The following is a 268,798-nucleotide window of genomic DNA, read 5'->3' on the forward strand; positions in this document are numbered from 1 at the left end:
TAAACCATCACACAAATTTGGTGTTTTCTCTCTTGTTTTGGATCTGGAATGGAGGGAAAGCACTGCTTGATACCTTGAATCAGCAGAGATAATTTTCCAGTAAGGACATCAGTTCCTGTTTTTTTTTTTCGCATGCAACTCTGTGCACCTGATCTTAAAAAGCGGGAGTGGGTGGAAGAAGATCCAGAACACAGATGAGATGAATTGAGAGCATCCTGCTTGAGCATTGCTCCAAGCATGAGACCAAGTCAAAGAACAAAAGTGTCCAAAAAAGACCCCTGGGCAAGGAGGGGATGGTTCTGGATAATCTCATCAGAACCTGCAGGTTTCAGCTTGGTCTGCTGGAGTTTGAGTCTTGACTTGGAAGGTAATCTCTTCTTTCTAGCCTTTCCTGAGGGGCTTTGTTTTAATATGAATGATATATGCAGATATCCTTCAGTTTGGCTTCCAACCGTGCTGTCCTGCAGGAGCACTGCAACTGGCCACACAACTCCCACCAAGACTAGCAGTGGATACCTTAGGGTGGATGCAAGAATAGAACAAAACTATTCTTCAAACTTCCTCAGTGTATCCTCTCAGTATCTGTAGCTTATGGATTTTTTAGAAACAGAGATGGTATTTTTGCTTTTATTTATCTACCTAATTGCTTTTTGAACCCATGACAACTTTCAGCATCAAAGGCACCCTGTGGTGATGAGTTCTGCATCTTAATTATGTTGCACTGGGCCATTAAGTCTTGTTGATGTTAGTCTCAACTAGCACATCTGTACACTGGGCTAGGCGGACAAATCTTTATTGAACTCATCAGAAAATCACAGAATGACAGACTGGTTGAGACTGGAAGGGTTCTCTGGAGGTCATTTGGGCCAATCCCCTCTGCTATAGCAGGGTCACCTAGAGCTAGTGTGTAGGACTATGTCCAGATGACTCTTGGATATCACTAAGGATGGAGACTCCATGACCTCTCTGGGCAGCCAGTGCCAGTGTTCAGTCAAAAGTGCGAAGTCTTTGTCACTCACAGTGAAAACCTGTGTTTAGAAACATCAGGTGTACACAGGGATAGTTCTACTGTCTGAATGATGGGGGCATTTAAACTGATGGATGAAGTACAGTGTGTGAGATTGAACATGTGTCATGTAGGTACTTATCGCTGAGGGTAGCCCCAGTAATATAAAGTCATAGACACAGAGATTCAATCACAGTCAGCTCCAGGAATCTGTGTGTGACATCAGGTTAGGAGCTTCCATGTCACCTCCCAAATCTGTGAACTGTGGGTTTTGGGTATCCATTAGCACCAAGATGATGGGGACAGCGGATAAAAATGTAGCACCCAGCCCAATGACATGGAATTTCAAAAGTTCATGAGCATGCCTGACAGTGAAACATGTTGGAGAACAGAGACCTTAATTACAGCGACCATTTCTGACCCTGCTGTTGTTAGTGACTCAGTTGCTAAAATAGCACGTTGAGCAGAGGCTGGCACTGGTGGCCCGGTGAGCAGGCTGGGTAGCAGGGCAGCGAGCGGCAGCACTGAGACAGCCAAGGCTGTAAGGCACATCTCTCCAGTAAAAAGCCCCTATCCAGTCATTTTGGGCTGAAAGTCTCCTGGGCCTGCAGATATAACTCTAAGAGCATGTAGCAGAGGCTGTGTGTGCAAGCATTTCAGAGAAATGCAGACATAGAAGGTTTCGCTGGTAGAGCAGGAGCAGGAGTCCCCAAGGGAAATTTGTTGAGATAAGTGCCTGATTTACAGGTAATTATGCAGACCCTCAGTAATGCCTCTAGCAGTGACTTTAACTTTCAGTTTGGTAATGTGAGAGCCAGCAAGGCTGGAAACAAGGAACGATGAAGTTTGACTTTATTTCTTGCACATGACTTGGGAGGCACATCTGAGACTTATTACACTCACATGGTGAATTGTGTGTCCCAGGCAAGGAGTTAACACCACTGACCACAGTGTTACACTGAGGAGTTAATGGCAAGTTTATCAAATTAAGCATTAGTTGCATGAGCCGATTGAAAGTAATCTTTTTTATGAAACTCATTGTCCACAGGTTTATTGCATTTTTTTTCATGTTATTGTGCTGTTAATTGTTTATTTCAACTGCCAACCCCTCAGTGGTGCTCCTAAGAGTGAAAAAGTGAAAATCTATTCCTTTTACTTCTTCTAAAAGTAAAAGCAAAGAAATAATCTGTGCCAAGTACAGTATTGTCCTGAGCTTCACCAATTAACAGGAAATCATTTATGAGAAGTACTGCTCTCTGCATGAAGCAAACAGAGCCAGAACCTTTACACTGTGCCACGAGAAGGACCACAGGGTGGTGGTCTCTCCACTCACAGAAAGTAGGGGTGCTTCAGTAAGCATTCAATCCAATTACCAGTTTACAAACTACCAAAAGACATGGGCTGAAGTCCAGTGATGGCAAAATCTCTACTTCTCAGCTATCATAGCTCCATCATGTTCCCCATGAGACCATCGCTTCCCCATCCCCTCCATCCTTACTGTCTTCAGTGCTTCTTGGGGGAAATGGGTGTGTTGGGCAGCTTCAGGCTCTATATGCACATTGAATTATTTGTGAGATACCTTACATATCCTTACTGAGTACCTGTTACACAGTGTGCTTGTAAATATATTAACTCCTCACAGCTATGAAATGTCTGACATTGAATCTTCCCCCTTTTCCATGCTGCTTAGGGCTCAGTAAGCCCGGATAAAATTTTATTTCCTTAACAAATAATTTGATATGATCTAAGGTAACCTGGGTCTTAAATTTGCCTGTCATAAGAAGAAAACCCAGAATTATGTCGTCCTACTGTCCACAGTGTGCAGTTTATCCAACAAATCGATCTACTCTTGTCTTAGCCTGCTGCTTGCGAATATGCGTTTGGAACCAATTTCCTATGGGAAATGGCTGAATGAGTTTGTCAGGTGCTTTAGAAGAGCGGTTTCCTCTGTCGTGTGAGCTGACTCCTTTCTAAATCTTTTCCCTCGAGAGAGACAGAGTTTGTGAAGCCATAAGCTCTGTGATGAATACGTTCTATGATGTTCGTGCAGGACAGGTATACAACCCGGGTAAGATGGACTCTCTGTAAGAAATAGAGTCAGGCCCAGAAGAGTATTTAACATTAAATGAGGGTTAAAAAGGGCCTATACAGGAGGAAGGGTATCTTGAACTAAAGCTATTTTTGTGGAAAGACAAAGAATAAGCCTTTCATTTTTCTTGCTTGAAACTGCCAGCTTACAGGCTCAGAGAAAACTGCTAAAACTAAAAATTTCCCTTAAGCCCAAAGGAACCTGACACAGCTCTAAGGCGGTCAAACTATCCTAGAGCTCACACTTCTAGTGCCAAAGGTATCAGTAATTTGGCCCAAACTGAGCATGTCAGGTTGTGTTGAGTCATCTGAGTGCCTGTCAATAAATCCTGTCGTCTCTGACCCACCAACGGTAACTCAGCCCAGTACCACCCACTTCCAGGCAGTTCTCTTGTGAATTTGCCATCCTTTTTCATTTGACTTACCTCCTCTGATGTTTCCTCCCTCCTGACATGAAACTGGAAGTTTTCTCCGGACTGCTACTACCACTGTACCTTATACCATATTAAGTTTCCAGCCTAAGCTTAGATGGCCTGTGAATTCATCTTTATCTTTCCTTGAGCCACCACTACATAATTGCTTAAAAAGTCTCTTTCTCAGGCAGCCTGAGTCCCCCAAAATATTTACAGATCATGGTGCTATCTCCTCCAGACCATCATTTTGTTTCTGGGTGAAGCATGTCCTGAAGCTTGCAGAAGGTGGGGAGGTTGTTATTGCCTTTCCCGATCATCCTCCCATCACAAACTGCCTTCAGCATACCAGTGTTCTCATCTGCAGGTACACAGCCTCTGACTCTCCAAGTCCAGCCACAGAGACTGGCCTGAACCCAGAATGGCTCTGTTTGCTCAAACGTGCCCTTGAGCAATTGCTCAAAACTTGTCTCGGACTGGGATCAAGCACTGTGACAGTACATCCTAACTTTGCATCTTATCACACGTTAAACCAGTCCAGGCAGGAAAGACATCTTAGCGTTAACAATCTGCTTCCCTTCCCCATTCAAACCCTACCATAAAAGCTGACAACTTCTCTTGATAATCTTTTGGTATCAGAGAAGATACCGAATGTTCTCGGATGTACACGAAGTATTTCAAAAGTAATAAGCCACTAAAGAAGGGTTCAGCTGGAATTCCCCAGCCCACTCAGACCTTCCCTTCTCCAGGTGAGAAGCAAAGCACCACTTCCCCAGTCCTGCCTTTGGCTGTTGTGGTCCCATGTTTGTTGCCATTTCAACGTACTCCCTATGGGTACAGCTTACAGTGTCCATGCAGTTGTCGGCAAAGTATTTCCTCAGGCTTAGGCTGAGCCCTACAGCTGCTGAGTGCTGAGGTCCAGCTCCAGGCTGTCATGCTAAGCATGGAGCGAGGACAGGCACTTTCCCATCCAGCACCTCAGAGAAAGCGAGGTGTGTGGGGTGGGATCCACAGTAGCCACATGATGAGTGTAGGAGTGGCACAGCCATCCAGTAGTAAAGCACAAACATACGTCTGGAATTCTTGCTTGCCTGGATTTATGGCACCTCTCTGAAGCTAGAGCCCATAGATGCCAGGCTCTTCTGGGGCTCTTCTGTGACTCATTGAAGTTTAGCTGGAGGTGGGTACAGCATCAGTGTCTTATAGAAAAGCCTAATGGGCAGCACATGCTTCTGTGGAAAGCCACCAAAAAGGCTGCTGGCTGCTTGGGATCCCCAAATCCACAGCTACCTTTCCTCCAGACAGTGATCCAGCTACTGGGAGGGTACTTTGATGGGTGGAGGGAATGTAGCCAACCACTCTGCTGTGAAGGTGGCCACAGTATTCCCGGGAATGTAAATGACATAGGTACAAAAGGAGAAGAGGCAAGACGTGGCCAGATTGTGTAAGCTTGCCTTTAGGGATTTCAGCTAGGAACTGTGGGAAACTGAGGTTTCTTTGCTGCCTGCTGATGTCAGGTGTCAAGTAAATACTGAGCAGAGTTAGAGACACAGGACCAGAAGTCAGAAATAATCATGGGTCTGGCCAGCAGAACACCCTGGTAACTGCTTTGCTGGTGGGCTGGGGAATTTGCAGCCCCATTGCACAGGATGAGCTATCACTGATACAGGAGCATGCTCCTGCGATGGGTAAAAGCCAGTATGGTTTGGAACCTTTCAGAAGCAGAAAGAAGACAAAATAGCGGTGGGCTGGCAGCAGGATGGGAGGGTGGAGGGGGCTGCCTGCGAGTGAAGCTCATGTATAATACCCTTCTCCAAAGCTGGAAAACAGACTTGAGCCTGCTCTCTTCCCTGCTGGTTAAGCAGACACAACTGCAGAGCAGAGGAGGCTCTCCTGCCCTGAGACGCCTTCCTGGTGAGAGTGCTATCAAAAGCATGAGATTTTTGTAGGGCTCAAACAGCATTTCCTGTCAAAAGATTTCCTTGATTATTTCCCAGCTACTGAAAACCTTTGCAGTAGCCCAAACATCACAGGAGGAGACAGAGAGAATGGCTGTGAGGACAGCATAGGGCAGCCCCATCTCCTAGATGCTCAGCTCAAATTGTTCCTTTCCCAGCACCAGTCCTCTTGCTAGCCGAAGCTACCGCTGCGGCTGAGCATGGGCCAGAGCGTGTGTGCACTGTAGTGGCCATATCAAGCACTTGCAAATTACTAGACATCCTCTGTGCTCCACCCATGGTCCCCTATCACATCCAGTTCCTCCTGCTGCCACAGGCAGTGTGGGCAACACATGCAGTGTGGGCAACACACTGATATTTCATGCTATTGCTATGGTCGTGGTGCCTCAGTTTCCCAACTTCTTGCATGCTGCAAAACAAATGGGATAACATCCTTCTATTCCAGAAGATGAAAATAAGTGGTTGCTTGGAACACAGGACTCAAAGTCTCCAAAGGAGGCATAATCAAAAATGTTGTGTGGCATTGGTACTGTGCTCCAAACCAGGGAATATTAATTCTCCTCTGCCCTTCTGTTACAGATCCTGTGCAATTTACATCCTTTCTATGGAGGCCTCCCATCTAACCAAGTATCAAATGAAGAGTAGACAGGAAATCAGATGAGATCTTTCCAGGCATACTGGAGAGAAGAAGACATTTCTAACAGCATAAACTCTTCCTCCTTCCAGAATATCACTGTGTGACTGTGTAAATCTCTGCCTCTCACTCTGCGACTGGCTTTTGAAACAGACCTCTGGAAATCTCCAGTGAGGACACGTCGTTAGGCAAGCCAAAATTACCCATAGGTAGGAGTGCTGGAGAGACATCTGACATGCCAGGATAGAGCAGAAGAACCCATGGTGCCATCATTAATAGCTATTGTGAAAGGCTGGGGAATAGCTGGAATTTATTCACTGTTACCACTTACCATATCTCCTGAAAATTTTCTCGACTAGGCATCTCATCTGCAATTAAACCTCATTCTTTACCCTTATGATGCCCTGTGATGCTTCATTCTGGTGGGTGTCAGGAGCGAGTGACAGAATCTGGTAGCTGTGTACAAGAATAGCCATTCCCATAACCTGGTAGGAATTACGGAAGTGGGACAGTGTGGGCAATAACCAGTGAAACAGACACACGGGAGCAGAGAGAAAGACAGCCGAAGGCAAAGTCCCTGGGAAGCAATCCCTGGGAAGGAAGGCGAATCGGGAGACTGAGGTACGAAACTTAATGCCTGGCCCAGAAAACGAGAAAGCAGAAGGAACAATTGGACATGAAAGAAGGAAGGCTCAAAGGCCTTGTAAGGAAAGCCAGCCACATGCAGGGGGTCAGAAACCCAGAGCAATCACATCTGCCTGGCTCTGGCAGCGGGACCCCAGGCCAGAGTGCTGAGAATTCAGCATTTCTGATCACGGAGGACCTTAGGCTCTTGCCCAGCTTTGGCTTTGCAGCTCGTTAGCCATGCAGGGAGAGAGGGAAGGAGTCGGGGAGGTGAGAGCCCCTCTCTAGGAGGTTATATGACATGCAGATCCATGTGGGGAGAAATTACCTTGGCCCACGAGGTACAAGGTGTTTTCACACTTAATGTGTTTCCCCAAGGTCTCCAGCAAAGGCGTCAAGGTGAATATCAAGCAGACCTGAGGAGCTCCAGGAACTGGGCTAAGGAGGTTGTTGCCATGGTAACAGAGTGGCTTATGGTAGATGATATTGAATGATATGTCACATTTGTAAACTCACTGTGCTGAGCCAGCGTCTCAGAGGAGCCATTAAAGAAAACCCAAGATGGAGCAGAGAGTGAGCCAGGGCTGCGGCTGCCCTGGCACTGTTAGGGTACGCACACAGGACACGTGTGCTGCATTGGGGCACTCCAGGGAGCGTGCACAGATTTCCTGTGCGTGGGCACAGTTGTGCTTGTGGGTGTGCTTGCAGCCAGGAGGGACACGCAGGCCTGGGCTGTTGCTGTTCCTGGGCTTGGTTCCCTCTGGATGCACATGACAGCTGATGTGCTGGAAAGTGCACGGCTTGATGTTTGTGCTTTGGCAGGGGAGTGTGACTCTCACACATAAATACAAGTGGTGTCCTGAACTGCAACCAGAGCTCTGCCACCAACTCACACCGTGCCTGGGGTGGGTCGCAGCAGCAGCTGGCCTCTCGCATTTGATGCGTTCAGAACAGTTCAAAAACTGTGATGAAGTCACCAAAGCATAGGAATCTGATCTTAAGGTGCAGTGGTTCCCTTCTTATTGGGGCAGACCCCTTATGCTCACTTGGTGAGTGGTGCCCAAATATCAGAGATCTGAGTGATGGAGAATGTGAACTTCTGCTAATTCCCATGGACTTTGCCCTTCCACCATGGCAGACTCTGTCTTTATATAAGGCAAGGTCTCTGCAAGGGCCCTGCAGATGCTGAGGACCTAGTCCATTTGACCTGGCCCCAGATATCAAGGACAACTCCACATCCCAGCCAGAGCGTGACAGTTGTTCAAGCAGAGCAGCTGTTGTGGTTTAGCCCCCACCAGCAACTAAGCACCACATGGCCGCTTGCTCACTCCTCCCCACCAGGTGGGATGGGGAGGAGAAAATACAACAAAAGGCTTATGGCTTGAGACAGGGAGGGATCACTCACTAATTACTGTCAAAGGCTCTCGTGGTTTAGACCGATCCAGCAACCAAACTCCACACAGCTGCTCTCTCACTCCTTCCCCAGTGAAGTAGAGAGGAGGAAAATATAATAAAGGGACTGAGGGTCAAGACAAGAACAGAGGGAGCACCCACCGACCATGGTCCCGGGCAAAACAGACTTGGCTTGGGAATAAAGCAAAACAATTTATTAACAGTTACTTGAGAGGATAAAAAGAAACAAAATCCAGATCTTAAAAACAACACCTCCCCCACCCCCCTTTCCTTTTGTTCCCAGCTCTACAGGAGCTAAGGAGGAGGAGTCCTTACACCCTTTTCCCCTGCTCCAGTGGATCCCCTACTCATGAGGCAACCCACAGACTTCTCCAGCGTGAGTCCTTCCCGCAGGATGCAATCCTTCCCCATCGGATTGCCCCAGTGTGGGCTTTACCACAGTCTCACATTCTTAGGGAGTTGCTGCCACTCGCTCTGGCGTGGGTCGTCACGCAGACTCTAGATGCCTCTCTGCCTTGTCGTGCGTCCCATGCTCCATGACCGTCCTCAGACTCAGGCATCTCTTCTCCAACGTGGGCTTCTCCATGGGCTGCAAGTGGGTCTGTGCCCCACCGAGTCCATACTGGCTGCAGGGGGCCGCTGCCGTCTCGCCACCAGCTGCAGGGGAAACTCAGCTCTGGCACCTCGTCCCGTTCCATCTTCACTGACCTGGTGTCGGTGTGGCCGTTTCTCTCAGATCTCAGCCCTCTCTGGGTGAACTCAGCCCAGCGGGCACCCCGGGAGCGGGGCGCTCCCCGAGTTCCCCCGGCGGCTCCACCGCGGCCATCCCATCCTCAGTGGGTGGCGCCGCCCGGCGTGGGCAGCCCCCAGCCGGGAGCTGGGGAGCGGGGGCAGTGCCCTCCTCCCCTCTCCTCTTTCCTGGGCAAAGCACCTTTCCACTTCCTTTGTCCCAGCCTAAATAGGGCAATTAGCAGAGGCGCTGATTGGCTCAAACCCTGAGGGGGATGGGACTCCAGTCTGGTGGCCAGAACCGGGTCTGACCCGGTTCCAAAACCAGGGAAGTCACAGGGAGCAAATCCCCTCTCCTGCCACCAGAACCCCTTTACATCAACCCATCCCACAGGCAAAACAGAATTGACTTGGGGAAAAAAATCAATTTAATTTGTTATCAATCAAATCAGAGAAGGATAATGAGAAGAAAAGCCAAATCTTAAAAAATCTCTTCCTCCACTCCCTCTCTTATTCCCAGGCTCAACTTTGCTCCCGATTTCTCTACCACCTCCCCACAGCTGTGCAGAGGGACAGGCAATGGGGGTTGTGGTCAGTCTATCACACACTGTTTCTGCTGCTCCTTCCTCCTCAGGGGGAGGACTCCTCACACTGTTTCCCTGCTCCAACATGGGGTCCCTCCACAAACACAGGATACAGTTCTCCACAAACTTCTGTGCTGTGAATTCTTCCCATAGGCTGCAGTTCTTCACGATCCGCTCCAACGTGAGTCCCTCTCGCCGGCTGCAGTCCTTCAAGAACAGGGTGCTGTAGCACGGGCTTCCTTCAGAGCCACAGTCTTCAGGCATAGTCACCTGCTCTGGCATGGAGTCCTCCACGGGCTGCAGGTCTTCACAAACTGCGCCACTGTTAATCTCCATGGGCTGCAGGGGGACAGCCTGCCATCACACCATGGGCTGCAGGAGAATCTCAGCTCCGGTGCACCTCTTCTGTCTTCACTGGCCCTGGTGTCTGCGTAGTTGTTTCTCCCACATCCCACTCCTCTCCAGTCTCAATTTAGAGGGATGAAGGCCCTTGGCTGACTCTGCCAGGCTGTGGGGAACTGCTCGCCAGACCAGGGGGGCCGGGGCAAGGTCTGCACTTCCCCTTTCTCTCCACTGCAGCTTCGGCATGGTGCAGGTTTTTCTTCCCTCCTTAAATATGTCATGCACAGAGGTGCTGCTTGACTCAGCCTTGGCTGGAGGCGAGTCTGACTTGGAGCCAGGGAAGCTTCCAGCAGCTTCTCGCAGGAGTCACCCCTGCAGCCCCTCCCCACTGCCAGACCCCACCGCACAAACGCGACACAGCAGTATGCACAGATGCAGCAAGTCTGGGTAAGGGTGCTGGCTTGAAGATGGTCGAAATGTTGCATAGGGGGAGCTTGTATAGGAGTGACAAGATGCTCTGTGCTTCCGGCTCTCATGATCCTTCTGCAAGTACAGAGTAGGCTCAGGGCTGGCTGCCGTTCCCAAAAGGAAATGTCTCCAGCCCCATAGGACCTCACCTACTTGCAGGATTCAAGCAACACTGCCCAGCCTCAATTATCTCCCTCCCATGCAACTCAGTGGAAGCAAGTTTGAGCAAAACATTTTAAAAAATACTTGTTTATTAACGACAAATTAAAGAGATTGTCATTTCTCCCTAACTCTCTGTGTATCCAAGGCAAAAATCATGGAATTTTTTTACCTCAGCACCGTTTTCAGAACAGATTTGTTAAGTCAGCTAGCAGAGGGTTTCACTTTTGGTCATTCACCATTTTACATGGGTGGTGGAGTAAATCCCACACCTATCTGAAAGGACTTGACCCACAAAGCTTTAATGCTGTGGACTATTCATGATTTTGTGGCAGGAGATCTCTCAAATTGAAGTTGTTCCCCGTAGAGCATGGTGACAAAGTGAGAAGAACCCTGTATCTCACTTAATGAGGCTTTATACTTATACATTATTGTATGCCAACATTGTATGGAAATGGAAATGGCAACAAGAACGTTCTCTCTCTCCCTGGAAGCAGACAGCCTGGTCTGCCATCTGGTAACAGACAGACTGTGATGGGATATAGGTCCAGGTGCTCATACAGATGATGGATATGAACCCAAGCTTCCTACAGTCTGCACCGCTGCTGCCTGAACAGGGCCTTGGATAGTTTCTCTTTTCTGTATTTGTGGGTGGTGTCTAAGTCTGATCGGAAAGAACAACTGAGGGAGCAAGGAATGGTGCTACTGACTGCGATGGTGCTTATTTCTGGGCAGAGGTGGCAACAGAGCTTCTGCAGAGAAGAGAATGTTGCCTGAAAATTGGCAGTCTCCATTGTTATTCCACATGGCATGAGGAGAGGTAGGGAAGCTCAAAAGGCAACAGATGGATCCAAACCACATGATATTTTAAATTTATGTCATGACTTAGCTTGGATGAACCTTTAGGATAAGCCTTACCAAAGACAGCTGAGCAGTGGCATTTCTTTCTGTTAGCAGAAGGTGATATCTTAATATACTTACGAAGTTTACGTTTCTCCTCCTCTCCCAGAGAGATCAGGTGTTGAGTTCCCTGAAGCCCACACCCTAGTGTTGTTCACAGCACTTGCTGGACACAGCCAGTGATCTAGGGTCACTCTGTGCTTTAGCAGCAGCCCAGCAATGAACAAGTGAGTGGACACATGCCAGAGACGTAGACAGAGATCACATGGCATGTATTCAAATCTCAGCTTTCCTAGGCCTAAACTGGGACATTGGTGCTGTTGGGCACAGGTCTGGACTATGCAGAGTGTCTTACTGTCAACCTACAGCACAAGACTGAGCCAAGACCATCGCTGAGATATCCATCCAGTCCCTTCTCGCCTTCTCTTTGGACATTTTTTTTTTCCCTTATCCAATAAATGTCAAATGTGAAGTGCCTAAGCAGCCAGAGCAGAACCTCAAGGCACAGTTTTTCCATCAGGTGCCACACAAGAGACTTCTTACCTGCCTGTTCCACACACCTGTGTGTTTTATGCTCCTTTTCCAGTTTCAAAATAGACTCAGTGGGAGGAGGTCCATTTGTTCTCCTTTCACTAAATAACTGCAGTTATACCTACAGATTTCAGCTGGGACGTAGGATATAGCCCTACATCTTGGGCAGGTGCTCTGATTGAAGGATATGACCCAGCTGTAAGTGTTTTATGAGAAGACAGAGGTCTAAGCATCTAAACATAGGAATAAGTTTCATGCTCCAAATCCCAATTTCACAAGTTGTCTAAGTGCTGTTCTTGGATAGACACATGAACTCATGCGGAAGAAACTCCACACAACCTGTGTCATTGTCATCTGCAATGCAGGGCCATGGACATTCCTGTGCTCAGCATCATCATTGTCACAAATCCTAGTCTCTGATCCTATTTTTGCAATATTCACTCTAGTGTATGCAAATCCTTCAAATTCAGCATTACAAACTCCATTCCTGGAACTGGGCTGTTATTCCTCCGGTTTGGTAGAGCTGTACACCACAGAGCTAGCGTTCATCATCGATTTAGCCAGAAGAACATTGTCATGATAAGGGGGAGTTATGGAAAAGGGAGTTGAACACTAATAATAGGCGAGAAGACTCTTCTGCATTGATGGATGGTGGAAAAGGGTAAGCGGACTAGAAAATCTAAACAATTTTCTTTCTTTCTAGTCCTTTTCTAGGACTAGAAAATCTAAACAATTTTAGACTGGAGAAAATTTGTGAATTGAGCATAACCCAATGAACCCAAGAGCACATTTGTGTTTCTCTGTGCCCACAAAACAGCACTGAGGAAGCATAATGTTGTGATTAAGCCCCAGCCAGTAACTAAGCACCACGTGGAAGCTCTCACACTCCTTCCTCCCGCGAGTTGGAATGGGGAGGAGAAAATACAACAAAAGGCTCATGGCTTGAGACAGGGACAGGGAGGGATCGCTCACTAATTATTGTCACAGGCAAAACAGACTTGACTTGGGGAAAAAAAATCAATTTAATTTGTTATCAATCAAATCAGAGAAGGATAATGAGAAGAAAAGCCAAATCTTAAAAGCACCTTCCTCCACTCCCTCTCTTATTCCCAGGCTCAACTTCACTCCCAAATCCTCTACCACCTCCCCACAGCTGTGCAGAGGGACAGGCAATGGGGGTTGTGGTCAGTCTATCACACGCTGTTTCTGCTGCTCCTTCCTCCTCAGGGGGAGGACTCCTCACACTGTTCCCCTGCCCCAGTGTGGGGTCCCTTGCATGGGAGGCAGTCCTCCACAAACTTCTCTGCTGTGAACTCTTCCCATGGGCTGCAGTTCTTCATGAACTGCTTCAACATGAGTCCCTCCCATGGAGTGTAGTCCTTTACCAACAGACTGCTCCAGCATGGGCTTCCCATGGAGCCACAGTCTTCCTCGGGCGCAGCCACCTGCTCTGGCATGGGGCCCTCCGCAGGCTGCAGGGGAATCTCAGCTCCGGTGCGCCTGCTGCCCTCCGTCCCCACTGACCTTGGTGTCTGCACAGTTGTTTCTCTGAAATCCCACTCCTCTCTCCTCACTGCTGCGCCAGCCTGCCTGGCCCAACAATCGCTGGTGGCCCCAGTGGGCACTCCGAGAGCAGGGAGCTTCGGAGCACTCACGGAGTCTCGATTTCAGGGGAACAAAGGCCCTTGGCTGATGCTGCTGGGCTACAGGGAGCCACTCCCAGTCCCGGGGCCGCACATGGGACTGGCCACCACCCCCTGCCAGCCCCAGTGCCCACAGCTGCTCATGCAGGAGGCCAGGGGCAAGACCCGTGCCTCTGCTCTGTCTCTTCCGCAGGTTCCTCCAGCAGTTGTGGTGGTTTTTTTGCCTTCTTAAATATGTTATCACAGGTGTTACCACTGTCTCTGACTGGCTCAGCCCTAGACAGAGGCAGGTCTACCCTGCAGAAAGGGAAGCTTCTGGCAGCTTCTCACTGGAGCCACCTCTGTAGCCCCTCCCCTGCTGCCCAAATCCCACCACACAAACCCAATACATACACAAAGGAACTTTTTTTCCACTCTGATCCCAAATCACTGTTTTGAAAGACAGAATCTCTTCTAATAGGTGTCTGTACGGGGCATTTGTGGCAAGGTTTTGGTAGCTAGGCGGGGTGTGTGGTGAACACAGCAACAGACCCACCGTAGACCAAAGCTGAGCCGACGAGCTAAGTGTGTGGTGCCTCTCTAGAAACATATTTAAGTAAGGGCAGAAAATGTTGGGTGGAGAGAATAGGAGAACAAAAAGTGTGAGAAACGATAGAGGGATCATTAGGATCAGAGGAGGACGTGCTCCATGGTAGAGCAGATGTTCCCTGCAGCCCGTGGAGGACCTGCACTGGAGCGGACGGTTATCCCTCTCAAGAACTACAGCCTTTGGAGGACCCGTGCTGGAGCAGAGGAAGAGAGTGAGAAGAAAGGAACCACTACATACTGACCGAAACTTCATCCTGTGCTATCCATTTTGCTAATGAAGGGGTTGGCAGGTGGAGGACAAGTGTTTTCCCTATGTGATTTAATATTTGTCTTTTTTCCTTCACAATACCCAAATCAGTAATGAGATATATATATTATTTAGCACTAAATTAATTTCCTCAAGTCGAGTCTGTTTTGCTCAAGATGATATTTGGTATGTGATCTCCTATCTTTACCTCAACTCTCAAGTTTTCTCATTTCCAATCTTCCAAATCTGTCCGCCATCCTGCTGAGGGGAGGAGTGAGTGGGCAGCTGGGTAGGAGTTTGGCTGCTAGCTGAGACCAACTCACTAGTGTCCATTCTTTGTTACCAGATGTGTAAGTCGGCCTATATCAAAAAATGTTTTTACCAGACTTCCTTTGCCAAATGTTATGTACTTCTTTCCGCTGATGTCTTCTCATCATTTCATTATCACCACTCCAACATGTGTTCCACCCACAGCAGGTCTCAGCTGTAATGCCAGACTTGGCTTCAGATCTCTGGTCCTAGAGCTGAGCCATGCATACATCCAGTAGAAAATCTTGCACATTCTTCGTTAGAGAATTGGACTTTGAAATGTCAAATAAGTTTAAGTCTAATGTTATTTAGATTTTAGTAATATCACATGCTGTAAATTTTTCTACCACCTAGGCTATTCATTAAAAATCAGTTCTCTAAGAACTATTACATACACACAGTTCTCTTTACCAACAAAAAAAGTAACGTCATAGACGATACGGTGTTTATTAATCTGTTTTTTCCAAATATGCAACAAATCATACACACATAGACAGTTACTTCTTGCATCATTATTTCTCAGTGAACCAATACCCATCTCATATCAGATCGGTGTCATTACTAGAATTTTGGTTTCTAATGTACTTGAAGAACAACTTCTTAACTCTATTGATTGCAACTGTGGATTTTTCTGTGCTGATCTTAACTCTATCAATTTTCTGTTCTCTTAAATGTCTGCTTGTCAAAGATTGTGAAGTAGCCCTCCTCTCCTACTGTTATTTGCAGTTTTTCCTTTTCCAATAGTTCAGTCTCAGTCAACTGGGAGGTGAGGAGTCAAGCAGCAGGAGCTACTGTTACTGAAAAGATGGACCCTGAGGAAAGAGGAATGTGAGACAGACAGATGGGGCAAGACGAAGGGGGGTGGTTTGACTAGGGTACCTTGAGGGTCTGGGAAGAGAAGTGGATGGGTGCCTAAGAGATGAGATTCCTCTTGGCAGCATCACAGCCTACACGCTGAAGAACTGTGACATGCAGTTTAGAAATGTGAGTGATTGGTGGTCTCCCATCGGTCTGCAGCTGTGCTCCGTTGCTCTTCTGGCCACATGGGAATCTCAGCAGTTTACAGTGTAAGTGACATGTTGCCACTTCACTGATCAAGGCAACACTGTCCAGCTGCAGGGAAGAGAGGTATGACACAGGGAAGAAGCAGAGGGAACAGAGAAAGCTGGTCAGTCCTGGATACATAGGAGCAATACTATTGGTGCTGGATGCAGAGAGAAGACAGGAAGAAAGAAAACACTCATAAAAATGAGAAATATCCAAAGGTTAAAGAACATAAAGTGAAGGACAAGTGTCATGATGTAGAATGATAGGGTCTAGGAGAAAGCACAGGTCCAGTAATTGCGTCTTTCCCACTCCCCAAAACTAATTCAATTCACAAATAATGAATGCTTCCAGCTGATGGAAGAATGGGTGGGGGACTGTTGTATAAACTCCTCACCTCTACAGTGTTTCTGGAGCACATCTCCTTTCTCTGTCCAACAGCGGAATCTTCTTGGAAGCCCATTGCAGAACATTAAAAGTCACAGCCAAAGCTGAGGAGCCACTTGAATAAACTTATGCAAGATGTAGAAGACATCCCTGTAGTTCCTAGAGCTCGAATCCACCATGTCCCTCTAGTGAAAGTTATTTTTTATGCTCTAAGGCCACTGGCTGTCTCCTCCCCTGATGTCCTCCATTGTACTCCTTGTCCTGCTCCTCTCTCCTTGCATAGCTTCCCTTCCTCGGTGGATCTTCAGTCTCCCAGGGATCGATATTGGGCCCAATGCTGTTTAATATCTTCAAAAGTGATCTGAATGATAGGATCAAGTGTACCCTGATGAAGTTTGCTGCTGATACCAAACTGAGTGGGGAAGTGGACATTTTGGAAGGGAAAGCCACCCTGCAGGAAGACCTGGATAGGCTGGAAGAGTGGGCTAACAAGAACTTTATGAAGTTCAACAAGGACAAGTGTAAGGTCTTGCACCTGGGAAAACATAATCCAGGAGTGCAGCACAGGCTGGGATCTATCTGGCTGGGAAGCAGCTCTGCGGAAAGACAACTGGGGGTGCTGGTGGACAAGCTCAATGTGAGCGAACAGTGTGCTGCTGCGGCAGAGAAAGCCAACAGGATACTGGATTGCATCAACAAGGACATCACCAGCAGAGATAAGTAATTATCCCACTCTACTCAGTGGTTGTCAGGCCGCACCTGCAATACTGTGTTCAGTTTTTTTCCCTGCTATACAAAAAAGAGGTGGACAAGCTGGAGAAGGGTCCAGAGAAGGGCCACAAATATGATCAAAGCACTAGGAAGCCTGCCATATAAGGAAAGGTTGAGAGAACTGGGTTTGTTCAGCCTTGAGTAAAGAAAGCTTAGGGGAGACTTTATCACCATGTTCCAGTGCTTAAAGGGTGGCTACAAAGAAGATGGAGATTCCCTTTTTACAACGAGAGACATGAAAAAAAAATAGGGGTAATGGGTACAAGTTACTCTTGGGGAGATTTCAACTGGACACGAGGAAAATCTTTCACAGTGCAAACAATCAGCCATTGGAATAATCTCTCTAGGGACGTGGTGGATTCCCCAACATTGGACCCTTGTAATATTCAGCTGGAGAGGGTGCTGGGCCATCTTGTCTAGACTCTAGACTAGAGCAGAGCATCTCCCTTATGAGGAAAGGCTGAGGGAGCTGGGTCTCTTCAGCTTGGAGAAGAGGAGACTGAGGGGGACCTCATTAATGTTTATAAATACGTAAAGGGTGACTGCCATGAGGATGGAGCCAGGCTCTTCTCAGTGGCATCCAATGATAGGACAAGGGGAAATGGATCTAAGCTGGAACACAGGAGGTTCCGCTTAAACATGAGGAAGAACTTCTTCCCAGTAAGGGTAACAGAACACTGGGACAGGCTGCCCAGAGAGGTTGCGGGTTGTGGAGTGTCCTTCTCTGGAGATGTTGAAAACCCGTCTGGACACATTCTGGTGGGATCTGGTCTAGGTGGTCCTGCTCCGGCAGGGGAATTGGACTAGATGATCCTTTGAGGTCCCTTCCAATCCCTAACATTCTGTGATTCTGTGACTGTGCTCTTGCCAAGAAAGGTTAGACCAGTTGATCCTTGAGGTCCCTTCCAACCTGTTACTGTATTGTTCTCTGGTTCTAAGGTTCTGTGACCTGGCTGAGCTCTTTGGTGATGTTGTACTCATAATTTGATATAAAGGCAAGACACCGCTTACCCTTTTCCACCACTGACTGCTACCACATATCCCTCTGCAATTTTCCTTGCGAGAGATTCTGAGAGGAAGACCAGTGTCCATGGCTGGTAGAGGGGTGGTGAGCCTCTTATCTAGCAAAGCAGCCTGTCGTAGGCAGACACCTCTGGCCAGCAAATCCTGCTTGGAAAGTGGTATACATGGATCTGAGCCAGAAACTTGCAACCAAAGCTATGGGTTAGAAGTTGTTTTAGCTGAACATACTGGCCACTGTGCTAGGTCCTACACAGCTCCACACACAGCGAGTTATACAAATAATACCTTAAGCTACTTTTTTTTAGGTTTGCACACTGTTTATACACAGCTATAAGCATAAAAGTATTTGAATGCAAAGGGAAAAGCATGATTCGGTTCATGTAAAGTCCAGGTGCTTCACATATTACTCCCATCTCCTTTCTTAAGCAGAGAAGGCACCATAAACTACAGAAGCCAGTAAATGCACAGGATAGTATGCCTTCCAAACGGGAAAACTGCACACAGGAAGCCATATCCCATCCACTGACTAGTTGGGTGTGCAGTGAATTTGGTCTACCTTTTTTTTTTCTGTAATTCAGTCCCACAAGCCCTGTATGTTTTGAAAAGTATGACTAGGAAAAGATGTCTGCTAACAAAAGCTGCAGCTGAAGATAAGGATGGGAAGAACAACATATGAAATCCAGTCACCCAGTCTACAGGAAGAATAATACAAAAAGTAATTGTACTTTGCAAGTAGAAGCCCATTTTTTTTAGATGGGGGAGGGCTTTGTGTTACTCGTTTGCTGTTTTTTTCTGAAAATGTCATGGTTTAACCGCAGCTGGCAACTAAGCACCACATGGCTGCTCGCTCACTCCCTCCCAATGGGATAGGGGAAAGAATCAGTAGAGTAAAAGTGAGAAAACTCATGGATTGAGATAAGACAGTTTAATAGGTAAAGCAAAAGCTGCATGCCCAAGCAAAGCCAAACAAGGAATTCATTCACTACTTCCCACGGGGAGGCAGGTGTTCAGCCATCTCCAGAAAAGCAGGGCTCCATCACGCCTAGCCGTTACATGAGAAGACAGATGCCCTAACTCCAAACGCCCCCCCTTTCCTTCTTCTTCCCCCAGCTTTACACGCTGAGCATGATGTCATATGGTATGGAACATCCCTTTGGTGAGTTGGGGTCAGCTGTCCCAACTGTGCCCCCTCCCAACTTCTCGTGCACCCCCAGCCCACTCGCTGGTGGGGTGGTGTGAGAAGCAGAAAAGGCCTTGACTCTGAAAGTGCTGCTCAGCAGTAACGAAAACATCTCCGCAATATCAACACTGTTTTCAGCACAAATCCAAAACACAGCCCCATAGCAGCTACTGTGAAGAAAATTAACTCTATCCCAGCCAAAACCAGCACAGAAAAGATTATGGCCTTGAAAGAAATTGAAATCATTAAAAACAAAGCTTTGGAGCTGTTAGAGTCATTAGCTAACCAGGGCCAAGAGACGTTTCTGCGCAGGTTTCAAAGGCATTTCTGAGGCTGTTTTTCCAATGTCATCTGTGGGCTTTGCATCAGTCCTTATATCCATGCTAACGGCAGTTACCAAGAAGATGAGAAAGTTGCCCATTGGTGTCAGGAACACGAGTCTCAGAGAAACAGTCTAATTGAGAAACGAGTAATACAGCATTTAGATAAATGCGGTGTAGCTTGATTGGGTCAAACGGTCACAGCTTCTGAAGGGACAAGTATGCCTTGTTTACCGGAAAAAGTTTATAAAATCAGAGAGCAAGGTGACCAAAGTGCATGTAATTTGCTTGAATTTTTGCAACACTTTTAGTAAGGTTCCCCATAAAAGACTGTTAAGGAAAATCAATAGGTAGAGGATGAAGGAAAATGATTCATTGGATAAATAACTGATTTCCTTAAAAGATACAAAACAAAGAAATGTAATGCAAGCTTTTTCCCTAGAGAAGCAGAGGTAAGAAAAGGGTTTTCTCAGGGACCCAGTGTTGTTCACATTTAAAATATAGGAAATACCAGATGTGCAGCTATCTCTTGTGACAGGACTCTGAACTATCCATAACTTTCAGATGGATTTCCTTGGACATCTTCCATAAACACCCAAGGAGACTGTTCTTAAAAACAAAACAACAACAAAAAAAACCCCTATATTTTGTCTGAAAAATTTATAAGAACAAGGAGGACTTTTTTTTTTTCAGTCTGCCCTCCAGATCCAACAACCTGCTGATATTCCGGGGTGGAATATCTCTGTTCACAAAAAGTCATGACAGTCACTATTTCTGATGTTCCCTTCTGTCATCAGGAGCACGTGCCTGCCACACTGACCATGGTCAGCCTGTGGTTCAGGCCAGTACCAATGTTGCCATATCATGTCCCTTCTCCTCAAAGCTCCTGGAGGACTTCACAATATACCAGCCTACCGCTCTGGAGGAAAGACAACTTGGAGGAGAAATGCTCCTTGGATTTTGACATCTCAGATAGCTGGAAGGGAGGCTTATGAAGAAGTTAGTCACTGTCAGAGCATCCGAGGTGGAACTGTGTGCTAAGGCCAGACAAGGATGAGAGGCTGATGTATTATATTGATTCTGAGGGCTTCACATACATTTATCATGAGGCATAAGTGGTCACCAGAGCCTGCAAAGATCTTCACGGCAGAGATTCAAATGTACCACTGGTTGTTTTACAGATGGCCAGTTTGGTCTTACTGCCCACTCTCAGCAAATCACCAACATTGGGTCTGTAACAGAAAGCCCATGTGGTCCAGTTCTGGACCCAGAACTGATTTATGTGCATGTATATGAGGCATTGCTCTATTTACCCTCCCGAGCATTGAGAAACTGTCCCAATAGGTTGGAGCACCAACTGCCTGAGGCAGAAGAGTGTCATTGGTGGTGCCGGTGGCACAATACTGAGCCAGACTCTCAGGGAGGCAGTGACGTTCGTGATATTTTCACAAACTGTCTATAGGAGGTTCATTGAGGTTGTGTAGTGCCCATATACAGGGAGAAACAGTCCGTGATGCTTTTGGGGAACCAAAAAAGAGTTACTACACAGACTGGGCTTGAGGAGGTAGTATGCTGGTGAGCTCTCTAGGGCCTGTTGTTCCAGCTCCTGTAAGGGCCAATGTGCTCTCTGCATATTTGCATTGCCACTAATGTAAATGCATACCAGAAACCTCATGGAAAAGATCCCACTGAGCAAGATTTACCTCCATAAAATGGCCCAGGGTGACTACCTTGAGACAGCGTCAAAGAGAAGCAATGATTTCACATCTTCTGAGTGGCCTCCATGAGCTGTGCAGCTTGTTTTCCAATCCTTCCCAATTTCAAGCAAAACACTGGGGCCCCCAACAGCCTCTCTGGTTAGACAACTCAGATTTTTTAATAGAGTACCGTTCATCTTGTACTTAGCATGGCAAAGGTTCCTACAGTGAAACAGAGCACAAGCAGGCAATTACAAAGTTCGTGACTTAGCAACTTGACCACGTTTCATGTAGCTCTGGGCAATGAGGACTGTCCGTGATTTCATGCTCTAAATAAGCTGAAAGACACACAAATAAAATGTCCTCAGTATTGCAATTTCATGAAGTTTACTTAAGCTACCAGAATATTCAGAAAATTGGGAAAAGAGGGAAGGAGACATTTGTAGTTATCTGCACTCTAGACACTCATGAAGAAAAAGCAGGAGGAGCTTGTACACGAGTGTTGCCTTTTAGCTTCACTAGAGATGGGGAGATATTGAAGAACAGCATCTTCTACAGCAAATGATGAAAGCCAAATGCAGCATTTATTTCATGTGTCCCATTCAGAGAGGTATTGTGCAACTTACTGAATTCTTGGGAAAAGAAATAAAGCAGCATATATGAGAAATGCTTTAGAAGAAATGTTAAATGGTGTAACTATGGGGACACCTACCTTCTTCATTAAGGTTGTCAGCACTGTAATAACCATAACCCAGATGTCACAATCATTTCCTAAGGCAGGAATAATGCAAAAGGGTCAACCTATTGGAGGTGATTTCATTTAATGATAGAAAAATTTAAGGTTGGAAAGGACCTCAGGAGATCTCTTGATCACCCCCATACTCTGAGCAGGTCTGTCTTTAAAGATCCATCATATTGCTGAAGGACTTGCTCAGTCAAGTTTTGAACACTCTTCAGTGATGGAGATCCCATGAGCCACTTTGCTGGTGCCTGGCGAGAGTTTGCTTCCCTGTTGGTCCTGGTAGGCTGAAACGACAGGTTTAGAGAAAACAGAAGCTTTCTGGTACTGCATGAAATACCTCCTGTTTCTGCCCTTTTGCAATGGTGTTTTTACTTCAAGTCTCGTGTCTGAAATTCATTGACAGCTTAGTACACAGCACAACTGATATCAGATACCTCACAATATTAGTCAAGAAAGAAGACAGACTAGCAACTTACTTAGATGCCCTCAGGAGAAGTAATAAAATTGCAGAACCAAAGACATTCCAAAATATTCCATTTCCATTCTGGAAACCTATAATCAGGGATTACAGCCTCCTACAGCTGGTAGAACTTTATCTTCTCCTTCTATCAGGCAGTTTGACCTTATTGTTGATCCAGACACGGCTTTGACATGGAGTGTCTTGCTTTGTCACTGCATTAGCCCTGTACTGTCATGTACACTAAACAGTTTAGTCTCATGGGATGGACATACGAGATACAGGAGCTGTGTCTCATGACGCCTGGACAGCAGCTAACTCTGTAGCATTATGCGGCCACATCCTGTGAAAAGATGAAATGTCTCAGTATTTTCTGCATGGGGCAATGGATGCCTGCCATCGTGTTTCCAGTCAAGAAACAAGAAGGAGGGATTTTGCTACGCTGCCAGTGACAGTGAAGGAAGACACAGTTGACAAATCAGGCTGATTAAAAGGTTATTTTTCTCAAGGCATGGCTAACAATGCAGAGCTAGAGTAGTTTGACTATTGTAATTACACTCACTATCACTGTTATTTGTTTGTAGGATGGTAATGCCTAGGGGTCCCACTGGAGCCCGGAACCATGTTGTGCTAGATGCTGCACGGACATATATCAGAAGCAATTTGAGACATAGTAATATAAATGGATGAGACAGAAATGGGAGGAGAAACAGACGCACACAGATAAGAAGAGATTCCTGTGGATCATTTAGGGTATCAACCATAAGTTGAAGCCATCCAGGTCTCCAGTGCTCTGTCCACCCAGCTGGGTGAATGGAGAATATCCCAGCTTTAAAAAAATACTGTTTCTCCTAATTCTTTGGCCACAGTTCTGACATTTTAGGGCTTATATCGTTTTTCCTAATTGTGACTGGAAAAGGTGAACATTTTTTATATCCATTCTATGTCAAAATATCATTTTCATTGTCAGGTTTCTGGGGTTTTGACACTATTCATAATGACTTCTACCTTACACTGGAAGCAAAAATGTAGAATACCATGAAATTACAAAGATCGTAGAAGACTTAAGAGCTTTTGCAGAAAGCTGGGGAAAATCTTCCCCTGTTCCAGTCAAGAAGAGTCAGGTAAGAGAAAAGCTCTCTAATTTTGTGTTATGTTATAGAGCCAGACAATTGCTGTTTACTTTGCAATGCCCAAGTCACGGAAGGCAAAGGCAGGGACTGGGAGAATAAAGAACCGCTCACCGTAGGAAAAGATCAGGTTCGAGACCATCTAAAGAACATGAAGGTGCACAAGTCCATGGGACCTGATGAGGTGCATCCTCGGGTCCTGAGGGAACTGGCAGATGAGGTTGCTAAGCCACCGTCCATCATATTTGAGAAGTTGTGGCAGTCTGAGAAGTTCCCACCAACTGGAAAATGGGAAACATAGCCCCCATCTTTAAAAAGGGGAAAAAAGAAGACCCAGGGAACTACAGGCCAGCCAGTCTCACCTCTGTGCCTGGCAAGATCATGGAGCAGATCCTCCTGGCGACTATGCTAAGGCACATGGAAAACAAGGAGGTGATTGGTGACAGTTAACTTGGCTTCACTAAGGGCAAATCGCGCCTGACAAATTTGGTGGCCTTCTGTGATGGGATTCCAGTGTTGGTGCATAAGGGAAAAGCACCTGACGTTATCTACCTGGACTTGTCCAAAGCATTTGACACTGTCTCACATCACATCCTTGTCTCTAAACTGGAGAGACAAGGATTTGACAGATGGACACACAGTGGGTAAGGAATTGGCTGGATGGTTGCACTCAAAGAGATGCAGTCAATAGCTCGATGTCCAAGTGGAGGCCAGTGACGAGTGGTCTTCCTCAGGGGTCAGTACTGGGGCCAGTGCTATTTAACATCTTTGTTGGAGACATGGACAGTGGGATTGAGTGCATCCTCAGCAAGTTTGCAGATGACACCAAATTGTGTGGTGTGGTGGGCACACTGGAGGGAAGGGATGCCATCCAGAGGGACCTTGACAGGCTGGAGAGGTGGGACTGTGAGAACCTCATGAAGTTCAACAAGGCCAAGTGCAAGGTCCTGCACATGGGTTGGGGCAATCCCAAGCACAAGTACAGGCTGGGCGGAGAATGAATTGAGAGCAGCACGGAGGAAAAGGACTTGGGGGCATGGGTTGATGAGAAGCTCACCATGAGCTGGCAATGTGTGCTGGCAGCTCAGAAAGCCAACCGTATCCTGGGCTGCATCAAAAGCAGTGTGGCCAGCAGGTCGAGGGAGGTGATTCTGCCCTTCTGCTCTGCTCTCATGAGACCCCATCTGCAGTGCTGCGTTCAGCTCTAAGACCTTGAACACAAGTAGGACACAGAGCTGTTGGAGGGCCATAAAAATGATCCAAGGGCTGGAGCACCTTTCCTATGAAGACAAGCTGAGAGAGTTGGGGCTGTTCAGCCTGGAGAAGAGAAGGCTCTGGGGTGATCTTATTGCAGCCTTCCAGTACTTAAAGGGTCCAGTCTAAGAAAGCTGAGAGAGGCTTTTTACAAGGGCGTGTAGTGACAGGACAAGGGGCAATGGCTTTAAACTGAAAGAGGGGAGATTTAGATTAGATATAAGGAAGAAATTTTTTTACAACGAGAGTGGTGAAACACTAGAATAGGTTGCCTAAAGGAATTGTGGATGCCCCATTCCTGGATGTGTTTAAGGCCAGGTTGGATGAGGCTTTAAGCAACCTGGTCTAGTGGAAGGCATCCATGCCTGTGGCAGTGGGGTTGGAACTAGATGATCTTGAAGGTCCCTTCCAACCCAAACCATTCTATGATTCTCTATGCGATCTGCCTTTCAGAGAGGCTGGATGATTTCCAGAAAGGTAAATGGGCAGGACGAGGCCTCATCACTTCAGACTGTGACCAACTGTATGGACTGAGAAGATGTTGGATGACCAGCACAAAAGATCATGCTAAGAAGCTAATCCAGTACCCAAAGTCTAGTAAAAAGGACAGAGGCCTTGACACTCGGTGACAATGTGAGAAAGATCAAACTGTCAAGAAAGCTTTGAGATGCTTATTTACAGGATCAGAAACAGGAATGGCATGTGGAAGGGTGAAACAGAAGCATGAAAGTCACACAGAGACTGAGAAAACTCAGGGATGATAGAAACCAGTGTGGATGGATGGAACAAGGTGGTGCTTTGTGTTAGCAAGAAGCAGAGGGTACAGAAATGAAATGTTATGGCAGGGGCCAAAGCGTGTTTTGGTGCAAGCCACTGCCAGGAGGGAGGGATGGATGGATGGATGGATGGATGGATGGATGGATGGATGGATGGATGGATGGAGAGAGAAAGTCTCACTAACCTCTTCTGTGGCCCCAGTCCCCAGACTGTAGCCTCTGTAATGGGAATTATGGGAGAATTTAACTTCTCTAAAATGAATGGAAAGCTCATTACCCCTTATGTTGGCTCACATAGTCTGGGTGATAGATTTCTTCGCAAGTGTAAGTGTAAGACTGTTTTAGACCTAGATCCTGTATGAATTTAGCTGTAGTAAAATCTGAATAAAGTGCGATCGTGAGCAGATTTTTCTCACTTTACATTTCAAAATAGACAAAAGTAGGTCTAGAATGAAGGTTTAGAAGCTTAGAAAGGCAAACTTTGAAATCTAAGGAAATGAATTATTGAGTCTGACTAAGCAGCTCTGGGATCTGTGTGCAGAGAAGGCATAGGTACTTAAAATTCAAAATTCAAAAGAGAGAGAGAGCAGTGAGAAGAGGTTGCAAACTGTAGAGAAGAAAGTAAGAATGACCAAAACCTTACCTCACATAGGAAATTAAAATTAATAATAGTAATTGGCACTTAAGCCGCAGAAACCAAGGGGAACAAAGAGAAAATTAGGACAGTTGCACACTTGAGGCAAAAATAGCTGAAAAGTTACCTGTCACTAAGACTGAAAACCTTATTTACTGCAGTGAACAGCAGCAACACTGTGATATCAAGGGCATTAACAGGACTCCCAGTGTAAATGAGGGTAAAGCACTAGGCATGACATCATCTGAGGTAAAGCCACTATCTGGCCTGATTCAAGTGAAAAATGAAAAGCTCATTTCTAGCTAGTCGTTAGCAGCATTGTCATGCAGAATGATAAATCAACCAGGGACAATGTAGAACAATTATGCAAATCAGGGGTAGTCTCCATAATGGGAGGGTAACAAATATAACACTTCTGTCCAGAAGAGGGTCCACCATCCCAACAGAACTGGACCTGTTACAGTCAACCCTTAGGCCTGAAGAAAATGGATTCCCATTTTCAGTTACGTTTGGTGTCACGAAGCAGAAGAAAGTGTTTAAATGAAAATGCTGACAATCATAGAAAGGCATTTTATCTACTGGAAAGAGGTACAATGTGGTTAAGTTATTACTGTGTTTAACGTAAAGGATGCTCTACATAGAGGTAAACTGGTGAAAATGGGAAAATTATTTTTTAAAGGACCAAGATTATGAAATGCTTTCCATTAGCTGGATCTAACATGTTTCTTATTCTACGCGATCTATCAGATCCTCAGGAAGATTTCTTCTAAAGCTAATAAAAACATTTTTTAAATAGTCACTCTTTGCTCATTTGCATTTGCTTACAGAAAATTGTGTCTACTGTAAAGACAGCAAAGCAGTAATTATTTAAATTAGTCTGATAGATGTTTAGTAATGCTTTGATTAAAATATCAATTTTAGATACCAGTAAGTTTGCGAAAAGCAGAGCATTTAAATTATACTGGATTTTTTTTTGAGAAAAAGTTTCATTTTGCACAAATGATATTGAATAAAAAACCCTTTTCATATAAAAATTTCAGACGCTCACTCAGACAATGGAGCAGGTGCAGAACTGAGGTCAATATAGTGACCCAAACACATCATTGTAAGACAGAAAAGGCACACATCTCTGTCAGATGAAATACGGATGAATAGAGAATAGTTTTATTATGTGGGTGATGACCAAGTAGTTCCAATTGCCTGGAAAATTATCCCGTAGGACTGACAAAACTTTGGTCAGGAATGAAGCTGAAGGTCATTGGCAAAAGGCAATGCCAACCTAACAAATCCATATGAACAACCAAGCTCAAAGCCAGCCCCAGGGCTCCTTGTTTAAGCCTGCAAGGTAGCAATCAGTCCCAGAATCATAGGAAAGGAATTTATTGGGTCCCCTAGTCCATTGCTCCACTTCTACACATGAGGAATTACACATTTATCACTCTTGATAAAAATTTGTCTAATCTGTTCTTCAGATATCCCACAATCACCCTGGTGACTCCAACCTAAAACTTGTCATGAAAATTAAACCCAGTAGTTTCTACCCTATTTGTGATGATATAGAAGCAAGACTATTCCTTCATTCTTTTCATATGGCCTCTAAATCTGCTCTTCCTCCCGACAAACATCTCAAATTCCCTTTTTCCCTCAGAGATCTCTATCCAATTGGTCTATCTCTTTCTCAAAATGTAGTTCTTTAAACTGGCAATAGTACTCCCACTGTGGCCCTGCCCATTCTGAGGACAACAAAATGATTACAGCACATGCTTAAAAGATGGCAAATATTTATATAAAAATATGCTTTTTATTTTCCTGTTTTCTCTTTCAACAGCAATGTGTTATGCCTGACTCACGCTCACCTTGTGACCCAGTACTGGCTCCAAGGTCCTCTTCTACAGTATTATTGCCAAGCTAGACTTTTCCTGCCCAATGCTTGCTGGAATATTTGTTCTTACTTGGAAGGAACAGCATGTTGCATCGGTGTGTATCAAACTGTATTGAATTTCTTAGTGCATTTTTCCATACTGTCTCCCTCCTTCTACCTGGCATGTACCTTCATGTAGAGAGGACAAGAGACACATTTCCTATTTCAATTTCATCATCAGCAGTCAGCTTGGAGGAAATCTATCAGATGTGGAGCTGGTCAGAAAAACAGAATTTCTATCTTTTCTCCATAAACTGTGCTTCTGAGACAATAAATTTCTGAGAGAATAACAATAGTAAAGGTGATATAGGTGTCTGCTTCACTAATAAGCAATATTTCAGGCTCTGTGCCACCATGATGAACCCAAGCAGGAGCACATCACATCTTCACTATAGATTTAGTATAAGTATCAAGCCTCAGATCCTTAAAAAAACACAAAACAAAAACCCAAACTGAAAATATTTTGAGCTCTGTAAAACTGTGTTTGCTAAGAAGGTTTCATTTAATTAACAAATCTGTGAGCAGGACTGATCTGCTATGAGAAAATCCTGTTCGGCTCTTGCTGTGCCAACGCTTGCTGTTGGGTAGGAACGCACGGGAAGTGAAGCAAACCCACAGCCACACCGCAATAATCTCTGGGAACTGTCTGAAAAACATTCTCTGCTGAATCTCATTTCCTCATCTTTTTCTCAGGCAATCACCCACACCAATTTTAGAGTGAGGGCTGAGCAATGTTCCACTGTTTGATCCTCAACAACCTGTACGTTCAGCATTTCTTTCATTGCACAACGAAAAGCAAACTTGTTGCAGGCAGTTTGCCCCCAATAATTCCGTAACTGAAGGAACTGAGGGGAACAGATGGATGCCAAAATGGAAATGCAGCAACGGCAGAGGCATGTCTTCTCAGCAAAGCCATTCGCATTGTCACGAGCTCACCCCTGACAACTAGAAATTTCTCTGCCAAAGAGGCCTGTCCCAGCAGCTCATGGCTACACAGTCCCAAATACATCAGTGAGAAACGTCAGTGCCATACCGTTACTACAAACGGCATCGTGGAAAGCAATAGGAGAATAAATGCTAATGGGTGTCTGAGAGAACAATTGCTTCTGAGGTTTTTTTCCTAGTGAACACGGCATACCACAAAGAGATACGTGTAGATACTCGTACGACTAAATGCAGAGTCTTTTTTGGTTTAGTTGTTGTCTGAAAGAGGCAAACATGTTTTAATGGGCTCATTATCACAGCTAAGGAGAGGAAAGCAGTACAGCTGCTAAGGTTGGAACAGACGATGTATCTCATCTTGACCTTCAGCCCCCTTCATCCCTCCACCCTCTGTCCCTGGAAAAATCTCCAGCCCATCATGCCATGATGTGAATCAGCACCTTTCTCTGGAGCTCTCCAATTAAGATTCAGCAGTGCTTGGAGAGCAGCAGTCGGCCCACACTGGACTAATTAATTTTTCCTGCCTGAGTAATTATAGTCCAGAGGTGACCATGAAAGCCAAGCAAATCAATTTGTGTTGTACTGAGATCCTCATCAGTCACGGAGCACTAACCAAGAAGAAAAAAATGACCAAAGACAGTTCTGGCCCCTGAACAACACGCACCAAAGGTTGCTCTAAAACTACTACACTTACTACACTTCTATGATGGAAATGGCAAACACAGTTCACAAAACCTTTTTGGATTTTTGGCCCAATCAGTCAGTTGTCACATATTCTGGCCAAAACCCCTTCAAAGCTCAGTTTATAAAGACAAGCACAATCATTTTGCAAATGTCTCAGCGAGTGTTGGGAGTGGCTTTACCACTTTCCAAACAGAGGCAACCTGCTGCTCTGCTGAACCAGTGCATTTTTTTCTCAGCAGCTCAATCTATCTTCCAGGAAAAACTTTTCCAAAAGTAACAGGAATCTAAGCAGACAACTGTCTTCACAAATCACTTGTTGATACACTCATGAAATGTCTCTCAGACTTAACAGAGAGCATCCCAGAGAAATACTGTCTCCTGAAATCTAAAGTTTTCTTCCTTCTCCCTCTAATTTTCCCATACAGTTCATGCAATCCTAGACGAAGCAGCAAGTGATATTGGCTGGTAGTATGACAGAGAAGATCAAGTTTTTCCTATGGTCTCAGAGCCATGCATTCAATCTGAGTTTTGGTGGCTAATTGTGGAAAGGACAATCCTGCTAGCATCATGTGTTTGAGCTTTCCTGAAGTCTGTCTCGGCATGCCTCATCAACATCGGTAAGGAGAGTGACTGTAGAAGTCAGATGTTCCAGCTCTTCTCCAAGAGATGCAGCACTAGAAAACTCAGAAGCAACATAGAATGATTTAGGTTGGAAAAGACCTGTAAGATCATTAAATCCAGCTGTTAACCCAACACTGCCAAATCCACCACTTAACTACGTCCTTCAGCACCACATCTACACATCTTTTAAACACCTCCAGGGATGGTGACTCAACCACTTTCCTGGGCAGCCTGTTCCAATGTTTGATAACGCTTTTAGTGAAGAAATTTTTCCTAATATCCAATCTAAACCTCCCCTGGCAAAACTTGAGGCCATTTCCTCTCATTCTATCATCTGCTACTTGGGAAAAGAGACTGACACCCACCTCACTACAATCTCCTTTCAGGTAGTTGTAGAGAGCGATGAGGTCTCTCCTAAGCCTCCTTTCTCCAGGTTAATCAACCTCAGTTCCCTCAGCTGCTCCCTATAGGGCTAGTTCTCTAAACCCTTCACCACCTTTGTTGTTCTTCTTTCAACACACTCAAGAACCTACATACCACCTTTTGTATCCTGAAACACCTGGATACCAGCAGCTGCACACCATCCGTGGGATATTGTTACAAAAAGGTTAGTATTAGGTGGAGCCATGAAGATCCCTGAGGAGCACAGGGTCTCTGACCAGTCGGTCATACATGTGCTTATGCTTCAGCCTACGACCTGTGCCAGAACCAAGTGCAACCCTAGAGCACAGAAAGGATTGTGAGGGTAGTCTAAGACACATCACAAAGAGCACGGATATAGAGAAGGGTGCAGGGAGCCACTCTTTAAACTGGAGAAGATGTGGGTCTACCTGGCTGCAGAAATGTTCTTTGTCTTTCCAGGCAGGACTGTCAGCTGAGAGGAACTGAGATGTAGCCCACATAACATTCATGTTGATGTTAGTGTCCCTGAATGTCACAGCATTCTCCTGGAGAAACTGGCTGCTTATGACTTGGGCAGATGTACTCTTTGCTGGATAAAAAACTGGCTGGATGGCCAGGCCCAAAGAGTTGTGGTAGGTGGAGTTAAATCCAGATGGTGGTTGGTCACAAGTGGTGTGCCCCAGGGCTCAGTACTCGGGCCAGTTCTGTTTAATATCTTCAAATATGTTTTTACAAAGGAAGCTGAGTGACTTTGGAACTGTTGTGCTCCACACAGCACAATGCAATTGTTGCCAAGAGCTTTCCAGGATGCTCCTGTCATGGACACAATCTTGCTGCCAGCCATTTGAGTCAAGACTCATAAAAAGTCAGTGGCAGGTGCCTCAAAGCCAGGATCAGCCAGAAGGAAAACAGGATGGAATAAGAAGAGTACTTCTGCCCCACCATTGACCTCCACATTCCCTTGTCCAACAGGTGCTCCACAGTGGGGCAATGTTCCAGTCACAGACTGATTCACGGAGAAAATGCCATTCTCTGGTGAGGAGCTTGTTGAGGTTTGTTTGACTTTTCTGCTTCTGAGGTCCCATGACCATGCTAAGGAAAGGCTGTGTGATGATCAAGATGGTCATCAGTGGTTCTCTGCCCACTAGTTGAGCAACGTGATGCTCCATTTAAGTCCACGGCCAGAGACACCATTTACTACAAAATACTGTTTGTATTAACACCAGGAAGCTGGTTAGGTTTTCTCGGCCACCCAAAATGATGGTCCTTTTCCAGAACGGACTTTTCTTGCCAACAAATTTCTTTTTAGACTTAATTGCCTTTCAAATTACTCCAAATGAGCATGCTTTGAAGAAACATTGCATTTGGAAAGACCCAAGCCCCGAGTTCAGGAAGAACTTCGGGAGAGGAATGAAATTGTTGGGATTTTCTGCTTTGCTCTTTCTCCATGTTTCCTTTCCATCATTCCCTCTGCCGCCAAGTGAAAGACCTTGTTTTTTTGACTCTACCAACCTCAACCAAGCGGAGACTGAAGGGACCCTGAGGCGCTATTACTGCAATGAATGGCGCACCAAGAGCTTTTTGTCCTTCAATGTAAGCAGCTCGCAGCATGGCAAACCCACTCCATTGGGTCACAGAGGTTAATAAAAACACAACAAATAATTTATCGATGTGGTGGTTTGAAAGCCAATGTTGGTGAGAACTACCAAATTTGCATCCCAGAGTAATTATCTTTTGCTATAAGATAAAACCCTCCCCAAAATTCTCCCGCCCCTTGTGCAATGGCGCCAAGAAGATGATTTCTCTTGACGCGCTGAACTTTTGAACCCGATGAAAAAATCTTTTTTTTTAGTTATACAAGAGAGTCATCGAAAGTTCATTGCCCTTTCTCACATTTGCACCACCAAAGGGACATAAGGAAAAACATCAAGTGTAATATCCGTCAGTGTTAGTGAGGCATTCAGAATACATCACCGATGCATAAATGAGCCAAACGAAACTCCAGTGGCAGGAGGAGGTTCTGGAAGAACGGAGATACACAACAATATTTAATTATAAATTGCATCAAAATGGTTGTCTTTACTCATCAAAGGACTTCTCACAATCATTCCTTTGGTTCGGATGTAAGCCTGAAATCCTGGGTGCCCCCATCCAAAAGCTCTGGATTTTTCCTGGTTCACTGGCTACTTTTTCCTGCCAAAGCTCATAAAAATCCAGACACCAATTTACTTAACACGAGGGGTGTGAAATCCCCACTTAGGGAAGGTGAAGTTAATTGGAAAAGAAAAAAAATCATAAATCCAGGCCACTGAGCAGTTTGAATTGGTGAGCTCTCCTGTGACCTTGATTTGTTGTGTTTTTATTTTCCTGAAATGTTTTTCCCAACACAAATTGGATGGAAAAATCTCTCCACTGGAATCACCAAGCATTGGTTTTTCTATCCTCTAAGCAGAGCAGCGGGTGTGTACGCTGTGTGTAAGACAAATGCTGATGGAAAAAGCCTTCTGACAGGACTGGCAGAAGAGAGCGGGCATCCAGCTTGCACAGGTAGTCCATCTCACGGGAACCCAGGGCTGCCGAGCACTTGTTGTTACCAATGCTTATGCAAATAAAATTCTCTGGAGCACCTTCTTTTATATAAGCAGGAATTTGGCCAGGCATGACACTCAACACGCACCATGAAGAAGGTCAGGCTATAGAGTTGCAAAGTTGCCTACTGGTGGGAGACTCTCTGAAGACTCTCAGACAAAAATGCTGCAGAGATATGGCTCACGACAACATAGACACACCCCAGCCTGGTGGTGGAGGTCCTAGTTAACAGAGACATCGACAGTGAGGCTGAAGGAAGCACAGGGGGATGTAGACCATAGACTGGTCTTGCACTAAGGAAGAGATGATCTCAACAGCCTCAAGTCAAAAATGGACTGTGGGAGATGCTAATTTGAAGAAAGATACAGGTTTCCCAGTCTGTAATTCCTAGAAAGGCTCTTCTATTCCTTTCTAACGTATGTCCATTAATTAATGACAGTCAGGCACTGTCACATGAAACTCAAAGAAAGCTGCAGTTACTGCATACCCTACTTTTTGTACGACTGCTTTGGTTGTTTCACGAGGGATCTCTTCACTATTTCTATCTACTCACTGCATAATATTGCCAACCATGCCAACCAATAGCTTCTACTCTTGCTGGTGAAGACGCACATTTCCTCTTTGTACATCAACTTTCCCCATGTTAACCTGTGTGGAAATACAGGTGGAAGGAGACTGTCACAGTTGGTGAAGGCACCCACTGGTGGTAGCATTTGCTTTGTTGTCAGAACCAACTCTTGAGTGTTGTCAAAATCTAACTGTATGGTAACAACATGACTGTGGAAATCTTACCCACAAAGTATGACTATGCCACTCTTGGTGAGCCAACAAGCATTTCTATGGCTTTCTGTGGAACAGTCTCTGTAAAGCTGGCAGGGAGTAGGTACCAGCACTATTGCCTGCAGGAGAATCAATGTGTTGATTTGAGGATGTGATCAGAAGTAATGTTGGGTCACTGAGAGATTATCTTCAGCCTGAGCATTGTGTGTGAGCAATGTTAGACCAGGCAGCTATTACAATAATCTCCTCTGGGAGAAAAGTAAATAGGTTCACGAAATATAGCAATAAATATAAAAAATAATATAAAAATATAGATTGTGTAAAATATGATATGATATGATATGATATGATATAAATAATTATATATTGTATAAAAATAACAATTAAATATATAAATGGATAGGGCAAAGGTTCATGACATCAGCCTGTGATACCCAACTGGCATTCGGAGAATCGTAATAATGATAGATAATGAAAAAGAGGGAATTATAAGAGGATACGAACAGAGGAGAAAGAGAACTGAGGCTCAGTGTGGAAAACTAAATTATTTGAGAATTATTTGACAGATATTCAACAAGCAAGGCAACCAAATGGAGATGCTGTGCTCAAAGAGTCTGAGAGAGGGATATATGGCACATGGCACAGGAGAAGGCAGAGATGATTGAATAAACTTAATATTCGTGAGTGGTATAATGAGCAAGGCTGACAAAGATACCTTAAAGCATTATGCCTGATTGAAAGTGGCAAAACGATTGAGCAGGAGATTTCCAAGAGAGGAAAACCAGCTCCTTTCTCAGCAATATAGAATGAGATTCCTTTTTTTTTTTAAGTTTTGAAAATTTGCAGAGTTAATAAGGGAAGAAATAAAGTTGGAGCAGAACGAGCTCCAGCCACGGAGTCAGCAGGAAAAAACAGGAGAAAATGTATGAAAATAATTTTCTATCTTCAGGTATTTTAGACATTTTTTGTTTATTGAAAACCAAGTGCAAATGCAAACTTTCTTTCCAGGTACCAGTAAAACAAATGAACAAAGTTTACATCTTTCCAGTGAAAGAAATTAATTATTGATTAATCTTCCTTCTCTTTTTCTCCCCTCTGATAAATATCGAAAAAAGAGATTTCAACCTTTATGAAAGAGTTTTTCAGTCTTAGCTCATCTTCCCATTTTCACTCCACTAGGCTGTGCTGTTCATATGTATTTATCGTCATGGTACAGCTCACTGAGACTTGCTGGCTGTTACCAGGGTTCTAAGCGTGTTCTCTGGGCAATAATCCATTGCAATTTCCTAAAATGTACCTGGATTTATGACGTCATTTAATCGCTATAAAGTCACATTGCTTTTTTTTCTAATCACAATTTTATCCTTTGCCTTCCTCCAATAGTTGCTCACAATTGCTGGCTGTTTGGTGGATGTTTACTAATTGCCAGTGGAACTGAACAACTATAAACACACGTACACACACATATGCATATGTATGTATATTTGTTGCTAATAAGAAATTTGCAGAGAAGGAAGAGTTCAGGAAGGATGGAAATGACTGAAAAATCATGTTGTGCTTGGCAAATCTTTTCAACCAGAAAGAATGGGATTTTTTTTTTTTCTGAAGTCCAAACATTTCTCCTTAGACCCTTGCATAGAGAATCATCTGCCTAAACAGTCAGACTGTTTACTTGTGATGTTTTCAAAATGAAACAACCCTACCTTTGGTTCAGAACAACATCTGTAAACCTCTACATTTGTAAAACAAAAAGAAGAGACAACACTTGGAGAGTTTGTGGAACCAAAGAGGAAGCAAAAAGTGTCAGTTCTACACCCATTAAATTCCTCAGGGACTTTGTGTGTGTGTATGCATGTTTTGTTTTATTTAATAAAAGCAACAAAACACAACAAAAATAATTTCATTTTGATTTGAGCATACTGCCCTCTTTCCTTGGTTTGGTAAATTAACAATGGGTTATTCAGCCTCCCCTCTAAGACTGCTGACACTGCATTTATTTACCTCTCTGCAAATCTTCCTGTTCAGAGCACTCACAGCTCCACAACTTCTAATGAATATTGTACTAACTAGCGTAAAATTGACACTTTCAGATACGTGGCCTAATCTGATTAATTGAGACCCACAACATCCTAGGATCTAAGTTATATCATCCTGGCAGTTTATATATATTAGATCGACCTGAAATACACTTTTAATTGATTTTTATCAACAAATCCAAAGAACTGCAGTTTTATTTTTTATTGTGGTTGTAGTCAGCCTGGAGCTTTACTTAAGTTGCACTGCATTTCGTACTTCGATGAATTTCTCCAGCAAGCTCACAACAAAGCACCTTATTTATCTATTAAAATGTTAAACAAAATATGGTATAAAGGAATAAAAGAGTGAAATGCAAAACCACACTGCTCAAAGTCTTATTAAAATAGACATTCATCAACAATGACAAAAAGTTTGATACACCAGAAAAAAAATAATAATCCAGTACTCAGAACTGCAAAACAGCTTGGATATGATTTTTTTTTTTTTAAAAAAAGGTCTGAATTCAGTGCTAATTATCGATGAAAGTTTGGAAGGAAGAGGGTGAATATAACACTATAATTCTTCATTTGAGTCTCTCTAAAGAAAGTTATGTATCTTCTTCTGAAGGTCTGTGGCAAAAGAAGTTGAAGGCTCAGAGGCTCTGGTTGGACAGTAGGAAAAGCTTCTTTCTCAGGAGGGTGGTGCAGCCCTGCCATAGGCCACCAGGGATGTGGGGGATGTCCGCCATTTGGGGTTTTCAAAACTTATTTAGACAGAGCCATGGTTGCCCTGATTTAGTGTTGGGGACAGTTCTGCTGTGAGTGGGAGGTTGGACCAGAGACACCAGAAGTTCCTTCTACCATCTTCACTGAGATCTATAAAAAACAAAATGACTTGAAAGATGAGGGGAGCAAAGATCCACCTCACTTTCTGTATGTCTTCCCAGTGAAGGTTTCTTCTGCTTCTCTGTCACCCCAGGCAGCCCAAGAACTTGTGCATGACCAAACACATTTTCTGGCATAGCCTCATCATTGCTGTATGCACAGAAAGCCCACTTCCAGACTCCCTTCAGTATTCCCCCAGAAACACACTCAGGTAACCTCGGGCTGTTTGATGGCGTCCTTGATGGAGGACCACTCCTTTGAATCCAGCATCAGCTCAGTCCTTGTTCCCCATTCCTATTCCAGCGTTTCTTACAATACTGTGATGGCTGGGAACATAAGGGAATCTGCATTGCAAATGTGCCTGGAAAGACCTGAAGAGTCAAAGTTTTCATCATGTTCTGCTACTAAAAGTGCCTTGGAAAGGAGTTACAGATCCTAATGCTATTAGGGCGTAAAATAGGAATACAAGTGGACACTGGATCCTGTCCCTGAGCAGAGGAATGCAAAAACATAGTGAAAAATGGTGAGCTTTCAGTGGAACTGGCCCAACAGTAAGCTAGGATGCTCATTGTATTTGGTTTGGCTACTAAATGCCCTGACGAGAGTTATAAGAAGGATAAAGGATAAAAAAGCCTTGATGAGAACAACCAATGCCCTCACTTATTTCTTTTGGTGGCAGAGGTATGAACAAAGCTGGTAAGCACAAGGTAGACAAAGTGGAGCAGACCCAGAGGTAAGTGGAGAAAACATGAAAATATGAAGTAAAAATGTGTCTGAACTGTGAAAAGCAAATAAGGAAATATAGAAGAAGAGAGATAAATATGCAAAGGAGGAACAGTGCAGACAATGGATAAAATGCCTTAAGAAAAATGCTTCACAATGGGCTTGTATCTAATAATCAGAGGAAGACCAACCTTTATGCAAGAGTCTGTAGACCAGAAAAAGCCGAGGAAAGAAAGCACGATACCTGGGATACAAGCAGTGTCTCAAAATATCAGATTTCATACATTTATGACACTAACACATTCCAAAATGGACAAAATATTTTTTCTTTTAAAGCTCTGACCAGCACCAGATAAGGAAAAAGCCTGGCAGAGTCACACACACAGGAAATTGAATGGGAAGTAGACATCACTGCTTCTGTGAATGAGCAAAGCTAGAGAGCCTTCCAACGCATTGTGCTACGGGAGAAAGCAAACCCCAAGCTAAGCAAAGAGAAATGAAAATTTCATGCTGGCTCCAAGGCAGCGTAAGGCAGAAACACACTAGAAAGGATATTAATCAGCCAAACAACACAGGAATCATTGCTTTCAGCAGTAAATTAAAGGAATCCTGACATGAAATCAAAGAGAAATAATCCATACCAAACCAAAGGAGTGAAATGGGTAAGCAAGCATAAAATATTCAGAGCAGACAGTATCATGCATCTGCTAGCAAGAGATAAATCCTTTCTGATAACCCCCTACTGCAGATATGGTGGCAACTTCAGAGCCAGCAGTTTCAATGTGTGCTGAGCTTCAGACACAACTGAGCTCCTACACATTGTCTTCTGCACAGAGAAGGTGCGACCCTGAGTGAGGCTGTGAAGACTTTGACCTGACAGAAATTGATATTGAAGAAAGTATCAACTACATCAGTTGTGGCATGGGTGTAAGGAGGTCCTAGGAAGCCTAAGTACCATGTCTGTGATCTTTTTAGGGGACCATGACTCAGACTATCACAAATATTAAGACATGCTGAGGGTTCATTACTAGCATAGCAGATGAAAGCAGACAGATCACCAGATCTTCATGTCTGGGAACAGAAACTCAGCTGGGAGTACAGGGAAACTATTCTGAAGTTGAAGGCTGTCCTTTAAGGTGGACTTGGTTACGAAAGATAAAATTGACTCCACACATGCGTCTCTGGCCATCATGCTTCATACTTGGTGGAGAAGCTGAAGTTAAGCCTTCCTTCCAACCGAGACAGGAGGGAATTTAAAGCTGTGCATCCCGTGACTCTGCTCTATCTACTATGGAAAGCATTTAGCATAGGAACGGGTGGTACTTTCATACTGCCCCAGAAGTGTGCAGGTAAAGGGAGGTGAAGCAAGTATGCGAGTTTTGAGCTGTGCTGCAGCTCCTGGGCAGTCCAGCAATTCATGGAGATATCCACATCTCCTAGGGCAGAAATGTAGGTGCTTAAATGATCATGCACAGTTTTAGAGATCATGATTTAGCCTGATCTCACATGTGGGTCTCAACCAGATGGCATCTGCAGGGAGAGCTGAGACATAGAGATAGATGTCACTCTTTACTTGAAATTGCAACCCTATGTTTAGTTGGAAATTGCAACCCTACACACTCATGATAGATTCTGATTACACAGCAGTTTCTCATCAGTGTTTTTCCACTGATGGTCACGGAACTATGTTCGGCTTGCACCAGTGTGATGGGAGAGAAATCTAAACCACTCAGCAATCACTAGTGTGTGTCTCCATGAAGTGTAGCAGAGGAGATTTTGAGGAGATTTTGAGCTGCTGTTTGCTTACCAGCTGGCTTTCAAAGCAGCAAGCAGGCCAGGTACTCGAGGAATGGATGATAGAGGACAGAAACAGCATTATGCTGTAGGCTTCCCTTCCTGGGTCAGGAAAGGAAAACCTGGTAAGATCAAGTTTTTGCATGAGACCTATCCAGCTGAGATTCCTTCTTGATGGTTTGCTCTGAAAGCAAGGAAGCAGGCTGGAAGCAGCCCAGGTAAGACTAGTTTCATATTGGGATGTACTTTGGGACAGTGTGTGACCTGATGCAGGGCTGGGAGGAGAAATGGGGGCTCTTGTTAGAGGAATTGGTCATGGAAGAGCCAGGAGCAGACTGTCTGGCACAGACTAATGCACCAACCTGTTACCAATATTGCTGAAAATTTGGCTTACTTGGGAAGAATCTCAGATGTGCTCAAAGAAGTTCTTGGGAGCTGATGCTGGTCCCATCATTTGTTCAATAGGTTTCCAACAGAGTTTGGGTCTTTTCCCAGATGGAGACAACATTCTTCCCTGGTAAACTGAAGTGGCCAGTGGAGTGCGAGATGAGCTTTCCAGACAGCTAATGCCTTTGCTGCCTTGCCAAGACCCTCCTCGGCGCTTGTTCCGCGTGTGGGCGGAAGGCCAGTGTCCGAGCGGGCGGGTGTCAGCTGCACCCAATTCCATACAGCCCACAACTACTTGGTCCCTCTCAGGGTTCCCATTTTTTATGACCTTCCTTCTGTGGCTTGTGCCCTTTGCTGCTCATCAGTGCTGGGCTCTTGGGACGAGCTGTCACTGCAGGAAACAAAGCTGCCTACCCAAGCACCTTTAGGGGCTTTTCAGGACCCCATGAGAAAGGGGAAAACTTACACCCTGTTTAGCTACTTCCAGATTTGTAGTGCCAAAAGGAATGATGCTGATTAAAAGCCAAATAAAAGCCATAATTGTTTTCAGTCTGATGCTTCCCATCAGCATTTTTTGCTGTCAAGGCATTTCAGAACTGTTGTGTGCTGATCATGTGCAGAGATTGGATTTGGCAGGTTCAGATCTCGACGCAAGGACTGAGATGTCCATCCAGCTCCTGCTTTCTAAATGGAGCGTATGACTACAGAAATATCCACCTCAGTTACAAACAAGGCTTCTCCTGACAAATGCACGCAGAGATTCCTTTTTCCTTTGGAAAGGACGTAGGAGTGTGACAGAATCAGACACCATAGATCTGCGATTATGAACTAAATTATTGATGTTCTTATTACGAGTCGAACTCTTTATTGCGGCTGAATGCTAGATTATGACAGCTAATGGTCTATACAATCTATTTGCTATATTATTTCTATCAATCATCTAAACTACACCTAGTTCTCTCAGTGTGCATGACTTTAAGGGTCAAAAGATTACTGCAGAGAAGAACTTGTGGATAGTAATTAAAATAAAAACATTGAATTCATTTCCATAGAGCTTGATCCTTTCCCTGATTCACAATGATCATTTACATATGTGATTTTCCTTTTTTCCTTTTGGCAAGGATTCTCATGAAAACAGCTATGATTTGCTTCTAACATGGGGTTGAAGCTGGGAGGTAGTTGCTTAGAAGCTGAATTGCCTTGAGTTTCCTCCTCCTGCTTACAATTGCTTGTCAATGCTTTGGGCAGCTGAAATGTCATAGGACTAAGACATCCCTCTTGCTCCATGAATAATGAAGACCAAGCAAAATCATCACTGAAGTCTTAAGTTCAGCTACTCAAACATGTGCACATATAAATTTGTACCACCTTTTTAACTAAAGAACAAGTTAATGACAAAGTGTTCTTCTGGATATTTTGCAAGTGGAGCAAATGGCTACATTTATCAATTAATTATTCAGACTAAATGGTTTAAGCACAGTAACAGTGACACTTGTTTATCTTGAAGCCATTTCCCAGGTACTAAATAAGTTCTGGGCATGTTTTCCTCTCTCTAAGAGATCAATATCCCTCACGTAAGATTCACACCCGAGTAGGATTATTGGCAAGGGCAAAAGTCAGACAAAGCACCTAGAAAAGAAAGTCACAAGCAAATGCTTCAAACTTTACAATTCACATTTATTTTGAAAAAATGTTTTGTTAAAAATACTCCTACAAAGGCATTGGAGCAGTGGGTTTCTGTTTCCTTTATAAATACATCTGATTTATTTCTTTATTTTTCTCAGTAACATCGAAAGACATCTGACGAAGCCAGGGGAAGCCCTGGTCTGAATGGAAGACACATCCCTGTGTAACAAGGACCTGCACACTATCTCCCCATTCACAATTAAAAAAATACAAATACTGTCATGAAAAGTGTTACATCGTCCACAGGGCCGCACCCAACATACAGGATGATGAAGAGTAGGAAACCAGGGTTGGGGATGCCCCTGGAGCCCAGCCATGTATCCTTGGACTAGTGTTAGGGGGATGACAAGATGTGGCATTGACTAGACACACTTGGCTTTGGACAGCTGAAGGATACACATAATTTCTCCATCCTGTATCGCCAGCTCCTTCCAAAGCTGTGACAAGGTCAGAGTCCAGCGAAATCTCCTCTCCCTACAAACCTTCCTTATGACACAGGCAGCTCCTCCACAAATGTTCCAGTGAAGGCTGATGGCTTCACACCTTGTCGCATCGGAGGCGCCACATGAGCAAACCACAGTAATCCAGCACCCCGACAGGTAAGTGGGATTGTTGCCACAGTGCTCAGCCACCCCCTTCCCTGCTGCATTACTGCCACCTCCCCACCTCACCTTCCAGACTCAGCATAAAGCTTTCTTCTCTCCAGAACCTTCTTGCTTCTTCCCTCGCATTGCTGACCTGGGCTTTAGGCTGTGAGCTAGGAGAAGATCTCCCCTGCAAGGACTCTTTTAAAATGGAAACCTGGACAGCTACGTTGTGTCTTCAGCTCCTCAGAAGCCCACTGATATACAGCAGCTTGGGCTGCAGAGGGCAGTTTGACCATCCATGCCCAGCTCACCCTGAATGGAGGTCTTCGAGCTCTTAGTTGCAGGTCACCTACGTCCTGCACCCCACCACCTCTCAGTGGGGGTGAGTGGGGGTCGCAGCTTTACCTGGGGCAGTGCTTTGAAGCACCAGGCTCATTTCTCCAGCAGGAACTGCTACTGCTTGGCTCTGGCTTTGACCGCTTGAACACTCCCACAAAGCTTAAAACGGGGCCTCAAAGCATGGGTAGACTGACTTCACAGCCCACCCAAAGCAGGCGGCCTGGCAGGCAGTGACACAAGGATGGCAAAGCCTTTCCAAAGATCTGGGAACAGAAATCATGTCCTCAGGCTAATGGATGTGCCAATTTAGCTGTGAATAAGAGGCAGGGTTGGACCCTTTTCCCTGAACTATTCCATGGGAGCACTGACCTAGGACCCTGACACACCTGCCCCGGTTTTGTACAGCTTCCTACTTTATCCAGCAAGATCTGGGACGTGAGGTGGCTGATGTTTGCAGGGAGGAAAGGGAGGAAGACAGATAGGACAAGGGGGGATTTTTTTTTTGTGGGAAGAAATGTAGCTAAAACCAGGTTCCCTGCAGAGATGTGCTGAGCCAGCTCCAAGGAAGGGAATCCTTGGCAATGGCCCAAACCAAAACAAGCCATCCAGTCCTCCTAAACCACAGAAGGCAAAGAAACAACGCAGAGAACAGACAGCTGATGATGGAGGGCAAGCAATAAAAAGTAAAGCTGACTGAAAAGTGGGTGGAAAAGTCACTGGAGGAGGGCAATCAACAGAATGTCCTCCGATGCAGGGGTCTGTACTTGGAACCATGAGTGAAGGAACAGATGCAAACTCCCAGTCCCTGATTTCTCCCCCTCCAGCTCCAGCAGGACAGCAAGGGGTGTGCTGTGATGTGTGGTTTTGGTTCAGGAGGGCCATTATGAAGAGGGGAGAAGTGAAGCCAGGACCTGAGCAGAAGAATCTGGATGATCTAGAAGGACCTCAGCCTGGCACCTGTGTGCCAGGTGCATCAGGGATTGCTCTCAGTGTGCATCAGGGATTGCTCTCCTTGCAGAAGAGGCATCCACAAACTGCAGTGGTCACAGAGCCTAAGCTCATGTTTAGTCTCTTCAACTCCCTCCCTCTCCAGGGTGTCTTTCCTTCCACTCCTGCTCAAGCCAGGTTTTTTGCTGCCCAGGTCTTCTCACTCTTTGACGGGACAGGGGTGACCAGACTTGTCTGTCCCCTCTGCACGTGGCTGATCCTGGGTAGGGCGAGCTGGAGTGTCTCCCTTCCTTCCACTGTTGAACAGCTTGGAAGAAAACTCTGGAGCCTGAAGACAAGCTAGTCTAGTGCTTCTACTGGCCTGAGGGACCTAGCCACAACTTTACTGTTTGACTCTGAGCAAGTTCTTACTCCAGAAGCACTGCAGTATTTTGGGAACTCCTGCAATTCGAGCTCAGCTGTTTAAACAGGAATTGTATCCCGACTTCTTCGTGGCTGTCAGTCTTTATTTCTCTGCACCTCAGTCCTGTGGAGAGCCTTGGCTTGCCTCTAGGACATGTGCTTCACAGACTGTGAGGTACTCAGGTGTGGTAAGAACAGATACAGTGGTCACTAGAAGCCGAGCTGGCCAACATGAAACCCATAGCCCTGCAACTTGGTTTCCTCACATGAGGGTTGAGCTGTCCTACAATAAAAGCTGTGAATCTCATATGACCCCAGTCCTCCTGGGATCATAAACGCAGGAGCTGGGCTTTTCAGAGGAAAAAAGAACCATCAGAGAGCTTGTAAAATCACGAGCTAGAAGTACACTGATCCACTCCCTTCCAGTCTCTACTGGACATCAGAGCCCAGAGGGAACCAAGCAAGATGCAGAAGCACACCAAATATTGTGTCCCTTCCCTGGTCTCCTACAGCTTACAAGGGTCTGCAGGGGGGCAGGACTGCACAGCCAGGGACCCCTTCTGCTCCAGTCAGGCCCTTCTCCCACGTTCCTGGGCTGTTCTGCAGAGGGAAACGAGTCACTGCCTATGTCAAATAGCTTCTCACTTATGCTACCAAGGCAGCCTAAGCAACAGAAGTCTTTTTTTGTCTAGTTCTAAGTTGTCCCCAGGACATAAAGAACAAATTCAGCTTCAGAGCTGGGCCAGCACTCACAGCTAAACTTTGCACTTTATATTGTGTGTATCTTGTTTTGAAGCCCCCAACACTCAATGTCTGCTCTGGGGTGCCTCTGGGATTCCACTGCATGCACCCAGCCCTGAATCACTCCACTGCATTGAGACCTCTTTGCCCATTTTAGAAGTTTGTTCCAGGCTCCTTTCCTGCATTTTCGTCTCTGAGGCAGCTCTCATGGGTCCATTTGGACTCCCAAGCAACCAGCAGTGACTGCTCACGCAGGCTGAGCCAATGAAGAGGGGCAACAGTCCTACTGTCAGAAACCACACCACAGCAGAGGAAGGAAAGAAGGGGCTTCTCCTTACTCCAGCAGCCCTCTCTGTACATCAGATTCTCCAAATCATTAAAGGTTTGAGGCAAGGACGCTTCCATAGAGAGCTTCCACAGCCAGGGCATGATGGACCACCAAGACAGTCTCCCTTTTTGTGCCATTACTGCTGCTTAAGGCACTGAGCCTCAGGGATGCCTTGTGTTACACGAGGAATTGGGAGGAGGAAACAAGTGGTTTCCTCTGACACAGGAAGCCCTCTGGCTCCACACAGAAATCCTTCACCAGAAAGAGTGAAGAATGGAAAATCAATAATGCTTGATAGAACGTTTGGGCTTTTAAGAGATCTAAGATGTGTCAGTCCCAAGAATGTGACGGTATAAAAGAACTGCTGTAGGAATGCTGTTATACACTCCATGCCCCCAGGCATTCGTGACCCAGAAAAACTGGAAGAGGTATTTTTGTGTTGAGGAGAGTATTTTTTCATAAATTTGTCCAGTCATCTTCTGAATCCATCTAGTGCTTGGTATCAGTGTCCTCCAGCAATGAGTTCTGCCCTTCAATCATTGTGCTTTGTGCCAAATATTCTACTTCACCTGCCTTAGTGCTTTTATTGTGAGAAATAGTGACTGCTGCTTATTCACCTTACTCATATCTTGCCTGATTTAATGGCACGAAATTTTTTATCATCATGGTCTACCTCTGCCAGACCAAGAATCAACATCTATTTATCTTTTTGTCCTGGTTTCACTGGGATAGAATCATAGGATCAATTTTCTGTTCAAAAAAGCTACGTTTCTGAAGTAAGCTGCATTTTTAAGAAGACTGCAGCACCCAACTGGGTGAGAATTAAGTCGATAAGACAGTTTGTTTTGGTTTGTAGCCAGTCGTGGTATGCAGATATCCACAGTGATCAAGGACTTTTCAACTTATTGTTGCTAACCACCCAGATGTCCAAGGACCCGGGGGAGCATGGCCAGGGCGACTGACACCTAAATTGGCAAATGGGTATTCCGTACCATGTAACGTCATGCTCACTATGAACTGGAAAGTTTGTTGAGGATGGTCCCTCATTCTCAGTGATCGCCATCCCTGGAGGATCTCACCCGTCGTTCTGCTCCCGAGGCCTGCTCTCTCTATTCCAAGATTGTGGTTTCGGGATTTTCCTGCTCTGGGATTGCTGGCCGGGAACAGGTTGGACATTGGTGAAGGGGTGGTGAGCAATTGCACCATGCATCACTTGTCTGCATATGTAATTCTTATTATCATTATTATTTTTCATTTTATATTTTATTTCAATTATTAAATAGTTCTTATCTCAACCCACGGATCTTCCTTCCTTTTCCTGATTCCCCTTCTCAACTGGGGAGGGGTCACTGGGTAACAGAACAGCTGGCTGTTTTTTAGTCCCAGATACAGGCTAAATGTAGACACTTTATTTCTCCCAAAGACTTCTGCTGCTCCTGAGGCCCACATCTATATATTTCTTAGTTTCTGTGTATCCCTTATGAGTTGAGGAGAACAAAAGTATCACCAGCATTTGAGAAACCAACACATCGGAGATTTACTGGCTCATAACAACATTCTTGTGTGAAGGCTACTGAGTGCTAATATTTTTTACCAATTGGAGACTTCACATTTTTCTCTGCTAGCAAAGGCCAAGCAAGCGTGTGGATTTGCCACAACATCTGTTTCAGGCTGGTGTCCACAATGGCTGTGAGGCATCACTCAGTTCGGGTCTGGTGCTTTTGTCAGCCTCACAAACCAGCTCACTTGCAAACTGGAGTCAGTGAGATGGAAGTGCAGAAGAAAAGCAATTTGGGGGAAAAGGGTGATTTGACTGTCAGCTTAAACCTCAGGTTAGAATAACATGTTTCTCCCTAGTCTCCTTGAACTCCTTCCATTAGTTTTTGCTGTCTGGCTATTCAAGACTCGACAAAGTTTAATCCTTCCCTCCCAGACTCAGCAGGAATCATCAAAGGATGCAGCATGACACCTGTGCAGGACCTGAAGACTGACCTTAGAGGTAGAAGTAGAAGCGACAGTTGAGGCAACTGAAAAATTCCTGCAATTTACTGCAATGAAAGAACTGGAAAAGAATCAACCAAACATTTGTTGTTCTTTTTTCATGAAGGCAAAATGGATTTCCTGAAAAAAAATGAGGGATGCAAGGTCAAGTCTTCTGTCTTGTTTGCAGGACTGACAATCAGGGGCACTATGAATATCTACAGTCTGTGGCTGGAGTGAGCAAGTCAGTGACCGTGTGGTGCTACAGAAGTGGGACTGGAGCCACACTCCTACAAAGCACAGAACTGCAGAGAAATTTCTTACAGAATTGGAAAAAAAAAAAAAAAGGGAGATAAACTTCTGAATCAATTATAAGACAGTTGAGAATGCAGATTAAGACAAACAAAGATTTGTGGGGAGAGAGGACTTCTTGCTTCCAGTCCCAAATTTCTGCAAATAACATTTGTCAGTGGAGCTGGCAGGAATAACAGAGGGAGAGCAATAAGGTAAATTCCAGGAAATATTTGCACAGAGCAGAGAGTTTTCTAGGAGAACTATGGAAGATTGCAACACATATGGAAGCAAACCCAGATCAAAGTTGTGTCCTGTCTTTGGGGAGGGCTTGACAGTTACAACGAGAAAAGTCATCCTAGAGAAGACTAAAGACAAGGCCAAAAAGTGACTGAACATTTAAAAAACCCTGTATAATCTGCATAGTGGGAGAACTCTAGCAGCTCTCAGCAATGACAAGATGAATCAGCAATACAGAAGATAATTTTTTCCTGGGCATTGCTCATGAATCAGCAATACAGAAGGTAATTTTTTTCTGGGAATTGCTCATGAATCAGCAATACAGAAGATAATTTTTCGCTGGGAATTGCTCATCAGACAACCAGTGGTAGAATTGCACTGAATTGTGAACATGGTGGAACCAACATCAAGAATAGATAGGACCAGTGCTCAAGTCACAGACTAGAGCTTCCAGACAGAATGTCGTTGTGCTGACTGTAAGCAGGTACAGCTCAGATCACACAACTCCGAGGAAATGTCATTTGGTTTAATTGATTGACAGAAAGGAGTTTGGTCCTAGAGCTGAAAGCATGTCAAACACCAGCTCACTAGAGATTGCAGAGTAAAAGGAGGGGAACACAGCAAAGAAGATAATTTTTAGGATGCCTTTAATGGCATTGAGTAACTGCCAGCACAATATAAAAATGAAGTTGGTACTATATTAGTTGTTCATATAACTTTAAAGAAATGCTGAATCCTACACGTGAAGAACTTGTAACTATGTAAAATTTCTGAAGATGGAAAAGACCTACACTGAATTAGCCTGAAGTTAGATATGCAGAAAGGAAGATGAAATACATTTAAAAATGTATCTCTGCCACAACAAACCAGACAACAGTGATATTTCCAGACACTTTGGATTCAGACATCCAAGGCAGCCACAGATTTATTATATTATCAGAGGATACAACTGTTAATGATGCAGCAGAGTTCAAGCCCTGACTCCAGGTTTCATATAAATCAGCCTGGAAAATAGAACAAGAAGTTTTCTCAACTGCTCAAACCCACCAAGTGGTTTTCTCTACAAGCCACTGCTAATCTGCAGCCTGTGTGATCATTACTGGGAAAGAACCTTTCCTTTAACACCAATTCAAAGAGCAACTTCAAGGGATGTGGGAAAAGCATTATTCGTATAGCCATCACCTAATACTGACAAAACATCCCCTCTCCTTAGCTCACAAAATGCCAGACCAGGAGGCAACTCTGCACTGGGCAGTTCTTAAGCAGCCAATGAAGAGAGCAGGATTCTGCTATTGTGGCTGGCCAAAGGTCCCTGCATGGCAGATTTTGCAAGCCAGAGCTACATGAAGATGTCACACTGCTTCCTCCCCAGCCGTGCACGGGGTACTATTCCATATGCTTCCCTGCATATGGTTCTCTTCTTGCTAATACCAGTGCATACTGGTTCGACAATGCTAATGAGATGACTGGCATGGAGTTGTGGGGTAAAAGTCTACATTTGAATTATAATAGTAAATTAATACTGCATAACCAGTAAACTCTGTGACAGTCCCATTTACCCAGATCACATGGAAGCCCTGTGCGTGGATTACTGCCAATTAAAGCTACTGCTCGGCAGTGAGGATGCTACGGAGAGAAGAAACCAGACTGTAGCAACACAGTTCCTCAGCTGCTGAAACCCACAAATTTCCATTAAGTTTATGAAAGGTAGTTCTGAGATTTTACCAGGGAGAGGGGAAGATAATTTGGGGCGGAGGAGCGCAGTCCACGGTGCCCTGTTTCTGTGTCCCACAGCCAGCAAGGGCAGTGGTTCTTCATGGCAATGCTGGTATCCTACAAGTTTGTTTCTCCTTTTGCCTGGCACACCTCGGTGCTGTTAATCTCAGGTAAAGGGCTGGTGGCAACAGCTGAAAATGATGCACTAAACATACTACCATGGACACTCTTTTAACTTTTTACTATGCACATATGCTTCGCTTTCTCCACTCTGCCCCATGATACTCTGCATGACTTGAACTTGTCACTGGCCAACCAACTTAGTATTTTCAACCAAGCGTCCTGCTCAGCTCTCCTACTGGGTGCCGTCACCAGACATGGGTGACCCACAGCAGCAGATGACAGTGGTAAACAGAGGAGGAGAAGGGTAGGTCTGGGAGGTAGCTTGAAGGGTGGAGGGGAAATGTGAAAATTGCAACAAGCTGCCTGAAAATCTCATTGTGGTAATTTTTGTTAAGTATTCACACATGCACACATGCACATGCACAACAGTATTTCACAGTGTCAATGTTAGCAAGTGCCTTTTCCCCTTGTTAAGTGTCCTCGGCATGAAGTTGAATTTTATCATTAAACTCATATTTCATAGCAGTACATTTGATACCCATGGAACAAATATGTTGAAGTCACTTCAGTGACTCCACTCCCTCCACTGAAGCATGCTCCAGAGGCACTTAAAACCAAAGTACTTTACAGGAACTTTGTTCCTCACGCTCTCAAGAGAACTTGAGGGATGCAGAAAATTGCAGTGTTTTATAGATCATTGCTATTTTAGATCCAGTTCTCCATCAGTCTTACACAGTCAAATACAGACAGATCTCACAACAATGCCTGGTATAAACAGATGGGAATGGGAATATGTGACTTTTAGTACCAACACCATGTGATTTTTGGTCAGAAGAAGAAACAAGGATGTGCTTTCTCTGTCCGGCAGACAGCTGCCACAGCTTCGGTAAGTTGTGGCACTGAGCTTGGTATGGTCCTGTCCTTCACAGTGGGCTGGGTCTGGTAGGTAGATGTGTTTAATGCTAGCCAGCGAGGAGATTCAGTGCATTAAGACAAAATGTCTCCAAATGAAGAAGACCTGAAGTGCCCTTCCAAGCCCTGTCTAATAATGACTGGCTCTGAAGGGATGCTGCCTGGCCATTGCTCCTCCTTAGTGTCTGCAGGAATGTAAGGGATGGCAGAGAACAGTCAAGAATTGTCTGGGAAGGACAAATGAAGGGCATCATGTGCTCCTTCCACATGGCTGCCTCACAGGAATTTGCTGGTGAGTTTTCTAGACAGACGGCTCTCCCTGCAAAGCTCTCTTGTACATAAAGTAGTCGATCGGCTGTGGGTAGACAACTTGGCACAGCACCATGCTTCCCTCACCCGGGACTGCCCCCAGACAGCTTCAGACGTGCCTTTGGGAAAGACCGACAACTGTTCCTTGTCAAAGCACTGCAGCGACAATGTGAGATGGAGATGCACGATGTGAGCAGCCCTCACTGCTGCTCTGCTCTTCTGCAGGACAGAGCGCACGGAGAAGCTTCTTGTTTCTCGGTGTGCCCTCTGCAAGCACTTCATGTGGTTTAGCTGACACCATCGATTTGTGCATGCTGCTCTCTAAAAGTTGAGTCCATTGACCAGGAGCGGTGCTTTTTAAAGACAAGGACATTAAAGCATCCCTTCACTAGACACACAGGCTAAACCAGGCTGGGTATAGGACAGACAGCCGACTACATCCAGGCACCACCTGCGTACAACATGCCTATAGTCCACTCACCCCTCACTCTACATCATATTCTGCCATCTGAAAGAGATGTACGGCAACGGCATTGCCGTCAGAGGGCATGCACTGCAGACACTGAGTACACAACAGGCACCGCGTGCCCAGCACACACCTGCTGCTGATGTTCACATGGCTACCGACGCGCTTCTGGATGCAAGAACACGGAAGTACTGTAGACAAAGGAAAATACAACCCTGCACTAGAGATTTCAGATGAATAGAAGCTGGAGGGAAAACTCCTCCAGCTCAAGCCCCTGCTGCTGAAGCTGTGCACCAAACATTGGGACAGTGCAAGAGCGAAGCAGAGGAGTATCTCCCACTGGTAAGGAATGGTCTGCTGCCACTCACAAGTGATTCATCATCGGATCTGGTCTGAAAGTGGAAAACGCTAAGTATTTTGTAAATGGCCTCATATTTTACAAGCAGTCTAGGCAGATGATGTCTGGCCACAGAGGTCTGGATAGCTTAGGAGTTTCATTCACAGCAGACACACTTCCTCCTGGATTCATCTCCTGGAAAATACAGCAAACCAGCTTCCAATGATCATGCCTTCACACCCCATGCTGCTGAAAACAAGTGGATGACCCTACGAATGACACAGCAATGGCAGACAAGGGCTTGTAAACGCAAGTTATGCTGTCCACGTCCAGGAGATGTGTGGAAATATGCCACACGTGGCCAGAGGTGGGTGGTGGTAGGCATGTTTAAAACGATACGAGGTGGTGCTGAAGAGGGAGAACAAGTCCAATTCTTATTTGCATCTCCCTTGTGCTTGGTTGGTGGTATTTACACATACCAAAGACCTGGTCAGTAACTAAAGTATTTATTTCAGTTACTTGTAAATCCACTGATCGACCATTCAGCTTCAACCACAGCATTCTGCCTCTGGAGATCTGGGCTGCTAGATCAGACTTTTTGCCTTTGCTGTCCCAGGTTCTCCTCGAGGCAATCAGCTGAGACTGAAGCTGCCTCAGAGCCACCAGCTCGTTGTCTAACGAAGGGACTGGGTGCCCAAAGGGCACAGAGCACATCCGCAGAGCTTGGTTACTGTAGTGAACCAGCCACAACCTGGCAGCTAACACAACTGAGACTCAGAGAAACCATGTGCCACGAGCTCCTCTTAGAGGACTGGGCAGGCTCACCCTGCCTGTCTGTGGTACGTGCACCAATCTGACACGTCTCTAAGCAGTCAGACACTTCCAAAGGGCTCTGACAACCAGCTGTGGAGTCATCATTCCCTTCCACAACCCATCTGCCCTCCCTTGTCTTTCCCTCCCTCCTGCAAAAAACACCCCACACAAATCCTCTGCGATGCTGCTCACCCCTGCACCAGCAACCCTGAATCGAGCAGGTGGTCATTTCATCTTGGCAAACAACTGGAAACCCAACAGTTAGAAACACCTGTTGGGCCATGACAAATTGCAAAATAACAAACAAGCCAACAGGAGGAAATGTGCATATAAAAAAAGTTTTCTCCTGGCATATTGTCAGTAAGATGCAATTTTTCCTTCCACAGGGAAGGGATTTGAGTTCTTGAATGATATGATGCTTGGAGATGTCATTACTTTATCATTAAAAAAAAACCCCAACCAATTGAAAATTTCCAACTCCAAACTCACAAGCTGGTGTTAACAGAACAAAGTAAAAGGACAAATCTCCCAACAATGACAACTGAAAAATAAAGGTACAAGTCAGCATTTGTAATCAAAAACTACTACATACTGTACTTGGGAAGTCTTCAGGGAAAAGATCATTGGCATCTAGTGAGGACATCACTAAAAGTCTTGTGCATATGATATGTATGAGACAATGATGCCATTGGAGGGTGGATGGACGGACCCTTAGGAAATTGTCAGTCACAAAACTGTTCCATGACAAGAGAAAATAAGAGATGTAAAAAGGATTGGTTTTCCCCATCCCCACCCCCCCCAAGCATTACAGATTCCTTCTCATTTGTCAGAAACAGCCTCTTGTAGTCTCAGTTTATTTGTTTTTTTTTTTAAAAAAAGTCTTCAGCTTTTGAAGAAGTCCATCAATTTCTGAGATGCACTTGGTTCCACAGCACCAAAGAGCGTCAGCTCTCTCTCCCCTTTGATATCCTAACAGGGGTTTTCAGGAAGGATTGCCGGGTGCACGACATTCCCAGAGCCGCCATCTCATGTGAGAAAGAGAAGTGCTTCTTGTGACCTTTCTTTGCATTCATTGTCTTGAAAAAGTCTTGTTGCTCCAGAGGTGTCTGGGCCGAGCTGCAGCAGCCTTGTGCAAGAGGAAATAGATGAAGCTGCTCTTTCCCTTTGGAGACTCCCATTGGTCTTGGAGCCCTTTTCAAGAATGCAATTGCTTTATTATTATTTAAAAATATTTCATAGTTTTTTGTTTTGCTTTGTTTTTCAAAATAGTTGTCTTTTTTTGTTCCCTTTTTCCATTGCTTAAATTCTAGAAGCTCTTGGCGAATTCTCGTTACTGGTGACCGGCCGTTTCTTCCTGTTGCCATGATCCTCAGAGCAGCTGCCTGTCTCTCATCTAAGCAGAACACTCAAGAACTGGAGCTCGGACATACAGGGGCAAAGGGGAGCAGGGCCTCAAGGAAGAGGACTAGGAGGACTCGTAGCTATCAAACCTCCACAGACTGAATTTGGTTCATCTGTGCTCTCATCACCTGGATACTGTTCAGAATTTTCTTCTGGTGTCCTGCTAAAGTGACCCCGACTCGTAGAATGTCCCTTTGGGAAGAAAAGAAACAAACACCACATAAATATCAGAAGACATTTTCTCACAGCAGAACAAGCCCACGTATGAACATCCCCCTGGATCATGGTCGTTGCAGATTTATGGAATAAATGCAACAAATGCATGCAAACCTGGTGAGACCTCGACTCCTTCTCTTTGACTCTTCCTGGCTTATTCTCCCAATCTTTGCATTTGCTCCCTCCCTGCAGCACCCCTAGAGTACTGGAAGCCTCAACAGAGAGTGTGAAACCAAATACCACAGGCTCATTGCTGGTGAGTGGATTTGCCTTAGGTTTTCCACCCTTGCACAGTTTTGTTTCCTTCTTTGCATGTTTGGATTCTCTCTCTCATTTTGTGACACAGTAACCCATTTTTTCCATCCCTGGAGACAGATGAACAGGATGTGCTGCACGCTCATCAGTGTGAATCTCACTCCCTCTGTGCAGATGATGGCTGTTCTTGCCTACATTTGCTTTGATCTGATGAGGTCATGAAGTGACAAACTTTTGCTACTTATCCTCTGTGCTAAATCATGGCAATCTGATTTTTGCACTGTTTCTATTTTTCATATGTATTAAACATCTGGGAAAAACAAAGGTCATGCCAAGAGCATGAGTGTGACTCTGTGTTGGTCCTATTTTTGATCACTTCAGCTGAGTTTGCCACTCATTTCCCTCTTGGTGGATAAATCTCAGTCATGAATTCTTCTGATCAGGGAACAGATGGCATTCATGAGACGTGTCCCACACTTGATGCTAAGGATTTGCAGTTGCCTTTTCTCCTTCCTTGTGTGTTAGGAACAGACTTTTAAGCGAAAGCGTGGCAAAATCCTTGCCTGTTTTAGAGTGGACGTCAATGGGCAAAAGAGGGCCAACAGGAGCTCCAAGGAAAGGTGGGAAAAAATCCTCTAGCATGAGCAAGCCTGTATGCTTGCTTTAGGGCTTGCTTTAGACCTTGTCTCTTTGTTCAAACAAAAGCAGCATGGAGAAAGCAAGCTGTCCAAGGGGCTATGCCATAGATTTACACATTCTTGCTGGTGGCAATCAACTGGACACCATTGGAGCACGCTTCAGCCCATGCCCTCTGAGATCGGTGTGAGAGTGAACGTTCAAGCCACAGCTTTGCTGTCACCCAGACTCCTGCTCAGCAAAACAACTGGAAAACTGCTAGCACAGTACCCATCTCCAGCACCCGGGATGGTGTCCTTCACAGCGACTGCTTTTCTTGCTGCAAGGGCTTTCCATTCCCTGCTCTGCCCCAGCCAGATGTGCTGAGCTAGGGAATTTTCCTCCTTGGACAAGTCTGGCGCTTGGGCTTCTGCTTTTGTTCTGATTTGGAACAAAGCCCAAAGTCTTCACTCATGTCTGTAAGCCAGAATAAGACTGTGGCCCTGTGCTTCCTAAGCTTTTAGCCCTGAACATAGCACGTTTGGTGGCCCAGGTGTCTCAGCCTGCAGACAAACCAGTGAGAAGCTGTTCAAGTAGGTCAGTGTTGAAACCATGTGGATTCAGCAAACTGAAGCAGTTTCCAGTAAAAATTTACACTTTGCTGGCTAGGTATATTTGAGGAAAACAGCGCCTCATGGGAATTCAGCTCTACTGACGTGATTATCTACTTCTGCAAAGACCAGTGAATGTTGGAAGGTGATTTCAAGTAATGTTGCAGTATGATTTCCCAAGGAAAATGGACTCGGAGTATCGTTCTATTATTATGGCCAGCCAAGCAGGTGAGAAATGTGGAAGGGAGGTTTGTCAAAACTGGTGGGGACGTGAACTGAGGATACCCTTGTGACTGTGATGAAGGCACTTGGAGAGAACTTGGAAGATCTTGTGAGGGACACGGTAAGGAACTGGGAGAAGTGGCTTTTAAGGGACACCGAGCATGTCCATGAAAAAATGACGTCATTAGCTGGACTGCCTGCAGAACTGTTTGCTGTTATATATAGCACAACCCAGGCAGGGTTGGGTTGTGGTGCAGGTGTGATGTCCCAGTTTGATTAAAGTTCTTCTTCCCTGTCCTTTAGATTTTATGGACCCTCTTCCTGTTGTATGAACACAGCCTATAGCGTATGACAAAGTCATTCCCATGGCCTTGGAGTTGTACCACAGATACACTTGAAACACTCAGAATTGCCATGTGAATCTCCTGGCAGCAAATAAGAATAAAAAGTCAGAAAAGGTCAGTTTGGCTGTTTGCATGAATGGATTCTGATTCCTTGGTAGATTTAAAGTCTGGAATTAGGCACCAAATCCAAAACCCCTCCTTGTTACCAGGCACAGAGACATCGTAGCACTTACAGATGGCTTTAATACTTGGTGCTTTCTTAGGCAGGGTTTCTAAAGCTGACTGCAACCAACCACAGATCTTTCACCAGAGGCATCAAAGCCCCAGTTGGCCCCAAGGGATTTGAAAAACCACCAAGAATGGATTTCAGCTGCCTGCTTTCTCTAAAGAACTTGCTAGGATTTTGCCACTGAGGGACGTTTTTAGTGGATGCAGGACAATTCAAAACAAACTTGAAACCATCTGGACTTTCAGAGGCCTTTCTTAGGCAGAAATTTGTTTGCAGCGTGCTTGTCTCCATCACCAATGAGCCATACATCCAAGAGGACTGTGCCGTCTAAAAGTGCTCTTGAGAGGCTGGAGAATTGTCTGATGCTGGCCTGAAATATCCATTTGTTCCATGCTGGGGTTTTGGAGACCCTTGTGGGGGGCTTTGCTTTCCCAGCGGGGACATGCAGCACGATAGTGTGGAAATGAATTCTGCAGATACAGAGCGACAGACAGACACACAGTCTGGAGACAAGACAGAGCCTGCAGAACAGAGAAGTTATGCAGAAACCGAATGGACTAAAAGTGGGTCCACAAAGCAACAGATTCTATAAAAGTAAAACTACGTTATGTGAAAATAAAAACTAATTCAGTAATGACCAATCGTTGTTGAACTACTGAGACTTTTCCTTGTGCTTTGGGACTAGAAGCCTGTGCACTTACTCTACAGTCATCTGAGATACTACATCAAAGGTGGTGAAGCCAGCACTGGCAAAGCTCTCCTTGTACTGGCTCATCTTGATGGCATCCAGCCATTCATCCACAGTGTTGAAGCTGGTATAATCCGGGATTGTGCGATCAAGTAGGGGGAGGTTCATCCTGAAACACAGAAATGGGGAATGAACAGAAGAAGCAGCAGCAAGGACGTGTATTTCTGCACCCTCCATAAGCTGGAACGACCTGGATCAGCATCATTCACAGTACCTGCGCCGCACCGTATTAAGAAGTACCACCCAAAAAGCACTCCATTTAACTGAGGGAAGGATGGTGTAGAGCATCAGAGAAATCTTTCTAGATGAAGTCATACATGAGAGGTAGGAGCCATCAATGGGATTTTAGAGCTGCCTCCAAAATAGCTAGGCTAGATTGATGCAAGGATGGTGCCCACCAGGACACAAAGGACAGCAGATCTGCAAATAGAAGCCAAAGGACAAGAGGAAGACAGATACATACCCAGAGGAGAGAGCCATGGCTTTCAGGCTGTTAGGATTTCGGATCATTTTATCTAAGGTGTTGACAATTTGCCCAAATTTGGGTCTGTGGTTTCGATCCTTCTGCCAACAGTCAAGCATTAGCTGGTGCAGGGCATTTGGACAATCCATAGGTGGTGGCAGTCGATAGTCCTGCTCAATAGCATTTATCACCTGCGAGAGGAGAAAAAGAGATCAATACAGTGGCAATAAAACCTACTGAATTCATAAAGTTCCTTTTCTTGAATCCTGAGGGTGACTGGCATGGCCAACCATACTGCAGCGGGGCTGCTCTGCCTGCACTGACTGCTGCCTATCATCTCAGCCACCTTGTCCTGCAGCAATGCACTACTCTCAAACTCCCAGCCCTCTGCTCATGTCATCCTGAAAGGTGATGTCAGCCTTGCTCAGCCAACATGTAGCCTTGCTGACTACTTGTGACGAGCCATGCCCACCAGTCTCCTAATGTGAGAAAAGAGAGCATCCCTGCTACCTTGAGAAAGATGTGTGAGCCCACAGCTCCAGGCAGGAGAAAGGTGAGTCACAGAGCGCAATGCAGCAGCTCACTGGGAGAAGAACATCCCCATCCAGTGAAGGGTCTGGTCATGAGTTATAGACAGGGGAAGCTGCCCCTGTGTTTTCCTTCCTCCAGTGGTGCTTTCTATTCCTGCCCACAACCTAGTCCTTCCAGGCGACAGTGTCGCACCACAGGACAGGGTTGGGTGTGCTGAGACAGCAGCAAGAGCTTGATGTCCCCACAGTCCTGTGTACATGCAAACTGAAGCACACAGTGGGGAAGACCAAGACCTTGGTCAGCAGAGCCAGGCACAGGAGAACTTTGCTGCAGCATGCAGAGAAGGGTTGCAGCACACCTCGCCTATGCCACGCTGCGGCTCTGTGGGCCAATGCAAGAAGGCTTTGGCTGCTGCCTGTTTGGTCTCTCCTTACTGCACCACATGAGCTGGGAAAATGCCTGGTCTTGCAATGTTCAGTAGAAACAGTAAATGCACAAGGGCTAGAAGATCTTCTTCAAGGGGAACCCCATCTCCCTGTCACTTTGCACCTGTAGCTCTCTGTTCTCTCCTGGGTAATCAAGGAGGATGGAGCTGCACAGCTTCTTGTGTCATCTACCTGGACTTGTGCAAAATCTTTGACACTGTCCCACATGACATCCTCGTCTCTAAATTGGAGACAAGGATTTGACAGGTGGACCACATGGTGGATAAGGAATTGACTGGATGGTTGCACTCAAAGACTTGTGGCCAACGACTTGATGTCCACGTGGAGATGTGTGGCATTCCTCAGGGGTCGGTATCAGGACTGGCTCTATTTAACATCTCTGTCACTGACATGGACAGTGGGATTGAGTGCCACTCAGCACTTGGCCTCAGCCAACAATGCCAACCTTTGTGATGTGGTCAACATACTGGAGGGAAGGGATTCCATCCAGAGGGACTTTGACAGGCTTGAGAGGTGGACCTGTGCCAGCTGCAAGAAGCTCAACAAGGCCAAGTGCAAGTGAGTCCCTAATGCCTGGAGCAGATAGATGATATCTTAGCACCTTTGCCTGTTCACAGCCTTAATCCAGCCCTTGGCATGCAAGAAAAATCTCTGCATCAATTCTCTGAGCCAAAGGGGAGGGTGTTAGGGGAATGCCCTTCTCAGAAAGGACAATTCCCTTCCTGTTAAGGCTTCATTATCACCTGCAGTTTCAAGCATTTCCTGCAACCAGGTGTCATTGCCCTTCTCCCTGCCTTGGCATTCCTCTGTACAGGTAGCTCTCTGCCATCCCTCTCCCTTGTCCTGCTCCCCTGGACCTCCTCCCTGAATGATCTCTCCTGCTGCAACCCCTGTGCTGTGGTAGCACCGATTCAGCCAGTCGGGATGGCAGAGCCTGTGCCTGTCTCCTCGGCACAGCCTGCTGCACGGTGCCTGTTCCCAGCCTCTTCCTCCCCTCCTTCTGCCACAGGACATTGCAGCCCAGAAGCTGTCACCATTTAATTGCATCTGGTCTTCCCTGCAAAATTTGCTGCAGATTAGCCCCCTGACCCCGGGGTGCGAGCACCTGGGGAGGCTGGGGGGTGAGAGGAGATGGAGAGCGCAGCCAGTGCCCGCTCATGGGATGTGTCTGATGGCAGCAAGGCGGGTGGCTTGTCAGGGGCAAGCCACAGATGAACTCTTGATGCTTGCGTGATGACCCTCCCCAGCCCTGCTCCTACCATGCTTCCCCTCCCTCTGTCCCAGATAGATTTGCCATCCAGAGAGGTGGGAGAGGGGACAGCTTGTGCCTTTTGGGAGAATCCCTGAACAGGAGCCAGGAGCTGCACGAAGCACAAAGCACACCACCGATGCCTCAGGTTGGACCTTCACAGCCCCAGTGGGCACTGTCATGTCCACACAGAGGTGCAAAGGAGAGGGAGGACTCCTTCCATCTGGTACATTTTGACAGCAGCAGTGCCAGCCCCCATCTGTCTCGGGTCAGCCTGCCCAGCATTTTGGCCACACATATCAGCGTCTGGAGCATCCTCCTAAGCCATTCTGTGCCTGAAGACACAGTGCATCTTAAACCCCGCCAAAGGCCCCACCTCAGACCCTGGCTTGCTTGTCATGGACCTGCCACTCACCCTCTCTTGGAGCAGCAGTTTTCTAGTCCCACAGCACCTCCAGTGTGACCTCTCTACCAGCCCTTCCCTGCTGCTTTGCCAGTACCAACTGCAATCAAAATCTCCCCTCTTTCGGTTTAAAGCCATTGCCCTTTGTCTTATCACTACATGTCCTTGTCCAAAGCCCCTCTCCAGCTTTCCTGTAGCCCCTTTAGGTACTGGGAGGCTGCTGGAAGGTCTCCCCAGAGCCTTCTCTTCTCCAGGCTGAACAGCCCCAACTCTCTCAGCCTGTCTCCATAGCAGAGGTGCTCCAGCCCTCGCATCATCTTTGTGGCCTCCTCTGGACCTGCTCACACAGCTTCATGTCCTTCTTGTGTTGGGGGTCCCAGAGCTGAACACAGTACTCCAGGTTGAGGTCTCACAAGAGCAGAGTAGAGGGACAGAATCCCCTCCCTCGATCTGCTGCCCACGCTGCTCTGGATGCAGCCCAGGACACGGTTGGCTTTCTGGGCTGCCAGTGCACATTGCTGGCTCACGTTGAGTTTCTCCTCACCCAGCACTCCCAAGTCCTTTTCCTCAGGGCTGCTCTCAATCCATCCTCCACCCAGTCTGCACTTGTGCTTGGGATTGCCCCGACCCATGTGCAGGACCTTGCACTTGGCCTCGTTGAGCTTCCTGCAGCTTGCACAGGCCCACCTCTCAATCTCCTCCTGGGAGGAGATTCTGCCCCTCTGCTCTGCTCTCCTGAGACCCCACCTGGAATACTGCGTTCAGCTCTGGGGCCCCCAACATCAGAACGACATGAAGCTGTTGGAGTGGGTCTAGAAGAGGCCACAAAGATGATGCGAGGGCTGGAGCACCTCTGCTGTGAAGACAGGCTGATAGAGTTAGGATTATTCAGCCTGGAGAAGAGAAGGCTCTGGGGAGACCTTCTAGCAGCCTTCCAGTACATAAAGCCGGCCCACAAAAAAGCTGGAGTGGAACTTTCTACAAGAGCATGTAGTGACAGGGCAAGGGGTAATGGCTTTAAACTGAAAGAGGGGAGATTTAGATTACATCTAAGGAAGAAATTCTTCCTTTTGAGGGTGGTGAGGCACTGGCACAGGTTGCCCAGAAAAGCTGTGGATGCCCCATCCCTGGCAGTGTTCAAGGCCAGGCTGGATGAGGCTTTGAGCAACCTGGTGTAGTGGAAGGTGTCCCTGCCCATGGCAGGGGGCTTGGAACTAGATGATCTTTGAGGTCCCTTCCAACCCAAACCATTCTGTGATTCTATGATTCTATGTTCTGAAATACATTGTGGTTTTGGCTTCTAGCTGCATACAAGATGCTTGGCTTCTTACAGACCACAGTCCAAGCTTGCCATGGGAGATTTAACAACCATCTAGTGGAAGATGTCCTTGACCATGGCAGGTAGATTGGACTAGATGATCTCTAAAGGTCCCTTCCAACTCAAACCATTCTATGACTCTATGTGTCTATAACAGACTTTCACCAAATACCTGCAGTCTCCTGCAAAGGAAGATCTGCTTGCTGCTCCCTTTCCTCCTGGGCATCTGTTCACCACTTGTGAGGGTGCTCACATTAACCCTGTCCTACTGCAGTGGGTGTTGTACAGTACCTGACCTCTGCCACAGCAGCACAGTGGGACCAGAACAAAAGCCAAAGTTATGTCCGTTACTCCTTCCAAAGGTGTTGACCTTGGACACATCTCCCAAGACAGAGAAGGCTCCGGACATGCCACAGTCCGAGTCTAGCTATAGCCATGCTTTGGCCTTGCAATGCTCTCAATTTCAGTGTTTCTGCTCCTCATTTCTTAACAACTCACATCTTGGTTGGTCATATCCCAGTAAGGCCGCTCGCCGTACGACATCACCTCCCACATGACTATTCCGTAGCTCCACACATCGCTGGCCGATGTGAATTTTCGGTACTGAATTGCCTCTGGTGCTGTCCACCGTATCGGGATCTTCCCACCCTGCAGGAAAAAAGCAGAGGACCGTAACAGAAACAGCAAGAGTAACTGAAAAAGATGAGTGTCCAAAATATTTGCCTCCAATATGCTGGTAAAATCCTAGAAGGAAGGGATGTCAGGACTAGCCCTAACAATAGACCAGAATGGCTGTGGCTTGTCCAGCCAAGTTTGGGAAACCTCAAAGGACGATGATTCCCCCCGTTTGTCTGGTGACCTGTCCCAGGGCTGCATCACCCTCTTGGGGAAGAAGCTTTACCTGTCATTCACCTTGAACCTCCCAAGCCACAGTTTTGTCTATTGCCCCTTATTATATCATGTGGTACTACTGCACGGAGTTTGGCTCTGTCTTCTTCATAACTGTCCTTCAAGTACTGCAGGTCATTTATAGGTGTCCCCTCAGCTTCCTCTTCATATTAAACAAGCCCAGCTCCGTCCACCTGTCTACTGCTACAGCAGTCTTCAGCATGACAACTGCCCATCGTGGGCACTGTGTGTCAGTCTGGTTGTTGATATATACATGAACCAGTAGGTCTTGATCCTGCCCGTTTCTGGAGACAGACGGAGTGACTATCTTCTTTAGTATGGCATGCTTGGCCACTGGTGGGAAATGGGATGGACCAGGTGGACACTGGGGTCTCTGTGATCCTGCTGGGCAACAGCAGCTCTGGAGAAATCAGAAGGACTCTCCACATGCACAGAAGTGCACAAGAGTGGAGTACACAGCACGAGGCAACGGGAATTGCAATGCTCTGCTTAAGCCCTTGCAGCCTCCTGATTTTCCACCAGGGTCTTTGGACTTGAGGCGTTCACAACTCAAAGGACCTCCAGAAGGGAAAATCTTCCCCTGTGCTGGAAAACAAGCAAAATTGTCTGTGTTTTGTGGCTGTGAGAAAATTAAGGAACATTTTGTCAATGAATAACTACCATGTCTTATTAAGGGTGTCCTAGGACTTTAGAGGGCTTAGACCCTATAGATGCTAGAATAATTAAAAAAAGATAACGTTCTTGATCTTCTCACAGCCACAAACCTCAGACAAAATTTTGTTTTCCACAAGAGGGGGAGACCAAGCGTTCCATATCAAACATGATGTCCTCTCTATCAGGCATACTCTTAGAGCTCCTGACAAGCAGTAGGTTTAAAAAACGGCTAAAAAAGATATCTTAAAGTAGAAATTACAGACTGGGTGTATTTGGAGGATTCTTGTGGGCACTCACTTCAGTAAGACCTCCCACCTCTCTGGTGATCCGAACCGAGGCTTCACCACCCTGATGGAGAACAACATTTTCCTAAGGTCCAGCACGAACCTCCCAAGCCATGGCTTGTGGCTGTCACCCATCCACGAACACAAGGTCTCTGGGATAATTATAATAACACTCATGCATGTTGGGAAGTTCGAGGATGGTGCAATTTGAAGAGAAAGATGCTATTACTTCTGGTACTCTATTATAGTAGGTGTACGTATTCTCTCGTTGCAGATAATATATGTCCTGCTACAGTGCCCACTGTTCAAGAAGAATAAATTAGAGATGACAAGAGAGAAAAACTGCAGGCACAACAACAGGAATAGAAACCAGCAGTAAACACTAGAAACTCCCATGTATTTAGCTTAACAAGGGTAAAGTTAATTTGATGTAAGGATCATGTTGTGAAAAATAAATGTTGCCAGTGTTTCTAATAGCCATGGGACGACTGTATAAGATCAAACGGTTGATGTTTGAAGCCACACAAGTTCAGATGAGAATAAAAGTGCACATTTTAGGTGTTTGTTAGGTATTCGACTACTGTTACAATTCACTAAGAGCTATGGCAGACACCTCATCACTGGCAGCTTCGAAAGATCTGGGAGAGATGATTTCCTACAGGTTATGCCCCAGCTCTGCCAACACTTATTTCCAAGAAGTCCTGTCACAGGCATTGTATGTAGGCATTGATCCTGTAGCAATGCTGTAGCACGATGCTGTCTGCCTTTGCAAACAATGGTATCTATGAGAACTCCTGGCTGCAACCTGACTGAACAACAACAAAGTCCCCAAATTATCGTTTGGTCCTGGTGCATGTTCTGTAGCCTGAGACAGGCCATATGTGGCACTTGTGTCACTGCAACCATGGCATTCCTGGGAAGCTGTTACATGACCATAAAGCCATTTCTGGGAACGCTTCTCTGTCTAATTCAGAAAGACTCTCTGGAAGATGAGTATCTAGGACCGCAGGGCTTCACCCAGCACACATCCACACTTCAGTCCGTCATTCCTGGGGCTGAGCCTGTGACGTGACATTAAAAAGGATCACGGCCTCCCAGACAGCAGGGCAGCATGACTGGACAGTGATGGTAAAAAACCACCAGACTTGCTGCTCTGGCAACAAACTTGTGAGGGCAGCATCTCAGCAGAGCCCCAGCTGGGCCACGCTGGGTGGGCATAATGCACGATCCCAACTAAGGGCTTTATCAGGGACATGTATGTGTTCACAGACACGTTTGGAAGAAGGCTCAGTCATCCACAGGAATTACGATAGGGCCCATCAACAGCCACTGGACAACCGGACAGGATCTTGCAAGAGACAAATCTTACAAAATTTTACAATCTTCTCTTGCAAGAGAAAATCTTACTTGGTTCATTTCACTGGTCTTTCCCAGCTGGCACCTTATTTCCATTGCTTGCACCCTGAAAAAGTGCTCCCCACATCAAGGGGGGGATGTCCCCCTTTCCCCCTCTCTCCCTGACTCTTTCCTTCACCACCCATCCCTCCCCCTCTGGAAGTGCAGCCTTACCAGTGCACTGGTGTAGGTGGGATCAGAGGTGTCATCCTCCAGAAAACGGGAGAGGCCGAAGTCAGACACTTTGCAGACCAGGTTGCTGTTCACCAGGATGTTGCGGGCAGCCAGGTCCCGATGCACGTAGTTCATGTCAGCCAGGTACTTCATGCCCGCCGCAATGCCCCGTAACATGCCCACCAGCTGGATCACTGTGAACTGCCCATCGTTTTGCTTAGGGGAAGAGAGGGAAAGAGTCCACATGAGAGGAGTGAATTCACAGCCTGCTGTGGTCCAGCAAACCACCAGTAGCCTCTTTCTACGCTGCATACTAAGACACAGCTATCCCACAGGCATGTAAGTCCCCTTTCAAGGCAAGAGGGTGGAGAGTGGAGAGCTCACAGGAGCTGGAAGTCACCATCACACACCCTATGGGCATCACTACCGATGGCTGCTGTCATTCAAAGGTGGCATATCTGCCACACCTTGTACAGGAGGGTTCAGAAGGGGCAATCTATTCCTATCTATTCCATGCAGCAGCTGCCCCAGTGGCAGTGATGCTGGGCAGTGAAAGGCACTGTTATACTGGCACAAGGAAGGGAACCTTCCCCTTCAGTCCTCCTCTGGCCCAACACAATCTCTGGAGCTGCATGCTCCTGGGATCTCATACCCGCAAGAAGGAGTCCAGTGAGCCATTCTCCATGAACTCAGTAATGATCATGACTGGTGAACTCTTGGTCACCACCCCCTCCAGATGGATGACGTTGGGGTGGTCGAACTGCCCCATGATGCTGGCTTCACTCAAGAAGTCCCGTCTCTGCTTCTCCGTGTAACCAGACTTCAGGGTCTTGATGGCCACAAAGATCTCTCTTTTGCCAGGAAGCTTGAGATGCCCACTGCACACCTCACCAAACTCGCCTGTGAACAGAGGGAAACAAGTAGGGCTCGTCAGCCTTCCAGACCTCTGCCTTTCCCTCCGAGGAATCCTGCTCCCAAGGGCTCCAAACGTACCCACCCTGGATGTCCCTGAGCTGACACCCACCATCTGATCTGTGCTTACTCCTTCACCCCACACCAAAGATTCCCTTCAGGTGGACTCATATTGATGAGGAGCACTGGACATGGGACTATAGGCAGATGGGAACTATGGCAGATGTCTCCAGCACTGGATGTACTTGCTCCTCCAGCACTGGACCACCTTGCTCCTGCTAGCCCAGGCTTGGGCTAAGTATAAGACCTTACTGATACTAGTCCTTACTAGTCCTCCCCAAACATGTAAGACTAAATCCTCACCAAAGCCTGAGACCACAAAGGAGACTGTGCTGCTGAAGGCCAGACAGACATTCACAGTTCACCTACCTGCCCCGATCACCTGCTCGATTTTGACACAAGAGATATCGATTTCTTTTGCAAATTCCCTGACAGCCTCATTGGGATCTTCGTAGGTGAATGGATCGATATAAATCTTCATCCCCGGAGTCACTGCATAAAGGTGAGGGAGAGAGTCAGACAGATGCAAATGGAACAACTGATGTCTGGCACGAAGGAAAAGAGGAACCTCTTTGTGTGAGGGTCTTCTTAACCTCAGCAAGTCACATAATCAAGGGCATGAAGCAGACACAGCAAAGCAGTCTGAGACAGAACATGGACAGAACGATTAAAGCTGGATTCTAACGAGTATTGGCCCATTGGTCATTGCTGGGGCACTGGAGGGCTGCACCGTTAGCTACAACTGCAAACTGTGACCACAGACAACCACACCTTCTCCGCAGCAGGATTAGGCTTTAGTGCATCCAGAGGAGAAGCAAGAGAAGCATTTGCTCTTGGGAGCTGGTGCACAGGCACAACAATGTCACACCACACCCACTATGCTGCAACGCTGCAAGAAGATCATCTGCAGAGACTAAAGCTCTGCCCCACTGGCCTTCCGGGCCTGCTGCTTCTGCTGCAGCACACCATCCCATCAGAGGCATGGGAAACTGGAGGAGGACACCTGAGCTTAGCACTCAAGATAGGAGACGGTGAGGGTCCACCTCAGGACGTAAACTGAGGCACACGCTGCTCTTGGTTCTCTAAATGGAGATCTATAGGGGAGGCAGCTCTAGGTCGCTGACACAGCCACCCAGCCAGATTCACTTCTCCACGAGGGTGTCTGTGACCCTTTCCAGGGCAGTGCAAGCAGGACAGACAGTCCAGGCCCCTGTTCTCCTGACAGATAACCCTGCCTGAGGCTAGGTTCCCTCTTGGTAGCCTCAAAGTGGCCAAGACAAGCTGTAGGGGACACTAGGGAAATTGCAAAAGCCAAGCTCTTCCTTCTAGGCCAACCAGAAGACAAAACAATATGTTTATGTGAAAGGCAATGGCCATGGGCCATGGTGAGGTTGGACTGCTGATGCCACATTGCACACTACCTACATCATGGGACAGCTCTTACCTGTGTCCTGCAGTTCTCCCCTTCCTATGGCCATTTTGCTGGCCACTGGCTTGCCCCAAAATTGGGGGTATTTGGAGAGCAGAGCTCACAGCTCACTAAATAAGGAGCCCGACACAGAACCAGAGACACAACTCCCAGCTCTACATTTAGGATGCTGGTAGGATTCAGGGGAGTTGCTGCAATGCTCCCAGGGCTTTCAGGCTCCCTGCACCTTGGCAATTTGCTAACCACAAGCTGTAGCCTCTGCACAGCTACCACTGCTGGGCAGCCGAGCAGAGGCTGTGCTTCGGACGTCTTGAGCCATGATGCGGCTCTAAGGCACCCCGGGCCCGTGACCAGTGAGGTCATCTGTATCTGGTGGCATCAAGCCTGATCCAGCAGTTGTGAAGGCACAGCTATTAATGCCACCCTAGCCTGAAGCTGTCACATTACACACCAGACCCCAGCAGAAAGTGCAGCACGGGCTGACAAACAACTCGAGCTGCATTTACACAATCTTTCTTGGATGCGATTTTTCCCGAGGAGTTCCGGCAAGGCAGGCAGCACGCTGCTGCTCTGGCACAGAGCTGCAGGTCAGTGCCCTGCCTGTCGGGAAATGTTTCCCAGGTAGATGCAGAAGCTCTTGTGAGTCCTGTGCTGAAACACTACTGATGTTTTCCATGTTCTGAACAAGCCCAGGTCTGTACAGGAACAAGGTATAAAACGGACAGAAATTCCGAAGCTGCGAGTGCAACATGACGTAAACCATAACTCGACTGGAATGAAGCAGGAGTCCAGTGACGGGTCTCCAGGGAGGGAGGAGAAAGGCGCTTCAGAGGGCATGCAGCCAGGGGGGCAGGGAGGGAAGGAGGGTGAGGCAGGGTGCGCAGGGACGCATTGAGCAGGAATGTTGGATGTGAGGGAGTGTCTTGCAATACACAGGGATGTTGGAAGAGGCAGACTGCAAGAAAGTGTACATTATGAACTGTATTATATACCTACGCATAGAGATATATCTGGTATCTGCTAGGATTCTGGGAGTACTGGGACGGGCTCTAGCAAAGGCACCACAAGGTACGTGGGTCCCTGCAGAAGGACGGCACTCTGCAGGATGTGGGTGGGACGGGAGGGGGGTCTCACTGCTGGGCAAAGCTCCAGAGCCAGCAGCAAGGCACGGTGTGGCGGCAGCAGCTGCACCGCAGGAGGCTTCAGGGCTGTGCTGGATGTTGCAGGGGTTTGTAGAGCATGCACAGGTGTTCACCGCGCGGTTGGCACCCAACGGGGCCGCAGAGCACGGGCTCTACAAGGCAACACGGGGATGCAGATGGTAGGGGGCTGGTGGGGGATCTAGACAGCACAGAGGTCCTGGCTACACGTGCACACGCCTGCCCAGCCGGGTGGCCTGAGCCCGCCCCGCACGCCGCAAGGAAGGAGTGAGCAGGAACACGAACCGAAGAGGGAGCGGACCCCCAGGCCTGGCGAGGGGCCGCGGTACGTACTGTGGCCACTGGTATAGTGCTGCAGCTTGTCAGTGTACTCGGAGTCAGCACGCTCAAAGCCCCGTCTTCTGGAAAGAAAGGGAGTCCTGAGCCCCAGCACGGGTCCGTCAGGGCTGGGAGACGCACTGCAGTGCCATCTCCTTCCCCTTCCCGTCCCCATCCTCCCCCCATCCCCTGCTGCCCTGGTGGGGCATTCTGACGGACCCACCTGTTGCACACAATAATGATAACAACCACAGCGATGAGGAACACCAGTCCTGCCGCGGAGGAGCCGATGATGAGTGGCAGCTTCTCCTGGACGCTGGTCTGGTACTCAGCTGGCACGCAAGGAAGAGAGAACGGGTTACTGCAGCCCAGGATGGGTCCACACTAACCAGTTCATTGAGGTCAGAGCACGGCCCTGAGCACTGCCCACATGTGCACGGCCATTGCTAATGGGCTTCCTGGCATGGTTTTGGTCTGGGACAGCAAGTGCTGTCCCAAGCACGGCTCAGGTTGGCTATGATAGGGGATGTGCCCCAGCAGGAAGGCTGGATGGAGCTATCCCTTTTGGGTGGGAAAGTCTAGTCCCATGGATGTATGCATGCTGGGCCTTGCTCCTTGGCCTCAGGGACAGAAAACTGGCTTGGCCTGTTTTATTTAGCAGCAAAAATTTAGAAAATAGAGGGCAACGTCTGCATTTGTCATCAACAGCTGTGCACGTGAAAATCATAAATTTAGTTTCCTCTAAATCCAACCGAGTGAACATGTCCCCATGCCAGAAAAGCTTGGCAGAAATTTGCCTAGATGATGTGATTCCCTGCATGGACCACCAAGTGCCCATGCCTCTCTTCAGGTCTTGCCAGGTTGAATAAATGCATGTGACTTGCCAACGCACCCTTGAAGGGACTAAGAGCAAGGGGACCAGCACTGCTGCCAGTGCATCTCCAGCTTGTTCAAGTCTCTCTAGACCCTGTGTTACCTTTATGCAGAGGCAGGTGAAGACTCACCTTCAGTCATGGTCTGGAAATACATCTTGCCACTATACCGGCCATACCCGGCCACAGTACGCGCTCGCACCTGGAAGACGTAAATGGTGCCAGCTTTGAGGTTTTGCACAGCCACAGTGTTGGTGGGGCTCTTCACTGTTGTTGAATTTAACTCGCTCAGATCCTGCCAAGAAAATACAAATCCATCATCAGAAAAATGAGTCCAGAATCAGGTGCTGCATTTCTAGAAGGTGCAAGTGCAGGAAACCACGGTAGTGTGGGTGGAGAGACCACCACAGGGAGACCAGGGGCCTGAACATACAGGTCATTCCTGCAAGCCTGCCTCCCAGCAGGGAGACACAGAGGCAGGAACGGGAATACAGATATCCCTGGGCTACCCACCACCTCTCAGGAAAAGCTCTGATGAAAGTGTTAGCTAGAAACCTTCTCCAAGCCTTGAGCTCAATGGGGATGGGAACTGCTTCCCTCTTCTGTGCCCACTTTCTCTCAGCACTGTCCTTCTTCCTCACCCTCTCCTCCTGTGCCCGATCCAGCCTCAGCACCCTCTCCATTTGTGCCTCCCCATCTCCCTTTGCCTGTGCTGGAGGTAAAGCCCACCTGAACACAGGGTTTTGGACCTCTGGAGAAGAACTGCTACCAACCCCCTGCCCAGGGGCTGCTCCACCAGGGACCATGGATAGATTTTCTAAGCTGGGTAACCAAAGAGCATATTTAAGTGACAGTGAGACTACTTCCATATTTCTGCCCCACCCCTGGTGTGCAGTTTTTCTAGCTGAAGGACTTGAGTAGACGTATCGTAACAGCATAGATGGCATTGCAGTTGCGTAGGTGACAGATTGATCACTGCCCTCAGTAATGATGCCCTTAGCTGAGTACCCAGAAGCACACTGGTGGGTGGGCCAGGATCTCCTCGTGCTAGTCACTGTACAAGAGAACGGACAGCCCCTGTCCCCTCCAGGGACATGGAGAAATAGGTCAATAGAGGAGGATGAACGGTGGTACTGAATGTGGTGCTCCCTATGATCAGGGCAAGGTGGCCAGGTGGCTGGTGGCCATGAAGTCCTGGAACTCAGTGCAAAGCAGCAATATATGCAAACAGCACGATGTTTCTGGAAAACCGAAAAATCTTAAGAAAGCCAAGCTGTGAGTATAAGCCCCCATAAAAGGAGACACAGACACCAATTTTTGAATCAAATTTCTGTAGCTACGTTGAAAGTGCTCATCCTTTCTGGTAACACCTCTGATCTGGCAGGTCAGGCTGCCCTGGCAGGATCACTGGTTGGAACAGATCAGCAGCTGACAGCTCAGAATTTGAGCTGGCAAGTTTACAAGCGAGTCCCTGAGATCTGCTAACTTCACAGCACTGCAAAGGGCTCAGCAAGGCCAAGAACTCCCACCCCACACAGACTCACCAGGGAGGTGAGATAACCTCATGAGAAGTAGGCAGGCACTGGCAGAAGGAAGGTGTCAGACGCATAGTTTGTGCAATCCCAGCAAGTGGCACTGAGGGCGTGATCAAGGGACTGGACTTGTGTGTCTGCTGTGAAACTCCACTGGGGAGTATGGAGGGTCTTCTTGTCCTGTGCTACCATGCTATCAGAGTGAAACTCCCAGTGAGGAGCAAAGCATCCACTCCTCCTCACCAACTTCTTCTGCGGTGGACTCCTGAAGGACAGAGGGTATCAAAGAGGCAATCAGGTCCCATCTCGTGATGAACCAAGGTTTCCTCACACAAAGGTGCAAGTTGTGCAGGCTGTTGCTCTCTTGTGCTGCTTTGACTGCCTGCGGGCAGCAGTGAAGCAGAAGTCAACGCCTTGCACCCAGCTTTGCACATCCTTTGCCCAGAGGGGGCTGTCTCCTCAGTTGCTGGAGCACAGGATGAGTCAGAGGTTGTCTTGCGCATCGATAAATGGTAGGGCTTGCCTTTGGGGCAGCTGGTCTCCTTTCTTTTCCACTAGCCACACTGCTAGCCATCTAGTGACTTTGCTTTCATGTTCATCCACTTCTGGGAACAGTGCTGGTACCTTCACTCAGAGGATCCTCTGCACAGCCAGAAGCTGTGGTACCAGCAACATAAGGCCCACAAAGAACACTACGGGGCTCCATAAGCAGGCCATGTTGAACCAATGTTCTCCTCCTGTTCCTGGGAGAGCCTGGTGCTTTCTCAATTAGTCATCGTGCTGGAGCAGAACTGTGGGTGCACTGGCATTTGCAGGATGGATTATACTCACGACTCGGGTTTGTGCAGACTATTTGCCTTACAGCTGCAAAGCAGCTGAAGGACAACATTCATGGAGTTAATTTCTTCTTGTATGAAGCTTTTGACTGAGCAGTGCTCTGGTACCACGAGAGTGGTCTGTCAGGAAAGTGTTTCTCCAAGCGTGCAGTCAAACTCGGAGGCGAGGCAATGCTGATGGTACATCGTCCTGCAGGGCAATGCAGAGCAGCCCTGCCAATTCCTGGGAGACCCCCACTATTCGCAGTGTTCGGGAACAGTTTTCTCTTCTAAAAACTACAACTTCAGTTTTATCCATCTGGGCCTGGTGCTGAAGGTGCCTGGGGGTCACTGGGGTGTTTGAGAATTAGACTAATGACCATGAAAAGCTCAAGCACAGCTACACAGACGAAAAAGATCAGGAAAAGATGAGCACACAGAAAACTCGTTGCCTTGTTTGTCTGATCAGGCCTCAGCACTCCCTTGGACCTTTCCCAGGCAGGCTAGAAGAGAAATAGGTCAGGAAATGTTTACAGTTTTAGTGCTCAAGGGCTTGGATGAATCCTCCCAGGCCCTCGGACGGCACTAACACCGCAGTTGTTTTAAAATCATTTGTCCAACTGTTTGAGGGAACCTCATCCCTGCTCCTGAAGGACTTTAAATTGAATGCAATGGGCATGCCTACAAGACCATTTATAGCCTGGGAAATTGATGTCTGGCTGTCTCAGAAAGGGGTACTCATGCCGGTGCTCCCTGCTAATCCCAGACCACAAGGAAAGAGCATTCACACCTCTCCACCCTCCCTGATCAGGCCCCTTCTTCCCCCTTGGCATGTTGCTCAGCCGTCACCTCTCCAGTCATTCACTTCCAACACCTCTCCCTGTTCGCTCCTCCGGGCTTCTCCAGCATGTCCAGGGCGTCCCAGGTGGTTCAAAGTCCAGATCATTTTGCTGTTTCTCCGAGCTTGTTTTTTGCAGAGGTTTGGTGGTGATGGTTTTTTTTTTTCCCCTGCTGATTTTGGTTTGAGCATGGAAATCCTAATTCAATATAACACACTTCTTATTTCCTCACAGGTTTGATTTTGAGTGCTCTGCTTCCCCTGAGCCAAACTTAAGCTGAAACCAAAGCCTGATCAACAAAGAAAGAGCTTCTTGAAACGCAGGCAGTCTGTGAAATGCTCGAAGGATTTACAAAAATTGTTTCTAAAAAGTCATGTTTTATCAGCCAAAAAAAAAAAAAAAAAAAAAGAGCCAAAGAAAAATGTCAACCGACTTAATTTGGCAGACAGCTCCTCTGTGCGCCCGCACAGCGGCGATCTGCTGTGGTTGCTGAAGCAAACAGAGCCACACGCACAAAGCCAGTCCAAGGCTGTGTGCCAAGTCATCGCACACATCCCCACGGGATCCGGTACGGTAGGAGGGATGCTCCGATGTGTGTCCTGTCGGGCACTCTCGGGCTGGGTCCGTGGAGTCCACAGCTCCCGGACTCTCATGGGGAGCAACCACTTGTGGGGAGATCTCAAGGGCATCTGCCCTACCAGCCAGGTACCTGATCAAGTGCGTTGTGGTCAGTGTCTGGATGCCTCCCACAAGAACACTGAGCCCCTGGGCACATCTCGGGGATGCTGGACTCCTGCTAGAAGCTCCTGGGCACCACAAAAGCTACAGTCAACTCTACTCCCATCTCCACCTCCACCATCACCTGCCACATGTCATCTCTCCGCTACCATTTGCCCCCCCCAGTCACCCCATGCCCTTCCCCCAGCATTGGTCAGAGACATCAAAGGGTTCCTGTGCCTCCTAAAACATTTGCATTGGTGACTAAACTGGCCACAAGAGATGGGCTGAATGCCTTCAAACAATTACAAAATGGGTAACTTACTGCGCAGCCTAAGCCAAATCATTTTGGGTGACAAGGAGGGCTAATTATTCTTTGCAGTGCTTGACACCGCAGTGTGTCTCCAGCTCCCGCGCTCCAGGATGAATTTGGGAACTTCAGACAAAAACTACTATGTCCTTTCTAAATGAAGACAACACGCACTTTTTTAAGAAGACAAACATTGCCAGGCACCTCTTGGAGGTAAAAACCCACCACATTAAGGAGAGGACCATAGAGAACAGACACATCATTCAGTGTTTTAACGATCTGCACTGACTTGCTCTAACTACACGTGAAAGAAAATCGTCGTGTCACCTCTGTACAGGCACTTTTAATAGCATCTAATAATAGAGATGTTATAAATAATCTGTGAGATGGAAACAAAAATACACCTTTGTTTCAGGTATCATGAACAGCTCTTTTCTGTTAACACTGAAACACTTATTCCAGTTCTTTAAATATAATTTATGTCTTTATATAGAAGAGAATAAATTCAAAATGCAGAGTCAAAACATTTTTCATACAAGATGCATATGCTGCTATTCTTACATTTGAACTGTTTGCATGCTAATAAAACAAAATTTTCTACTAGGGAAAAAAAAATCCACCTGAAACAACTTAACTAGCTCCAGAGATATTTTCTGAGCGTTCAGAAGCACATGGGACAGTTTGCAATGAAACATTTTGGAGGAAAATCACCTCTGCACAGACTGGCAGTCGAGTGAGAAACACCTGGGATGTGTCACACACCCCATCCAAATTGCAGTACTGATGGGAAGCAGGGGAAGAGCACAGCATATCCAAAGCTGAGCATGTTGGGACTGTTCCCGGGGATGAAGTAAATGGCTTTCAGTTGCAAAATTTGGCATTGCAATGGCCAGACTAACATGGGATTCAGCTCCGCCAAGCAGTCGGAGAAGGATATAGTGTCATGGCATTGTTCAGAATGCAGAGGGCTCTTGACTGACCAGACAAAGCACATGAAGACCTCAGCTAGTGATGACTAGTGATGGATCAGACCTCGAGTGAGCAACTGGGACTTTGGAGTAAAGGTTAACACACACACAGAGGAGTTTGGGGAGAGACAAACCCACTGCCATTGGCCAGGCCCTGCCTCTAGCTCTTGGTAATTCCACTGCTCTTTTAACCTGTTTCCAAACCCTCTGAGGTTTGCTTGCTGTGGGACTAAGCTTTGACCCAGTGATCCCTTTCTGAGAATGACGTACATCTTTGTTGGAGAGGAGATAAAGACATGCCTTTCTTCAACCAAAGCATCAGCAAAAGAAGATACCAAGAGGTCCAAGTGATCCTGCCCCTCTACTCTGCTGTGGTGAGATCCAACTTGGAGTACTCTATCCAGCTCTGGAGTCCTCCATACAAGACAGACATGGACTTGTTGGAGCAGGTCCGGAGGAGGCCACAAAAATGATCCAAGGGCTGGAGCACCTCTCCTCTGAGGAAAGGCTGAGAGAGTTGGGATTGTTCAGCCTGGAGAAGAGGAGGCTCTGGGGAGAGCTTATTGAAGCCTTTCAACATTTAAAGGGAGCTTATAAGAAAGACTTTTTAGTAGGCCCTGTAGTGACAGGACAAGGTACAATGGTTTTAAACTAAAGGAGGGAAGATTCAGACTAGATGTAAGGAAGAAATTCTTTATAATAAGGGTGGTGAGGCACTGGACCAGGTTGCCCAGAGAAGCTGTGGATGCCTCATCCCTGGAAACATTCAAGGTCAGCTTGGACAGGGCTCTGAGCAACCTGATCAAGTTGAAGATGTCCCTGCTCACTGCAGGGGGGTTGGACCAGATGACCTTTAAAGGTCTCTTCCAAACCTAACCATTCTATGATTCTAGCAAAGACCAGGACAGAGAGCACCTCAGCACCAGCACGTGGGGCTGCCTGTGTTGTCCTCTTCCAGGGCCAGTGCTCCACCTGAGCGCCTGCTGCCATGAAAAGCACTGCCTCAGCGTGGCCTGGGCCGCTGGTCCCCATGACCAGGGACAGGCTGTGCCCTATGCTCTGACAACGATGCAAGCAGATGCTCACCTTGCGGCTGGCCACAAGACCGGCCACAAACAGCAGCTTTGCCCTTTGGACAAAAATTCCCTTCATTTACAGCCTCCTCCAGAAAACAGAGGGGAAGAGGAAGAAAGAAAGAGGGCAAGAGATTAAGAGAAAGTACAAGGAGGAGAATGAAGTCCCTGAGATCTTCTCTCCCACGTTGAGGGTCCCCAGGGGAAGGACTCCTCTTGCTTTCCAGACTGTCTTGTTACCTACTCATCCATCTCGCTACGTATTCTGGGATCATTTCCAAGGGTCAAATAAATGGCGTGATTTATGCAATATAGGTCAGGACCTATTTAACAGCTCACAAAGAAGCTCCCTCCCTCCCCGTTCTCCCTCTGGCTCTTGATGATGAGAAAATAGGTCACAGGCAGGCAGTGGGGGGGATTAATCATTTCTTCCGGCAACTGCTGGGAAAAATATTTTCAGTTCCATTTAATCATAAAGCTTTTTAATTAGTTTGCAATTTTTAATGTATAGTTTATAAGCTCTTGTGTAGGGGGGCAGATTCCTGGAAGGACCAATCTCTTGCTCCCCACGTTCCCTGGGTAGCAGAGATGAAGTTCACAAGCCCCACGGAGCTTGACAGGTCCTGAGACCAACATCAACATGATCTTCAGGTCTCTCAGCAGCCACACAACTTCAGCCCCATGGGATGGACACCCTGGCACAGCCCTGGCTTGCAGTCCCCCTGCTCGTGCAGGCAGGGAGAAGGCGGAAGGTGCATGTTCCTCAGGGATGAAAGAGCCAGAGCTGTGGGACCCCTTCACATCAGCCTCCCCCAACTCCATAGTGCAATATGTACCCTCCACCGGAGTCTGGGACAGCTTCTCCCTGGTACAACACCTGGGTAAAGAGGTTCAGGCGGCTGCACACAGATGCCAAACTCACCTTTGGTGTAAATGCACTGACGGACAGCGTTACACAAAGTCTCAAAGTCTGGACACTCAGCTAGTGTCCCAGCCCAGCCTGAGACTAGATGCTCTATGACATCCCTACCATCTCCATTCCCCACTGACGCCCCAGTAGGGGAAAGGCAAAAATTAGACCCTGGATCCTGGCTATCCAGTTCTCCCTGCAATGGGTCCACCTGTCACGAGTGCTGGAGAGGTGAAAGGAAGAGAAATTCCTCCTGAAAGACCACAGATCTTCCACACTTGCAGCGTCTACGCAGGCCACTGGAGCCACCACTGAACTACAAAGGGCTGCTGGCCACTGTCACCCACATGGTCAACTACAGCACGAGAGGTATTGGTCAGTCAACTGCTGTAGCCTTTATGTGAACCTTTGCACCACCTCCTCTCCCAAAACCCTGCAAATGAACCCTGCCAAGGTCACGCAGTACCTTCTCATAATATTGCAGCTCATAATCCAGGATGACGCCGTTGGGTTGGTCAGGCTGAGACCATGAGAGGGTAATGCTGTCCACGGTGCGGCTGACCTGGTGCATGATGGACACAGCTGACGGAGCTGGAAGAGAGAGCAAGAGAGAGGCCTGTCAGATGCCTGCACAGCCAGGATCTGCATCCCCTGGCTGGAGGCAGGCAGGTGTGTCATTGCTATCTGGGGCTACTGGATTCACTGGGAGCAGTGGCAGGGCTGCCCAGGGGTCAGGAGATCCTGGGTTTTGCTGTCTGCAGAGAGCAGTTAAGGGAGAACAAAACGTTGCCACTGCTCACTAAGAGTTTGTAACTAGAAACCATGTGGGGCAGCGTTTTGGGCAGGAAAACAGATCATTCTCAGGGAAAACGAGACCCAGGTTGGAGCAAACACAGCCTTGCTCCCCTGGAAAAAGCGCTGCCAGCCCAGCAACTTGCAATCCCCCTGCGTGCCATGGGGAAACAGGGGGTTTTGCACCTCGACACTGGCACAGAGAAGCTTTAGAAGGCACAGGGGGCAGGCGGCTCCTCCCGCCTCGCTGTGCCGGCCTGCGAGCGGCAGCCGGCCCCGGGAGGCGCGCAGAGCCCGAGCACGAACGCAGACTCGACCTGACACGCTGACAATGGCGAGTCGCCCGCCTCGGCCGAGCGCCCTGGGAACAGCACGCTCCCAGACACCGCTTGTCCCACGGAGCACAATGGGACCCTCCAGCAGCTCCTCGGACGGCCCAGCCAGCTGTGCACCCCGTGCACCGGCGGGAGACACGGCCAGGCAGGAACGGCGCAGCCTCGACGGGCGACACACCGTGGGAAAACCGTCCTCCATGGACCTGTGCTGACACGTCCATGGGGCAGGGACCACAGCATGGAGCTGCCGCCTCCCTGGGAAACGCTGACCAGCTCTGATCCTGCTTGCTGCGGACCAGGGCAGGTGAGCAAGCAGCCTGGACTGCTTTTAATCTGCTTGGTGTTGATAGCAGAGATGCCACAGCGTTGCAGATGTCAGCCTACAGCCTCCCACCCTTGCTGGAGGGGCTGACACACACAGCAGCCTGTGTTGCCTCCTCTTCATGGCACCCAAGACCGGTGAGCCAAGCATGTGCCCTTGCCCACCCTGTGCCCAGCCTGTGGACAGCACTGCCAACACAGCCTCCATGGACGTCAGTTCGGAGGCCACCCCAGACCTCACCCAGCACCAGCACAGCCTTGGAGACTGCTCACTGCAGCACAGCGTTAGCCAGCACAGACTCACTGCTTCAGCAGCTTCAGGGCAGAGGGGAAGCCTCGAGGGTGGGAGAGGATTGGAAAGTGGTAGGGAGAAAGCTTCCCCATCACTGGCATGCCAGGCCTGGTTACAAATGGATGCAAAGAGGCTTGCACTCAGAAGGGCTTTTACCAGGTCCAACCCTTTCAATATTTCATGGAAGAACAATTCATTTGACAGCTCTGAGAAACAGCTTGGAGGAGCAGCACACGAAGCAAAGCGCCTCTCGCCCATCTCCAGCCTGGTTTCCCTTGGCATCACGAGCAGAAACCGTGCCAGCTGGGGACTGCGGACACAGCAGCGGCAGGACTGCGCTGCTTGGCCCAGCACGGCGGCAGCACGTTCCTGCACATCACTGTAAGGAGCTGCAGCTGAGCAGCTCCACTCAGAGTACAGCAACAAAAGGCACTTTTCTGATCCACCGTCTGCCTCTTCACTTCACGACTCGTTTTCTGGATTCATGACACTGCAGCTCCCAGGATGTTCAACCTCTGTGCCAAGGGGCGGAGGGGCTGGGTACGGGTACAGCAAAACCAGCCGCCACACTGCTGCACCATTTCCCTTCATCTCCCCGGGTTTCCCCACCCTTGAAGGAAGGTGCAAGGTGGGTTAGCCTCAGCAAAGCGTTGGTCGTCTCTGGGTTTGTCCAGCGCTTACTAAGGCTGAACAAGGGCAGAGAACTTGCATCATTGGAAGTGTTCAAGGCCAGGCTGGATGGGGCTTTGAGCAACCTTGGATCAAATGAAACATGTTCCTGCTCATGGCAAGGAGTTGGACTAGATGATCTTTAAAATTTCCTTCTAACTCAAACCATTCCATGATTCTAACAGATTCTGCAACCAAAGCCTCACTTCCTCTCAAATGCCAACCCCTCCACTCATTCCTGGTTAAGCCAAGCCCTGCTACCCACCAGTCTGAGACTCTCCGTATCATCTCAGACCTTCCCTTGCTCCACAACATAACAGCACTGCTTCCCTCCCGCCTTAACGTCCCCGTCCCACCGCTTCAGGGCCCATAGTTACAAACTCCTGGGATGAGTTTCTCACGCTGGTGTTAAGATAAACCACAGGTAACGCTTCTGGAGCCTGTCAGCTCTTGCCAGAGCTTGCTGCTTCCTCCTCGACGCAGATTTCATGGGATGATTGCAATCTCCAAGACAAACATTTCTCTCTCCATGGAGAACGGCGTTGGAAGGAAATGTGACCAAGCTACAGACTGTTCTGCAGCAGGGATTGGGACTGGATTGAGCTGAGCTCTGGGACACGCTCCGGGAACTCATCCCGCAGTTGTACAGGCTATTCCAGGACAGAGGCAGCACACACCCAGACCAGTCCCACCACAAAGCTGGGATGTGGCAACATCCCATGATGTAGACATAGGTTCAAAGGCTGACCTTGCAGCTGGAGAAGCTCCTCAGCTGCAGTTCCCTCTGCATAGGAGTGAGATCCCTAGGATGCTCCTCGCTGACTCACACGCATGCGTGAGCCATTTGTGACCAGCCGTGGCCCGGGCAGCTGTGCACTTGGTGAACTTGCCCTCATCTGGCTCAGAAAAAAGAACCAAATGGGTGAGGTGAGGCTCCTCGAACAAGCCTGACTGAGGCAAATATGCTGCATGTTGAGGAGCAGGCAGGTGAGATAAATGACTACAGCAACTTCAGTGCGTTTCCTACACCTGAGGCAAAGGAGTGTCTCTGGACAGGCCAGAACCTCCACCACCACGTCTTCTCAGGAACTGCTCTTGTTATCACAGACATCAGGGAAATGCACAATAAAAAAAATCACCGAAAGAGTTAGGTCAGAAGTGATCTCTGGAGGTTTCTAGTCCAACCGGCTTGCAGAGTCATCTCCAAGACAGATCACGTTGCTCAGGACCACGTCCCGTTGAGATCCGAGTATGCCCAAGGATGAGGATCCCACATCGCTGAGCACCGGCCGCCAGCTGCCTCGCTCTTGTGAGCAAGAAGCTTTTTCTTGTGTCCCATCGGAACTTCCCTCGTTGTGTCTTGTGGCCATTACTACCGTCCTCTCACTGTGCACCTCTGGGAAGAGTCTGGCTCTTCTCTTTAAACTCCTTTTTGAAGGGGAAGACTGTAGTTAGATGTGCCTCAGCCTCCTCTTCTCCAGGCTGGCCAGACCCAGCTCTCTCAGCTGTCCTCAAATGTCTTGTGCTCCAGCCCCCAGCCCATCCCAGTGACTCTCCTGCTAGACCTGCTCCAGTTTGCTGATGTCTCTGTAGTACTGAGGAGGCCCAACGTGGACACAGTACCACAGGTATGGCCTCAAGAGTGCTGAGCAGATGGGAACAATCACTTTCCTCAAGTTTTTGCCCATGCGTTTGCTAACAGAGCACAACATGCTGCCATGCTACAAGCCATGGTCCTCGTCACACATCTTCACCAGATCAGGCCAACAGCTTGTGCAGAGTGGGGCTCCCAGCTCTGTGAATCAGGGATGGGCTGGGACTGGATGTCTGAGTTTGAAACCAGTCCAGTAGAGTCAGCCAGACCTCGGAGTGACTTTTGAAGTCTAGTCAGTGGGAAAAGCTTCTCGATGGAGAGCGACACAAACGCCCAGGCAGCCAGTACCTGGCAGCTCTCATGCCCTGGAGCAAACAGTTCATTCACAGTCAACGCAAAACCAGTGAGACCCATCAGTTCCTGACTCTTCACCAGCTCCAAGGCTGGATGATCCTGGTTGCAGTTCTTTCCTCTGCCCCTAAGTCCACATGGGAGACCTTGTACAAACCCACATTATCCCTCTGCGCTGCCATTTTCTACCTGGAAAACGAGGCTGCTGTCCTGTCTTGTTTTCACTCCCTGCCTGTCTTACCTACTTTTACTGAGCACTTTCAGAGGCAGAGCCTGTACTTAGGAGCTGGGTCCTCCAGCAGCATTCAATGTACCTGCTACAATAGCTAAAAAGGAAGGAGATGAAAACAGTTAAAAGTGAACACAAAGAGTACCCAATCTGGGATAGTGCTACCTGGTGATACCCTCATCACGAGGTGTGCTCCGGCTCTGACAGAAGCATCAAGAGCTTTGTGACCAGTCTGAACTACGATGTAGAAAGAGCTTTTCTGCCATGGGACGTGGTGAAGTGACAAACACAACAGAAAAGACAGTGAGAGACGTACACTTTCTGACATGTGATGAACTCAGCTGAGCAAAGATGGTAAAAGTCTCAAAATATCTAAGCTGACTTCCCTGAACTGTTGTTTCTGAACAAACTATACACAGGTCCCCTCCATTGGGCTTCTGAGTATTTCAAAGCAGAGATTTAACAAACTGCAAAGAGGACTAAAATAATAATAAAAAAGTCTTTGTTCTTCCAGCCTGCTTTGTGCCAAGCCATTTCCAGGACCAGCCGGAGTACAGCTGGGCAGCTAACGCCGAAGATTCACTGGCAGCATTTAACCCAGCTCTGTGGGATCAGTCACTTTGTTCCACAAACTGTGACTCCTCTTTGTTCCCTCGTGACAAAAGAAGCAGAGCTTTAGGGATCAGTTCCAGGTTGGAAAAACGGTCTTTTTTTTCAATTTCCGAGTTGGAAACGGTCACTAAACTGGTGAGAATTGCCTAAGGGCACAAATTGCCCAGTGCCAAAGACGTTCCCTCAGCTGTTGGCCGCCTGGTTGTCCCTTACTCATGGAAGGTGTTTGAATTACAGTGCACGGGGTGGGGGTGGGAAGGGACCTGCCTTGTGACACATAACGGAGATGGGATTCAGAGCACTTCAGCTCGCAGAGCCACTGTCACTGTGAGATGTCAGCCCCATGACTGTGTCCCCAGAGACAGAGTTATCCTGAGAGTGTCTCCAGGTCCACGTGTGCAGCAATGATGCACAAAATACACAGAGCTTCATTTGCACAGCGGCCTGAAACTTACTTTTCATGACTGAAACCCCTGAGCCTCACGTCACTTGGAGGCAAAATGAATCATTCGAGTCCTTGAAAGGCATTTTCTACATCCTCTTTATCTGGGATGGCCTCAGATTCTTTGGATTCCTCTTAGTGGAGCCCTGTGGCTTCTCCAAATTGCTGGAGAAATAAACCAAGCCAAAACCACCACTGGAGTGTAAAACAAGCTTAATGAAAATCCACTGATGTAAAAAGGCAGATGACCCATCCCCTGCTGCACCAAAATCTGCAGCGCATGGGAGGGAAGGCAGCCAGCATCGCTCACATGACGACCTCTGGGGCAGAGGCACGGGAGGGATGCAAGGGATGCTTCCGTGGCCACCAGCCCAAGCCTCCTGACGGCCACACAACACTGATCACAGCCAGACCCTTGTCTAGGCTGGGGCTCAGGGCTTCGGCAGTTTACCTTAATCCACCAGGAGCTGAGCAGACTTCCATGGCTCGAGGGCAGCTCTGCAGGATAAATCTCTGGAGGTGTCAACAGCTCTTCTTGCCAGGCTGTTCTGCAGCCCACACAGGGCACAAGAAGCTGCCTGAGCTCAGCTACTGTAAACACATGGGAAGGATGGGGCTCAAGATGTACCCCGTCCTTCAGTGTTGCCAGCAGAGCTGCATACCCATAACCTCCCCGAAGGACACACAGGTACAACCACTGAGTTTTGCCAAGGCTGTGATGACAACTAAACCAGCAGTGTCCTCACAAACCATACTGGCTCGATGCCACGAGTTGGGCATGTCCAGGCAAGAAAGACTCAAATCTCACTGCACAGCATATTCAACTTCTGGGAACAACTGGGATCTTATGTCCTGCTTGACTGTCTCCCAGGAAAACTCAAAAACCTGCTGCAGCAGAAACATAAATCACAATGGGATTTGGCAAGAGAAGTACCAGAGCCACAAGGTTTTTCAGCCCACCGACTGTTTCACCTTCCCAAAAGTAGCGCAGCAGCTTCAACAGCCCAGAGGACAACTCTTCACGCATACCCCAATGTTGGTCTTGCCAATGTCGAGGTGGGTCTGATAGACATCCTGAATGAATGCTCTAATCTAGCAAAACAGAAACAAGCAAGGAAAGGCATCCAGTCCTCCTCTGGCTGTGCTTTGTACCAGAGCCATGTTGGGGACTAAGTCTACCAGAGAAACAGACGTAAACTGGGCTAGACATAACCATGGAGCTCCAGCCTCTCCCAGGTCAGTGTTTCTGGCCTAGGTAATCAGCTCAGGTGCCTTATTCATGTCTGGCTGAAGCTCAAGGGATCGTACAGGGGAAAGAGATGAACCTAGAGGGTCAGGTGCCTGCACACATAGCTCAGAGCGGAGCTGTGAGCTGACAAGGGAGACGTTTGCCTGCTGATTGAGCCCTCTTCTCCCACTGTACCCTTCAGATCCCAATAGCAACAAATCCAAGAAGCGCTGGTGGGACGGGACCACTGGAGTCTCTGGTCCAACCCATCTGCCACACAATGATCCCCAACACCAGAACAGGGAAGACGGAGCATCGTTAGCCGAATCTTTAAACCTCCAAGGATGGGGCTTCCCTAGTTGTCAGCCTCTCTGTATTAGTACCCTTTAGTCTGTTTTGATCAGCTCCAGAAATAAAACAAGAATTTTTGGTCATAAAGTACAATCTTTCTCTGCCACATCGCTGTAAACGAGCCTCACCATGCCCTGTCTCCCAGTTGTTCTAACTGAGGCACATTCAGCATTTTAGAAAGCGTGCTTTCTAAAGAAAAAAAAAATCCCCCAAACCCAAAACAAAATGCAAAACAAAAACCCAAACCAAAAAACAAGAAGAGACCAAAACTTTTGGCCTGGGCCCTGATTACAAAACTGAAGTCACTCCAGCTTTTGCTACCCATCGCCAAGAGGCTCACCAGCAGAGCCGCCCTGTCTTACAGGACAGCATCTGGAGCACGTGACGGTGCTTTGGCTCTGAACCGACCTGCGGTTACTGCTGGCAGATGTGTGCACCGGGACAGAGCCTCCATGGCAGCCCGAGGATGGCAAATGGGGCAGAGCTCCTCTCGCAGCTCCGCGCCAGGCGTGCAGCTGGGCGGATGGAGGCACAGCAGCGACTCTCCAGGACGAGACGTGGCAGCTTCTCATAGCTCAGCATATACTTCCAGCTAATTAAGAAATTATGATTTCTTCAGGAAAGGGATCCTATTATAACCTACTTGTGACTGTGAATGTCTCTTTATAGGCTTACATCCTCGCCTGAAGGCACGTCCAGGTTTCCCTCTGACGGTGCTGCTCCGGGAGGATGCTGTGACACATGGGCTAACACCTCTGTGGGCAAAGAACCAGAGAGCTCCATGCCCACCAGCCTCAAGGGCTACTTAAGCAGTCTCTGCTAAGAGAAACCGAAACCCCAGGTGGCACAGATCCATCAAAGCAGAAGCAGCTTAACCATTAGTGATCCCTTCACAAGAAGCTTTGGATTCTTCATCTGAAGATTTGCTTGATACCAGGTACCAACAAAGGGGCATCCTGGTAGCACTGCTGAGCCTCAGGCTTGTTATAGCCAGTATTTTACTTCCATACCAAATAATTACTTCTTTTTGGCTTGCCTGCTGAAAATGATTTAAAAAAATTAACAGAAAGAAGGAAAGGGAAGAAGACAAGAAGACGACAGTTTTCCAGGAGAAATAGGCACCTTCTAATCACAGCAATACCTGAAAGAAGGTCACACCGCCTGCGAAACTCGGGGCAGCTTGATGAGACAGCGCAAGAACATGTCAATTTTGCAGAAAATTGGGAAAAGCTACTGTAACAATCAGGTCTGAGCATCTGCACGGGACTGGCAAAGGAACCCAGGCAGTGAGTTAAATATAGCTGAAACGCTTGTGGTTGACCCTGTGCATATGTTATAGACAGACACCCAGTTTTCTTTGAGGATTGCAAATTATGACAAGCCCACCGTGCCTCTTGGGAGGTTTTTGTCATGGTTACTTGCTCTGTTCTAAAATGCACATATTATTTTCAGGTTGAAATTTATGGATGTCAGCTTCCCACTGCTGGAACTTTTCTGGTTTTGCTAGCTAAATTAAGGAGGAGTCTAGAAACAGAGTTTTGTCCTCATGAAAGAACTGGAAGATCATGAATTTTTTTTTTTTGTTTTCATCTTCTTTTCTATTATCTAAGTAGACTGAGTTTCTTGAGTGCTTCACAGATTTATCAGCCCACATACCAATCTGATGACTCTTTTGAACCTTTTCCAATTTTTTGTTAACCTCCTTTTCAAATACAAACCTCAAAACTGATCTCAGTAGCCAGTAAACGTCTAACTACAACAGCATCCACCTCCTCACTCAGGTTTGATATTCCTCTGAGTGTCCAACAAGACACTTCTCTGACTCAGCCCAGTCCTCAGACAGCTTGTGCAGAGCTGCTGCTCCCTCCCCATCGTGCACCTTCCGTCTCCCTTCACTGTGTTTTTTTTAAAACATGCTCCCAGCTCAGGGAAGGGAGGAGATAACTGCTGCTTCCTTCACTCCGTGCACCTCCCTGCTGATGATACCAAACGGCTCTCCCAGGCTGCTTCTGCATTTCCTATAACCCGCCGTGTCCTGCTGGGAGTGGGGTGAGAGATCCCAGAGCATCCAAAATTAGTGTAATTGGTGAAACGGCCACGTAAAGCTTGGGGCGATTCATTACGATAGCACTGACAAAAAGCAGCAGGGGGGCATCACACAATGAAGAATTGTATTGGGTGAATGAGAAATAAATAGGGCTGTTTTCCTCCTTGGTTTTATGCCTCTGAGTTGTGCTGTTTAGAGGCGTTCTTAGGAAGCTCATGGCTCCACAACACCAGGTTTTCTCAATCTGGCCGAACAAGACCAGGAGTCCTCAGGACATCTGCTGGAGCACCTTGGTCTTTTATTTGGACAGTAAGAGCTTCCATCTGGAAGCTGTTACCTTTCTCCCAGCCCTGCTTTTTCAATACCCTAAGGTGACCTCCCTCCTAGCCCACCTCTATCATTTCAGTACACAGAGACTGAGAATAAAGACATGAGAATGTATCAGGACTCACTTAACAGGAGAACAAGCAGACATCTTCCTCGTGGACATTAAGCAACACAATCTGACACCCTGTGACATGGTCTGGTGCCTCGTGCATGCTCGTTCATCCCATCCCAAGGGACCCATCAGGGCTACAAGCATCTCATTTCTAATAGGCTTTGATAGCAGAGGCCAATTCTCTATGTCAGGTCCTGACTCTTGGGCCACCACAACTGCCAGCCGCTGCTGCCACTGGTTTTCAGTAGGTCTGACCTGCAGTGAAACAAGTCCACCTCCAGCTACACACCAGATAACATCCACAGCACTTTGGGGCCATTTCAGAGCCTCAGTGCTGCTGTGAAGCCACGGAAGGTCACACTGCGCAGGCTGGGAAGCTGGACTGCTGCTGTAACGGGAATAAATTGGATGAGACACTGCCACCAGCCAGGGCAACGCTCCAGGGAGCAGCCCAGGGTCTCAGACTCCCCAGGCAGCATCTTCTGCATCACTCCCTGGCCATTTGATGGGGCGTTCAGTAGGACCGTGTGGCTCCAGCCTCTGGACCGCCTGCCAGGGGACACAGGGATCTTTCCGCAGCTTCTCTTTCACGATCTGTATGCCCATTTGAAACGCTGCCAACTGCAATCTGCCCCCCGTTTCGCAGCTAACCCCCCCCCTCCTTCACCTGCCAGTCCTGCAAGGCTCAGCCTTTCACTTCTTGCCTGCCAGTGGGTCAGAGTATTGAGATCCCGGTATAATCAAAGCGTCTCCTTTCCTCTGCTGGCTTAGCTGGAAGAGTCAGGTTACAGGCAGCAAAACCCCTATCTCTGATCACTTTAATACCACTAACCCTTGTCATGTCAGACAGAGTCAACATTTGCTCTGGAAAACACTCACAGCAGAGAGAGAGCAAAGCCAACCCGGCCCGTGGCCTCTCCCCAGCAACACTTTGAAATTACCCAGGGGAAAAAAAAAAGAGGTGAACAGCTGGGAGTTTTCCAGCATCTCCTCAGAGCTCTCCTGACAGATCTTGGTCCCCGGAGTGTCAGGTTACTGGACTGGGGGAACTGCTTTTATTATAGGAGGGTCAGCAGGGAATTGTGGCATTTTCAATTACCCGCATGCAGGAGCGGCTGTGATCCGGGGTCAGGATTAACTGCGTGACCCCGGCTGAAGACAGAGTGGCAGGGAAATGCACCATGATGCTGCAAGGCACCAGCTAGTCCAGAGGCCACAGGACAGGGTGGTAAATGGGGAGATGTGGGGGAGAAAGTTGCTGACAGAGCATCTGGCAGTGGATGCCTGCAGCTGCCTTGCAAACGTGGCAAAGAGAGAGACTTGGAAAACTTTGGGGCAAGCTTCTCTCCCACTGCCTCTACCCCCGGACTCAGCCTCACTGCGTGACCCAGGTAACTCCAATACATGGGAACTACACAGGGAACAAGACCCGTCGTGGGACCACGAGGCTCCCAGGACATCCCAGAGCTCCTTCTGCACTTCAAGCCCCGCACAACACCAGCAGCTCACTTCAACGAGACTAAAGGGTGACGCCACGCAGCAGCGAGGACGGTGCTGCGACCAGTGATGGAGCAAGGGCTTCCCTGACCTCGAAGCCACGGGGCCTGGAGACATCTAGGCTGGGATCCAGGCTCCACTAGTGCCTGAAAACCCGTGTTTGAAATGGCAGGAGCACACAGGGCCTCTGTGCAAGGCTGTAGGCAGAGGAAACAGGCACGTGGGGCTTAGGTGACCTCTGTTTCTCAAGCATGGGTAGAGTGGAAAGTCAGGACAACTCACTGCACTTCTGCGCAGACCTGGGTGTCTTGCGCCAGTATCTCACCCAAGGGACACCTAACCCAAACCAGCCCTCCCTCCATGCCCCAAGGCATCCCCATTCTGCATGGCCCCCTAACAGGCGACTGTCACTGTGCAACGGTCCAGCTGCCCCCAGTCCAGGTCCCATCACTGACCTCAACGCCCCAGTTCTTCGTGCTCTGGGACTCAGCTCAGAGTCCAAAAGCATCTAGGTATCTAACTGAAAATTTACTTCTTTGGTTAAAATCTTCTCCATTTTTCGGTTCTCCAGGTAAAGCTCTCTTCTGCCATTTAAGCATCGCAGGCTTTCGTGCCATAGGCCCTCCTGGAGAATGGATTTGAATTTGGGATGCCTTCCTCCAGTGTCAGCACTGAAAGCACCACAATAAGGAATACCTGGATGAGGAAAGGAGGGAGGGAAGGTTTTCCTGACCTGCTCTCTGTGGTGACCCTGGTGACCCTGCTGCTCTGCATGGGAGATTAGGGTGGAGACCTCCAGAAGTCCCTCCACCAGCACTTCTGTGTGTGTGACTCTCTCCTGCTAATTCTATTCACTGTTCGCTATTGCTTGGACTATTAAAATGTTTGTCCACCTGATTTCTTTCCCAGTGTCCTCCCCTGTGATAGCATGTTCAGGAGCCACATACTTTTGAAATCAATTACCTCCAGCAGAAGCTGAGGGAAGCAACACAACATCACAGGGATGACAGCACTAGGGTTCTTTAATAAACATTCCTCCTCCAAGCACCAAGAGCCACAGGTCTGGTATGTTCACCGGACTCATCAGAGCTCTAGATGACTGGTATTCCACAGTCTGTGAGGTTTTTGTTTCCAAGGTTCCTGGCAAGGTGGCCCCATCAGGCTGGTACTCATGCTGCTTGTGTGTGTCGAGTGTCTGGAAAACTTCCCAGCTGGCCCAGCCTCCAGCCCCTTGAGTTTGTAACTACAAATGCTGCAAAATCTTAAAAACACAGCGACGCACTCTAAAGCTGGTCCTGGCTCCGGCCCCATCTGAATCAACGAGGCTTTGGTGTAGATTACAGCCTTTAAAGCAGTTCCTAACGCCACAAGCCCAGTGACTTGGCCCGGGCGGATGAAGGCTCCTGGCTGTCTTTATGCTCTTTGTTTAATTGAGTTTGCAGCCTTCATTTGCATGCTGCCATCCTGCCCGCCGAGGAGGGCAGGACTTTGTTCTCAGCACTGAGAGGAGGTGCTCCAGAGGATCCTGGCATCCTGTCAGGCAGCCCACTGGAGCGGGTTTGGGGTCGCTCGGTGCCAAGGTTGTCCCCACCTCCTGGCCCCCTCTCCATGCGGAAACCTCATGGGCTCCAGAAGAAGGTGATACCCTCAGCTGGTGGAAAGCAGGGGCACTGGCAGGAGCCAGCCCCCATCCCTTCAACTCGCCCCTAGATTTTCAATAAAATTGTACTCTCCCAGAAAGTGCCAATTCATTGCAACCAAAACTGTTCTTAGGAACATAATGATTTGGAAATTTGAAACACAGAAAACTTAGACCAGAGAAATATTTCCTGAAAGAGGGACGCCTGCTGCAGTGCATCCCCTTGGATGGACCGAGCCTTGTTAACTGGAGACTGAACTTGCCTCCTTGCTGCCTTTCATAGTTGGCTCCATCAGGCTGGCCTCCCTCTGTGCGTGGGGAAATTTTGGAAATACCAGGGGTTTTCTTGGAAAGAGCATTTCCTGTCCAGCTCTACCAATGTAGCAGCCTCCTGCACACTTGGCCGGGGTGGTGATGAACCTGGAGCGGGCTGCAGTGAGACTGGCACGGTGAGCGTCTTCCTGCCTGAACCGAATCAGAGACTTCTCATTTTAGGCACAGAGGGGACTGTTAAGTCACGGGGACTCCGAGACAGACCGAGGGACAAGCACCCGACCGGCTGCATTAGCCTGATTCACTACAACCATCTATTATGGTCCACGTAAACGCATCACTGACGAGCATCGCCCCACAGTGTGTGCTCAGCTGCTCAGGCACTGTGACCCCGACGCCGCCTTCCCTGCATCCCTCCTGCCTCCAGCATCTCCACCCGCCCCAGCGCCTTGCTACAAGGCAGTTAGCGCTGCGGGCTGCGCTTGCCAAGCGCAGAAGATAAATCGCCCCTCCTGAACACATAAGCACAAGGTGAGCTCCCGAGCCACCTTCTCAGCTCCCAGCACTCCCGCGCAGCGGGGACAGCAGCATGTTGCAGGGAGAGGGGGAGGCGCTGGTTCCCCAGAAGGGACTTTCCAGCCCATCCATCACGGATGGGCTTTTGTTTTCTGCCCAAAGTCAGCTCCAGATGCTTTGGAACAGGTTTTTGAAGCCCCTGGCAGGTGTGGGGATAAATGATCATCAAACTCAGAGTAATTTATGCAACAGGGAAGCCTGGGAGTCAGCAGGTGGAGAAGCCTGCAGAGCTGGTGGTGGGCGGAGAAGAGCATCTGCTAGGAAAGCTTGAGCAGAGCAGCCCGTACCCTGCTCTGCCAACATCCACCCAACCGCCCACCGCAGAGCGGGAAGAGGAGTCCTGAAGAGCCAGCAGCTGGCAAAGCTTCTACCATCTGGGAGCCCTGGCTGCGGATGGTCTCCAGCGGGCAGAGGAGAGGAGACTTGGGCATGGAAGGGTCCCTCCAGGGTACTCACTGCCAGCTGCTGCAACCTGGGGGGATGCAACAGGCTGGGCCACCATGAGAGAGGAGGAGGGCAGCAAATGTCAAGCTGCATCAGGTTTTGGTGGCAATGGCCCAGTGTAGGAGGCAGCCAAGGCGAAGGTGGGAGCTGGGGATGAAGGAAAGAGAAGAAGGAAGAGGAGAAGGGCTGGAGAGCCAGGATGGTGACATGGGCTGCTGTAGATGGTTACATGGGTCCGCATGGAGAGTAAGGTCTGGTTGTTAATGTTGGATAAGAGAAGCAGCCATGGGGGACATCAAGGTTTCAGGGGACTTTGTAGCCTGGAAGCAGGCCAAGCTGCCACAGAAACACATCCAGTGACATACCCAAAGAAGAAACCTGGGATTTAGAGGACCTCAGGAATAGTCCTACACTAGCTCACCAGACATACTCATGCTCGCTCTGGCACACAGGCAAACAGGCTTCTGCCTCAGCTCCTTCACATGGGAGATGGCTCCACAGCTCAGAAAATTTCTGATTTTCCACCTAAATCTATCACCAGCCACTCTGTACCATCTGCTCTTGTCCTTCTGCTTTAGTAGCTATTCTCCCTTTATGGTGCTCCTCCAGCCCAGCACACAGTGAGACACTGCTACAGTGGTGAACATGCTTTGCCTGATACAGCTCCGTTTTCACAAGGTTCTGTATTGGAGAGTTGTCTCCTTCCCGTGGTCTGCTGCCAGGTCCTCCTCAGCTGACTCCAACCGACAATTGCTGGTGTTTTTGTTGTTGGGGTCCAAATTCATGGCCTCCCTGTTTCCGTTGTTGAATTTCACCCTGACTCTGTTATTCCACCTCTCAGCACCTTCCTGGAGGTAACGTGGTCCTCCTCTGTCCTAACAATGCTTTGTGTGAGTTTTCTGCATGAGAAATACCCTACCAGATCTTGAAACATCAAGAAATACAAGAGCACTTCTCATGGACCTCAGTTAGCCACCTAAGTCCAGCCTGATGCTTCCCCATTCAGGTGTCAGTAGTCTCCCATTAGGCAGTTCTTCCTAGTCTTCTTAGGACAGACTTCCAGCTTTACCAGTAGTTTTCCAAATCAAATGTCTTACTGGTGTCCAGACAGTCAGTGTCTATTGCAATTCCTCAGAAAACCAGTGATCTCAAAATCAAAAACAAGCTACATAGACTTGCAAAAACCTGATGGTCATTCTGTCTCTTGGTGTCTCAAGTTCAGGTTGCCTTTCTGAAAGATGCTTTAGCCAAAGACAGGACTGAACGTGAGGATAATTGATATGCAGGCTGATCTAAAACATCTCTTGGCTTGAACCTTTGAATCTTAGTATAACAAAGAGCAATGACCATAAATCATAGCTTGGGAGGTTCAGGTCGGACGTCGAGAAAAGTTCCCTGACCAGGGGGGTGGTGCAGGTCTGGGACACATCACTGGAAGTGTGGGGAGATCTCTGCCTTTGGGGTTTACTGATAATTGCCTACCCAACGCCACGGCGGCCCCGATGTAGTGCTGGCAGCAGTCCTGCTGTAGGTGGGAGGCTGGACAAGAGATCTGAGATGCTGGGATGCTACAGTCTCCTGCCTTTTACTTTTATACTGGAAGGCAACAAGAAATAGATATTCATAGCTTTCAAGGTTTGGAAAGTTCATTCCAACCCTTCCAGGTGATTTCTACATACACTTTCCCAGGTCGTTGTTTCACAGACAAGTAATTCCTGACTGCAGCAGCTCAGGGCACGGCTGCGAGCAGCACGGAGAGAACCAGGAGTCCGTGCTTGTGTCCAGAGGAGCACTGGCCGCTGCTGTTGCACCCCTTTGGAGGCGGAAGCCAGCCAGATCTTCTGATGAGATATGGAAGTGAGAAGATAAAAGCAAGAGTCCATGTGTCCCAGGCCATACAGTTCTCTCTCTGTCCAGCCTGCAGCATAACCAACGCGACAAGCAAACAGCAGCCTGGATGGCTGGTGAGAAGTCCTAGTCCCTACCAGCCTTATATCTCCACCTTGCCTGCTAACCTGGCTCCACTCCTCTCTCTCAACTCTCCTCCTCTGACCGCTCCATGCTCCCTGCTGCATTTGGCAGTAAAGCTCACCGACCATGGCCGGTTGACGATGAAAGAAAAATCCTCCTTTCTGGTGCTTTGCACTTCCCAGGATCCGCCTTGTGTGTGCTTCACCACTCACAGCTGAACTCCCCAGCCTTTGCATAAGCACCAGGCTGGACTCAGCTGTCCTTGAGGTCACAGGCTCCTCTGAGTCTTGTCCAAAAGCCCCTGCCTGGGTGGGACACACGTGCCTGGGCTGCCATTGCCACTGCGAAGCAGAATTCAAACCCTAATGATGTCTGGCGTGAATGTGGTGCACAGGTGTGAGCTGCACATCTCCCCAGCCAAAGGACCCACGTCGTGACATACTGCTGTAGAATGCCACCCAGAACAATAATGCAAATAATCATCAAAAGTCATCTGGATCCATAGGGAGGGAGAAATTGTGCCAGTAAAGTCCATCGCTGCGGATGCTGCTCCTGATGGGTTTATCCCCTGTCACACACTGGCTGCCATTCTCACTGTACGAGCTGTTGATGGCTCTTTTTGGCTGTTTGCAGCCAAGAGCCTCTGACATCAGAGTTAATCCTCCCTCTTATCCCATGTGACACAAGAGTCGCTCACAAAAGGGACGCATTCCGCAAAATCTGGATATTCTCCTTCCCCTGTCACTGAGAGGTCTTCAATTTGTCTCCGGATGCAGCCCTGGGGTTCTTCCTCCCTTCTCAGACGGCAGAAGCCACAGCCTGTTATCCCAAGGTGCCCTTCCCATCTGCTGTTTAAGCCATCCCTGCCCAAGGAGCCCCCTCCCTCGGCCACTTTCCTAGGACACTCCGCCTGCCCGCGGCGCGGATGGAGCCTGCAAAGCCTCACAGCACCAAGACTGCCCACCCTCCCGATCCTCCCCAAAGAACGGGCACAAATTAGCACGCAGGGGCTGCGTGCTGTCCCCGCAGGCGGGCTGACGCCTGGCATGGCTTTCAATTAGTCAAGTGTCATTGTCCCGAGGGCTCGGGCCACGCTCAGCTCCTTGACCCCTGGCTTCCCTCCTGCGCCCTCCCTCCCAGGATGCTGGCATGGCTCCGAACCGCCCTCTTGGCACAGATCTGGCACGGCTGAGAAAAGGCTTTTGGTGGCACCCAGTCTCTGCGCTCTGGGCTTGTTTTCTTTGGCCACATCACAGTTCCTTAGGACAGGGCTGGCTGTGTCAGATGGCAGCTCCTGCATCTCCCTCCTTGGAGAGCTGCGGAGCTGGAGGGAGAGGTGCCAGTCAGCCGCAGGGTGCGACGGGCAGGCAAGTGGAGGGTGAGCTGGGAGATGCACAGCATGGAGCTGGAGGTCAAGAAGACACCTGCTGAGGAGAGCAGAAAGAAAACACAACCTGGCCTCAGAGGCAGCAGAAGATACTTCCTAGGAAGGCAGAGGCGATCATGCAGCGTTTGCTGGAAGGGGTAAATTTGAATTAGCTGAAGATCGATCTGGGAGAAGGAGGTGGTGGGAAGGGGATGTTTATCCCAAGCTCTTTTTATTTCTATTCTGTTGATTCTCGTCCTTTCTAATTTTCTGTACTTTGAAACATCACACCTCCTGTTGTAACTAAACCTGCCCTTGTGGAGGTTAAACACCTTGGGGTTTTTTTAGGACACTCACTGCAAGAGAAGGTCCAGGAAACCGCCTCCAAGCACGGGCTGGGGCTGGCTCCTCTCTTTCGACCAATCTTCTCCCAAGAAGGGAGGTGGCCTGTCCCTCGGGGCTCCTCTCTGCACCATGGTGTCTGGACTGCTGATCGCTTTGTTGGTGGGACTGAAAAGATGACAATGTTACAGTGAAATGCAAAGGGCAAAACCGGGTAGTCCACGGTCAGCATCAACCTGGGTAGTCTAAGGGCAACATCAACTTGACCAATGCAGAACACGAGGCCATGGGTCCAGGAAGAACTGCAGAAGATCCAGCTAAGGATGACTGAGGCAGCCTGGGACACAGGGCTCATAAGACACGGAGATTGCTGGGCTGGCTGAGCCTGCTAATGAAGACATTAAAGGCGAATTTAATTGCAGCAACAACTGCTTGGAGCTCCATTAAAAAAGGGTGGAAACTCACTCTTCCCACCAGGGGTAGGTGATGCAACAAGGGGCACAAGCCACAAATTGGGCTGGAAATTATGAGAAGCATCTTTCCCAGGAGGGTGACGTAGTCCTGGGACAGGTTAGTAGAGAGATGGAGTTTTCCAAGACCCAGCTAGAAAAAGCTACAGCAGATCTACTCTTGGTGATAGTCCAAACAAGAGGTTGGATAACAGACCCCCAAACGTCCCTTCCACAAACCCTGATGGAATCCTGTGGCCCAAATAAGGCACAGTAGCATGAGTTTATGGAAGTAGCTCTTGGCAAACTTGTCATTTTTTTCCTGAACTCCGTAGTTCAGCAGAGTGCACAGACTTTGAGTGTGTGAGACACAGTTGCTGGCTCAGCATCAGCATCATATGCAACACGTGAAATCAGTTTTAAACGAGGCTGGCACTCAGCAGGGACTCATACTGTGTCCAGCACAGTGGAGGCAGCACCTCTCCTTTAAATTATTAGAGATCTGGGAGATGATACGAAAACATTGCTGGCAAATCGTTCATGAAGTGTCCAAAACAGCAGTGTTGGAAATGACAACTTCTGTGCAGAGCAACGATCATGGCTTGATGACTGAGCCCACGAAAACGATTATAAGGTTGTGCTTGGGTCTGGAAACCAAAATGCAGATCTTTCCTGCAGAATGGGAGACTGCATGGAGGGAAGCAGCACCTGAAGGGACCAAGACAGAAGCCACCAGGGAGGTAAGAGCTGCCCACGTGGCTGAGCGAGGTAGCACTTGACACTTGGATGTGTAAAGAGACCAGCAAGACCAGCAAGGAAAGTAGCTTGTCTGCAGTAGAGCTGCTACTGGCTACAACATCTAGTTCAGGAAATTATGATGAAGAATATAGACGTTGCCACAAAGAGCCGTGGGAAGATCCACATTCTAGAAAGTCACCTCGTAGCAAGGCAGGATGATTCAGTTTGGTCTAATTAACTCTTATTTTTCCTTGAGACAAGCTACCCGCTGCCTGTGTCTACATGAGGAGAAACGTCCTGCTACCAAAACAGTTATGTTGATGTAAAGGCCAATGTCAGTGAAATCCAGACCTTGTTGGAGCGGGGTACAGTAATGACCACAGCCATCTTTCTCTGGGAGAACACCGAGGTGAAAGGTATCCCCTTTCGGGATGACAGTCGCCACACCATCGCACCCCCCAGTGCCACTTCACTGGCCACACTTGGTACCTGCCCTCTGGCTGCTCCATGGGGATCATTTTCTTACTCCCTCACAGCAGCTTTTCCTGGGATGCTGAAGAATTTATGATACTTGAAGGTTAAAGGTGTTGCTGGTGATGCAGTGTCTCTCGCTCAGTCCCAAAAGCACCAAGCACAGGTGGTCCCCCAACGGTGGGCCATTCATCCCTGGGTGAACCAGGGCAATTTTGCTTTGCTTTCTTCAGGGCTGGGAGGTCCCTGAAGCCCAGCACAGCGGGCGCTTTGCAGGGAGGCCATCGTCCAGCTGTGGCGGGAGCACGACCCCATCACGTATCGGTCTTCTGCTCTGCTGGAGAAGGACCCTCAGCTGGCTGCTCAAGCCCGAGCAGAGGCAGAGGGAGGCTGTAATCACTGCTTCCCCAGACTCATCCCTCTCCTCCCTCCGCACGCCTTCCTCTCCCCACAAACCCTCCATTCTCCTGTCCCAGCTCTGCCTTTGTGTCTGCAGCTTCTGTTACCAACTGCTAATGATCTACATCAAGGCTGCCAGGCGGTGCCCAGAGTAAGCAGAAGAATTCAGAGCCTCTAATTACAGAGGAATTAGCAAGCAGACAGTTACTGTTTAGTGCTAATGAATAGATACATTAAGAAAGACATCACACAGGCTGAGAAGTGTGAGCCCTGATAATAAAGGAGTGTCAAACAAGGAAAACACAAGGAGGAGGATCCAGGGGACTGAAAAGGATTTGCCTGCAACTCAGCTCTCTGGTTTTGCTAAAGTGGAAATAGCCACAGGCAGTACATGAAGGTAATAAGCACATCATATAACTGCAAAGTGCAAAATCCAGGCGTTACATAACTTGTCTATAGTGCGGAACGCTGCTGGGGGTGTGCAGAGCCCCTTCCCAGCTCCAGGTAGCATCGTGCCCACCCTGTCCTTGTAAAGGAGCTGCAACAGGTCACTGTCCCAGGCCAGTTCCTCTCTCCTCACACGCAGACGTGTTCCTGCTCGCAGCCATGGTTCAACGCTGTGCTAAACCTGCCCTCAGGGCTCCTGATACTGTACTGAAAACACTGTGACCCTGCAGCTCCTGAGCTAACTTAAGATCAGAGGTCAGACTGCTGGTTCATGGGTGACCAAGACATTTTTGCAGGTTACCTCTGTCCGGGCGCTCTGTATGCCCAGCCAAGTGAGGTCCATCTGCACCACTGCTGCTTTACCCCACACCAAACACCTCCTGTCCCCTGCAGCCAGCACACGCCACGAGCTCCAGGAAATTCAGTGGAAATGCAATCATCCATGACTTCCAAATTCAGTCTTGACGGTCACATAGTGCCTGGGCCAGCCTGGTTCACCCACACTCCCCACACACTTGCTGCAGCGCTCAGAGGGACCACAGAAACTCACCTGCTCCCACGCACACTTGTACCTTCTTGGCATGCTTCCACCATGTAATCAGATTAAGCAAAGACCCAGCCTCAGCCTGTGCTCCAGCTCCAGATGGCTTCCAGGTGGGCTTGGGAGAGCAGCCCTGACCAGCAGCTCTGCAGGGCATCCTACCACCAGCACAGCAGCTGTCTGGGGGCTGCTGGTGAATCTCCTAGCAGCAGCACTACCAGACACCCTGGCACGTCCCTTCCCCCTGCAAAACCACCCTGCGCACAGGGAGTGCAGCAAATCCCCAGGCCAGCACAGAGCTGGAGACCCCGAATGAAACCCTTCCAGCTCTGCTGCTTGGTCTTATTCACCAAGGTGACTCTGCAGCAGCACTGATCTGGAGCAGCTTTCCAGGTGGTCATCCCATATATCCGTCTCCCAGCCCCTCTTCTGTCCAGCTTTCCTTTGCTTTCACAGCCCTCTTGATTTTCTCTGCAGTCAGAGCAGAGTGCTGCTTGTGTCAAAATGCTGGAGCTAATCTTACCATCCTTCCTCGGGAACCAGAAGCAGCAGCAGGGGCTGCAGCAAGGCTGTCAGCAGCGCTGAGCACTGCTGCTGTGTCTGCAACCCCCCAACGGCGCGTGCAACCGATGCTCCGAGGCAACAACCTCGGAAACAGCCATGCGCCTGGCACCAGGGAGGGATGCTGAGGCACCAGGGCACAGCGACAGGAGCTGCTCTGCTGCAGTGACGGGGGGCAGGCAGTCTTCCTTGGGGCACGCTCCAGCTTTTCACTGAAATAAGGGATATTTTTCACACCCAAGGCTTGAGATTCACCCAGAAATTGCCAGGTCCATGCACTTTGATCATCACCAGCATTACAGAAGTCACACCGTGCCACATGCCACCTCACTTCTCCCCTTCAAGCCCTGCTCATCCCATAGGGTTTCACTCAGCACCCCTTGACCAGGAGGTCCCTGCCCACCATCTCCCCTTCCTGGAGAGGTCTGCTGGGAGCCCCAGCTCCACATCTTACCAGCCTGGTTGGTGGTGATGTTCACTGATGCGAACTGCGGGGAGAAGGGGCTCTGGTCGGTGACGCCATTCACTGCCTGGATCTCGAAGGTGTACTGGGTGTGGGCCAGCAGGTCGCTGATGTAGATGCGGGGCTCGGTCAGGCCCAGCTGGCGGGGGGCGAACTGCACGTTGTCCCCGCAGCGCGTGCACGCCCCACGGCCGGAGCCGCAGCTCTTGCAGATGATGTTGTACACCAGGTCCTCCCGGCCCCCGGAGTCCCGCGGCGGGGTCCACTCCAGCATCAGAGAGGTCTCATTCACGCTGGAGATGACGGCCTGGGGGGCAGAGGGGATGGCTGTAAAGGGAATAGACAGAAAGGTGTAAGAGCCCGAGCCCTGCTCACTGCTACAGGACCAGCTGCACCCCCTCCTTTCCCTCATCCCAGACTCTGCAGCAGGCATGAGCTGAGCCGGGCGCTTCCTTTGGTGTCAGGGACATGCAGAGCAAGCTGAACAACCAAAGGCAAGTGAAGGAACAAAACCTGTCCTCTTGACCCAGGCTAATATGATTACATGGCATCCCTGGCAAAATTCACCAGATATTTTGTGTAGCGTTTCTGATTCCTTTGTACCAATCCCCTGTGTGCCAACGTGCAGGTCTTCTCGTCAAGGTATAGCCCCAGAGTGAAGTCATCCCACTGCCTGGAACAGCACAAAACAACCCAAATTCCTGTCCTCTTTGCACGTGCAATGTTTGCAAGTGCAGACTGGCCCAAGGTAAGAAAGACCCAGGCCCCATGCTCCATGCCTGCAAGGCTCCTCTGGGCAAGGTGCTCTGAGTCCCTTGGCCTCCTCCAAAATCCCACTGAGGCAGATGCCTTTGCTAAGCATCCCTCAGTGCTTCAACTAACGAGTATCTCCTTTCCCAGCTGTGTGCGGTCCCCCCCCAGTTGCCCAGACCCCACATACTGGTGCATGGCATGTCGACAGGATCAGCATCCGCCCGGTAATATCCATTTCGGCACACGCAGTTGGTGGCCCCTTCCGAAGTCGTCCGGCTGTTAATTGGGCAGTGGATGCATCCTTCATCCCCTTGGCTGGCCTTAAACATCCCCGATGGGCAGCCTGGAAAAGAACCAAGGGCAGCAGTGAGTGGTGCGGACAGGGGCTGGCGGGGATGCCCCGAGTCTGGCAGCGCTGCCACAAAACACCTTTCGGGGCTTTGCAGAGCCCAAAGCCAAAACCTGACAATTTAAAGAAACCAAAGTGGAGAAGGAGCAGCTGGTTTGGAGGCTCTGAGCAGGCAGGTGCTGCTGATCGTGCTGCCTGCAGGGATGGGGAGACGTCTCTTCCCCTACTCCCCAAACATCAGTGCGCAACAGGGTTCACTAGGGGAGTATTACGAATGCAAAGGAGATTTTTATTTTATTTTTTGATTTTTGTATCAAATCAGACCAAAGGTTCAAGGTCACCAGAACCCTCCCCTCAGCAGCAGCCACCCAACGAGCAGGGCATGAGCCAGGCACCCGCATCGCCCGCAATACCTTCCCACCCTCCAACAATTTATAGCCCAGGGACTTTCTACAAGGCAGGTTCTTTGCATTTCACATCCCTTGTGGGCTGTTTCTTCCACTAAGTTACCCAGTTCCTTTTTTATTCCATGCAAATGTTTCACACCCATTTTATCCCGCAGCACAGAGCCCCACGGTGTAATTTTGTGCTGCATGAAGAAACCGTTGCCCTCTGCTTTGAAGCTGCCAACTGCCACTTCATTTGATGCAACCTCACACGTGCACTGGCAGTGAACACTCAATGGCCATCCACCTTCTCCATGACTCCTGGGCTGCACAAACCTCCGTCATGCCCCAAGCAAGCTGCATAACAACATTCACTATTTTATTCTCTACGCTTTTCTCATAATTAGCAATGTCCAAATTATTATTTAACCACTGATGTACCAACCGGACTACCTATTATAGCACCAAGGTCTCACTCCTGAGAGACATGGAGCCAACTCAAAGCCTATCTCTGCTTATGATATTGAGGAGGGAAGACAAGGACTGGCTGTGGAGAGTTGCAGAAGGACTTTATGAGACAGCGTGATTGCGGAATGAGAAGGCAATTGGAATTCAGTAGACATGAGGTGGTGCAAATGGGAGGAAAGAACCCCAGCTTCACGCTCACAGACGCAAACTGCCACTTCTGCTGCAACCAGCAGCAGCACGCTGGGGTCTGTCTCCACCGGGGCTCAGACCTCAAAGCCACTCACAGATAAAGAAGATGCTTCGTCAGCAACAGCCACTCAAAAAACGTGTGTTCAGGCAGGCACGGTGGGCGAGGGTGGCACGGGGGGTGCGCAGTGCTTGCAGCAGATGGGCGGTGAAGGCTGGTCCATAGTGTGAAATACAGTATTAATAGCTACGGTGCAGGTGGCTAAAAACATCAGTGCAAAGCTTTAAACACCAGGAACTCTTTTCCAAGGCAGGGAGTCACCAGTGCCCAAGCCCAGGCTCGGCTGTAAGCACTCATGGGCACGGTGCTCAGTGGTTACTCCCGGTTGCGACTTTCCGCCACCGTTGATTTCCTGTGCAGCACAAAGAGCCTGGGGGGTGGCAGGTGGCTTCTGCACTGAGATGAGTTAAACAAACTTCTACTTCAGTTTGCTGCCAAGGCTTCCAGGAATGAGGCGGATCAGAAAAACAGCCTGGGAAAAACATATGCTCGGGGTCGCTATAAGCAAGAGTTATTATTGAGACGTACCTATTTTTTTCTTAAAAAAAAAAGAAGTTTTTCAGTTTTCACCTCCCTTCCTTCAAAATTATCTTGAGTTTCTAATGAGAAAAGCTCTGCAGAAAAATACCATCACTCTTCTGGCTTGCAAAGTCCCTCCTGCTTCCTACAGTCGAAGGATCTGTTGAAAAACTGGCTTCTCCTCATGTTCCTGGATCTTCCTGCCCTCCCTGTCCCCTATCCCCTACACGTCTGACTCCATTTCTGACCCTATTCCGAGCATGCCCCTTGGTACAAACCCACCTCAGAGGGTGTTAAGCTGTTGGGAGAGGTGATGGCTGCGTAGTTCTCCGTTAGAGAGAAGCGATAGTGGCTCCGCAGCTGAAATGGTAACAGGGTCCTCCTACTAATACCAATTTTTGAAACACGATAAGACCAACACACAAAATTGCTCTAGTCTGACATCCAGGGTGAAACACAGGGTCATTTGATCAAAGATGTTTTGAGACATGGGCCTCTTTCACCTTCCTGAGGCTTATTTTAAAAATAACAACTTTCCTATAAGGTTTCTTCTGCATCAAGATAGAGATACACCAAAAACCCCTACGCTGCTGAGATTTAGCGACTGGTCCCGAGAGGAAAAAACATTCCCCAGGTTTGGCCCGGCACAGGCTGAGGGCTTCAATTCATACTTCTGTGTGTGCTGCTCTTAGAGTGAGGCAAAAATTGGAGGCTGAATGATTGTTCACCAAAACCACCAAGCTGGGATGCTAACATTCCTTGCACACGCCATCAAAACATGGCCAGAAGTTTTGGCAACTTTTCTTCCTCCCCAGGAGGTCCCACACACCAACATGGGATAAAATAATCCTGGAAAATCAGAACTTCTCCAAAGATAAATATTCTGAAATCACGTTGAAAGAAAAGAAAAATCACTGAAATTCGATGCAAAACCCTTTTTTAATTTTTTTTTCCTCCGCTAATGACAACCGCCAGAAGGAAAATAAACGAACACTGTGTTCAAAACTGTTTTGTTCCCTCCAGGTCTTGCCCTGGGTGAGAAAACAGCTTTTAATCTGGAATCCACCCAATTTCTTGTTTCCAGAGTAAACAGCAAATCAAAACTGAATGTCCACAAAGAGGTTAAACCCCCTCCTGTTGGAACAGCATGGATGTTCTCACTACTGGCTGGGAGACACCAGGACACCCCAGTTTTCTGCCCCGGGTGGTGACAGCAGCTCTGGGACGTGATCCTTCCCCTTCAGCTCATAGCGAGGGCAGAGGCAAAGCATCCCTAGAAACTCCTGCTTGGAAAGAGGGAACTGAACCAGGGAAAGCACAGAAATTCCTACTGTATCAGAGCACCCTTCACCCCAGGACGGCGATGAAGAAGGTTTGCTAAAAGTACTGGCTGTAGCTCTCCCAGATAAGAATGGGAGTGCCTGAGCAGTGCCAGGTGTCCTCGTTTCCCACTCATCCATTCCCAGGGTGTGGAAAGGTGGGAAGGCACATGTTTTGGGAAGGGAATGACGTGGAGAAGGACCCATGAGAGGTCCTGCCCTCCCCTGCAGGAGGACCACGCCAGGGATCTGGGAGGGAAGGCCACTTGGAGACGGATTTTTTGCAAGGGCGTGTAGTGATAGGACAAGGGGCAGTGGATTTAAACTGAAAGAGGGGAGATTTAGATTAGAGATAAGGAAGAAATTTTTCCCTCTGAGGGTGGTGAGGCACTGGGACAGGTTGCCCAGAGAAGCTGTGGCTGCCCCATCCCTGGATGTGTTCAAGGCCAGGTTGGATGGGGCTTTGGGCAACCTGGTGTAGTGGAAGGTGTCCCTGCCCATGGCAGGGAGGTTGGAACTGGATGATCTTTGAGGTCCCTTCCAACCCAAACCATTCCATGATTCTGTGGTTCTGCAGCACTCGCTGCTGGGGGCAGTGCTGGCAGGAGGGTTCCAGTGCTCCTTCCCCACAGCAGTGCCCACCCTGGGGCAGCTCGGTGGAGAAAGGCACCCGTGGCTCAGCCTGAAGGAAAAGCTTTTGGCCAAATGTGCCGGAGGGGCTGCAGAGGGGTTCCCTGTTTGCTGGCCCCGTGTCCCACTGCCTCTCTCCCTCCTCCTTTTTAATTAACCCAGTGTGAGCTGAGCAGGCTCCAAACGGGCTCCTGTGCATCAGAAACAGCCCTGGTGGCCTTCAGAGCCCACCCACCTCCTGTGCACAGCCCGAGCAAACAGCTCGCTCCTGCAACAGGAGTTCCCAACAGGCACCTTCAGCCTTTGCTAACGGCTCGGAGGAAGGGTCCTCCTCGGCTCCCCTTGCCTGGCTTTGCTTCTCCTGGCAACCAGGAAAACGTCCTGGGCCATGCCGGGAGGAGGGCAGCCAGCACGCCGAGGGAGGTGTTTTCCTCTGCCAGGCACTGGGGATGCTGCAACAGATAGTTTGGGGTTGCCTAGTTCAAGGGTGATAGGAAGGAAGAGGAGAGTCCAGTGGAAGGTCTGGAGCACAAGGCATACCAGGAGAGGTGAAAAGAGCTGGGGTGGTGTAAGCAGGGTAAGAGGGAAGATCTAACGGCAGCTGCAGCTATTTGGGGGCAGATGCAAAGACGACAGACCCACATACTTTCTCAGGGTGCCAGACGATGTAACAAGGGACAAGGATCACAAGTTCGGAGTGGACATCAGGAAGAGCTCCTTCTCCAAAGGATGGTGCAGCCCCGGGACAGGGCACAGAGGAGTGGTGAATCTCCTTCCTTGGGCCAGATTCAGGAAAAAATCGTGGCTGCCTTGAGCTAACGCTGGTGGCACCTCCACTGCAAGGGGGAGGCTGTACCCCAGACCCCAGAACCTCCTCCACCAGCACTTCTAGGTCTCTACTGCCCGTGGTGTGGGGGGGGGCACATTTCTGATGTTCTCCTGTGCAGAAGTCTATTATGTCCAACCAGCTCTGAATTTACCCCTGTTTCCCTTCATCAACCATGCCCTTCTTACAAGATAAGGTGGGTGTTGTAATGACATTGTCACTTTTTCCCACATTCTTCCCCATCCTGTCTGATATGCCTTGATCCTTGTTCTAAGCTCTGCATGCAAATGGATCTCGCTTTGTCTCACCCGCTCATTCTCTGCTTGTTCCTGTCCCCAGGCCCTCACATGATGGCGTTTGTCACCTTAGGGAAAGGCTGGCCTCTGGACAACCCAACAGACAATGCTGCCCACTGCCTTTGGATCTGTTGACACTTCTGTCATGGTGTCTCCAGCCTGGGCATTTTAGTGCTGGAGGGAAGAGGACTCAATGCTGCCTCACAGGGCTCCGGTGAAGGAGGCAGGTGGCAACACCCAAGCCCCATGGACTTGGCACTGGAGTTGGCTGCTAGGTCTGAAAGAGAGGATCTTGGACCTCTAGGTGCCAGCTCTCCTCACTCAACCTTCTGGGGCTGCACAGGTCCTCCAGCTTCCCTCCTGATAAATTTAATTAGCAGCCTACACTGTTACCTCACACTTGAGATAAGCAATTAATCCCATTGCCAGGTGCTGTCACTGCCAACGACTCTGACAGCATTTGGAGAGCAGAGGACAGAAATACAGAAGGGAAAACAGGGTTAAATGAGATTAACTGAAGGGGAACGTGGAGCTCAGCCGACTTCTGTGATGTGGATTAAAGAGTTGTCAGTAAAGGAAGAAGAAGTGACAATGCAACTGTTCCTGTTTAACCCCGCCATTCTCCACAGAACAGAAATAGAAGCAGATGGCACAGGCCTGCAAAAGCTTTTCAGTAGGTCCCCATGCCACTGTCTGACCAGCATTCTGCCCCTCACCAGCACCTCAGGTCAGCTCCCCAGCACACAGGCATTGCTGTTCCGACCTCACAGCTGGGGGTGCCAGGGTTCCAAAACCCACATCCTCTGCCCTAGTGCTGCCCAGAGGTGCCCTCGAGCCACCTCAGCTGCATCCCAGCCTCAGCCCAGGGCTCCTCAGACACAACTGTCCTGGATGCCATCGTGGCTCAGCCCAGCCGGCAGCTGAGCTGCTGGGCAGCCGCTCTCCCACTCCTCCCTGGCACCCCCACCACAGCGGGTGGAGAAGAAAAATATCACAAAAGGCTCCAGGGTTGAAATAAGATCAGGGAGTGATCACCCACCGACCATGGCCCCGGGCAAAATGGGTTGGGCCTGGGGACAAATCAATTTAATTAATGAACAGAGAATAACAAATGTCCTCTCTTCAGAGAGGATACCGAGAAACAAAGCCAGATTTTAAAAACACCTTCTGACACCCCTCTCTTCTTCCCGGCTCCACCTCCTCCCCAGCGGCGCAGGGGGATGGGGCATTAATGGGGGTTGAGGTCAGCTCATCACACGCTGTTTATGATGCTCCTTCCACCTCAGGGGGAGAACTCCTCGCACTCTTCCCCTGCTCCAGCGTGGATCCCCTTCCCACAGGAGAGAGCTCTCCATGAACTTCTCCAATGTGAGTCCTTCCCGCAGGATGCAATTCTGACCTATCAGATTGCTCCAGTGTGGGCTTCTTCCTCGCAGAGTCACAGCTTCTTAGGGCGCAGCCACCCGCTCTGGCGTGGAGCCCCTTCCCAGGGACTGCAGATGCATCTCTGCTCTACCAGCCATCTCCAGCAGCGTGGGGTCCTCTCCCACAGGCTGCGGGTGGGTCTCTGATCCACTGTGTCTCATGGCAGCAGGGGGGCTGCTCTGGGGGATCACAGGTTTGGAGAGGACTGGATAGGGCAGAGTGCCACCCCGTTTTGAGAGATCCCCAAAAGAGCACACTGCAAGGGACAAATTGTCCCCAACCTTCCAGCCAGGCTGTCCTCAGCCCAGCCCAAAGGAGCTCCAAAGACCAGGAAAACTGTGTGGGCCAGGGAATCAGCCCTTTGGACACCATGGGACAGACTGATGCTTGGCATCATGCGCTGACTCTGCAGCACAGCCCAGGCCAAAGCCAGGCGTGCCCTGCTCTCTGGTGAGAGCGTCGCCAGCCTGCAGCCAGGACAGCCTCAGGCAGGGAGCACCCCTGTCCAAACCCTCCCAGCTCCCTCCCAGTGCCCACACACCAGCAGCAGGGCTGAGCCCTCTCCTGGGAGAGGCTTCGTGCCGGGGGCTGGCCAGCAAAATCCCTCCTGCAGCCTCCGTGGGCTCACGAGGTCACTCCCCCCCCAGCACCGCTCCCACGTTTAAGCAGCTGGCGAGCCTGCCGCACCTGTGGGCACGCACACCTGCCAGCCCCCGCCGACCTGCTCCGGGCGCCACATCCCTCAGCAGCGACGGGATCGGGCTGTCAGGGAGAAGTGCCTGGAATGCCTTACCTGCCAGGTCAGCCTGGTTCAGCTCCCTGAGCTGTCACGGGGGCTCTTAAAGAGAAACGGAAAGGTTTCTGTCCCTGCCCGAGCACGGGGGTGCTCCCAGCATCCTCAGAGTACCAACGGTGAGTACCATAATCCTGCGCTTCTCCTACTGGAGCCGCTCAGTGGACACTCGAAGGGAGAGGCCTTCCCCACCCAAAGGAGACACGGAGCTGTACGTTCATCATGCTGCTGCAGACCACGGGTGACTGCAGCCCCAAAGGCATGGTTCACAGCTCGCTTCCAGAGGCCAGCATCCCCGGGTGACGCCTAAACCAGATGGTGAGTTCACAGGCCAGGAGCACAGCTCTGGTGGCAGCAGATGCTTTGGACCTCCTCACTCCTGCAGACACCAAAGAACACTCTGGCACGTAGCTCCAAGACCAAGCTGAGCATGACATCCACCACACTGCTGGGCACTGCTGGGCACTGCTGGTCTGGGAGAGCTCCCAGCCCCAGCACATGGGGTAATCAGGATGCTCCAGCACTTTCACATTTACAACCCCAAAACGTTGTCTCAGCAGCTTGGCACGCACGTAAGGACCTAGAGCTTCAGGTGCTGGTGAACAGCATTTCCCTGGGAGCCCTGGGGAGACTGGCATGGAGCGAAGGCGGCCTTCGCCAGTCGAGGTGCCGAGCCATGAGGTTATCTCTGTGCAGTCGCGCACCAGCAGATGCACCAAATGTCACCTCTCCTTACCCCACCTGGTGCAGAGGACGGACTGATGTGTTTTCCAGCCTCTGACTGAAACACTGCAGGTTGTTTTTTGGTTTTGCTTTAGATTCCTTACAATACAGTAATTAATTTTATTTTGATATTTCCAAATGGTTTCGGGCAAGCAACATGTCCTTCTTCAACAGACGTAAACACTGCAGCCCTACACACTGAAAGAGCGGTTGTTTAAACGGTGAGCCAGCTTTCTCCAAGTGGCCTCCAGAAGAATTTAGGACTTTCACATTTTGTTACTTTGTTTGGTCTTGTTTAAATGTTTCCCAAAGCTTCTGCCTGGGAGAGCTCTGTCTCTGGAGGGTGGTATGTTAACCATTACGGGAACGGCTCCCAACCTTTTAATGCGGGGAAGGAAGCAAACCAAGCAAGTGGTGACATCAAAGTTGCACTGATGGAAAACCCCTAATCCTATAAACCCTCCTGCTTTAATTGGTGTTAAAACAAAGATAATCTTATCTCAGCCCTGTAAAAGAAGGGATAGGATGTACTAAAAGTCTCCCTAAAAGCCCTCATAAACTTGACAAACATTCCGTGTTTCAAGCCCAAGGAGAAGGGTTTTAATCCTAAAGGAAACATGAAAGTAAAACGGCAGCTTTTCCTGGACAAGAGCCCTGCAAGAGGATGCTGAAGGTCTGCCCAGACCTCTTGGTCCTGGTGCAAATCTGGAGTCACTCCGATGCGCATGTGCATCCACCAAGACCAGACACAGAGACTCAGGGGAACAGAGCAGCCAGGGACCACCTGATGTCTGTACGTCTCCAGGTGGAAGCAGAGCCAGGATCAGGCTCCCGAGCAGACTTGTGCCTCCACTCCCAAGGACTCCAAGTGCATCTGCAGCTGCTCAGTGCTTTTACCTGCGAACCGTCTGTCTCTGCCCCCTTCCCGTACCCCAGATGTCGGAGGAGCAGGTTTCAGGGTCAGGGGTGCGGAACCTGAGATCGAGTCTCCGAAGGAGATCCCTACCTGGTCCCAAGGCCCCAGCCCCTACAGCCAGCGTGCAGAAGTGTGATTGCTCTGACCTGACCTCCCGTAGCAGGAGGACTGGCACGGGGCAGTGCCCTCCCACCCCATGCTCTCCTCTCCATCCCCAGCAGGCACTCTGCAGACCCCCTCCAGGTGCAGCTCCCAAGGGAGCCCTTCCAGGGCACAAGCAGCTTCTCCAGGTGGAGGTGGGGGTGACCAGGAAAATTTGGAGTGGGCATGTTTAATCATTACATTTTAACACTCCTTAGCACCCAGTTTAGACAAGTTTAAAGCACGCCAGCTGGTTAAGTGCCAGCAGCCGCTTTCCAGATGACAACGTTGTTCTGTGTCAGCACGAGGTGCTGAGTGGAGCTGGCAGAAGGGCTGATTGAAAATGGTGAGTTATGGTGGCTTACATCACTGGGGGCGTAGTGGCACAGTAACTTTCTTTACCAGCCTGCAGTGAGCAGTAGGCAGCACCGCACAGGAAGGGAGGTCACACACCGCCCAGGGCAGATGCACACTGTCCACCTCCACTTTCCAAAACACCCCGAGGTCTGCTTACGTACTTACCAAGGAGAATTCAAGGAGAACCAGCTTTACTCCAAAACTACCTCCCAAGTGCTCTGGCACTTGTGAAATCTGCATGGAGCACTGTGCCAAGTTTGGGACTCTCCAGTGCAAGGAAGACACTGGAGGAACTCCAGGGAATGCCACCGGGATGGCTGGGGCTGGAGCACGTGGTGGGCAAGGAGAGGCTGAGGGTCAGACATGAGCCTGCAGAAGGCAAAGGAAAGACCTTACTGCTGCCTTCAGTGACCCAACGAGAAGGTGTAAGGAAGATGGAGCCAGGCCCTCAGGAGTCGGACGAGGCTCAAGGTGGCACAGAGGAAAGTCCAGCATGACACTAGAACATTTTTCAGCTTGAGGGAGGTCAAGTATTGGAAGGAGGGCAGGGATCTACACGCTTGGGAGACAGTCAAAGCCTCTCCCAAGGGACTGACATGCTTTCCTGTCACTCTAGCTGCCCATCACCAACAGAGCTTCCATTTTTCAAGCTTCTGAACGCCCAGCTTGCCCCTGCTTGATGGACCACCACTTCCCGGCTGCAGATGTATGAGCACGGCAAAGGGGATTAGGCAAACTCTGATTCACTCATATCCAAACAAGTACATTTTTGGCCCTCGAATGTCTGCGAGGCTTCCCCAGCAACCTGGGGCAGGCTGGCTTCCGCAGCGACCTGGGCTGAAGCAGGTCAGTTCATCCAGCAACACGCTGCCGCGGCAGTGCGGTGCGACGGGCTTTGAACTGCCAAGTTTTGAGCCTGCGAAGGGAACTGCAAGAAGAAACCAAAACCATGGCCCCAGGCAGCTGATCCACGAAAACCCCCTGCTCCAGAGGGGAGGAGGGATGTACAGACAGCCCCTGAGACGTCCATCCCTGCCAGGGCAATACCAGCTTTCAGCCAGGGTTGGAGGAGCGTTGGGACTGCGAGGCTGGCCATGAGCCATGTCTCCTCCCTGAGAGAGGGCACAGCTGAAGTGCCAGTGTGTCACTGTGCCCATCCTCACGGGCACGGCCGGTCCGCCTGCCGCGTCCCTTCCATTTCCCTGCTGCTGAAACACAACACACACCGTACTGCAACAGGAAGGATTCCCAACGGGGAAATCAGGTTTTTTAAGCATGACAACCTGAGTGCTAGGAATTTTGGAAACGGCAGGAATAAAGCCATTTGAGCAGCCCTGTCCCCACCCTCCCCAGCCCCCAGGCTCTCGCGCACGTGTGCGCGATGGCGGCGTTGCAGCACACAGCCACGTGCCGTTTTCCCCCTCGCACACAGGACAGCCAGGATTTGGGAGCGTGCTGGCGTCTGCAGCGACAGCAGCTGTGCGCACACGGGCTATCGCCGACTGACCCGTCAGCAGGAGACAGGGAAGCAGGAAGAAAGATAAAAGCACAGCAAACAAAAACTCTCCAGAAGAGCTCGTCTTTCCCCTTATTTGATAGATTTTTTTTTGAAAATGTGGATGTCTGTGTGGTAGGGCCATCCCCTGCTGGCACTGCCACCGTGTCCAGGGTCCCTGGGTGCCCAGGACCTGATGTGGACATCCAGGCTGCTGCACGTTCACAGTCTCATCTGAGGTCAACCTGTCCTGTGGCATCACCAAGCCAGGGACAGTAAGATCTTAACCTGACTCTGCTACGGCGTCGCCCCAGACATGTTCAACCTTTCTTTTCATTGACACGAGCCAGGCACTCGGGCGCTGGGCAGAGAGCACAGAATTCCAAGGCACTGTGACCAACACACGTATTTCTGACAGGGAGCAGGCAATATGATGCAGGGCTTTACAATGAAGTACAGGAAACTACCAAAACCCCCAACTCTTTCCAAACAGCAGGTCCAACCATCCTGCACACTGAGAAGCAGCAGCGTGGCCATGCCAAGATCACCATGTGCCAGGGATGTGCATGTAAGGAGAGTTAAGGTAGGGATTTTATATATTATTTTCTAGGAAATCTTTTATAAAGCCTCCCTATTTTACACAACTATAATGACTTCTGCAATTTGTGCCTGAATAAATACCCAGGAGCAATTTCCACCATCAGCATTCCCTCTGCACTCAATGCATCAATCCAGTAGTGGTGTTTGTGCAGCATCGAGGGTTGCGGGGGATCAACATCAGAAGGAGAAGGTTGAACCCTGGGTCCCCTGGTTCTCCTTTCACTGATAACTTTCTCTGAAAGGATGCTCTGCTGAGGGAAAAGCAGCAGCAAATAATTATCTGCCTGTATCCATTAGGAGCAGCATTGTATGGCAGGACGTGAGAGCCAAGCACGCTCCGTCAGGAAACACAGATGGGAAAAGGCAATTTCAACAGCTTGTAATTCCCCTTATTTGGGTGGGTTTTGCCTGCATCCATCAAAACGCACCTTCCACACCTGAAAGCTTTCTTCCACCAGATTTCATACTTCCATACTCCCAGATTTTCATACTCCCACTGGAAAGCAGAGAGGCCTTGGAAAGGTGTCACGAGCAAACTGAGACGGAAAAAATGTGAGGTTGCTCCAACAGAAGGTTTGGAGTGTGCTGGCTGGTTTCAGCTGCATGAAAGTCGAACTCAGTTCCTGCCTCTGTGCATTTAGAAGTAACTCTCAGTGTATCACAGGTCTTCCTCAGCTTCCCAGATTGCCAGGGCTCTCCCACTGTGCTGGAGGGCTTGCTGCCACCGCTGGGTATGCAGCGTGAGCGCTGAACGGGTTCACAGAGGTGCCAGGAAAGCCACCAAGGAAAAAAAAGTACAAATAAAACATCATGAATAATAACCAAGACTGCCTCAAAAACAGTTGTTGCCCCAGGAAAATGCAATCCATATTTTTCAGTAAAAATTAATTCTGGCCAAGAAATTAAAGTGGAGTAAAAAGTCACAAACTGGCAGCAGTGGCTTTAAATTATTAAGTGCAAAATAGAAGCAGTTGATAGGAGCAGCTAAACTGGGCTGTGGAAAAACCAGGGCCCATAAGATTAACAGCAACAGGATGGAAATCAAGAACGCAAGAAAAAGGAAGCCATAGTGAAGATATGTGCCTGCTCCCAAAATAGGGCAAAACGGTCCATTGTGGCACAGAAAGAAAGGGATATATAATAACACAGTGTATGCATAGGGAAGGATTGTTTCGTAACTGACACTTCCTTAAAATTTTGTTCCCGCTGAAAGTGGGAAGAATATCAGCAGTTGGCTCCCCAGCGCCAGGCAGGATGAGATAACTTGTACCCAAGAGCTTCAGGAGTCAGCCAAGGAACACTCTGTGATGTCAGTGCTGATGTTTATGAAATCAGCCGTAGTGAGACCGTTTCAGGGGACCGGACGCGCTGATAACACTGCGGCGTACGATTTTGGAGGGTAAGTGATGCTTAGCTCTCCTGGCCAAGATGATGGCACCACTGCCAGGGGCAAACGGTGGAATAAGTGACATCATATAAAGTCCCCTGATATATTTTCTTTGTGTTGTGAGGTTTCATTTGGAGGAGGTTTGGTTTTGGAGGAAGAGTGTGATCAGAGACAGTACGCTAGTGAGGCTGACCATCCTCCCAGCCCCGTTCCGCAAAAAGTGGTCCTCAGCAGCACGTGCTGCGTTGAAGAAACAGGCTGAAAAGCAGAGAGGTTGCTGCAGAGAATGGGCTGAGCATGACAGCCTGGCATGCAGCTCCAGCAACGGCTGAGCGGGATCCTCAGACGAAGGAGCCAGAAAATACCCAACGTGTTGGGTCAGACTTGGAGGCGATGTGAGAACTGTGCACGGGCAGTGCAGTACAACCAACCACCTCCTGGTCCCTCTGTGGAAGCACAGATTTGGGCTTTTTAATCCACAGACTGCCTACGCACTGAGGTCACTTGGCTGCAAGGAGTCCCAGAAGTCCTTCTCCAGGGACCTCTGCTGCACTTTCCCCAAGGTCAGCAGCTCCCAGAGCCCAGCGCGCGGCTGTGGCGGACACAGGGATTTCCTCCGTCTGCAGAGGAGACGGCGAGAGCAACCAGGAGCCTAGGTGGGACGCAGCTGGGCTGTTCATGGCAGGGGCTGCGGCTGCAGAAGGGCTTTCTTCAAAGCACGAGGTGCCTGGAGCAGATCCAGGCAGGGCTGGGAGCGGGACAGATGGCAGAGCCCCCTAATCCAGCCGGGCACGCCGAGCCCCAGACCACGCCGCTCCCTGGGACGCCGCCAAGCAGGACCTCCCGCTTTAAAGGCTCCACTTGCTCGTACAGATTAACGCGGGCCCCTGGGAAGGTCCCACGGGGAGACGCTGGTGTTTGAGCAGATTTGTGCCCTGACTGATGATGACGGACGCCGTACCGGAGCAGAGAGGGGAAAGCAGCCCCGGGCTGGAGCACGGTGGGCATGTCCCAGCCTACTCCTGCTGCGTTCCTCACTAACGGAGTGCCAAGCGCCAAACTTCCCGCCCTGACACACCTGCATCCCTCATCCCAGCAGGGCGCACGCTGCAGCCCAGGCACGGCAGCAAGGAATCACATTATTAGCAGGGCTGCACGAGCAAAACTCCAGCTGCCATGCTCCTCAAGGTGAGGTCTGTGTCTTCTGCTCTCTCCTGCTCCCTTTTGGCTCCGTCTGTGATACGTGGTTTTCCATGGAAAGGCAACGTCAGGGCAAGGATGCACAAATTGCCTGCGGTCAGCCTGCAAGGCAGAGCTCTGCTTGGCAGGACAAGGACCAGCAGACCCTCTTGTGCAAACAGCAACTTGTCAGAACTAAACATGAGCTCCTCACAGCATCTTTAGGTTGCTAAGGCTCTGCCTGCCTGGTGACTCCTCCTCCTCCAATCTCTCTCTGGGGTACTCCTCCCAACTGCTTTTGTTCCTGTGATTTCATCTGCTCCCATGGGAAACCATCATCAAGTGTCTCCCCAGCTTGTCCTCTGCCCATCATCCCACATAAGGATCTCAGAAATCCTCACACTCATCATACGGGACGTGGAGCCTGCTCTCCTCCCGTGCTGGTCCCCAGCGCTCTCCTGCTGGCCCTGCTGCCCAGCTCTCTGTTCTCTAACACCAGGTGCAGGGGATGTCTCCTGCGGGAAGGAGGTACCAAAAGTCATGAGCAGAGAAGTGCTCAGTGGCTGCTCTGCACTGGGAGCTCCTGGTACGGAAATGCCTGAAGCCAAAGGAAGAGATACCCAGTAGCATGAGGGCCATGGGCCCTCCAAACCTGTTGGCCAAGCAAGGAGCACTGACCAGCTTGTTGCGTCCCTGTCTCAAGGAGACCTCGCGTCGTGGTTTAGGCAATGCCATCCTCTCCCTCTGCACCAAAACAGGGAAGGGATGGCAGCTCATCACACCATACAACACAGCTGACGTGGGCAAAGCAGCGGTATGACGGAGCATGGGGGCACCTAATGACACGACCCTGAGCTCGTCGGCAGTTCCCTGTCCAGACAACACAGCCTGTCTTGGAGGTGGCAACACACCTGGGACCAGTAGGGCTGGGGTCATGCAGCAGTGGTTGCTCATCCCGGGAAAGCACACGCAGACGGCGCACAGTAGCCTTGCTTCTTCCCTGTGCCAGCATGCCCAGCTGTCCACCACGGCCCCACCAGTCCATCCCAGTACAGACAGTGCCATGTACTGGAATGCAGATGCTCACAGGACTGCTCTCTCCGGTCTAGAGCTGGAAATTAAATTAAAACCACGACAGGGACAGTTAATTAAAGCAGATTAGTGCGAGACTAATTAGGGACGCTGACACTGCAACCATCAAGCCCTGCGATGTTAATTAGCTGTTCATTAATGTCAGCTCCCTGTTCAGTACAGAAATATGAACTGCCTATCTCCTGGGCGTCATGCACAGCAGAGCACACAGCACCACTCGGTCGCCTCCTCCGAGGGCACAACCAGCCTCCCATCACCTCCCAGCAGGGACACCATCACCACCAGCAGCGAGATCCTCACCACTACCAACAGCGAGATCCTTGTGACCACCAACAGAGATCCTCACCACCACCAACAGCGAGATCCTTGTGACCACCAACAGAGATCCTCACCACCACCAACAGTGAGATCACCACCACCCAGCACAGAGACATAGTCTCCACAGACAGCAAAATGCTGCCACCATCCTGAACCACTACAGCCACTGACAGCCAGAAGGTCCCTATCCCCACCCAGGAGCAAGACCGTGCCATCATGAACAGCATGACACCCCAGCACCACCTGTGAGCACCTGCCATGTCTCTTGCTACTGGACACCATCCCTCGTGCCACCGTCAGGGAGCCGAGCGGTGCCCAGCATCCACCTGTAGCACTCCCTAAAGCTGGCACCCACTGACTTCCATAAGATGGACCATCCTTGCTTCCTCTCACCCTTGGCCTTGAAAAGGTACTCAGAAATAGCATCACAGAATCATTCAGGTTGGAAAAGACCTTTAAGATCGCTGAGTCCAACCGTTGACCCAACACTGCCAAATCTACCAGTAAATCAAGTCCCTCAGCACCACATCTACACATCTTTTAAACATCTCCAGGGATGGTAACTCAACCACGTCCCTGGGCAGCCTGTTCTAATGCCTGACAACCTTTTCAGTGAAGATATTTTTCCTAATATCCAATCTAAACCTCCCCTGGCGCAACTTGAGGCTGTTTCCTCTCATCCTGTCACTTGCTACTCGGGAAAAGAGACCGACCTCCACCTCGCTACAACCTCCTGCCAGGTAGCTGCAGAGAGCGACGACGTCTTCCCTCAGCCTCCTTTTCTCCAGCATAAACCACCCCAGCTGCTCCTCACAAAACTCTCTCTCTAGACCCTTCACCAGCTTCATTTCGCTTCTTTGGATGCGCTCCCATCCCACCATCGTGCCCGCAGTCGGGACACAAAAAAGAAGGCTGAAGGACTCTGGAGAGACCAAAGCAAAAGAAAGGAAATCCTCCGAGCTCCTCGGTGTGACTCCCCGTCACCACAAGAGCCTCTGTTGTGCCTGACCTGGGAAAGGCAAAGAAAAACCACGCAGCTGTTCTGCGGGAGGCCAAGGGCACGCACAGGGCTACGGGAGCACGCAGCGACCGCGGGAAGCACGCAGGGCTGCGGGGAGGATGCGCCGGCTGCAGGGAGCACAGACGGGCTGTAGGCACCCCGCGAGGGGCTGCAGGGAGCACGGGTGGGAGCTCACGGGGCTGCAGGGAACACAAGTGGGCTACAGGGAGCATGGGTGGGCTACGGGGAGCTCACGGGGCTGCAGGGAGCACACACCCGCTGTCAGAAGCCCACACATGTTGCAGGGAGCCCAAAGAGCAACCATAGGAAGTGCACACCACGTTATACGGTGCACACACAGCGTTACACGGTGCACATAGCGTTGTACAGTGCACACACAGCATTATATGGTGCACATACAGCGTCGCACGGTGCACACAGCGTTACATGGTGCACACTGCACTGTATGGTGCACACAGCGTTATACAATGCACACACAGTGTTACACGGTGCACATAGTGTTGCACAGTGCACACACAGCACTGTACAGTGCACACAGCGTTACACGGTGCACACACAGTGTACACACAGCATTGTATGGTGCACACACAGTGTTACATGGTGCACACACAGCGTTACACGGTGCACATAGTGTTGTACAGTGCACACACAGCGTTACACAGTGCACACACAGCATGGTACAGTGCACACACAGCATTATACGGTGCACATACAGCGTCGCACGGTGCACACACAGCGTTACATGGTGCACACACAGAGTTACACAGTGCACATAGCGTTGTACAGTGCATACACAGCATTGTACGGTGGACACTCGCAGGTCACAGGGAGCACACACGGGATGTAGGGAGCACACAGAGGTTGTAGGATGCACACACGGGATGTAGGGAGCACACAGAGGTTGTAGGATGCACACACGGGTTTACGGAGCACACACAGACATCAGGGTGAACAGACGGGGCTGCAGAGAGAGGAACAGGAGCTGCAGAGAGCACACAGGGGCAGCAGGGAGCATAACTGGACTGTAGGGTGCACACACAGGCTGCACACGTGGGTTGTAGGGAGCATGCACGGTGTTAGGAAGCACACATGAGGCTGGAGGGAGTATACAGGGGCTGTAGGGAGCACACACACTGTAGGGAGAACATGGGTTGTAGGGAGCACATGGAGGCTGTAGGGACTGCACTGGGGGCTGCAGAATGAACACACGGGGCTGTAGGCACCACACATGGCGTTGCAGGGAGCACATAGATGGGCTGCGGGGAGCACACGTCAGCTGCATGGAGCACACACCAGCTGTACCAACCACACACGGGGCTGTGTGAGCACACACTGGCTGTACAGTGTACACACGCGGGGTGTAGGCAGCACACGTAGGGTGTAGGCAGCACACACGGGGTGTAGGCAGCACACACACGGGGTGTAGGCAGCACACACACGGGGTGTAGGCAACACACACACAGGGTGTAGGCAGCACACACACGGGGTGTAGGCAACACACACACAGGGTGTAGGCAGCACACACACGGGGTGTAGGCAGCACACACACGGGGTGTAGGGAGCACACGCGGGGTGTAGGCAGCACACACTCAGGGTGTAGGAAGCATACACAGGTTGTAGGGAGCATACACAGGTTGTGGGGGCCACACACAGGTTGTGGGGACCACACAGAGGCTGTGGGGAGCACACACCGGCCGTACGGACCACACGTGGGGCTGTACGCATCACACATTGTTGGGAGCACATGGGCTGGGGAAGCACACACAGACTGCAGGGAGTACACATGGACTGTAGAGAGTAAATAGAAGCTGTAGGGAGCAACTACAGGTTGTAGGGAGCACACAGAAGGGCTGTGCAGAGCACATACAGGGGGGCTGCAGGGAGCCCATCAGTGGCTTTTGGACTGGTCCCATTCAGCAGCGTGGCATGAGCCGCAGGTGCAGGAGGCCTCACCTCCATCCGCAGACACCGCTCACCCCAGCTCACACGCAGCCCACCCGTGAGCCCTACAGCCGCCTGGTTCAGCCCAGCCACAGGACCTGCCTGCCCCACACATCCCCCAGAGGGGTCTCTGGGACACGACAGTCCTGTGCTTGTGACAGTCACAGCATTGCTTCCTCACCCAGCGGAAACGCTCCTGCAGTGGAGCATCTCCTGGAGTGGAGAGACATAGGTCTGTTGGAGCGTGTTCAGAGGAGGGCCACAAAGATGATCCAGGAGCTGGAGCACCTCTGCTATGAGGACAGGTTGCAGGAGCTGGGATTGTTCAGCCTTGAAAAGAGGAGACTTCGGGGGGACCTAATAGCTGCCTTCCAAGACCTGAAGGGAACCTACAGGAAGGCTGAGGAGGGACTTTTTACAAGAGTGTCCACTGATAGGGCAAGGGGAAATGGGTTTAAGTTGAAGGAGAACAGATTTAGATTAGATCTTAGGAAGAAATTCTTCAGTACGAGGATGGTGAGACTTTGGAATAAATTGCCCAGAGAGGCTGTGGATGCCCCTCCCTGGAGGTGTTCAAGGCCAGGTTGGACGGAGCCTTGAGTAGCCTGGTCTAGTTGAGAGGTGTCCCTGCCCATGGCAGGGAGGTTGGATTAGATGATCTCTGAGGTCCCTTCCAGCCTGTGCCATTCCATGATTCTATGATTCTATGATCTCTCCACTGCTGGGCCAAACCAGCCCAAAGCACCGTGCCCGCTCCTCAAACACAGCCACGCTTGCCACCACACAAGCCTGCACCGATCCCTCCAGAACCAAGCTGCACTTTCACATCCCGCCCTGGAAAACCAGCGAGGATGCTCACACCTTCTCCTCTGACCTGCATCCTGCTCCGGCACTGCAAACGCCTCTTTGTATGATGCATCCATCGCCTTTAGCCAGCTCGGGAGGAAAAAAGTGTCTCGTGTGTCTGGTGCAAACTGGTGATGGGGTGGGAGCTAAGTGAGGACGTCCTAATGGGAAGCAATCAGACTCCACCGCTTCTCCTCCCCCAGAGCATATTTAGAGCTTTCAGAAGGAAACAAAACTTGTTTATCTTAACGCTAATCAATTTATAGCAATCAAAATAAAACCCATTAGGAGCCATTCCCCATTTGAGTTTCAAAGAGGCTTCTGACCCCAGGAGGCTCTGAGCTGATTGATTAGAAATTTCTGACACTAATGTGTGTCTTCGAAGGGTCCAGTGTGGCTTTAATTCCTCTCTCCTGAGACACTGATCGTGTGTTAACATCTGTCAGCCCCTTCCTGCACTTAGGGGAGGGGAAATTCATGAGCACACTGAGTTGCATGGCACAGCTGGGGAGAAGGCAGCATTTGCTGGCTTAAACAGCTTCCAGAAATCCCTTGGGGCAAATCATTTGCATGATCCTTTTCTCCTTGGGCAAAAAGCTGGAGTGCACCACGAAATAAAAAGCACTGATGCAGAGCGGAGGCAGCAGGTGGAGCGGTTAGAGCTCAGGGCTGGGATCTGGGCTTTCGCATCCCAGTGTTGTCCCTGACCCCTTGTGCCCCAGGGCACACGTGCTCCCCCCCTGCATGCAAGGGCAACAGCGGAGCACAAACGACAAAGAAACATACAGGAAAGATTATTTTTATTTGCATTGGAGATAGATATAGGGAGGAGCTTTGATTCTTCAAGATGGAGCATGCTTGGTCCATCAGTGTTTTATATGATGGTGAAGACATCTGTCTCCAGTCAAGGACAGAGTTAAAGCACAGAAACCACCGTCCTGGCATGGGTCCTGTACGACTCAGAGAGAGAAACTGTGTGTGCAGGCACAGATGATGCCCTGCGAGACAGGCTGCCTTGAGGGCATCACCCCTGGTCACCACAAACTCATTTGCTGGAGCTGGACAAACATGGCTGGGCAAGAAAGTGCATTTTTTGGCAAGGAGGTTGAAATAATTGGGGATTCTACCCATTTGCTGCCACATTCCTTTGTGCAAAGCAAAAGCTGAGGGTGGCCGTATGTGTACGCGAGCGCGTTTGGGCTGCAGGTACAGGCATGGTCACGGGCACCTGCACAGAGGGGACAGCACGGGAACAGCGTAACCCCTTGCACGCTCTTCCAGCTGCACAAAGAAAAGGAGTGGAGAATGGGTGGGAGGAGAGGAAAGGGGGTCAATCCGTCCATGCAAAGGAAACGCAGCACAGACCAGCACCCGCCGCCCCGCAGCTTGCCCGCCCCACCAACAGCCCCTTCGTGGCATTCCCAAGGGGCACCAACTGCCTCTCACTTTCAGCAGATTAAAGCAACTAATCTAGTTAATGAAAGCAAATCAGCCCAAACGAGCTGCTCCCCCCTGCAGTGGGTCACTGGGAGTGAAGCTCTCCACCCCTGCCTGGTGCCCAGAGCTCCTGGCGAGGACGCGGAGCCACTGCTGCTGCAGCAGCCTGGCGTGCAAGGCTGGGTCCTTCTCCTCCCCGGCGGGCATGCACGGCAGGCTGCATGCAAGGATGCACCTGGGACTCGGTGGGAGCCTTTGGCCTCAGCACCCACCTCATCCGAGGGGCAGTCAGCCAGGTTCGTCACGCTGGCCCTGGGTGCAGGATGCTGAACCCGTAGGACATGGAAAACTGCTCCGGAGGCACCACGATCAGCTGGTGTGAAGCTCCGTGGCAGGGAGCGGGACGCAGTGGTTGGGCTCGGTGGGGGCAGCGAGGGGTGTGCTGGGGGGCTCAGTGGCTGCTGTGTACAGGCAGCACATCTGAAGGATGCTGCGCTGGAGACCAGCTGTCCTGCAGGTCCTTCTGCAACCCAGGAGGAGGGGAAGAGGACACCAGAGGGAGGAACCGCCATCCACAAAGCTGCTGGGCTTCCATGCCCCTTCGAATGCCTCCCTCCTCCTCTGCCAGTATCTCCACCTGGGCAGCCCAGTGCCTGCGGCTCTGCTGTCTGCCGCCCGCGATGCCGGCACGGGACGGGAGGCCTGGCAGGGCTGTTGGCAACACCTGCGTGACAGTCCCCCCAGGGTGCTGCCCACGGGGACCAGGGTCCGGCTGCTGAGCCGACGCTGCCCACCGCTCTCGCACGCACCGCTGGGTCTTGTCAGCCCCCCGTGCACCGATCCAGGGGCTCCGGACCCCGGGGTCCTGCACTTCATCCTGGTGGCCTCTGCTGAGCCAGCTGGCTGGTCCTCAGCTAAAGCCCAACACCCAGCAATGAACCATCTTGTTTTACACACTCCAAAACGTGGGGAAGTCCCTCCTTCCTCATTAGCTTGCTCTAGTGGTTAATCACTTACACACATACGCCTAATTTTTTTAATTTGTCTAGCTTCAGTTGGACCCTACTGCTTCTTGTTGTCCCTTTCTTTGCCAGATTAAAAAGCCCTTTAGAGGCTGGTGTTTCCTCTTGGTAATCGTCTCAACTCTTAATCTTCTTTTTGAGAAGCTAAGTGCATTGAGCTCTTTCAGTCCCTTGTGGAATGGCATTTTCCACGGCTCTTGGGACCATGTTTGTGTTTCTGCAGCACTCTCCAGGTTTATTTCTCATATCCCTCTTGAACTGTGGAGATCAGGGCAGCTGCCATGGCCTGCAGCAGCTGCGTGTCCCCATGCTGGATGCCACCTCTCTTGCCCAGGTCAGCTCACGTGGAGGCATTTTTCTGACCTCAGTCTACAGGACATGCAAATTTTGCATTGAACTTCTTGGTATGAGACGCAGCTCAGCACGACTTCCCAGACCTCCTCATGCACCGCTCACAGTTTCACAGCTTTTCTCAGCAGAGATTTTCAACTCCCTGCTCGATGCAGTTACAGCAGGTCCGACCCTGAGCGGTGCTGACCCGTGGCGGGATCTCCTGTCCCCCCATGCCATGCTACCACCTGAGGAACGTATTCAGACCCCCAGATGGCTTCAGCACTGAACCAAGGTTTCTCTACCCATCTCCAGTGCAGAGGTGGTGCTCGAGTCAAGCTGGCTCCTCAGCCCTGGCACATAATTTTTCAGGGCATCCCAGCAGGGCTGGTGGGAAGAGACCTCTGGAGTCTCCAGGCCAGTCTCCAGGTCATAAAAGGGCTGAGACCAATGACTGAGTGCAGCTGCAGCTGCATGCAGCCAAGCCGTGGAAATCCCTGAGGATAGTGATGCTCAACCTCTCTTGGGAACTGTCGCAGCTTTTCCAAAGCTCATCCTGAGCTTCTCAAGCTGCAGCTTGTGGTTGCTGTCCCTTTCTATACCATCTGACACCACTGATGGGGGCTTGGCTCCATCCTTTTCTAATTGCCCTGCACAGAGCTGTAGCTGTGCTTAGATCCCTTCTCGGGTTCTCCTTCACCGGGTTCCCTCCACCTCACTGAAATCTCCTTGTGCCATGCTCCAGCCAGGGGCTGGGTAGCCCAGCTAGTCCAAGCTGTGTCCCCCCACCATTCTGCACCACATGTGATACAGTCCTCCTCCGACATTGGGAAAGAGCCTCCTGAGACAAGAGATAAAGCGGCTCTGCTAGCTTGCCAGTGGTTGAAGAAACCACACTGAGATCTGGAACAGAGCTCGACACGTCCAAAAACGCACCATGCAGACAGAAAATCCTGGCAATGTGATGTATTCCCCCATGGCATCCAGAGTTCAGGCCCATCAAGGGTAACCAGCCACTGTATAATGCAGGAATAACATCCTTTCGAACGCACATACTCATGCAGACGCTGAGGGTGTCGAACACCGCGATGCCAGAAGAAGGGGCCACCCTGAGCACCCACCTGCAGGCTGGAGCAGGGGTGACGAGTGAGACAGAGCAGCCTCCTGACGTCCTCGGGTTCACCAGAGCTAAAGCCACTCACAAAGAGTGACAGGAAGATCTCAGGGTGCCGAGTGACTGGGCAGTAACACGGCAAATGAAATTCAGTGGCGACAAAAGGAAACTAATGCACTTGGGGGGAAAGAGCCCTAATTATACAAACACAATGATGGGCACTAAATTAGCTATTAACATTCAGGGAGGAGATCTCGGCAGCACTAGAGATAATTCTCTGAAAACATCAGTTCAAAGCTCATCCATCATCAAAAAAAATGAGAAAATGTAAGGAATTATTAAGAAAGGAACCCAGTGCAACACAGGAATGTTATTAAGCCCTTGCACGGAGCCACGTTCTGAACAGTGTTTGCAGTGGTGGCCACCCTCACGCAAGGTCACGAGGCAGATGATAAAAATGATTAGGGATACAGAGCAGCTTCCATATGGACAGTCCATCAACTCAGGACCTTCTATTTGAAAAGAGACTACTCAGGGAGTTATATAAAGCCATCAGGAATACAGGAGACATGAATGGGAAAAGATTGCTTGCAATTTCTTACAGTATGCAAGGACACATTTTTTAACATGGTGCATAATTAAACTGCATAACTTACTGCCACAAGGCACCATGGGGACTGGCAATACAAACAGCAAGGCAGAAGACAGAAAGAATCAGCATCCTTCCCTTATTTCTCCTACTGCTTGACCAGTACAGACATTTGCAAGCTGATAAACACCAGAGTGTTTCGGGAAAGGTCATTTTTTCCATCACACACGCCATTGTGCTCAACACATGGGAAAGGCTCTCACAGATACCTCCTGGATGCGTTTCTGACCAACTGGTCAGCACCCATGGGACCTTCAGCTACCAAGAGCTGCAGCCGACAGCTTCCCGGGAGACATAAGAAGGTTTCCCCAACATAAGAAGGACATGGGGCTGTTGGAGCAGGTCCAGAGGAGGCCATGAAGATGATCCGAGGGCTGAAAAGAAGGGACTTTTTCAAGACAAGAAAGCTGGAGAGGGACTTTTTCCAAGGGCAGGTAGTGATAAGATACGGGGCAATGGCTTTAAACTGAAAGAGGGGAGATTTAGATTAGATCTAAGGAAGAAATTTTTCACTCTGAGGGTGGTGAGGCACTGGAACAGGTTGCCCAGAGAAGTTGTGGCTGCCCCAACCCTGGAAGTGTTCAAGGCCAGGTTGGATGGGGCTTTGGGCAACCTGTTATAGTGGAGGGTGTTCTAGCGGAGGGTGGGGGGTTGGAACTAGATGATCTTTAAGGTCCCTTCCAACCCAAACCATTCTATGATTCTATGACACCACCTGGAGGATCTCCACTTCTAAAGCACGCTCCAGCCCCAAACACCTACCCTTTGGTGAGCCAAGTTAACCATGCCGACACCTGGAAGAGAAGCTGGAGGGGCTGCCAAACAAATGTACCTTACTCTACTGAGCTGTCCGTGAGCAGAGTGCCCTAGTCGATGGGCTAACGACAGTCACGGTCTTCCCTGAGAGCAGCAGGATCCCCAGCATCATGTAGCATTAAGGACCACGGACTGTGCTCCTGGAGCCCCAGCATCTCATGATGTTGCACTAAGGACCAGGGTCTGTGCTTCCGGAGCCCCAGCATCCCGTGACATTGCACTAAGGACCAGGGACTGTATCCCTGGAGCCCAGCATCCCACAGATGTGAACACCACAGCAACAGGGTCTCTGAAACCCAGGTCTTTGCCCTTGCAATGGGTGCTCCACCCTGCCTGTCTGCCACCTGTGCTAAATCCACAGCTCGGCGCCTGCACGTGCACTTAAACCTGTTCTAGGAGGCGGCTCCAGCTCTTCTGCTGGCCTCCAAGAGCCTTCTGTGGAATAAGAAACCACCCCAAAACAGATCAAAGATGTTCACAGAGAGGCTGTTTAAGGGGAAAGAGCTTCTGGGCTTCCCATTTGAGGGGTATGTTTCCCTTCATGCTCAGCCCAGTGATTAGTGCTCGCCAGGGAATCAGAGCTGTAAAATGAATTTGAGAAGACAGAGCGGTGTCAGGCTGTTAGTCGCTCAAAAAGGCTCTTGGCTCCCCTGAGCCTGAAGGCTGAGCACTTACCATTCAGGCTCCCGCGGCAGATTTAACAACCGAAGGCTTCCGAGGCAGGCGGTGGCCTCTCCCACCCTGACTCCTCCCGGAGGAGACCATTAGCACGGGAAAAGAGAGAAGCCACGGCCTCAGCCACAGCATCCGGGCCAGCTCCCTACGAGAGCCAGGGCTCTGAGACGTCTTCACGCGCCGCCGCTGCGCCGGGGCTTGTATTTTTGGAAACAGCATCCCAGAGGGCTGCAGTGGATGCTGCTTGTTCTCGCGCCAGCCCTGACTGTTTTGGAAAGTTTGGTTAAGCTCCATTTGGCTGCCTTCAAGTTATTCAAGCACAGAAAGGGGGGTTATTGGTTACAGAAGGTTTCAGATTTTTTTTTCCTGGGCACGGTTCGGCCAAGAAAGCAGAGTTTTGGCCTGCCTGGTGCAGCTCCTGGGGGGAGGTGGAGCAGTGTCCTTACACGAGCCGTGGCTAACTCAGCAGAGCCTTATTTAAGAGGACATATTCAGAGCTCGCAGCCCGTGGCTGCTCAGTCCTGCCACTGTGGCCGGGTCAAGAGCCACCTTCTCCACAGCCCAATGCCTCCGTGACCGCTCAGCTCCGCTTTGTTTCTCTTCACGCCTCGGCAGAAGCCGCTGTGCCCGTGCCGTGCCGTGCACTGCTTTACCACGCAGGAGGTTTTGCAGGAGAGGCTGGACCCGGGGTCAGGGTTGCCCCCAGCTGCCCTGCAGAGTCACTGCTGAACCTCAAAACACCCTGGGAGCCCAGGATGCCTCCTCCTCCTCCGCTGCTCGCTGGCCCTAATTCTGATAATAAAGAAACCTCTGTGTGTCTCCAGGGAAGCGGGACTCAGAGAGGGGCACAAAGACTCCCGCAGCTGTGTGTTTGCAAACAACCCAGTTGAGCTGTGAAGAGGGGCTGAAAGCAGTAATTGTCTTTAATTAAAGGAGGTTGGAGGCATCTCAAGCTTTGACAAAAGACACTTCCAGTCTGCTAGCAGCTCCAGCACTCATTGCTGCTGCAGCCGCAACCCGGCCCAGGGGTCCGAAGGCAGCGGTTACGGCAGGGATGCCAGCCCAAGGCTGCAGATGCCGCGGTGCCAGGGCAATGCCGCAGGGCATGAGAGTGCACACCTGCACTCCAGGGAGGATCCAGCAAGTCAGCTCCCAGCAGGATGAGATGCCTGAGACCCTGCAAGCCTTGCACCTTGCACCAGACCTGAGCCAGATGTGCCTGTGTCGGGACCCAGCAGCCGCCTGAAGGCATCCCACTCTCCTGCCTGCCCTGGCTGCACGTGTCTCTGCGGGTGTCACCTCCACTCTGGCTGGTGTCTCACCCCTGTCCTGATCCGCCCTCACCACCCTCCCGCAGCGGGACCCGCACCCGCCTCAGCGAGGAAGCCACGGTGCACGCAGAGGTGATGCACGCAGGCAGAGGCTACAGACTGAACACCAAGAGCATTCGTTATTGCTGCAGTTCCTCCTGGGCTAATTAATTCATCCTGCTCATTAGTGAGCTACCTGGGCTGGCGTGGAGCTCTGTCATGATGCTGCATCCTTGCAAGCCCATGCTGGGCTCAGCAGTCATCACCACAGCACGAGCACACGCCACGCCAGACACCCTTACATACAGATGCTGTCCCCCCCGAGCCCTCTGCCAGGGCTGGCCCTTGCTCCCAGCCACACTCTGAGCACCAGGGAGATGGCGAGCGAGCTCCAGGTACCGAAATGTCCTCCTTCCCTCCTCTCCTCTGCACTCAGGGATGAAGGTCCCCAGGGAGGGTGTACTGCCCACCACATGCTGCTTCCTCCCTCCCACTCGCGTTTGCTTTTGACTTTCCAGCACATTGGTGTGCAGGAAATCACGGCTCTGGTTTCCATGGAAACCCCATCTCAGGAGGGCCCCCCTCAAATGTATGCAACATGGTCAGGCTGGTGCAGCAGCAGTGGTCCCATGTGTCCTCCTGTTACCCCATCCCCAGCTCAGGAACCTCCTCCTGGTTTCCACCAAGGCCTTTCTGACCCCTTCTCATGGCAGTGGCCAAGGCAGCCCTGGGGTCAGGCACCTGCTCCGGAGGGAGAGGACTTCTGCTGCCAGAGAAATGCATCACGCTAACCTCTCTTCTTTAGGCAGGACTGAGCAGCTAAACTGCACCTGCATCCAGCCTGAACCCTCTGCTCAGCTTTGCACATTACGCTTTTACTGCTTCCCCACGTGTACCCCCTCTTCCCACATTCCGCTCGATAGCTGCCTTGCAGCTGGAAGCGCCAGCAAACCCGCCCTTGCACACCGGCAGATCCCAGCGGTGGCCCCTGCAGAGGTGCAGAGAGCCAAACACACCCAAAACCATTAAAGATGTCGTGCATGCACAGGCTGTGCGGGACGTGCACGTGCGCTGGGCTCGACATGTCCTAGAGGAACCGCTGTGAATGCCGGGCAGGTCCCCATGCACATATTTTTGCCTGGGAAATCCTGGAAAGAGCAGCCGCACTCTAATTCAAGAGAAACAAAAACAAACTGGGATCGCTTCCATCTGAGCCAGACAGCAAAAACCTTTCCAGAAGCAAAAAAAGAAGACCAGTTCTAATTATAGGGTATCCTGAAGACACACACGCTTAGATTTGTCACTTTAGTTGCAAATTAACCGTACTCGTGGTGGCAATGCGAGTAAGCACTGGGCACGATAAAAGTTCCTCTCCTGGCTTCCTAATCCTCTTTAGAAAGCAGGAACTGGAGGCAAACCAGTGCTCCCTGCCATTTCCAGCCCCACAGACCTTTTGCAGGTCCTCAGGCCAGGATTTGCACCGAGCTTGAGAAAGCCTGGAGATGATTTTTCCAACAAAACCTGCCCCATCTCTTATTCTTCAGTCGGTGCCACAGGTCCACTCCTATGGTGTAAATTGAGAGTAAAACACCAACATTATTGCTCGGATCAATGTCTGAGCTGATGTAGGTGACTGTAACGGCGTAACCACTGTACTTGTGAAGGTGACTGAAAATTACAGCCTCGCTCGCCTCCCCCAAACGAGGGGGAAGCGCGCTGCGGACTGCTGGTAGCAATGCAACGGCAATCGCAGGCAATTTTTAATCCAGCATTGGGGTGCACAGCAGGGAAAGGTGAAAGAAAAGCTTCTCCGGGTGTGAGTCATTCCCTGAACATTTCTTTCTCCTAACTCTGTTTTCTCTGCTTTTGCTCTTTCTGTTTTATTAACGAGGGGTATGCACATACACTGAAAGGCTCAGAATTAATTTTGCTCGCTGTGTTGGTAGGAAGAGCCTGCAGCAGTAGCACTTCCGCTGTGGCAAACCCTCGTAAGCTTCATGCCTTCAGCTATGAGAATCCTCTGGGTGAAGGCTGGCATGAGAGAGCAGCTCCAGCATCCACTGCCTGGGCAGCCCGAGGCATCGCCGCCTCCTCCTTCTCCCTCGTCACAGCCCCCTGCAAGCCAGAGACATGCTGTAGGATCCTGAGCCATCTAGGTGGGGATGAATGGGGAGGTTATCTGCCAAAATAATGGTCTTGATTGTGGTTACAGCGATATGGATGGCTGGAGAATTGTCACCAGCACACGAGACTGGAGGGATAAGGAAAAAGGGAGGGGAGGGAAAGAGGCAGAGGATGGCTCATGAAAAACAGCTGGCTTCCACTGAAATGCCTCTAGAGAGAGATTAGCACCTTAGAAATCCCCGGTTAAGGGTCTGATGCCCAGCGGTGTCCCACGTCCCACCTGCCCCTTGATGCTCCACACACGGCAGCACTTCAGGCCACTGCCCGGGGCGCCAGCCCACATCCGCCTGCTCTGCACGCCCCGGCAGGACGCAGATGCTGTGCTTGGGAACGGCCCTCCTGAGGGGCAAGGAGAAAGGTGGAACAGCGTGATGGAAGCCACCCGCTGATGTCTGAGAGCAAACATGCCCCTGACGCTGCACAGACCCTTCCCGTGTCTCCGCAGAAAGCCTCCTGGAGAGTCAACGCCGTGAAAAGGAGATATCGTGTATTTAATGGAGTGTGCTGTTTGCTGTTTGACAAATATTATCTGTTGCTACGGCCGCTTCAGGAGTCGCTACGGTCTTTTCAAAAGCCATCTAGGCTGGGAGAAATGCCATTTGGAGCAAAGCGTCCAGGTGACCCTACTGTACGGGCTCCACTTCAGGCTGCCCTTCAATTCTTACTAATCTTGAGGGTTTGGGCATTTTGAGAGTTTGAGGTGGATAAAGCCTTTATCACGTGCCCGTTTATTGATCACTCTGCTCCTGTCTCCTGTCACAGCTGCAGGTGTAACAGCTGTGGTATTCCTGGGATCACAATGTTTTGAAAGGAAATTGCTAGCTTCGGTTTCAGACTTAAAAATTGTCTTGAACACAGGGTCTGCATGAGCTCTGAGTGCAACAATAGTCTGAAAGGGCAAAAAGACTTTGCAAGTAGCAGCTTGTGGTCCTTGAAAATGGTCAGCACCCAAATACTGAAGAACCACATGTTCCCTCAAAATGCAGTCTGAATTTGCCCCATTAGCCATAGGAGTTATTTCTAGCTATCTCCCACCAAACTCGTGGACCTGCAACAGGACCCTCACCTCGTGGTCCAGGCATGCCCACCACCTCCTCGGCTGCTGCTGCAGCGTCACCACAGTAGACACAGCCCACCACCGAGGGCTGAGCCATCTCAAGGGCTTGCGATGTGCTCGAGCGCAGAACCAGACACTCAAGCATCAAGAGCCCAGTTGGCCAACTGAAACCAGGAGACGGGTTTTTACAAAGGTCCCTCTAGTTTCTGACACAAGCAGCAAAGCCAATATCCCCACTTTATCCCCAAGGACTCTGGGAAGATGCTAACACCTTGGCAGGTGTCATTTCAACCTGCTGAAGTGAGGAAGAGCTCTCTGTCTTTGAAGACCTTGCTTCAGAGACCTGCAAAGGCTTCACAGGAGTCACCTACCTGCAGAACACATTGTATTCACACAGGTCTCCCTCTCGGCTGCCTTTCTAAGACAGAATGCAGGAGGAGCAATGCACTGAGTTGGTAGCTCCTGGTCTCAGCAGCACTTTTTTCTGTCTCCCCTTAACAGGGAGCTTTCCCAGGGTGCTTTCCAAGACTCAGTTATAATTTCCTGCTCATGCTGTACCTTGTTGCCCATTTTCCAGTCTGTAAGACCTGCCATTCTGTAAGTTACTAGTTTCTCATGTACTCCTACCAGTTTCTCCACTTCTTGGGCAGACGCTGGATTCCAGCAAAGGCACCTGAGCTAGGTGGGCATGGAGCTGCTGCTCACTTGGAGGAAGACTCCAGCTGAAGCTCCCTGGTAGAGACAAAGTCAAGGATGCTGGTTTTGTGCCTCTTCTGCTTGTAAATGTATTTCCAGTGCGGCCACAGCCCACCCAAAGCACAGCAGCACTCTCCAGCCCTGCCTTAAACCAGCCGCCGGCCGCGTCCCATCAGGCTGCCAGGCTGTGCCCCTTCTTTCACATCTCTTCTCTTTTTAATACCTAGCAACATTCAGGGGGGGGTATTTTCTTTCCTTAGACACCACTTCCCAAAATGCCAAGAAATGAAGGCAACGAGGGGATGTCTCAGACTCACTGGACAGCACTCACCGCACAAACTGTCTGGTTTTGCTCCACACCCTTCACTCAACTCCTTCTTAACGGTATCGAAGCTATAACGCCTGCCCACACGAGGCCTGGCTATCGTGGATCGATGCCACCGAACTTAAGGTCTCCTTCAAAACGTGAAAAAGTTGTGTATTTTGCTTGGCCAAACTTAACATTGTTTGAAGTCTGGTCTATGTAAACACAGCCATTGTGTGAGCTATGAAACGCTTTGATTCCCTTTCCCAACCTTTATGGGGACTTTTATGTATACTTTCCAGTGATATACTATGTTTCCAAGGTATATGGGGAACAATAAAGAGTTTTCTTGGAGCTAATTAAGCTAATCATGGCTTCTAGATCCAATTTTCTGTAAGATTTTTACTTTGTATCGCTAAAATAAAAGAACTGTGCTCTTACAGAATGATCATCTGACATCAGAGTAACTTTAAATCAGCGTCTCTCTCCACAGAGAATGTCTGAGGGTATTTCCCAAAATTAAACAGTCAAAATAATCTCTTGGTTTTGGCCTGACTTACAGAAAAATCTCAAACGAAAAAAAATCCCCTCAAAAGCAGCATTTTCTCCAATTTTCCTCAAGTCACGTCGGATGATGAATATATTCTCTTTCCCCATAAAGATTCAACACTATACTGAATTCCGGGAAAAACTCTCCTTGCCCCCCAGATCTCTGAGCGTCCTGATCCAAGGGAAAAAATAATGGTAAAATCACGTTCCCCTCATTTTATGGCAACAATGAGTTAAAATTCTGGAAGTCTGGGCCTGGATCCCAGCTATTCATTCCAGTTCCTAGTAATGTTTACCACTTTTCTCAGAAAAAAAAAAAAAAAGGAGGCCTACGAAGGAGAGGGAGGAAAAGCAGGAATAAATGCTGCTCCTCCGCCAGCGCCGGCGCTGGATGCTGCAGGGGCTGCTATTCCCCGCTCACTGGGGTGTAGCAAGACCAGGAGTGTGGGATTTGACCCAAACCTCTGTTTCATCCATAAAAAACAAGTCAGGGGAGATTTTCTTCTCGCCACAGATGGCAGTTATGTGATAGCACCCATGGTACAACGGGGCTGCCATCCCGGCACCCCGGGCACAGTCAGAGCATGTGGAGGGTCAGAGGGGACATCAATCTTTCTCCAGTGAACATCCTCCAGGCCTGCTCTCACCCATCTCCTCCCATCTTCTGGCTGACCCAAGCACACTGAAATGCCTGGGGTGTGAGGATGGGGAGAGCAACCTGTCCCGAAGCAGGAAGGGGAGCAGAGACCCAGCTCTGCTGGGGAAGACCTTGAGCAGAGAGAAGAAAGGGCTCACGCAAAGGGACTGGGAAGCACCAGCTACGGCAGATAGTGGCAATGCTAAACTCCACCATGTATCCCTGAGAAATCCTGGGGATGGCCATCATTTCCATCAGGAAACTCCCAGTGGGTTTTGCTGGACCTGAGATCTCCATCCCTTCCTCCAACCCCGGGACTCATGACCTGCCTGTACTAATAAATGAGAATATACTGTTTCCCTCTGGGCTTCCAGTGAGCTGCTCCGGGGTTATCTTCCGCAGCCTGCCGACGTCTTTCCTACGGCTTCACAACAGGGCTGGGAGTGCTCTGCAACACTCCTGCTGTTCAAAAATCACGCTCATGTCCTGGAAAACTTCATCTCCTCCCTTTCTCTATAGAGAAAATGCTTTTGTGCAAGGTCTCAGCCCATCCCCTGTCTTGAAAGCAAAATGACAAAGCAGTCCTCATTTCCTTTGCCTGCTTTGGCCATGAAGGTCTAGTCCCTTAGAAGCAGCATTTCCTATTCTGAGGTGAGTTGCCCATCTCCCTCCTTCAGCAGCAGATGTCTTGCTCCATTCCTGGACTACCTGTGACACTCCTTGCAAGGTCAGCATCTCTTAGGGCTTCGGATCACCAGGAAATAAATGCTTTAACCCTCCTTGTCTGACACCCCTTGCTCTGCTAGCCTCCCCCTGGTCCTACTCCAACCTCCAGACGGCCAACTCCTACCCAGGAATGTGCAGAGAACAGGCTGGCATCTCCTCCAACTCCAGGGTGCACCAAGCAGGCTTGGAGAGGTTAATACCGAGCAGCTGCAATCCCCACTGCAGCCCTAATTGGATTCACAACATGGAGAGGTCAGCAAGAAGCAGGAGGGAGAAGAATCAAAGCAATGGAAAGAAAGACGCTGTATTCTTGCTTCCCAGACGGAGAGGGAGGAGAGGGAGAAGCCCAAAGAGCAGGATCCACAATGACATCGAGCCACGGCCGGCTGGGAGCATTCAAATTGTCAACAACCCTGCAGAAAAGGCAGGCAAATTCCTGTTTTGTACTTGGGAAGAAGCCAGGTGATGTAATCATCTTATAGGATGATGGTGAAATATTTTCCATTCCAGCAGTAACTCAAGATGTTAAATAGCAGCTACTAAAGTTAAACATCGTTAAATCAGTACGTCAGGATAGCACCTACCTGGGAGATTTTAAAGAGATGGCTGATGAACCAGTGGTCAGTTAATGGTCACTTCCCACACGCCGTGAAGTAGTACGATGTTTCAGAGATGTAGGAAAAAGCTATTTGTTAAATGAGGAAGTCCTGGCTATTTTAGGACTGCCACTGCAACATCAATACCAGTCAAATAAGGATGTGCCAGCTCCAGGATTCGGTCAGCAGAGAACTAAAGAAAGGCAGTAATAGTAGTGCCAACCTACGAGCGTTTATGGAAAACAGATTAAAGCAAATTAGCCTCATATGGTTTTTTTGATGCAATTACAAGATTGGCTGGGAGAGGTAACAGTGTTAATGCAACGCACCCAAACTTCTGCAGAACATTTCCCTTGGTAACACATGATATTTTGATTCAGAAATTAGAGGGTCCACCGACACTGTGGGACATATTCAATGCATTAAAACTTGGCGAGCTGATACTGCTATGGCCTGAGATCTAAGCAGGGAATGTGCAGAGAGCAGGTCTGTTTCTACTAGAGCCAACAAATTTGGTTCATGCCTCTGGGCTATTTAACATTTTTATCAATGACCCAGGAGAAAGCCCAAAGCATTCCCAATAAAGTTAGCTGATGACATGGAAGTTGTAGTGTGGTAAATACCAAAGATGATGGGTTCCTGATACACAGCCATCTGGATGCCTCAGCGAGCTGGGCACAAGCAAGGCACGTGTGTTTCCATACAAATCCGTGTCAAACCACACCTCCCGGGACAAGGACGCCGGCCACAGTGGTTATCTGCTCACAGTCCCACTGGGAATGCCAAGGATCCTGCAAAAGCACCCAGTGAAACACCACTGCCAAAATGGCTAAAGCAAAGGGGGGAAGAAGGTAATCTCAGCATCCCCCAGCACTCGGCTGATCCCTGAGAGCATCCCGTACACGGGACAGTGGATCTGCCAACGGAAAGGCTAAAGCAGTGCCAAGGGCTGGGAAGAGCCAAAACAGCTGGCTGAAAACCTCAACAGGGGACCAGGGGCCAAGGATTACTCTTAAACAGGCACATGGAAAGCAGAGGTGTGGTGGTGGACAAAGTTCGCCAAGGTCCAAGCGCCAGGCGCAGCCGGGGATGAGAAGGCAGGAGTGACCGCTGGAAGCGTTTAACGGGCAATTCTCCATCTCTGGAAACATTTACATCACGATTGGCTGTATCTGCTCCAGATCAACCAAGAATGCTTCCTGTAAGAATTTAATTACCCCTAGGGCCCTACAATTTATTGGCGGGGTCCAGCATTATCAGCGGAGGCCCAGACCCGAAACAGGCATAGAGCCATAAATAGCCTCTTATCTCCAAAACATCACGTACTTATGGGACGTGGCTGTATGACAGCTAGGACATACCCTTCTCCAGCACACCAGAAAGCTGCACGCCCCTCCAAGACCTTAGCACATACTTGCCCCGCTCCGAAACCCAAGCACAGCACAGCTGGGACGGACCCCCACTGCTTCCCACACCTCTGCGATGGATGAATGGTGATGGGTCCTCGACATACGGATCCGTGCACATCACCGCCTCTGCACCCACAGCCCCAGCACACGGTGGGGTGGTGGCAGATCTGCTGCGCTGGACCTCAAACTAACATGTAAGCACAGGAAGGGAAGCCTGTCATGGAGCCCACCTGTACGACACACAACTGCAAGGGCACACCCCTCCCAAAACCTACCAGCCAGCCCCATACAGCCCCAGACTGGGATACCCCAGGCACCAGCCCGCTACAGCCGTAACACCAGAGGTCACACTTCTCCCTTTAGAGCTGGACTTGGGCTGGGACAGTACTGGAGCTGACCTGGGAGTACCCAGCTGGGTTGGTGGCAGAACCAGGGCTGTGGTGTTGGTAGGGCTGGACAGGACCGGCACTGGGCTGGGTGCTGGAGCTGAGTCAGGACCTCCACACTGTCCCTCCTGGCTCTGTCCCCCAGGGGAGGAGCAGGAGGAAGGTAATGCAGGCTGCCCTCCTGCCTCCCCTTCATGGTGGGACACATTGTTGACATCTCAGGCTCCGCACAGGGGTGGCCCAGCTCCACCTTGAGCTGGAGAAGACAGGTGGCAGCCTAGTTCTTCTACAGATCACCTAGCTGACCAGGTTTCTCCTCTTCCCAGCACATCACTGACTCCCCTCCTCCTCAGAAACACCTGTGACCCCAGGGATGACACTAGATGTCTCTGATAGCAAGAGAGCATCACCACCAGCTTCTGCAGGGCAAAACCATCCCTTGCCACCACGGCAAGACCAGGACTCCTCACGCTCGGTCCTGTCCGGGTGCAGCGAAGAAGAGGCTGCCTGCTGGGAATGCGGTGATCGGGCACACGGGCAGAGGTCTTCCAAAGATGGAGAGGAGCTGGAGATGGACACAGGGCTCAACAGCCAGGACCAGGAGCCAGCGGCTGCCGTCCCGGAGCAGGCAGAGACCCTTGCAGGCAGCGCTCGTCTGCGTCCAGCACAATAGCTCTGCCTCCGCCGCCGCGCAGAGGAGCCAATGGAGACGGGAGGCAGCGAGAAACACGTTCGATGTGCTGCTGGGAGGGACGGGGGGAGAGGGGGGAGGCGGCAGACAAAGAACAGGGAGATGGAGAAAAAAGACGCGGGCGGGGAGCAGGAGAAGGGGCAGCGGGGAGGACGGGGCCGGGGGGAGGCGCGTGCACGGAGCCCCTCGAAAGGAGCCGGGAAGCGAGCGGAGGAGCGGAGTGCGGAGCAGCAGGCGGCCGGCCCCGCGCGGGGCCCTGCGGGATCGGCGAGCAGGGCCCAGCGAAAGGAAAATCTCTTAACCACACAGAATTGTTAACTGCCCCCAAATCCTTTTGTGCCGGGGCTCCAAGCTTAGAGCAGCTTAAGCTGTTAGATGCGTGAACTTCCTCCATAAATATCCCCCGCGCACACTGCCGGGAGCAGCCCGGCGCTGCATCGGTGGAGAAAACGAGCAACTCCTCCCAACGCCTCGCCCTGCGGCGAGGGGCCATCATTGCTCGGGATGCCCTTTTCCACCAGGAGCCCGTGGCCGGGCAGGACCAGTGAGCCACGTCCCCCACGCTCCCCAACACATCCTGTTTGGGCGACCGAGCCGTGTGAGAGCACTTCACCCCGAAAGCCAGCTCGGATTTGCTTTTGTTTTGCTTCTGGAAAGGGGCCCAGATTCCCTCCCACCCCTCGAAACACGGGAGAACCTGCTGGCCACACGTACGAGCCAGTCCCCAAAGCAGGCGGCTCGTCCGCTGCCCCAGCGGGGCACAGACACGGCCAGAGGGGCACAGGGGCACGGAGCCCCTTCCCACGCCGAGGCGGGACGGAGAGCCCCTTCGCTGCCCAACTGAGCTGGGGCGACTGGTCCCCACCCCAGTGCTCTGTGGGAGTGCTGGAAGAGGATGGGGATGCTGCAGCTGTCCCACCGACGCCACAGCTGGAACCTCCCGCTCCCCACTCCCCTTCTGGGGGCTGCCGGGGGAAAGAGAGGGTATGGCACAGCCCCGGGGTCCCATCCAGCCCCAGCTGCGCAGCCCCACGCGGGGAGGGGGAGGGGAAGGGGAAGGGGAAGGGGAAGGGGAAGGGGAAGGGGAAGGGGAAGGGGAAGGGGAAGGGGAAGGGGAAGGGGAAGGGGAAGGGGAAGGGGAAGGGGAAGGGGAAGGGGAAGGGGAAGGGGAAGGGGAAGGCAGCCCCGGAGCCAGCTGCCCCACGGAGAAGGCAGGCTGCCGTCCACCGCGTGATTAATGACGGTGGGGAGCACGAGGCCGGGCGCACGCCAGCACCGGCTGGACAAACAGCTGCTGAGGTACCAGACCTCCCAAAATCCTGCTGCTGCACAGACAAAGAGGAGACCCGGCCTCTCCCTCCTGCTTGCTCCCTCCTCCTTGGCCCCTGCTCCTGCTTGCTCTGCCTGCCCTCCCGGCCGCGCCGGGCCAGACTGCAGGGCCAGGGCTCTGCGTAAGGAGGTCCTGGGAGCCCTGGGGCATGGAAAGGGACTGTCCCTTGGCTGGGCTGGCCGCAGGACCCAGGAGCCCCAAGAAACCACAGCTGCATCAGAGCAAAGCGCTGTGCAGGGCTGCGTCCACTCGGGAAAAAAAGAAGGCTGAGATGGAAAAGCTGACATCAATCATTTTGGCTTTCTGGTGTTGGTACAAATGCCTCACTCGGGCACCGTAAAACAACCATCTTCCCTTCAAGGCTGGGATTAGCCAGGCTCCATTTCCATAGTGCACTGCAGCAGCACCTCCTTGCTGTCCCCATCCCCAGCACCATCCCTGCTACAGCTGGAGGACACTTGATCACCCAAGAGATGTTGAGTGGCCCAGTGAGGAGCAGCTCAAAGCACAGTTATCAAATGACAAACCCAGCACATCAGGAGGCTTGGCGCAGGAGCAGCCCAGTCAGCAGCAGGAGACATGGTGCTCTCTTCAAGGGGACTATCCAACCTGCAGTCCCAATCCAGCACAGCCAGAGACTGTCCCCCTCTCCTGCAGGTCTGTCTCCCCACTACCAGCACCTTCCCCATGCTTGCTTGGTGCTACCTGACCTCCCCTACCCACAGTGAGAAGAGAGGAGATGCAGCTCCTTCCTTGTGCTCTACAATGCCCATCGATGTGCCCATTAAACGTGCAGCTATCAGGTTCTCATCTCTCTCCTGACAATCTCAGCAGCTCCTTCCTCTCCCTCCCCAAGCCCATGTAGGCTTTTCTTCCCCTATGCCATCTCCATGACTGAGGAGGAGCATGGAGATGGGTTTGGGTATGGTACTTTCAGGGAGGGTGGCACAGTCTCTCGCTCGCCTGGGGCACACTGTGCCTGTAGGACCATGGTGCTCAGCTGAGCAGCTGCTCCTGGAGTCTGCTTTGAACATCTACAGGGGCAGGAGACCTCTGGCTTTTGAGGGAGCCCAGAGGCCAGGCTTGGAGGTGCCAGGCTGGAGAAGTGAGCCTGGCCCTGAACAGCCCGTGACCATGTCCCACCCTGGGTTATTTGCACATCACAAGGAAAATGCTGCAGACAATTTGTCCCCTCCCACTGCATCACCTCCCGCTCCCCTTACCCCAGAAGCATTTCAGCCCATGCCAAGGCATAGGGCACAAACCAAAGTGAAAACAGCCCCGGTATTTTGGGAGGTGACTGCAGATCGGTGGCACGCACCACAGCTACACACGTGTCCCTGCAAGATCTGCAAAGCACAGAGGGCACCAGCAACAAGCTGGCACCCCTGGGCCCCATGGCTCTCAGGACCCAGAGGTAACGTGGAGCACCTGCAACAGATGGATGAGCCCAGGGCAGGAACTGAGGAGCTGGGGAAGAAGTCAGCATCCACACACATGCTCCTCTCCCACGTCCCCACATGCCACTCTGCCACCCCTGCCCAAGGAGGTCACTCCCAGGTGGCTCATGCAGATGCCAGCTGTAAACCCTGACTGCCGCCACCGGCACGGCCCATCGGCGGCGAGGCGAGCACGCGGAGCGAGACCGGAGGCGAGCGGTTACCTCTGCAGACGGTCCCGTTTTCCACCGACTCGTAGCCCGCTCTGCACATGCAGCGGCCAATGGGCACCAGCCACTCGCCATCCCCATTGCAGTACAGCTTGATTGGCACGTCCACCTCCTCCGCGTTGGCGATGCACGTCCCCCGGGCTGCCACTAGTGAGGTGCTCTCTGCTCCCGAGAGGGTTTCTTGGAAGACGGCCCCGTTCTGGATCACGCGGGGACACTTGCGGTAGAAGACGCGAACAGCGATCAAGGACATGCAGCCTCCATAGTCCTGGAATGCCAGGTAGAAACCATTCTTGGAGACAGGCCCAAAACTGCGCACCTCGGTGTTAATCTTCATCACCCGTCCACCTAGATCCACCTGCGAGAAGCTCTCGTCGGCAGCAATTGTGTCCACCTTCATCCAAGGATTCTCCATCCAGTTAGGGAAAGTCTTGGTGGCCGAGTCAAAGTCCGACTCGAAATAGTAGAGGTTAAAAGTCTCCTTACAGGAGCCTGGGACGTTAGGGATGCTGCTGCAGTCCCGGACTGAAAATTTCATCTCCACATGGATGCGATGCGCTCCTCGCCTCCGGATGTACTTGGTCCGGAGCCAGTTGTTTTGGCTGGATTCAAAGACGTTGCACACCTGGTAGGTGCGAATCGTGTTCATGTTCTCGTCGTACCCGCTCACCTCTTCCCACTGCGGATGGGACACAGAAAATCAGGGGGCTGCACCGAACTGATGTTCTCCACCCGCCTCACCTCTACCCAACCCCACCACGTGCCACACGGGCAGGATCTGCCAGTACCAGCACCACCACACCGTGCCCACCCTGCTCGCCAGCAGCCCCGTGGGTGCCCAGCACCTCACCCCAGCACAGCTCCAGCACCACCCAGCAAGCGCCCCGTACCTACATGCCTCTGTCCTGCTCCGGCAGGGTTTGACCCACGCTGCGTGCCAAGCAGGCTCCGCGCTGTGGGGACAAGGTGGCCCAAGCCCTCAGCAGAGCTCAGGGCCACCTCGCTGCCAGCAGCACCGTGCTCCATGCCCGGACTGGAGGTAACGCGTCCGTGCCAGGCGGCAGGGCACGGCGGGGCCGAGCATCTCCTCTGCAGGCAGTAATGTCTTTAGCAGGGGCTCTCGCCCGCGGGCTGCACTGCACAGCAGAGCCTCCCAGCAAAGCAACACAATGCCTTTAGCAGATGTATTCCCACCGGTGCCGCTATGGTTACAGACGTGGCAGGCAGGACCCGCTTTCTCAGGAACACCTAACGCGGCCGTAAAACCTCCAGCCCGAGCACCGGGGTGAGGTGTGGGCGGTCAGCTGCGCAACGGGCCGGTGGCCAGTGGCCTCTCCCCAGAGGAAGGTTTATGGGAGCCTGGCTGACCCCACTGCGTACCCAGAAAGGGAGATGCTGGGCTACGTCCCGCTGGTAGCCCTCAGCCCTGCCCCTTCAAGGGCCAACATGCTTTGGGGTTCCTCCTGCAGACGAGTACAGTTCTCAGCCCCAGCTGTCCCAAATTAGATCTATGGGATGTCCTGTGAGCCACCGCATGACAGTAACCTCCTCCCCGGGAAGACGGTTCAGAGCTGACATATTTCCCCATGGGAAGCTCTTCCCAGCCGACGAACAGCTGGCTCTGCCAGCTCTGGAGGAGGCTCTGCAGAGCTTGGGGCTGCTGGGACACACCTGGCCCTGGTCAGCTCCCTGCCCTTTCCCCAGGCTGGTTTCTTCTAAATCCTTCAGTGTCTGCTGCTGTCTCCATCCTTTGTAGGATGGGGAAACTCCGGGGCGGGTGATACACCAGGCAAGGGCAGAGCTGCAGCCTGCAACCGGCCACTGCTCCTTTGCGGTGCACAAAGACAGGAAAGGGTATTTGTGGGAGAAACTTCCACTTGGCTCACCAGAGCATCTCCCCCAGCCCAGCTCCTGCCAGAGGGCAGAGCATCCCCTGTGCTGTCGCCTCCCCACCCACAGCACCCTCGTGATGCCAGCAGCAGGGACCAGGGTCCAGCTCCTGTGTGACACAGCCCCAGCCAGCTGGAACAGCTGCTCATGAACTTGTTCATGAACCTGCTCAAGTGGAAGCCGAGCTGTTTCCCACGGACGTGAAACCCTGCGCACAACCCTGCCCTGGGTGTGGGATCGTGGCACCCAGGGCAGGGCAGCAGCACAGCCCGGACCCAGCATCAGCGCCAGCACCAAGGTCCACAGGCAAAACCCTGCAGGAGCAGAGCACCCCCGGCCCCTCGCCCTGCAAACGGCCTCGCAAGGGCATCCGGGACTGCAGAGGGATGCTCACAAGACGGGAGACAGATTGCTCCTCACACATCAAGGCTAACAACCCAACAGAAGGCTGTCAGGGAAGATTCCCAAACAGCTCCAAGCACTTCTGATTGTAGTGGCTGCAAATCTGCTGCTGTCGCTGGGGGAGGAGAGCATCCTCGCAAAACGCGGGGAGAGCATTTGCTTTATTTTCCACAAATAAATTTGGTGTGATAGTGGAAAATTGCAGGATCTCCCCATTTTTTAGGGCACCAGTTGAAGGAATCAAGGCCAAGGCACAGGGAAGCAATTGCTTCCCCTGTCCTGCCTCTGACGGGGCTCTCCCTTGCCTGGACCACCCCTGACCTCCACAGCCACCAAGACCTTGGCACGGCCGGCACCTGCCCGTCCCCACCACACCTGCACAGCCCCAGGGAGGGCTCAGGACATGAGCCTGAATCGCTCAGCCCTGGCCAGGCAGGAGCAGGTGGAAGGAGAGTCCCTCCAGCTTGGGGCTGAACAGTAGATGGTAGCTGGGCACGGGGAGACCTGCGAGCAGCATGGGAGCTCCGCAGCCAGGAAAAAGCAACTGTTTGGGTTTGCGGTTCATTAATAATCACCAAAGAGGCAATAAACAGGAGAAGCACCCAGCAGCTTTTGTCTTCCAGGTGATGCTGGCTGCATCCAACCTTGCAGAAGCCAAGCCACCCACGGGTAAGATGCCGTGTCTTGTCCTGGCAGCGGGCACGAGGCTGCAGCGGGAGAAGCCGTGACGGCACCGCAGGATCGGCACCCGTGATGTGCACAGCGCACGCTGCGTCCCCCGCAGGGACCTGCCCAGAGGTGCGGACGGGAGGCGAGTCCCACCAGTAACGCCGGGGCTGTACTGGACTTTCTGGACAGGCATCCCCATCTCACCGGGGTTGGGGGACCTGGGAGCACCCCGGGAGCCAGGTGCCCGCTTAGGACCCCCCCATCCTCCCGCACCCCTGCAGCAGCACGTGGGGGCTTCCCAAGCTCCCTATTCTCAGCTCGGAGAGAAAGTCACCCCCGTGCACCAGCCCCTGTGCTTCCTCGACGCTTAATTAGAAGCCTCTCCCTTTCTGCTCACTCTCTAATTAACATGCCGGGAGCTCAAAAGAAGGCGGCAGCACAATAACACGGGGAGACGGCTTCCAGCAGGCCCAGGCCTCATTACTGCGGGGCTGGGGAGCCGGAGCAAGGCGTGCTTTACATATGGAAACACCGCAAACAAGAAAGGCTGGGCGAGGAGAGAAAAAGACTTGACCCCTGCTCCTGCCTATTGTGCGCTCGTCACCCCCCCTCGGCGGCCGGGCGGGCGCTGGCGGGGCGGCCGGGCTGGCGGGCGGGAGCACGGCTTTATCCCGGTGACGGGGAACCGGTGCCGGGAGCGCCCGCGCCCCAGCGCGGCAGGGCTGCCCGGGAGCCTGGTTTAATCTCCCCGAGGGAGGCTTTTCTTGGCTGTTTCTTTTCTTCTGCCAAGTTGGCTTAGGGAGGGGGCTTGCTGTCAGCCCTGGGGTGAGGTCCACAGAAACGTCTTCATCGAGCCTCTGTGGAGGGTGGATGGAGCCTGAGCCACCACCTCCGCCTGTGCAGATGGCAAGCATCTCCAGGCTATGGCTGGGTTGGATTGGGCCGCTCGAGCCCAAGGGAGCAGGTCAGGGTGTGCCGGGCACTGGGGCTCCACGCTGTCACCAGCCACCACAGCCAGAGCTGGGCAGGATGCTCTGAAGCACCCCGATGCCTCACACAATCCCCTTGGGATGTGGAGGTGGCTGGGGCTGCTCCAGTCCTGTGTCACAAGCAGAAGGGTGCAGAGATGCCCGGCCTTGTGCAAGCTCTTCTGTAAAAGAGCTTGTTCTGGGTGGTCTTAGTATGTGGCTCAGGGGTCTCTTGGCACCAGTAAAGCAGACAGACAGTCACTGCTGGCCAAAAAATCTCCCTCCACGAGATGCCAGAGATGCTGGACAGTCATTTCAGGGCTTGATCAAATGGCTGTTGTGGGTGCAACCTCACAGGTCAACGCCCTCATCCTTTTCTGCTCCAAGTGACAGGCAATGGGGTAACAAGTGAGACACTGGGGACAAATGACAGTGGCCTTGGCATTTCGTTTCTCCCCCTCCCTAATTTTTACTTGGCTGCAGGCCAGCTTTACGGAGAGCATGATTCCCCCAGCATCACGTTGGCCTGATGCTGTAGGGTGAGAACTACACTCCGTCGGTACTGGGTTATTTTTTGGAAGTGCTACCTTCTAGAAATCTACTGGAAACCTCAATTGTCATCCTCTTTTGTCCTCTTCCCACTAGACTGTTTCATGTGGCCAAGGCACTTTGCTTCAGTGAGGGACTTTTGTTGAGCCAACCCACCTAGGTTCACATGCAGCAGGAGACCCCAGACCAGGCTCTGGACCCCCATAAAGCAACAGGATGACTTACCCCCGAGGGAGGATGCACCGTCCAGCCCAGCTCTGCCGTTGCCGTTGTGGAGTCCATCAGCGTCTCTGCAGGAAGAAGACAAACAAGGAGTCAGTGGCTGTTCGGTGAATGGCCTGAGGCTGGGGAAGGGGAAAGCAGTGGAGAGGAACCAGCCCAGGACTCCATCCATTGAGCCCGGCCTGCGCCGAGCCCTCTGGCCAGCTCTCCGTCAGGGAGGAGCCCAGCATCGATTTCTCCATCCATTTGCTTCTCCATCCATTGTCCATTGGCCTCCTTGTCTCCTGCAATGCATGGGGGTCACGCGCTCTCCCACCCACCAGCCTAGCTGGACTTTCCTCCTCAAAATCCAGGATGAGGGTACCACAGCCCCGGAGCAGCTCTGCTACTGCAGCTGAGAAGCCCAGCCTGAGCGAGGTTCTTCCATTACCTTCCAGTCTCTTTTGCAAAAGTGGGATATTTTTTTCTCAGCGCTTTGCACGGTAGGCAGAATCCCTGGCAATGCGGTAGCACACGGGAGGGAACAGCACTTTTAAGACTTAAAAGTACTAAAAAATTAAACCCATGTTAAAGCTGGTTTTCCAGGCGATTTGGGCTGAAATAGGTCAGGCAATGCTCCTGCCAGCTAGCACAGAGCAGGAAAAGTCTCCCCAAGCCAGGCAGGCAGCGAAGCCTCCTTTTCCTCTCTCCAGCTTCTCATCCTTCCAGCACTGAAGTCTTTTTCCAACCCAAACAGTTCTGAGTTGGCCTAACCACACCACACTAATGGTCTGAGAAGGGATGCTTGGGTTATGGTCCCCCAATACTTGGGCCAATGTGTGGAGGCGTTCCCCATCCAGCGCAGGAATGGTCCAGCTGCCCCATCAGAAATACATTGGACAGACTTCCATGAGTGGTTGCCACAGTCTGGGTAACTGCCCATCCTCCAGGTCTGCGGTCACACGCTCGTTGCAACACAGGGATTTTTCTGCACCACACTCAATGCTGCCATTTTAAGAAAATAGGCAATATTCTGGCGGTTAGAAATCACACCCAAAGGTTTCAGCATACCAAGGCTGGGCATGGGAAAAGCATAATGCTTGTGGGACAGGCTGTCCAGACCAGCACACAGCCAGTGATTCTGTGGCTGAGGCCAAGGTGATGGCCACAGAAGAAATTATATCCCTCTGCTCTGTAAGAGAATGTGAATCTGTCCCCAACTTCAGCACGTGCACTCCGGATGCCAACTGCATTTTCAGGGATGCTGGAAAGTATCCATCGCACACACACATAAGGCACAAACATGAAATTCAGGTTGCAGCTCCACCTTCCCTGTCCTCCCAGTTAACGCAGGACAGGAAGGGAAAGGGCACCCCCATGTCAGCTCACTGAGAGCGTTCAACCAGGAGAACCTCAATAGAGTCGAGGTCTACAGCACCATCCTATAACCCAACAAATGGTGCCAGTTCCCATGGCCACAACAGGGATGAAGAGTTACTGGCTGTAATCATGTCATAGAATCATAGAATCACAGAATCACAGAATGGTTTGGGTTGGAAGGGATCTTCAAGATCATCTAGGTCCAACCCTCCTGCCATGGGCAGGGACACCCTCCACTACACCAGGTTGCTCAAAGCCTCATCCAACCTGGCCTTGAGCACTTCCAGGGATGGGGCAGCCACAACTTCTCTGGGCAACCTGTGCCAGTGCCTCACCACCCTCAAAGGGAAGAATTTCTTCCTTAGATCTAATCTAAATCTCCCCTCTATTAGTTTAAAGCCATTGCCCCTTGTCCTGTCACTGCACGCCCTTGTCCAAAGCCCCTCTCCAGCTTGTAGCTCCTTTAGGTACTGGAAGGCTGCTGGAAGGTCTCCTGCAGCCTTCTCTTCTCCAGGCTGAACAGCCCCAACTCTCTCAGCCTGTCTCCATAGCAGAGGTGCTCCAGCCCTCGGATCATCTTTGTGGCCTCCTCTGGACCTGCTCCAACAGCTCCATGGCCTTCTGATGTTGGGGACCCCAGAGCTGCTGTTGCTGCTCCTCACCACCAAAAAAAGCAAGCATCCTGCCACAAATCCCCCAAAAGCATCTCCACCTTCTCCACTTTCACTATGGTGGACGAAAATGAATGAAGAAAAGCTCAGCCTTGTGCAGACCCATCACTTAAGAGACAAGCCTGGACGCAGAAATGACTGCTGTTCAGCCTGTCCAACAGCAGACATGAACTCTCCTTTTCCCATCGGCAAGCCAAAAAGTGCCTCGGCGCAGATATGCTCCTTGCACCCACTTCTGGCAGTAAATCATTTTCAGACTGTGGGTTATTCGTTACTCCTGGTTAGAGTCAGCGGTTTCCAGTTCACAGGAAACCAGGATTTCAAAATTTGGTTTTATTCCAAGAGTAAAAAGCAAAAACAGTTCTTTTCAGATTTTTCCACTAGGAAGAGTTCTGGAAAACAGCTAGTCCAGAAACACTGTCATTCAGATTGATTAAATTTCTTTTTAAACGCAGTATTTGTTTACATAGTTCCATAATAGTGTTTATTCTATCAGAGTATCTGGCTTTTTCATTAAAACACCAGTGGCACTTTGATCTGAAAGGGAAACAACATTTTTCACCCAGTGCTAGCTAGAAGCTGTATTACTTTGAAAAAACCCTCAAATTTGTTACTTCATCTTAACTATCAATGACAGTGGTGCATAGCAAGTATATTAATAGCAGTGACTACGATGTAAAAGAAGATATACTCTAATGCAGTACAAGTAAATCTCCAAATAAAAATAATATTTTGAAGCATTTTGCATTTTTAAAAGCCTTTTCTTTAGTGGAAACTCAGTGCAATGGTAATGCTGTGCTCGGTGCATCGCTGCAGACACCGCTGCCCACAGCCCTCGCCGCTGCCCCTTATCCTCACCCGGAGAACGGCACATCTCCTTGGAGCTATGCGTCCACCCCAGCTGGCCCAAGGGCATCTTGTTTTGGCACAAGACAAGGAGACGCAGAAATTTGCAGGTTTTAAGCAAGTTTTTCCAATGGTCAATTATCTCCTCACAAAAAAAGACCTTCCCTTAATTTTAGTCTGAATTTACACGGCTCAGCTGCCAGCTATCAGATTGCCTTTTACTCGTACAAAGACTCTGCTGCCCAAAACCTCCTTTCCCTCTTGTGGTGCTTAAGGGTGGCAAATGAATCATCTCAGAGATAACTAAATTAGCTGAGCTTCCTTATTCTCCCACCCCAAAACAGGTTCCTTTCCTTGAAGCTCCTGTTTATCAACCTTCTTTGTGTAGGGTGCACCCCACGACTGCGGTCCCCATTGCACACAGCTCTAACATCCCAATTTGGTGCCCCTTTCTGCACAGCTTTTCCACCAAATCTCTGCCCTGCCTGAAGTCCTCATGAGTCAGAGCAAGCCCGGGTAGTTGTGCCGACTGCGAAGGCGGATGCGAAGCCAGGCTGGGTTTCATGGTGGGATTGCTCCATCCCCCATTGATGGTCGATTTCAAAACACCTTGCTGCCCAACTAACGGCCTGCTGCAGAGCTGTCTTGCCCCGTATACCTGGCCAGGAGCACCCCTCACGCTCCACCTGAGGTCAAGGAGGCCACATGGTCCTCTAGGGATGACCACTGTCTCATCCCTCAGAAGTTTCTTATTTCCAGACGAAAGAAGTGCATTCATTCATTTCTCCAGCAAACAAAATCAGGAGTGATGTCCAATGAACCAACATACCCCTCATCCGCAGGGGCTTCTCTCTGCCTCCCTCCTGCCCAGATCTCCACAGCAAGAGACAGTGGTGGGCAGACTGTGGTGGGAGGAAGGCCCCATGAAGACACAGCCAAGCCTTGCTGTGACATTCCATCCTGACAGTGCTGGAATGGAGTCCGAACTAGCAACCAAACCAGGAAGGTTTAAGAAAGCAAGACAAGACCTTACCACCCACCTCAGCCACGCAGGGGAAAGGTTGAGACTTCCCTGGGGTCTATTCCTCTTTCTGCTGGATGGGTTTTTACTGCTGCAGGGGGACTGCAGAAGCTCATCAAAGAGGAGTTTACAAGATGATTGATTGTGGTCTGCAAGGATCTACACCAGGAAAAGTAGCAGCAAATAGAGCTCCTTAGCCTGAGAGGGAAACTGCAGCTACAGCTTTGCCCGGGAGCTGAACCTAGTTAAGACATCTGGAAAACAAGATTCAATTTTACCAGGGAAGGTAATCATCCCTGAAGAATAATTGCCAAGAGAAGCAGATCTTGCACTGTTTGCATCCTTCCCCATCCCAGTGAGCCAGCAGCTGCAGAAGCACATGTTGCAGGAGCACATGCTGGGCAGGAGGTCACATTGGTTCCTTCTGGCCATCAAAGTATGATAACCGAGGAGACACTCGTGGACATCTCTGAGTAAGCGGCTGCCTCCAGGCACCGAGACGTCAGCCGGTCAGAGTTCTGCTCCAGGTGTGAGCCCCACAACAGGCATGATAAGCCCCAAGGGATGGAACCCACCATCCTCCAGAGGCAGCTGCTCCGCTCACTGCAGCCCCAACAGGGCTGCCCTAGCGCACCCAGTCCCTTGCAACTTCTGCACCCACGGTGACCCATGGTGGGCTGTCACGGCCACATCTCACCCAGCAGGTCTCCTGATCCTACCTGTGGGCTGCTCCAAGCTCATACCCTGCTCTAGGCACCCAAAAGGACCAACTCCTCAGCTGGCAACAACAAAGATGGACTAATTTGTGGATGAGCAAGCCCAAGGCCAACTGTTAGCGCCCTGCCCACTACGGAGAGGAGAAGGTGCCTGCTTCAACCAGCAAACCCAGCAGCTTCACTCACTGTCACAGCCAACGCTTGCACAGTGCCATCCTGCTGGTTTGGCAGCCCCACATTAAAGGGTGAGGGGCTGGTGCCTCGGCAGCCCTGTAAAGACCTCCCTGGCATCCAGGACAGAGCAATCCCCCAGCAATGACAGTGACGACACGGAGCAAAGCCGCGTGGGAGCAGCAGGGGTGGGCATCTGGCCCCTGGCCCATCTCTGGTGGCTGCCGATAGCTGCAGCTCAGGGAAACGCTCTCTCCAGAGCAGCATTTTCTCAATATTGTTGTTTGTGTTCTTCCCTCCCGCGTGTTTATCTGCAGATTCACATGCTACCCACGGCATTATAAATAAATCTGCAGCTGCTCGAAGCCAGCAGACGCAACTCTGGCCAGCTTCCCACCAGGAACCGCACTGCTCCCCACGGGACGCTTAGGAGATAAGTGCCTGTCCTTTTCACTTTGAAGATGCTCTCAATAAGCAACTTTCTGCCAGCACCGGAGTCCATTGCCGGCACTGCTGCTTGCTACGAGGGCATGCCAGGGCTCCAGCTCAAGCATTTTGCATCGAAAGATGGATCATCACCACCAAACCACCACACCACCACCTCCAGACGCTCAACAGCTACGCTAAGACACCGTCAAGCTGATGATCTGCTACACCAATGACCTGGGTGGGGGCTGCTAGGCTTCTGCGTGGTCTTCTTGCTGCTCAGCCACAAGCAAGATGAGTGTGGAGATCTCAGCTGCACCAGCTTCTCCCACCTGGCCAGGTCAGGACTGAGACTGGTGGGAAGACCTGGGAAGGGAGGACAAGACTGGAATCGCTGGGGTGGTGACAGGGGACACCAGCATGGGATGGCCAGGGCTGGGAAGGGAGAGAGACAGGACCAAGGGACAGTGGCAGAGGGGCTGGAGGGGCAAGGGATTAAGAGAGGATCTGTGCACACTGCAGCCACACTTCTCTGTGTCCAGAAAAACAACATCCAGGAAGTTTTGCAAATTTAGACCAATTTAGAGCATCTGGCCCCGAGTTTCGCAGAAGTCCTGGCAAATCCTTTACATTCACAGGCTCCAAACTCATTCAGATAAAGAAACAGCTGGACAAATAAATAGCCCCACAGATAGCTGGAGCCTCCACCCTCATTTTTCCACCCACAACTTTTTCCCTTCCACTTCTCACGCCAGCTCCTCCCTCAGGGTAGGAAACTTGCCAGCATTTTAATCCTGGTACAGTATTATTAACACAGGGAGCAAGCTTCTAGGCTGACCCAGGATCACATCAGCTGGGGCCAATGCTGGACATGCAAAGCAGGCGAGAAGTTGCCCAGACCTCTCCGATGGGCTGGGAGTAAAGTCATCCCAAGGCAGACACAGGGTGGGCAGGACGTGCCCTATCACCATCTCCCAGACATCACCGGAAACCCACCTACTGCACCTCACCAGATCAGTCCAGGCTGGAGGGCTACTGCAGAGTGGGCTCCGTGCCGGGGCGGGATCTGCACTGGAGACGCCGCAGCTTGGGACAAACTCCCCCGCGCAGCACACGTGCTCCCCAAACCGCCTTTCCAGCCCGGCCTCAGGCACGGCCGCTGCATCCCCATCCAGGAGGGATGCGGCTAATGAGAAACCCGTCTGTCCCCCGCCCCGCGGACCCCTTGCCGCAGATCCACTCACCCTTCCAGAAGTTGAAAGGCCCCTCTCTGCCTCCTGTGCTTTACTGGAGCCTTATTACAATATTTTTGCCAGCAAGAGCTGAGAGGGGCTGAGCAAACCCAGTGGTCCTTCTCGGCAGCCTCGAGCTTTGCTTTGCCTGGCTGGTGGCCAGCGGAACAAACTGAAACCCAATCCCCCCCCGGCCGACCCGCTGGCGCGGGAACAGCACGCTGCATTGTGAGCCGGCGGCTGCAGGATATTTTGGATACTTCACTCAGGGATCCACTTAAACTCCAAGAGGGAGAGTGATTGATAGGGAGCAAGAAGAGGAGGTTGACGGAGTGGGGATGGGGACCGCCAGCATCTCCCGTGCCCAGCGCCCCAAAGGCCACCCCAAGGGTCCTGGGTCATGCCGCTGGTTCTGGTGCTGCAGATCCAGCAGACAGGTACCTGGTCATTCAACCCCTTTCCCTGGGAAATGAGGTCCAGACAGATTCAGAGACCAGAGAATAAGGGAGATGTCCAGCATCTCCATCATCGCGCCTCTGACCTGCCAGCCAGCCCCCAGGCTGATAGTCCAGGGGGCCAGCAAGGCACAGAGCAGGGAGGCCTGATCCTCAAGATGCTGCACAGCGCTGGCAAGGGAAAGATGCCACCACTTTTGGGAGCCATGGAGCCTTCCTGGCTCCTCAGTTCACCAGGACATCACCCAAGCCCACCTGCAAGCCCTGTGAAACAGGAGCCAGCCCCAGAGCCAGTGTGGGGAGCAGGGGATGGTGCTGGAAGCTGGTGGGGCTCAGCAGTGCCTGCTGGGACACCTTCACCCGTCTACTGGGTGATGCTCAGCTGCTTGTGACACTCGGAGACAGGACTGGTGTCAATCGAAGAGATGTCCCCAGGACGCCCTGTCGTTAGCACAGCAGTTCTGCAGCCCTACTGCAAACTCCTGCATTTTTCCACACCTTGCCAGTGGGGTTGCCATGAGCTGGGTTATGCTTTCCCCATTGCCACCCAGATCCCTCCCTTCCTCTGATCCCCCCATGCCTCATCGGATCACAAGCATCACTGGACTCGTCCTCAGGGGACCAAACTGATGCTCCTGTGCAAACAAGGGGGACCACTGAGGCCCTTGGCTCCCAGCACTGGCTAGACCGGGAAACGAGGGCAGGGCTCGGAGCGGAGCTGCTCCGCGCCGTCGGGCACACTGCCCGGCGATGGTGAGCCAGGAGCTGTGGACGAGCGCGGCCATGACCCAAAGCCGGCACGCGGGGAGAGGCAGCTTCACAGCTCCTCCTGCTCCCAGCCCCTCTTCTCCCTCCTCTGAAGGCGTCAGCCTTCGCAGCCGCTCCTCCTCTGCTGGAACGGTCAAAATCAAAGGGAAAGCCCAACTCAACAGCCCCAGGGGTGCTGCAAGTCATCCAAGCACGTGTCCTGCTTTCTAAGCACCCAACTGACCATCAGCCCGTCCAAACACCATCACTGCCAGGCAGACAAGTGCTGAGGACTGTCCCTCGCATCTGCCCAGCCGGGAGGGGTACGGCCCAGCTCTGGCTCTCAGCTGAGAGGGGCTGGGAATCCAGATTTTGTGATTTTTCAGCCTGGGGCCTCTGCTGAAGAAGCAGGGGAGGCTGGATGTGAGCGAGGACCATCGGCTGCCACATCACCCCCAGTCACCGCTGCAGACGCACCCTCTCTGGCTCCAGTTTGCCAACACCATCTGCCCCCGACCAGCAGAAACGTGATAACCCCACCAGAGACCCCAGAGAGCTGCCCCAGCAGCACCAGGGACCCACGGTCCCTGCCGGCAGCATCTGCCCCCAAGGCAGTCGGGACTGGTAGGTGGTCCGAGTTCAGCCAAGGGCAGGCTGCCGGGAGGAGACAGTGCAGATGCGGAATGCCAGCGAGCAGGGGTGTCCTGCTGCTGCTGGGAATGCGGGAGCCTCACGGAGAAGACACAGATGCAGACGCTTAACAGCCCTCGCTACTGTCGGTGGTAAGGACTCGGTCCCTGCGGTGGCACTGACCCCATTGTCTGCGAGACACCCTGGGGGAGGGAATCCCAGGGTTAAGCAAGTGGTGTCCTCACCGGCATCCAACCTCATCCACTCTGCCAGATCAGGCCCAGTAAAGACTCAGTTCCCCACGGAGCCATCTCCCAGGAGGACAGAGAAGGGCCATGTCCTTCCAGACAGTCTCCAGGTCCCTCTTCCTCTCCAGGGGTGGCAGGGGCTCTTCAGGCAGCTGGAGACCCCATGCCTACGAGCTCCTTCTGCAGGTGCTCCAGCCCCCAAGGAACTAGCAGCCTCCACCACGTGCTGCCCCAGTCTAGCTGTTGGCACGGACAGCCATCGTTCAGGGCTGACCCCGTGGCACAGACGGACACATGGCTGTCACCACTCGAGCCCAAGCACAGAGCCACTACCATTTTCACATGGCAGATGACCCATATGCCTCCTGGCTGCGGCATCTCAGGAAAGAGCTGCTCCATAACATAATAACCTGCTCCCACCACTGTGCCCTGGGGCCAAATGGTGCAAGGTGTAATGCCCAGGGTGCAAGGCTGCACCACCTAGTCCCCCTTGATACGCCAGACCCACTCTCCTGTGTCCCAGACACAGCATCCTGTATCCTCACACCCATTTTTCTGTAACTCCGGGCACAAGGGCCAGGCAACTTCAGGAGATGTGGGATGCAGCAGGAGGCCCGGAGGCTGCAGAGCATCACCAGGTAAGGAAGCAAACGCTTGGCTCTCGCACAACACCCATCCCTTTTCCCCACCAACCCCTGCCCATCGTTCCATGTGACCAGGAGGAGTGACATGAGCGTAGGGCATGAAGTTTCAGCCAGCTCTGCCTGCCCTTCCCCCTGGGACCACCCAGAGCAGGGACAGCATGCGCAGCAAACCCCTGTCCCACCTCCCAGCACCGCTGGCACTAAATGAGGTTTTGTCACCCTGCGTGGCGGCGCAGGCTGCAAGCGACTTGTTCCCAGCAGGCTCTGGAGCCTTGCTCAGCATCCCAATTGAGCTATCCTTAATGGGCTTCAATTTTAATTTGTTTTTATTGGAAAACACAGATGGTGACCCCCCCTTCCCCCCTGCCCGAACATATACAGGGCAATAACATTTACGGGGGAGCGATATTATCTCCAAACGCAGCCAAAGCTCCAGTAAAGCCCCATCGCCATGCAGCGACGCGCAGCTGCGACGCGCAGCCCCGTGCCTGGCTCGTAAAGGCAGGGCCACACCGAGCCACTGGCATGGCGGGGCGAGGGCAGGCAGGACCAGGGTCCAGCAAAGGAGAATTAAAGACCAAGACTAGTCCCTGATGCAGCCAAGCAAGCCTGGCAGATCCACCAGGTTAACTTCTTCCACGACTGGGTCCTTGCAAAGCAACGTGGGGAGTTGCCTAAAGCAGAGGGATGCCCAAAGCTGCTGCCCGGGGCTGGAGGGCTGCGCTGGTGTACCCACCCCACCGGAGCCAGCCCTGCTGGCAGCCCACGCAGCTACTCTGAGCATCCCTAGCTCCAGCCAGCCGCCTGCAGTGAGTTAGTATTGGAGCTGAGGGTGGCTACAGGGAGGTGACAGCAGCGCAGGGACGGGCAGGCACTGCTGCGCGGGCGGCCAGGCTGCACCAGCCCCAGCGAGCTGGGCTGGGGCGTCCCCCAGCAAACAAGCAGCACCAAACAGCCCCTGACTCGTGCCACATGCACCCAGGCACCCAAACCCAGACTGCTCCCGCTCCTCCGGCACTGCCAGTGCCGCCACGCAGAGCCCCAGACCCCCTTTCCACACCCCTGCTGCCAAGCGTGCGGAGCACGTGGCTGAGCGGGGATGCCCTCCGCCGCGCACGCCTGGCTCCATGCATCCACCTGGCAGCCAAGTACTCCTGCTTTTCACTGTTTTTACTGACAGGCTGTAAATTTGCTTCTGGTTGGCAGCTCCAAGTGGGAACGGCTCGGGAGGAACCGCAGGGCCAGCTGCAGGCTTGTTTCTGCCAAGCCATGGAGGGATGCCCTGTGCCCCAGGCTGGCTGCGGCAGTGGGGGGGCTCCAGATCAGGCCCCCGGCCATGGGAAGTCTCTCCCCAGGACAGACACAGGAAATCCCCAAATCCCTACGAGAAGCTTGGCCTCCTTCTGTCCCTCCTGAGGCCAGAGCATCTCTCTGCCACCGTCCCTTTGGTATCCCCAGGGGAGTTCGCTTGCAGCCACGCCAGGAACGCAAACCCTGCGTCCCCTCCAGGCCCCCTCGCTGCAGATAAAGCCATGGTGGAGCCGGCAGCTGCGAGTGGCGGGTATTTTTAGCAAGCTGCAAACTTTTCCTTCCTTGGGAAAGCCCCATCTTCAATACCTCACCATGGAGAGGTCTTCCCCTCTCACGCCCGGGTAGCTCAGTACACACTAATATAACCTCCCCGGGCAGCAGGCTGAACCAAGGGGATGCTCCACCAGCGGATGCTGCAAGGCTCCTGCTCACTGGTGGCCCTGCCCGGGCAAGGGAAGCACTCCATCTGTCCATCACCACACTGCCCACCGAGCAGGGGCTGGCCAGCTGCCCTCCATCGGGGAAGAGCATCCCTGAAGCAGGCAGGAGATGGGCTGTGGGACAGCAAGGAGGGAGAAGCCCCTCCAAGGCTGAAATCTCCAGTAGGACTTGCAGAGTTGCCATCACCTGCAAGGGCTGCAGTGAGGAGCTGGGGGACCCGGGACTGGCACGGGAGTGGGGAACGCCCACGGCGGGACACATCAGGTCTGTGCATCAGCCTGGAGAAGGTGGCAGCAGCTTATGAACCAGATCTGTTGCTTGTGGGGCTGGTGGAGAGCACACACCGGGGTCCAGGCTGCCACTGGGACGGGGTCCTGGAGACCCCAACGCTTGTGGAGACTCATGTCCATCACAGAACTAATACAACCACTGTGCCATCGCAGAGCAAACCTCACTCTGTCAGCTGAAGAGGAGCGTGTCAACGCACCGGGGACGTGCCGTTGCGTAGGTACACACAGCCCTAATCTGGCTACGCGGACGTGGGAAGATATTTTTCCACCCACCAAAAAGAAACACACCCAGAGGTGGAAAAGGGGCAATTTCCAAAAGTTGAAAGGGATTATTAGCAAAAATTGATTAGGGGGGAAATGTAAACAAAAACAATGAAGAGTAATTACAGCGAGCTTAAGAAGGCTTTGCCAAAATCTCATAAATCTGCGATCATAAAAGAAGGCGTCTTTAGCTAAAAATTATATTGGCTTTGAATAAAAGAAAAAAATTGCTGTAAAAATAAACATGTTGTATAAATTAAAACCAGGGGAAGTTGGCAGCAGTAAATTAGCAGTTATAAGATGCAGACAGTTGCAAAAGGATATATCAACAAAAAAAACTGACTGCCAGCAAACACAAAGGACAGAAAAAGAGGAATTTTTGAATACACCAAAAGCAAACACAACCAGAGCCGTGGAAAGGCGAGTCCACGGTGACACTCAAATGTGAAGTCAGGCAGCAAAGGCAGATGCCCCAACGCATCAGACAAAAAAAAGGCAAAGCCAGGAGGGACAAGCAGATGTGGTGGCTCCAGGCTGGGGACCAGCAGTGACCAGGGGATGCCGACAGCCACAGACATGCCCGAGACCCCTCTCGCTGTCAGCTTCGCACCGCTCCGACCGGCTGCGCATCCAGGAGCGAGGGACGCACAGTGTTGGGGTCACGTCGGCAACTTTAGAGTTGTTTTCTGCCAGCAGCATCATCCCCAGGATAACTATGTGCTCTCAAGCAGCTCCTTCATGTGGTCAGCAGAGCCCCTACAGACCCGCAGGGCGAGGACAGCCCCAGGACCAACAGCTCTTCTCTGCCCTGCCAACACTGTGCCGTGCACCAAGCAGTAACGGTGCAGACGGGGACAGGGAATGATTTCGTAGCATCCCACAGGGCTGGTGGAAAGGAGCTCGGGGGTCTTGGTCCAACTCCATCCCCACCACGAGACCGGGACAGCTGAGGCTTTGCCTAGCTGATCCTGGCAGAGGTCCGGCGATGGAGATGCCCCAGGGACCCAGAGACCCACTGCAAAGCTATGCAGACATTTCCAGCTGCTCAGCAAACCCTTTCTGGACCAGGACAGTGCCCAAAGCACATGGTCCAGGTGCCGCCCATAAAGAGGCCACGTTGGCTATACAAGTACCGCTGCAGGGTCCATCCCGGTCCCCTGGGCACGATCACCAAACGTCGGGAGGAAAAACAACTTGTCGGCTCTGCGAAAGTGGCAGCAGTCGCCCAGACAACTCAGCCAACATCTTGGCAGGAGTCGAACCAGAGAGATGCCTGGGGCGTTCGCTGAGCAGCCAGTATGTAGGACAGCATGGCGAGCGTCAGTGAGGGCGGATCCAGTGCCAAGAGCTCTCCGGGCTGAACCCCAGGCAGTTCAGCCCCATCCTGCTCTGCTCCTTCCTCGCTCTGCACCCCAGAGGCTTTGTCAAGGAGGTGCAGCAACGGGGACACTCCCCGAGCAAGCTCTGAGGATAAAAGCAGAAGAGGTGTCAGTGTGGATGTTGACCAGAGGTAGCCAGGAGTTGGTGGCTCCTCTGCGTCCCTCTGCAAGGCTGGTGCCACCCCCAGCCAGCCCAGAGGCCGCACAGCTCCTGTGGGCTGCAGGAAGGGCACAAGCCATCAGGAAAGCCCTACGGGCAGCACTTGAGGTGGGGGAGGACAGACTGCTGCCACCACGCTTCTGCATGGGGAAGGTCCCCGTTTCACCGCCTTCCCTCGCGGTGGGTAAAAGCCTCTTGCACCTATTGCGGCAATGCCCAGCTCTCGCAGCCTGTGCAGGGCGAAGGTGTGGCTCTTCCCCACTGGCTGGCAGGGAAACTGAGGCAGCAAGCCCTCCCTTCCTTCTGCCCCAGGAGAGGATGGCAAAATCAGTGAGCACAGAGCACCTTGTCCCCTTGCAAGGCATGGTTTTGGCTTAGCACTGATCGGCACTCCCAGATCCTTCCAGAACATGACACTGAAGGGACACCATGGTGCTTGGCACTGCCTGTGCAGAGACACGCACCCGGCAGCGAACTCGCCCACGGGCACCTGCTGCCCCACAGGGAAGACATTCCCTTGGGACAGGCTGTGTCTGCACCCTCTCCCTGGCACCCCAGACCTCCAGTGCTCTTTGCATGGGTGCACACTGGGGACCGTGGAAAGATGCACCAGATGCATTCCCGCTCCCTCCCCCCATGCAAAACCACCCTGCCAAGAAGAGGGCAGCCTCGCATCCTCCGAGCACCAAAGGATGCACAGACACCTACGGCTCTGCAAGGTTTAGGGCTTGCTGCCCGAGCCTCGTGAAAGTACCACACTTCCAAAATTTAGTGTACAGCGTGACCGAGGCATCACCTGACAGCGTCCTCAGCCTTGACACGGGAAATCAGGCGAAAAGTCTTGTGCAGGGAATGCACCATCCCCCAAATTCCCTACTCAGCATGAAGCAGCCGTTATAAATCAATGTCTGCAAGAGGAAAACACATGAGGGAGCAGTAAGTTCATCCTCCTCTTGCTGCCACACTCCCGATGATCCTTGAATCCCACAAGTGTCATGGGAAGGGATCTCCGGAGGGCTTAAGTCCCATCCCCTGCACAGGGAGGTGCTTGAGCACCCAAGGGATGCACCCAGACCCTGGGAGCTCTAAAAGAAGAGGACACCACTCTGCCTCCACTTCCCAAAGCCATGCTCGGTCCTCTGCCATCACAGCACCCCGTTCCTTACCCACCTGCAAAGCTCCTTCAGGAGGTGCCAGTCCATGAGAGCACGGTGGCAGGTCCTGCTGCCGTTAGACAGGAGCCTGAGACAGCCAGTGGCCATGATCGCCAAGCCACAGGAAAGCACCAGCACCCTGCGCTGCTGTCAGTGACCACAGAGCAAATGGGCTGCACCAGATATTTACAGTGGGTAACACATCCCAGTGGGCATGCACTGGGCTCAGGGTGACCACACAGAAGTCCTCAAGACCAGACTTGCCCGCAAGGCAGAACAAGCCTTGTGACCTTGCACACACAAGCTTCACACGTGGTCATTGCGTCTCCTCCAGAGCACCTGGGACCACAGCACGCTCCGGAAAGCTTGAGGAGCAACTGGTGCCATGGAGAGCCCAGAGGCTGCAATGCCACCGCAGCCCAGACGTGATCCTCCAGCTGCTTTCAAGCAGAGGGTGAGCACAGGCCAGGGCTCGGCGGCAGCAGCACCACTGGTCCAAAGCGGGCAGCTGGAGTGAATCCAGCTGATTTGATCCCGGCGGGCGCAGAGCCTGCCTGCGGGAGAGGTGTCCGACGCCTCCCACCATCCCCGGGGCAGCGTGGCTGATGCAGCGAGAGCAACGCTCCCGTGGGAGACGGGCTGACACCCCGGGCAGCCTCGCAGGGCACCAGGGCTCTTCCCATCCCACTGGAAACCCTCCCCTGCAAACGCTGCCGGGCTCTGCCGGCTTCAGCAAGTCCCTGTTGCCATAACACACACCTGGCTGCTCCCCGAGGATGCCTGGAGCACGAATGCTGCCCTCGGAACTGCTTCCCGCAAAGTCTCCCCAAAACCCACATCCCGGTGGGCAGCGAAGGGGACGACTCACCAGTCCCAGCCCTGCCAGGAGCACGTCTGCACCCCATCACATCCCGGCAGCCCAGGCAGTGGAAAACATCTCCTTGGAGTGAAAAATACCTCCTCAATTCACAGGAGGTACCTCTCCTGCCTGTGGAGCATGCAGCACTCCTCCGTGTCTCCTGATTTATCCTGCCCGGAGAGCAGAGGCGCCGGGGCCGGCTGCCTCGGCACAGCCGCCCCCGGCAGAGACGCCGGCGGGATGCACAGGGCTGCTGGCCCCATCTATCCGCTCACGCTGCCGGGGATTTATACATGAATAAAAACCCGTTGGCTGAGCCTTTGTTTACTCCTCTTGGAGAAAATAATTAACTCTTGCTGCAGTTCTGACTCGGGGGATGTGGATTTAAAGAACTCGGTAAAAATGTCCTTAAAGCTGCCCCGCTTCGAGCAAGGACAAAGGCAAATCAAAATATTCCCTGTATCATGTCAGGGCAGTGCCCAGCTAGTCCCTGCCAGCCCGCCAGGTGATGTCCCCAGGCCAGGACGGATCCGCAGGCAGATCCCACCTGCTTGCAAAAGCAAAAGCCAGGAGAGTAGGACAAGGGGTAATGGTTTTAAAATAGAATCATAGAATCATAGAATCGTTAGGGCTGGAAGGGACCTTCAAAGGCCATCTAGTCCAACCCCCCTGCAAGGAACAGGGATATCTCCAACTAGATCAGGTTGCTCAGGGCCTCGTCCAACCTGGCCTTGAACGTCTCCAGGGATGGAGCATCCACCACCTCTCTGGGCAACCTGTTCCAGTGTTCTACAACTCTCATGGTAAAAAATTTTTTCCTAATATCCAACCTGAATCTACCTCCCTCTATTTTAAAACCATTACCCCTTGTCCTATCACAACTGGCCCTCCTGAACAGCCTCTCCCCATCTTTCTTGTAGGCCCCCTTGAGGTACTGGAAGACCGCTATAAGGTCACCCCAGAGCCTCCTCTTCTCCAGGCTGAACAGCCCCAACTCTTTCAGCCTGTCCTCATAGGAAAGGTGCTCCAGCCCTCTTATCATCTTCGTGGCCCTCCTCTGGACCCTCTCCAACTGGTCCATGTCCTTCTTATGTTGGGGACTCCAGAACTGGACGCAATACTCCAAGTGAGGTCTCACGAGGGCAGAGTAGAGGGGGAGAATCACCTCCCTCGACCTGCTGGCCACGCTCCTCTTGATGCAGCCCAGGATGCAGTTGGCCTTCTGGGCCGCAAGAGCACATTGCCGGCTCATATTGAGCTTCTCGTCCACCAGTACTCCCAAGTCCTTCTCCTCAGGGCTGCTCTCGATCCATTCTCCGCCCAGTCTGTATTTGTGCCTGGGATTGCCATGACCCAGATGTAGGACCTTGCATTTGGCCTGGTTAAACTTCATGATGTTGACACGGGCCCACCTCTCCAGCCTGTCGAGGTCCCTCTGGATGGCATCCCTCCCTTCCAGCGTGTCGATGGCACCACACAGCTTGGTGTCATCGGCGAACTTGCTGAGGGTGCACTCCATGCCACTGTCCACGTCACCGACAAAGATGTTGAAGAGGGCCGGGCCCAACACGGACCCCTGAGGGACGCCACTCGTGACCGGTCTCCACATGGACATCGAGCCGTTGACCACTACTCTCTGAGTGCGGCCATTGAGCCAATTCCTTATCCACCGAGTGGTCCATCCATCAAACCCATGCCTCTCTAGTTTAGAGAGAAGAATGTCGTGCGGGACAGTGTCAAAAGCTTTGCACAAGTCCAGGTAGATGACATCCGTTGGTCGACCCTTGTCCACCGATGCTGTCACCCCATCGTAAAAGGCCACCAAGTTGGTCAGGCACGATCTGCCTTTGGTGAAGCCATGCTGGCTGTCACCCACCACCTCCTTGCTCTCCATGTGCCTTAGCATGGTTCCCAGGAGAATCTGCTCCATGACCTTGCCAGGCACAGAGGTGAGGCTGACCGGCCTGTAGTTGCCCGGGTCCTCCTTGTTCCCCTTTTTAAAAATGGGGGTTATGTTCCCTCTCTTCCAGTCATCGGGGACCTCGCCAGACCGCCACGACTTCTGGCGGTCGTGGAGGTAGATTCAGGGTGGATATTAGGAAAAAATTTTTTACCATGAGAGTTGTAGAACACTGGAACAGGTTACCCAGAGAGGTGGTGGATGCTCCATCCCTGGAGACGTTCAAGGCCAGGTTGGACGAGGCCCTGAGCAACCTGATCTAGTTGGAGATATCCCTGTTCCTTGCAGGGGGGTTGGACTAGATGGCCTTTGAAGGTCCCTTCCAGCCCTAACCATTCTATGATTCTATGATTCTATGAGAGTCCACAAGGAACAACGCCCGGCAGCGGGGAGCCCAGGAAAGAAGCCACGGAGGGATGGGAGAGGCGGGAGACAGGAGGGAGCATCCCTGCAGGGACCAGCCATGCCGGCCGGGGTGGTGACAGCTGCTGACTCCCACTTGGTTTCCACTGCAGAGGAGCTGGGTGAGGGGGAAACAAGATGATGGGACCGTCGGTGCCATTTATCTCTGATAACTTTCTTCCTTCAGATGCCACAGATTTGCCCAACGGGTTCACTGACGTGAAAAAGGCCCCAAAAGTGAAATGTTGGATCACAGAGGCACAGGTGACAGGAGGGGCATCACCAAATACGTGGGTCCCCTGGGGTGGCACCCGGGACAGGGCAGAGCACGCAGCGACGTGCCTGAGAGCAGAGTGCTGCCGAGGTTCGCTGCGGGGCTGGAGCAAGGCTGGCAAATGCTCGGGTAGTGCCTGGGGGCAGCGCTTGCTTTGGCTGCCCCGCTGGAAAAAAAAAAAAAAAAGGGATTTTCTGCACCCCACAGAGCAGAGGAGCATCAGACCCTGGCAAACACAACGCTGACCACCTACAAACCAAACGCACGAACAAAATGGCTTTAACCCCTTTTTGCTGCAGGGGAGGGGGCAGCGAAGCACCCCGGGCACTGACACCCCACCAGCCCGGGGGCAGAGGAGACCCCCACCCCACCCCAGCCTGGCGGCCGCCCGCAGCAGAACCAGTTGTCACAGCTGTGGCCGCGGGTGTCCCACCGCGAGGGCGGGTGAACAAAGGGCAGCTCAGGGCTCCATCGACCCGGGGGTCAGGCGGGTGAAGCGCGAACATCTGCTGCGGCGCTCTGCCCAGCGCTGGCCGAAGGACTACCCGGCGTACACTGAGACCAGGGCGAGCCCTTCCAAAGGAAGCATCTGATAGTGCTGGCAAACTTCCCAGGATGGAAAGCCCTCCCCAGCCCCGCTTTCTGCCCATGGGGAAGGACCTCCAGCAGCACAGGGTAGGTGCCAGCCGATGCCACGGCGGCCGTGATGCATGCAACTGGGAGATGCCCACGTGTGGCAGGGTGACCCAAACCAGCAGCTTGTGTCCAGGCGCCTTTGCACTTATTAGCACAACCCTTGAAACTGGAGCTTCAGTAAGATGCACGTTATCAGGGAGACGTTTGCTCGGTGGTACCCGTGGAGGACGGGGGGAGCAGAGCCAGCCCAGCACGCCCCCGCAGCGGGAGCAGGGCTCTAGCACGAGGCGTGGGCACCTGCTGCGGCCAACACAGGCTCACACGTTTCTAAGGCAAGTGGCCAGTCTGGCCAGGCTGCCCGGCCGCCCCTCCAGCCCAGCACATGCGCAGGGACGCTGGAGACAGAGGGGTAGATGCTGGAGGGAAGAGCCCCAGGGGTCAAAACCAGTTTATGAGAAATCAGTCACCTTTGATCTGCCGATTACAAGCAATAGCGAACCCACTACATCCCTGCGAGAGCTGCTGCACAGTTAATTAGACACGTTATTAAAAACATGCTCCTCTACTCGTCTGAATTAGTCCAGCTTCCAAGTCACAGAGTCCTGCCCTGCTAAATTAAGCAGACCTTCACGATTAACAAGCTTTCCTCCAGGCCGGTACCAGCAGACAAGGCAGAAGACACACTCCTTCATCTGCCAGATTAAACGAACAACGAGCAGGTTTTCCACACCTTGAGTCATGACTGTAGCTGGTGCATTTTCACTTTGTCTCTCCTTCGGCTGTGGACACCAGAAACAGACCCAGCATCCAGGACCCAGCATCACAAGCACAGGATAACTGGGGCATCCTGGCTCACCAAGCAAGGACCTGATCAGCTCTTTCACTCCAGGGAAATGCATTTCAAAGGTGCTTTCAGGGCCAGAGATTTCTTGGTTGGCACCTCCTGTCCCATAGCTGTGGATCACATTTTCTGCTCCCAGATATACCGTGGCCATACTCAGACAGACTTTTGCTCCCCTGATGCACCAAATTGTCTCAGGTATAACCAACCCATCCTCTCCCATCTTTACTACTTTCCCAACAACGGTACTTGCTGCAGACAGGGATCTCATTAGCAATGCTGCCCAAAAAGTGGTGATGACCCTCTAAAGAACATTTTCCTATGACCAGCCCCTTCAGCACATGCCTGTAAATCCATTTCTTGCTGGAGCACTGTGGGAACCCCCCAAACTCCTAACACTGCTGAATTGCACATAAATGGCTTGAAACCCCTGCTGACCTCTGCAACAACTCTTAGGGTGACTCATCCATCCTCCAGTTTGAAACCACCCAGTGCTGCCCACGTGCTTTTCTCCATGCTGGAGCACTGCATAGTACATATCTCCATGATCTCTCCATCTTTACGGCCAGCCTGAGTGAGAATACTTGTCCTCACGGTAGCTTTGTGTCCCATGGTAATGCAAACCAAGTCCTGCTGCTGCCCTGTTCCCCCGAACCCCACATCTCCACCCCACATCTCCACCGGCAGAGCAGAGAACAGACACCCCCCCTTGAAGAGCACTGCTGTGAGCTCGGGTTTCTCCTCAGTACGCAGCCTCCACGGGGTTTCATAGCTGCCTGGTTCACCTTCCCAGAGTCACCCCAGCTGCCCCAGCCCTCCCCAGCATCCCCAGCACTGGCCAGCAGGTGAGCCTCGCCTGGTCCCAGAGCCTTTTATTAGAAACACAGTCACAAAACGCTGCAAGTGGAATCCATTACACAGCGTTTAGTACGTATCACTTGTATTTCACAGCCAGCAATCGTTCTGATTTCACAGGGAAACGGCTATTAAAAACCCCGCTGTGGCCAGTGGGAGGGAACCGATGTGCCAGGTGGGAGTGGGGATGGAGGAAGCCTTTCCAGAACTGGGATGGATCTGCCCCCACGTCTGGGCATCTTTCACAGCCACAGCCTCTCCCGCTGCAGCCTCCACTTGCGAGATGCTGTTGGCGTGCGGAAGAAGGCAGCTCTGCTGTCTGCAAATAATTCACCCCCGTCTGACTCATCTCTGAAGCTGGGATAGGATTGCAAATTATTGCTGCAAGGAAAGAGGAACTCTGAAGCACTCCAGCATTTAGTGTGGCATCACTCCTGCGAGGTGGTCTGGATGTCTGCAGACATTTGTGCACAGCAGGAGCGTTGCGAGCCATGCCTGAGAGATAAATCAACTCACGGATTAGCTCCTCTCCCACCTTCTAGGTGCTTTGTTCCCCAGACCTTCATGATTGGATCTCCGGGGCAGTGGGGATCCACAGCCAAATGAGACTGTCACCACCGGGGCAATGCTATTCATGCAGCACCAACATTCGGGGCAGAGTAAGAAGAGAACAAAAAAACAACGACACGGTTTAAACCCTAACCTGGCCATTCCCAGAAAGATGCAATTTCCTAAAGACAAGGCTGAAAGGAATGAAGGAAAAACGGAGCTTTCACCCATGCCCAGCTAAGCAGAAGGCACTTCATTCCACAAAACTACACAAGCGAGTCACTCCAGGATGGGCATCTTGACTCAGGAGAGACATTTCCAAAATATAAATTGTGACTTGGAAGGTTCAAGTCAGATATTAAAAGATTATTTAGGACATCTCTTCCTTCAGAGGGCTGTACAGCCCTGAGGCAGGCCACCAGAGAGGTGAGGGATCTCCAGCATAGGGGTTTCCAGGACTTAACTGGGCAAATCCACAGCCACCCTGATCCCTGCTACGACTGGGGCAGGGGAACCTCAGGGACAGGGACACCAGGGCTGGACATCTACTCTGATCAAAGATGGAGATGCCTTGTTTTACTGCTTGAAAAATCTTGTTCTCCTAGAAGGCATGCAGACACAGCAGGACCCCGAATCACTTCTACATAATGATGCGAGTCACTGTCTCATCCAGTGCCTGTTTCCCACCTCAATGTTCTCTTCTTCTGGCACATGGAGCTACAACAGACAGCTCTGAATTTTACCCACAGGAAGGTTGACTGGAAACAGGCTGGGAAACACTCTTGTACACCATCCAGAGCCACCTCCACAATAACCATCCAAGAAAGTAGGAGTCACCCCATCCCACTGACAACACAACCTCTTCTGCCTACTTCAAGATGCCCATCTGTTTAGTAGGATAATTTATTTGGTGGGGTAAAAAAATAGCATTTATTTCTCTTTATTACGTTTTGGTGCAAAAATCCCGCAGAGGAACAAAGACAGCAAGGCATGAATAAGGCAGGGTCTCCCTGGTCTAACACCAGGCTCATCAACATGAATGAGTCTCTGCACCTTGGCATCCATCCTGCAAATTCAAAGGCTCACCCACCCTTCAGTGGATGCCAAAAGGACTCTTCTTCCTTAACCAGCAGCAATGCATCAAGTTAGCTGAACTTGCAGAGCCCAAAACCAACAAAGACACCAGCAAATGTCTAGCAGGAGCCACCTTGTCAGGTGAAAGCTGGTTTTGGCAGGGCAGCAGGTCCTTCTCCATCAGCAAAGCACGGCACATCGCCTGCTCACAAATGCTATTGTCCTTGTACGTCCTCTGAAAGCCAGCCGTCAGTGGTCTTTCTTCAGTCCTGAAACATCCTGTTCAACTCACCTGACCCTGTGCCTAACCTGAGGCTGAGGCAGTCTTGGTGTCCCCTCTCCATTTTGGCAAGAAATCTGGTCAGAGTTCCTGAGGAGGAGGATGGTGAGAGCCAGAGATAGGTGAGTGCCAGGTGACCAGCAGGCCCAAACTGAGCTGCCACAGCAGATTCCGCTGTCACCTCCCCAAACCACGTTCTCTCCAGCTCCTGGCTTCTCTACAAAGGACGGGGTCCAACCATGCTGTCACTGACACACCAACCCATCAGAGCTGGGACTAGGACCAGCCTACACTGTAAACTCATCATAGGGCAGTTAAGCCAAAGAGGATTCTTTGGAGGAGAGAGAAGAGGAGAGGAGAGAGAGAGACTTTGGAGAGTCTTCTCCAAAGAGAAGAGACCTCCGTTTGCACCAGTTCAGTTGAGACTTTGGAGAGTTTTCTCCAAAGAGAAGACACCTCCGTTTGCACCAGTTCAGTTGAGACTTTGGAGAGTTTTCTCCAAAGAGAAGACACCTCCGTTTGCACCAGTTCAGCTGAGCCACGATTGCACCAACACAAATCACAAACGTGCTTGGGATATGAAACGGACAATGACACACATGATGGAAAGCCAACACGTGACGGACACAACGCCAACGACCCAGCTCTCACCACCAGATTTCTGCTTCTCACACTGCCTGGAAACACTGGTGCCTCGTACCTGTCGATATCTGTCATCGCTACGCTATATCATACCCTGCGAGCAGCGAGGACAGGCTTGTTACATAATTTTAATGCACAAAGTGCATTAAAGACCTCGAGGTCTACAATTTCAGACCTCATAATGACACAGAAAGAGGGCTGAATCACTGGACTGGAAGCATGTAATTGCCCCAGCACTGGTGGTCACAGCCTGTGGTGGCCAAAGGAAGGACAAGCCCAACCTGAAACGGCTTTGCCCATTGCTCCAAATGCATTAATTTCCCAAATCTAAGAGAATTCGCAACCAGAGACAACCAGGAACCGGGAGTGAAATCTACAAATGAAAATTAGAGGGGTTTTGGATTAGATGATCTTCAAAGGTCCCTTCCAACCCACACCATTCTATGATTCCATGACTCAAAGAAACATTTAAACAACTTTTTTTTTTATAAGGCTACAATTTGATAATCTAGGAAGACAACAACTTCAACCAAAACCAACCTCCAAGTAACAAAGTGCTTGTGACAACTGCACATACAAAGGCAATGCATGAGAAACGGAAGAAGAATAAGCAAGCAACCCATATTTTCTCGTGACTGGGATGAAGTGAAGCAAGTTAATATGGGAAACCTATGGAAAAGCCATGCCTGGCATGGCTGAAGACAAGAAAAAGTTATGGTGCTGTTGTTCTTTTAAGCACATAGACAAAATGTTAATTAAAAATGTGCAAAGAAACATAGAAAAAAGCATTGACAATGCCCAGGGAGGGAGATGCTGTCACCTCTCAGAGCCCTGCTTCACCAATGCACCACTTTCAGGGTGAGATTTATTTTTTTTTGGCCATATATGCAATCAGAGCTTCCCTCACTGCCTTTTTTTTGTAACAGTTTGTGAAGAATGGCCGTGGCCAGCCAGCCTGTGTCTTTATTAGGAAAGTAGGATGTTATTTCCATAGCCCTCAGGAGGACAGGGCTGCTTCCTCCCGTTAGTAATGCAGGATTCCTTAGCTCATACATAACTAACGACCCCGGGACCGTCGGGCTGTAATTCTCTTAAAAATCACACACGCCGTTTGCCAGCGTCTAGCAAATAACTAGGACTTTGGCCGCAGCCGGAATGATGCATCAAGATCATGCGGTGACCAAACAGCTCGGCTCTCTTCTACACGGACAACGGCCCCGTGGAGGTGGGAGAAGCCACAGCCATCGTTTATCTTCATTTCTGGGCTTTTCAGTTATGACACTTTCATAAACAAGCCCAAGGAACCATGGCCGCATGAAATTCCTGTACGACACCTCCACAATAGGCTGAAAAATAAAATTCTGGGACTAGCCATTAACATCAAATTGGAAGAAAACCACAAGAAAGCTCCACAGCCTGGTGCCAGTCCATGTTTAACGGTCAATGAATAACTGGGCAGTGGGGCAAAGCTATGTAGCTCTTTCCAGCACTGTGTTTCCAGACAGCATCCCCGCTCCCTTTGCCAAGAGGGCTGCAGAGATGAGGCCAGAAGCACTTTGGAAGGCAGGAAGAGACTTCAGAAAGACCTTCGTTACTTGCAACAGCAGCTTGAGGAAAAGACAGTGCAGCTCCATGAGCCTCACCAGGCAGCAGAGAGCACGGGGCAGGGGACAGCTTCCAACTGAGACGTATCAGAGCTCGTAATACTTCAAGGACTGGGATGGTGAGAGGAAGAACTAGGAAAACCAAACACATTTCACAGCAACGGACTCAACAGGCTTCAAGGATTATCAAGCAAGAGCCCACGAGAGGACATCTGGGAGAAGAAGAAAGCTGGTAAGTCCTTGAAGACACTAATGCAGAAGCATCTCCGTGCAGAAGGATCGCATTCAGTAGATGCGCTAGGATCATAACGCGACGGAACGGTCGGCATTCAAGGTCTCGCTCAGCCTGAAATCACTTCTGGGAAAATAATGAAAATGCTGATGCAATTCAAATCATAAAGAATTAAAGAACAGGAGTATAATTAGCACCAGTCAACATACTTCTACAGGAAACAGGCCTTGTCAAACAAATCTGATTTCATTCTTCACTGAGATTACAAGCTTGATTGGTGAGAGTAACCGTGCAGAAGGCAGAGGCTTTCCAAGGGCCGAAAGCAGGCGGCGTGACGGCAGCGCGGGGAGCAGAGCCAACTGTGCCAGCGACAGCCGAGCCGCTGCCGGGGCGCGCAGCTCCGTACCGCCGAAAACACGCCGCAGGGATTAGCTGGCAGGTTCCACGCAATAGCTCCCAGCCCTGGACCTCGGTGGGCTCTGCAGGAACCAGTCCCACGGTCATTTTTGTCTCAGAGTCAGCATGATGGAGAGGGATGAAGGAAGCCGATGTTGAAATATCCAATGCTCTTCCAGGCTCGCAGAGCATCCTCAGGTAAGGGATGTGGGATTCACCTCCCTTGGCGTTTGCCATATGAAAAAATAATGCTGCCACTTTAACGCAGTTGTTAATTTCCTACAGATAGTAACGACAGAGAGAAAAGGGCCTCCAAGGACAGCCGGATGATCTAAAACAGCCATCCCAGAGAAGTGGACTGAATTGCCCTCTGCAGGATACTAAGGGAGGGGGTCTCAGCTTACATTAGAAACCCCACTTTTGTGCTGCTGATTAAATTGACCAAACCATCTTCAAAGGAAAGTTGGGGGCAGGGGGCACAATCCTGAAAACAATTTAAACTCCGTGGGGAAAAGCACTGGAAAGCTCAGTCTCCTCCAGCAACCGCCCCTCGAGCTGGTGTGGCTCAGCAGATGTAAACGCCAGCAATGGAAAACTCCAGATGGTCCCAGCGACACGGTGGCACAGCCCCCTGCACCTGGCTCTGGCACCGTGGCACCGATACACAGCCCACCCGACAGACGTTCGCTGGGCGCGAAACAACGGGACGGCTGCAGTCCTCTTCCAAGCGGGCAGGTGTCACCGACAGGACTGCCGTCACAGCCGGGACCTCCTCGGGAGCCGGGAGGATTAGGGCTGAGTCTGGGTGTGCAAACAAATGCTGACTTTGCTCTTCCTTCCCCTCCATTGCTAGGAGAGCAGGAGCGAAACCACGGTTCTAAGGATTCCAGGAGAGAGAAGATGACTGTCCCAGGCAGAAGCATCTATGAGGTCCCACAGATGAGCTGCCCCAAGATCCAAGTGAGGTGTGCACAGGCTTGTCTCAAGGATGCCGCAGCCAGGACAGGGAACATCCTCAGCACCACCTACATCCATCCATTCCCCATCCTGTGGCTCCCCAAAGGCCGAACAACAAAACTCAAGGCACCCCGAGGAAGTCCTACAGACAGTATTAAACCAGGGGCTCTTCCACAGCAGGCATCACTCGGGAAGGTGAAGGTGGTGACAGTGAAGATGGAGGTGAAGGTGGAGATGGGAGTGCGCTCATGGCTAGAAAGAGATTGCCACGTTCTTGCCTGCCCCAAGGTTAGGGAAAACTCTCTAGCACTCGGGCAAACGGCAAACCCAGGCGGAAGAAGCCCTCAGCAATGGGCAGGGAGCAGCTGCTGTTGTCAGTGCCTTCTGGGCTTGTCACGGCTGCCTCCCACCCCCTGCCTCCCCAGCCAGACCCTCCGACATCCAACACCGCCTCTGCCAAGCCAGCCCAGTTGGGTTCCCCACTAATGCAGGCAGAAAAGCCACTCTTTGGGGGCCCCATTAAAGCAGTGCTGCCCCCCAAATGTGAACTTAGTCCACACAAATGCCAGACCCATTAAGAGCAAAGGACCTCACAGCCAAGAGAGGAATGCCTGGGCTTGATGGACTGTTTATAGAGTCTTTTATAGGAAAGATGGGTAACCTAATCCCAACTACAACATTTTTTATGCTGCTCTATGAGGGTTCAGCTGTGATTGAACTGTTGGCACGGTCCCATGGCACATAAAACCATGGAGACCAGCAAGTCTCATCCCCGCCGGAGCCCTGCGAACGCAAGCGGCAGAACTATTCCAAGCATTAAAGGCCGGCGAGCCCCGCCACGGGCCACCCCCGCTCACACCTCCGACGGGCCTCACGGTCCTTGGAGACTAAAATAAAAGCGACTCAGCAGTCACTGCGCTGATCTCTAGTGAGCATTCACCCCTGCTTGCAGTCCAGAGCAGGGCAGAGGAAAACCATCCCTCCAGGACCCGTTTTGGGTCCCAGAAGCTGGGTGCAGGGCGTGCAACTGATCTTGCAAAAGTGTGCTCAGCAGTGGGCTTCAACGTCCTTTTCTCCTAGCAGCAGTCCCAGGACCACCCTCCCCCTAAGACCATGGATAAATTCCATAGCAACATTTTCTGAGCAGTTAAAACAATTTTGAGCCAATCTCACTAAACGGAGATGATCAGAGCTGTGTGTGCCACCTGTCTCTACCAGGCTGCTGCTCCAGGGCTGGAGCAGAGACTGTAGCCTCCAGCACAGGTGAAGTCCTCCCAGGAGCCAGCCTCCAAGTAGGGGACATCCGAACACTTCCACTCGGCTCCAGCAGATGTTAACCCAGGAAACTATACCCACCCGGGACAAACACCCCCAGGGCGCTCCAATGTGACTGCCTGAGAAGGAAATAAAGATTTGGAGAGGGAGAGATTGGAAGAGTGGGGCACAGGGTCACACCAAGCCCACGCTGGAGGACAAGCTTGTGTGGTGAAGCAAAGACCCTTCCCAGACCCTCAGCTCAGCTGGAAAGGGGAGAAGAGTCGGGGGGCTGGGGCAGGAACCCCCTCTGCCGCAATGCATCAACGGGAACCGTACACAGGGTCTGCATCCTCGGGGAGCGGGACCGCTCGACGTCAGACCAGAAGGGTCTCCTTCGGTGCAGCTGGTGGGTGGGATTTCTTCGGGCAATTTGAACATCATGTTTGTTTCATTTTATTGTTGTAGAATTGGAACAGAACCAAGGCTTTTCTTGGTTTTGTTGGGTTTTTTTGGCCTGGTTGACTCATCCATCGGTTTGTCTGGTCTCATGATACTCCCTGGCATGATGCAGCATCTCCTTCCTGGTCACCACATGCCCATTCCAGGTGGGCTCCCGACACCCACACTAGCCCACAGAGCTAAAGCTCCAGAGCACACCGAGCACAAGAGCCTACCATCAATTTCAAACCCTTCTCCTGCAACAAATAAAAGACACCACCACCTCAGCAACCCTGCCTTGACACCCTCAGCCGCAGCAGGCAGGAGAGGAACGTGTCCCTCGGTGCCCAGCTGGGCTCGTTATGTGGGACGAGACTTTGCCAGCAGTTTTATGCCAGCCCCGTGCAAGCATACAGCACGTTCCCACCACGGAAGGGAAGGAGATCCTGCCGTGCTTTCGGATGCCACCACCCAAGCCTGTGCACCCACGGGGTTTCTGCTCCCAGCACACGCAGCACAGCCCCAGCTGTTTCGGATGGAAACGCAGTGCGGGGGCACGCCACCACGGCTCCATGAGCTGCTGGCACCCTTGGGAGACCCCCGGCAGGGGCCAAGCCCTTCTCCACCCCTCTGGCCACTGAGCAATTTGAGGCTGGTGGACGACACACCCAGGGCTGACCTCGCAAATCCCTTTTTTTTTTCCCTTTTCCCTCTGTAGCCCACACACCGAGGACCTCCCAAACATGCAGTAAAACGCCAGGTCAGCTTTCCAAGGGCTCAGCACCCACAAGTGGGAGCTCAGGTCATATTTAGGCCACCCAAATTACAGGGCAAGACTTCTCCTTGAGGGTGACCTGCTTCACCTCCCCCGGCGCAAGTCTCAGCGAGCAGCCCCTGCCACCCTACCCAGCACGCTGCGCGGGCTCCACCAGTCCCTCCTGCTGGTCCCCAACGTGCCACTCCCAAACCTACCGCAGTCCCTGGCGCTGTCCCCTGCACATCCCTCACTTTCCCGTCCAAAATTCAAGCCCCCGCTGCAGCCCCACCTTTCCCCACGCAGGGACATATGGAAACTGGAAGCAGCAAGGCAGCACGGCGAGACCTGCCCGGGGAGGCTGTGCTTCACCCGCAGCCCGCAGATACGGATGGGCTCCTGCAACGCCGAGGGATGAAGGCAGATGCCAGGGAAGAGCTGGCCCGCTCAGCTTTTGGCAGGTGCCCGTTTGCCCACCACGTGCACACCCACAAGCTGTGTCCCACCAGGGTGGGGACAGCCACTTGTTCAGCCACAGCGCTCGGCCCCGAAGGACCAGCCTGGACGCGCTTGCTGGCAAAGCCTTACTTGCACGTGTCCGCACCTCCTGCCCGTCCCACAGTTCCCCACAAACCAGTGGAGCCCAGGAGACCTCCCCAGCCACTGCTCGACCCAAGGAGGAGCATCGTCAACCTCCCGGAGCAGTGCAAGGTTGAGCCAAAGCCGGGAAGAGAGACCAGACGACAAATGGGACCAGCTGCCAGTAAATTCAGCGTTTCCAGAGGATCTGTGTTTATCAAAAGCTGTCGCTCTCCAGCCAGAACAGGTGTCAGTCACAGCAAAATCTCATGGCAGCTATCCAATCTGAAGGCACAAGAGTTTGACATCAGACCAAAAAAGAAAAAAAAAAAAGCATCGTTAGCAACTTCTCTGCTCTCCATCTCACCTGCAGCCTTGGACAAAGAAAAGGGAAGAGCCAAAAGGAGGAGACAACCAGGTGTACCAGGTGCTGACACAGGCACCTCTCACCACGCGACACTCAGAGCGGATCTGTCCCCCCACGACAGAGTCACATCATCGACCATCACCCAGCTGCCACGGCTGGACCCAAAGCAGCACCCACCTACGCCGGGACGGCTCCGTCGCACACCCAAGTTGGCCTCATCACACCTGCGGACCTGCTCGCTGCTGCAGACTTGCACGGAGCACGACACAGCTGCCTGTTCAACACTTCCACCCGCCAGACACCGACCCCCACTAATGCTGCCAACATCCTAATTAGCACCTTTCCCGTGCCTGCCCTGCTCCTGACTGCTCTGCACCTGTCCGAGGACTCTCTTCGAGGTTCCCCGAAGGAAGAGCAGATGAATGAGGACAAGTCCTGGAGGCGCTCAGCACCCCTTCCCCCCCGGAGCAGCCGGCACAGCCCGCTCCTCCAGCCCACGCCAGCATCCCCCCACTCTGCTATGTGTCTGCTGTCCAGGGATTGCCACGTGGCATCACGCACACTTCTGTGCTTATCCTTTCCAGAGCGGTGGCAACATGCATCGAGGACAGGAGAAACCCAGGAGGGTCTTTGCTATATGGGGATTATCCATCCTTCTGCCAGGCAGGTAAGAAGAGGGGGACTTTGTCCCAGTTTTGGCATGGGCAGGGCGGCTCCAGGCTCTACCTGGGGAATACATTTGCCCAACCTGGCTGGAAAACGTCCCCCGTGGGGCTGCTCTGCTCTGCCCGCCTCAATCCACCTTCTCGCTGCCACAGCATCATGCCCTGTGCCAGGCAGGAGCGAGTTCGGAGGGGTAGGCATCCCCATCCCACCACCCGTCGTGCTTCATGCAGCTAATAGCCTGACACCAGCCATTCCCCACATCCAGGCACTGGTCACTCTGCTCCCCAGGGAAAAACCGAAAAACCCATCACCAGCTTGCGTTCCCTCCTGAAGCTGCCCCCGTGTCTACGCCGGGGCAGCGAGGAAGCCGCGTGTCTGCTCGCGTTTCACACGCAGGTGCTCCCCTGGCGTGCACGCAGGCAGCTTGTGCACCAGGGCACGCGTACACAAAGGCTGGGACGAGCACACGGAACCAGCGCTCAGCCACCTGCCAGGGTGCTCCACAAGCAACCTTGGAGGCAGTGGGCATCCTGCAGGAGACATCTGCAGGAAATGCTTTCCCCAAACTGGCATGCCCCTCTACTCTGCTCTCACAAGACCCTCCCCTGCAGTGCTGCGTCAGCTCTGGGGCACCCAACATCAGAAGGACATGGAGCTGTTGGAGCAGGTCCAGAGGAGGCCACAAAGATGATGAGGGCTGGAGCACCTCTGCTGTGGAGACAGGCTGAGAGAGTTGGGGCTGTTCAGCCTGGAGAAGAGAAGGCTCCAGGAGACCTTTCAGCACCTTCCAGTACCTAAAGGGGTAAGCTGGAGAGGGGCTTTGGACAAGGGTGTGTAGTGGCAGGACAAGGGACAATGGCTTTAAACTGAAAGAGGGGAGATTTAGATTAGAGATAAGGAATAAATTCTTCTCTCTGAGGGTGGTGAGGCACTGGAGCAGTTTGCCCAGAGAAGTTGTGGCTGCCCCATCCCTGGAAATATTCAAGGCCAGGCTGGATACCTGGTGTAGCAACCTGGTGTAGTGGAGGGTTTCCCTGCCCATGGCAGGGGGATTGGAACTGATGGTCTTGAAGGTCCCTTTCAACCCAAACCATTCTATGATTCTATAACTCTGCAGCCCGGCCAGCCCCCCTCCCTGCAAGCAAAGCACTCCAGCCAGCTCATACACCTTGTTTTATGTCATCCGTGCTGCCCCCAGTTCATGCATTTCTCCTGCTCGCTCTGTCTCCTGATACCAGACGGGCTTAAAAGTAAAACAAGGCAAAGATTTATGAAGTGAGGCTCACCGTAAAGGTTTCCGAGTTGCAGTTGTGGAGCCTGGAAACAGGATTACAAGCAAAGCAAACCATGAAACGCAACCGTAACCTCTGCATGGTGAGACGTGACCCCTCACGTGCTCCTGCCCATCTCACACCCAACACGTGGCACGCACCGGCTGGGGCGGCTGCCCAGCCAGCCCGCAGCCGCTCATCACCGCACCAACCTTTCCACCATGGCCCAGGGCTTCTTCAACCTCCCCTCTGCTGCATCCAACTTCTTTAGCTGATCCAATCCGGATTTTTCAGGATCCTGATATTTCAATCCTGATCTTCGGCAGCTGGTGACTTTCCACCATACCCATCACCCTGTGCACCAAAATGCAAACCAGCTGCACACGTATTCATCAATCCAGAGCACTTCTAGCTCTTATTCAAGATCACAAACAGCTTCTTCAGACACGTCCCCAGAATAGGTAGCAGATACAGGATAAAGGCATCATCCCCAGGTGAGTCTCACCACCCCTACCCAGCACAGCCCACCACACAGCTCCAACACCAGCCATACAAAAAACCGAGCTTGCAAGAAAGAGATACATGTTATGAGAGAAAGGCTTGAAGCCAAACTCAGAGGCAGCACCTTGTCCATACCCAGGGAAAATGAGCTGCCGGAGCCAGCGGCAGGGAAGGATGCTGCCAGATCCCTCCAGGAGTACCAGCCATGGCCGCTGGCCCGTGCCTGGAGAGAACAGAGAACAGCGGGTGCAGGCAGATACGGGTCCTGGCAGGATGCACACACCAGACTCTTGGGCGAAAGCAACCACATACCTGGAAGCATCTGAACAACCTGCTCCTGCCCAGTTTCTCCTCCGACACATCCTGCCCAGCCCTCTAGTCTCAGCGAGCGACCCAGGCCAAAGCACTTGGGTTTGGTGGCCGCTCCACGTGAACGAGTTGCCTCCTGGGAGGCTCTGAAAGGCATCCAAGGACTCCCTGTTCCCGGCTCCAAGACAGAGTGCTCCAATCGGTCCTCCCTCGCCCCGAGAGACTCTGGGACAGGAAGAACCTGCACTGCTGCACCACGGTGAGAGTGATGCTTCTCATGGACAGCCTCCCACAACCCCCACAAGTAGTGGAGAATGGAGATGCCTTCTCTCTCCTTCATCCCTCTGCTGAAGTTGTCCAGGCTCACTGAGGGTCTAGACAGGGGTTCTGGAGGGTCCAGTCCCTGTTTGATCCTCCTCGCCCTCCCTGGCTGCCCCCCTCCCCTGCGTCACGGCAGCAGAGCAGGGCTGCACCAGCAAAGGTCCCTGCAAGAGGACGTGCAACCAGAGCTCACCACCCTCCGGCAGCGCCCGCTGCAATATGGAGACGTGTCTTGGGAGCTGGGATGACGCTTCCCACAGAGCAGGACTCGTTTCAGCCCGCTGCCAGGCAGATGGACCCCAAAATAAGCTCAGCCCGGCTGGGCACCAGCAGCAAGCTGCTCAGCGTGGGATAACCCTCGCCTGGGATACAGTTTGTCCTTCCGTCCACCGCGGACCAGGTGTCCCTACAACCCCCAAAGCCTAGGTGGGAACAGAGGGGAATGGAGCCCTTCACGGCCAGCCCGACCACCTCCCCCTCCTCTCCCACGCCGGGGGCTCGGCAGCCAGCCGCAGGCTGCCCAGGAGCCCGGCCGCGGAGCCCATTGTTCCCTTTGTCTGGCCTTTTGAGCACGAGCCCGCGCGGCTCAAGGCGTCCCCTCCGCCGCAGGGACGTTCACACGCTCGGCCGCCCGCGCCGCCCCCCGACCCGCTCAGCCGGCGGGCGAGGGGTGAGCACCTGGCCTAAACCCAGCCTTTGCCCCCCGGGATGAACTCGGGGCTCAGGGCAGCTCCCCTCCTCCCCCAGCTCCAGCCAGATGCTTTCACCCTCCGAAACGCCGAGCAGGGAACGGGAGAGCACCAGCGGGCATCTTCCAGGGAACCTTGCCCTTGCCCGGCCGCCCTGCCAAAATCAAGAGCCTGCGTAAGGCTGGAAGGCATTCCTGCAGCCAGAGGGTCCACCACCACGGCCAAGGTGATGAGCACCCGCAGCGATGTGCGCCCCCCCGGCGCTTTGCTTCAGAAGCTGCAGATGGTCTTGAAAGCCAAGCTGGGAGCTGGGGGGCGATGGGCCCCCACCAAGCATGGTCATCCATCATTGGAACCTAGAGAAGATGCCTTTCCCTTCGAGAGAGACCTCAAATACCGCATCCACTGTGGAAGGCTGAGCCAAAGGGATTCCTGGATTTCCTCCCCATCTCCAGCAGCGCACCAGGGGATGCTCAGGGAGGATGTGCAGAAAGCATCCCCCTTTGTGCAGCCCAGCATCAAGGGCTTCCTGATGCCCCAGGACGGGCAGGGGTGGGCTTCCCCCTGCCCAGCGCACTCCTGCCTCCACCCTCCATCGCTCCTGGTTTTAAACCTGCCGCTTGAGAACTCAAGAGCAAGCAAAAAAATATAAAATAACGGATCAGCACCCCTTCATCACCCTCTTCATCACACCTCCTGCGGTCCGACGCACCTCTGCACCCCCCCCTGCCTCAAGCTGCACCTTTCCTGAAGCCCTCCCGCCCCTGCACCTCTCCTGCAAAAGCATCCTTGTCCTCTTTTCCCAGCCTTTCCCAGTTCTGAGTTGATGCTTTCAAAGAGCCATCCACAATGACTTTAAGATCTCTTTCTTAAAATGCTAATAAGTAATTTAAAGACCGCCACTGTGCATGCATGGGTTTAGGGTAATTTTTTCCATGCGAATCCCTTTTCATTCATCACTGACTACATTTAATCTGCCACTTTATAGCCTGGTTATCCAGTGTCATGAGATCCTTTTACAATATTTTAAAGACAACTGTTGTTTTTATCGTCCTGAATAATTTTGTATAATCTGCAAACTTTCTCACCTTCGAGTTCCCACCCCTTTCTAGTGCGTTTATAAATACGTCGCACAGCACAAGCTTCACGCTGACCCCCATCCAGTGGGAAAACTGACTCTTTGTTTCCTCCTCTTTAAGCAGATTTTAATCCATAAGAGAGCCCTTCCTCTAAAATTGCTGGTCTGGAGTCTACTGGATCACCCAGGGAGCTCTTCTTAAAGGATGCTTGTCCCGTTTGCTCTGGCCCCAGTATTCGTTTTACCAATTTATTCTAAAATATAAGCTCTTCTGTCACTGCTCCACGGCAGCCTCTCAGCCCTGCCCCAGGAAGGAAAGCTCTTTGGCAGGAGTCCTCTTGGCTGTGGCCATTTAGGGGGACACAGAAGTTGTTCCTCATCCACCCACGTGCTCCATCCTGGTTGGTTTTAACCTCCCAATTCTCGTTTGTTGGGGGGAGGGGACATGGTGGGGTATTTAACTTCTTCTCGTAAGTTATTTTTCAAAGTCCTCTCAGCCTGCCATATATGGTTTTACGTTCACCATACCACAGTTTCTGTTTTTTTTCTATTTTCCCCTTTTAGACACCACTTTCACTTTCTGAAGAACATCTTTTTACCTCTGGTGACCTCCTTCGACTTGCCATTTAATCAGGATTTATTTTCTTTTTCAAAACTCATATGTTAAACGGCTGCATGTATTTATCCTGAGCTTTAATATCATTTCCCACTTCACGTGCGAGTATTTCGCTATTTTAGCTGCTCCCTTCGGCTGGGTACTTCCTTTTGCCTGACTTCCAAAATGATGCTGTGTAGTATTTTTAAGTGCTGGTCATTTTACGGATGCGATGGTCTGCATCTAAGTGAGGTAAGGTGGAAAGAATATCACTTATTAGACTAACTGATAAAGCTTCAACAACTTCTGGAGCTCACCAGCCCCTTCTCGTGCCCACCGAGAGACTGACCCTGCTCCCACGGGGCCGGCCCCACGCCTCGCACCGCATCGCGCGTGATGCTCGGGTCTGAATCAAGAGATCCCCCTCTCACGGGCCCTCTGAAGAGCCGCAATTATTCACAGTCACTAAAACTATAATTTCTGAATAATGCCCCTATGTGACATTTACAGAGGCACAGACCATCCACAATTATAGTTGTGTTTTCTGCCCTCATGGCCTGTTTCATCTCCCTCAACGTCTGACAATCGGTGCCGCGAGCCGGGTCAGAGTGGTAGCAGAGACCTAATGCTGCTCCCTCCATCCCCAAGCACGGAAATTCGGAGAGGGGCAGATGGCACAGCATGATCCTCAATCACGCCGTCGCCTCCCTCCTGCTTCGCTCGAGAGGGACCAGCACATCCTGCACAGCCACCCCTATGCCTGCACCCTGGCACAAACCACCATCCCTCCAGCACCTTCCTGACACACCGATATTGATACCAAGTTGGATCAATATACCCCTGGACATCCCTCCTTCCTCACACCCTCCCAGCTGCCTGCCTACCCTCCCTGCCCACCTCCAGCATCCCCCTGTCCCCTGCTCCCTGCATCCCTGGGTACCAGCCAGTGCAGAGCCCCCTCTCAGCCCCCCCGGGACACTGCTTCTCCCTCCCGCCCGCAGCACGTCAGCACGTTATCTTGCGGGAGGCCCCATCCTTATGGCCTTATCTAACGGCTGAACTTTTGCCTCCGAGCATCTCCCCGCTACTCTCATCCTGACGTGATCCAAGGGGCAGCCGTGCTTCGCTCTGGCATCTCTGCAAAACAGAAACCAGGCTCGGGAGGGACTGCAAACCAGGATGGGAGCTGACAGCGGCCCTTCTCGGTAAAAAAGGACTTTCCGTGGGAGGGGAACCGGGACAGACCCGTGCACAAGCTCCACCGCAGCGGGGTCAGGCTGTCGGGAGCGTGTTGGGGCAGGAGTGGTGGGCTCCGGCGCTCGTTTGTCCCAGCTCCAGCTGCTCTCACACAAAGGCACTCGGCCTCGGGAGGTATCTCAGCATCCAGCTCCCCCAGCAGGTTCCGCAGCCTGGCTGCTGCCCACCCCTCTCTCCAGCCACCTCAGGTATGTGTACACAAATGGCCCTCAACTAGTGCGGGCAGATCCTCAGCCCGTCGGCACAGAGGACTGCTGCTCCCACCCTCGGGGGACAGCCCCAAAACCCCTTGGCAGCACCACCAAGGCACAGCCACGTCCCCTTCGCACCCAGATCCCTCTGGGGGGTGTCCCAAGGAGCTGGCGGACATCGGTGGCCACGCCAGCCCTGAGCCCTCGTCCCCTGCAGACCTGTCCCCTTGGCATCTCCCTCCAGCATCTGCTCCCTTGGCTTTTAGCACCCAGAGAAGCTGGAAAGACAGCAGGGATTGGGAGTAACTGCTGCTCTTGCCTGGGAAAAGTGGAGGGGCAGAGCTGCAATGGCAGCTACATGGATGTTTAAATCAGGCACCAATTTATTTGGTCTCTGGAAGGAGTTTTCCCTGCTGCTGGCCCGGTAATGCAAAGGGCAGGTGGGTGCAAGGAATGCACCCTGTCAAACATTAACCCAGGAAGCCGGGCGGAGGAGGGGAGACAGCGGCAGGGAGAGAGGGCCAGCACAGGGCTGACCCCAAACCATGGTCCCTGCTCCATGCCTCAGTCTCATTTTTCAAAAATTTGATTCCAGCCTGGATGCAGGACAGCATTTGCAGACCTGGAGTTGGAACAGGCGGGATGGATCAGCTCCTTGACAGATCCTGTGTTTTTCCCTAGACCTGCTGCTCAGCCGCATCCCTCCAGAGCGTGCTGGGTTTGCCGGGATGCTCCCACAGCTCCTCTGGTCCTGGCGCACCCCAGGCACACGTCACCTCCCTGGAGCACTGAGGTCAAAGTAACTGCCCTGGTGTGACCCGTAACCTTGGTGAGATGGCCAAAGTGATCCGAGACCATGAAACCGGCCACGACAAGGAATGGACCGAGTCCTGCATTCACCGGCATCCCCCCACATCACCCCTGGGTCTGGAAGAGGCTGCAGGGGTGCTCAGCAGCGGGTCACGACCACATGTGGAAGAGAAGGGACTGTATTTTAACACTAAAATATGTTATAGCATATATAAATATTGTATATCATGCACATGTATGCAACACAATAAGTGCATGATGTATATTGTGAACATTTTAATACGTTATTAACTATGTAGGAACACAAAGGTCCTGTTTCCAGCTTGCTCAGAGGATGGGCACAGGTGTTCATGCCCAGCACCCCAGCCATGGCATGCACCATGGATGCTCGCCCCCGGAGAGGATACAGCCCTCCCGCCCCAGCATCGCCCTGCAAGCCCAAGGCCGGGCTCAGGATCACGACCGCCCAGCGTAGAGGGATGCTCAACGTCAAGCCCCCTCGCCCGCCCGTGACGCTGCTTCCCAGCAAAACTGGCACCAGGCAAATCCCCTTCACCTATCGGAGCCGCCGCCGCCGCCTCCGCGCTGCCGGCTCCCCCGCTGCCCGCGCCCTCGCAGATACTCGGGCCATCTCCTTTCTCCTTTCGCGGTTTTTGGCACACGGCTGGCTTTCCTCCAGCCCTCGGGAAACCTGCCAGCGCCGCAAGGTTTATGAAAAGTTAACTCCAACGGGGTGAAGAGCGCCTTCGGGGTTCTTTTTTCCCCCCTCGCACGTGAGTTAGCCGGGCTGTTGACTTTAAAATACCGAAGTGCCCTTCCCAGCTCCCCCCAAAAATACCTCGCGAGTCTCAGCACTCCCGATACGCGTGCGGCATACGCCAGCAGGAATACAAAGAGGAGCCGTTAGTGATAGCGGCACTGTTACCAACCCGTGTGGGATCCAGACCCTTCCACGACTCCTTTGTTCCTGACTTTCTGGTTGTTTTTCAAAAAAAAAAAAAACACACAAAAAAAACTTTCCTTTTATAAGCCTGAACTTTCTCAGCTGCAGATACGTTACCTTGCAACCGCCTTAACAACTGTGCGCAATTCTTAACCTCTGCTTTATGTATGTTGTCATCCACCTCCCTGTTTTCCATATTGATTTATGTTTTACCTTCTTTTCACATTTCCTTTTAACAGAGCCGGTTTTAACCAAACAGCCTTTCCTCCCGAGCCCGAGACATGCATTCTGCTGGCCAGTGAGTAATCAACTTCCAATTTTCATGCACACTCCTGTTTATATTTCCTTCCCTATCGGCTTTGTTTCTAATTAAGGTTTGTTAAATGCAAGTGAATATATAGCGTACAGAGAAATATAAAGCATGTAGATAAATAAACACCCCACACACACGCGCACTGACTAAGACTGCGCTTTCAACCACGGATCCCAAAGCACTTTGTCATGTTCATTAACAAAACCTCACAGCTCCCTTGGGAAAGACGCTTGTATTATTTTACGCCTTGTAATTAGGAAAACTGAGGCACAGAGGAGACAAGTGAAATTACCAGCATTACAGAAAGGCTCCGTAGCAGAGCTGAAAACAGGACGCAAGAGGCAGGATCCCCAGGCAAATAACCAGAACATGTTTTTCCCCTGAACGAGCCGTTTTCCCCCCCATTTTGGTACTGGGAATCCGCCAGAGCTGGCGACGGCAGTGCAGAGGGCATCGCCACCCCTGTGGCCAGCGGGGGGACGTGGTGGGGTTCAGCCACCACCTCCTCAGCCAGCAGCCGCTGTTGGGTCACTCTGTCCGCAGCGACGGGGCTTAGAGCATCCAGAGATGCAGATGGACGTCGTGTCCGAGCATCCCAGCGAGCTCCGGGAAGAGGCAGCTCCCAATGAGGAGGAAGGAGCAGAAGCGTGTCCAGGGAGCTGCATCCCATGCGCTTTGGCCTCACCAGCTCTCCAGAAGCCTTTGCAAGGAGGGAAAGGCTGAGATGTGGTCGCTGCTTGCCACACACTGTGAGCCACCACCACAACCCCGCGACACACATGCACAAGGCAAGAGGCAACAGCAGCGGCGTGGGGGGACCCCACTGAACCCAAATCAGCGCGTTCGGCCCCAGATGGGGACGGTCGCTGGAAGCATGGTGCAGGGCCCCCATCGACCATCTCCCCAACACTGTCCCCATCCATGCAGGATACACCTTATAGCAATCATCTCAGGTGGGTGAAATCCCCCACCGGCGCTGCCCACCCCTTTGTCCCCAGATACATATTCCCAATGCCTCGGGATGAGCCCAAGTGCTGGTGCATCCAGCCCCTGCTGCTCCTGCCATGGCGGCGGGAAGGTCGCTCACGTCTACACGCAATCGCGCAAGAGCCCCAGGAACTGGTCCCTGACCCCCCGGCACCACCCAGCAGCTCCTCTCGACGTGCAGGAAGGGCAGGGCAGGGTGGAGGTGTCACCCCGTCCCTGCACGAGGTGCCTGGCTCCCTCCCCTGCCGTAGTCAGCAGCGTCGGCTCTGCACGGCCAAGCCCGCTCAGGCCCCGCTGGCCAAGCACAAACCCCATTGTAAGTGTCAACGCTGCCGGCTGATCAGGCCAGATGTCCCACGTGGACACGTATTCTCCCACAAACACGCTCATCACCCCAACCCCCCCATAATTAAAAACATACCGGGCTCATTTGAATAGCATAGCTGGCTAGCGCTCTCCACTGCAACGTAAATAGTCCTATTTATGCCAAGCTCCCATATTGTAAATATCACGATGTATAGCTGGCCAACCCATGAGTCATCTCCCAAAACTCCAACTTAATAAATGGTGCCTCATCCATGTTCCAGACAAACACCGTCCGTGCAGCTCCCACCGCCCGGCGCCTCCACGCCCAAGGCCGGCAGCGGCCGCCCAGCCTGCCCGCCAGCCCGGCGAAGGCAGGGGCGCAGCGGGGCCACCCGGCCCCTCGCCAGCTCAGACACGGCCATCCTGCGACGGGCAGGTACCCGTGGACCACGCCACGCCACGATGAGACAGTTTTCGGCCTGACATCTTGCTCTCACCCCTGCCCAGCCCCATTCTCTGGCTCCTCCTGGGGTGCCCGTGCAGCAGGCGGGCGGAAGGCACGCAGGCATGGCTGAGATGGGCTTGGGAGTGGGAAGACGTGTCCCCCTCCTCGCCTAGACCCCACCACCGGGCTCCTGCCCAGCACCTTCCCCGCACACCCACCCCGCAGGAGCTCCCCACCTGCCGCCTGGCTCTGCTTTGTCTGAGCACCGGGGGAACTCGGTGGGGAGCCCAGCTCCTCCCGGGGACGCCGGGAAAGCCACGCCGCCAGCGGGGAGCCATGAGCTCCAGGATGCCGGCAAGGCCTTGTCGAGGTGCGCCCCAAAGCCTCTGCCAGCCGCCAGCAGCGGGCACGGCGCGGCGAAGCCCGGGCATCCCTAGGAGAGAGGCTCCGCGGTACCCAGGCAGCACCCGCGGACCTGCTGCGGGGGTGCCGGGGTGCGGGCGGGGGATGCCCACCTTGGCGAAGGGATGGCGGAGAGACGGGCAACGCGGCGATCGGGAGGGCGTGGGGACGGGCGGGGGGACGACACACGAGGGGCTCCCCCAGCTCCGCACCGCGCTCCGGCGACAACACCTCCGGCTGGGGCAGCACTTCCCCAAAACTTCGCCTCCCCTCCCGCGCTGCGGAGGGGGTGCGGCGGCGGGGGGGGGGAGGTGGGGGGAGGGGGACAACGTGCCGCCCGCCACCCTCCAAAGAAACAGGGAAAAAACCCGAAGGGGGGCTCGCCCTGCCCCAGAAGGGCCCCCCGCCCCCCGCGACCCCCCCTTACCTTCCACGGCGGCGAGCAGGGGCAGGAGGGCGAGGGGCAGGCAGCAGAGCCACAGCGGCCCCATGGTGCGCGCCGGGCCGGGCATCAGAGGCGGCGCGGCCGGCGCTCCATGGAGGCGGCGGGGGAGCGGCGGCGGCGGAGCGCAGAGCCGAGCCCCCTCGCTGGGGCCGCCGCCGGCGCGGGCACGGCCGCGGGCACGGAGCGCACCGCCGGCCCCGCCGCCGCGGCCGGGCCGAGCCACCGCTGCCGCCGCGCGGGGGAGCGCCCCGCGCCGCCCGCCCCGCCCCGGGGCGCCGCGCTGCCGGCGGGGGCGGCGGGCGGCGGGCGGCGGCGGCGGGCGGGCGGCGGCGGGGCGGGGGGCGGCGGGGGGCCGGCGGCGCGGCGGGGGGCGGCGGGCAGGCGGCGGGCGGCGGCTCCCCCCGCCCGGCGATGGTTTCTCCCGGAGCTGTCGATCATCCAGAGAAAGCCGTGATTTCAGCCCAAATCTTCCTCGCCGGGGCTGACTGCGCGCCGCAAAAACCGGGGAGGGGGGCGGGGGCGGGGGGGTGTCCCGGAGGGATGCCCCCGCCTCCGCCCTTCCCACCGCCCGCGGCCCCGCTCCCGCCCGGCGGCCCCGGGCCGAGCATCCCTCCGGCCGGAATGCGCCCGCCGGGCCCTCGCCCCCCGCCGCTGCCCATCGGGCGGGCGGGGGGGGGGTCCCGGGAGGGGGGCGAAGGTGGCGGAGGCAAATGTGGTGGCTGCGGTCAGGGCCCGGCAGGAGAAAGGGACGTGGCAGGGGGACCATAAAAAATTAAAAAAAAAAAAAAAAAAAAGAATTGGCAAAATCTGTGGCTTGTTGCCGGCAGGCTCCGGGCCCCCCAGACCCCCAGACGGGGCAGGAGCGGGAGTTCCCGCGTTTGCCGTGTGGGGCGGGGGGGAGCTGGTTACCAGCCCCGGCCGCATGAGATGGGGTCAAGCAGCGCTTTCCCAGAAGGTGCAAGCTGAGACCCAGCTCCAGCTCCCATCACGCCGCCCAACAGCCCCGACGGCCCCGCGTGCCTGGGAGCCGAGTCTGCCTTGTGGGCACCTCATGAGCCGAACCTCTGCAGGCCACGTGTGACTGTTACCACGACTGTTTGCCCCAGGGAGGTCTCCTCTGCCACCACCCTGACATCTCCTCCCCACCCCTTCTAGTCTGCTAGAGTCCACTTTGTACCCAGCAGTGCCCCTCTGCTCACTCCCACAGCTGTGTCCCTATTTCTTCTGACCAGGAGAGGGGCCAAACGCGTTCTGTAGAGAGTACACGAGTGTCCTGGAAGATCTTCTCAGGCAAGGTCATACCCTGCACATGGAGCTCTATACGAGCTGTGCAAGGTTCATAGGCCAAAAGCTGAAGATCCACTGGACTGCCAGGATGGATCCCTGCCCCTCAACTCACCAAAGTGTCTAAGACACTGAAAAAACATTCTTGGCTCACTGTACGCTCCCTTGTCCTCTTGCTGCACCAGCAGCTTGAACATCTTGGGTTCCCTGCTTCGACCCATCACAAGTTAATAATTTCTTGCCAACCACAGGTGTATTTGGAGGAGGTTAAGGTTCTCTGATGGTCTTGGCTGTATGCGTGCGCCAAATGGGTTTCCCCAACTCAACATGACCAGCTGCAGGCTCTGATCCCCCTTTGGGAGCTCCCATCACTGCAGATGTTACTGGTCATACAGGTTGGCCTCGCATTCAATGCAGCAGCCCCCAGCGAATCCTGTGGCCCAGCTCCATAGCGTGTGGAGAAGCTTTCGTCTTCAGCGCCTCATCAGGGTTCACTCTTGCATGGAGAGTGCTCGGCAGAAAGAGGCAGAATGGCCAGAGATAGCTGCTCCTGTATCCAGACATGTTCCTCTGCAGGACAAGAAGCCCAAGCATCCCTGCAGTCACCCACCATCCCAGTGCTCTCCCAAGGCTCCCTCATTTCCCAGGCTCTATAATGAACCCCTGGCTCCCCACTGCTCTAGAGCATCTGGCATTTCCCATCAGATGTTAGAAAGCACTCACCATTTCCAAACGCCTCAAGCTGCCATTTCAGCCCTCCTGGAACCGAGAGCTGCTGTCATGTCCTGCAATGCCCTAGACAGGTATGTCCCAGAGGATCCACTCAGTTCTCCAAAGCGAGAGTCTGGAGTACAAGAGCAAGCAGCAGCCCTGTCTGTTTGCCAGTGTCCACCCAGACCCTCAGGATTTTCTTGCAGCTCTCCAGGGCTATGCTGCCAGACACAGTGGGAATTTTGTCCCAAAGGAACAGCCACTGGAGATCTCTCTTCTTCAGATCCTTTGAGCATCTCCTTAGGCTGTTGCTGCTGAAGATAGGACCTTGGACTACACAGACATTATTCAACTGTCACAGTGACTTTGAAGATCTTATGTACTCCTTGGAGTCCAGTTTGTCCCCTGAAGATGCTCTTCAGATTCAGCCATGAACTGTGAGCACTGGTCTCACCTCACACCTTCACTCTGCTCCCAGGAAGGGCTCTCTATTACTGTTGCATCCCTTTGGCACCCACAGGAAGGCCTGCCAAAGCCCCACAGCTACCCTCACAGGCTTGCTGTTGTCACCGTAAGGGGTGACATCAGCCTCCATCTTTTATCCTGAAGTCCACAAGCTTCTCTGGTCTCCAAGGCAGCAGCTCTGAGCAGACTAGCTAGTGCTACAAAGCACCATGCCATGGTGAGCGATGTCAGACATCCTCCAATGTTGTTTCCTCCACCTTTCTCTCATTCTGCATCAGAATTAGGGGCCTCCATGGATGATGGTCATGGACCAGGGAGCACTGCACATCCTCACTGCTGTCCTCAGCCAGCCACGACGATGTGAGAGCATTGATGCTTTCCTTGCTGCCATCTGGTGACAAGTGACCGCAGCATTATGTCACGTGGACCTGACCACCATAGGGCAGCTGGTCCCACCTTGGGAGGCAAGGTGTATCGGTTGTGCTGGTAGTTGCTGCCCACATCTAAACCTTTGGCAACACCGTCCATAGGACACTCAGACTCTGCTGTAAAGCGTGTTAGATAAAGCCTTATCTGGGAAAAGTAGTAGCACTGGGGTTACAAAAATGGGACAGCCACCACTTCAGTTGCACCTATGCGTTAGTTTATGTCAAAAGATGGTTCCCAGGCAGGCAGAGCCAAGAGAGATGACATCTAGGGGACATTAAAACAGGTTTGATGGTGACGCATTTAACGTAGCATTTTCATTTCCTGGTGCAGGAAGAACAGGTTTCATTTGCAGCTGAAGCCCTTGGCTCATCACACCTGGAGGAGGTGGCTTCCTCTCGCTCTCTGCAATGTTAAAGAGATGCAGCAGGCAACAGCCCGGAGTCGAGGAGACGCAAAAACAAGCAGCATGAATGAAGCAGCGTCTGCACAATGGGGGATACGGAGCTGTCATGCTCAAGCTCAAGACTCAGCGCAACCATCCTGGGGCCAGGAGTGAGAGGGAGCATCACCCAAGGAGCTCCAGCTATCAGAAGGATCCAGGAGAGGCTTCTTGTTGCTGGGGTGCAGAGAAGCTCCGTCCTCTGGAGCTACTTGATCAAGCTTATCTCCCAATCAAGGGAGAGAGCAGTTAATTTTGGATGGGAGGGTTGGGGAGCGAGTGCCTTGATGGCACCTAGAGCAGTAGATCTGCCTGTAGAGACCCACTGAGAGCAGCCAGGCAGCTGGTCCGGGGCTGCGGAGAGATGCCCTGCAGGAAATCGGCGCCCTTGCTCACGTCTCTGCTTGCGAAAGGAAAAGCTTTTCAGCCTCTGGCTGAATCCCTCAGGCTCCAAGGAGCCTCGAGCTTCCAGGGGCAGGTTGGGAGGAGGAAAACACGAGCATATTTTTACAGAAATTGGAGTCTCCCTGCAGCAGAAAATCCCGTAAAAGCAAAACCCAAGTGAAAAGCAGCTTCAGCTGTTCTGGCTCTGGCTGTGACGGGCTTGGCCCCAGGCCAGTGAGTTAATTCTGCCTATTAACTAATAGTATAGTATTGTCGGCAAAGATTCATTGCTAAACTTATGTTTTTAAGATATCACTTATCATTTAAACACTTAACTCCTGATCCCCGAACATGTACAGGCACCATGTAGCCCTGCAGCCATGCTGCAGATAACCAAAGCCACCGCTGGTTGGGGAGGCTGGGCAGTGTTTAACCCTTTTTCCCCTCTTTGTCTGAATGACAAATTGTCTTGAGTAGCACTTTCCAAAGGAGAGCAAGCCCTCCTGCTCAGGGATGGCTTATTATCACCTATTTAATGTTCCTGAGCTCAGCAGGGATGGAGGAACTGTTCCCAATAGCAGATTTTTCTAACCTCTGTGGAGGATGCATGAAGACCAAGAGACCCCGTGGATATATGTGATTACAGCCTGTCACCAAGAACGGCCTCCCTTTTTCCTTCCTTGCCTTTCCCATCACCCCAAATGCTCCACAGTCTGATGGAGAAGCAGGTCTTCTCCTTCAGGAGGAAGGATGGGAACAGCAGGGTGCTGCCCAGTGCCTCACGGCTCGAGGTCCCCATTCCCGATCTGTATGGTGAAGGGACATTATTTGGGGACCTCAGAGCTCTCCCTCCATCCCATCTTCCCTCCCAGATCAGACCAGCATCTTCATCAATTGTACTGATCCCCAGCCACCATCTAAGCAGGTGTTGGCTGCAACCCACTGCTGTCCCCATCCCACTGGGGACATTGTGGTGAGGCTTCTCTGTGCAGAGTTAAATCACGATAAGGCTTTTACATCCCTTTGTGCTTTATGAGGGTACCTGGACTTGGATGGCTTGTGCTGAAATGTGAAACTTGGAAAGCCGTCCTTGCTCAACTTGTTTAGCTTGTTGCAGGGTCCTGCCTGGGGGAGCTAACAGAGGAACCAGCAGCTCCCTCTCCCCTTCAGCTCTTTCCTCTGGCACCTCTGAGCTCATCTATTGCTAAGAGAAAGATTCGTGCATGTTGCAAATGCTGATGCTATCTGGTACCAGAAACGAGGATGAGACAGAGAGGGAAGGGGGAAGGTAAGAGGATAGCATAGGTCAACCAAGCATCATCCTGTGCTGCAATGCCCAGGAACGTAGTAGAGTCCCAGAAAAGCTTCAGGTGAGGATTTCATCTCTTCAGGGAGACAAGGAAGGCTCAGAGAGAAGCAAGGAGTGGAAGGTAGCCGTATTTCTGTTGCCATTGCAATGTCTGAAGTCTTAGGTTTTAGATGCTTCAGCTAAATTAAGAAGCAAAAGTCAACTGGTAGATTGCAATAAAGATTTGAAGAGTATTGCATTCCTAAAATGAATGAAACTTTTGAATGGTATCCATGGGAACAAATTAAAGAGAAGAGGCACTTTTGAAGAATTTAAAATAGATTTGGATCTGTAGAATTGGGCAAGAAATTTTGGATATTTTCTTCAACAGCTAATTTGAGCCCAGCTTGTGATGACAGTCAGAGACAAACTCAGGCAGGTAAACCATAGATGAGACAGGTAAACCTTGGATTAGACACTGCAGAAATTATCCAATCGTGGCTGTGTGTTAACTGGTTGTAGAGTTAAATGAATCTTTCGGAAAAGTAAAGTTTATAGAAGTATCTCCTTCTGGACTGGAAACACACCAGGTCTTCTTGAAAACATTGATATCATAAATAAGCAGGATCTTACAGAGATAGAAAGAAAAAAATAGATAAAGAGAAGGCGAATTTAAATAAAAGCATATAAATAACAAAGAACTCCCAATTTCTCAGAATGTAGAGAAATGCAACCATGAAGAATCTAAGTTATTCGTCTATGTTTTAAAAGATACATAAAGGAAAAAGGAGATTTAGATATATAGCAAAGAATAGGTGGAATGATCCAGCACAGGGCCACGACGATGATGAAGGGAGTGGAGCATCTCCCTTGTGAGGAAAGGCTGAGGGAGCTGGGTCTCTTTAGCTTGGAGAAGAGCAGACTGAGGGGGGACCTCATGAATGTTTATAAATATGGAAAGGGTGACTGTCACGAGGATGGAGCCAGGCTCTTCTCAGTGGCATCCAATGACAGGACAAGGGGAAATGGATCTAAGCTGGAACATAGGAGGTTCCGCTTAAACATGAGGAAGAACTTCTTCCCAGTAAGGGTACCAGAACACTGGGACAGGCTGCCCAGAGAGATTGTGGAGTCTCCTTCTCTGGAGATGTTCAAAACCTGCCTGGAGGCGTTCTTGTGGGATCTGATCTAGGTGGTCCTGCTCCGGCAGGGGGTTTGGACTAGATGATCCTTTGAGGTCCCTTCCAATCCCTGACATTCTGGGATTCTGCGATTCTGTGATCACCAGAATATCTTGTTACATATATAAATCTAATCCAGAGGACTTTACAACCCTGAGACATGACTGGTAGAAGGTGGTTTTTGTATTCTGGAAAATATTTTCATTTTGGTCCTTGATTATTTTACGGTTATCCAGAAATAGCAATGTTAGAGACTAAAACTGCCCAGTGGGTAACCTCTGATGAAAAACTACCAGGCATCACATACTGACAGAGGTGATGACATAAAAGGATGCACAATTTGATTGCTATCATTTTTAAAGCTTTGTAAAAGAAGAGGATGTAATCCAAGCTATTTTGTGGCGGGGCGTCCGCAGTCCAGAAGTATTCTGGAAAATATTTTTAAAGTTGTTCAAAGTAAGCTAGAAAAGCGGAAAAGAAACTCAGGTCTCCATTTAATACTATAAAATTACAGGGTGGCATCCCTGAATTTGAGAATGCTGAAATGGCATTTAATAGGACACCAGGGAGAAAACTACCTGTTTTTTGTCATTGCTGGTGTTAAAATAGGAGTTTTGCAAATGCTTATGAACACTATGAAGAAATGCAACATTATGTGTTATATTCAAGGCACTCGTGAGCAAAATCCTCCGGTGCCCTGAGACAGCGTAGGTTTACGAGGAGGCAAATACAGGATCAAAGGCAATGGCATGTTGTGAAATTGCTCTTTTCTCCTAAGAGGTGATTACCATAAAAAGGCAGACCTGGAGGCAACCACATCTCCTTCCATAGCAGGAGGACGAAAAGAGACAGGTTGTCTGGGTCTTTCCAAAGAGAAGCAAGCTAAGGGAGATGCGGTAGCGTGGAGAAAGCAGAGTGGTGTGCAGACAAAAACCCTCCAAGGTCTGGAGATAAAGGTCAGGAGTCAGCGGGAACAGTGCCGCGTGCTGTATGATCGGCATTTCACATTTTCTCTTTGGGTGTGGGAATATCCACTCCGTTAAGGTTTGGGCTAATATGTGACTGAGCTGGAACAAGTCCTGCAAAGTGAGAGTGCTGCTGGATGCTGGCAAATGCACACGCAAGCTCTTCATGCTAATATTTACTTACTTACCTTCTTTTATTGAAGCCTCGACAGAGTAATGAGCTCTAGCAGCACGTTATCCTCTCCTGCCTGGGGACAGCCGGGTGGTGAACATGGGAGAAGCACACAGCGTGCAGAGGCAGGAGAGCGGTGGGATGGGACAAGGCAGCATTAATGATGCACAAGCGCTGTCGGGGTGGCGGGCAGAGAGAGCATCTCTTTGAGGAAAGAGATGCAGGGTCGCCCACGGAAAATCAGCAGGAATGGGGGGGTCAGTTTGAGACTGGGCAGAGGGAGAGGAGGCATCCCTGCAGGCCTTGAGGAGTGTTGGCCACGGTGCAGGAGCAGACACCTGCTCCATGTTTGTCCACCAGTAGGAGGTGGGTCTGACAGGGAGCAGGAGGCAACGCTGCCCAATTAGCCAAGATGGATGGAGCGTGGCTGCCCCTGGAACAACCTGTCCATCGGCTCTTTGGGTTGCTGCCCTGACGACATGAGGGACCTGCCAGCAAAAAAGTGCTCAGGTGACTCCCATCCCCTTGACATGCTGCCACGGCAGCGCTGGGATGAAGCAGAGCTGGTAGAGAGGCTGTTGCACAGGTCTCTGCCATGCACACCGAGCACAGTGGACTGCAACGGTCAGAAGGGTCATGGTTTCATCTTTTCATCAAGCCCTTCAGCATTGCCGATGGAGGAGGCTCTTTGCATTTTTCCACACAAGACTTGGTCCTTGGGACTACTGGGACCCCTTCTGCCCATTGGCATCAGCATCCTAGCTGGTCTCTGAGAAACTTCTCAGGTGCTCCTTCGGAGGACTCTCATGAGCACGAGGGGCTGATTCCTCCTTTGCCCACAGGAGATGTCCGTGCTCCTGCCCTGCCACAGTCCGAGGACTAAAGCCCCTCACCACCCTTTCCTGGCACCAGGAGGGGAACTGTGGTGGGTTGGGTGCTGTGGTGGCCAACATGACACCAGCCTGTACAGAAAGGCCCAGGAAGGCACAGGGAACCATAGAGCTGCAGCCTGAGGCTGCTCGTACAAGACAGAGAGTGTGGAGCTAAAGACACCAAGCCATCTCTGCCTTGTACAGAGTTAGAGACACCTGGGTAAGTGCTGTCTGCTGGAGAGAGTCCATGGGGCTTCTGCAAAGGGGAGCCCTGCTTCCCTTCAGAGGGACCAAATAGATGCGGATCAGTGCAACCTGTTCATGTCATCTGCTGGGGTTTGCAAAGACTTTCCATTAAGTCCCTTGCCAAAAGTTTTTTAAGGAAAGCAAGCAGCCAGGGGGTACAAAGGGAAGTTCCATGTCTTTTTAATTGCTTAAGAGATGGTAGCAGTGGAGGAGAAAGCAGCAGGTGCTGTGAGCAGAGGGAAGGGAGGTCACCAGTCAGTCCTGCAGGGTCTGACCTGGGACCCAGACTCTTCAACAGACCCAGAAGTGGCAGGAACGGGGACCAGCAGGGAGGTGACAGAGGGTAAGCAACGTGCATGGGGAAAACAACCATAACCTCACTTGCACAGTGACAAGCTGGCTGCTCTCTGTCTTTTCCCATAAACAAGTCAAGACCCTTAAATGAAACTTGTGTGAGGTTCAGGGCCAGGTTCAAAAAGGTTGGGAATCAGGAGTAAAGGAGGTGATTTTTCACATGGATAGGAGATGAACTGTGGAGCTCCTTGGCAGAAGATGCTGTCAATACACAAAACTCACAGGGATTCAAGTGGAGACTGGGTAAGTTCTTGGAAGAAAGATCCAGGAATATACAGCACACAGGGAAACCCATGGAAACAAAAATAGTTGGGTATTCTTCAATATAGATCTTTCTGGGCTCATGCAGCCCCCCCCCAGTCTGTCTCCTTTGTGCCATTAAAACCCTTCCTGGGCCCACAGAAGCTGTTGTAGTTGCTGGAGGGGAGCAGCAGGCAGCTGTAAGGGGACCATGGGTGCTCCATCCCCTGGAGTCACAGCAAACACAGAAGCCTCCATCCTTGGGATACGGAGGCAGGGATGTGTCAGGCTGGCTCTGTGCTGAATACATTGCTCAGCAGGCATACTAGAGAAGAAATAAATCAGTCTCTGATTTACCTGGGAGGACAGGTACTTCTTAACTGGTTTTTAATTTGGAGTCAATTTCCAGATGCCTCTGAGATAAGTGATCTGTGTTGCTCTTGAGTCAAACAGGATTTTCCTTCTTTTCAGATCAGCAAAACTCTGCTCTGGAAGTAGATGTTCCAGCTGATGAGGTGTTAAGTGTAGAAAGAATCACAAGTACTTGAGGGCGGATCTAGCTGCTAGTAACACCAACGACCAACATCAAGATGGTCCTCACCTTCCAGGAACAACTTCAGACAAAGAAACTGTCCTAGGGGCAGGATCAAGACAAAAATGGGGAAATACAACCACAGAAATATGGCCGTATGTCATGCTACAGCTGCACTATGTGGCTACATGTGTTCCTTTTCCTTGGGCCAATGGAGGAGTCTGATGACAAGGGGCATGCTTGGAGCAGACACAAATGGTGGCTTTTAGCTTGCAGAGCACGAGACCTACTGGGAACAGCCTCCAGAGCCCTGGAATACCACAGCTTGCTGAAGAAGTGGCCACAGAAGATGCAGCAGATTATGTCAGGGATGTTTAGCACAGATAGCTGCTCCCCAGGAAGAAGAGACACTGTTTGGGCTTGAGCTATGTACCTGGCTTTGTTGTCAACCAGGAGTCCTTAGCAGTGTCGCAATGCCGCAGAGGAACAGCCTTGAAGCCAAATTTATCATCTGCCCACTTTGTTTGCCCTTGGAGCAACCCAAAAGCCCATCTGCACCCATGCTCAATAGCACTGTACTCTGTCCCTCCACAGCGGAGGGCTCAGCCATCTCCATCTGTCCTATCCCCGTTGAAGCAGTGCTGCCTGTTCGCCTCCATGCAGAACAGGCAGCACAGGAACAGCAGGGCCTGGCATGACCTGGCACAAGGACAGAGGGGACGGACACACAGGCAAGGGGAACACCAATGAGAAACACCGGGCTTCGCAGTGACCTGGTCTTCAGGACACTTCCACGTCACAGAACCGAAAAATCACAACGGTGTTTTCTGAAAGGGACCTCCTTGGTCTTACACCATGGACACAGGCTCGGCTGGCACATCAGATGGACATCAAGGTTAGGGAGAAAGCCCATGAAGAGGCTGCAGAAGACCAGATGGGTCAGGGCAGTGTGAATGTCCTACAAACGCAACGTCAGGACGCAGGGATGTCTTAGCATGGGACCCAAGCACGGTGGATGGAGGATCAGAAACACAGCAGTGTAGGAGAAATACAGCAGTTCCCCTCAGAAGAACAACCTTTGGCAGATATCCTGCTGCATGAACATCACTGAGTGATGCAGAGAGGTCCACGGTACCTTCGAGGCAGATGGTAGGACACTGTCAGCTCCAAGATTCTCTCCAAGGCCGCAGCAATATCAGGAAAGCTGAGGTTGCAGGAAATCCCCTGGTGGGTTTCCAGGACTTGGCCAGACACAGCCACGTCCATCCTGATTCAGTGTTGATGACAGTCCTGCTGCAAGTGGGAGGCTGGTCCACCGCGACCTCTACATTTTGTGTGCATCCGATGAGCTGACCTTCTCCGGGGCACAGCCGAGGAGTTTGCAGCAGGAAAGGAAACAGCTGTTCTTGCAGCACTGAAACCATTGCTGTCCCACTGCTGCGGGTGGATAAAGACATTTCCCCCGAGCAGGGCAGCCCCCCTGGGCAGCAGGGATACAAGAGCTGGGAGAAAGGCTCCAGCAGCACCCTCATGGCCATCACGATGCACAGGAGAGCACTTGGCATCAGCTGAGAGAGGTCAGCAGTGGATGGAGCTCTGGAAGTAACACAAAACTGGCAGAAAGCCAGCGCCTCTTGCAGCGCTGGGGTTTATCGTCAGAAATAACAACGGCGGCAGCTCCACTTTGCTGGAAAATACCTGCCGGGTGCTGGGATCCTGCATCCTCAGGAGCCTGACTGAGAGAGCTGGGCATCCTCCGGGAGCCGGGCTGGGTGTTATCTGAGGAAGGGGGATTGCGCTGTGAAAACGGCTCGTTGGGGATTGTATATTCCCAGGATACGCTCGGCTGGTTGACAGGAAGCAATAAAGTAATTTGAAGGAGGCTGGGAGAGAGCGTGCGAGTTCCTGCGCCTGGGTTAAGCCACGGCACCAGATAAGCAAACGGCGCAGCGCGGGAGCGGGGAGCGGCGCTGCCAAGACGGAGTCGGCCGGTGCCAGAAATCTCCGGGAGCTGCCTCGGAGGCGGCGTGGGAAGCAGTGGGATTGCCACTGCGGCTCTCCCAGCCCCTGCTCGGGGCTCGGGGCTCGGGGCTCGCAGCAGAGGGGCCGGCGGGTCCTGTCGCTCGTCACCCCAGCTCTGCGTCCGTGCGCGAGTGCAAAGAGCATCACGCAGCAGCCCGGAGCTGCAGCCCACCTGCCTTCCAGGGGCTCCAGGAAGGAGCTGCTCCTCCCAGCAGATCCAGGCCTGCAGGAGGACGGGGAGGAGAGCCAGGACAAGAAATACGTGCAACTGCAAGAGACGGAGCCGGGAGAGCTGCTGAGTGAAGGGCAAGCCAGAGACGGCCTGCGACACCGAGGGGAGCACGGGGGGCTGTCGGAAAACATCAGGCACTTCGCCTTCAGCAACCGGCGCAGATTTAGGCGCCCCGCTCGGATCCTGCCGCGTTTGTGTCAGCAAGCACAGCACCTGGCACGCCGTCCCTCGGCCAGCCTCCCACGTCCTGCCGGAATCAAACGTGGCAAAAAATCAGCAGCGTTTTTCGCTCTCCTAGAGGCTTTGCTGGCCTCCAGGAGGGGACGTTTGCAGGATTTCTGATGCAATCTCTGATCCTCTTCATCAGGGATATACTTTCACACCCTATGTGATTGCCTGGGGAGCTTGCTGCCACGGGATATGAGCTCCACAGGATCTACAGAAGTGTGTCTGCATTTGGTGGAGGTTGAAGACACTCAAAATGCTCTCTTCAGAATAACAGACATAAAAAAAACCCACATATGCTGCCATCTGCCATAAGCAAAAAAAAAAAAAACAAACAACCCTGACTCTCAACGAGTGTTGAACCTTTTTTCCCATGTGTTAAGGGCTCCTACCTAGGCTGATGGGCAGGAAACTTCCCTTGGCGATGGATTATGCCAAAAACTATATCTCACTCTGAACCACCTAATGCTACCCTTCTCAGAGAGGGTCTTCTTGTGCATAGAGCACCAGTCCAGTGTCCATTAGGCACTCCTGCATCTGACCAACATGATGATGCAGGTAGACACCTACATGCATTGGAAAATAGGTCCTTGACAGCACTTTTCCTGAAAGTGTTGGTTGCATTTCATGGGGCACTAGGAGTCCACCCTGCTGAGGAGGCACTGGTGAAGGGAACGAGGGCGATACATCACTGGAGGCAGAAATGGTCAGTCAAACACAGTAAGAGAGGGCCATGTCCACACATTCCTCTTCTCCTTTTTCAGTATTCCCTCCCTGATCAACACTTGTTGATATGGTCCGGCAGACAGTCAGAACCTTCACAGGAACCTGGCCTGGGCAGTGGTCACAAGCGTTGGCCTTTGTGAGCCCCTGGGGTGATGTGGCCCTGCATGTGGAGCTGGCTTCCTCATTTTGAGCCAAAGTCTTGAGGAAGCATAAACTTTCCCTCGTGTTCAGTGACCTCCAGCAGCTCTGGTCCTCAAAGGAACGCTCCTCCCCAAGAGCTGCTAAGCACCACACAGACCAGCAAGTCAAGGTGGTCTGCCTAAATGTCCATGAATTCAAGGCAAGGGCAGATTCAGCAGGTGGGGTGGAGAAAGTCTTTCCTGTACTGGCCTGGGGATCAGGAATACGGAGAGGAGCCCAGGGGCTGGATGGCAGCAGTAGGGCAGAAGGGGGAGTGGAGAGCTGTGGGGTGGCCAGTGCTGACTTGTTTTGAACTCTCATGAACACTCTGTCTGATGGTCAAGGGCATTAGAGCAGCCCAACAGTTTAATGTCAGAGCTGAGTGCTGTGGGGTGTGCACATGGAGGGCTCTGAAGCCACTTGCTGGCACTTACACAGCAGCTGCATGAAATGCAGAGCTCAGTTGTCCTCAGTCCATCAGCACAGTTCTCCACTCACATGAGCTGCCTGAGCTTCAGCAGAGCGATGAGCATGCAAAAGACTCAGAGGGCAGCAGAGGTGGTGGAATCTTTCCCTCCTTGCTCATCCCCCAGGACTCCTGGTTTAATGGACATTTATCTGCTAGGTCTCTCGTATCTTTGCTGAGAGCTGGAAAAGAGAAAACACTTCCTTTCTCTGCCTGCAGCTCTTAGTGACCTTGTTATGGTTGAAGGCATCAGTCATAGCACACCCTTGGTCTACACATCTCTCCATGGGAGAGAGCAGAACGGGGTGTGCACGCAGCAGGGGGAGTGGTGAAGCCAGCTCTTGGAGAGGAGATGCTTTGCTGGAGGACTGGGGAAGCACTCTTCCACTGCCAGAAGGAGTGAAGTGCATGGGAAGCTGAGCGACTTGAGCTAAAGTGAAACAGCCTGTGTGTTTCCCAGGTTTAGAGGCTTTTGGGCCACCTGTAGGGAGAAAGGAGGTGTGGGACCGTAGGTGGGAATGTACAGCCTTTGCTGGCTTACTTAGCCTTGCAAAGTGCAGATTTAGCCGGGGCAAGAGGAACTGCCCAGGACTAAGCCAGCTCCTTTCTCTGCAATGGCAGGGGAGCAAGCCGGGAGGTGGGTACCCACAGGGATCTGACCTCTCTCTTCAGATGAGAGGTGTTGTCCTGCATTCAAACAGCATCTGCAACCCTGAAGTGGAAAGCAGGGCTGTCAGCCTCCTCCCTCCCTGTGATGGGTCACGGCATAGGGGAGCTCTCAGGATTGCAGGACTGCAAAGAGATAGGTGGACAACTTCCATAGGTCATATTCGGTGCACGGGGAGGAGACACTGTACGTAAGCTGAGCATTCTGCTCTCTGGCTTCACTTCACTTCACTGGTCCCATTGCACTGACACTGGATCCCTGGTAGAAAGAGTCACCAACGATGTTCTTGCACCCCTCTTTCCTCCCACGCACCTCACACAGGTTTTGGAATAGCCAGACGAGATAAATACAACTTGTCCTCCTGCCTGTGGAAGAACTGCTCCAGCTGGCTCTTCAAAATGCATCCAGTCCAGCCACAGCCCAAAGTTATCTGATGGTCATGTTCAGCAGCTAAATTGAGCCTATTCATGATTCCTTGTCTCAGACCTTTCCTTCCACAGTTTGAATGGACCAGGCTGTGCTGGTGAACCAGCTGCCTAGTTGAATGGACACATAGGTAATCTCCAGAGTCTGAGAGGTGACACTACAAGCTCAGGTTATGTGTTGTGCCGCCCTTTGCATCGGCATCACTCAGCAGACTGGTTGTGGGTGACCTGGGGTGCCCTCCAGAGAGGCTGTTTATCCCTCACCTTCCTTATCTTCTTCAGTCTGTCGCTGTTTGCATCTTGCACTGTCTCACGCTGGAGAGTCATGGACAGACTGCCTGACCTTCATCATCAGTTTGGCACCAGGAGTTACCCAGCCTGCTCATGGGTCATTTCTGCATGCAGTAGAGAACAGCATCCTGCAGATACTCTGCTCTCGTGAGACCCCACCTGGAATACTGTGTTCAGCTCTGGAGTCCCCAGCACAAGAAGGACATGGAGCTGCTGGAGCGGGTCCAGAGGAGGCCACAAAGATGCTCCGAGGGCTGGAGCACCTCTGCTATGGAGACAGGCTGAGAGAGTTGGGGCTGTTCAGCCTGGAGAAGAGAAGGCTGCAGGGTGATCTTATAGCAGCCTTCCAGTACCTAAAGGGGGCCTACAGGAAAGCTGGAGAGGGACTTTTTACAAGGGTGTGCAGTGACAGGACACGGGGCAATGGCTTTAAATTGAAAGAGGGGAGATTTAGATTAGATCTAAGGAAGAAATTTTTCCCTCAGAGGGTGGTGAGGCACTGGCACAGGTTGCCCAGAGAAGCTGTAGATGCCCCATCCCTGGCAGTGTTCAAGGCCAGGCTGGATGAGGCTTTGGGCAACCTGGTGTAGTGCAGAGTTTCCCTGCCCATGGCAGGGGGGTGGGAACTAGATGATCTTTGAGATCCCTTCCAACCCAAACCATTCTATGATTCTATAATGGACATACCCACTGCTATCCACCTCTGATCACAGGGCTTTGGAGCTCCCCAGGTAGAAGTAGCTGCCATTGCTTCACCCCTGCACATTTTTTTCAGCCACATGCTTGAAAGCCTCAAGTACCCTGATGAGATTGTCCAAAGCAGCCACATCCTGACCTCAGCCCCACTCCTGCTCCACTCTTTGCTCCACTGCCTCCCGAAGAGACCTAATGCAGCCTGGGACACCCTGATCCTCTTTACTTCTCTGGCACTTTGTCCTCCTTCCCTGACATCCCCACCCAGCTGCAGGAAAGAGATGTTCTCCCAGTGCATGACCCAACCACATCACGGCAGAATTGGAAGGGCTCCTAGAGCACTGGCTCCAGGCCACTGGAGAGGAAGGACCACTCCCTGGACTGGACTGGTGCCAGGCTAGAAAGAGACACAAGCTGCCTTAGCTGCAGTAATTAAACCCTCAGCCCATACGAGAGAGAACATCACGTCTTCCCTGCTCTCTCCATACTGCGGCAGTACGTGCAAGTCACTGGCATCACTAGATAGGCACATCAGTTGTCCCCAAGAGAGGCAGAAGACTTAGGCTGGGCTTAGGTTGCTTGGGCTCCATTCCTAGCTGTGTCCAAGCCTAGGCAGGGCTCCCAGCTCTTCTGCATCGGCTTTGCAAAAGCGCCCACGTTGGCCTAACCTCTCTGACCTGCTCACCCATGTCTGAGCACCGCAGAGTGGCTGCCCTGAGCCTGGGAGGCAGAGGGCAAATTCCTGGTGTAGACTGACCCGATTTAGACACATTCATGTACTCACCAATGCATAATGCAAAGAGAGTTGAGGCTGCAGGATGAGCAGGAAAAAGAAGAGGCCCAACAAGAGCAAACCCGTGGGAGACAGGACGTTTGCTGCCCTGCAGCACCTAGAAGTGGGTATCAATGTGTGTTATTTACTGAGTCACCTTCATCATTCGCTTCTAGGGAGGGATAGATGGTTTCTCCAGACCAGACTAAAAGTATCCCTGGCTTTCCCCTGTCTTGGGAAGAAACTCAAGTCCTGTTAGCTTTGCTTGGTCTCCGTAGAAGCTGAAAGCCCTGGTGAGCTAAAGTGCTGCCTTGACAGGCACAGGGATTTCCTTCCCTTGCCCAGGTGCCTGGCTCCAGGCTCTGGAAGCTGCTGCCCACCGTCTGCTACGGCTCTACGCACTGTTCCTCTGGTCCTGACAAGTGCTGGCTTTGAAGAAGCATCAGGCAGCTGCTCGCACTCTTGGCGGTAGGATGGTGGAGAGAATCCTGTCCTTCTGACCTCGTCTGCATGAAACATGCCATTACTCTGGCGTCTGAGGGCTGTGCGGTGCTGGATGTCCGTAAGCCTGCCCGGAGCCCCACGAGGCTCCCTATTTCCCCTGGGAGTCGTGCAGCAGGGCTACCATGCCCCAGCACGGCTCGGCTCGCGTGGGACTGAGCACCACCACGTGCACGTTGGCTTCCCAGGGGGCCGAGTCACCTTCACCCTCCTGCAGTCCCACCAGTTCCCAGCAAGTCCCCACCAGTCAAGGCACCATGGAGGGTGCTCATCTGTGCCCAGGGAGCCAGCACCCCTCATGCCCAGAGGCACCAGGCTCTTGCCCCATCTTGCTCCCTTGGGAAGACTCCCCCCCCCAGCTCCCGTCTCGTCCCTGGGGGCCAAGGGAAGGCCAGCACTCACACAGCCCCCGCCAAAGCTGCCTCCTCCTCCCCCCGTAAGCAAGACCCGCTCCCCGCAGCGTCGGCAGAGCTGCGTTTACCGCTGGGCTCTGCACCGGCGTGGCATGGCCTTTCTTTCTTTTCATTCCTTTCTCACTCCCTGAATGCACTTTGCTTGCTTTGGCGGCGGAGGGCAGGGAGAGCCCCTCTCCCCCTCCTCTCTCCCGGGGATCCCCCTGGCAGATGGGGCCGGGACATGAATGTGCACACAGCGAAGCCCCTAAGAGGATTTGCTGGCGCCCCTTTCATTGCGAGCCTTTGTGTGCTGCTCCGCTGTGGTGGGACGCCCCCGAGTTCTCCCCCGGCTTCTCTCCCTTCCACTCCAGAAGAAAAGAAAGTGCCTATAAAGGCCTTGTTTGTCCGACTTGTTTGAGGGGACCATATTGCTGTAGGTGCCGCGGGTCCCAGCGTGACAGCGTCGCCCCTTTGAGAAAGGGTGACGTGTGGCTCCCTCCTGGGAGGGTCCGAGCGGGCGGCTTAGCCAGGCGCTGGGAAAAAAGGTTTCAGTTGCATTTCAATGTCCATTGAACCCTGAATGCCCAGCGATGGTTCCTCCAGGGGCTCTACAGACAGACAAAGCCCTGCAAGGGCCACCGAGGCAGAGGCTGGGAAGATGCTGCGCGTCCGGCAGTGGGAGGAGGACGTTCAAGCCCCCCAAAATCCCATCCGGGAAAGCCGAACAGGGCCGGCAACGTCGCTTTTCCTATGACATCTAGTGGTAAAGCCAGGGAAGGAGGAAAATGTCGGCTGGGTTTTCCTGGCTCGAGCACAGCCGTCTCCTGCTGCGGCATTTTGCCCTTTGTGTTGCAGCAGACAGTCCTCAGCGAAGGGGGGCGGACAAACAAGCTGCACAATAGCCTCAGCAGCTCAGAGATGTCAGATGGTCACCCCGAAACGTGCGCTTGCCCCTGTGCCCTGCCTTGGATTTTCAGGGCACACAACAGGGCCCCGCAGCGTACGCCTGGGCTGGAAATGGACGTACGCACGAGCACACCTATCGCCCTCCTCGCTCTGGTCCCTGCTCCAACACGTCCCCTCGTTCGCTTGCCAGTGGCTCCAAGGCAGTTATATGACGTGTGTGCCAGGCCCAGGAAAACTTCCATCCGAGTGTGGTGCACGCGCCGTGTCTCGCAGAGCGGTGAAATGTTTGCAGCAGCCAGAGGTGAAGTGGCCATGCACCACGAAACGTGGCTCTTAAGGACACGTGCAGGGCATCTCCCAAGAGCTAAGGTGGCCTCTGGGCTTGTGTGATCCTGCTAGGGGGGCAGCAGGCTGGCTGAGACACTGAATAACAGCCTGGGCTGCTCACTGTTTAACCAAACTGTGTTAAGGTGTTGGCAAGAGCTTCAATATTTTACCAGGTGCTCGAAAATCCACTCTGGAGAGCGCACGCTGAAGAGGTTAATGATTAATGTCTCCACTACAGGGTTTCAGCGCAGTTTCTGACTGCTTCCTACACACCAGAGCATCCACATCACTGGATCATGAGCTGCCTAGGTGCTGGACGTTGTCCCAGGGGCCACCAAGCCTACATCCCCTTTTGCACAGCCTATCTCCTGCAGCAGATCACCTTGGGTCGGCAAACAGGGCATGCAGGAAGGATGCGCCTGCAGATGTATCAGAGTATGAGGACTTCAGCACCACGCTGACAGAGGAACTAAGAGACCGAAAGTAAGGAAGGAGGAGGATGCTTCGGTGGTCCTGTGCAGAGGCAGAGCAGCTGCAACCTCCACTGAAGCTCACAGGCTGTGCCGAGAGGCTGTGCCAAGTACTTGTGCCGCGCCGCGAGCAGCCAGACATGCAGGTAAACCCAGCTCGTTGAGCTGGAGGTTGACCTTCCGTGGCTGAAAATTGCAAAAGGAAACCCGGAGGGGCACTGCCTGTCTCCTGTGACGTTTACTTCAGTCCCTCTGAGCACTCCTAGGCACAAGTGACATTGCAGCAAAACCAGAGTCGAGGAAAAACTTGGACATGTAATAAGAAATGCAACTTGGGGAAATAGTGGTTATTTGACAGCACCCACATTTTAATGCTGGGATGGAAAAAATGAGCAAAACCCAAAACAACACAAGTTGCCTTTAAAAATTAAATATATTGAATCCAGAATCAGAAACAAAAATGCATTAATAATGCATGGATGATGCTTCTGTCTGCCTTGGCTCAGGGTGCTCAAATCTCTGGTAGAGGTCCTTGGGATCATGGATGCACAATATTCAGACACATCCAATGTTCCTGAGTGCATTTTACTAGTGGAAAAGAAAACAAGGGAACAGGTTGAAAATGGAGACAGGACCACACAAAACCCTGATGGGAGTTGTAGGATAATGAGGAAGCCTTCCTGAAGGAGGAGGACAAGCCTCCTGGACAGCCACCAGCCCACCTTTCCCTTCTCACTTATGCTGTGCATCCTCCTCTGAGGTCCCAGCCTGGCAAATGACAGGAGCCTCTGTCTCCATTGCCTTTTAGGACCATCATTGGTGGCTGGATGCTGGGGCTGTGAAGGCAGAAGGGTGCTACACCATCTCACAAACTCCCTTGGGATTTGTTTTTCCTCTAATAAGACTTTTCTTTCCCCCTTACTCTGCTCACTGAGGACACAAGCGCTGTTTGGCCTGTAGCTTTAGCTCCTAGGAATCGCTTTTCAGCAAGCCTGAGGGACAAGAGTGATGGAGGTAGAGATCGAAGGACTGAAGAATTGGCAGGACTCATGGTAAGCCTGGAGACAGAGTTGGAGCAGTTGTGGTAGATCCACATGGATGTTAGAAAGAGAGAAGACCACCTACTTCTGGCCACCCAGCCTGCTCCAGGAGACTATCCAGGACCGGGAATCATGGAATCATATAATGGATTGGGTTGAAAGGGACCTTCGAGATCGTCTAGTTCCAGCTGCCCTGCCATGGGCAGGGACACCTTCCACTAGATCGGGTTGCTCAAAGTCTCATCCAACCTGGCCTTGAACACTTCCAGGGATGGGGCAGCCACAACTTCTCTGGGCGACCTGTTCCACTGCCTCACCACCCCCAGAGTGAAGAGGGGAAGAGCCAGCTGATCCATGTCTTTCTTCAAGGAGCTCTTCTACGTGCAGGGCCAGAACCCGGGGTAGGAAGGAGGCACCCAGCACTGTGGCCAGAGTGGCCTATGCTCTCCCTCTGCATCTCAAGGGACTGTGCTCCACTGCAGGCAGCTGTTGGCACTGGCTGGACCACCCTAGCACTAGGCAGAGCTCAGGTACCATCACAGGAGCAGAGTCCAGGTCTCAGTGATTGCTGGGGGCTTCCCACAGTTGGTGCCTGGTGCTGTGTACAGCCAGGAGGTATCCAGGAGCCGAAACTCTGTGCAAAACCCTCATGTTCCCACAGCCTGACTCTCCACCCAGCCTTCATGGGCATCCCCAGGTTGCAGGGTAGGATCCATGACACAGGATCACCTCACAGAGGACACTGGGCCATGCAGTCCATGGTGGGTGTGCATCTCCGGCCCAGCGCTGCTGGCAGGAGCTGCTCTCTCCAGGATGTGCAGGGCTGTCCAGCTCCCTCCTGGCTTGTCTGGAAGTGCCGCTGATGACCTGCCGCTGTTCCCGTCTCCTTGGTGACTGCACATGCCAGCATCTCCAGACAAAAGCTCTCCTGGTACATAATGGGAACTGAGGGAGCACTGGGTGGCATTCAGCCCTTGGGAGCTGCTTTCCAAGCGCTCACCCCAGGGCTCCAGCCCCTGCTCTTTCCGAGTCAGCCAGGACCGCAGACTCACAGATAATCCCTGTTCAAAAACCAGATGGGTGTTTCAGGTACGTGTCTGTGCGTGTCGCACGCATTTCCCTGGGGACCTGGGAGTGTGTGCGAGGCTGCACATGGCGGTGTCTCGCTGTGCGGTGGGCTCCTAGCTGTCTTACTTTATATTTTTTTTTCCTCTGCATGTAAATGCAAGATTTAGGGCAGGGGGAGGCTATCAAGAGCAATCCTGGACTCTTCCATCCCTGTGCTCACCGCCCAGCCTGCTCGCGCGTTGCTCTCGCGCCGCGCGCAGGACGTGTGTTGTGCTTTGCAAGGTGTTTGCGTTTGGTGTGTACGCCTGCTACGTGCCCTGTGTGGTAATGCACGTGAGCCTCTGGCTCGTGCCATGCGAGGCACATGGCTACACAGGTGACAAGGATGGGGCTTGGAGCTTGTCTCACAGCCTCACATGGGCTGAGATCATGGCTCGCCTTCCCCGCATGTACTGCGAAACGGGGGCTGAAACCCACGTACCTCCCCATCGAGTCTGGTAGGACAGGGTCTGCAACATAGCAGGGTCTGTTCCTCCCTGTGGGGAAACTGAGGCATTCGGGGGGGGTCACTTGTTTTTCCCCAGTCACTACCAGGAGCCAGTAGTGGAAGAAAAAAAAAAAAAAGTCTGCCTTTCCTTTTTCTTGCAAAACACAAAAAACCTCTGAAGAGGAGAGCAGGGCTACATGGGGCTCTCCCAGACCCGTGCTGTCATATCTGCAGCGTGGTTTTGGGGTTTCAACAACAGACCGGTCCCACATCACTGCAGAGAGGATCCCCAGTACGGCACCGTGCCTGACTGCTCCGGGACCACGGGGGGAGCCTGCATGCAGGGGGTGGGAGGGCAAACCCGAGCTCACTGAGCTGCATCCCCCAAGGGGTTAACGACGTGCACGGGGACAGGCAGGACCAAACCCACCGGGCGCTCCTGCATCCCCTTCTGCTGTTGCTCCGCGCAAGGATGGAGGCCGGGGGAGATGCTGCTCGGCTGCCGGCAGGACCGGGCAGCAGGAGGGCGGGAGGCGGTGGGAAGCGGAGCGGAAGGAGCCGGGCCCGACGTGGAGGCGAGCTGTGCCTGGAGCTGAACGCCGGCCGGGCTCCCATCCCGCATCCCCATGGAAACCTCGGCCCCGCCGCCCCGCCTCGCACCCGCGCCCGATTGTAGGTCAGCGGTGGCTGCGCCGGCCCGAGCGGCCCCCCCGCGGGGGCGAGGCGGCTCCCCACCACCCAGGGCTACGGGCCGGGGCTGCAAAAGCTGCGAAGGGGCGAGCCCTTCCCACCCCCCTACCCACGCTGCACCCCACACGGCAAGGCTGGGGATGCCCGAGCATCCTCTCTCCTGGCAGCATCCCTGCCTCCTGTCCCGCCCCGGGGTGCGTGGGTGCCCTGCCTCGGGGGGCTGCAGCAGCGGGATCGCACCCCCCCGCAGCCCGGCTCTGCCGGCCCTTCCCCTCCTGCGCTCCCTCCCAGCACGAGTCCCCTGAATGCTCCATTTGAAGCTAATTCCGGCTGAAATCTGGTTTGCTTTCCAACGCTGCTGCTTTAAATTGGAGAGATTGACCTTGGAGCAGGAGGTGACACGCAGATGCACATCAGCAGCCCCGTCGGAGCGGGCGGCGGGGGCTGGGGGGGTTGCAGAGCCGCCTCGGGGACAGGCCAACTATTTTATGAGTAATTTAATATCTGGAACACAGACTTTTCATTCCCAGAGATCTGCTGAGGAAAGAAAGAGCCTTTCTGCAGCCCCGCAAAGGCTGTTCCTCATAAGGAGGCAGAGCAGAAAAAAAAAAAAGGGGGGGGGGGCGGGGTGGTGGTGGGGTGGGGGCTGGGACTTAACCCCTTAGTGGCCAGTCCAGAGCAGCTCCCGGTCCCTGCAGAGAGGCCAGGAAAAGCAGGAATTCCCTGTGCAGCTCAAAGTGGGAGACAAGCCAGTCTGTGTTGCTCCAGGCAAAAGCAGCAATTGCTCCTCCCCATTCAAATTCAAATCCAAACCCGGCTGAGGATAGGGGAAACAAACTGATCAGAAGCCCCGAGGTTAGATTCTTAGATTCTTAGATTCAGATGAGGAGGTGTTGTCTGAATGCCCTTCCCTGTCTCAGACTGGTTCCTGCTGTATCAAACTCCACAGGAGTCTCACCGAGGTTGTAACCAGTCTCATCCTCCAGTGGAACCAGTACAACCAGGAGATTCATGCAGGGAGCTCCTGACCTGCCAAGGGTGAAGCAATGCATGAGGCCTCTGTCTCCACCTGACCTGAGTTGGTCCTGCCACGTCCCATCAGTGTCTGCAACCTTCGGAGTCAGCACAGTTGGGTGCACTGCCCCAGGAACATCTCAGCCCGGAGCATACCAGCATTGTGGCACAGCACTGGCCCCGTTCAGGGTTTCCCATATGCCTCCTGCTTGATATTATAGTTTGGGGAAGGGAAGGAAGAACACAGAAAAAAATGCAATGTCTCACTGCACAGCCTTGCCCAAGGGCAGAGGAGAAGGTGGAGAGCAGCCGCCAGTTTGGCAGCAGCAACTGCGCCTTGGTGCTGGGAAGGAAACGCTCGCAGGCTGTTCAGGAGGGAGTTCCTGGCAGGGAGAAAGGATCTCTGCGTCTTGGAGCAATGCCATGAGCTACGTGAGAGAACGGGTGTCAGGCAGGGCTTGCACGGGATGCTGCACTATGTGGCCTCCAGAAGACCCTGCCGGGCAGCGCGGCTGTGGCTGTATGATGTTATCAGCAAGGATCAAGTCCAGCCAAGGATGGTTTCAGAAGGGTTCTTCCTTGGGTAGCAGGTACTGGGGACTGACTGCGCTCAGCGTAAATGGATCAACACCTTTGAAAGTGCCATGGCATTTGCTAGTGGTGTTAGACCAGGCCATGAGACAGACGTCGCTGACTCAGTCTTACTGACTAACGCATGACCATGCTGTTATCTCTCCAGTGCAGCTTCACTTTCTGTGAATATTGATAGGCACTTAGTGTGTTCTGCTGCATCAGATCCTGCCAGCGTCCTGCTTATGCCTGGGCTGGAGCTTTGGCAAAGACAAAACTCCCCAAACCCCAGCGAGACGATGCAAGGGAAACCTCCATGTGATATTCTTGCTGATACCTGTCACTACATGCCTTGAAATAGGAAGACTTCATTTTAAAATCCCATCAGCTCTCTACCCATGTCTTTGCACATCAGTGAATTTGCTCTGATGGAGTTTTGGACCAAACCAGTGCCTGGTCGCAGGGAGTTCCCTGAGAGGGACCTTCTCACCTGCTCCTTTTTGATGTCACTGAACACCTTCATGGGGTACGTGACAGGGCAGAGTGACTGGGTGACACGTCTGTGCTCCAGGTGAGCTCTCCATCCTGCTCAGCGCACTAAGCCCGCACGACCCCCAGAACACCCCATGGCCGCTTAGCTGCAGCTTGGCAAAACACTTACGACCCTAAAACTCCTGCTCTGAAGCCAGCTCGAAACACCACCCACCTCAGCTTCTACCAGAGCACCTGCTGAGCATCTGGTGGCCTCTGTCTGGGCACATCCCAGCTTTGGTGGAAGCCAGATTCCACAGACAAGGGTCACAGCACCACCTGGTGAAGCTCTTCGGCTTAGCTCGGGCTTGGCCCCGAGAAGGTGCTGCTGCTCCAGTTTCACCTGTGGCGCCACTCAAATAAAAAGAAAAACCAAAAGGGAGAGAAGACGAGCAGGAGACGCGTGTCAGGGCAGATCTGCAGAGAGCACACACAGAGCAGAGTGAGCACACACCGAGTGTGCGTGTGTGAGTGCACAGAGAGCAGCGAGTGCGTGCACAGAGCAGTGAACGTGCACGTGTGCCCAGTGCGAGCGTGCACAGAGCAGTGAGTGCGTGCACTGAGCAGGGTCAGTGTGCACACGTGCACAGTGTGAGTGTGCACAGAGCAGTGCGAGCGTGCACAGAGCAGTGAGTGCATGCGCTGGGCAGGGTCAGTGTGCACACGTGCACAGTGCAAGCGTGCACAGAGCAGTGCGAGCGTGCACAGAGCAGTGAGTGCATGCGCTGGGCAGGGTCAGTGTACACAGGTGCACAGTGTGAGTGTGCACAGAGCAGTGCGAGCGTGCCCAGAGCAGTGAGTGCATGCGCTGAGCAGGGTGAGTGTGCACACGTGCACAGTGTGAGCGTGCACAGACTGGTGTGAATGAGCACAAAGAGAGCACACGCCGGGCAGAGCAAGCGTGCAAAGAGCACTGGGACACCTCTGTCAGGTCCCAGGTGAGAACAAAACCTGCAAATCTATTCAATGGGTGCAGATGTGGCCAGGTTAAAATTTGGTGGGTGTCAGGTTCTCATGGGTAAGATGTAAAGAATTAATTAAAGATGCAAATTGGTCGTTTCCCTGAGAGACAGTGGATGTGGAGCTTCCCCTCTCCAGCGTCCTTACCATCAGGCTGCACCTGACCCTGCAACAGGTTTCTCTCCAAGTCTCCTGGTAATTGTTCTGTTGTGCCACGAGTGCTTTGTTTCACAGGAAATAATTAATTAGGTATCCCCGTGCAGGCGGGGGAGGTTTGAGAGCAGGGCTGTAGCATCCAGCCTTTCCTGGGTAACATCAAGCAGGTGGCACGTGGCTGGCAGCGCGACCCAGCTACCCGGATCGGTTTAACCTTTCTTGCTACGGTCCTGAGCACCACTGAAAATCTTGCAGAAGGTTTGCTGCCCTGTGAAAGGTCCCGTGGAAGGAGGCATCTGCATTTTGGCTCTGGCCTAAGCGAGTGCTGTAATAGCTTGGGAGGAGGGGGGTCCTCTGCAGCTGCCCTGGGGTGGAGATCTGGGGCTTTCTGGCTTCCTGCAGGGTCAGAAATCCACTGCCTGTGCTGAGCAGCCCTGGAAGGACTTAAGGGTGATGTTACATGGACCACCACCCTCTCCAGCTGCTCATGGCCCCCTGGCCCCGAATCCATTTTGGATACCTGAGGGATGTGCTGCTCCGTGGCTCATGCAGTGGCAGCTTCAGGGGAGCAAACAGCTGCCGTCCCATGGAGCTAATGCCTGAGATGTCATTGCCGGGCGCTGGCTGAGACCCGTGGGATGGAGCATTGCCCTGTGCACATCTGTTTTCTGGCTGCACAAGCACCTTGAGCTGCACTTTACACACCATTGGTACCTCCACTGCCCTCTGACTCCCTCCAGGTACAGTCAAGACCCTAGAAACCCTCTGCCTTGTGCTGGCGTTAGGTCAGACATTAGTTTTAAAAATAAAACCATCTCTGCTCCAGAGGGGGCCTGACAAAGACCTTTTCAAAAGTCCAAAAAGATTATATCAATTACTCAGAAAGGCAGAAAGCTTCAACTTGCTGTCCACCAGCATCCCAGATTCCTTCCTGCAAAGCTTCGTCCTGCTTGTCCTATCGCATGGGGTTATCCCGTGCCAGAGGAAGGACTTTGCATTTGCCTCTATTAAATGTCAGTAGGTTCCTGCCAGCTCATTTCTCAAGCCTGTCAAGGCTCTTTGAATGGCAGCCCTTTCCTCCAGTGTATCGACTGCTCCTTGGTTTGGTGTCTTCTGCAGACCTGCTGAGGATTCAGGAGACTCAGCTGGCGTATGCTGCCCAGCCTCTGTTTTGGGGCTCAGATACCTACCCTTTTCCTCCACCTGTCCTGCTGAGCCAATTTTATTTGGGATGCTGTGTCTCCAGCTGCAAAATGGCATGAGCGTTGTGGCTGCATTCTGAAAGCAGCCCAGTGCTCCTGCACAGGGCGAGCTTTAGGATACAACATCTAACATCCCTCTGCCGCGACTTTCTGGTAGGAGGTTGAGATCTGGGGAGACAGAAGCCACAGATTTCGCTGGGGGAAGAACAAAGTGGTGCTGGGGTGCTGAGGACGAGGCACTAATCCTGCCTGGTGCCTCCTCCCAGACTTTACAGGCAAGGCAGAGCTGAGCCTCACACTTCTGCTGGGTCCCTGCAAGCTTTGCCCTCCCAGCCTGTGGGACAGGGATGCTCCCGCTGGGAGGTGAGGGCTGATCCAGCCTCCGGTGCCACCTGCCGGCAAATTGTCCCGGAGAGGAGCCGGAGCCTTCAAGCTGGTTGCACCGGTGCTGGTCACTGTCCTGCGCTGGGGCAGGGAGATATGTGCAGCCCAGAGCTGTGGGGCCCTGGACCCACAAGCAGATCCCGAGAGCTCAGTGGCGATGCTCTATAAAAGCCTGTCCATATCCCACCCCTCCACACACTCGCAAGACCCTTTATCACCGTCCCCTTCATCCAGCCCCTTTCAAATCCCAGACTCCCACAAAAATTCTCCTCTTCTAGGTCTGGAGTGCCCCGTGTACACCGCTATGGGCTTCACACCCAGCAGCTGCCATGGCTGGGCTGGGGGCTGAAGGCAACCCACCCACCCAGGCACAATGCTGGATTGTCACCTGCCTCTGGGACAGGGACATGCTTGGGGTCCTCAACTCTTACTCATCTTGGAGGTCCTTGGGCCCTTGGACCTCCAGGTGGGCTGAGCTGTGTTAGAGGTCTTGCACGTGTCAGTCGTCTCCTTGGATTATGGGGCTGCTCTGGACCCTGCTCAGCTGTGCCAGGGGATAGCCATGTGCCCCACACCTCTTCCCTCATGGCAACAAGCTCTGGCTTCCTCACATACATATGGCTCATCTTTCCACAAGCTCTGACAAGCTTCTGGGGATATTATTGTCACCACCACCCCCTCACCCCCCAGAAAAGTCTAAGAGAGTTTGTTGTCCCCCAGATCCTATCAGCCTCAGGGCTCTCCAGTACAGCACCATCTCCAGCATCTCCTGGTCTACCACCAGTACCCAGTGGCCCCAATTTTCCCACTATGCCATGTGTCCTGCCCCCTACTAGAGACCAGGCTTCCTCTCTGTGTTTTCCTGGGACTTTCTCTGGGTGGGTCTGGAAGGAGATACTCAGCGTGTCTGCAGCAGGAGCTGCCTGAATTGCCTGGCTCTGCTCAGCAATGATGAGATGCTGAAATGCCCAGGCTGCACCTGGGAGTAGAGGAGGTAATGCTCTGGGTGTCTGAGCATTATCTGGGGGGATGGAGGCAAATCCTAGACAGGAAAGAACCAGCAGCACAAGGAGCTGTCATTTAATGTGCAAGACAGGTAGCAATGGGCTTAGGGCACCAAATCTGGAGTGAAGAGTCGCTTCCAGGGGAGTCCTCAGCCCTGCAGGGACCAGCCAGCAGCAGGGGAAGGGCTGCAGAGAGACACCGTCGGTGGGTTAAGCCTCGGGGAAGATCAGAAAGCCAGAGAAGATGCTGTCGGACCCTTCGATCCCCATCAGGGAGTTCTTCTCCGTTGGCTCCAGCCAGACGGACTCGTTCGCTGCCAGCTTGAGGACCACCCCACCCGTGGTGACCTGGTAACTGCTGTGCACATAGTCGCAGAAGGTCACCACCTTCTCGCCTCTGCTGCCACCCTGGCCCTTTTTCATCCTGAGGCACAGATTGCCCCTGGAGGTGACGTGGTAGGTGAGGTAGTAGATGCCCGGGACCCGGCAGATGAAGCGGCCGTATCGGTTCTCGTAGTGGCCCTTCTCGTTGGTGATGATGTGGTTGAAGCGGATGGGCTGCTCCCGGCGTGGGTAGGAGCTGATGGTCCGAGCAGCAGAGAAGGCAGACTTGAGGGTGGCCTTGTAGTCACCAGGGTCCCCCTGAGGGCCAGGGGGTCCCATGATACCTCGGAATCCCTTTGAACCCGGGAGACCAGGGGGGCCAATCTTCCCAGGGTACCCCGGTGCTCCTGGGTCTCCCTTCTCCCCTATGACATCTGCGTGCTCCACCTGGCCTGGGGGACCTAGAAAGCAGGAGGAAGAGTCATTGTGATGGCAGCTGAGCCCCGCTGGTCTGCAGAGGGAGCACTGGGAAGGAAACCACCAGTATCTGTGCTTGGATGTGGGTCAGCAGAGACCCCTGCCCACTCGGCATGTGCGACACTCCCTGGTCTCAAGCATCCTCCCTCCCCAGGTTCTTCAGGGTGCTCTGGTCTGTCCAGCCCTTTCTGTCCCCAGGCATCACCCCACCTGATAACACCCCAAAGGGACAGGTGGAAAATGGGTGGCTTTCTTAGGACCATGTGCCTGGCACCGCCTTTTCCCACTCTCACTATTCACAAGATGACATTTTCCCCACCTGCAGCCTCCTCCTTACCTCGCTCGCCCTTTATGCCATTCTCCCCATCTCTGCCATTGCTGCCAGGCCGTCCTGGTGTCCCTGGGATGCCTGGGATGGTGCCATAGGTCTCGCAGAATATGGCACTTGCAAGCTGTCCTCCAGCCAGGCAGATGAGCATCACCCACATGGTCTGCATCTGCTGGAGCACAGAAAGTTGTCGAGGGTCTTACCTTGGCAGTAGGAGGGATGGGGAAGGCATTCTGTGCTGCTCTGAAGGACAATGACTAGAAGTACTTCTGGGTGATACCGTCAGGGAGGGAAATCGTCCTACTGCAGAGCCAAATCTGCTCACCTGGTGGCCTTGGACGGACCAGACCCTTTGGGCATGGGAGGGCTTTACCAGTGCCCGGAGCTTCAGCCACGTGAATGTCTAGGGACAGGTGAGCCTGTCCCAGAGGTCTGATGTCCAGCCTGGCCATGCTGCTGCCACGGGCATGTGCCACAGGTCCCTACTGCTCTGAGTCCGCACGGCTCCCTCAGAGGAGAAATTCTCCATCCCATCTGAGGACCACACCTGCGGGTTAAAATCCTTCCCCAGGACAGAGCAGTTTCATCATCTACAAGGAGACAGCTCTCACTCTCCACCAGCATATCTGAGAGACAGTTTTAATCCTTGCAGATGGCAATGGAATCCCCCCAGATCTGCCCTCCTAACCCCTGTGGGTTCCTGTTGTGTCCTGCCACATGCCTGCTTCATCCCAGCCTTAGTGGGACAGACATCTGGGCTGCCAGTCTCTGGGGTCCCATCTTCCATCTGCCCTCCCTGCATCCCACAGCTCAGCTCCTTTCTCCAGCTCCTGGTGCAGGTGCACGTGTGGTAAACACCGGGCATTTGAGGGCTGTATTTGGACATCACATCACCCCAGCCACACTCTCTGGCTTCAGGTGGACTTTCCCAGCACTGAAATTCTGGTGTCACCAGGAAAAGAGGTCAGTGAGCTGGATTCTCCAGCCTCACCAGCTCCAATTTGGATGTGGCAGGTACAAAGACTGATCCACAGGCTCTCAGCCCAGGTCTGGGCAGACGACAAGAACATCTCAAGGCAGGAGACCACCCCCAGTGCACCTTTCAGACTGATGCTCAGTCCCTAATCACCCTTCTGGGCTTTTGCCATCTCCCCTTTCCTCCAGGTGGAGCAGGAGGGATCAGGATGCCCCATCAGAGATCTCCACCACCCTTAGCCCAGCAGCCCCCTTTCCCCTCTTCCCCAAGCCACAGTGAAGTGCTAGTGATGCAGGGGATGACTGTCACCCTGCTGCTGCCGGGTTCCCCACGTGTTCCTACCTGCAGGGAGGAGCTGGGTCTCAGCCTTGCCCACAGCTTGTTCTTACTTTGGATGTCTTGTTGCACAGATCAGGAGATGGAGCAGGGCACACCAATGTCCTGCTTGGAAATGAATGTGGTGGGAAGCAGAAGTTTGCTGCAAGGGCTGTTGTGAAAGAATCCGGGCCACATCCCTTTTTTATCTTTAGCTCCTGCCCTTTCTTCTGTTGCACTTTCATATCCGACTCGAATGCTGCCCATCAGCTCAGCAGAATGTGCTGTCCCCAAATAACACCCTGGGGTCACTCAGTCATACAGCTCTGACACCAGGGAGCAGAGGGATGTCTGCTCTGCCCTGCAGGGTCCCTGGGTCCTGCTCAGGTGTTCTTGCTATGGGGAATGCTGCTGTGAGCTCCAGGCAGGTTTGGGTAACCCCTCAGGACTGCAGAAATGTCCCTGCACTCAGCTAGCACCCCTCAGGCTTCTCTGCACACACCCAGCTCTGCTGGGAGGTACCAGCAGGCCCAGAGGATGCTACAGGATCTCAGCATCCATCACCTTGAATTTGTCCCCCAGGCTTTCCTGAATGTTGCAGATGGGAAGTGATTGCACCCTGCGGTAAAAGCATTTCCAGTTCTGCTTTCTGCTGATGCCTTGTGGAGGTGAAGCACAGTAGGTTCACTGGAGATGACCTCTTTCTCCATCGTACAATGTGTGTCACCAGGAGGAATCTCCATTGGGTTTTGATGGCTCTGTATTCTCCAGAGCCAGGAGCTCCTTCAGTCTGGCTCTGGGAAGCCAGTGCTTCCCCTGCCCTGTCCCTGGTGAGGCTGGAACCCTGGGGATGTGCCAGCCACCAGAAGCATGGCCATGTGGTTTGCCGTGGTCTATGTTCCTCTGCAATGGAACTGCAGCTACTTGGAGGGGAAGGGGAGTATTGAGGCCCCTGCCTGGAGCAGTCTTGGTCCACCCTAGGTGGAGCTGTGTACATGGGCATGGGAACTGTCCCCTTCCTGCAGTCAGTGCTGCTGAGGGTCCTACCCCGCCGACCAAGGCCAAGGTTGTCAACAGTGTGTGATGCTCACTGGTGCTGAGCACGGCTGAGCCAGTGAGGACTCAGGACCTTCCTGACACCACGCAGACGTCCAGATGTCATGCACACACGCACACGCACGCATGCACACCACATCTGTCTGTCCACACATGGGTTCCACCTGCAAAAGGCAAGTCATAGAGGAAAGAGAGACGATGAGCCAGAGGCACTGGGGAAGGATTTATTGAGACTTTCCACAGCTGGGTCATAGCAAAGGTGCTGCTGCAAGCCTGCTCCAGGACACCTCTAGCTATCCCTGGTGCAACCCCAGGGGAAAGGGGAGAGACACAGAGAGACCTTTGGCTCTGGCTGCAGAAGGCAATGCGGGGTTATCAGGGTGGATGCATGTGGCAGAACGAGCAGGACCCCAGGGGCTTGGCATGATCACTCTGGGTGCAGATGCATCCAGACGTGCCGGTTCCCTTCGTTCAGCAGCTGCCTGCTCTCAGTCCCCAGGCCAGGAGGCTGTGGCTGGAGGCTGAGGCTGATTGCCTTTCTGGGGCTTCCCACCCAGCAGAGAATCCTGGAGCATCAGCAACAGCCTGGCAGCGAGCAGCAGCATTTGCAGGGCAGGGCGAAGAGGCGAGCATGCTGGGGTGGGCTCTGGTGGTCCTCTAGTCTGGGAAGAGCAGGAACCCTGAGAAGATGCTGTCAGAGTTGCCAATGCCCACCATGCCATTGTAGTCGTTCACCTGCAGCCAGACCTGGTTCCCAGCACTCAGGTGGAGGAGGACCCCACCAGAGCTGACTTGTATGGTGTTGGTCTTATGGTCACAGAAGCTGGCCATCTTGCTGTTGTTCTTGTACAGGACGACGCAGAGGTTGGATGTCAGTGAGGTGTGGAAGACAAAGTAGTAGAGGCCGGAGAGCTTGCAGGTGAACTTGCCTGTGGTGGTGTTGTAGTCATGGTTGGTGTTGGTGATGACATTGTTGAATACCACAGGGACATTCTTCAGGGGATGCTCGCTGGTCTGCCTCGTCACCGAAAATGCTGACCGCTGCTTCTGTTTGTAGCTGCCTGGCATACCCGGCGGTCCAGCAAAGCCCATCATCCCAGGGTCTCCAGGGGGACCAGGGGGACCGATGAGGCCAGACTTGCCTGGTGAGCCAGGGCTGCCCATTTCCCCTTTCATGCCCTTGGGTCCTTGTGTTGCAGAAGTGGCTGGGATGCCTGTGGGGTGATGGGGAGTCGGTGTCAGTCCTCCAGCCCCTTCCCCTGAACAGGAGAGGGTTGTTTCCTCTCTCCAGCCTCCTCCCCTCCTGTCCTGTCCACAGAGGGTCCTGTCCACAGAGAGTCCTCTCCACAGCCTGCAAACCAAGGCAGACTGGCCACGGAGGACTCAACCCTCCCGGCCCTTCAACAGCCTGCGTGGTTCCCCTCCTTGCACACTCACCTGGCTCGCCTTTGGCTCCCTTCAGCCCATCCCGGCCATCCTTGCCTGGTGCACCTGGCATGCCTGGCAGGCCTGGAACCCCATAGCAGCTGTAAGGGGCATCTCTGGTCACGGCAGACCCCAGATTCAGAAGTAGGAGGGTGAGGGCCAGATGGAGCTGCTCCCAGAAGCTTTGCCCCATTTTGGTGCCCTAGAGCATGGAAAGGGAAAGAAAGTGTTGGGGTGAGGGGCCATGGCAGAGTGGCATCCAGGCCATGGGCAAAGGAGGTACTGTGCTATGAGGCTGGCTGCAGCAGGGACACCTGCCTGTGATGGCTGTGCCCTCAATGCCCCCCTCCATACCAATTGCCAGGCGATGGGAAGGAGGATATGTAGAAACGGACCCCGGGCTCATCACCAATCCCAGGGGAGCCCCCGATGGCACAGGTTGGACTTTCAGTCTGGTTGGAGCCATGAGATCTTGTAGTACCCATGGCCAGCCCCAAGATCTCCCAGCCCAGCGCCCCAAGCCCTCTGCAGATCCGTATGCCACTGTGGAGTGTTGTGCCACGTCACGCAGAGGCTGGAGCTCTCTGGACCCGGCTGATCTCACCCCTCCTGCAGCAGCAGCTTGGCTTTCCTGTCTCTGTCCATGGGGATCAAGCCCCCATCAGCTGAGGTGTCCCTGGCCCAGGGGACTGGGTCTTCCCCCAGCAAGGACAAGCGTGCATTTGCCCCCACGAAACGTGTGCAGCCTGGCAGTGCCTCTGCCTCCTCCACTGGCACAGCACTGCACTGTGCTGCCGGACCCCCAGTCCTCGTGCAGCCCACCCCAAAGAGATGGACCCTGCAGCATCTCTTACCGCTGGTGAGGGGAGCAGGGCGCGGGATCCTGCGCTGCTGAGCCCTGCGGCTGCTGCAGGCACTGCCTGCCGGCACAGCACGGCGTGGGGGACTCTCCGTGGCACCCTCCCAGAGGAAGTTGCAGAGTTAGGAAAGGGCTCTTGGGGACCCAGAACTCCTAGCTGGCCACCAGCCAAGGTTCACATCCTCCTGCCCAATTGCTTCCTCTAAGCAAGCACTTTCCTGGCTGTCCAGCGAGACCTGTGCCAATGCCACCAGAGCAGCAGGGTCTGGAAGGACAGACATGGGATGAGCTGCTGGGAGGAGATCTGCCACAAACCCTCCAGCCGCCATGGGGAACAGCCCTCTGCAAATCGCCTGCCTTCTCCCCATCCTTAACTCATTTCTGGGCACAAGGGCAGTGAGTGGGTGAAGAGCAGACCCTCATGCCAGCTCTGTGGAGTCAGAGACATCTGTGCAACGAAGGGCTGGTGCAAGGTCTTCGCCTGGCTCTGATGGGAGATGCTGCACCCGTAGGAGATGAGACTGAAGGACACTCCTCCTTGAGGGTTTCTGACCCACAGGCTGGCTGTCCTCTGCACCTTGCCGTGTGCTCCACCAGCTCTGCTGGGTGCTAGATGCACTGGGGCCCCAGCATCCGCACAGGTGACCTGACCTCCTCCTCACTGCTCCAGCAATGGAGACATTTGACTGCCTGGCATGTGTGGAGCAACTGTGCCAGGGTACGGCACCTGTGAGGCTTCTTTGTTGCTTTCTGTCTGCTTGATATCTGCCCAGCCTGGTGTACTGCCTGGTAGTCTCACCCCAAGCCAAAAAGAGAAGATCATCACCCCACAATCCACCACCATCACCCCACAACCCCATCAGTCCCTCCTTGCTTAAAGCCCGGAGGACCACAGCTGCCTTTTGCCTGTCGAGGAGAGTTTGGGTACCAACAGAGGACCATGTGGATGAGGTGCATGATCTGCTGCCTGTATTTACCCTTGTACAGGACAGCTAGCTTGGACTCACCAGGAAAAGGACACACATAGGCTAGTCCCAGAGATTTCCTGTTCCTTTAAGTGCCAGTACTGCTTGTACACTTGTCCCCTCCTGTCCTTCTGCCTTTGCACTTGGGATCCGTGCTTGGCAGGGGCAATCTGGAATCGCTTCTCTCCCTGAGCAGCTTGGGAAGGGGCAGAGGACATTGATGGTTTGGGGAAGACGCGTGAATAGGAAAGAAAACTCAAGAGGCAGTTGCGGGAGAAGGGTTTACTTATTCCAACAGGGAAGACGTGAGAGGCAGCAGTGGCCTGGCACCAGAAGGGGGTTTGCAACGGTTAGCATAGCAGAAGCAGTGGCACACGGTGATTTCCCACTCAGGAGCAAAGAGCCACAACTGGTGAAATGTGCCAGTGACAGCCCACCGAATGTGGGGTCTGAATGCCCGGGAGGAGAAAGGGCTGCTGGGGCCAGGAGTGCTCTGGCTCTGCGATGGAGCGGGCAGGCTGAGCGCAGAGGTGGCTGCAGTGGTGACCCACAGCCTGGCGCTTCGTGACATCAGTGGAAGCACAGGGCCCGTCTGGCGGCTCAGTTTGGGGCTGTCCTGGTTTGCTGTGATACGAAACCACCCCACACGCTCACAGCGGGAAAACACAGGCGGACACGCGTGCCACGATGCTCTGGTGCGAAGCAGGACCGGGCCGACGGTCCGTCAGCCCGCCTCCGGGAACAGCATGAAGCCGCTGAAGACGCTGTCTGCCTCGGAGCCGCTGTAAATGGCGCTGCCCTTGGCAGGGTCCGTGCTCACAGAGACCCGGTCGCCCACGGCCAGGCTGAGCACGCTGCTGCCCGAGTTCACCTGCAGGATCTCGCGGCTGTTGTTGTCGCAGAAGGTGACCACGTGCTCCCTGTTCTTGGTGATGCTCAGGCAGAGGTCCCCGCTGGAGACCACCTGGTAGGCGAAGTAGTAGAGCCCAGGAACACGGCAGGTGAACTCCCCGGTCTGGGGATTGTAGGAGGTCTCCTGGTTGGTGATGATGTTGTCAAACACCACCGTCCTGCCCATGGACGGTGGGGAACTCCGCGAGGCGGAGAAGGCAGGACGTGGCTGCTCCAGGATATTGCCAGCCACCCCCTTGTATCCCTTCGGCCCCAACTGCCCTGGGGGCCCGGGGAAACCAGGCAAGCCGTGGTAGCCCCGGTTACCCGGGACGCCAGGAGGCCCTGGATCACCTGCATCCCCTTTGAGTCCCTTGATGCCCATCCTCTGTGCAGATTTCCCTGGGGAGAGGAGGTGAGGAGCAGCAGTTCATGCATGTTCAGCATCTCTCAAGCTGCTCCCACAGCCTGTGATGCTCCTACCAAGAGGCTTGAGGCTCCCAGGCCACCCGCACTGCACATCCCCAGCTCCCCCTCACCTGGCTCTCCCACGTCACCCTTCTGCCCTGGCCTCCCGTCAAGGCCAGGGATGCCCGGGAAGCCGTCCTTGCCATCCGGTGCCCGACACATGCCGTCCTCAGGCAGGGCCATGCCCAGCACTGCTGCCAGGGTGCTTGTCACCAGCCAAAGCCCGGGCTGCATCCTGCCTCCCTACGAGCATAGGGGTGGGGGAGTTGGAGACGGAGGCAAGCACACAGCAAACACACGGGTGCACCTTGGACACAGACATGCAAGTGCTCTCATCAGATGTGTGCACAGACCTACCGTGCCACCCATCTGTTGGCCAATACAGATAGCCGGATGCTACTTGAAATGGTGAAAATAAGTTTATGGAGGGATTTTGAGACTGTTCCCTTGCGTGATCTGAAATCATTGATGTTACTGAAAATCTCTGATGTGCCTGTGGCAGGGCTGTGGGATTGGAAAGCCCATGACATAAAGCCTTTGGTGCATGTCCTGGGGATAGGTGGTCACCCGTCAGGTGCATGCAGAGGATGCTTCTTCCAGTGTTGGGGGAGCAAGCACTGATGTATGGGGCAGTGGTCCCACGGGAGGGAGAGCAGAAGTGAGGAAGAGGTGCAAAGAGACACAACAGAGGAGGGAAAACAGTAAAGGGATAAACAGGCAAAAGGGATCCAGATCTCCAATACACAGCTGGGAGAGAGGAGAGAGGTCCTGAGAACAAAGACCTACCCCAAAATGTGGGGTACTCAGCCTGGGACAAGCCTGAAGAGCCTAGTGATGTCCACAATCACATGAAGCAAGGACAGATTCCTGCAACCCCCTCTTCCCACCATCATCTTCTCTCTCTTCTCCTACTTTGAACCCTTGTGGAGGGAGGAAGTGAAGAAAGGAGGTGTCAGGGAGCAAGGACTGGAGAGCAGTGGCAGAGGAGGCATGTGTCCCCAGCTATTTGGCATGACTTACCTCCTTGCTGTGGGTGAATGGGTGAAGACAGACCAGTCTGATCAGCACCTTTGTTTGTTGGAAGCTCTTCCTTGGGGGCAAGGAGGAGGAGGAGCAGGGTGGGGGGGATGTACTTGCATGCACGGTGGTTTGCCTGCTTGGGAAAGAGAAGTGCCAAGTTTCATTTTCTCTGCATGAGAAACTTGTTCCCCTTTCCATGTTCAACCCTGGCTGTGCTGGTCATAGTCAGGGAACAGCTTGGTCAGCAAAAGTACGGGACCACAGGGTTCCCAGCCCATCCCAGCAGCACGGTGCCCACAGTAGGAACTGGTGGTGACTGGACACAAAGCAACACAAAGGTGGAGGGTGCCCAAAGCTCTATCACTGCAGTAGGGGACAGGTGATGTGAGCCCTAGGTGGCACGGCCATCCAAGGGATGAGGCCAAGGGTTGAGGCCCTGGCTCCCAGTCAGGGCAATGGGCAGCGTGCGGCTGTCACTGGTACCCAGCCTTGTCATCATGGCTGCTAAGGGCTGACCCCTCCAGATGCCCATCTTGGCACCACACTCTGATGGAGCAGACCTCCAGCAAAGGCATCATTGTTGCCTGTGTGGCTCAGCAGGGCCTCGAGCATCCTTGATGAGACATCTCCTTCACACTGCCCTCCCTTCAGTGTTTTGAGGACCTTGTCTCTGTAGCAGGATGAGAGAAGATGGGATTTCTGGCACCCAGGTTGCTCCCAGTCCCCTTTGAGTGGCTACGCCTTGCACCAGCCAGACCTGGGCACCTCCAGGAGCTGCATGTAGCCTGACTGAGACCCGTAAAATGAAAAAGCCAGTGCTTCACACCACCAAGCCCGGGCAAGGTACCCAAGGATCCGCATTCGGCTCTGCCAGAAAAGAGCCCAAAAATGCCACCAGTACCCAAGCTCCACTGCAGCAGGGAGCAGAGGGGTAAGACATGCTGCAATGACCCCAGCAAGTGAACATTCCTGGGACCCTGAGGACCAGCCAGGCCACCCCACAGGGGACACAGTGCATGGCTAGGAGCAGCTTTCTGGTCCATACCCACCCAGAGGCTCCTTCCAGGAGCCCAGTGGCAAGCTGCACTGACCTTCGTGAGAAAGCAGTGTTGGGATCTCCAAAGCAAACAGAGCAGCAGCTGAGGCTGAGGAGAGGAAAGAGGACAGTGTGCAGGCCCAGGATCAGAGTGGTCTCAAGGCCAGGAGGAGCTGGCAAACCCTCCATTCCCCCTGCCCGCCACCTCAAGTGGTCCCAGAGAAGGTGTTGCATTGTTTCCAAAATAGCTGAAAAAGGGAATGACTAGTATGAACCCAAAAATTGGCCTGAGACCCTTGCCAGATGAAACTTCACTTATCAGTGCATCTCCATTAATAATTACCTTTGGAGATCCGTCACTGAGCTGGTCTTTAATTCATTGAATATGTGCCCTCTTAATGCAATATAATACACGTTTTTAATCAAAATGTCAACCTGTAATAAATTAGATGCCCAGAAGAAATGCAATTTTATTTTATCAGCAGAGTTCCTCTACCAACCAGACCTGTAATCACGTCAAGAAAAGATGACAGGTGAGTTTGAAAAGACCTACCTTCCACAAACCGATGTTTTCGGACAGCGATTGTATTCCTGCCCTGTTGCCCTTTGTTAACATACAGCCAAAATGAGACCAGTCCATCATTTGGTCCAGGATTGATCAGCGGCTGTGTCCTGGTGCTCCTGTGTCCTTTGTCCCCGACTGTCCCCTGAACTCCATTTAAACGCTGGTTACGGGTTTCCAGCGCCACCTGCAAGCTGGTGTTGGTCCGGGCCGGCGAGGCTCCGGAGCAGCGCTTGGCCCCACTCACTTGGCTTTCAGTGCTGCTGCGTTCAAGCCAAGCCTTCCTCTCCCATCCTCTGAGCTTCTCCTCCTCCTCTTCGCGATCTGCAGCTGGCACACTGCGGGGAGCCGTGGGTGAGCCTCGCGCGGTGCCACCCCGGGGGCGCCTGCTGCCCACATCTGCCGCACAAAGCCACCCCCCCCGTGCCCTCGCCCCCTTCCCTTCCCGTCGGGGCGCCTCGGAGATGACGTACCACGAGGTGGCAGTGCTGCCTCAGCTATGGCGTCACCGGCCCGTCACGGCTCCTCGTCCTCCGCCGACCGCAGCGGCGGGGGGGGGGGCGGCACCCCCGGGGGTCCCGCACGCCCGGGGGCCGCCCCGCGGGGTGTGCAGCCGCAGAGCGGGCATCTCCGCCCGGCACCTGGCATCGCGCGGCGGGAGCCGGGATAACCCAGCTCCCTCCCGCCAGTGCCGTCCGCCCGAGCTGGGAGCAGCTTGGCACCCCCGAGAGCCGGGGAGAAGCGATGTCTCCTGGGTGAGGACCAAGCCGTGGTGGAAGGTGCGAGGGGTCGCGAAGCCCTGGCAGTTTGTCCCTGCTGGTACAGGTCCAGCAGCATCCTACTTGCACCACCACCAGCGTGGAGAAGGGGCAGGGACGACGGAGGGAACCCCCGGGTGATACAAAATGGGGACAAGCCCAAGGCAGAGAGGGGAAAGTGGGTGTACGCTGGAGTAGCCAGAGGATGCAGGTGCTCTGCAGAACCTCAGGTGGCACCAAAACGAGCCCCAGAGAGGACAGCCCCCTGGGCCTGGGGAGACCTGACTGCTCCAGTGAGCATCTGTATCCTCAAGGTGCCTGTCGCTGTCTCCTGGCTCTGCTGCAGACCCCAGACCAGCCTTACTCCAGATGGATTTTACCCTGAGCAACCCTCCTTCCTTTCAGGATGGGCCACGGGGCAGCTCCTTCACCTCCTTGCTGCCCTCCCACCCAGTGGTGACAGGCAAGACAGGTCAGTGCCATCGCAGCCTTGCACCCCTTCACCGAACAAAAATGACCCCTGCAAAGCCTCCTCCCTGCATCCCCAGTGCCCGCGGGCACACACGAGCTGCCTGACAGCAGACAGCAGGCAGAGATGCTCCTCTGCTGCCTTCCCTGCTGGGATCCCCCGGGGTGCTGAGCGGTGACAGGCAGGAGCTGCCAGAGGAGGATAAATCAGGCAGCTGCCACCTACCTGTCACCGCACAGGAGACAGGGACAAAGGCAGCTGCTGGGACATCAGCAGTACTGGCCGGTACCACACATGCCTCTGCTGCCAGTCACCAGCATCCCAGTCTGGCACCACACACCCACGCAGGAGGTCAGGACAGCTCAGAGCATCCGTGCTTCTGCAGTCACCGGCGGCTTAATGATGCCCAAATAACCAAGCCCGTTTCACTGGTGAACTGTGACCCTTGCTGCTGATCACCAGATAAAATTCCCACCCGATGAGACAGGGTTTGCATGAATTCTGCAGACTCCCGTGTTTCGATCAGCGAAACAAGGAGCTGGGATGGTTCAGGTGCCCTGGGAGGATTTCCTGAGATGTCAGCTGAAAATCAGGCTACAAGGCCACTTGCCGTTCATGTCAAAAGTATTTTAATTGCTGTCCCAGGGGATGTATTGTTCCTGTGACAGGTGCTTACACAGAACAAGTGCAAGGAGCAAAGGCAGGTACAGGATTTAAAAGCCAGGATTTCATGCTCCAGCCCTTGCTCACTGTCTCCTGGCATTGATGCACATCCCTGTTGGCTCATGGGATGAGAGGAGATAGATAAGTGCTGAGCAGCCCTGGGCAATGCTGGAAAAGCTTGTCCCATCCCTCCTCCTCTTGTTGTCTGTTGAGGATGTCAGGGCTTGTCATTGTTCGATGTCTATTGGATAATTTGGCTGATTGTTTCCCATTCTTTAATGTAGCTGTTATTTATTTATTTGCTTGTGTAACAAGCAGTTCCGGATTGATCACTTTGGCATGTAAATTAGCTCCTCTAGTGCTTGTCACTGAAATTTGTAGATTGAGAGAGTTTGCAATCAAACACAGCCGGAATCTAAATTACAACATTTCAGGCAATAATAGCAGGGAGAAGACAGGAAGGATGTGCCATAAATAAGACGGGATCAGAGCAGGGTGCCCAGAGCTACGCTGACAACACGCCAGGAGCCCCGAGGCGCACAACAGGAGCCCCTGCTTCGCAGCGCCGAGGTGTGCCTGGCAGGGCTGGCGTTGCTCTGTTGCTGGTTCCCCTGGGGGACAAGGGCAAACAGAGGAAGCAAAAGTTTTTTGGGAATAGTAGCATCTGGCCCGTGGCCAAGGACTACTCCCACCATCTCTGAAGAGGGCTGGTTAGCCTAGCATGGTGAGAAGCATGCAGACAAGGACTATGAGCTGCAAGGAGCATCTGGCCTGTTGCACGGGATACTGATTTGCTTGCCACCATGGCTCACGTTTGGCTTCTTCCCACCACTCGGGGCTCCGTCTAAAGTCAATGTGTGCAGCATCCAGGATGCAATTCTGTCCGTCTCAAGGTCAGTAAGAAAGATCACTCTAAGATAATTAAAAGAGATCAAAGTGCCATAAGCCTTCCAGCAAGAAACAGGCACTGCATCTGGGCTGAGGAGCCGAGAGCCGTCCAGGACCTCTGCAAAGCTAGGGGAGGAGTGCCTGTACCACTCTGTGGCAAGGCACTCCTGGCCTGAAGTCCAGCCAGGAGAAAAGTGATGTTCAGCAAGCACAGTGCTCTGACTCCCAGCAGGGCTGGTGAAAGGACCCCTGGGATCTGCTGTCCAGCTGCTTGCTCATGGCAGCACTATTCCCAAAACTAGATCAGAGTGGCTGTGGCTTTGCCTACCTGAGTCTTGAAACCCCTCAAGGACAGAGATCTCTCACCGCTTTGAGGACCTGTCTCAGGGCTACACCACACTCAGGTGAAGAAGCGCTTCCTAATGTCCATCCTGAATCTTTAAAGGTCCAATGTGTGACTGCTGCTCCTTGTTAACATTTGGTACTAGTGAGATGTGTTTGGCTCTATCATCCTTGCAATTGCTCCAAGGTACCTGCAGCTGTGATTAGATCCCACCTCACTCTCCTCTTCACCTGGCTAACCACAGCCCAGCAGTTGGCCTCCCCACTGCTGATTGTAAGGATGAATAATTTCCCTTCACCTTGGCCACAGTCTCCCTCATGTAGCAGTTTATCTTATCTGTGGTTTGCTCACGTTCAACCTGGTGTCAAATACTCCCCACCCCAACCCGTTCCCTGCTCCAGCAGTGGGTCTCCAGCTTGTTCACGCCATGTGCAGAAGATGATGCTTCTTGTAGGCACAGAGGAGAGAGTTCACAGTATCTCCTAAACATCCTCAGGGGTTTAAAAAATGGCTTAAAAACTATAAAGCAACTGAAAAAAAAGACAAATACTGTTCCTTCGTTCTCTCACCTCTTGGCTTTATGCTATGGGCTCAGGAAACAAGGTTCTGAGAGACACCTTGGACAACATGAGACTCTGTTTCAAATCCAAAGTGATGGCCATATTGAGAGGAAGGCACACGGTCCTCCTCTATGGGCTTTGTGTTTTGACTCCTTGGTCCTGGGTATGCGAGGTTTGCACTCTTTGGGGCCATGAAGCCATGGCAAGACCATCACAAATCACTCCACCAGAGAGGGGTTCTCTTTCCAGTGGAGTGGGGACCACCGTGCATTCGTTTGTAACAACATTGTGTTTTCCACTGGGCTGAGATGACCAGCACAGACCCTTCCTGGACCTTGTGTGCGGCCAGATCCTGACAGCTGCCAGAGCATCGCGTGCCCTTCCCAGGCTGCTCTCCGTGCCATAGTCTGGTTTCCTCGACATAATGCCTTGAAAATGGAGTGGAGGTTTCCTGCAGGTGAGCGTTAATGTTAACTGGGTCAGCGGCAGCTGGAGGTCCGTTCTGGCTGGAGACTATTACAACCCATTTCTATTACAACTCACTTTCCACAGTGGCTTCTCCGGGAGCTCGGCTTCCCTCTAACTGACCTTGGCTGCCGGATCGATCGGAAGTTGCAAACTCAGTTCTCACGTCTGCTCAATTTGGATGGTGGCTGATTGCTGTTTCGGAGGCTTTGATTGCCGTTGCTTCTGGCCGGCGGGACCCCGGCGGGCGCCTCGCAGGCACCATTAGCCAACCTCCAGCTTAGCAAATTCGCTGAGGAAAATCCCAGCCAAGCTGCAGCAGCGCTGCAGAACCAGGCCCGACGTTTTCAAGGCGAGGAGGTATTCAGTCTGCAGTAGGCTGGCGGTCGCGATGCCTCCTTGCCTCTTCTGGCCTGTGCTTGAGCCCTTCGGCAGCAGAAGGAAGGCTTTGGTTTTGGTAGCCCTGGTTGCCAGGGCAAGCAGAGGGCAGCAGCAACCTCAGCACTCATGTGGTCCACGCACGTGCAGCATCCTCTCAGGTGCTTTCATTAGCTCAAAAGCTCATTACGCTCTGCGGGCAGATCCCAACCTCTCTGCTTCTGCAGTGCTCCCTCTGAGTTCACTCTCCTCTTCTCAACCACCTCCATTGCTTTCCAACCAGGAGACAGCCCCGTCCCAGCTCGGGTGGACACTTTTCCACTTGCAGTGACATGAACTGCTCAGGATCCTCTCCTGCAGGCACTGCCTGAAGCCCTCTCCCTCCTCTCCATAGGCAGAGGTCAAACCCACGTCCTTGCTGCCAGCTCAAAAGCAAATCGATCAACATCTAGGAGGCAATTGCAGTCCTCGGTGAGTCTCTGTGTGGGGGGCAATTGCATGGCAGCCGCAGCACCGACTCTCTGGCCTGGAAGTTATTCTTCACTCCAACTCTTAATTTCAGAGCTGCGTTGAGGGATGGGAAGACTTCTGGCTTCTAATTAATTACTGAGTTCCATATAATTGATGCAATTTACTGCCAATGTATCTGTTTTATTGCACAGTGGAGAAGGTCATTCTGTAGCACTATTTTCTCAAACACTCTAGTGAATGGCCATAAGCCATGCCCTGAAACTCATCTCCAAACTCCAAACCCAGGGGGAAGTTTGCACCAGGAGACAGAAGAGGACTGTTGTCCTGTGGCCTGTGCCTATCACCAGAGCTGTTCACCCAGGAGGTCCCTGGAGAACCACGCATGGTGCCAGAGGAGCACAGTGTGGTTGAGGGTGGCTGCCTCTGGACAGTGGGTCCTGGTCTGCTGGATCTGAGCCTGGTGAACATAGATGTCCTAGCATGGGGACGAGCTCATGCTGGCACATGCAGGACTCTACGTCTGGGCTTCATGCGGCATTTCATGTTACACAGACCGGGTGTTTTTGTTTCCAGTTCAGATTCATCCTGTAATGGGACATATCTGTCCACATTAGTCTTCCTGAAGAGTTTTTAGGAGCCTCAGGATGGGCAGATCAGGCAGCAGGATTTCTCCAGTAATCCCCAAGCTTTTCAAATTAATTTATTTGGGGAAGCCATGGAGCCTCTTGTTTGCTGGAACGTACAAGATTAACAAGTTGTGTCTCTTGTTCTCAGTCCTGAGCTGGACAGACCTCCTGAGCTGGACAGACCTCCCTAATCCCCTAAATCCTGTATTGATGGGACCGTGCGTCTGTGCCTCTTCTCAAGTGTCACCTGTCCTGCTCTGGTGTAGCATCCCCTGGGTAGGGCCATACCCTTCCACTTGGAGCCATGCTGATGTGCCTCGCTGGAGCTTAAGAGAGGATTTTACTGAGCCCTTCAAATCGTCTCACTCACTAATTAATGACCGGGTTTCAGTTTCGGAACATGCACTTAGATAAACTGCAAAAGCGCATTTCATTAATCTTAATTAATGATTTAAATACTCAGAAGCCTCTGCTAAGGCCCTGTGATTGATGGCAGCTAGCTGGCTGTGTCACCATGCGTTGGTCCCTTGGTATCCCTGACTGTACGTCGGGGTATGAGCATGGACCCTCCTTGCTTCCCCCTTCAGATCCAGGCCGGTCACCTTTCTGGAAGGTTTTAGATAGGTGCTTGATCAGAAAGTGAATGAGTGACAATTCATACCTCGTGCTAGACAGGATGTCTTCCCTGAATTTAAACTCTGTGTGTGGCTGTTTGTGCAGCCACAGCAGCGGTGCATGTCCATAGCTAGGGCTGGTGAAAAACTGGCTTTGCAGACCACTGAAGGGGAAGAGCTGGGCAAATCGGGCAAGGATTTGCACTTCAGGGCCCTACAAAGCACTGTCCACACCTCTGCAGAGCTTAGACAGCCCATGGCCCCAAAGCCTGTTGTGTGTCATCCTGCTGGACGTGGCACCAGGAGCATTTCCCAGTGCTGAGATGCTGAGGAAAGACCTTCCATTAGATGCTTACATGCAGGTGTGAAATTGCTCATGGAAACATGAATTAAGGGGAGGAAGGGACTCTCCTGCACTGCCAAAAACCTGCTGCTGAGTCTGAACTTGGAGACGGCACCTGCCTGCACCTTGGACCTGCACCTTGCCTGTGCTCCACTTGCTGGAAGGGCTCTGCCCAAAGTGGTCCCTCCTGTACTCCTGGCTCCTGGAGGGGTTAGGATAGAGGTATCTGTCACACTTAAAGGTGAGAGTATGTGATAAAAGCTCATCTGCACACCCACAAAGGAGCAGAAAGAGACAAGGCAGGAGAGGGAGCCCAGACAATACCCTGGGGCTACTCCCAGACTTAATCACAGAAGAGCCATCAGCCCATCAGAGGCCAATCTCCACAAGTCCAGAGGAGCACAAGGACACAGTGCCACTTGGGAACCCACATTACAGACTCCAGAGGAACAACCACCTTGTTCGAGGTCTCAGCAGAGCCATCAGCCCCAGTGAGTTGTGAAACCCATCACCATGAGTCACTGGGAGCAGCTGCCCAGGTCACCTTTTGGATCAAGGAGGTTTCTGCCTAGAGGTGTGAGACCCATCATGGGATGCAGAGGAGGAGCATTTTTTGATTTATTATGGGCAAACCGAGTGTCTGAGCCCAGCTGCTGGAGGGATCCACATTGCATATACGTGTGTGTGAATATATCTATGGACTATATGTATATTTTCTCACTAGTGGACTGCCATCCTGCTCAGCCAGAAAAAGGAGCAAGATGAGGCCGTTTGATGCTGTTGATGTTCGTGTGGGTGCTCCGAGTGTCTGTCTATGACCCTGTGAGGCCAGCCAGGTGTGTAAGTATATAGGGATATATGAAGTACATGTGTGCTTTGCTTCAGCCTCACTGCTGGTTGGACCTGGGGACATGGAGCAGCAGCAGCCTCACCTCTCTCAGCTGTTGCACCTGACAATATGTTTCCCACTAACAATGAATACTGAAACCAACAATTTCACAATGAAGAGATTGAGAATGAGCAGACGAACCACTTGCACTGGCATCTGCTGCAGACCCTGAGTGCTGCATCTGCTGGATAAACAGACAGGGAGAGAAAAATCCCCTTTTTGGAGAGAAGACCAAGAGACAGCCCATGATGTTGTTCTTCCAGGAGATGAGCATCCTCCTGCCCCTCTGGGATCTCGCTAGCTCGGTGCGTGGCACGCAAAGCCTCTCCTTCAGCATCTCACTTAACTTTGTGGTTTGGATCTGGAGGTGAGAGACTGTTGTCTGCAGCCCTGCGGTGATATCTGCTTGACTTTTCATTGAAACCTGGCTCCTCAGCAACAAAATCATTGTTCCCGCTCTGGCCATGCCCTTCTCTCAGAGGAGAATCAGGAAGGGATACTCCGTTCTTTCAGATCCTCTGATAAAGACCCACTTTTTAAAGCCCCACTTCCTCAAGTCATGAGATAAGTGTAAAACTCAGTTGTTGCCTAAAACAAGTATATTTTTGCCCATCTGGTGATGGAAGAGCCCCAAAACATTATCAAAAGGCTGCTGTTAGTTTGGACATCAAAAGGTGAAGATGAGAAGACAAAATCAATGATGGTTCTTAAGCCAGGCCTGATTTGGAGGTCTGCAATAAGTTTGGGGCAGAGCAGGGGGCCCACCAGCACCCCCAGGGTGACACTGAGGAGCATTTCTGGATTTCTGGGAGGCTTAGGGACATAGACTATAGGTGTCACTTGGGTGAGGTGCCTTTGAGGTCCAGATGTGTGCTGAGGGGCAGCTATGACCTTCTGTATGCCCTGTGTGCCCAGTGCTGTGCCCGGGGATGGTGAGCCTTCTCTCATGCTATGCCCCAGGTCTGGGGGCCGCAGAGCTGACAGCCTGGCTGTTGGGCTGCACGGCATCTCCTCACCCATTATTAAATATCACACTTTGCTTTGGACGCTGCTTAATTTCTAATCAAACCTGTTTGCCCATGGTTGACTCCAAGCCCCCAGGGCTGTACTGCTGAGGGCTCCCGTGTTCCTGGCATCCCTGAGGCAGCATTTCTCCTGTCCCTTGCTGCCTCAGCGTACTCAGGGCAGAGCTGTGCTTTCTCATCCATCTCCACGAGGTCCTTGCAGGGGAGGAACAGATGGGAAGCACCAGCAGGACATCCACCCCGAGGGAAAGCTGGCAGGACCGCAAGCTGGAGAGAAGCACTGCGGGGCATCCGTCTTAACCAGACACCTTCCCCTTCACGAGTGCTGGTGATGAGTTTGCACCAGTGCAGCTCGCCGTGCCCTGGGAGGGCTCAGCCCAGCTATCTGGGCAGCCCCAGAGCCCCGCGGGGAGGCTCTGCTCCTGCACATGCGTACGCAGATTTGCAGCTGACCGCAGCTGGTCCTAAATGGTCCTTTATGGGATGGCCCCTGTGGGTGCAAACTCTCACTCCAGTGACCGAAACCCAGACTGTGGAAGGAGCTGTTGCAGTCTGATTGTGCTTGGGGGCATGTTATTTGGGTCAGACTGAGGACAGATAAATAATCTGCATGCAAAGTGCTTTCCTCATGCACAGCTGGCTCACATGACAGATACAGGAATCAGGGAACTGGGGAAGGTTTATTATACCTGGGATTATAGAAGTGTCTGACAAGTGCTTACTGTAAGCCGGTCAGAAGCAAAGGATGCTCTGCATTTTGATGAGACCCCTGCATGAGCGAGCAGCAGCAGCAGTCGGAGAAAGGCACCGCTGGGACTCGCTTTCCTTGTGGACCCCAGGACTCGACAGCATCAACGGGCCGGCCTGCAGCCTGTGCTGAGCGGCCACGGAAGAGCGGGGAAGGTCGCTGGAGGATGGGGACGGTGCCTGCACACACATCCCAGCCTGGATGGGCTGTGCTGGGGATGCTGGTTGGAGATGTAGCTGTGTCCCCTATCTGTGCCTGGTGTGTGAGCACTGAGGCACCTGGCTGCAGCCCCTTTTCTGGCTTTCCTACACCTTCTCGGTGAGCTGCTGCCTGCGCGCCTCCCTGCCTCCTTTCTCTGTGCGGTAGCTCTCCTGCGACAGATGCACATGCACCCTCTGCGATGACAACTAACAGGGAGGAGAGCCAGCTCCAGCTGGGTGGAGGAGCTGGAAATAGCCTTTTGTGAACCATTTTTAGCAGTTCATTTGGAGTTGTGTTTTGCCAGCAGAACTTCTGCGTGCTGTCTCTCTCTCTTAGCGGAAGGCTGTTATTATTGCGAAATGAAGCAGTTGTACGCAGCTCCTCGGGAGTGCGGAGCCAGTCATGCAGCAGGAGGGATGGAGGCAAGCACAGAGAGCACCTTCAAAGTGCCATTATTAATTCACACTCACATTCATTGTAATAACACCTTGAATCATGGCAAACTCGGCTGGTGTTAACCACTCGGTGCAAGCAGTGGGCTTTCCAGGGGAAGAAGCTTGTGCAAAGGAGAACACTCGCTTTGCAAGTGCAGCTCCAGGCTTGCTCAGCAGAGCAAGTGTGGAATAGTACTGGTCCCTGGCAGTGATGGTGGCTTTGCTTGTCACATCAGGAGGGACGGGTCCTGGTCCAGTGGTGATCCCAAAGCCCTTGTGCCTTGACTAAAGGATTAAAAGACAGCTGCAGTTTGAAAAGTAGAAGAAGCAGGAAAGCAGCGTGGGTTTTCAAGCTTTTAATAGATTTTTACACTTAACTCCCCACTCTGGGTCTGCTGGGAGGACTGGTCCTGAGAGCCAGGAGAATCAGCATGGATTGCAGTGGGAAGAGCTGCCTGCTGTGCATCACACGCACAAACAGAGGGTGCTCTGTCACGGACAGCACACATGCAGGGTGTGTGCAGGCACAGGCAAGCCCAGACGGAGTCAAACACACCACCCCGACACGTGAACGGTTTGTACACTCTGTAAACACGAGTGATGCCACCCGCACTTGTGCACGGGGCTCTGTTCACACACCCTTGGCGCAGGGCACAGCGGGAAGGGTCGCACAAGTGGGTGCTGTGTGTGGGCACGCATGTGATGGAAACATGAAGTGTGGCAGGAGCTGTGGCACGCACACACACGTGGATGCACAAACATGCTCTGCAAGTACAGGTACAGCAAGGACAGTCACATGCTCCCATGCCTACATCCACCACAAGCTTTTCTCCGGATCTAATTCGTTAAGGCTTATAACTCAAAATAGAGTGATGTTTGTTTTTTTTTTTTAAGAAGTATTACACCAGGGGAAAACGCACCTGTGACAGTGGGTGTGTTTGGCACAGGTATTTCTGCAGCCAACCCACAGCTCATCCTTCTACCTGATTTCTGGCTGCTCTGCCAACAGGACAGGTTGAGGAAAGCAAGTCTTGATGGCTGCTGGCAAATCTTGGAGAGAAAATTTAATGGCAGTCCCAGAAGCCAGCCTTCCTGGCACTGGAATTGTTTCTTGCCTGCTGCTGGGACAGGATTATGGATAGTTGCAGCAGGGTGTTCATGCTCACCCTCTCCAGGCCAGCTGTGGAGGACATCTCCCATGCACGCTTTGCTCTTTGTGTCTGGGGTATCACCCCAACAGCACTGGGGATGACTGGCCAGCTCTCCCACAATCTGCAGTAACATCAGCATTGCAAATGGAAAAGGAGCAGTTTCTGAAAGCAGACTTTCCAAACTGGTGGTGCCTGACAGGACCAGGATTGATGATCTGACTAGAGCTGTCACAGGTGAGGGACAGGACACCCTAGCCAGGAGAAGAGGGTTGCAGTTTAGGGAGAGAGAAGGAGAAGAAGGAAGGGCTGAGAAGCATCCTGCAGTTCTTGAGGGGTTAAACCTGCAGCCCCAAGGACACGGTGGGTTAGGAACATGCCTGAGCCACATTTGGGGGGTTTCGAAGGCGGGGAGAGCTGGACAGAGTCCCCCAGAAAGGCTCAGACATGAGGCTGCAGCAGAGCTGGGCACAGGGAGATGCTCTGGACCCAGCACAGCCAGGTGGGGACGGTAGATCCTTCCAAAAGCACTGGCTGATCAGAATATTTGCATTGTTTTCCTGGCGTTTTCTGAGGCACTAATGAAATGCTTTGAGGCATAGCAGGAGCGGCTGCGCTTCCTCAGCGCAGGAACGGGCAACGTCTGTGCAAGGAAGGCTGCTCTGCGTGCTGGGTTATTAAGATACATTATTTACACGAGGCAGAGAGAAAGCAAGATGTGCGAGCAGTGGTGACGGTGTTATGCTGCATCCTGGTTAAGGTGGGCTCATTTCAGAAACACGCATTGTAAGAAGGCCAGAGGCAAGGTCACGCTTCAAAGGCTGGGAAGGGCTGGTCACACTTACCAGGTGGGAGCTGCATCCTGGAAAGCAGTGCCCTTGAGAAAGGATTGCAGGTTGCAGCAGGCAAAGGCGCTGTTGGCGGTGGCTAACAGGGCAAATGCAGCGCTTGTGCGAGCAAGAGGTGCTGCAGAGAGAGATGACCTCCCTGCCCACGTGTCCAAGCCCTTGCAAAGGCTTTGATGTGACCACTGGCTTTCACAGCATCAAGGAGAGGATGTTTAGAGTGCTGGAGAGCAAAGGGGTGCCTGTGTCAGGCAGATGTGTGCAGATGTGCTGGGGAAGGTCAGGCACAACTCCCTTTGTCAAGGGAAGGCAAAGACAAACCCTCCAGACCTGGGCAGATGCCTTGCATGGCCTGAAGTGTCACTTAGATACCAGGTCTACAGAGGTGTGATCTGAGACCCGCTGCCCCAGCACAGTCCCATCATCACTGTCGCCTCGTCCCACGGCGCAACCAGAGCATTTCCGCGTAAGGCGAAGCAGATGCTCATCGATCAAAGTTGTAGCAAAAGATGGTCAGGAACAGGCATGAGGACCAGGAACTAAAATGTGCCCAGGGGAATGAAACATGCAATGCAAATATGAATACACCTATTTTCAGATACATTTGCTCATACAAACCACTGTGTGCTAGTCACCCACTGCCACAAGTGAACATCCTCCTCCTGATCCCACCACTCCTACTCCACGTGCTGCCACCGTAATGGCTCAGCCTACTGCTCCAGGTCAAAGCAGAGGGTGGACAGGATGGGTGAGGGGAGGCCAAAGTGGCAGGAACGAGGGCAGGGAATGAGGGCAGGGGACAGCATCACGTGATCCCCATGGCTGGATAGATGCAGGGCATGCTCCTTCCTAATCCTTTGTCTTCCTTGTGCCCGTGGAGGCCACGTGCTGTGCATGGTGGAAGGGAAACCTGCTCTATGGCCATTTGAGCATGGAGCCAGCACTGAGCATCAGGATGGCCACCTCAAGGGGGATGTGGGTGATGCTGATCAGTGACCGTGAAGCTCTGACTTGGCTTGAGTGTTGGCTTGAGGCACCTGGAGCTGCAAGTCCCTATTCGTATAGAGATGCTTTGCAGTGGCATCTCTCATTCCTCTGACACGGAGGAGGTTCTGCACTGCTTCCCTCACACAGCACCCATGTGTGGGTCACTCCTCTCTCTGACCTCACTTTCCTGCTGCACGAGCTCTGCAGAGGTCCAGGTCTTGCCGTACGGTGATATGGCAGCGCTCCACTGCTGTACAAGTGCTGGCTTTCGCAGCGAGCTAATTCCGGAGTCACTAATTTAATGATGATTAATGACAGGTACACCATCCTTTCCTTCCTCCCTTTATCGATTGGGAAAAAAAACCTGGAGCGGAGCCAGAGATTAATTAATTCTCTCAAGTGGAGGGGAAAGTAATCAGACTGAAATAAGATCGAATTTAGGACTCGTGGGTGAGCAGGAGGATGTGCCGAGTGACATGTAAATGAGAGATGCCCAGCCCATGTTGGGTCAGGAGGGACGCAGCTGCTGAGTACATTTCCCAGGAAGCGCTGGTGAAAGTGTTTGCAAACGTAGCGGGTAGGGCTGCAAGAGACATGGCATCCAGGCTGGACCTGCCCACCTGGGGCACACAGCCAGGCCCCACACCGGACTGGAGTGGGGATGTCAGTAATTTGGTGTGAAGCTTGGCTGCACGTGCCAGGCTCCTGCAGCAGCCAGGTACGGGCTTGACCGTGGTGCTCAGGGCTTACCCTCTGTCCTGCCTTCACCTCAACTCCAAAGTTGTGTTTCTCTTCGCACAGACTGCATTGCAACATCACCAGAACTGGCCAAGAGCTGCCACAGAAAGTTGCATCCTGCAAATCTCTGTGACTGTAGCGGTTTTTCTTTGTGTTTTCATGTTTGCTTCACCTGGGAATCCAAGTGTAGGGCTAGTCAAGGCTGTGGGGGTTAATCTGCCAGGTATCTAACTGTATTAAAATTGCATATCCTCCAAGAACATCTATTTCACCTTGAGAAAATATCTCCTCCCCTCTTTTCCTGCAAATCAGTTCACTAGCAGGGCAGAATTGAGTCTTATAGCTCGTTGATGCTTGGGGCTCCAGCAATCTCCCAAGTATTTAAGCATGACTAATTGGCTTGTGCCTACCATACCAGGGATTTAAAACCTGTATCCTGTTCAAGTACTAGTCAGGCCCACAGCTGCTTAATTTCTAATAGCATGCACACTCAGCTATCGGCAAGTGAGATATTTCAGAGCGCCTTTCCCTTCTCAGTCCAGAGCAATGTCACCTCACATTAAGAATGGGACCATGAATCCTAAACCTGTGACCTCAGTGAAGCCATCAGTGATACCGTGTCAAAATCTTTTGACATGATGCTTCAAAAAAGAATCTTAAAGAAACTGAACTGTCTTAAATAAATGCAAATAAACAGTCGTTTTTCATCAAGAAGAGAGGTTACCGACTGGGTCCATTCTGGGATGTGAGCGATCAATGTGTTCAGAAAGGACCAGGTTCAGAAATCTCCAGTTGGCTGAATGCTATGTGGGTCAGGCCAGGTCAGCCTGAGCCAGTAATGCACCCTTCAGTGATGAAGGCTGTCCTCAAATTGACTACATTAGAAAAAGCACACCCAGCATGTCAAGGAAAGTTGTCATTCCCTCTACTCCGCAGTCAAGGAGCCACAACAGAGCCCTGTGCCCAGTTTTGGCTGCCCTACTGCATGAGAGATGTGGAGTCCAATGGACTCACCAAGATGATCAGGGACTGGAGCACAGCACGTGCAAAAAGAGATCAAGGAACTATGTTTGTTCGGCCTCAAGAAGGGAGATGGGATGTAATCAAAAACTTCTTCCCTATGACAGAAGTGCAGCCCCAGGACAGGTGCTCAGGGAGCTTCTGGGATCTCTGACCTTGGAGGTCTTCAAAACTCAACTGGACAAGACCCTCAGCAACGTGATCTGACTTTGAGGCTGGGAGGCAATAACACCAACTGTACAGGCACAGTGACTCTTCGAGTGAGCTGTGAGTGGGATATAGGTGAGGTTTTAAGGACGACTCCTGGGCAACTCCAGCTCTGTGGGGAGCACAAAGGCAAATGGAGTCCTGGGAATGGTTGGAAAGGGAAGCAAGAGCAAACCAGCAACCTAATCACGGCTCCTGCATGATCAGCAGAGACATACAAAGGAATGAGAGTTCACTGGGAGTCTGTGGGGAGACCTCGAGGGCAGGACAGGGAGGAGACAGCAGGCAGGTGGGAGCACTTTCACCAGGCAAGAGACAGGCATGAAGATGAGGAGAGAGGCACAGCACTTCGTAGGCTGGAAAGGCTGACAACAGGTCCAAGCAAGACTCCTTATGTCATATAATTTTGTCTACCACCCCCAGAGAAGTACGCAATATTTAACAAATAATTTTCTCCCGTGTTTCATAGAAAGAGCAGAGAGAGCTCAGCCTCTGAGCCAGATGCTGCTCTCCAGTCTCCAGGTTGGCTCTGGAGGATGCTCCTCTCCTTGTGCCACAGGGGCAGGGACAGGGGATTGTCACAGCATCCCTGGCCCACTGCTGGCATGCTGGCTGCCGACACAGGAGCAGGAATCAGCTTTGACTTACTGTGCTGCCTGAGAAGCCTCACTGAGGTTGTGCTGCCTACTGGGTGACCTGGGCTGTGGCGGTGCTGAAGGTCTCTGGAGGGGGTGCTGGATGTGCAGAGGAGGGAGCAGAGGGGAGAGTGGGGTGAAGCTGGGCAGGTGGAGAGAAGGAAGGGAGGACCATCCCTGGTCCTTGTCTGATGTCCAAGCCTCCTGTCAGGGGAAGTGGATCGCTGGAGCTGTGGTGCTGAGGGGCAGAAACGCCAGCCCTCCTGGCTGTCTCCTGCAGCCCTGCCCTCATCAGAGGCGATGCGTATCTTGGCAAGGCTAGCAGCAGGGAAGTGTCCCTGAGGCTCATTGAAACCTACCTCCCAGGGCTAGTCTAAACCCAGCCGTGATTCACGAAGCTCTTGGAGCTGGGCTGGTTCCTCCCCAACTAGCCTGAGCCACTTCCTCTGCCCAAACCATCCGTTTTAGCATGCCACACCGTGCCTGTGCCTGTGCCGTGGGCAGGCAGGGCTGCCTTCCACCCCGGGCTCAGGACAGGAATGACAATGAGTAGTCCCCAGCACCCGCAGAGCAGCTCCTGCCTGCGGGAGCTGCCAGCCCAGCGGGATGCGGGCAGGGCTGAGCATCAGCTTCCAGGCTCCCGTCAGGCAGCCCAGATGCTTTCCTCTGAGGGCTCGGTTCCCTGGGGTTTGGCACAGGAGCCTTGGCCCTGCGCAGAAGGAGGATGAGTTTATCATTTATTATTGATTGCCAAGCGCAGGGAGTGCCCTGCGCAGCATGGAGGACGCAGGGAGGCACACCGCCTCTCCCAGTGCGTCTGCAGCGGTGCTGCTTTGTGATAAAAGTTTAATAAATTGAAAGGCACAGTTTCCATTCCATTGGTAATTAACTTCTGCTGCTGTGTTCCCTCCTAATTGTCTCTATTACTCCAGATAAAACTGAGATCAATAGAAACCAAAGTCTGGAGGCTTGGAAAGTTGCAATTAATTAATTATCTCTCTCTTGCATGCATCCTCCATCTGTTGGAAATCAAACAAGACTGCAGGTCCTCCTGCAGGTCCTGGGCCCTCCATGGCTGCTGGCCTGCCATGGGCATTTTGCAGTGCATCTTGGGGCAGAGAAGGCAAAGCCCTTACTGCACCACTGCATCCCTTCCAGGTGCTTTGCTTCTCCGCGATAGTCCAGGCTGGATTCCACAACAGATCACTTCTCCAGGGTGATGGCTGTACGTCCATCCCTCAGGCTCTGCAGTTTGTGCTGGGACACAAGCACTAGGAAACACCGGAAGGCAACAGTGCTGACACATCTGTCAAGGCCCATCACTGCCTCTGGGCTGTGACCGTGAACAAGGCTGAGAAGGGGAGGCAGAGTCAGAAAGTCTCTCTGCACACAGCTTCTGAGAGCCCCCATCGGATGATGGAGTCATGGAGAGCATGCTTCATGACACATCAACTAAACCGCCTTGCTGCCAGGCCCTGCAGTGAGCTGATCTCTGGATCCTCTGTAAAGTCTGGAGTGTTTCTCCCTCTCCTCAAAATCCTGCTGCACACAGAAAGTGCTTCCCCTGGATGCAGACAGCCTCACGCAATTCATGTCCAATCAGCTCTCCCAGCCAAAGCTGTGTCTACTCAGAAATGCCCCGCCGTGAGCGAGGCGAGCAGCGAGTCCGATCTGCAGCCTGCGGCCAGACTTCTCCTGTGTCCTGTGCCTATCGAGGCTCTCCCAGGAGGCAACCCTGGAGACAGCCTGCCATTGACAGTGGGCACTTGGTAAGGATTTGTGTTAATTTACACCAGCGTTCAGAGAAAATAACATCTTCCCCATGAAGAGGTGAACACAACAAACTTACAGAGGAGCCCCGCCACGGACACCATCCATCAGCATGTGGCCAGTCAGAAACAGATGGTGGGTCTTCATGACTATCCCCAGATCCCAGGTGATGGGTCCTGCTATCGCCTTGAAGGCTGGAGTATTTCTTCCCCTCGTGTACCAGGGGATGGTGTCACATGTCCAGTCATTCAAGCTAACCTGAGCATCGTTCTCCATGCTTTGAATCGCCCGTGGTTCAGGATGTATGGACAAGCTCTGTGGGAGGGGTGATACATGGTTCTTCATCCCAACATCCCATCTATATTCTCCTCACAGAACTGCTCTCTGCAGTTTTGATATCATTTGCTAGGATGTGGGTGCTGCTAAATTGGGAATTTAAAAAGAAACTCTCAGGTGTGCTGTGCTGAATTTCAAAACATCCCTCCCCTTCCACCGCCTGCCAAGGACCTGCCTCAGCCCCCTCTCAGGACTTCTCCATTGGAGGCCTTTTCAGGATGTGGCTGGCACAAAGCTGCTGTAGATGAACTCCACAATGCCCTGTGGGACCCTTCCCAGCACAGCAGCTCCATGCCTAGACCATATCCATGGGCGAGGACAAAGGTTCTATGGCTTTCAACAATATCCATGGGCACAATCTGTGGTCTTCTCCTGTGCTTAGTGCAGACCTTTTTAGACAAAGTGAGTCTTTGGGTCACTCTAACTACATCTTTTTCCCTTGTTAAGGCTTTCCCAGCAGTATCAAGGTGATCCTTTCTACTCTTGTTTGCTTATTTTGGTGTCTAATGAAGAAATGGGATGCACACTTCTGCACACAGGTGGCAGTTGGCTGGCATTTCAGCCTGTCCAGCAAATTCCTACACTTTTCAAGCTTCTTCTATGGCAATTTTCCTCTTTAGGCCTTAAACACCTTGGACTGCAAAAACTATCCCTAAGGACACCAGCTGCAGCTCTACCCTACGCCATTTCTGGCTTTGACTCGTCCCGTCTTGTTGTCCACCTATTCATCCGTGATTCAGGTTCCCTAAGGTCATGCTTTACCCTCAGAGCTTCTTACATCAAAAACTGCCTTGTCAGAAGAAAACCATGTACCTGGACCAGGGGGTCAAGGAGAGACTGGACCACCTGAGTCAAGCCCGGCTCCCCACAGCCATGGTAATCACAGATATTGTCTCCAAAAGCACGTTCACTGCATGTTCCTGAGACCTGTAAAATATGAAGGCAAAGACAGGATCTTTTTGCCATGCTAGAAAGGTATGAGGGAAGAGAACTGACAGCAGGCAATCCCTCTGGGGAAAATTTCAGCTAGTCCTTGGAGAAAGTGGACAAAATCTATAGTACAGAGGGAAGACAACCAGTGTCTCTGCCTCTCTGGCTGGGGGAGATTCCTTTCTGACCTCAGTTATGGTGGCAGATGTGCTCATCTTATCCTGCACATTATTCCAGCTGTTTCAGTGCTCCTGCAGAGAAGAGTATCAGGAGACTGAGTTATAGAGGGGGAAAAAAAATATTAAGGAGAAAAATTGTTTCTGGCCCTGCAGGCAGTCAGAAGAACCTGTCAAAGCTATGCTTGCAGGCAGTGGTGGACTATCCTTTTCAGCCTCTCTGGAGGATGCTGTTATTCCGGCTGCAGGAGTACTCACGATGCAGACCTGTGTTTCCAATACCAGGCTCACTCCTGCCTTGACCCTTGGCTACAGCGTTAATCCCAAGCCTCTTTGTCCTCTTCTCCCTGCTTGGGAAACCATTCCCCTTTGTGTGTTTATGAATCTCTTAATTTTCCATGTCAACGTGGTCACAGGCAGTTTATGTAGATTATATGTGCTAACAGAATTGTCGCTGAAATTGGATAATCCCTTTCCATATTTAAGAGATCGTGGTCTGCTTTCTCAACCCTGGTTGCGTCAGGCCAAGGTCTCTCTGCTCCTCCGCTCCCCAAATCCTCCCAGCGCTGCTGGCAACTGCCGTAGCTGGAGATAACAATGTAAGTAAGATCTTAACACCGCCTTGGACGTCCCTGCCTCCGCTGCAAACGCTCTGTCTGCTGCATTGTGCGCCCGCATTAGCCACAGACTATTGGGAATCAAATTAGATTAGAGGGAAAAAGAGATATCAACTACCCTTGATCTCTGAGGTTTGAGACCAATTGATTGTGACTAAGATCTTCACTAAGCCTGATTTGAGAGGCACATATAATTTGCCTGGAGTGAAACAAATTAATGGAAAAGCCTCTCAAATGAGGTAAATCCATTTTGGGGTCTTGGTCACGCTTGTTAGTCCGTAACTGCCTCTGCTATCATCCAGTATGATAAACCATACTTTTAAGGCAGTACTAGATGGCTTTGCAAAAACCTAAAAATGTAAGTAGTGTTTAAAAATTTGTAAAACTTCTGCATTGCCATCAGCTCTGTATTAAGCTGGAGAAAGGCTCTTTTAAACACTGTACAACAGGATTGCTAGGTTTTAAAAGGTTTCTATGGTTAAACTGCAAAAGAAACCAGTTTCTTAGACACAAAAAGAAAGTAAAGTGGAAACAAGGAAACAGAAATGTGCCTAGACCCTGGCAAACCAAGTGCCAAACCGTAATGAACCAGACTAAATCTTTTTTTAAGAGCAACTTGCCAGCAGCTTAAAAGCCAAGAATGCAACTTTTCCCACACTTTAAGAGGCCGGATCATCAGGAGGTTGTCATCTCTCCTAGGTGACAATGTATTAAAGGAGGACAGGAGGAGCACATACCTCCACAGAAAAATGAGATTAAACCTTTGCAGCAGCATTTCGCACATGTACAATCAAGGAAGTTCCCACACCACAAGGGCTTTTCCAGGGGATAAACCTGAGAAACTGCCTCAAAGAGAGGTGTCAGAGGAGGTGTTAGAGCAAGGCGAGTGCCTGAAGAGTGGCAAACAGCCAGGACTCTGTGCGACTCAGACAAGACTTCCAGAAGATTCAGATGAGCTACAAACTCCAATATGTAACCTCAAATTGGTGAGGAAGGTGACAGATGTGATGCCAATCCATACAAAAATCTTTGTGGCCATCTAGACAGCGTATGGCCAGTGGGTTTGAATGCCACATCAAGCAATTGGGGCAAACTACCGTGAGGAAGAGACTTAACAGATACCTGAATAGACATAATTTATTACAAAGTGCACTGAGATTTTCTCTAAAGGAAGATTCAGGTCTCTTAGACCTTGGAAATATCTTTGAAGAAGTCAAAAAGGACATGGAGAAGGACTATATGATCAATGTCATGTACTCGGATCTCAAAAGGCCATGCCTGTGGTACGTCAGCGAGGGCTCTTATAGGCGCTAAGGTGCCAGGGTTCAGTTCTGTGAAGTGATAACCAGCTTAAAGGAGAGAAAACAAAAGCTAGGATGTCCCATTTTCGTGATGTAAGAGCCTATCGTCAGAGGCACAGGGGTTTAGGCAAAGTCCTAGGCTTTTTAGCATGCCTGTAACACCCAGAAGAGATGGAGAAAGCTGAGGCAACGATGAAAATCTCTTCAAAATGTTCAGATCTGAAAGCAACCGTGAAAAACTGCAAAAAAAAGTCAAAACGATGACTGGCTGGGAGATAAAATGGCACCCTGAGTCCATGTCAAAAGACACAAGGTAGTTCAGATAGAAAAGAAACCCAAGTTGTACACAATAACGGGCTCCAAATTAGCAACAACCACACAGAAAGGATCTTGGAGCCCCGTGGAGCTCCATGATAGTACCTTGAAACTATGCCCAGCACAAGGAGAAAGGCAAAGGTATTAAGAAAGGTATTGAGAACAACACAGAAACTTTGGTACCGCTCCCGTGAGTCGGGAGAGACAGAACAGCTGTATGAAGACAGACTGAATGGGTTAGGGCTGTCCAGCCCAGGAAGACGAGAATGAGATGGATGTGATGGAGATCTGTGCATCCTGCTGAGTGTGGGATGATGGGGGGCTGGGAGTTGGAAACGAGAAGGGATGCATTTCTGGAGGACAGCTCAACCAAAGGTAGTGGGCTAGCTCTGGGTGTCCTTGCGCTGTGGATTGCTGTCCTGCTGTGGGCTACCTGCAGTGTGCTCCACCAGTCCCCATGCCGTGCAGACACCGATGTGCTGGGCTTACGAGAGGGGCTGCAGAAATGGCCCCTGTAAGTAGCTGTGAAAAGCTTCCCCGGCTCCAAAACCAGTCAGACCGACCTCTGGCCAGGTCAGACCCCCCATCCCCTCAGGCCAGGGCTGAGCCATCGGCACCTCTGCGAATGCCATATTTAAGACAGGGACAACAGAGCCCGAACTGAAGCTGGACCCGCACTGAAGAGAGAGGAGGCGGGGGGCTGGCCTCTGGCCCCTGGGCTGCCACTACTGAGGTCCATTGGGCCCGGCACAGCTGCAGCAAAGAGAGGACTGAGACCTGAGAGAAATGGCCACGCAGACACCAGGTCAGTGAAGATGGAACAGGAGGAGGTGTGCTGGAGCTGAGATTCCCCTGCAGCCCATGGGGAGATGGTCCGCGGCCCCCCCTGCTGCCCGTGGAGATTCATGGTGGAGCAGAGACCCACCCGCAGCTCCTGGAGAGCCCCACGCTGGAGCAGAGATGCCTGTGCCTGAAGGGAGTCGTACAGAATGGCCTCTGTGAGCTGCTGGAGGCTGACGAAAAAGCAGAGATACATCTGAAGCCCGTTGAGACCCCCACACCGGAGCGGATGGCAGCTCCCTCAGAAGCCGTGACTCCGTGGGGAAGGAGCCTGTGCCAGAGCAATCTGATGGGTCAGGATTGCATCCTGTGAGAAGGACTCATGTTGGAGAGGCCTGTGGACTGTCCCGTGAGGAGGGGATCCATTAGAGCAGGGGGAAAAGTGTCAGGAGTCCTCCACCTTTAAGAAAGGAGCATCAGAAACAACGTGTGATGAACTGACCTGCAACCTCCATTCTCTGTCCCCCTGCACCGCTGGGGAGGAGGTAGAGCTGGGAAGAAGGGAGGGTGGGAGGAAGGTGTTTTTTGAGATCTGGCTTTGTTTCTTGTCATCCTCTCTGAAGTACCTGATAACAAATCAAATTGATTTGTCCCCAAACTGAGTCTTTCTTGCCCGGGACTGTGGTTGGTGGGTGATCCCTACCTGTTCTTGTCTCCCCTCTGGCCTTTTGGGACATTTCTCTCCTCTCACCGCACTGAGGGCAGCAGCGAGCCGCTGAGCGGTGGCTGAGCCGCCGCTGGGCTGAACCATGACGCCCAGTTGGCTCCAGGCTGGTCCCGGGCTCAATCTGCACCACTGCGCCCTGTGAGGCAGGTTGGGCAGGCAGCTAAAGCCTCTCAGATGCCCCACCACGAGGGGTGAAGGGACTGGGAAAACACATGCCATGAGCAGGCAAGAGCGCACGCCAAACCCATCCGCTGAGTTTGCTTGAAAATTGTTTCCCTGAACTGCTCATTTGCTGCCGATAATGAAAATTAGAGGGAGGTCTGTAAATCACTGACAAGCCAGGAGAGAAGGTCTGATTTCCTCTGCATTTGATTTGATGGAGCTTTCCAAATCCACGCAGCCAGCCTCCACTTCCCTCTGGGTGACTTTGGGCGTGCATTGGCATCAGCCCGGAGCAGGGAATATGTTTGCGGGACTCCACATGAGAGCGGACCGATCCAAGCTGAGTCACTGCTGGCACAGGACAGCTTCTTGCAGGCTGGATCTAGGTCACTCCAGGACCTCCTTCAGCAAATAGATCCTGACCTGCCCTGGGACCGGGGTCCACCCTGCTGGGACAGAAGCACAGATTCCCCAGGACAGGAGTAGCAGACGCATCCTGTCACTGCAGTGTCCCCAAACTCCGGACTTCTCCAGGCAAGGTGCAAGTGTAGCACAGGGGGTGCTCCCAAACTTGGGAAGCTCCAGTGGCTTCAGCATGGTCTGCACAAACCTGCCCCCACCCCTGTCTCGGGGACAGCAGCCTCAGCTGGAAAATGGAAATCACACAGTTAAGGCACAGTCGCCAGCGTTATTTTCTTTCCTAAATTGGAAGCTCGTATCTTTTGTGCTCCCTATATCCATCACTTACTTCAGCCAGCTGTACCCCATCACCACCCAGCCCCTCCGCTCTCCGGAACACGAAGCAGGCGATAGGGATGCTACTGCGGCTGGCTGTGACCATGACCCCTGGTTTGCATCATTCCACACCCCTTCTCATCCCCGCTGAGTTTGCCAGGCACTGGCATTGCACAGCCCTCGTCTCTGCTGAGACTGCACCTTCTCTGAGGAAGACAGTGAAGAAATTCACAGTCACAGCTATTTGCAAGCCTGCTATACCTTACCTGGGTCCTCCTTTGCTGGTCCTCTAGCTCTTCTCCCTGCATTTGCACCAATCCCCTCCTGCCTGTCTGCTGCCAGACTGAATTCCTCCTAGTTCTCTGCTTCCCCTTCCCTTACAGACACCCTCCTCCTTTTGTTTCTCACCTGAATCACAAATCTCTAATTACTCCCACTGTGCTCCCTGCCTCTGATCTCTCTGCAAAATGCCCTATGCACGTCTTCTTCTCTTTCTTCCTAACACTTTCTCTTTCTCTTCTTATACCTTTCCTCCCCACTGCCCTGACAAATATTCCCTTCAGACCCTGGAGGTTTTGAAGGCTCCACTTGGCTTTGACTCTCCCATCCTCCCCAGCTCCTGGCTGCACGAACCTCTTTGGGGTCATCCTCCCTCCTGGTTGCCCCATCAGTGATGGGACTGTTGCTCATTAAAGGAGCAGCACTACAGTCCTGTCAAGAATACCATGTAAATACTGGGCAGCTGATCTGCTGGCAAATGCACAGTGGATTTTGGAAACAGCAAAGCCCTTGGTTTTGTTTCAATGCCATAAATTGATACCAGCCAAGTGCCTCCCACGATGTTCTCCCTTCTCCATCACCCAGCCAGCACTTCTCACAGTGCTTGTGGCACTCGTGCATGGAGTCCTGTAGGGTAACGTGGCCACCGACCTGCGTGGGGATGCCACAGCATCCCATGAGGACCCTAGGCCATGGGGCTTAGTGCTAGCTTAAAATGAAATAATTAATTTTTGCAGCTGAAAACCCTCCACATTTCATCTCATTTTACAAAAAAAACGCTGATAAAGCTACAAACTCCACAAGGGAAAGAGTTATCTTGACAGTCAGCCTTATTCGCTCTCTTCCCAAGCAACCCCCTCCTCCTCAGGTCTCTGGCAGGGCAGAGCTGCATCTCCCCTGACACAAACATTTTCAGCACAGACGGTGCTGGGGACATGTCCGTGGGAAAGGGGTGCCTGGTCTCACTGTGCCATTGGCACCACGATGACATTTCCCCTTGGTGCTGGGCAAGGCTGGAGAGCTGCACCCAACCCAGCCCAGCCCTCCTGTGTTGACAGGAAAGATGAAACCTCTGCAGCAAAACCAGGGTTGTTTGTTCACAAATATCCTAACAGCCTCCTGTTTTGCAAAGGAGCTGAGCAGGGGGTGGGGGTGGGAGTACTTGAAAACCAAATGAACTTATGTTTTATGCTTTTTAAGACGTCTAACAGAGTACAAAAGTTCATCTTTAATAGGAGGGCAACACAGAGTGCTTAGAGCTGTGGTTTGACACAGATACAGAGCTCAAATGCCTTTGAAGTATCTTCTGATTCCTCATTCTGCCTGAAGTAACTTTAGATTTATGCAGCAGATGGGAAATAGTCCCTCGTTACGTGGCTCTCTACTCCAGCGCTGACTCCAAGATAAGGCAGCCTCGTTGCATCTGCACGCCTTAGAAGAGCTCTTAGTGCTTTAGGTCTTCAGGGGCCTGAGTCTGTAGTTCGCATATTTTTTTTCTGTTTTTCTCTAAAATTAGTCTTGATAAGTCCAACATGTTGTGAGCATCTTCAAAGGAGAACGAGGGGGAGAAAAGTTTGTCTGTGGAGTAGAGGTGATTCATTTCAATTCGTTTGAAAACAGCTTTGTGTGTTTGGGGGAAGAGGAGCTCACGGAGAAGCGACAGGGAATGGCCTTGCTGTGACCCCAGCCTCAAACACGCCAGCTTTGAAGAATTTGCTAAAAAAGCTTTCCTGCGACTCTTGCAGCTGCAAACCACACCCTCAGTTGCACCGAGGTCCCTCCGAGGGGCTGCGAGGCAGGGGATGCTCCCGGAGGGGGCTGCAGGGAGAGGCCAGCGTGTGCCGCACGTGCCGGCGCTGGGGATGGCTCGGGCAACCAGAGGAGATGATGCTTTCAGCTTCAATTAGCCACGTGCCTGGCTGCCAGCAGGCAGAGCCGCCCTGCCTGCACGCAGGGGCTGCTCGCACGGTAGTGTGCGCTCAGCAGTGCCAAAATCCATCTTTCTCCTCTCCAAGGGCGGACAGGGAGAAGCCAACATGCATCAGCCTTGAGGGCTTGGTTTCTCCACGTGGACCTGACACCAGCCTTTCCTCTGGGGGCTTCAACTCTCCCGGCCCCCTGTCTCTTCCTTGCAAGGTGAGACGAAGCCCCTCACTCCCCACCCCTCATTGCACGTGCTTGTCTTGATTGTTTGAACCCAGCCCCTACAATGTTTTCATGCACTGAAGCATTCCTTGTTTCATCCACCATGGCCAGGACACGGCTGATGAGTCCCAGGGGCTTGTCCATCCCCTGGCTACTAGTCCCAGCTAAGCATAAGCCAGCCTGACTCAGGCTGCCCCCACACAGGGTGCTCACTGTTCCCAGGAGCGGTTTGGGCCACTCCTGTGCTTCCCCAGGGTTGGGATCGGATCACAGCTGATGGGTGCTGTGCAGAGCAGAGCGATGCTGCCGTGCCACTTGTCACCCGGAAATCTTGTGTATTGTATTGCAAACTAACTGCAGTTTGAGGTTGTGCAAACACGATTTATCCTAGCCGGAATCGCAGCTGTGACTGAATTGGCTTTGTTTTCAGCTTTGAAGTTTTCCCCACTGACCAGATGCTGAGGGTTGTGTTGTTCACCCTCCCGCGGAAAGGCATCATTTTACAGCTTGGCATTTCTCTTTCTGGCAAGTTTCTGCCATGCTGCAGCATCGCTCTCCTCAGATCCTGCCCAATGACTTTTGAAGCCTCCGAGCCCCTCACCCCTAGATTCATAGATTCATAGATTTCTAGGTTGGAAAAGACCTTAGAGATCATCGAGTCCAACCATCCCTAATCCCCATTAAACCATATCCTCAAGTAGATCATCCACCCTATTCTTAAACACATTCAGGGATGGGGACTCAACCACCTCCCTGGGCAGCCTAAACCTAACCTCCCTGCACGCACCCATCCAGGCATGTGAGTCCTGTTCCCTGAGACGGAGCTGCAGGAGCAACAGCCTGGCCAGCTGAAGGTACCTCACACCCTCCCGAGCTCCCAGGGCTGCAGAAGGCCAGTGGTGATGTCTGGGAGGAGGCACTGCTCCTCTGGGGCATCCACTGGCAGACCCCTCTCCTGGGCTGCGCTGCAAAATCTCCCGTACATCTGACATGACGTGACATCGTGCTCAGCTGCACGTCCTGGGCTGCAGGAAGGTCACTTTGCCTATTCATTGCTGCCTTGTTCCTGCCAGACTGCCCCTTCTGCCTTTGAGCCTCACGCTGGAGAGCTGCTCGGACCGGGTACCCCACAGGCATCCCTGAAGTTGCTTGTGTAAGTGGGGAGAGGATGGGGGGGGGGCTCACATAATTGCAGCAATCCTTCTCTCAATCCATCTTCTGCAATGTTTATGCCTCACACTTTGTCTCTGATGTTCAGAGCAAGCTGATAGCCACAGTATTAATAACTTGTTTGTGCAATAATTGCTGCTTAAGATAAATGATTCATGAAGTCCTACCACAGTCTTGGAAATGGTGTAAACAGGGAAAGCAGCTGGAGGACAGCAGTGGGATGCTAATGAGGGACGACCATGGGGAAGTAAACGTATGAAGACTGGGGAGGAGGGGGATTAATCCAGCCCCCAACTCTGGAGAGCATCCCGCTTCCAGTGCCCACCTGCAGCACTGGGGCAGAGCTAGAGCTGTCCAGCCAAGCTGGACATGAGTCCTGAAATAAGAGGTCACTAGAGAGTCACTAGAGTCCACAAAGGGCAGGAAGGGAATGAGTGCTAGAGCCAGGAGACAACACGAGCAGCTCAGCGATCTCAGGAATAAGAAAGGAGACAGAGGGGTCAGGGCAGCCAGTCCCAAGCAGTGGGAGGCAAGCTGGCAGGTGGGACTTGCAACATCGGGCACGGGGGACCACGGACCTCCCAGCTCAACTGAGACCCTGAAGCAGGCAAGAAGGTGGCCCACTGTTGAAGGGGAGCACGTAGACCGTTTACTCCAGCAGTTCTGTGTGGCTTTCACCAGCTTTACAGCTCCAGGTTTAACCCTCCACATTGACAGAATACAACAGCTTGGGGTAGAGGGGCAAAAAGTAATAATAACCATGACTTTCAGGTGACCACAAAAAACCTTTGCGAGTGGGAAATTGTTATTCCACATACCAGCATACTTACTCTTAGCATGTCTACTAACAGCACGAGCTGTGGTGGATGCAGGGTGAGAAGTGCTCTTCTCCAGCCACAGGACCGATCTGAGGATAGGTTACAGGAACAGCCTTCTGAGATTGTGTTCATCTGGCAGAAGGCAAGACCAGCATGAGGATGGACTTCTGACCTGCCTTTGCTTCACTGCACTCCTCTGAGCACCCCGGGAGTGCAGGGGTCTCCAGGCACTTTCTTTCGAGCACCACTTGGAAGAGATCAGCCGCAGGGCAGCACCTGAAAGCAGACATGAGAAACAGCTTTGCAGGACATTTACATGTGTTGAACATCTCCCATGGCCCCCATCAGCTCCAACATGGATGGCACCCCATGGAAAGCCAAAGGGCTTCCTCTGCCCACTGATCTCCAGGCACCTGTTTGCTAACGAAGCAGAGGCTGCAGGGAAGAGCAAACCAAGATGTGGTATTATTCAGCCTCTCATTGAAACTGAAAGAGCTGGAACTGGTCACTCTCCATCTCCAGTAAGAACATCAGCAGAAATGCAATCGTTTACTCTCTGCACAATAACTTAACAAGGGCTGAAGCAGCCAGCACAGTCCTCTGCCAGCATCCATCGCTCAGCTGCTGGGTGTTGATGGAACAGCAATGCAATGTTAGTGTCCCAGTGGCTTTTTAAGGCAAATTGCTGTTGAATGGCAGACGTTATCACTTGAGATCACCTGGGAGGAACAGCTGGGAGATGAGGCAGAAAGCATGAAAATGAGGTGGGGGGTGGAGAGGGGAGCACTGCCATCATGTCTGACTCAGGCTCTGTGGGGTCCCTATGGAAGGATCTCTGGAGGGTGTGAGCAGGGTACTGTACCCAAACATAACCAAAAAAACCCCATCAGTGTTCACACCCCTCCAGGCTGGATAAGTCAGGGTGCAAATCAAACACATGTAGGAGCTAGATTGACTACAAATAACCAGCTCCTTGGGACATGTAGATCAGTGACACTGGGTAGCAAACCTGTCCTTCTGCAGCAGAGGACTTTTTCCAACTTGCGCTTCTGACGTGGTCAGCATGGTTTTGAGCTGCATCCCTACAGGAGCATCTCCCTGCAGCACCATCTTCTGATTGCACTGCATCCAGAAAGCTTTCAGCCCCCAAATCTCAGTGCTATGGCCCTTTGCAGAGCAGCTGGTACCTCCCTCTTCCCAGAAAGAAGCCCTTGAAAGCAGCTGCAGAGTGACACTGGCAGAGGGGGCAGTTGGGGTGACACTGTGTGTTTATCAGGGGGCCGGTCCTGGGCTGCTGCCATCTACCAGCCAGGGTCAGGATGCAAGTAGACGTGAGAAGCCAAAAGGCACCTCTTGATTGGAAAGATCTTGCAGACCTGACCAGGGGCTGAAGTTCGTATGCAATGCAAGAACTGACGTTGCTTAAAGCCTTTCGGACTGTTGCCTGTTTTTAAGGGCAAGCATGTGCACGTGAGCTCCAAGGCAGAGGAGAGGGGTGAAGCATGAGGCTGTGCTGGGACTCGAGGTGGGAGAAGCTGAGGCAAAGGCTTTTGGTTTTGGGGTGCTCTGCCCCATGCCCAGCCGAACGCACTGGCCTCCGAGAACAGGACCACTCGCTGCAAGCTGCATCCCCCTGCCAGCAGCAGCCCTCCGTGCCACCAGATGTAGTATTAGGAGAGGACAAGTGATGGCAGCAGCCCTCACCACTGCCAGCATCCCTGCGGAAAGGCCAGGCATCCCGGTCCCAGCCTCTCCCAGCCTGCTCCAGCGCAGGGGAAAGGTGGGAGCCTGCTGGGTGAGGACACACTGCTGGGGAGTGCCTGATGCCGGCAGGCACAGAGGGAGCTTCATGCCCCTTTGCCTAGTGCAAAGTCTCCTTTTGAAGGACTGGAGACGATGCGGAGCTGAAGGAGCATCCATCACCCTGGGCAGCTCTGGCCTGCAAGTCCAGGACCTACCTGAGCCTACAGGGATGCAGACAGCCACCAGGATTTGGCCCGAGGAGAATGGACTGAGCACCATGCCTAGCGCTGGCTCTGCTGAACCTGGGAGCCTTGGGACAAATGAAGAAAATGACAGACTAGAGGGAAATTAATAGAGCAGAAAATTTGAAATGATGTGGAAATAATTCCCCCAGCTTAAGGAGAGCTCCTCGTATGCTTAATTTCAGAACGCAACTGTTTTCGTGCTGCTAAATTACAGTATCAACGCGAGGGGCCCTGACTGCAGCTTATGGGACATGGGGACACTTCCACGCACACGGCGAGCTCTCCCGTCTGGAGCCAGGTAAGGGCTGGGGTGGCCCTAGTTTGCCACAGGGTTGGTGGCATGGGGTGGTGGTGGCTGTCTTGGAAAAGCCAGCATGCTGCTGGTTGCCTTCATGAAGATTTGACCTGTTAACCTTTCATCCCTAATTAGGACCTGCCATTAGCAGCGAGGGGGGAGGACAGGGGATGGGGGGATCTGTGAGGTGCCTGTTGGCTCCTTCCCCCGCTGCCAAACTCTGCTCCCTGCTTCTCAATGGGAATTTCTGTCCTCTCTGCTGAGCCAAGTAAAGAGGCTGAGGCACAGCCAGGCTTGGGAGCTGATGAGCTGGGAGGGATGGAGGGAGGGGAAGGGAAGGGAAGGGAAGGAAGGGAAGGGAAGGGAAGGGAAGGGAAGGGAAGGGAAGGGAAGGGAGGGAAGGAAGGGAAGGGAAGGGAAGGGAAGGGAAGGGAAGGGAAGGGAAGGGAAGGGAAGGGAAGGGAAGGGAAGGGAAGGGAAGGGAAGGGAAGGGAAGGGAAGGGAAGGGAAGGGAAGGGAAGGGAAGGGAAGGGAAGGGAAGGGAAGGGAAGGGAAGGGAAGGGAAGGGAAGGGAAGGGAAGGGAAGGGAAGGGAAGGGAAGGGAAGGGAAGGGAAGGGAAGGGAAGGGAAGGGAAGGGAAGGGAAGGGAAGGGAAGGGAAGGGAAGGGAAGGGAAGGGAAGGGAAGGGAAGGGAAGGAAGGGAAGGGGAAGGAAGGGAAGGGGAAGGGAAGGGAAGGGAAGGGAAGGGAAGGGAGTGTCACTCTTGTTACACTGAAACCTCCTGAATCCACCTGCTGTGCGGGGTCTGGCCTCAACTGCGAGGACAGTGTTGATGCCCTGACCTGGCTCTCTGCTCTGACGTTTCCCTGGCTGGCACCTGGGACAGGTGAGGGCTGAGCTGGCCCTGCAGAGACATCCCACTGCTTGCAGCCATCTACGGGTAAAGGTCTGATCCTGTGCGGCTGAGCCAAAGACGGAGTGAGCATTGGAGAGCCAACTCTGCCCCTGCGCCAGGACCTGTAGGATTGGGATGAAAACTCTCTCTCTGGGCACACTCCCCATCCAGGGATATGAGATCTCTTGGGCAGAGGCCACAGAGAACAGAAACTGTAAGGATCCTGGGAAAAAGCATGCATCCATGATAATGGTGCCCCTTGCACCTCATCCCAGCCCAGGGTTCCCCTGCTCAGCGCTCGGTGTCAGGGGAAGTGGGTGCAGGGAAGATGCTCTCTGAGATGCTGGAAATCTGTTGAGAATTCCCCAGGGAGCCCTGGGAAGAGAGAAATCAGCTTCTTTCCTGACAAAAGAAGTTTTCAAGGTGTCCTTTAAGCTTCACAGCGCACAGTGAGATTGATCTGTGCTCAGCCCCCCAGAGAAAATCACCAGTCTGTATTTTCTCTTTCCTCACACATAAATGGGCAGGAGCAGCCCACACGTCCCCGTCAGCAGAGCCGGGAGCAGGCAGCCCCAGGCAACTGGGAGAAGGGAGACAGGCAGGGCCAGCGTGGATCCCCCGCAGCCCTGCACCAGGCATCAGAGCCGCATCCAGCCCTGCCCTGGAGCGAGGGCTTGGTTTCCTTCTCTTCCCTGCAGCAAACACGGCTGGCTACAGACTCCTGATGTGCAGGGAACGAGGGGCATGGATGGGGAGAGACACAGCCCTGGGATGTGGGCAGGGGAGCTGGGGCATCCCATCTGGAGACACAACCCCAAACTACCCGAGGGAGAGCATCAGGAAGAGAGAAAGCAGCTTTTTGCTGCTAACTTTTTGCTGCTAAAGCACGCACTGCTGTGCGTGCTCCAGTGCCGCGCTTGCCGTGCATGCGTGAACATGCAGACCTGCATCCCTGATGGGACACTCCCATTTAGGAAACCAGGGTGGCAGCTCCTCTCCTCCACGGTGCTGGACATCCAGAGGGCACATCCACACAGAAAACTTTCACATATCATGGGCACACTACAAAAAGCCCTGACTCGCCTGAGCAATGCTGGAAGAACCAACTGGAGCGGGCTCTGTCCTCTTTCTGTTGAGCTAGACCACTCCTGGGTCCTTGCTAATCAATCTGAGTGAAGGTTTCAGCCTTCCTGGGAAATATCCAGGTTTCCCAAGACTGCATCCACAGGCCAGTTCATCCCTGCCTGCCCTAGTTTCGTGTTGCTCACTGCTGAGTACCGGCAGTGCCGTGTATTCCCCCAGCACAGGCAGCTTGACACAAGCTGCGGAAATTTCACTTTTATTACAGCAGATGGAGTCTGAAGCCTGACATCCGGAGAAGAGGAGCGTGCCCACCTTCCTCTGCAGCCACAGCCTGCACAGGGCTCACCAGCCACCCCGCTGGGCTGTGCCAGGGCACAGAGCATCTCTGGGCAGGGCACCATCCTTCTGCATGCCCCCAGGGTCAACGTCTCTGCTCTGATAGCTTTGACATGGGGAACCAGAGGTCCTCTGTAACCATCCTCTTGCACACATCAGCTATTTGCCCTTTGGTGTACAACTCTCAGCAGCATGGGATAGTGCTTCCCCTTTAGAGTTAGGACATTCTCAATTCCCAAAACCCTGAATTTCCCACCTGGACCAGACCCTCTGGGACATCTCCTGTGCTTGAGTGCCCACAGCTGGCGTTGCCTCAACAGCATATCTGCCGTCCTTCCATTCCAGTGCTTGTAGCATCTATTGATGTTCCACTGGTGGAGTCACTCGCTCGGCCCCAAGAGCCCCTGTCTCTCTTTCCTGGAGCTCTGAGTCCCAGATTAGGCTTGTCAGGGAGACCTGGCTGAGCGTGGTGCATGACTGAGGCAACAGCAGATGAACAGCACCACAGACAAACACATAGAAGAAAAACTATATTGAACCCTCTGTGCACATAAATGGCTCCAAACTCAAATGCAAGAGCTGGAGAAATGGATTTAGGAACACCAGGAGGTTTCATCATCACCCCATGATAGACATAGGGTCTGATCGCCCCTTAGGCTGGGTATAGCAGAATGAGCGGGAGACTTTCCAGGACAAGACCACTGTAACCAGCACAAGAAGGGCCTGGATTTGCACCTCTAAGCTTGGCCCACGTGAGTGCCAGCCACTGTCAGCTGGAGCTGGGAGAAGACTGAGATAGACCGTAAAGCCTGACCACAAGAGCCAAGAATGATAAATCAAATTTAAAAAATAGTCTATTAACCATACTGGACTGCTTGCTATGGCTGGGATGGTCATCTCCCACCAGTGACTCCAGTCCAGTGGATGTTGTAGGGGGAAAAACCTTCGTCATCACCATCAAGGCTTCACCAGTGGCCTGGGGCAGCCAGGCAGCGAGGAGTGGAGGGGCAGAGGCAGGCAGAGAGCAGAGGGAGTGGAGGCAGAGTGATGAGCCTGCTCTGTCACTGCTCCCCTGGGCTCTGACGAGCACAGACCACTCCTGCTGCCAGCGCAGCACCTGGTGGCTTTGGGTTATGGCTGGGAGAAGGATGAGGCAGGAGAGCTGCAGGGGAGAGCGCGTGTGTCAGAGAACCCCTGGCCGCTCGCTGTGTTGTGCCAGCAATAGCGTGTAAAGCGCTGTCTGTGCGAGAGGAATCGCGTGTCAAGTGCTCCCCGGGGCCGCGAGATCGCTGCTCGCCACCGCCTGCCTCCATCCCTGCCCTCCCCGCGCAGGAGGCAAGGGCAGAGCAGCGGAAAGCGTCTGGAAGCGGCATCCCAGCAGGCAGCCCACCCGCTGGGCTGGAAGGCAGCAAAGGCTGCTGCCAGGGAAAGGCTGCATCCCTGGGCACAGCCCGGACTCTCCTGGACTGGTGGTGTGCTCCCAAAATCAGCCACCCCAGGACAGGGGAGGTGCTGGGATTGGAGAGTAGGAACTGGGTCAGTCCTTCGGAGGCTGAAGCGCTGCAGTCGGTGGGTTCAGGCTGCTTTATGACATCTTGGCTCTTGGCCCATCACTACTCCATTTATTTCAGCAGACTGGCTTATACCTGTCATGGTCGGATGTCATTCCTGCTCCATCACGTTGCCTCTCCTTGAAGCATGGGCAGAAGAACATGGAAACCCCTGTGCCCTTGGCTAAGGGGCCGTGTGGGGGACGCACAGAGAGCTGGCAAATGTGATCCACCCACATGAATGGTGCCACTACCATTTCTCAAGTGGCACCCAAGAAGTCACACCACATGTGGGCAGACAGAAAAATTAGCTCTGGAGCTAATTGCACCGTCTCCTGATTCGCACCTGCTGAAGGTCAGCGAGTCTCTGAGTGGGAACGGAGATAGCAGTGCACGGCTGTGATGGACGTGTAAGAAAGGACAGACCTTTTCCCACAGAAAAGCCACACCAGAGGGGATGGACTGGATTGTTCCAGCAGGGAAAGAGCAAAAACACACAGCCCAAAAGGTCCGAGTTTCCACGGCTGTCATGAAACGAGGCTCAGCCAAAGATTTAGGTTGGGAGGTCTCTCTGGAGGTGCACAGTCCAGCACCCAGCTCCAAGGACAGCTGACTTCAAAGTCAGATCAGGTTGTCCTTGGTCAACTGGGAGGTGAAAATCTTCACAGAGATTTTTGGCCCCCACCAGTACTGCCTGGGATATTTTATGCCTGCACGTGATTAACAGCATGGGCGCAATTCAGGGATGCAAAAGGCAGAGCTGCAAAATCACACAGCCCTTTCCAGATACTCAAGCATTTAATTCCGTGCAGAGTCCTGGTGCCTTTGATGCCTCCTGCAGTCGCTCGTGTGGGAAAGAGACAATCAAGTTCCTGCCGAGCATAAGCCACATGCTCGTGCGTATGGATGGAGCCAGGGAGGAATGGCTGTTCTTGCACAAAGGAAGCTGAGGCAAGTTGGGATGCACAAAGTTTTGCAGCCGATGGTACATGCAGGCTTCAAGGTTACCTTACAAAAACACAGGGACAGAGAGAGACAGATGCACTATGATCTTTGTTGTGTCCCCTTCTCCCTGCCCCATGGAGCAGCTCTGGGGAAGCCCGTTAGCCCTCACATTGTCCCAAATAACTGGAAAATTTGAACAGCAGGAATGTCCTTGCTAGATACAATTAGCTGCCCGAAATAATCCAGCTGAATTCTCAGGAGCCGGGCTTATTCCGCAGGCCTGATCATTAGAAAAATCATCAAGATCTTGCTGAAGAGAGAGCATTTATCAGCCTGTTGGAGAGCCAACCCCGTGCCTCCAGAGCAGAAGCTGCATCCTTCGTGCAGGAGGTACCTGGTTGCACACCTTGACCCGCCACCTCCACACCGGGCAGGGTGCAATCATTTCTCCCCTGAGCAGTGCTGCTCCGTGCCTGGCCATAGCCAGCCCCATCACGGCGTGAAAAACCTCTGCCTTTGGCACCTCTGCCGTGGCGAATGCCAGCCTGCGAGGAGGGAGAAAAGCCATGTTCTGGCAGCGGCCGCAGTGAGAGCGGGCAGTGGGCAGCGGGTCTTGCTGCAGAGCGGCAGGAGGTGGCAGGGGACAGCGGTGGGCAGGGACAGGGCCAGGAGGGATGGAGCGGAAGGGCGGCGGGCAGGCAGGAGCAGCAGGCAGGAGCAGCGGCAGGCAGCGGGTGGTTAATCAGCCGTCTGCTTCCGTGACTGAGCGCGGCGTTTGCAGCGAAGAGCTACGGAGAGGAGAAAGCCTCTCGCTCATGAAAGAAACATCAGTGCTAATCGAATCAGGGTCCAGCCCAGCAGCACGCGACAGGCCGCGGCGGCTCATTCATATTTCATGCTTTGCTCCGCTTCAGCGAGATAAAGCCCGCTGCAAAATATGGGGGAGCCCTGCCTGGCGTGGGTGGGAGCCCAAGACCACGGGGGGAGGCCAGCAGAGAGGGGAACCACGGGCTGAGCTGTGCAAGGGCCGGGGCAGCGGTGCAGGAGGGTGGCTGGGACTTGCCAGTGAGCCAGTGATGTCCCAGGTAAGCTCAAAGTTAGAGCTCCCCCACTTTCAGGTCCTGGCCTCTGAAAGTCAGCAAAGCAGCAGGTTGCACGGGGCTTTGGTCCATGTCTTCAATGGCTGCTGGAAGCTTTTCTTGGCCCCTGGTTGTGGGGTAGTCACTGCTCCTCGATGCTGCCTGTGGTCGGTGAGAGCCCAAGGAAACTCAAGTTGATCATGGCTGACAAGATGAGGAGAAGAGCATCATAAATCACAGAATCACAGAATGGTTTGGGTTGGAAGGGACCTTCAAGATCATCCAGTCCCAACCCCCCTGCCATGGGCAGGGACACCTACTAGATCAGGTTGCTCAAAGCCTCATCCAACCTGGTCTTGAACACTTCCAGGGATGGGGCATCTACAACTTCTCTGGGCAACCTGGTCCAGTGCCTCACCGCTCTCAGAGGGAAGAATTTCTTCCTTAGATCCAATCGAAATCTCCCCTCTTTCAGTTTAAAGTCATTTCCCCTTGTCCTATCCACTACATGCCTTTGCAAAAAGCCTTTTCCAGCTTTCTTGTAGCCCCTTTAGGTAATGGAAGGCTGCTTCCATGAGCACTCGTGACAGACAGTAACCAGGCTCTGGTTGCACCCAAAAAAGAACCTCTTTAGGAGCTTTGCCTTTGTCTGCAAGAGACTCCAAAGACCCTGCTGTAGTGGGATCGGGCTGTGGGATGCAGATCCCATCAGCAGAGCTCCTGCTGGTGTAGGAGAGACAGATTGCAGAGTCCTCAGCCTAAGGCAGGAGCTGAACCAAGTTCTCTGCTGCAACAGCGAGGGGACATGAGCAGCTGTGAGGGGCACCTTGCTGCAAAGCTCCCAGCAGGAACAGTGGAGGGAGGTGTGCAGGTAAGGGAAGGCTGATGGAGCCCATGATCAAGGCTGATAAGCAGGAAGAGATAAAAACAGGATTAAAAGACAGACAATCTGGGAGACAGACAAATGGGCAGGGAGCCATCTCCACTCCTCTTGAAACTCTGACAAGAGGAGCAGAGAACCAAGACAGGAAACTCCTGTTTTAGCTACAGTGACTTGGCCCTTTACTGTTGCCCATCCCTGGCATGCCCAGATGAGTGCACCAGCAGGGAGCAGCTGGTGAGCCTGTCACTGGGAAGAGTCTGCTGCCTTTCCCTTAACTGTGTAAGGTTTCCATCTCCCAAGAGCACTCTTTGTTTTAGCCTTTCACATGGATCAGGGGCCCAGCATGGAGAAGTAACTAGTTTTGGTGGAGATACCGCTGGGGCTGGCTCAGAGCAATCTATGGTGTCTGCAGGACACTCTATCCATCCCATCACCCTTCCCTCCCTGCCTTGCTTCCACCCCTCCTCTGAGCCCATTGGCTTTGTCAGGAGCACAAAAAATAACAGCAGATCAGAGATTCACGTACAGTTCAGTGGCAGCTGGTGGGTCCTGCCCTCCACGACGCACAGCTTGGCCGCAAGCCAGTTGTCCTGACCCCCCGGCTGCACTCCTGGAGGGCATGGGCTGCCCGCTGCAGCCAGACCGGTGGTGCAGACTCCAGGAGCAGGGTGCAGGCAGATGCCAGGGAAAAATCTAGGGGACCCTGCACCCCCCTGCAAGCAGCAGACACTGCTGACTTCCTGGGACTGCCTGCACTGCACCCTGCTTTCAGCCAGAAGCCATCTCCTGCACTCTCAAAACTTACCATCTAAAACCAGTGAGACACTTCAGCCTCAAATGAAGAGGTCTGGAGACATCTCCAGGCAGCTACCCCAACCCTGTGGTGCCAGGAGTGTCACTGGCAGGGAAGACACCTCCTCCCAAAGCAGGTCTGTCCTACCCCAGGAAGGAGTGGGTGCAGGGATGTGGCTAATCCAGGCTCAGGGGTGACTGAGCTATGCAGAAGCAGAGTGATGCCACCATGGTGGCAGGATTGGGTGCAGAGGTCGCTGAGGCTGGGCTGGTCAGGGATTGCCACGAGGCTGTGGCACTCCTCATCCTTCTCCCAGGGCCTCAGAGGATGCTGAAATGTTCTGGGCTAATGACAGAAAGAGTGGGACACTGATTGAACCTGACAGGCTTGGGGTGTCCCGCAGGGCTGTGGTGTAAGGCAGCATCCTGCACCGGCCATCCTGCACAGCAGTGTGTGGGCAGCTGGTCCCTTGTGGGACCTGTGCACAGGGAGCGGTCTGGACCTGGGGATCAGCATCCCCACACGTAGCCTACAGCAGCAAGGGGCTCGCTTGAGGGCAAATCCAATCTGCTGGAGGTGATGCAGGGCAGGATGTACCTGCGTTGGCCCCCACGAGCTGCCAGTTCACATCCCCACCTCTGCCCATGGGGGAAAATACTGAAACCGCAGCAGGGAAAGAAGGATTTGAGGCAAACAAGCAAAATGTTAGCAATTTCCTGCACAGTGTCCTCCAGATGAAGCCTTGCCTATCTCCCCCTACCATCGAGTCTGTAAACTCACGACACGCCTGCCTGGATCTGCTCTCTTGTCCTGCGCTCCAGCCCCCAGCACCTGCGCAGAAACACAGGCACGGTGAGAGGCAGCCACTTGGCAGAAGCAAGAGCTGTGGGCAGTCATCACAAATGCCTCCCATGGACACTGAACATCCTTAAAAAACCTGGGGGTTCTCACCCCAGCTGTAATGCTGGCGCTTGAAAACCAGTCCCAGGTGCCAACCCTGTGAATCCCGAGCAGCGGGTGCTGTTCAGTCCCTTTCATCAACTGCTCTTAAATTCCCCACTTTGCTGTGCACTGGGATTTTAGAGAGGCTTGAAAAGTAAATGTGAATATAGGCGTGGCTCTAGACTTGGAAAATTGAGCAAGGACATGAGGATGCAGGACACTGGAGAGAAGCAGCTGACACAAATCCACTCATCTTCCCAAGGCTGTTTCACCAGGCTGGTGGAGAACTGGGGGTGGACCAGGCACAGCTCATCCTTGCGCTGCTTCATTTCGCCACTAACAGCTTGCTCATCACCCCCAGCCCTTCTCCCACAGTTACAGGCTGTGAGAATAAAGTTTTTGCCAGGCTGCACCAGAGCCCTGAGATGGAGCAGGACCAGCAGCCTGGGGATGCTCAACAAGAGCAGGGTGGGCAAGGAGGGCTCTGCCCTTGGCGCAGGACTGAGTCCCCCTGCCACAGGAGCAGGGTCAGGGACTTGGCTGCTGAAGTGAGGATGTGTAAAAGCTGAGGAAGACATTTTGTCAGTAGTGGGAGCAGTCCTGGGAGAAGATCAAACTGAAGGCGCTGCTTTGCGAGGGCAGAGAGCCGGCGGCCGCGATTGTCAGCACCGACCCTGGAGGGCTTATGAAAGCACAGGGAGACTCCAGCAGCCCACCACGAGCATTGCTCAGCCCAGCCACGTCCATCTGTCCATCCTGTCCTCCCAGAGGTGGGCGTCTCTGACAGACACTCTGCAGAGAGAAAACAAAAGCCCAGGCTCCCCCCAGCTCAGTGCCCCTCCTGGCTCCCCAGGATGCATGTGCAGGGAATTTCAAAGAAGCTGCAACTCTCCTCTTCCCAGGCAGGAGCTCTGTGTTGCCACCCTCTTGTAGACAACACATCATCCCCATTCACTGCCGTCCTTCTTGGGCACTGCCTCGCTCAAAGGACATAAGCAGGGAGGTGAAACCTGGTGTAACCCGCAGTTATGAGCACCACGAGGTCCCCTCACCACCAAGGATGCTTCACCACCCTGCCCATTGCCCTCAGCAGGCTGCAGTACCAGCCCAGGGGAGCCCAGGAGGAAGGCCAAGGAGAGGTGGTGGGATGCTTTCAGGGAGCAGCTGAAGACAGTGTCAGGAGTCCAGGGGACAAGGGTGAAATGTGGGAAACCAGAGCACGTGAGCTGCAAGTAGTCTCAGGGGCACCTTCCATCGGGACAGTGTCTCAAGGCTCAATGCAAACCTGAAGCAACGCTTTGCCTACAGGGAGCTGCCGCAGGTCCCCCTTCCATGCCTTCTCCTGGACACGTGTAGGCGAAAGCTAAGGCTGCCACCGTCTTGCCTGCCAGGGCACTGCTGCGCCGCACGCTCTGCTCCAGCTCTCGGCCGTTTCCATAACGCCTGTAGAAACACCGGCTGCTCCTCTCTTGCTGTCCTCTGTCACCTTTAGCTGAAACCCATTTCTGCTCCGGGAGGGGCAGAGAGGTGCAGGACAGGCACGGGGTGGGAGGGATGCTGCCTGTGGCTGAAACACCTTGCAAAGCAGTGTCGTAACGTGCTACTGCTTATCTGTAGATTTTATTGCTGAGATCTGCTGCTTAGAGATATTTCAGAGCATCCAGCAGGGCTGGTAGAAGGGACCTCCAGGCTGTCCTGTCCAGCATCATGTTCACGGTGGGGCTGTCACCTGTCACAGACCAGATTGTCCCATAGCACCACGTTCCTCTCAGACCCCTCTGGGGATGTGGTGTGTCCTTGCTGTGCATAGCTGGGGTCCTACCAGCCTCTCTTGGTCACAGGACTCTTCTGCTGCCTTCCTCCCACCAGTACCAGGCACCAGGGCCCCGAACAGGTAATCCCAGGCCACTGCAAACACAGATGTCCGGTGTCGCTGCACAGACATGGTGTGGGCAAAGGACCCACATACTGAGGGGTGAGATCTGAGCTCCTGGCTCAGGTGTGGGAACAGGACTCTGAAAGGACAAGGGAAACTGAGGCAGGGAACAGCAATGAGGAGACTAACACTTGACTGGATGTCTCTTATCCCAGGAAAGCCTGAGAGAGACTGCAGGGAACTGCAAGCCATGTCTGTGCCTATTCTGTTAAGCATCATAAGGTTGATAAAGAAGTGAACAGAAATCAGAGTGCCTGTAAAAGTGAGGATGCAGGAAGGTCAGGGATAAGGTTTTTTGCACCGTAAGAACATGCACAGAGATGTGCCTGTGGCCAGAGAAGGGGCCACACACCAGCAAGTCCCATGCTGTTTTCATCTCTCTAAGCAGAGAAGCCAAAGATTTTACTGGAGTTTTTTCCCTTTGCAAAGCTTATACTCAGTCAGAGCCATTGCCTTAGTTATGAAAAGCCCTTTTCCATACTGGGCATGGCTTGCCCAGGCCTCTTATTTCAGCTCCTGCCCCACTCAGACCTACCTTGACTCCCCTGTGCTCCTCATCTCATCCCAGTTCCTTCTCCTGCCTCAGCTCTTCCAAGTCTCTCAGCCACATCCTAGTTCACCCATATCTGTCCTAGTCGCCCTCCTTTCCCACCACCCGTCTCTCCATTGGCCCTCAAAGAGCCCTGTCCCTTGCACAAGATGCTCCTGCACGGTGATAATGCCTCGCAGCAGGGCTCAGCAGTGGAAGAGCATCAATGGAGCCAGCGGGACTCGTCTCTCCTCTGGAGCATCTGGAGCCAAGGAGGCTGTCGCTCTGCTCCTGACACCCCACAGAGCCCAGAGGTTTCCAGCTCCCCAGGTCCACTCCTCCCTGCACCCCAGCAGAGAGTCACATCAAAGAGCACAGCCTTTTGTTTGGGCCCTGTTGAAGTTGCTGCTAATTTTTGGTATGCATGCAGCGGTGTTTGGCTCGTGCTCATTCCTGGAATAAATACTCATTGCACTGCTCTTAAATGATTGGAGACCTCCGATTTTAATCTTTTATTCATAATCTTCTTCCAGCTCAGACACAGAAAAAAAACATGTAAATTCAAAACCTGCGAGAATTGAAAATTTCATAAGTGCTGCTGACCCTTCACTGGCAGCTCTGAATGTGAGAGAAATAAAGAAATTGTAATGAGGAACCTCATCTTTTGATAACAGGTTTAGAGGAGCCCAGCATTAAATGGGGTTGCATCCCTCCCTGCTGTGTGTCTGTGCAGGATGGGGTCAGTCCTGCTGGGCAGGGAGGTGTAAGCCTGCCGCCTCCTGCCTCTCCATCACCTCCTGCCTCTCCATCACCTCCTGCATCTCCATCACCTCCTGCGTCTCCATCTCTCCTCCTGCATCTCCATCTCCTCTCCTCTGCACTGGGAGGTGTAAGCTCACCTGCTGCTTGGGATCATGCCCTGCCCATGTTGCAGCATACATTGGTCCCCAAGCTCATGCCCCATCAGTGCACCCAAACCGCATCTGTCACCCCACACTCCCTCAGCTCCTGTCAGGAAGCAGGGAATGGTTTGGGTTGGAAGGGACCTTCAAGATCATCCACTTCCAACCCCCCTGCCATGGACAGGGACACCCTACCCTACACCAGGTTGCCCAAAGCCTCATCCAACCTGGCCTTGAACACTTCCAAGGATGGGGCAGCCACAACTTCTCTGGGTGACCTGGTCCAGTGCCTCACTACCCTCCGTGTAAAAGGTGTGAAGATCACTGCTCCCTATTGTCCTCCCACATGCCCTGGCCTCTCCTCCTTGGTACATCCAGTTAATATGCACCCTTCTCTGCGTTTGGGAAGGACATGTTACCTGCTGTTATCTGATGAATCCCACCCCACCCACGTTCTCTGTCCACTGTCCACTCCCTACAAGGGCCACTTTTCTGGATAACTTTGTAAGAGAAACATGGGAAGGGGGGAAGAAATGAAACAAATGTTGAGTAATAAGAATCTACATGAGTGAAAGACACTGGGTCAGGAAGACATCAGTGAGAGCCTGCAAATCATGTCATCTTCTTTCAACATCAGCGAAATGAAAATCTCTAACGTGCTGTGGCTGGGGGTCTAGATCAACAGGTTTCAATGCCTTTATGCTTTTCACAAGTGCAACCCCTTAGTCTTTTTAACTCAGGAAAAAAATTCTTGCTTTTTTTTGTCACTTCCAAGGATAAGCAGCACGCTATGTAAGGGAAGTTTTGCCAGCTTTTCACACAGAAATCTTCCTGGCACCTGCAGCTGGTCCACAATCCCCTTCCGGAAGGACCAGCATAAGCAGGAGATACGGCAACTGTACACTGGGATTTCCCAAGATGCAACTGCCAGGAGTTTTCATCTAGGAAATCTGAAAGGCTCTGTGTTTTTTTCTGGATACTGTGGGTGTTTGACAGCCTGCTCAAAAGAGCAGGTGTAACTGTTCCCGGGTTGCTGGATGAGGAACCCATCAACTGCAGCAAGTGCAGAGCCGAGGATCCTGCTCACACACTGCACAACAGAACCACACATCCCAGGCCACACCAGTGGTGGTGGGGAGGGCCACAACTCCCTGGAGAGCTGGGCTGTGTGTGCCTGGGGATCCCCTGGCACTCCTCTCTGAGTGAGATGCTTTGGGGTGGCATCCCATGGACCAGTGGGACCGCTCTGGATGCAGGGGTGGGATACGTGTCAGGTAACTGGAGGTAAGTCGGGCTGATCGGTCCAGGTTCCCTTTACACCCAATGAAGAGAGGAAGGCACCATCGCAAGGCAGGGGATGAAGTGCCATCCGTTTCTTTCTTTTCCCACTCAGGGTGATAGGCAGATGCTCAGAGGGAGACCTCACAATCCAAGACACCTGTGTTTCCGCTCTGAAGCCTGTCCCACGTTCCCAGCCCCTGCAGCTGAAGTCACGGCTGCTGTGGTCCTGACTCATCCCTCCTCAAGCCCAGCTTGCTTGGGGTGGGAAGACCCTGCCCTGATTGCAGAGCAAGCACTCCTGTCAGCCCCTGTTCATCTGGGACAATCTGTGCTGCTATCTCACTCCTTGATGGTGGTTTCCAAGACATGACCTATGGGATGCTTCAAAACCCACACAGACGTAACCCATAACTCTTCCAAGGGTTAAAACAGCAGCTGTGGATGGTATTTCTATCTTACATCAGGTTATCGTGAATAATTTGCCTGGACATGGTGCTAAACCGACTGTGCTAAAAGCAGAGAGAGAAGGTGGTTTGGGAATACAGCTTTCCTTGGCAGACTAAGCTGGTATGTGATCAGACAGGAATCAGATCAGTAAATACGAAGCAGAGTTCACCATCTGTTAACACCATCCACGGAGTGCATCTGACCCCTGCAAACCCGCACAAAGTTGGCACGAAGCGAGTGTGGGTGCAGAGCTAAGGCGGGCGGCTCCACGCAGGGCTCTGCAGGTGCTCTGCAAGTCCAGACTGCCACCTCCAGGCACACAGAGCTCACAGAGCCTCACTTGCTAATGACACAGCCAAATCTGGCCTGGGCAGATGTAAATGAAATGCTTCGGAGATGACTTATTGGTAGCTTGGGGTAATATTGGGTGTGACTAGAAAGGAAAAGCTGTTTTATTAGGGAAAGACCAGCTCCCAACTGAGCGAGCTGGCATAAAACTCTCTTGGGGGACATTTAAGAAGATGTGAAAATCCTGAGGGCTATTTGATACATGAAGGGATTTATTTGCTGTCATATGTAAGCCAGAGTTTCCATCGCCTCTTCTCGGATGGCACTTTGCCTCTTAACCAGCTCCTTCCCTGGACATGTCCTTTAAGTCCTATCCACAAGCGGTTTGGTATCAAGCTGGTTCCTCTCTCATCTGTTGGGATCCCTGAGTGCCAGCCCTGTCCAGTGCCAGCCCTGTCGCCAGCCTGGCTGGACCGGACAGCCCCTGCCTACAGTGGGGTTCAGCTTTGGGAACACAAAGTGGCGCATGAGGTCTGGGAATGCAGCTCCGTGTCCTGGAGAGGGCCCTCCCAGTGACTGACCCTTGCCAGGACTGCACTTTCATGGCAATATCTTCCAGAAGAGGAAGAAATGGCATGTTGAAAATGACACAACCCTGCCTCGTGTTCCTGGGGGTTTTGAGCAGGGGTGATGCCCTGGGCATGGCCCTCACAGTCTTTCACAAAGTGATGCTGTGGTCGCACCTGGACCCCTACCCAAGCAGAGCAATGCACAGCAGCCACCTGAGTGCTCCTGCCCCTGCCCATACCTGAGGAAGGAGCCAGGCACCAACATCATTCAGCCTTCCATGGTCAAGTGTTTGCTTTGGGACTGAGAATGTAAGAAACATACATTTTGCACAATGAGGATGCTGGCTTGTTCATAACTGAAATAAATTAAGTGAAATGTGGTCTTGGTGAACGTTGAACGTGTCCCAGCATTCCCAGGCTGTCCCACGTGCCCATTGCCGGCAGGGTACTGTGAGTGAGGTGGACATGTTGCTGTCCCTGTCTGTGCGATGAGCCGAGTCTGAGCAGAACTGCACAGCTGTGTGCACTGCACATAGCACGCGGAAGGAGCAGGATGAGGTGACCTTTGGAGGTACCCTCCAACCGTATTTCTTGGAGCGTCTTGCAGAGATAGAACTCCAGAAAACTAGAAGTGGAACATGACGCTGAAGATATGTTTGGGAGGTGGTGGGGAAAGGCAGGGAGTCTGGGATGGGACAGCAACAAGCGCCTGCAGGTCGTGATGTGGGTGGTAGTGATGGGAAATGCCAATACCAAAAATGGGTACATAACAGGGAATGCAGAATGCAGGGCTTGTGAGCTCAACCGTCAGCACTGGCGAGACTGCCCAGAAGCAGCTTGACCAGTCTGGAGGTCAGTGCTTTGGGAAGAGGGCACCTGGGGGACAAGGATGAGAGGGGGAGCATTGGATGGGCTTCCAGGATAACCTGATGGCATGTAGACAGATGGTGGAAGGAAGGCTGGGGGGCCTGGAAGGACAGGGCTGCACAGCAGGGTGAGGGAGCCAGGCTGGCCTTCCCCACATGGGGATGCGGAGCAGGGCTGCACTGCTCGAAGACCATCTCCTCCATCCCTGAAGGGCTCCAAAGGCAGGGACGTGCGAGCAGGCAGTGCCATGGATAGAACCAATCCCACTCAGCACTGTGGTGTCCTTTTGGTTTTATATGGCAAGAAAAATATGCTTCTTTCCTACAAATGCTCGTGTTGTCTTTGTCCGTTGACAACTGCTGCTAGCAAATCCTTCACTGGAGGACAGCTGGAACTACAGCTAAATGCCTACAAGATGGGCTTGCAAGCCCACCTACGAGATACTTCAGCTCAGAGTCAGAGGATGAGGGCTGAGGTTTTACTGTGTTTTTTTTTTTTTTTAATTTTTTACAATTCCCTAACAACAATTAGTTTCCGAGGAGAATAAGCCTGGGTCTGGGAAAACCTGCAAGAGGATTCCCAAGGTTCAGAGCAACCTCTGCACACAAGATCTGTCATGCTTTCGTGTTCTCGTGCCTTATGTGACAATGACTGGTGGTTTTGGGGAGGCTTCTCCCTGCCCACAGCACAGGGACCCCCTGCAGGGACCCTATGAACAATCAACCTCTTGGCCATTCTCTGCTCTCGTGGGCCAAGCCCACAGCCCACAGACAGTCTTGCTCCCCAAGGAAGCATCCTTCAAGTGTGGGAGGCTTTCTTGAGCGGAGGAAGGTGGTGGCTAGCTGGGCATCCCATTGCTGGCCCCCCTGCTGCCTGTGAAGCAGCCATGGAGGCCCCCATGCTCTCTGCAAGCAGTGAAGCAGCTCTCTGCCGCACAGGGACAATAACAGGCAAGGAGATGGAAGAAGGAGTTTTATTGTCCAGAGGAAGTGCACGTCTGAACCTAAAAGGCAAACCCTGCTCTGCCATCCCACAGCCAGGAGCAGCCCAACGACCCCATGCTGCAGGATCTACCCATGAACCACCTGAAAGGGGCCATCTGGTAGCTCCCAACCCCAGATCCAGCAGCCCACATTACCAGGGTTGCCCAGCAAACCCCAAGGACACAGGTCTGTGGCACTGGCCAGATCTCTGCTCTCCCCAGTTGGTCCAGGATGGACTCACCCTCCGGGAGTCCCAAAAGTTGGGAGAGAGGTACATGGCCAGCACCCAGCATCCTGTGCTGCAGGGCTCGGACGACATCCATCGTGACGCTAACTGCAGGGTGTGTGTGTGACGGTTCTTAGTGCAGGACGGCAGGGTGCAATACAAATTCAACAACACATTGCATCTGTCCCTCATTACAAGAGCTTCCATAGGAAGAAGTAAAGTGCCCGCCACAGTCAGAGAATCCATCAGGACATAAGTGCCCTGGATGCAAAGCTAAGCCATCCTCAGAAAGGCCAGTTTAGCCAGGATTATTGCAGCTGAGAAATGGCTTTAACCCTCCCCCCACCCGCCTAGTGCCCAAACAGC

At 52.3% G+C, this 268,798-nt stretch overlaps 4 protein-coding genes across 7 annotated transcripts; all 4 read right to left on the reverse strand.

The window, feature by feature from the left end:
• Window positions 1–53,493: 53,493 nt before the first annotated feature.
• EPHB2 (EPH receptor B2) lies at window positions 53,494–183,298 on the reverse strand. 3 transcript variants are annotated; one of them, XM_086625563.1, is made up of 16 exons: window positions 183,214–183,298; window positions 142,588–142,652; window positions 137,879–138,563; window positions 99,211–99,366; window positions 98,262–98,597; window positions 76,858–76,982; window positions 69,360–69,522; window positions 68,579–68,687; window positions 68,371–68,438; window positions 65,818–65,940; window positions 65,129–65,376; window positions 64,477–64,692; window positions 61,559–61,708; window positions 57,114–57,304; window positions 56,604–56,759; window positions 53,494–53,602 (listed from the first exon to the last, which is right to left on the reverse strand). In XM_086625563.1, exons 1-16 carry the CDS (start codon window positions 183,296–183,298, stop codon window positions 53,494–53,496), a joined length of 2,985 nt encoding a protein of 994 aa, XP_086481689.1. The 3 variants fall into 3 exon arrangements, with proteins under 3 accessions (XP_086481689.1, XP_086481690.1, XP_086481688.1); XM_086625564.1 differs by having other exon boundaries at window positions 68,371–68,435; window positions 183,214–183,277; XM_086625562.1 differs by having other exon boundaries at window positions 68,323–68,438; window positions 183,214–183,277.
• A 28,109-nt stretch (window positions 183,299–211,407) lies between these two features.
• On the reverse strand, window positions 211,408–213,862 carry C1QB (complement C1q B chain). Of its 2 annotated transcripts, none has more exons than XM_086625685.1 (3): window positions 213,692–213,862; window positions 212,336–212,495; window positions 211,408–211,982 (listed from the first exon to the last, which is right to left on the reverse strand). In XM_086625685.1, exons 1-3 carry the CDS (start codon window positions 213,860–213,862, stop codon window positions 211,408–211,410), a joined length of 906 nt encoding a protein of 301 aa, XP_086481811.1. The 2 variants fall into 2 exon arrangements, with proteins under 2 accessions (XP_086481811.1, XP_086481812.1); XM_086625686.1 differs by lacking the exon at window positions 213,692–213,862 and adding an exon at window positions 213,645–213,662.
• Window positions 213,863–215,312: 1,450 nt separating this feature from the next.
• C1QC (complement C1q C chain) lies at window positions 215,313–216,972 on the reverse strand. The gene is made up of 3 exons (XM_009983055.2): window positions 216,953–216,972; window positions 216,111–216,300; window positions 215,313–215,887 (listed from the first exon to the last, which is right to left on the reverse strand). The coding sequence occupies exons 2-3, from the start codon at window positions 216,289–216,291 to the stop codon at window positions 215,331–215,333; spliced, it is 738 nt and encodes a 245-aa protein (XP_009981357.2). The 5' UTR covers window positions 216,292–216,300; window positions 216,953–216,972; the 3' UTR covers window positions 215,313–215,330.
• A 1,674-nt stretch (window positions 216,973–218,646) lies between these two features.
• C1QA (complement C1q A chain) lies at window positions 218,647–220,322 on the reverse strand. Its single transcript, XM_009983056.2, has 3 exons — window positions 220,302–220,322; window positions 219,353–219,524; window positions 218,647–219,215 (listed from the first exon to the last, which is right to left on the reverse strand). The coding sequence occupies exons 2-3, from the start codon at window positions 219,513–219,515 to the stop codon at window positions 218,647–218,649; spliced, it is 732 nt and encodes a 243-aa protein (XP_009981358.2). The 5' UTR covers window positions 219,516–219,524; window positions 220,302–220,322.
• Window positions 220,323–268,798: the final 48,476 nt, after the last annotated feature.

Source organism: Tauraco erythrolophus, chromosome 23 (genome assembly GCF_009769465.1).
Source record: "Tauraco erythrolophus isolate bTauEry1 chromosome 23, bTauEry1.pri, whole genome shotgun sequence".
NCBI lineage: Eukaryota > Metazoa > Chordata > Aves > Musophagiformes > Musophagidae > Tauraco > Tauraco erythrolophus.

What these genes read in the sequence shown, in the direction of transcription:
- EPHB2 (XM_086625562.1), bottom strand. Translation starts at nt 183,277, where the DNA reads ATGGGGCCGCTGTGGCTCTGCTGCCTGCCCCTCGCCCTCCTGCCCCTG. An exon ending in CGGTGCATCCTCCCTCGGGG is followed by an intron (nt 138,564 to 142,587) that starts GTAAGTCATCCT and finishes TCCCATCCGCAG; the next exon opens with TGGGAAGAGGTGAGCGGGTA. An exon ending in CACTGGACTCCTTCTTGCGG is followed by an intron (nt 64,693 to 65,128) that starts GTATGAGATCCC and finishes TCTTCCCCTAAG; the next exon opens with CAAAACGATGGGCAGTTCAC.
- C1QB (XM_086625685.1), bottom strand. Translation starts at nt 213,862, where the DNA reads ATGAAAGTGCAACAGAAGAAAGGGCAGGAGCTAAAGATAAAAAAGGGA. An exon ending in TGTGCAACAAGACATCCAAA is followed by an intron (nt 212,496 to 213,691) that starts GTAAGAACAAGC and finishes GTGCTCCAGCAG; the next exon opens with ATGCAGACCATGTGGGTGAT. An exon ending in TGGCATAAAGGGCGAGCGAG is followed by an intron (nt 211,983 to 212,335) that starts GTAAGGAGGAGG and finishes CCTGCTTTCTAG; the next exon opens with GTCCCCCAGGCCAGGTGGAG.
- C1QC (XM_009983055.2), bottom strand. Translation starts at nt 216,291, where the DNA reads ATGGGGCAAAGCTTCTGGGAGCAGCTCCATCTGGCCCTCACCCTCCTA. An exon ending in GGGAGCCAAAGGCGAGCCAG is followed by an intron (nt 215,888 to 216,110) that starts GTGAGTGTGCAA and finishes ATCACCCCACAG; the next exon opens with GCATCCCAGCCACTTCTGCA.
- C1QA (XM_009983056.2), bottom strand. Translation starts at nt 219,515, where the DNA reads ATGCAGCCCGGGCTTTGGCTGGTGACAAGCACCCTGGCAGCAGTGCTG. An exon ending in GGGTGACGTGGGAGAGCCAG is followed by an intron (nt 219,216 to 219,352) that starts GTGAGGGGGAGC and finishes TCCTCTCCCCAG; the next exon opens with GGAAATCTGCACAGAGGATG.